This window comes from Melanotaenia boesemani, chromosome 2, assembly GCF_017639745.1.
Source record: "Melanotaenia boesemani isolate fMelBoe1 chromosome 2, fMelBoe1.pri, whole genome shotgun sequence".
NCBI lineage: Eukaryota > Metazoa > Chordata > Actinopteri > Atheriniformes > Melanotaeniidae > Melanotaenia > Melanotaenia boesemani.
Window position 1 is genome coordinate 2,493,373 of NC_055683.1, and position 288,358 is coordinate 2,781,730.

The 288,358-nt window shown below is 41.5% G+C and overlaps 7 protein-coding genes and 2 long non-coding RNA genes across 17 annotated transcripts in view; 4 read left to right on the forward strand and 5 right to left on the reverse strand.

Annotated features, from left to right (window-relative positions):
* The first annotated feature begins 31,311 nt into the window (after positions 1 to 31,311).
* On the forward strand, positions 31,312 to 32,079 carry LOC121632252. Its single transcript, XR_006008903.1, has 3 exons — positions 31,312 to 31,495; positions 31,579 to 31,690; positions 31,772 to 32,079. It is a non-coding gene; the product is annotated as an uncharacterized LOC121632252 (long non-coding RNA).
* A 5,306-nt stretch (positions 32,080 to 37,385) lies between these two features.
* On the reverse strand, positions 37,386 to 40,072 carry timm29 (translocase of inner mitochondrial membrane 29). Its single transcript, XM_041976720.1, has 2 exons — positions 39,877 to 40,072; positions 37,386 to 38,782 (listed from the first exon to the last, which is right to left on the reverse strand). The coding sequence occupies exons 1-2, from the start codon at positions 39,980 to 39,982 to the stop codon at positions 38,124 to 38,126; spliced, it is 765 nt and encodes a 254-aa protein (XP_041832654.1). The 5' UTR covers positions 39,983 to 40,072; the 3' UTR covers positions 37,386 to 38,123.
* Positions 40,073 to 40,453: 381 nt separating this feature from the next.
* On the forward strand, positions 40,454 to 45,927 carry yipf2 (Yip1 domain family, member 2). The gene is made up of 9 exons (XM_041975017.1): positions 40,454 to 40,690; positions 40,932 to 40,997; positions 41,389 to 41,552; positions 41,633 to 41,713; positions 41,823 to 41,910; positions 43,184 to 43,300; positions 43,378 to 43,544; positions 44,161 to 44,343; positions 45,275 to 45,927. Exons 2-9 carry the CDS (start codon positions 40,967 to 40,969, stop codon positions 45,359 to 45,361), a joined length of 918 nt encoding a protein of 305 aa, XP_041830951.1. The 5' UTR covers positions 40,454 to 40,690; positions 40,932 to 40,966; the 3' UTR covers positions 45,362 to 45,927.
* A 3,015-nt stretch (positions 45,928 to 48,942) lies between these two features.
* Positions 48,943 to 78,390, reverse strand: mettl22 (methyltransferase 22, Kin17 lysine). 4 transcript variants are annotated; one of them, XM_041974663.1, is made up of 12 exons: positions 78,322 to 78,390; positions 77,127 to 77,250; positions 68,662 to 68,875; positions 66,867 to 67,009; positions 59,092 to 59,132; positions 58,816 to 58,960; positions 58,162 to 58,233; positions 55,750 to 55,803; positions 55,471 to 55,551; positions 52,316 to 52,418; positions 50,955 to 51,123; positions 48,943 to 49,398 (listed from the first exon to the last, which is right to left on the reverse strand). In XM_041974663.1, exons 2-12 carry the CDS (start codon positions 77,230 to 77,232, stop codon positions 49,360 to 49,362), a joined length of 1,167 nt encoding a protein of 388 aa, XP_041830597.1. In that variant the 5' UTR covers positions 77,233 to 77,250; positions 78,322 to 78,390; the 3' UTR covers positions 48,943 to 49,359. The 4 variants fall into 4 exon arrangements, with proteins under 4 accessions (XP_041830597.1, XP_041830586.1, XP_041830605.1 ...); XM_041974652.1 differs by having other exon boundaries at positions 77,127 to 77,298; positions 78,322 to 78,343; XM_041974671.1 differs by having other exon boundaries at positions 48,945 to 49,398; positions 68,662 to 68,857; positions 77,127 to 77,298; positions 78,322 to 78,338.
* A 1,542-nt stretch (positions 78,391 to 79,932) lies between these two features.
* Positions 79,933 to 94,219, reverse strand: hao1 (hydroxyacid oxidase (glycolate oxidase) 1). Its single transcript, XM_041972655.1, has 8 exons — positions 94,005 to 94,219; positions 89,712 to 89,863; positions 89,355 to 89,625; positions 83,300 to 83,472; positions 83,129 to 83,220; positions 82,872 to 83,030; positions 81,976 to 82,045; positions 79,933 to 80,794 (listed from the first exon to the last, which is right to left on the reverse strand). Exons 1-8 carry the CDS (start codon positions 94,139 to 94,141, stop codon positions 80,727 to 80,729), a joined length of 1,122 nt encoding a protein of 373 aa, XP_041828589.1. The 5' UTR covers positions 94,142 to 94,219; the 3' UTR covers positions 79,933 to 80,726.
* On the forward strand, positions 83,433 to 92,023 carry LOC121631666. The gene is made up of 3 exons (XR_006008773.1): positions 83,433 to 83,513; positions 90,146 to 90,156; positions 92,014 to 92,023. It is a non-coding gene; the product is annotated as an uncharacterized LOC121631666 (long non-coding RNA).
* A 250-nt stretch (positions 94,220 to 94,469) lies between the features above and the next one.
* Positions 94,470 to 151,783, reverse strand: smg1 (SMG1 nonsense mediated mRNA decay associated PI3K related kinase). 3 transcript variants are annotated; one of them, XM_041972640.1, is made up of 64 exons: positions 151,537 to 151,783; positions 146,608 to 146,756; positions 145,196 to 145,348; positions 144,911 to 145,047; positions 144,588 to 144,646; positions 143,245 to 143,458; positions 141,706 to 141,831; positions 141,523 to 141,595; positions 139,775 to 139,872; positions 139,426 to 139,599; positions 138,492 to 138,713; positions 138,119 to 138,220; positions 136,134 to 136,424; positions 134,028 to 134,158; positions 132,404 to 132,565; positions 132,179 to 132,297; positions 131,967 to 132,054; positions 131,744 to 131,845; positions 128,159 to 128,299; positions 127,841 to 128,067; positions 127,513 to 127,712; positions 127,245 to 127,406; positions 126,992 to 127,146; positions 126,762 to 126,886; positions 123,055 to 123,366; positions 122,820 to 122,961; positions 120,166 to 120,316; positions 119,791 to 119,911; positions 119,429 to 119,671; positions 118,118 to 118,269; positions 117,762 to 117,894; positions 117,367 to 117,511; positions 113,821 to 113,959; positions 113,474 to 113,692; positions 113,209 to 113,389; positions 112,845 to 113,006; positions 111,438 to 111,652; positions 110,682 to 110,836; positions 110,291 to 110,513; positions 109,953 to 110,199; positions 108,971 to 109,200; positions 108,645 to 108,890; positions 108,410 to 108,548; positions 105,942 to 106,051; positions 105,640 to 105,858; positions 105,299 to 105,492; positions 104,991 to 105,163; positions 104,604 to 104,883; positions 100,907 to 101,179; positions 100,584 to 100,818; positions 100,291 to 100,502; positions 100,046 to 100,202; positions 99,484 to 99,673; positions 99,079 to 99,359; positions 98,526 to 98,735; positions 97,814 to 97,951; positions 97,571 to 97,723; positions 97,309 to 97,488; positions 96,963 to 97,190; positions 96,663 to 96,874; positions 96,393 to 96,493; positions 96,123 to 96,299; positions 95,940 to 96,046; positions 94,470 to 95,682 (listed from the first exon to the last, which is right to left on the reverse strand). In XM_041972640.1, the coding sequence occupies exons 1-64, from the start codon at positions 151,611 to 151,613 to the stop codon at positions 95,605 to 95,607; spliced, it is 10,950 nt and encodes a 3,649-aa protein (XP_041828574.1). In that variant the 5' UTR covers positions 151,614 to 151,783; the 3' UTR covers positions 94,470 to 95,604. The 3 variants fall into 3 exon arrangements, with proteins under 3 accessions (XP_041828574.1, XP_041828579.1, XP_041828580.1); XM_041972645.1 differs by lacking the exon at positions 146,608 to 146,756 and having other exon boundaries at positions 151,537 to 151,606; XM_041972646.1 differs by lacking the exons at positions 143,245 to 143,458; positions 144,588 to 144,646; positions 144,911 to 145,047; ... (1 more) ...; positions 146,608 to 146,756; positions 151,537 to 151,783 and adding an exon at positions 142,964 to 143,063.
* A 31,427-nt stretch (positions 151,784 to 183,210) lies between these two features.
* fbxl16 (F-box and leucine-rich repeat protein 16) lies at positions 183,211 to 226,328 on the forward strand. Its single transcript, XM_041975213.1, has 7 exons — positions 183,211 to 183,630; positions 204,659 to 205,382; positions 212,462 to 212,704; positions 212,863 to 213,128; positions 214,732 to 214,816; positions 219,590 to 219,653; positions 225,373 to 226,328. The coding sequence occupies exons 2-7, from the start codon at positions 204,666 to 204,668 to the stop codon at positions 225,519 to 225,521; spliced, it is 1,524 nt and encodes a 507-aa protein (XP_041831147.1). The 5' UTR covers positions 183,211 to 183,630; positions 204,659 to 204,665; the 3' UTR covers positions 225,522 to 226,328.
* A 7,662-nt stretch (positions 226,329 to 233,990) lies between these two features.
* The window catches only part of sept12 (septin 12), a 103,244-nt gene continuing 48,876 nt past the window's right edge, over positions 233,991 to 288,358 (reverse strand). For 2 of the 4 annotated variants that reach the window (XM_041970590.1, XM_041970582.1), the window contains 9 exons: positions 252,668 to 253,057; positions 248,547 to 248,675; positions 244,436 to 244,517; positions 242,254 to 242,391; positions 238,995 to 239,112; positions 238,025 to 238,120; positions 237,665 to 237,761; positions 237,050 to 237,101; positions 233,991 to 234,907 (listed from right to left, as the gene is read on the reverse strand). In XM_041970590.1, the coding sequence (XP_041826524.1) occupies positions 234,745 to 234,907; positions 237,050 to 237,101; positions 237,665 to 237,761; positions 238,025 to 238,120; positions 238,995 to 239,112; positions 242,254 to 242,391; positions 244,436 to 244,517; positions 248,547 to 248,675; positions 252,668 to 253,057 (1,265 nt within the window). In that variant the 3' untranslated portion in view covers positions 233,991 to 234,744. Of the gene's footprint in view, positions 234,908 to 237,049; positions 237,102 to 237,664; positions 237,762 to 238,024; positions 238,121 to 238,994; positions 239,113 to 242,253; positions 242,392 to 244,435; positions 244,518 to 248,546; positions 248,676 to 252,667; positions 253,058 to 256,608; positions 256,740 to 265,028; positions 265,127 to 288,358 lie in introns of those variants that run through there. The other 2 variants (XM_041970604.1, XM_041970598.1) reach the window with 2 other exon arrangements.

Below are 288,358 nucleotides of genomic sequence, written 5' to 3' on the forward strand. Positions count from 1 at the left end.
GCTTCACCCCCACCAGAGTAATGACATTCCACATCCCGGGAATCAGCTTCTGTAGCCAAGGGTCAGACTGTTCGCCAAGATGCAGGAGGGAAGGTGGTGACAGCTTTTTGTGCTTATGCACTGAACAGGAGCTCAGTGTACCTGACCTGCTTGAAGTTCCTGGGTGGTGTCCTAGAGGGGATGGACCTTCTGGATTGTTGGGATTGTCAGTTATTGTCATGGGGTACTTCAGTGGGAAATAATGGAATAACCTGGAGAAGTATGATTAAGAGAAACGTCTTGCCAAATCTGAACCTTATTGCTGTTTTGTTTTTGGACCTCGTTGCTAGTCACAGATTGTCCATAACAGACACCATGTTGGAGCATATGATGGTTCATCAAGTGAACTTGCCACCAGGCCACCTTAAACCAAAGGTCAATGATGTCTTTTGGAACTGTACCACCAGATCTGCAGTTGTTTTTCTCAGACACTCAAGTGAAGAGAGGGGAAGGACTGTCAACTTATCCACATCTGGTGGACAGCTGGATCAGAGTTAAAGGCTGCTGAACAAACCTGGTAAACCTAAACGGGTAAGTAAGGGTGATGTAGCCGAGAACCCTGTGTGTGTATATATATATTTATATATATATATATATATATATATATAAATCTCATGTTGTCATTCTGACTTTTAGTAGCCTAAATATTTTAACATAAATACCTTGTGCGTGTGCATCTGTTTTCATATGAAAGTTCATGGTTAAAGCTCCGCTCTAGAATCTTTGGCCATAATGATTCATTATCATTATTCAGAATTGTTTATAAATATGCATTGTCATAGCTATATCTCTGGCATTTATAACAAACCAAACCCCTTAAAAATTGCTATAAAACTGAGAAAGTTATGGTTATTTATAAAGTGCATGCACCATTAAAACAATGTTATGAATGAGTGAGCTGACTGTGGCAAGATGGCCGCCAGAGCAGACATTGGACTCCATTAACCTCTAGCCTTTATTAGATAACTATGGGTGGGACTGCACACAGGGAAATTGTAATGTTTGGTGTGGAGAATGTTAAAATGAACACTGGTTGATTACTACCCCAAGCCTGCAAATGGTCCTATTAATATTCTTAACAAACATTTTTTTATTCTCACCTCACCACGAACCAGGGCACCATCTACCCCCCCCCCACACCCTTCCTCCTCCACCCACTCAGAGTGAGAATTGTTAACGTTCCTGTTAATCATTTCAGATAAATGCAGCTCTCTGGCCTTCACAGCTCATTGTTATAGTTACGCAGGCTTTGTTTGTACAGCTCAGAGTGAATTTGAAGTTTATTTTTCCGCATTCTGCTTTCTCTTTTTAGACTGGTAACCACAGTGGTGTTTCTCCATGGTGTTTTCTGTTTGCTCAAGTTGCTCTTGATTCTTATTGGTACAACAGCATCCATTACATTCAAGACTTTCAGAATGAAATGATCCAGGAGTCCATCAACTGACTCTGCACTGGTTGTTGGTAACATAGCTATGGCCTCCTCAAACTTAACACTTGTTCTTTCTTTAATGTACCTCTTCCTAACCGAGGAGCAGGTTGGTTGAACATTCTGAGTGATCAGTAAATCAAACAAAATACAAAAATGGTCAGACAAGGCCGAGTCAGTGACAGCTACAGAAAAAATTTCCACACCCTTTGAAATAACCAGGTCCAGAATGTGACCTCGAATGTGGGTCGGTCCTTTTACATGTTGCCACAAACCAAACATCCAATATGGAACAAAATTCCTTGACATTACCATCCGTCATGTTATCTATGTGGATGTTAAAATCCCCAGTTAAGATGAAATGGTTAAAATCAGTAGAGACAACCGACAATAATTCAGAAAATTCATCAATAAAATTTACACAGTGTCCTGGACGTCTGTAGATGATTACAAATAGGATTTTAGGAATGCCCCTTAAAATAAAACTAAGATATTCAAAAAAAGTAAAATCAGCAATGAAATCTCTTTACACGGAAATGAATCTTTAAATAAGGCAGCTTCTCCTCCCCCTTTCCTCCCGTTTCGACATTTATTCATAAAACTAAAATGAGGGGGGGTGTTTCATTAAGAACTGTAGCACTTGTGTCTTCTGTTAACCATGTTTCTGTCAGAAAAAGAAAATCTAAACTGTGAGAAATGATGAAGTCATTAACTAACAGTGATTGTTGGACAGCGATCTAACATTTAGTACAGCAGCTTTATGAAGTTTACACTGGTCTCTGTTGTATTCTGAGTTATACAAGGTACAGTTAACAGATTAGATCGATTCACCCCACAAACTGACCGTGTTCGATTCCTTATTTTACTAACTAACACAGGAATCCTACTGGGTCCAGGCTTGATCTCAGAACAGCTGTCAGTAGTAGCAAAACTACAGCAAGGACCCTGAACGCATCATGGCATGTTATCTTTGTTGTGAATTCTGCTGCTGCTCTGTGAACCTCCAGCACATCCTCCCGTGCCCTGCTCTGCCAGGACCGATGGTCTAAGAGGAGGATGAGGAGCCCTGTGTTTCATGGTAGATGGTGGTCGCTGGAGTCCAGACCGCGATAGAGACATCCTTTGAAGACCTTGGGTGATGTGGAGAAGAGGGTCTGGTGAGGGGGGAGAGCTGCTCTGTCCTTCAGTCTTATCTGTACATCGTGTTTGGGTTTGCCGTCCCAACAGCATGACACAAGTGTGCACCAAGTAATCTGCATCCAGTTAGATTTGGATGCACACCATCATCCTGTCATCTCCTCCCTCTTCTTTTTCTAAAAGTTCTTTTGTGTTCCAACAGTCAGATATAAAAACATCACAGATTATGCATTTATTGTGTTCTTTGTAGTGTTGTACTCCCCCTCCCATTACATAAGAATATTACTTGTTGTAGATCTTAGCTCTTATTTGGGTGTAATAACATAAATGAAACACCAGAGGTCAATCTACACTTACCACATCTTTTACCTACTCATGTCTGCAGCTATCAGTTACAAGTGAGCTTGTTCTCATTTAATAACATTGTAGTATTTTTTTGTTAATCCAATGTTAAATGGACTTTTTTTTATCTAACAAATGTTTTTTACAGAACTGACTTTTCAGAACTGGTTGTGTGTTGCTCTCAAATAAACACACAAACAGAAGGTAAAAACCCACATCAGTGATTACAAACTTTAGCACGGCAACCCTAAAATAAAATCTCAGCTCATTGTTGAAGCTTCAGCTGAGACCGGCAACGAAAAGGGTTTCAGATTATTTAAGCTTCGGCTTTAAAGGAGCAGTTCGATTTTTGGGTCAGACACAAGAAAAGTCAACAGCAATCAGTAAAAGTCATCCTTGAACATCAGAAGAATCATTACAGAGAGCTGCAAGATTTTGAGTGCATTTATTTAATCATACCTTCAAATCTGAGGTAACCTGGTAACAGAAGGAGCTGCTCTGTTTTCTGCCAGCTATCAAGGCTTCTTATGCACATTTTCTCACCTGCAGCACCCATTGAATGTTCACAGGTCTATCCCTGATTTAAATATGATTTATTTACATTCAGTTCAACTTTATTTGAATAGCTCCAATCTCAGAGTGCTTTACATACAGTCCATTTGAGCCAATTTATTGTAACCCAATCAGTATTCATACAAACCAAATCATAATGAATAATAGCCAAGTTAAGGAAATATCTCCTCCTACCACCTCTCCTCTCCTAACAGCATTTTCTCCTTCACAGATCTCCTCTTCTTCTCTTTCTTTGTGTCTTTCCTGCCTACATGAGGTCATTAGTTAGAGATATCCTGCAGATAACCAACATGCATGTGAGGTTCTTTCATGTAGAGGGTTGGGGGGTTGGAGGGGGAGGGGGGGCAAAGGTGAAAAAGTACTCGCCATCTGTCTCTAACGGGAGGAAACTCAAGCCTAAACCTGACCCAGAGCCATTAAGTGGTATTGTGTATCTCTCCGTCGGCCTCTGTGAGATGTGAGACGAGCCCTGCTGAATTTCCCTTCTGAGCCAGTAAGTGAATAACTGGAAATTACCAGTTAATGCTGTCATGGGAATGACAAGGTTCAAGATCCCAACAGCTGAAGAGATACAAGGTAAAGAAAATGTCAGTCACTGAATTCATTAAAAGATGCAGGTAAAATGCATTGTATTAACAATGGCTTAACTAACTAGGACACAATACTACATATGTGTGTAATTTATATTTTTTTATTAATTTGTTATCATAAAGCAGTAATTTGTCCTCTGATCTGCTCTTGTGATTCAGCTTCACAGTGAAGGACAGTTGCCTGCTGAGTGTAAGACTGCATCTGATTCACCCAGCTTGTCACACAGCCTGCAGGCTTCATTTCCACAGATTCTCACAGACATCCACAGCATGTTGTCTTATGTCATCTTAAATGTTCTTTGGATACTTTTTTGTGTGTACTCTTCCTCCTCCACTGTTTCCTTGTATTAGTTATTTCATGTCTCTCTCTCTCTCTTTTAAACAGCTTTTCCACAGTTTGGTCTAATATTCACACCATGCTGTCATTTTTCAGATAAATTTATTTTTATAGCTGCAATCAATTTTCTCAACAAAAACCCACTTGTTGCATTTATTGCAACACACTAAAAAAAGAGATAATGACCCAATCTTTTGTTCCAAAAATCTTTATTTTTGCTTTGACTTTCAGTATAGATGAGGTATCTGTGCACATGTAAGTTACTGATACAGATGATTGAGATTCAGCAAATGTGGCATGTACAGACACGGTTGACACTCATCGACCGGCGAGTTAACAGCAGCACCAACCCACCGACAGCGATGAATGTGAGCCGGATTCCTGTACTGGGAGGCTTGTTCATGCAGAGGTTGTTCCCAAAATATATCTGTGCAAAATTCTTAAAATGGCACAAATATCCCAAACATGGAATTGATTATTATTATGTGAATTGAACTAAAATGTGCACTTCCTTACATTATAACTGAGATTAATTTTATTAGCTGAGGGTAGTATTAAGTGGTGGTCAACCCAGCTCATTATGAACCAAAGAGTGTGTCAAACCTGCTCTTGATTGCTGAAAAATGAGTTCTTATTGTTCAAATTAATGAAACTGATCAAGGTTACTTCAAGGTTCTTTGTGAAGTAATAAAAACCGGATAATTAGCCAAGGATGTTATGAAAAGATGACAAAGTTGGTTAAAGGTTTGGAAATCACTTTAAGTTGGTAAGGATCCTTTTGTCTGAACTTCTGCTATGTTAGGGCTTAATTTGAAGCTCATGGAACAATAAAAGTTGCTGCTGATTGCTTGTTTTATCATCAAAATTACATTAGCTAAACAGGAAGCAACAACACGTGAGCTAAGCTGAGGCCATTTTTTTTATATAATTGATTTAAAAAGGGGGCATATTGCACATTAATGAACATAAAGCGGGCACACACACATAGATTGTTTTTGTCCCAATTTTCTCCTTCCTGCCCAAGAACAGCAAACGTCTGATTATCTTAAGTCTTATAAGATTATCCTATAAGATAATCCTGGGGTTTGAGGTGTGTTAAAAGCAAATTCATCCCAACAATCGGCTCCGAAACTGACTTTAAAGGGAGAACTATAAAGTCCGTGTTCACACTGTCTCTAGTCTGTTATTTTTTTATTGGTTTGGGATTTTTAACAATAGTCATAAGACCACCATCATTACTTCATCATGTATGTCCTCTGTCATGCTGGGTGTAGTGTTTTTTCCGGTTGTTGCCATGGTTCTCCTTCTTCGTTTTTTTCAGTTGTTGCCGTGGTTCTTCTTCTCTTTAGATTTAGAAAATCTGTATATGTGTACCCAGCTTAAGCAAATAAAAACAAAATGTAAATGTGCACAAAGTTAACATTACTGGTAATTTACATCTGTTTTCCTTTGGCAGGACATAGTGCATGATTTAATGGGCATGCATGTGATGTGTAGAATGAAGCAACTGGTCGTGGTTTCTTTACACCAAACACATGTAGCAACAATGCTATAAAAATAAATGAATAAACATGTGTTTTTCCTGGAGCAGAAACAATGCAGGATTTGTCATGAAGGGTCTTAATCTGAACATGTTTTCATCTACTTGACTGTGTGGAAGGTGGCCTGTAGCAGCAGAAATTTTGATACTGGGGAACTGAAATGATGGGTATTTCTACCATTTTAAGCATAATATATATATATATATATATATATATATATATATATATATTAAAAAAAAACATTTAAAGATCTATTTTATCACTTAGCTCAACTTTTTAAGTTATCTAGTATGTCCCAAAGCTTGGATAAACCACCTAGTTACTGTGGCCATGAAGAGGCTTGAGAGGTTTAGATAAAGGAGAGGTAGTGTAGTGGTTGGAGAAACTTGCATGAGGCTGCCTATCTGTTACCAACAAGGGCTAGTTAAAGAAAAAAGGTGCAAATTTTTAGACAAAAAAATTGAAATTTTTTATTAAAGGGCAAGCATAACTCTGACATATATGACAAATGCGTATTTTAATTTAGGATTTAGGTGTCAGTCAATAAATGAACTACAGCCACTGCTAAGGTTAATACTTACACCTGTGGTTTGAGGGTGAACGTCCTCGTTTCTGTTAAGGCTTTGATGCACAGTAGATGCAGCTTCTGATGCAAGCTCAAGTGTTGGGGTACATTCAACACTCGATGGTTTTCTCTGAGTTACAAACTCACCGACAGCGTTGAATGTTCCCCAACACTTAAAATACTCATATTAATGACAAACTAACAGCCAGAAGTAGAGGGAACCTATGGAAGATGAGAACAGCGCTCGATTAGTCCACACGGGCATCAGGACAGCAAAACTAATTCACCTAACTGACCACTGTTTTCCTATGTAGTAAAAGAGTTTAAAAACTACAAGTTTAGTGTTGTTTCCAACATAGAAAACAGTACAACTGGCCCATTTGGTCCACAGGGTTTGCAGGATTAGGTCACATCTAAAGGTGGATGAGGACAACATTTCCTGCTAGCGTTAAGTTTATGCACCAAATTTGAAAGTTTAGGTTAAGGAAAATACCTTGGTTTGGGTTGGTGTTTAATTAATTTCATTCTTAGCAATCCTTCCCAAGTCATCAGTCATTAAAGCAAAACTGTGTAAATATATAACTTCTCATTTGGATAATCGTGCTGTTTTAATTTATCCACATGATGACTTTCAGATGAACATACAACTGTTGCATGCATTCATGGTGCAGTACTTCAACATCTGCTTTGAATTTAATGCCATTTAACAGCAGTTTCATTGATTATGAGAGTCCGACCGTGAGCACTTTGTTGAGGTTTGTATTTTAGATATTTTCTTAAAGACATTAGCTTGCCTCATTTTTACTGATCACAGCATCACTGGTTATAAGTCAACATTACTTACTGCACTGTTGGTGACTTCTTAACAGCACAGGACTCTTCACTGAGATGAACCTGGAGCACATCAACAAAGAAATAGCACATAACTGGTAAGTACCTGAAGAACACATTTAAAGACTCACACGCAAAGGTGTGTAGTAACTGTAAAAGTGTTATATTTATTGTTAATTATCATTTGTTAATTGTCACAGCAATCAGCTGATTAAAACTGTGTGTGGTGAATCATGTTAAATCATATATTTTTAAATCAGACCCTCAATCTTTTAGCAGCAACATTTCTCTAAAGGAAACTTTAAAAAATTGCATCTCTGAATTTATCAATTTGTGCCTACAACTAAAAACAAATGCAACTATTTATGTCTAAAAACTATAACTTCCAAGTCATTGTGTTTTTAGTAAACTTTTTTACCAAGATGACCAACCGAAAAATAGAGCACCTTTTCCTGCAAACAAATAGCACAGAGCAGAGCCGGCCCAAGCCTTCACCGGGGCCCTGATCAGAGTCTGTCCAGCCCCTCCCTCGACCACCACTACAGCACCGCTGGTGCTTCCTGGTCATTTTTTACACTGTAAATGTAACATACGCATTCATTTGCTTTATTTGTAGTTGATGTAGATCATACTGGAACGGTTTTTAATCTTAGTGTGGTAGCAAATTCAGAAAAATGTGCTGGTATTATTTTGCACTTAATATTTATAGTGATGTATGCATGTGGTGTAATGAAGTTGTATTTGGAAGTCACAGAAAACACCAGCAGACAATTTAGAGCAAAACATGCAACATTATACTACAGAATGGCTTAAAATGGTCCCCTGTTCCTTGACTTCTTTTTTTTCAGTAACGTAATGGCACAATGGAGCAAAAGCAACTAAAGGTGCAAATTATTGTTTCACTACAACACCACTGAATAATGTCACCAAATCTCAGTCCCAAAAGATGGCTGATATTTACACAGACCATCAGGGATCACCAGCTCTGGACAAGAGGTCCGGTGATCCCTGATGTAATGATTATTTTCATATCTTCAGGCCCCAAAAACAAGCAGTTGAAAAAACAAATCCTTGTGTGTGACTGTTAAAACATACAGGAACAGGACACTAAATTAAAATAGGACAGAAAGAAAAAAATGTTTATTCCCCACCACATTCAGTCCATCTCTAAATGACTGAGCTGCCCCTGAAATGGTGAACAAAGAAGTCAACACCAGCCGACTGAGACTGTCTGCTGACTGGACTTTATTGACAACCTGATAGAAATTGATGACCATCCCTGTTTCTTTGAACTAGAATATTCAAAAGAATGGCTCCTAGAATCTGAAGCAAGGATGAGGAAGATAGAGGAGCACAATATGGAGGAACTTCAGCTCCAGTGGTAATATTACATCACAACAGATCTCCGAGCATTTTCTCCTGAAAGAAGTGCTTTATTGTTGGATTTCTTGTCAGCCAAAATGTCCAACCATGATGGTTTGCAGGGTGCAGAGTACAGACAGTAGTGTCTACATCCATTACTACTTGGCTCTGCTTTAGGCAGTCCCCAGAAGGATTTCCAGATGTTTAGCTACTGGAAGGCTGCAAAAGCTGATAAACTGTTATTTACTACAGCAGCTACTTAGTGGCTGTCAGTTACTGAATTGACTTAAACTACATTGACTTTGGAGATTTTAGGACTTCACATAGGAATACAAGGAAAACATGGCCCATGTGGGAAGATTAAGGATGCACTGCAGAACCTTTGCAGATTTTTTGCTATCTTTTCATCTCTTCCTTTAATAATATCTTCTTGCATATTTTGCAAACTATAAACGCTTCATAGTTCAGTATCTCAGCTCCAGTAATACACACAATAGATGTCACTGTACCATTAAACAAGTCCAGACTGCAGAGTTTTAAGGTCGGAAAGTTACGTCATGTGAAATGCAAATTCCTTTAAGAAATTCCTCTGCAAGTGTAATGTGGTTGTAAAGAGACTGAAGTAACAGTTCATGCCATGAAAAACAAATTCCTAACTAAAAACAATGAGTCATGAAAGAAGCCTGAACGTGCAGAATGCACAGCCCAGCAGGGAGCTGTTCAAGATGCTCAGAGATGTTTTATTTCCATTCACAGCGCTTTTCAGACTTTTCTTACACTAAGAGGTAGGTGATGAAAAAAAAGAGTTTTCATTCATTTGGTTTGATTCTTTTAGATTTTATTTATTTGTATTTTAATTCAGTTAAATTCCTCATATTTATACGGCCCCAGTTTACAACAAAAATCACCCAGGACACTTAAAATTTAAATTAATTAGTCCCAATTAAATACCATCCAGTTCAGTCCACTGTATTCAGTTACAATAAAAACAGCCCAATTCAGTGTGAAATGATAAAAATGGCCATTTATAAAACCATTCTGAGGTATGAAATCTAAGGGATCACGTTAAAATCTTCAATTTTTAATTGATTATGCAACAACAAAACACTTATTTTTAAACTAGGAAACTCTTCTTTAGTCATGCTTCAATCTGCATTATTATTGTTTTATCTATATTTTAGGCTTGTGTCTGTATGAACATGCTAGTTATGTTTATGTAGCATTTATCCATGTGTGTGTGTGTGTGTGTGTGTGTGTGTGTGTGTGTGTGTGTGTGTGTGTGTGTGTGTGTGTGTGTGTGTGTGTGTGTGTGTGTGAGAGAGGCCTAGAAGCTTCTATGTCATAAGCTTAAAGCAAAAGTTCTTTGGGGCTGATTGTGTAGCGATGGAAGAGTTGGGCAGTGGGTGGAGAGGAGGGAGGCGGGGTAGTCTGGGGGGAGAATAGGAAGGGTGGATGGGGATGGAGAGTGGGAGGCAGGGCGGTGCTGACTGTCTGGGTGAGAGGAGTGTTGATCGATTCCAGGCTTGGTATTTTCCAGACAGGCTGAATGGTAAAGGTCAAAGGTCAGCCGCTCTTGTTTCCTATGAAAGAGAGGCTGTGTGTGTTAGTGTGTGTGCGTTAGAGTGTGTGTGTATGTGTGTGTTAGCCAAGCTCATGTGCAGAGGTAAATACAAATGGCTGTTTGCTCAACATCCTGCTGAAAGCGTTTTTTGTTTTTTTCTCATCTCTTGTCACATCAAGCTGTGCAAGACACAGGATGCAGCGAGGAAGCAGGGCATGATGGGAAATCCAGTGTGAGACCTTCTCTCTGCGTTCGTGCACATGCTCAGTCCAGCTGCGACTGACGTTTTCATGTGAATGCTTTTTAACATTTTTAATTTGGTCAGAGCTAGGGATGGGCATTGTTGGTGACTTTTGAAGTCGACTAGTCAGGCCTTTCAAAAACGAACAGTTGATTAGTTATGACATCATCATGACGTCATAAATACTGCAATGGAAAAATGTTTTTTCTCCAAATGGACATTGTAAAGTGTGTATGAGATGTTATTTGTATGTTGTGTGTGTTCTATAAAGAAGTGTTTTTACACTGTTATATTTTTAACATTGTGTGGGCTCGACTGTCCCTCATTGTTCAGCAGATAGAGAAGAATGTGGGTCAGAAAGGACTGAACCGGATTGTGTGCTTTATGTAGGCTAGCGGCTGCTATGCTACATGAGCTAATCGCCGTACCCACAGGAACATTCAGCAACAACAAAACCGGTAATTTTCCTCGTTTTTCCGTCTGGTCTTTTTGCTCCTAAAGCAACATTTCTGAGGGTTTAGTACTCGTTCTGGTCTGGTCTGTTGGTTCCACTATCAGTGAAAACTGAGACAGAAACAGCTGCTAAACTTTCCGCCTCCACACCGACGTCGGGAGGAGGATGAGAGGAGATTCCTCCTGGGTGAAGCAGCAGCTAGCTTCAGGGAAACCTCCCTTCACTCTACCCAGCAAAGGTCTGTAGAAGTTCAACGCGTCCCTCTCCCAACCAGACGTGCAGTCCAGCTACACAAACATGGCCACACGGAAGTAATCTGTTGTGATTGGTCAGTTTGTGATGATGTGTTCCCGGACTTTTGGATCTTCTCGCTGACGTATCCATCTTCTTCTCATTTGTTTGCGCTGTAAAATGTTCAACATATGGATAATTTCTTCTTCTGCCTTCGTGATCTCTGGAAGACACTGCACCATGTTGGTCGCCATTGTTGTTCTAATACAGGAAATACTTGCCGGAACTGAAGCAAATCATCGAAGAAGCTCCGTCCTGTGGATTTACCAGCCAATACCAGCCCTACTGCCACCTGCAGATCCAGAAAAGACACTACAACATGACGCTGTTACCCTACGCTCGAGTATATACGCACATTTCATCTACATCAGTTACGCGGACCCGACCTCAAGAGTGTAACTCCAGCTTTAAAGGTCCATGCTGTTTTTTTAACACAGCACTGTAGACACCATCATGTCTCTGCACAACTGAGACATAACTCCTCCAAATAAAACTTTATTTGCACATTATTTTGACTAATCAGTTAGTCAACTAGTTGTGCACATTCCAAATTAAAGCAAAATAAAAATGGCATCTTAATAAAAGATCATGATCTGAGCTGCTTAGAAGAAAGAAAATGTGTGTACACACACACACAGATTTGTCCTGCAAACTGCAGCTATCTTCCTTGGACTGACTGAAACATAATTTACCGGAAACAAAATCATCAGTTTTGTTAAGAAACTGCCAAACAAAGGTGAATGGGAGAGTTTCTGAAGGGAGAAACTAAAAATATTCCTGTGTTAGGATCAGATCTGACAGCTACGCTTGTGTTACGTCTGTCTGTTACAACACAGACGTGAAAATTACAACACAGTTTCCACACCTGCAAGGCTTTGATTCATGCGTTAATGCAAACACATCATAAAATACACATCACAAATACCCTCCCTCCCCACACACACACACACACACACACACACACACACTTATAAGCAGAAATGGAGACAAAAAGAGATGCAAGTAACAACCATGCAGACAACAATGTCGGCTCAGGTAACAGGAGCCAAAATAAACAGTTAACACTGCTGACCCAAACACACACACCGAGGGAGCACTGAGTGCAACAAGCCCCGCTTGCATATATGACAGACGTGCACACGAGCGTGCTAATACATGGGTAGTAATATGTACGTGCAAGCACAGCTGCACGTGTGTGAGAAGAGTACAGATATTGGTGAGGTTAAGAAAAAGAGGGGGAGGGTATAGGGAACACATAGCAGGGAGGAGTGAATGCACAGGGACTGAATGAGTGGCGGTCCTCCTCCCTCTTCTCTCCCCCTCCCCCAACTGGGACTTGAACCCATGACCCCGCGGTGAATGAGTTCAAGGGAGGCACCACCATCGCTAGGAAGTCACCGGTCGGTTTGAGTGAGTGAGAGTGTCTTACAACACGACCTGCGCCGCGTTTATCCAGGTGTGTTTGCTCTTGTCTTTGGATCATTTTAACAACTGAAGGTGTGAATGAAAGTTTGCATTTTTCTAACATTTTTTCTAAGCTGAGGTTAGTTTCCCAAAAAAATGTGAGTTTCTGCTGATTTTCTTCTTTTTTTCCATTCAGCTTGTTTGTTTGTTTGTTTGTTTTCAGTTAGAGTTTGGAAATAAGGATAAGCTTTGACATCACTACGCCCACATTTTGGTGTGTGTCTTCCTGTGTGGGATGTCAGAGGTAAAACGAACAGCGATGGCCCTTCCCTCCCCCCTACATTTGCTTCTGGGTGTGTGAGTGTGTCTGCATCTCGATACCTGGCCCAGACTGGATCAATACTTTAATCTAATTGTCATTCCCTTGCATTAGGACACCTCACACACAGCACACAAAACTCATCAAACATGTATACCTATAAGGGTGCACACTTTTAAAAAAATTTTTAAAAATCCACACACGTATGCACAGCACATAACGAGAATTTATGAATGAAATTCCCCATTGTGTGGAAGCTCTAGCTGCTATGTTAGCATGCAGCCTTGTCCTTTACTCCCATTCTCTACTATGCATTCTTTCCCAGCTTCTCTGGGCGTTCCTCCTCAGAGTTGCATCATGCATGCACATCAGTGTCGGCAAACATCCACTGACACACTGTCACATCGCATTCATGTCTGCCTCCAGGCAGAGTTACAATAGGAAGTGGTGCTGTTTTGGAATCAGAGCCCATCCCAACGCACATCAAACAGCCTTGAAAAAAAATCACAAAATTAAAAAAAATAAAGATGCAAACTGACTTACCTTCATTTTTTTTCTGGAGCAGCAGTGTCTGTCTTTCTCTGCATTCCTCTATCTTTATACCTCTGTCTTCACCCCTCCCACTAAGCTGCCACTCTCCTTTACTTCCATCCCCTGCTTGGTGCTCTCCTCCTTCTTCCTCTTCCTTTTCCTCCTTGTCTGTCATTTAACACACTCTTTCCTTTAGTTTCTTCCTCTCCAGGGGCTCTCATATGCCTTCCTCCTGCAGGTTTAAACTGCGGACCGTCTGCCCACGGAGGGACACTGAGGTGCAATGGGAAGTGCAAACCAGGACACACATGCAGCCTCTGTCAGTTTGAATGAATATTATGCTCATTCTACTTGTCTCTCCTCCCCCCTCTCTCTCTCTTTCTCTCTCTCTCTCTCCCTTCTCTGTCTACCAGACACCCCTCCTCCACTCCTCTCTAGCTTTGGCCTCCTTTGCTATTTCCTCCTCCCTCTCTCGCTGCTGCTGCCTTCAACCATGTTCACACTCCAAGACTGACTGACATTACGGAGCTGTACCCCCACCCCACCCGCCACACACAGTCTTCTCTCTCTTGGACCCAGACAGTTAACCCTTGTGATGCAGCTGCACATCTAGTCTGCCTGAATTTGTTAGCATCTTCTCCATGAATGCTGTTTTACGAGCACTAAGCAGACTTACATGCAGATCCATGAACTACACTTAGCTTTTTATGTCATATCCTAAGTTGGGTACACACATAAGGATTTTCTAAATCTGAAGAGATGTTTTATCTGTTAGAGACCCCCCACATTAGGATGAAAAATCAGCCATTGACCATTGTTGATCTTATGGTGTGTGGTGTGCTCCGATAATGTCACACAGAACAACACACAGATGATTCTGTCCCACAGCCGGTCTAGAATCTCATTCGCTGAGCCAGAAATCTCACGTGATCAAACATGATCTACCAAAAACAAAGAAGAACCATAGCAACAACTGAAAACACAACACCTAGCATCGAAGAGAACATACAAAACGAGGGAATGACGGTGGACTTGCAACTATTAATAGAAAAATCCAGAACTAAAGGAAAGAAAAGACTTTGTAGTCCTTCATCGTTCACCAGTCAGCTCGCCCTCTGGATTGACTACGTCCATTCCACGTCACACTCCACACTCACAACTCAGGAGGCTTTCCTCACACGGGAGATTTTTGGTCATAAATACTGAACAAATTTTATACTTACAGTTATCGGCCACATCTCATTTCAGAGCTGACTGTCAGCCCAAATTCATTCTAAACACACCTCAGACCACAGGATAATCTTATATGATAATCTTTTAACGTTTAAGATAATTGGCCGTTTGCCATCTTTGGTTGGGAAGGGGGAAAATTGGGACAAAAACAGCCCAATAATCTTTATGTGTGTGCCCCGATTTACTTGACATGGATCATTCACAAAATAAATCCACCTGCCTCCTGTTGTGTAAGCCCCCCTCCTCTCCTCTCCTGCCACATCAGCTCTAACCTGTCAAAGCATGGACTCGATGAGACATCTGAAGCAGCAGATCCTTTAAGTCTTGAAAGTCCTGAGTCTCTGTAGATCAGATTTCTTTGTTTATTTTTACACAGATGTTTGATCAGATTGAGATGTGTGGAATTAGGAGTCCAACTCAGTACCTTAAACGGCGCCAGTGTTTCTCAATCCAGGTCCTCAGCGTCCACTGCCCTGCATGTCTTAGACGTGTTCCTACCACAACACACCTGATTCAGAATAATGAAGTCATCAAGTTCTTTGCAAGCCTGTTAACGAGCCTTTCATCTCATTCAGGTGTGTTAAAGTAGGATTACCTCTAAAACATGCAGGGCAGTGGGTCCTGAGGACCTGGACTGAGAAACACCACCTTAAACCACATCCTAAAATCAGACAGGCTCTTGCTTTTTTATGAGCAGCTGCTGAATCCAGCAATTGAAACCTTGGTGTGATATTTGATTCTTCTCTTGGCTTTAACTCATATGTAAAATCTCTTTCTCATTAGATTTAAATTTGGTCTCCTCAACCAAACTGGAAAGAATTATTCACCCATTTGTGTCATCATGTTTAGATTTTTAGATTTAGAAGCAAACAGACCATCTATTAAACCTAAGTGCTGTAAATTAACATGGTAGATATCTGGCTGCCTCTACTGATTTATTGTTACTCCGTTGTTTACTTGCAGTGAACAAGCCGTTTTCAGTCCTGGCCAGTTGATGAGCCGGATTTTCTTCTTGGTCAGCTGTCATTTTGGGGAATATAGAAGGAGGTGTTGCATCTGTGTGATGTTCTCTAGACGGTTTGTTTTGCATAAAGTTCAGTGACAACAACACCCATAGCTTTTTAAGAAGACCAGTTTTGCTTTTTTGGGCCACATCAGTGTCAATCTGATTAACCTGACCTGTGTCGATGAGGGTTAATCAACCGGACTGTCCTTGGAATGGCCCAGGGTTCATTTAAATCTGACCAAACAGCACCCAGTGTGAATGCACTCGTAATGTTGATGACATTAAATAAAGAAAACACTCTTGAGTCACATATCGCTGCTGTTGGGTAAAAACCTCCTATGTCCAAAATTCGTGATTTTTGTTTTCCTTCATAAATCAGTACTCTTGGTCACCCTTTATGTCTGTCTGTTGTTTTACAAATATTTACCCAAAGACATATGATTAAAACACAATACAAAGTTTGATGACTTTATGTCCAGATATTACAAAACCATACAGTTTTTTTTGTTTTTTGAAAAATGGCAGTTTTGGAGATGGAAGGTTTGAGCAGCGATATTTTTTTATGTAGTGTTCTTGCAGTCCAAAGAAAATGCCCTGAATCTTCCCAAAACCCAGAGAAAATGACTTTTTATTACCAAAAATATGCTTAAATTCAATCGCACATAGCAGAAAGGTAATGTTTGATATTCTGATATCTCTGAAGATTTCTAAGGAAATACATTTTAATGTTGGGCAGTTGTTTAATCTTACATAACTTAGCTACCTTGGGTTCTTTTAGCCCAATCTAATCGCTGCTTTCTTAAATTTTTTATTTACCATTTTTCCCTCCTCCATCTTCTGCGACTTATCCCCCTCTCACTCCATCATCCGACCTCCTTCCGTAGGTACATATTGATTAGGTCACTCAGTATGTGTGTGTCTCATTGTGTGCACACCAGCATGGTCCTGCTGTGGTCAATGAGGTCAACATGGTGGCCAGACAGGCATCCCAACCCCCTTTGTGTGTGTGTGTGTGTGTGTGTGTGTGTGTGCATGTGTGTGCGTGTGTGTGTGTGTGTGTGTGTGTTTGTTGTTTTTTTTTTCTCCCTGACTTCTCCATCACCTCCTGCTCTCCCTTCATGGGGTTAGTGAGTGTAGACGAAGCAGAGAAAGTCATGAACAGCGTTAGCATCCATCATAAATCCACAGCAGCTGAATTCGGGTCAAAAGAATCAAATTCTGACCACTTCAGGTTTTATTTTAATTCCCATGCAATCCTCCTAAACTCACAGATTTACTCAAAGGGACATCAAGTATCCTAACGTTCAGCTGAAAGGACAAGAATACCTTTGAGGATCAGTTACAGGTCCAGAACAGACATTTCTGTATGTGGCATGCCTGCAGGTTCTTTAAATGTTGTCAGGTTAACCACACCGGCCTTGTCTTTATGCTAAAAAAAAAAAAGCTGCATGTTTTTGAAACACCACCTGACAGTGACCGCCCTCACTGACCCCTTCAGCCGACAGACTGGCTGTCTGTGTGGAGGAGGGGCCGGGATGGATGGGAGTGCAGGGGTCGATGGAGGCCATAAGACAAAGATGGAAGGAGATGCAGCCACAGTAGGTTTGAACGGATACAGCAGAAACAAACAGAGGTGTTTTATGTATAAAGGTTTGTGTCAAAAGTGTCGATGACTTAGTTGAAGAAAAAAAAATCTCTTCATTTTTCCAAAAAAAACAGAGATTTTCTTACATTGTTGTACAGTTAACTGCAAATGTATAGAAGCAGAAAGTGGTCATGCCTCCGGTTATAAATTTTCATACATTTTTCATCCATTATGTTGAGATCACGACGCTTGATTCATGTGATAAGAAGTTAATTATTCCCATTATTTCAATCAATCCCGCATCTGGTTGCAGTGATAGAAAATATTTTATACTGTTTGCCCCCCAAGTCCAACACCACTGATTCTGTGGCTATGCATTACTAAGTCATAGCCACAGAAGCAGTGGTGTTGGACTTGGGGGGCAAACAGTACTATCTACGCAGGGCCCATTGCAGGATGGGGGCCCTTGAAAATCCTGGAATTAAAAGCTTTTTGTCTTCCATTTTATAATTCTCAATTAAGTAATATCATACTCAAAATCAGTTTACCGGAGTACAGGTGCAGAGAGAATTAATGCTGCACAAACAGTAATGATGGATGTTCTTTGGGGGCTCTATCACCCCTTGAAAATTGTAAAAAAAATGGCTTAGTCTACACCCACACCGTTCTGTTCAAGTTAAGTTGGATTTATACTTGTGCGCCGTCTGTGTAAAGCTAGTTACGGTATGACCGCCATATGCTCTACAGTGGTTTGACCCACACCTTTTCCAGACCTGACGTGCACCCATACCTTACAGCGCGGTTACGTGGAAGCTCTCCCTTGTGATTGGTCGGTTTGTGGTTACATGTTTCTGGATTTCTGGAGCTTCTTGCTTAATTTGTGCGGTAACCACAGAAGAGAAACTGCAACACAATGGCGTAACCTTATGCTTGACTGTTGACTGAGCACATTTCACCAGCGCCAGCCACGCCGGGCCTACCGAACGCAGACGCCACGCCAATATAAATCCAGCTTTACACACATAAGAAAGAAAGTGAAGTCCAGAAAAAGGAAAGAAAAGCTTAGAGTAAGAAAATGACGTAAGGGGTAGCAGCTTCTTTTTAACTTCTTAAAGAAGAGAAGTGAGCAGCACCTGAACTAACACAGAGTTTGAGATATCAGCAGCAGTTGTCTGTAGGCAGCATGTTAGGATTCATTCATCAACAACACAGACTGATTACTATCAGAAATTTACCAAAGTTGTTTCCACAAATCATTTGACTTTCAGAGACCTTGAAATTAAAACAGTCCCATTTTGTATCCATATTTTAGCACTGCCTTGTCAGTCATAACATGTTTGGTGTCAATGAATTTCTTGTAATTTCAGGATTTTGAACTGGAAAAAATTGAATGCTCCAGACCCAGAAGTCTGTAACGCTGATAACAAATTATGTACACTCATTTTTTAAATTAATAAAATAAAAGAGGAAGAGAATTTTCCAACTTTAAATCCATAATGAATGATGAATTAGTTAGAGTCTGATTGTTTTAACCCCTACTGCTGGTGCTTTTAAATGTGATTTTTATAAAAATATCTAACCTGAAAAAAAGGAAAAAGGGCTCCCCAGCCTGCATGTTATAAGACACAGCATATCAAATCAAATCAGTTTTATTTTTAAAGCACTTTTCCTGCCAAAGGCAACACAAAGTGCTTTACATGGTAAAAACGTTTTATGCATTTTAAAGTAAAAGCAAGCCTTCACACACCAAAGTAACATAGCAATTAAAAAAACACACGTTCATTCATGTTATTCATACATGCAGTCACACAGACATCCACACACAGTAGAAGAAGTTCACAATAAGTCAGGAGCTCCAACACAAAAACATGACGTGGTTATACCATGAGGGCTTGTTGGTGTAGCTTAGCAAACGGTTTAGTGCATAACAATATATCTGTGATCTGTTCAAAGAAACCTAGCAGAGCTCGTAGATCCAAAGACTCTGGTCAACTAGTCCAGACCAGAGTCCAGACCAGAGTCCAGACCAGAGTCCAGATTAAACATGGAGAAGCAGCATTTAGCTGTTATGCTGCAAACAAGTGGAACAAACTGCCAGTGGAGATTAAACTTTCACCAAATGTAGACATTTTTAAATCCAGGTTAAAAACATTTCTTTTCTCATGCACCTATGCATGAAATCTGCAGGGTAACTTTTTAACTTATCTTGCCTTTAATAATTTTAATTTAATTTATTATTTTATTGTGATTATGTGTTGATGCCTTTTACTATTCTAAATATCTGTAATGTCTTTGTTTTATGTAAAGCACTTTGAATTGTCCTGTACATGAAATGTTCTGTACAAATAAACTGCCTTGCCTATTTAGAACCTTCCAGTTCTACTTTAACATTGTAACATCAGTAAAAGCTTAACTTTATGAACCACATGGACTTCAGTTTCAGAAACTGCAGCTCCATCAACATGTCCTGATGTTCACTGAGAATGTGAGACAAGCGAGCTCACGGAGGCAGTTAAGTTATTCAATTTACAAATAATCATCTCCAGCCAACTCAAATGAAAGAATCTTAATAACATTAACATCAGGTTTTATTCTTTTGTATGTCATGCTAAAAGCAGGTTAAGACAATCTTGCCTCTATCTAGCTTGTATGGGTCTTTCTTCCATATAGCAGAGAGTAAGAGACTGAAGATGCAAGTGAAGAAATGGAAAGTAAAATTCACATGGGTCCCACCAAGATGGTTTGTACATAGGTCCCAGAATTTCTTGCTACGCCCCTGCACAGAAAACTAATATGTAGGAATGAAATGATTAACTAGTGGCCACATGTTATTTTGCATAGAAAATGATGATTAAACTATGGCCACAAAAAATGGGTGGGTTATTAATATTTTAATCATGGGAGGAATTGTAATGGTTTAACTGAGCTGGGTTCATCTGATGGGACACCAGGTATGCCGTTCAAAGGCAGTTCCACCACCTTTGTTCCCCAAAGAAATTAAATCTCACAAAAACAGACAACAATCTTTCTAAGATATCCAACTCAAAAACCTCCAAAATACTAAATCAACACTACATAGCGTTCCGATCTTAAAACTCTGTTCTTCTGACTTGTTTTGGTGGTACTTCCATTCATTTTGTACATTGCTGGAGCCATTGCTGTGCTGCAGTGTCTTTAGGCTGACAAACCACACTACACAACTTTTATTACCAACCTGGCACGTCACATACCAGCAACTAAATATTAAAACACTGGGCACTTTGAACAAGCACCATGGCTGATTCAGTAAAGAAACACAAGAGGACATCAGAGGAAGGGAGGAAAAGAAGGGGAGGAAGTAACAAAGCAAGAGATAACAGTCAACATCAGACTGACTTTTACTGTCTGGAGAGAGCTCAGAGAAGAGACAGGATGAAGATGTAAGCTGAGTTAGCCGTCGATATCGGGCACCAGAGTGAGAAAATCTGACAAAGTTCATTAGTGTTGCTTTAAAGAGCAAGATCACTGTTACACTGATAGCATGTGATCTGTTATGATTAACCACAGTCGCATAATTAGTATAAGAGATTTAATTCAGGTGCAGGGTTTGGAACAAAAGAACATGCAGAGGTTTGGCATTACATAGCGATGCAATCCCAACTCATATTCACACAGTGATCCTTGACCATGCAAAACACATTTTCTTACAGTGTCACCAAATGGACTCCGTCCACAACATTTTAGTACAGTTTGCTGCAAAACACAAACCGAGTGTTCATGCTTGCAATTATTTATTTTTGTTGTCATAAACTCTAGATCACTAGTTATTTCTTGAGATCAAAAAGTTCCTCTTCACATGTTGTTAGTTTTTCTCCATGAATCTGTCATTTGTGAGCTTGAACATTAGTGGTTAGCATCTAATTTAATTGTTCATTGTCAACATTGCTGAAAAACTGTAATGGTAAGCTAAGGCCTATGTGTTTTATCTGTTGGCTTCCCGAAAACTAACAAAGAACAACCTCTTTGTTTTATAATAGTTTTCAAAAACAATTAAACCATTATTTTTTGGCCTCTTTACAAATGTAAAAATGAGGTTCAAATGCATTAAAGCAAGACTTAACTTTACCTGTTTGGTCCAAACTGAAATTTCTGAACTGCTCCTGGTTCGATTCTTATTTAATTTTGTGCAGTCTTCTGAAAACTAATACACATTCCCAGCTGGAAGTCTTGATTTGTGGTGATGAGCATTAGCCTGGATCTTCCAAAAGATAGAAAAATCTACCCACAGAAACCATTAAAACCTACAGAGAACATATACAATCAGGTGTGCACATTTGGGCAGCTTTTCAGTTTTGCATCAACAAATTAGAATTAACTTCTTATTCAGCCTCTTCATTTTTACAAGTAAAAATGTAACTCCAAAAACAAATATGAAGATTACATTTAATCCATAAATGGAAATGCTTTGCAGTCAATAACTGCCTGAAGTCTCAAACTCAAAAACCTAAACACGTGTTTGACTTTCAGCCATGGTTTGCCAGCCTTTCACAGCAAATAGCCTGGAGTTGCTGCTTGTTTGTGGCTCTTTCTGCCTTCCATTATATCCTCAGGAAGTGAGAAGCACGCTCATTTGGATTGAGGTCAGACCCGGCCTGAGAATATTCCACTACTTTGCCCTGAGCAACTGTTGCACTGCCTTTGAAGTGTTTTGGGTCATGATCCATGTGTAATATGAAGCGTCGACTTCAGCATTTGACTGAATGTAAGCAATAAGTTTCTTTCCTTTAAAATCCCCCCTGCTACTTCTACCTGCAGTCACATCAACTGTAAACAGCGGTGACCAACTTCCACTGATAGTCGTACCACCACAATGCCTCCACCATGTTTGATAGATGAAGTGGGGTATGGTTGAATAGTCAAAAAAAACAAAAAAAAACTCTTTTCTTAAACACTTTTATTTGGCCCCAATATAGAATACACTGAGAAAGAAGAAAGATGGGAAGGAGGACTTAGGACTCAACTTATTGTTAACACAACTTAATTATCAGCCATGGCAGAAAGCCAAAGCATTTAGTCATGTAGACATGGGCAGACTGGTTGGAGATGATAGAAAAGCAACAGGAACTCAAAAAAGCACTGGTTCCTACCAAAGTCTGTAGAACAGAATCTCTGAACACACAACACATCCAACCTTGAAGCAGATGGTTTACAGCAGCAGAAGACACACCGGGTGCCTCCTGCCAGCTAAGAACAGGAAACTGAGGCTACAATTCACACACACTCACCAACACTGGACAATAGAAGATGGAGAAACATTGCTGGTCTGATGAGTCTCCATTTCAGCTCCACATTCAGATGCTCGGCTCAGAATCTGCTGGAAACATCATGAAAACATGGATCCATCCTGCCTTGGATCAACGCTTCAGCCTGCTGCTGGTGTCACGGTGGGGGGAGATTTTCTTGGTCCACTTTGGGCCCCTTAGTACCAACGTGTCCTGGTTTAACCAGCACAGCCTACCTGAGTATTGTTGCTGACCATGTCCATCCCTTTATGACCACAGTGGAGCATCTTCTGATGCTACTTCCAGGTTAAAAGCCTCTCTCCAGTTTGAGTCAAGTTCACTCCGCATAGTGGTTTCAAACTCACTGTGTACCAGCTCTCTACACTTTTTGATAACATTCATGCCTATAAGGCGAGGAACTAAGGAAGAATGTTCTGAATCTTTTACAATGAGGAAACCTCTCTGGGATAGTTAAACCCATGGCCTCCACGTCAAGCTCAACATAGCCCACATAAGGTATGTCCAATCCATTAGCTGCAGTGATCTTTAACCATTCAAATGTAGGGTGGACATTCCTGTCGCTTTCTGGTCAGTGTTTTTTGCAAAAACTCTCTGAAAAGGTGCTAACTTGGCTACCAGTGTCAAGAAGACATGATGCTTTAATACCCTGTAGCCTTACCTCCACAGTTTTACATTCTCCCACAGCCCGCTCTCAGATCCTTTCTCTATCTACCCTTTTTCTGGGTGAGCCAGTCTCTTCCCCTCAAATTGTTTGGCTCATGACAACCAAGGATGCAAGTGTTCCTGCACTGCAGAAGGCTGGATGTAGTCTCACGAGGGGTGTGTCTACTTTGTGGACAGTTTCTGGCAATGTGTCCAACTCTTCTGCGTTTAAAACAGATAGGTCGGCCATCTGGGCTAAACTTGGGCTGGAGCATAACTCTTGGTTTAGGCTCTTGTAAAGTAAAATGTGTGTGCCTACACATTTCACTTTTCTCCAGTAGTGGAGAGCTCAGCCTATATTTTATTTAATTCAACCAACTGTTCACCTTGGTGTGCAACTGCTCGTTGAACTTCATCTAATACTGTATGACGGCCATCTGGGTTGGTTGTCTTTATAACAGAGCACTAAGGACCTAAGGTCTCAGACTGAACCTGATGGTTTTTTACCATTTTAGGACGAAAGGGACCGACTATCCTCCATTTCCTATAAAAGAACCTCATTCCTCACTTCTAGCAGACTAGAAGTTGTTTTATTCCTAATCATCTTTCTAAGTTCACGTCTTAAATTTGCATCTCTCAAGCACTCAAAAAATATGTCCCAAGAATAATTTTCTCATCAGGTATTAGAGTTGAGGATTGTTTGACTACAGAGATCAAAATCTGTGACAATGCATGGGAATAATCACGAAGATCTTCTCCATCTGCCTGTTTACGAATGTAAAAAGATTGTAAAAGTTGTGTGCTGCTATGCCTTTCTACAAAGGCATTTCACAGGTACGGAAATATCAATAGGCCCCACTGACTCAACCACCAATGGCAGATCCCCCTGAAATCTTTACCACCACAGTATTTCTCAAATAAAAACTAACAAATATGCCATTGTGTTGCCAAAATTCTGCATTAAGGGGCGATTGTCCTCATTAGAGGATCACCTGGCACATCACTGTGCCCAAGTGATTACATCAGAAGTGCTCATGGCCATGTTTATGACAATAAATGTGAAATAAATACAAACGGAACATGGTTTCAAGATCTGCAGAAATCAACATGGCCACTAGGTGGTGCTATAGTCTTTCATTATGTACTAACATGTTCAGGTTTGGACTGTAATGACAACTGTCAAAAATCTCCTCCTTTGATCAAAATGGAGCAGATTTATAGCCACTTCCTGTTTGATGGCAAGGGACTGAAGCCTCACAGGCAGCCATTTTAATCATGATGGTGTAAGAAGTTTCTTATATATTCAGTCATGGGTTCATCAAGGATGATACTGATGAGTTTGAATTGGTTTTTAAGGTTTTAAAGGGTAAAAAAAATATGTTACTTCCTGTTTCCAGGGGGCGGGGCTATGGCGTTGACAACATCTGGACATGTAGATGTGGTCAGCATGGAACTGGCATCATACATGGCCATTTTGGTTCAGATATGTTGTTTTATGTGGAAGTTATATCAATTTCGTCTTTCATGGCGAGACATCAAAGTTTGAGGCCCCGCCCCCTCCACGCCCTTTCTCCTTTGAGAAAGTTTTGATCACACATGCCTTCTGAACATCTGAATTTGGTGTCAGTACAATAATATCTCTAGGAGGTCATTCAAATGCAAGGTCAGTAAAACGCCAAAATGGCGACTTTGACCCAAAATGGCCGACTTCCTGTTTTTTTTAAGGCATCCCTCTAAGAGGATTTTTTTGTTCGCCCGAGCATTTAGAATATGTGTAGTGAATTTCATTTAACTTAATTAGCGCTTCCCGGTGTCTCTAGTCATGCTGGACGTCAAACAGGAAGAAGGCCCAAAATGCCCCGACACAGTGTCAGCAGAAAGAACGCTCCCGTGACACGGCCATCTAATGGGACATCTATTTACACTATTTATAAATATTTACATATTTAGCATATCTCCATACATGCATAGATCAACAGAATAATACAAACTAAAGCAGAAAACAAACCACAAACACTGCACAGTAAAATAACACTACAGCTATTTATAAAGGCCTCTACGGTGCACATCCTATGCCTGAGTAACAGATTATATTAATAATTTACCACCTGGCTTCAATTACAAGCACACAATCTAAATATAGAGCATTATATTACAGGCTTGTAATGAGACGATGCCTCGGTTTTAGTGGTGAACAGTAAAAATGATCAATTTGACAATTTTTCTCTACAATGAAACCCTAACATCACAAAATGCATGACTGTACTTTGCGATAGTTATCAGAAAAAAATGTGGTTTTAATGGGAGTCAACTGAACATTTTTGTCCTCAAATGACTTAAGAAGGTAGTAAAGTTTACATTTAATGCTACACAAAAACTCTTATTGCATAAAAGTAGACAATATTTTGGCTACTCCTTGTCTGATTTTTTAAAAACATGAATGAACTCTCAAAATTTGTTATATAAAAATAACAAATGTTCAGTATTTGTTTTGGTTTTTTTAAAGCATGTAATTAAACTGGCATTTGAAGAGTTAAAATCCCAATAATTATTCAGAATGTTTTGATCAGGTCTGAACTTGACCAAAAGATTTAACCCCCAAAAAAGCTAAAAATATTTATATAAATCTGTTAAGTTTTTATTGCAGCTTTTAAAGTGAACATTTTCATTCATTATAACTCAAACAGGTGCTAAAATTTAAATTTGAGGCTACACAAAAACAAAAATTCAAGGATGATCGATGACATTTCCATTACAGATTTAAAGTGAACCCCCCCAACCAACCCAATATTTGTTTTATGGAAAACAATTACGTTACAGTTATTTAGTAGATCTTACATCCAAAGTGACTCTGCAGTGGTGAGGCAGTAGCATTAAGGGTCCTGCCTACAAATGGTAAGGTGGTAACATTCGTCTCTGGGGGAATCGAGCTCTGGCCTCCCGCATGGTAGACGGATGCTTTGCTAACTAAGATATCCAGCCAACAAACTTTAATTCCTTCTTTTTTTTTTAATAAAAAGGAACAGTGGCATCAAGCCATCAAGCTGACATTTAGAGAGTTAAAATGTTTAAATGTTTGGTAGTTTTTAACTGAACTGAAAATATTTAAGAAATTTATGCAGAAAAGATGTATAAAAAATATTAATCTGTTCTTTATCGGTTTTTGGAAGTGGACATTTTTGTCCTTAACAGGGTGTTTTTTTTATTATTGTTTTGCTGGCATATAAAAGAATAAATAAAAATTTAACCCAAAGTGAGTCAGGAGAGAAACTTTGTTACATATAAATCTGCCACATGCAACAACACAGCCAAAATGCTGGCTGGGTGAAGAGTACTGTATGAAAATGTACTGGAAATGCTAACATTTATGTCTTGAGAATCTAAAATTCCACAGCTTCATTATCAGATGTTTGCACTGCCTGCACTCCGGGTCATAATGTTTGCTAATGGCCGCATCCTGTTCCTGTTTGTGTATCACAGAGAGTAAAACTGTGTTAACTGGTTGAACGTGGAGCTGATCATGATGACTGTTTGGGAATACAGCGCCATCTGGTGGTAAAACTCAACATTCCATGACAGGCTGAACAGAAGCTAAGCTATCAAAAACCACAGATTGCCCCCTGACCTCTGACTTCCTGCACATGACATCTGATAGCCCCAACCAATGAGTCACATTAGTGAAATCACCAGTCACCTTTGGCACCATTGTAGTGTAATCTATATTTCCTTGCAGCTGGGTTATCAGTACAGGGGGGTCAGAGTCACTGTCCACCTCATTTACAGAGGTGCTAGATATAATGGACCTGAAAATACCAACATTATTCAGATATAGTTCCGACTTTTTATTAAGGCACATTTTTCAGTTATCCTGTAGAATCACATTTAGTTGAAATATCTAAATAATAGGAATCATTAGGCCTAATTTAGAGTGTCTGGAGCAACCCTAAAATGCTTGTATAACCCCCCCCCCCCACACACACACACACACACACACACACAAAAAAAGAAAGAATTTATTGGTGTAATTATAATTATTGGCTTTAATGATTGTGATGTTAGAAATTGTTGGAGTTCATTTGTGAGTTATATATTAATCATTGTCTGGAGAGCATTGCAGTAAAATCGGGTCTGTTTATCACCACTCCATGTTTTCATCCTTTCACTCTGACTGGAGCTACATGAAACACCGAGAGTCTGCGATCCAAATGAAAATAAGGGGAGTTTGATGAAAGTAAGTAGACACTAATTCCAGCAACAACAGGAAAAAAACGTGATTATAGATGCTCCCAGATGAACAAAGAAAAGACTTGCTAGTCCGTTTGGTTTAAATCTTAGCATGATGGTGAATTCTATTATTGTTGGATTAGCTCTGAAAATAGAGAGAGACCAGTTTATTCTCTAGTTTTCATCACTGAAAAAGAAAAGGTGTAAATAATCATCCCGCTATCACTTCTGTCACCTGTATACCGACTGAGACAGGACGGGGACAGAGAAAACAGAGACATCTGCTGAGGAGCTGAGACTGGAGGATTTATCTGATTTAACTCAGAAAATTACTTTACTATAGTTACTACACGATAACTATATTTATGGAGGGCATGGAGATCCAGAGACAGAGTATGTGAAGCAAATTAACTGACAAAGAGAATCGTTCCAGACAGAAGAAGCAACTCTTCTTCTCGTGGGTTTATTTTAAGTAACAAAGCTTCTGGGATTAGATAGAAAACACTGAACAGCTGCTCACAAGGTGAAGACAGTCCATACAAGTCTGAAGTTTATAAGGAATAAAGGGTTTGATCCTTTTCAACATTTCCATCTTGTCAGTTTTCACTATGAACTGTAAATTTTGTCTTGGGTTATTCTACTGTATTCTATATGAAAGTAAAACTAGAGTAAAATCAGATTTTACCAGAGTCAATCTACGGAGCAGAGATGGTTACCTGCGGCAGGCTGCTCGGTGGTTAGTTGCCCCTCAGCAAGAATCCTGGCTGGAGACATTTTTTTTTTTTTTACTTTCTTTATTAAAAGCAATTTCACAGGCATCAACATGATAGTAAAGAAAGGACTCTCATTGCAAACATTTATTTAGTTTTTAATTGTTTTTTTTTTATCTCTCCCACAGTCCCGACCCAACCAAGAGGGAACAGCTCTCACTGTAAATCCAGTGTTAGCATGTAAACAGTACAGAATACACACCACAAATACATAAATAAGGAAAATAATAAAATAGAAATGATAGATGACAACTGAAAAAAAGAACTGGGGTTTTTAAAAGATGTTTCCAAGTCTTTTCAAATGAGTTTAAGGAGACACTGAGGGAAAATCTAAGCTTTTGAAGCATAATGGACAGTAACACGTCTTTAACCCACCTGATGCGAGATGGAGGTTGAGGGTGTTTCCAATTGAAGCGTGAGTTGCCTGGCCAACAGGGTGGCAAAGGCTAGAACAGTCTGCATGACTTTAGAGGACTTAGATAGCTTTAGATAGCAGTGTTATGAAGACAACCAGGCCGGGCCTCACACAGGCTGTGTTCCAATGTCCACCCTACTCCCTAACCCCTCCTTCACTACATAGAGCTACACTACATAGTGACTCATTCTCTTGGCGATTCGGACACGAAGCTGCCTGTTTTTTCCTCGCCGCAAACCACGCGACTACCGCCGTCACCACGGCAACCACAACCCGCGTCAAGACGTCATTCCAAATCCAATCCAAAGTTGTGTGTAAATATTTTTATTTTTGTTTCTTATGTTGTATTTTATTCTTTGTTTGTTTGCTTAAAGGTAATTTCGCTTATAGGGTCTTCAATAGAGAGTGATAGCTCAAACGGAAACTCTTTTGTATAAGGATAGCTGCGCCCCTTAGCCCTTACTTGAAATTTGGAGTGAAATACATGCCGTATCCAAGTTCGCTTGATACGGTTAAACACTGAGGAGCAGGGGTGAGTTTTCTGTAAAAAGAAAATATCCCCAAATTGCTTTAAATGAATCTTTACTTTGTTAGATTTAGTGGGCTGGTTGGCGCTCTTCTGATTCCAGGAGATAAGTGAAGATTCTTACCCTGCATCTTCATATCATAAAGAAACAAGGAGCAATACATCCCCCATACTTGACATGACCTTTGAGCCAAAGAAAAGGGGAGAAAACAAAACAAAACACATAACAGGAACAACAAACACAAAAAAACATCAAAGCATCCCTCCACATCGCTCCCCCTTTCCCTTATACAAACCAAACACATCCACATCTTGAATCCCAACAGGATAATATTTCATACTTCCATAACCTTACATCATAAAAACATATAACAGCAGAGAAACAACATTAGTCTTAAGAATTAACTAAGGTAAACAGGCCACCAATAAGTTTGCCTCAACATCGGCCTCAAATAGGAAACCGTCCCACTTAATATACTCAACGGCAGGACAGCGCATTGCACAGAGAAATAAAAGCAAATTAAATGAGGTGGTGAGGTTGAAGGAACATAGATAAATAATTAAAGAAAGTGGCTTATAAAGCAATGCCTGACTTAAGATAGATACGGGTGCATCAGAGACACATCAGCCAGAGCGGGGACTCTTTACATGTCCTAGTCAGGACAGAAAAGACGGTAACGTCATATATGGCATCCACGCTATACAACTGGAAGTGAACAAAGTCCCCAATGTGACAGAGCAAAATACTACAAATCTATGCACATCACTCCTGAGGGGTATTGCACGAAACCAAGATAAGCGATTAAGCCGGGATATGTTGGTTATCCTGGCTGAATTTAGCCCTAAGTCGGTTGCATGAAAGCAGCTCAAACTAAACCCGGCCAAGTTACTGTGGTGATTTATCCGCTGCAGCTAGCCTGCTCCAGACCAGGCTAACTGCTCAGGCTAAGATTAATCCTAGCGAGTCACCTGCATGTCCAACGTCAATTCTATGAGGAATTAATGTGTTTTACAGCATGTCCATGGTCTTCCTAAGTATGGCGCGTCATTTTAATCATCCAGTATTAAAATATTACATATACAGTCACTGTACATTTAATCGAAATCTGTTCGTAATCGCAACAGCCTTTTTATATGGATTCGAGTTGTAGTATTATTACTCTATTCTATTCTACAGTCATTTAGCAGACGCTTTTATCCAAAGCGACTTACATTTGAGAGTAAGAACAACACAAGCATGAATTCAAACATGATGGGACGTCATAATTAAGTGTTAGTCAGACCGCTTTGAGTCCAGTTAGACCCAGGTGCTGTCGTGTAGTGCTAGTGCAGTGCATATAATTTATTTATTTATTTATTTTTTTTAGTCATTTTATTTAAATACAGGATCACGATTTCATCACACAATATCAACTTGGTCATAAGTGCATGATTTCATCAGGCCAAGTGTTATATTGCTATGCTAATGAAGACTGCTCGTCAAATTGCTGTCAGAGGTTTTATAAATATGTGTTTTATTGCATTAATTGAGATTACAAAACACAGCGGATGAGGTTACAAAGGTGTATTCAAAGAAATCCGTGACGAGGGCAATGTAGAATATTCAGGTCCAACTCCCCTTCACCTGTCCCCTCTTCATAATGGCTTGCCCTTTTTCAGAGGATGTGCTGGACGAGGAAGCCCGCATCCTCAGAAGAGCATTCAGACGTGAACGAGTCTTCAGGGACAGGTCACATCCCCTGGCCTTTGGAGATGACTATGTCATTGAGAGATACAGATTTTCGGGTGATGGACTAGGATATTTATGTAGGCTGCTGAGTCCAAAAATACAGCACCAGACAGCGTGAAGCCATGCCCTCACTGTACCACAGATGATCTGTGTCACATTGAGATGGCTTGCGAGTGGGAGCTTCCTTTATTCTGTTGGGGATGCAGAGAACCTCAATAAAGGAACCATTTGCCGGACAATCAGATGCGTTTGTCTGGCGCTGAAATCATTCAGCAATATATTCATCACCTTCCCTGGCCACAGAAGACCCCTCTACATCAAGGAGGAGTTTTACAAGATTGCAGGTAACCTCAATTTTAATGTGCACCCATTAGTTTGTAAGTATATCTGTCACAGTTGGATACTCACTATTTTTTGTTACAGCTTTCCCTAACATCATTGGGGCAGTGGATTGCACACACATAAGAATCAGACGCCCCTCAGGTGAACATGAGGGAGATTACATTAACAGGAAATCCTTCCACAGCATCAATGTTCAGGTAAGAGTGATTTGTGGTTATGACCTACATGAATCTGTTCTGTGCATTTAATGACCTTAATAGGCTACAACTAAATATTTCAGATGATCTGTGATGCTGACTGCCTTGTGAGCAATTTAGAGGCAAAGTGGCCTGGCTCAGTGCATGACTCTAGAGTCTTTTGGGCTAGTCCAATTTATGAGAGACTTTCACAAGGTAGCCCACACATTTGTACTGTAAGCACCTTGGACATTGTGTGTGTAACTCTGTTTTCTAAATTATATTTTGTATTATCAGGTGAATTCTCTGGTGTGCTGCTGGGAGATAAAGGATACGCCTGTGAGTCATTCCTCTTGACTCCCCTTGCGGATCCCCAAACCCCACCACAGCAGGCCTACAACCATGCACACACCAAGACAAGGGCTCGAATCGAGATGACCTTCGGCCTTCTGAAATCTCGGTTTCAGTGCCTGCACCACCTGAGGATTTCCCCGGACAGAGCCTGTGATGTTATTGCTGCATGCGTAGTACTGCATAACATTGCAGGCCTAAGAAAGGAGAGACCCCCCCCGAGTGGCTGTTGATGTTGACTGGGAAAATGCTCCCATCTTCCCGGACAACATTGATGGCAGACTTGTCAGGGAGCAATATATTGCAAGTTTCTTCACTTCATTTTTGGATTTAGCCCCTTTATTTAATAAAAGAGCTTTTCCTGTGTGAGCATTTTGTTTAGCACTGGTGGTTCTTTGAAATTCTTTTACATTCATGAAAAGAGGACGGACACCAATGTTCGTGTTTTTTTTTTATTTTTTATTTTTTTTTATTAAGCAGTCATTGGTCTTGGTTGCTTGGATCCTACGACAGCAAAAGTAACAAGGATTAAAACACTGTATTGCAGATATGGTTACTGTGTGCATTGAAACACTCACTTCTCTTTCTAGTTTCTGGATTTCCAGGTCCAGTTTTCTGAGTGTCCGGCGTTTAATCTCTAGATCCAGCTCTATTCCTTGGAGCTTGCTCTTTTTGAGTCAGCTTTTAACATCTGCCAGCTCTATCTGTCTCTCCAGGTGCCCTGAATAAAGTGTTCTGACAGTTTGTGAAGTCTGTAAAGGAAATGTCAGTTAGCACAGCAGGATTTGTGCATAACGTAGATGTACTTCAGCCAATACTCATAATGTTACCAGGCCGCTTAGGAGACTGTGCAGCATCCGGGTCCTGTTACACATTTTCTATTAGTACCACATCACTGACTTCATATCCTTCATGGAATAAATAAGCAGGCCAATCCCATAAAACTGACATGCCTCAAGCCTTCTGGACTCCACCGACACAGTCTCCTCATCTGCAGACGTGCATTCTGCAGCTGCAGATGTGCCTTCCCCCTGCCGTATACATGCAGCGAGAGGACTTGGATTAAGATTTCACAGAACATACCAAGCCTGTGATTTGGAGACACTGTACTAACCGGATCATCTTCTGGTGGCTCCAAAAGCGTAATTGTGTTCCCAGACACTGCAAGGTTATCCAAAGTCAGACACTATATTATATTTGATTGTGTTCCATGTGCAGTAGAATTGCAGTACTTTGTGTACCTTGTATGAAGCGGACAGTTTCTGTGGCTGGGACAGAGTCAGTTATTGTCCCTCCCTGGATCCCCTCCATCACTGGCCTCCCTTTATTTAAATGGAGGCCAGTTCCTCTGCTGGAGTCACATCCTGGCTTGGTGGGCCGCCCCCTGTGCCAGTTCTATAGGCCTTTTTTTTAACTGCTACAATCATACAGACATTGAACATGTCAGCTCATCTATTCACCTCATTTGTTCTCGGTTATCTACTTTGGAGTCACTTACCAGCCTGCAAAATGTTCTTATATTTAATTTTTACTTGCTGCCAGGTCCTTTTATGGCCAGACAGGTTTGTCCTTTATGAAGGACAGAAAGATAAAATAGATAAAAACGTTACATGAGGAAAATAGATTAAATGACACATTGTGGATAATTGTTTGCACCTAATCATACTCTACATTTCCTGAGTAACATGCACCTGCTTGTCACTCTTAAAGTATACAACAGTTAGTGGATTTGAAAAGTAAATCCTTTAATTGTAGCCTAATTATGACAGTTCCAGTGGAGCACTGTTTATTAATTGTACAGTTTTTGACTACTTACGCATTGAGCCGGTCGGCTATTGTCTGCCAGGCTCTCTCGCGTTCTTTACTTATGGCATTGGTATTGCCTTTTTTCCTTATAATATCCTTAACTTCGTCAGAGAACTCCGTCAGGAGCTGTTGTTCAGCGGCCGTGACGTAGGACGCGCGACTTTTATCCATTTCCCCATCGGTGATTCTGTGAGCGATCGCGAGGTCTGCTTCAGTATGCCGTGCACACGCACTTATCCCAACTATCTTCACCTGGCTTAACCTAGCCGCACCTTCTCATCCTGGCTCAGCAAACGTGCAACCAATTAAGCCAGGATAGGCCGCGCAAGCTAGGTCAAGCTGGGCTTGTTTAATTATCCTGGATTTCTTTATTCTGGTTTCGTGCAATACCCCTCTGGAGCACGATCAGAGTATAAACATAGCTCACGCGCTTACTCGTTTCCATGGTTACCAGGACAATCATTGGAGATGTCCACAAAACAGTCCGCGGGCCGCATACAGTGGCAGGAGCAGATGGCTTCATTCTGGCAAGTGGGGAGGGAAAACCCCAGGTGTGGGGCACAGCAGGGAACACTAAAGCCTGGTACACACAACCATTTTTGGGCTGTTTTTGTCCCGATTTTGCCTCTTCCCGACCTCGGACGGCAAATGTCCGTTTATTGTGAGATTTCCCTGTCCAATCATCATTTGGTCTGTGGTTACGAGCAGATTTGTCCCGATAATTGTGTGTTGTGTTTTCTGATTGTTGCTATGTTTCTAATTCTTTGTTTTTTGCTGGTTGTTGCTATGGTTCGTCTTCTTTGTTTTTTGCTGGTTGTTGCTATGGTTCGTCTTCTTTGTTTTTTGCTGGTTGTTGCTATGGTTCTTCTTTGTTTCTTGTCGGTTGTTGCTATGGCTCGTCTTTGTTTTTTGTCGGTTGTTGCTATGGCTCGTCTTTGTTTTTTGTCGGTTGTTGCTATGTTTCTTCTTCATTGTTTTTTGACGGTTGTTGCTATGGTTCTTCTTCTTTGTTTTTTGCCGGTTGTTGCTATGTTTCTTTGTTTTTTGTCGGTTGTTGCTATGTTGCTTCTTCTTTGTTTTTTGCTGGTTGTTGCTATGTTGCTTCTTCTTTGTTTTTTGCTGGTTGTTGCTATGTTGCTTCTTCTTTGTTTTTTGCTGGTTGTTGCTATGTTTCTTCTTTGTTTTTTGTCGGTTGTTGCTATGTTGCTTCTTCTTTGTTTTTTGCTGGTTGTTGCTATGTTGCTTCTTCTTTGTTTTTTGCTGGTTGTTGCTATGTTGCTTCTTCTTTGTTTTTTGCTGGTTGTTGCTATGTTTCTTCTTTGTTTTTTGTCGGTTGTTGCTATGTTGCTTCTTCTTTGTTTTTTGCTGGTTGTTGCTATGTTGCTTCTTCTTTGTTTTTTGCTGGTTGTTGCTATGGTTCTTCTTTGTTTTTTGTCGGCTGTTGCTATGGTTCTTCTTTGTTTTTTGCTGGTTGTTGCTATGTTGCTTCTTCTTTGTTTTTTGCTGGTTGTTGCTATGTTTCTTCTTCTTTGTTTTAAGCCGGTTGTTGCTATGTTTCTTCTTCTTTGTTTTTTGCCAGTTGTTGCTATGTTTCTTCTTCTTTGTTTTTTGCTGGTTGTTGCTATGGTTCTTCTTTGTTTTTTGTCGGTTGTTGCTATGGTTCTTCTTTGTTTTTTGCCAGTTGTTGCTATGTTTCTTCTTCTTTGTTTTTTCCTGGTTGTTGCTATGGTTCTTCTTTGTTTTTTGCCGGTTGTTGCTATGTTTCTTCTTCTTTGTTTTTTGCCGATTGTTGCTATGTTTCTTCTTCTTTGTTTTTTGCCAGTTGTTGCTATGGTTCTTCTTCTTCTACGTTTCGACGTTTGTCCGGCTCAGAGGACTAGGTTGTTCAGAGCACACCACACACAGTACGATCAAAACAGATTTTTTTATCGTCACGTGTGAGGTCTCAACCAGATAAAAAATCTCATAAGATTAAGAAAATCGGTATGTGTGTACCAGGCCTAAGCCGTGCTTGTCATGGTTTGCTCTTGGCTGTGGTGCTTTTGGTGTTTCTGAGTTTCTAGGTGGAGCTGACCAGGTTTCTAGGAGGCAGGCGGAGTCTGGAGTGAACACAGCTGCAGCTCATCTAGCTCTGGTACTTAAGGACCTGCAGGAGCTCCAGCCTTCGCCAGATTGTCTCTGTTTTTGTGGAAATCAGGCTCCTACCACAGCTTTCCTTGCGCCTCATAGGAATCTTTAATTGTGCTTACCCCATTTTTCTAGTGTAACATTGTCCCTCCAGGATTCCATGCTAAAATCACTGATTCCACCTCAGCATTTGGACATCATTCACCAGCTACTTCCACTACCCGCTCACCCTGCAACTTCCTGGACACTCCTCACCACAGCTGGAGACTCATTCTTGGACCTTCCCCTCCTTTACTGGACTCCCTCTCTCATTCCACAAGGATACATAGACTGCAGCTCTAAACCTGCTTCTTATTCCTGGAAGATACGTCAGTTAGTGGAAGACGTCTGCAGCCACAGTGCAGCTCTGAGGTCGAGATCTTACTCAGCCTTTTATACATTTTGTCCAGTGGTGTGATGAGAACTGCCTCATTAATCAAGAGAACTACAGAGTTCCTCTAAAGTAAAGGGGCAGTTGACCCCTCTACATAGAATGACAATAAAGATCTGTCTGTCCTGCTGACAGAAATCTAAGCCCACAGATACCAAGAAGACCACATGCTGTTGTTTTATTATTCCTCCATTTCCTTCTCATATAACACATCCTGCGTACGTCATCGGCTGGCGTCTGCCACTAGATCAGAACATGGATGTTACATTATCTCTCAGATGTAGAAAACTTTATTCGTCCCATATGGGTTATTCATCAAAAGCTTACCACAGACACCAGTCAGCATGCAAAGTGTCAGACCTAACCAGCGAAGACACAACAAATAAATAAATCAACAATAAATACCAATACAGGCTGAGACACCTGTTAGCTCAGCTAAAATAAAGCAATGACAGGTTAAATGTCATTTAAAACGACTGCTGTCAGAGCTCAGAAGTGTGACAGTTGAAGGAATAACAGATGTAGAATATCTATTGGTTCTCCTTGGAGGAGCAAGGTTGCGCTAGTCTGATTGCATCTGAACAAATTCATTGGACCAAACATGGTGAGGATCACTGATGATGGTCTCTGCTTTCTTAATAACCTGAAGCTTCCAGAAGGAAGACAAGTCTCTTTGTCTCCAATAATCTTAGAACAAGGTTTAACTATGGAGAGCAGGCTGTTCTTGTCCTTCAGTTAAACCACTGAACCAACAGATAAAGGAAAATGTTCTTTAAAATGGTCTCACTGACATTAGAAGAGTTCAGTCTCCTCATCAGATGGATTCTCTGGTGGCCTCTCTTAACCACGAGCATCAAACCCGAGTTTACAGTCAAAAACAACCAAGATATTTTATTTTATTAAATCACTGTGAATTTCTAAAATCAATTATCTATCTATCTATCTATCTATCTATCTATCTATCTATCTATCTATCCATCCATCCATCCGTACACAGCTTTTTGGGCAGGAAACAGAAACAAACACAACACTGAGCCATCAGTGCCCAATTTAATTAATAAACAACGTTGTTTTCACGGTGATGACAGGTGAATTAAGCTGAATGATCAATTTAAAGTTTAGTTTATGAAGTTTCATTTATGTTATTGAAATATTTATTAGATGTTTATTATCTGGATTCTATTATTTCTCCCCCCCCCCCCCCCCCCCCCCGTTTCAGGGTGATGAATCTGGTCCGTTTCAGAGGTGTGATGCTGTTTTACATTTACATTAAGGTATGAACATGAAAAGGCAAAAATACCATCCACTAATGTATAAAACATATTTATATTCTTGGTTGAGGTGGTTTCTGTTTCAAAAAGGACTTAAAATGAATGGAGACGACTTCAAAAGGATTAGAGCCCACTGACCGGCCCACATGGGACTCGTGACGAGGAACATCATGTAGTTGGGAACACTGCTGCTACTGATGAACGCCTCCTGCAGGTTGTGTGTATTAAAAGTCTCTGCCGACTGAAACACTGTAGGCAGTAACAGGACGCCCATCTTGTTAGGCTTAACTCTCAACAGAAAATATGAGGTAACAGAAAACAAACGAGGAAGAAGTGGCATCACAAAAAGTCATTTTCTATGTTTTAATATTAAAATTGCTCAGACAGTGAGGTCTGTGAACATATTTATCAGTTAATATGCGACAGATTTATCGACTTTATTTGTGGTAGAAAAAACTTTTCACCGATCTGCAAAACAAAAAATCAGCTTGAATAAATACAAATGTAAAATGTTTACATTTACTTTGACAAATTTTCCTCCTCTCATGATTAAAAGTTCGTAGCTGAGTGTTTTTTTCTTTTTTCTTTCCAGACCTTGTTGTAGACTGAGGGTAAGGATCTAGACAGTTTTATTCCAAGCATGGCCTGCTGGTGAAAGTGTGGCTCAGCTCTGAGTTTGTTCCTCCCTCCCAGGTTGGATCTCCCCCTCCTTCCTGTCCAGAGTTTTAGTTTCTTCCTCCTCTTCCTCCACTGTCAGCGGTAACCACGACTCTCTGTGTGACCTCTCGTTCCTTTCCACCTCCTGAACACTCGGTGGTAACGTTGCCTGCATGTATGCCGGCAGGTGCTTGAATTCTTCCTCATTAATGTCATAGTCCTTCATCTTTGAGTCCAAGATCCACCAGCGACCAGTGAAGCCAACGTCTAGAACCCGCTGAGGGAGCTCCCTCCAGGGCACCGACAGGTTGGAGCACTGGGCTTCATACAGCATGGTGTTGGTGTCGTAGTCAGTGCGGTAAACCAACGCCAGGAGACCCAGGCTGACGAAGCGGAGCCGGCCCTCGTTACGAAGCTTCACCAGACTCTGCACATGGCTGTCAGAGGTGGCACTCCGAATCCACGGTGACAGCAGACCCAGCTGGTTTGAGCACTCCAGCAGAGCGGCCTCAAACGCTGACTGGTCGGGTTTGGTGTAGAAACAAACCCCGGCTCCACCCAGAACAGTCATGTACAGCGAAGTCCTGAGCGGCCGCTCCCAAGCGCCTACAACCGCCTCCCTGCATGCTTCCTTGTAGTCAGAGAGCAGACCGCGACACCACGCACCTGCACGCAGCAGAACAGGACAAATCTTCATTCTTCACATTCAACACAAAAAGGCATCGATTACAACTTAGGCCACACTTGACCGGCTCCTGAGGGGCAGACAGCTCCACGGGGCCCTGAGTAAACTTTAAAGCTACTTTTACACTTTGCTGTCAGACGCCTCCTTAATATGTTTCGTTATCATAACTTAAAAAAAAATTCATTTTAAGGTGGCACTGAAATATCATGCACACAGGTTTCTATCCAGGTCTAATTCAGCCCCCGTCGGCCCTGCTCAGACGTCCAGGAGGAAAAACAGACCATTAAAAGTATTAAATTAAAAACAATACCATGAAAAATAGATATAATAAAATGGAAGATGTCAAAAGCACAAAGCAGCACAAACATAAAGACGGGCACATAAAAAGTAAAAAAATGAGAGTTTGAGGGGCAGTGTGTGTGTGTGTGTGTGCATACAGGTATATGTATACATGCATGCTTGTGATCCAAGATTAATGCAGTCAGTGTTCGTAGGTCTTTTTCAGTTTCAACCATTTCTTCATAAAAACCTTGAGTTGTCAGTTTCTTCAGGTGCTAACGATTAGTTTTATTAGACATACTACTGTCAGACAACACCTCCAGTTCTAACTCCATTATTTCGTTTGTTTACCATCTGAGATTCTTTTTCTGGTGCAGGATTGTTTACACCCTCAAATATTAGTTTAAAAGTGAGAAATTAAGAAAAATGTCAAAGCTCAGTTAAAAACGTTGGGACAATGATGCCACCTGACAGATCCAATATTATGAAGATCCAGATGTTAAATGTTATAATAGATAGAATGGATCACGGCAGTTACTGCAATCAGCAGATGGTTTAATCTAAGAGCTTTGCTCCAAGGTTGTTGTCAAGTCACCATGAACAGCTCTTACAGACCCGGCATGTCTGTCTCTCTGCGGTAGAATAACGCAAATAAACTAGAATGAAAAGGTTTAAATGGTGGGATCTTCTTCATTAACTTATCCCCTTAATGTGATTTTACAGGAGAACTGGAGATACGATGTACACCGTAATGTGCACGTCAAACCTTGACTGGCACCTCCGGCTAGTTTCTCACCTGCTTTGCTGTTCTTCAGCTTTTCCCAGCGGCTGTTCGGAACCGGAGCAGCTGCTGTTTCTACAGCAGCGCTGAACATCCTCCTGGCTGCCCGCAACGAAGCCATTTCAAACGTACACTGTCACCTTCAAGCACAGTTGACATGTCAGGGAAGGAGCTCACATGGAGCCAAAATGGCGCGGACAGGGTGGGTCGCTTGTAGTCTTCCGACAGTAGAATCGTTTGTGCAAACGTTCCGCTTAATTAACATCGCTTGAACAAAATAACAGGGGTGTGATAATTTTTCTTCTGTATATATAAATACATATTGTATTTTAACTACATAAATTATTAAATAGAAAAATGACGTTATTAAATAAAATATTAAATAATTTAATAAAATTACACACACACACACACAGCATTTGTACTATATTATATAATAAGATTAAGTTTATTAAATTGCTCAGTAAATGTTTTGGGGGGATTTTGTTTTTTAATTTAGTAAAAAAAAAAGAGTTTTAAAAAATGATATATCTATATATTCGGCATTTTGCACGAACATGCTCACGTGACAGCTGTGTTTACGTGGTGACGTGTACCGGAAGACAGGCTAACTGGACTACCTGACAGCTGCTGTTGTGTCGCGTTCACTGGAAGATATGCGTTAGCATAGAAAAATATCAGTATTTGGCAGTTTGTTAGTGTTAAATTGGCGGTATTGAGCCATATTTTTAAAAGCTTTCCTCAACATTTCAAGCTTATGCGAAACAAGAGTCCTGGAGTTTGTTTTGAATAACTAATATTAGCTGTTTGGTGGCCCTGCTGAGGACAGGTTGGTTGTTCTATCATTTTCCTTAAGATTGTACATTATTACATTATTCTTTTTAACATCAAACCTCGTGTTAAGTAGTATTATATATTTAATTGTTTGTTTTTCTCATAATTTTACAGACTTAATTATACTTTTCTTTCTCCTCGCAACGACTTGTTTGTCATTTTTCAGCTTTAAATTGTGACTCGAGGTCCAGAAAGAGGAGACATGTCTTGCTTTATGTGTGTTCCTTTTCTTTCAGGTATTGAATGAAGTTTCAGTGTGTCTGTAGGTGCAATGGCCAGTCCAAATGATCTGCAATTCCAAGGTAAAAGTCACAGCCTACTTTATTCTGTGTTTTGTTCTGAAAACTTCCAAAATTGAGTAAAACGAGACAGCTGGGCTCAGGATCTGGAGATTTGTATTTTTTTTACAACAGTGATGAACAGAAAATAGAGAAATCTATAATATTAGTAAATAAAATTTATTCTCTAAACTAACGTATCACTTTCACAGAAATATGAGGAAACAAATCACTGTTTTGATGTGATTTGATAAAATGGTGATATCTGATTGTTTTGCATGTTTCTGAATCAAAACACACGATGAACCACATCACCAGGATGTCAGAGATCAATCATGTACACAGCATAACTGCAGAGAATTTGCAGACTCTCTATTTAACACCAACAGCTGATGGTTTTGCTCTGCATCTGTAGAGTTTGAAGAAGCCGCAGAGCTGCTGGCTGCTGACCCAGGCGCCCCCACACTTAGCATGTCTGCATCGAACACCCCCACCTCAACAGCTGGAGCCACAGCAGCAGGAGAGGATGTGAAACTAGACCTGTCAGAGGATGAGGAGGCAGAAGAGGAGAGTTCAGAGGTAAAGTGTTTGTGTGGAGAACAAGTTAGTTTGAGTCTTGTTGTTTTGGAACAGCAGCTGAGAGATGTCTATGCTTCCAGCTGTTAGGAGGACAGAAACCAGGCGGTGGCTTCTGGACCTTTGAATACTACCAGTCATTCTTCAATGTTGATACAATGCAGGTATTCATCAGCCACTCCCTGTCTACAAACACACTCTGTACATAGCTGTCGTTTAACCAGTCAGTTCTTAGTGGACTTGCTTCTAATCTATACTGATCGTGTTATTCAGGTTCTGGACAGACTCAAGGGGTCAGTGATGCCGTTACCTGGAAGAAACTTCATCAAACACTACCTTAGAAATAATCCAGATTTATATGGTAAGTCAGCAGAGATGTATCCAACACATGACAGTAACGGCTGGATGCTGGTCAGAGCTCAGAGTGAGTTAAAAAACATAAGATAAAAAAGTCAGTTTGACATTATTATTCTCAGTAAATAACAGTTTGGCTATTCAGTATGTTTATATATAAAATCATTTATTATATAATTCAATATAAATTTTAGATTTAAGTTAATGTTTTTACATTATAGTCCATATGTTTCAATGAGCAAAATCCCTTTGAGATAAATACTTTTTTCTTTCTGTTTTTTGCAAAAGTAGCTTTTAGCCCCTGAAAATGGACTTCTTTAAAAACTCTGGAGGAGTTATTATTTTTCAGACTCCAGCTTCACTGCTGTCTGCAGGTTTGCTGACCTACGTTTGTGGAAACGGCAAAGGGAGACATCAGTAAGATAACAGCAATGCTAACCTCAGCTAGCAGCTAACAGAACGTTTGGGATATTCAACTTTTGGGTGGAATTAACAGGGAATGTAAAAAGTTGATGCTGTGTTGATGTTATATCATGATTGTAGGACATTTAATCATACAGTTGTAATTCTTTAAACTCCAGCAATATATCGAAGCTAAATCTAGCAACAGTGGTGAGTACACCACAACATAAAAACATCACGTGTCATGTGTTGCTTTGGTCTGATGATGTGTACATGTCCAGAGAATGATGACGAGGACTGTCTATAGATACAAGCCGTCATTGAACCAGAACACTCAGTGGGCCATTCATAGTTTAGATACGTATTTTGGGTGTAATTATTTTGTTAGAAAACATCATGTTATACATACTCATATAGTTATAGTGGAATTTAGGTTCATTGTGAAATCGTACAAAAAGCAAAATAACTTTTTGAGAAACGAAGCATTAAAATCCTTAAAACATGAAAGTGTTTTGGAAGAGACCTCATGTTGCGTTTGAGTGCTCAGTTTGCACATTGAAAGAAAGAAAGAAAAAGAAAGATTGCTGCAGGTAAGGGATTTAGAACAAGCTGCACATAAAGGTGCTGCAGTAAATTTCACTGAAATGGCTTTAAAATGTGGAAACTGCACGGTTTGTATTCAGGTATAAAGAAATAATCCGTTACTACTTTTAAAACTGAAATGAGACACAACGTTTCAGAATTATTATTTTCGTTTACTCACATCTTGATGGCCTGAATCTAAAGACATCAGAAAAGTTTATTCCTTCTCTAACAGTCGCTTTAGGTTGTTGCTGGATTTCTGCTCCTGCCATTGAGATGTGTGTGTGTTTGTGTAGGACCTTTCTGGATCTGTGTGACGCTGGTGTTCTCAGTAGCGATCAGCGGAAACCTGTCCAACTTCATCCGTGGGATGAAAGACCCCGACTATCACTACAGACCCCAGTTCCACAGAGGTGAGTCCTGCAGCAGCTTTCCGGATCGTCCCGGAGTCGCTGCGGCATGCTGAGCGGCTTCCTGTCTCTGTTGGCAGTAACCATAGCAGCGGCGGTCATCTTCATGTACGCCTGGCTGGTGCCGATTGGTCTGTGGGGTTTCTTAACCTGGAGGCAAGGGAGCGAGAGGCAGATTGGAGGATATTCCTTCCTGGAGACTGTGTGTGTCTACGGCTACTCCCTCTTCATCTACATCCCCACATCAGTGAGTCCATCCACCCTCCTGAGTTTGTTTCCTATAACCAGAGGAGTCCTAACAAGATGTCTTACTAGATCTTTTTAAATGATCCCAAAATAATCCCATCACCTCTCAGCTTAATGAAAAGAACAGATCATTGATTTAATCAAATCAAATTTTATTTACAGAACACTTTTCATGCACAAAGCACCCTAACCCTTTATATGATAAAAACAGTCTTCACACAAACGTTAGAGAAACTATCAAACACTAATCACATGTAAGAGAGAAAAACGGATTTATCAGACTTGCTGGGAGCAGTGGCCTCTCCTTCAGACATCACCAGATCATGTGCTGCTTCAAAGTGCTTTAAAAACTTTTCTCTTGTTACTCACAATGAAAAAAGTTAAACAGAAACTGGGAAAAGTACCAACGTTTGTCCACCAAACAATCCTTCAGTGACGATGATGATGATTCTGTTTGAGAATTTACTTTGGTTCTACTTAATGATTGTTTTTATCTATCCATAAACCTGGTGACTGTTTATTAGGAATATTGATCAGGAAGTGGCCTTCGTAGTCCTTGTTTTGATCGATCACCGTGTGAACAGGAAGCATCAGTAACAAACATCTTTCTCCTCCAGATTTTGTGGATCATACCATTTGAGTGGCTGCAGTGGACTCTGATTCTGGTTGCCATGGTGATCTCTGGCTCAGTCCTGGTCCTCACGTTCTGGCCCATCGTCCGTGAAGACACCAAAGTCATGGCCGTGGCTACCGTGGTAACCATCGTGGTCTTACACACACTGCTTGCAGTCGGCTGCAAGGTGAGCGAGTTGATGTGCAGCCTCGTTCGACCCGACACGTTTAACCAGAACCACACACTCCGTCTCCTAAAGTGTTTATTATCACTTCTATTGATATCTGTAAAGTACCAGCTTCTGGAGGTGATCACAAACTATAAACCAATTAAAAGTGGTTTGGTGTAAGTAAATAGTTTAATTCAGATTTAAAGTCAGACTTCATATTTTTGGAAATCATAAGAGAATTATAGAAGTTAATTAAATTCCTGGGTGTGATTTTGTTGAAAACCACGTTAGTTAGTTAGTTGTCCTGGTGGAAACCGGGCTCATATGAAGTCAGAAAGCACTATTAACCTTTACTGTACATTCACTTTACTACATAAGTTTGTGTGTACAGGTGTGGGGCAGCACATACGCAGGTAACATGCAAATAAGAAACAGAAGCAGAAAAGGGCCATCAGTGATAAATAATGCATCACACACACAATAAACGCTTCCTAGAAATACAAGCTCCTAAATTTCCAGATTTGATTCAGTTCAAAACATCAAAAATAATATTTATAGAACTTATTTACTTCCAAATAAAATCAAATCATTTGTTTTGAAAAAGAGAAGATTGGATATAAATAAGGAGGAAACTGAGTGGAATGATGCTGTGTTTGAATGATGGGTCAAATTAAGTTTTAAATAAAAATCTACCAGTTTAAAAGAAGGTAAAAGTTTCACATTTTAAATGAAAATAAACTTGATGAGCAGCAGTTTCATCCAGGATGGAAACATGTCGTGTTTCAGGTTCTTTTGGGTTTGTGGATAGAAAAAAGACGAAGAGGTTAAAGGGAGTGGTGTGTTGTAATGAGGAGGAACATAACGTTTCTGCTTCGTCCTGTCAGGCGCGAGGCGGAAAGGTGAAGGTGTAAATGTCAGAACTTGTTTTAAATCTTCTTTTTATTTTCAGCTCTACTTCTTTGAGGCAGACGACCCAGGACCTCCAGCCACTACCGCGGCCCCAGTCCACACAACGCTGGTCATCAAACCCCACTGACCAATAAAACTAGGAGGGTTGTTGGGACGAGGTCGTTATATGAAGAGTGGATGAACTTTGTGACTGTGAAATGGCTGTTTGGGAATCTTTTTTAATGGAAGGAAGTCGGACGTTCTGTCTGAAAAACTGTTTCTTCTTCACTGACGTTTCTACTGTGATGCTTCAGGATGTGGTGCATCGAAAACATCAAAGCAGATCTTAGTTATTAACAAACATTCAAAATCTTTGTCTCATCAGCTTTCTGATAGAAATGCAATAATGTTGTTGATCCTTTAATTATTTTCAGCCTCATAAAATGTTAGATGATCCCAGCTTCTTCTCCATGGCTGTAAAACGTTTGACATTCCAGCAGCGCAGCGTCCTGGAAGGGCCTGGAAGGTCCTGGAAGGTCCTGGAAGTCATGCTGATGCACCACACCATCCTCAGAGCTCAGCTTGTACTTACAAAATCACTTAGCTGCATTGATGATTTAAATTATGGAGAATGTTTATGTCTAGTCAGCTATTTATTCCTTATTGTTATGCTACAGAGGTTTTTGTTAATAAACCTAGAAGGTTTACGCTGTACTTACTCCGAGTGTTACTTCCTGTGTATATTTAAATTTCATTTGTTTAATTGGGACATTGCAGATTAATGAACACCAGTACAAAAAGCTCCAATAAACATGCCGGATTGCAGCAAAGAATTTCCATCCCTGGTAAAAAGCCAAGTAGGAAGATAGAATAAAAACATACAAAAATAGATAAAACAGTACGATAGAAGAAACAACAAACACTTGGAACAACACAAGAGTTAAAGGTGATCATGTTTCATGTTCCTGAAACCATTTTATGAGTTGAACCATGAAAAACATGCAATATGTCTCCTGGTGGTCTGGGCACCTCTGGGCCTGTTTATAGTGTAGTGTAGGGAGCGGCATGGCTCAGCGAGCTAGAGCGGCATGGCTCAGCGAGCCAGAGCGGCATGGCTCAGCGAGCCAGAGCCAGAGCGGCATGGCTCAGCAAGCTAGAGCGGCATGGCTCAGCGAGCCAGAGCCAGAGCGGCATGGCTCAGCGAGCCAGAGCGGTTGTCTTGTAACTTGAGGGTTGCCGGTTTGATCCTCAGCCAAGTCGAATTCATGTGATTGCTTCTGATGGGTCGTAGTTAGCGCCTTGATGACACAGCACTTCAAACAACGTTACGCTGTACACTACCCTATAAACTACACTACACTGTAGACCAGGGGTGCCCAAGTCCTCGAGATCTACCATCCTGCAACTTTTAGATGCAACCCTTCTCCAACACACCTGAATCAAATGACTGGCTCGTTACCAGGCCTCTGCAGAGCTGAATGACATGCAGATGACATCTGATTCAAGTGTACACTACAAACTATACTTCACTATATACTGCACTAAACTACAGTACAGTGTACAGTACACTACATTATAAATTACAGTGCACTGTACACTATACTATACACTACACTACATTACACCACACTACACTATATGCTACACTACACTTTAAAATACAATGTGCACTACACTATACACAGTACAATACATTATACACTACACTATACATAACACTATATACTACACTATACACTACACAATACACAACACTTCAAAGTACATTACGCTGTGCACTACACTATAAATGCACTATAAACTACACAACATTAAACACTACAATACACTATACATTACACACTAGACTATATAAAACACTAGACTATACAGTACAGTATACACTATAAACTACACTTTTCTTTATAAGGAATTTACACTCCTGGTAGCGCCTCCATGCTCTGGACACGACGCTGACAGACACAGCAAACTTTCTGGCCACAGCTCGCATTGATGAGCCATCCTGGATGAGCTGCACTACCTGAGCCACTTGCGTGGGTTGTAGACTTCGTCTCATGCTACCACTAGAGTGAAAGCACCGCCAGCATTCAAAAGTGACCAAAACATCAGCCAGAAAGCAGGAACTGAGAAGTGGTCTGTGGTCCCCACCTGCAGAACCTCCTTTATTGGGGGTGTCTTGCTAATTGCTGATAATTTCCACCTGTTGTCTTTTCCATTTACACAACAGCATGTGGAACTGATTGTTAATCAGTGTTGCTTCCTAAGTGGACAGTTTGATTTCACACAAGTGTGATTGACTTGGAGTTACATTGTGTTGTTTAAGTGTTCCCTTTATTTTTTTGAGCATATATATATATATGTATATGTATATGTATATGTATATGTATATATATATATATATATATATATATATATATATATATATATATATATATATATATGTATATGTATACACACACACATGGATGGAAGAATACACTAATGAACACTATAAATAAAAATGAATCGCTTTGGTTTAAATGAATTAGTTTGCTTTAAAAAGTACATTTTGAGAAATAAAAGGGCATTTATGTGCCAGCTTTCTGGGTCTGAAAACACCACTGCTGGTTTTAGACCCGAAATATAAATAATTCAGCCGAAGACCAGAGTATTTAAAATAAAAAAGATTTTCTTAAACTGTTATAGCGTAGTTGATGATAATACAATAATTAATGATGGTACTGGAGTCTTAAAGTTTTCTTTACTTTTCCATTAGTTTATTGGAATTTCTAAATAAAAGGCAGAAGGTACAAACCTTGCTGCCTTCCTCAGGAGGAAATGATACCATTTTTATAATGCTGTTATTCATAGTTTGGGATTTAGAAAAACAAAACTTGGCTGGAGAAAGTTCGTACCTCCACGGCACCTCTGACCCTCTGGAGCTGAAGGAAACTGCCACAGCAACGGCAGAAGGATGAAACCAAAGAAATGATGAGGGACGTGATGCCTGTGTCTAGAAGAATGAATTATTCCAGTTCAAAATCTTTATACATCGTGTAATGCGTTGAGAATAACTTCATCATTAACCCATGAAAGTCGGGATTCAGAATCCTACTCAGAATGAAAATAGAAAGGTCAGATCACAGGCTGAACCAACTTCTCTGGAAATTCCTCAAATAATTAAAAACGAGGCTCCGTAGTGTTGTAGGTCTCTGACATTGTTCCTCCTGCACAGAGGAGCAGATAGCGGTCCAGCTTCGGGTTGGTGTCCTCCTAAGTCCTCCTTCACGTCTCCTGGTATACGGGCCTGTCGTCTGGTTTCTCCTCCATGCTCTCCACACTGTGCTAGGAGACACAGCAAACCTTCGTGCCACAGCAGCATTGATGCTCCGTCCTGGATGAGCTGCTCTCCCTGAGCAGCTTCTGAGGGTTGCAGACACGCCTCATGTTACCTCGAGTGGTGAAGACAGTGGCTACATGCAAACGTGGGCAAAACTCAGCCAGAAAGAATCAAGACAGGGAAATGGTCTGTGGCCTCCACCTGCAGGACCATTTCTTTATCAGTGTCGGTGGTCAGTGTTTCTTCCTAACTGGACAGACTGACGTCCCAGAAGTGGGACTGACTTTCAGCTACATCACAATGATCCCATCTTCCCTATAACATTAAAGTTATTTGCAAAAATTAAGACATAAGTGATATATTTGTGGCACAGCACACACACACACACACACACACACACACACACACACACACACACGAGACAAGCCTGTAAGAGTTCTTTATTAGCTAAAATTTTATTATTAGTCTAAAAATTTACTTGTATTCATGCAACTTGTTATTCAGTAAACCAAAAACTACAAGTAACTTCAGACAGTTTCAGCTCCACCTTCTCATTTCTAAAACCAAATAATAAACTAACCCAAACTTCACACAATAAATAATGACTTATAAGAGTCTAAAATGGGCAATCTTATCAAATCCAGTGTTCTCAGGAACACAAATGTGTAATCTGTGTACTTCATTCACTCCACTGAGTGGATCCTGTTAGCAGAGCAGGTACATTTCTGTCTACAGTTGTATCTCCCTCCCTCACCTACAGCACGGTGAGCGGACCCCGCTGCAGGGGGGAGGAGACAGCACCGGGTCAAGATGGCAGCAGGTCCGAATCAGACCGGGAGAGGAGTCGCTGTCAACCTCCATAACTCCTGCAGGTACAGAAAATAACGTTTATTAACAGAAACCTACAGTCAGGAAATCATCCCACATGTGATCCATCCAAAGTGTGTGTGTGGGAGTCAACAAGCTCACCGCAGAAAATATGATCACATTTCGTTGTAGATAGTTAATTAGCAGTTTATGGTTCAAATCTAGATGAGATCAGATTAGGTGCAACTTTATTGATCCTTTTGTGCAGGTTCCCTCGTAGAAATTAAGAGTTATAGTAGAAGTACAGCACCATCAATAAAAAGTAAAAAAACACAAAATACAAGTTTAAACATCTGAGTCTGTTGCATCATTATAATCCTCCACTCATGACTGCACCCTGTTCGCAACTGACGTGTTAGTCTGCTACCCCCATCCTTCCTCTCCCACCTCCACCTGCCTCTGCTACCCCCATCCTTCCTCTCCCACCTCCACCTGCCTCTGCTACCCCCATCCTTCCTCTCCCGCCTCCACCTGCCTCTGCTACCCCATCCTTCCTCTCCCACCTCCACACCACAGCATAAAGAGGATGCTGGCGACCACAGACTGGTAGAACATCCACAGGACTTTCTCTACATATTAAAGGATGGCAGGAAGTACCATCTCCTCTGGCTCAGTCCTCCACTTCAACTCCCTCAAACTCAGCTGGTCGCAGACGTGGTCTGGACTTCCCAAAGTCCACGACCACGTCTGCAAAACTGTTAATATCGTTCCTCTTAGGTTGATGAAAGCCAATCTTTCTGTAAGTTGAAAAGACGGACGGGTTGGCTCTACCTGCAAGTAAACACCCAAAAATGCTCATAGACGTTCAAGACTTACAGGCCGTGTTCAGACAGGAAGATCACAGGATGCCAAAAGGATGAATGAAAATGAAATATCAGAATAAAGACGCCCTGAAACCCGACTGTCCTCATTTTTAAATAACTTCATGTTAACCTCATAAATAATCAAGATTTAAACCCACAGGTCATCAATGACTCCTGAACCTGGACAACAGCCTGCAGTCTGGCCCCATGAACGCATCAGGAAGAGTCAGTCATTACCCAGGAAGTCAGGGCATGATCTCCGTCTCCTAATAAACCTAATCATTATAATGAAAAGATATTGTTGTAGTAAATCTGAATCATTGAAGACCAGATTCAGCAGGTGGATCTGGGAGTCTCAGGTGACTTGGACATTCATGAAGGATTTTCTGTCTAGGATGATTTCATGCACAGTGCATGCAGTCTGTTGCACCAGTGGCTTTAGGGAGACCAGTAATAGAATTAAACACCATCTTAACTGAGACTTGCTCTTGAATAAATGAAAAATGCTTTAGTTTCCCCCCGAGGAAAGTTTTAATGTTAGGAGCCTGCAGCCACTGAGTGGACCATGAACGCCCCTGGATACAAAAGGATTCTGGAGTTAAGAGTCCGTCTGACTGAAACTTCCCAAACACTGCAGCAGATCTGCAGCAGAATGGCTGCAAAGAATCAAGATGTGACATAAAGTGGAAAAACTTTCACTCTTTCTCATGTTTGCTCAGTCGACAGGAAATGAACGTGTGTGATCATCTCACCAGCTGCTCGACGCGCTCGTACACCAGAAGCTGTGCAAAGTTAGACAGGACTTGCTCCACCCTGAACGTGCACCGTCCGTCCACCGTGTCCTGGATCTGCGACAGACAGCGGATGAAATGGTTGTAGGCCTCGCAGGACACATCCATGTCCCTCAGGGTGAAGTTCATCCTGGCAGGACGGCGGCAAGGAAAACATCCTCATGAATATCGCTCAGTTAAACTGTAACCACGGGAAATCATGCAGCTCAAAGGCTCCAAAAAACAGAAGAATGCAAGAAACTAACCAATCCCACCCCAACTCTAACATACTGAAAGGGTTAAATCCTCTTAAAACACTCAGCGTACATCAGAAGGATAAAACAAATAAAATAAAGTCCTATTTTCAGCACTTTGGTGCTGCTGTTTTGAAAGTGCTTCATAAATCCAACTGGCTTAAATAATGAAATAAAATCAATATGCTAGCCAGTAAAAACATGAATAAGCACAATAAAATCAGACTAAAGTAACAATTAAATTAATTACATTTATCAAAAAGTGAAGACCTTCCCCCAAAACAGTGGATGAAGAATAAATAAATAGTTTGAGGATGCGGGTGAGAGGACGGACAGAAAGACGGTTATGATGCAGAGCTTCTGTTTCCAGCGTTACTTTTTTTTTTTCTCTAACAGTTAACTGACAAGACTGAATTGATGGCTGATTCCATTCTGGGTGTTTCAGAGAGAAAAGGAGCAGGATGCTGGAGGAGGAAACGCCATGTTGCTTTCTGTCCTGCTGGTCATGGTTGTGCTGATTTAACGGACAAACCTTCAGGTCTTTGCAGCACCTCATGTTGAAAACAACAAACCAGCCAGAAACGGGACATACTGCACATACCACCAGCTCTCTGCATGTTTCTGTGCTGCCTGTTTTTATGCATGTTTGATGAGACAACAGATTACATATGATTACACTGCTGTATGAGATTAGAAACTATGGTGTCAGTTGTGGATAAATACAAATTCATACATTCTCGTCTGTGTAAAGTCACACATGAAATGATTTAATGTGTTTTTTTGCTGAGGATACGATTTAAAACGTTACAGCTTCAATACTGACAAATACAAAATGATCACGTTTCTTTATTATGAATTTACAAACCTCAGCTGTGACTTTTCCCTGGACAAGAAGATAAATTAATTCCACAAACTGCACATGCAGACAGTTTTCCTTAACCTAACCTCCATCTTAAATAAAGCCCGGAGAGGGAGGCGGAGTTTTAAACTGTGTTCTCTGACGTCATGCAGTGATTTCCACCGTTTAAATTGTCTCTGAGACCCACAAACGATCCACGTCTAAACAACTCAATCATTGGTTCATCTCACCTTTTCTCTATGGAGATGAAGACGGTGCAGGTGTGAGGGAAGCTGCTGCAGAGTCGGTACAGTGTTCGGAAAAGGCCATCTGTCAGATCATCGTCGTAGCAAACTGGCGACACACACATCAAACCAACATCTTTATCTTTCTCATCAGCCTTTTCCTCCTGTGCTGCTTCTCTCCATGACTTTAAAAACATTTCTGCTTTCAAAAGTTAGGGGGACACATTAAACTCATGAGGACTGAAAAATGTACGGAAATTTACTGCAGCTGCAACTCTGCATAGAACATTAACTCATGAACAGGAACTCAAACGGCTTTCATGGATGAACTGTTGCTTTTCAGGAAGGAAATTATTATACAGGAAAAAAAAAAAGAAATCTGAGGAATAAGTTTGATGATCTGAAATCATGACAGCTAAAAAAAAATCATACATAAAAGCTAAAACATGTAAAAACTCACCACTTGTACAATCAGAGATTTTCTTCATTTATTCTTTACATGGGTAAGAGGAAAACTGAGCACTGAGATGCAGCATAAACAACCAAGACCGGTTCATGTATGTGATGACACCCGAGTCAGAATCCAGACTCCAGAAGTAGGAGCATAGACTCGGTGGACAGCATGGACTCAGTGGACAGCATGGACTCTGTGGACAGCATGGACTCGGTGGACAGCATAGACTCGGTGGACAGCATGGACTCGGTGGACAACATGGACTCTGTGGACAGCATAGACTCGGTGGACAGTATAGACTCGGTGGACAACATGGACTCTGTGGACAGCATAGACTCGGTGGACAGCATAGACTCAGTGGACAACATGGACTCTGTGGACAGCATGGACTCGGTGGACAGCATGGACTCTGTGGACAGCATAGACTCGGTGGACAGCATGGACTCGGTGGACAGCATAGACTCGGTGGACAGCATGGACTCGGTGGACAACATAGACTAGGTGGACAGCATAGACTAGGTGGACAACATGGACTCGGTGGACAGCATAGACTCGGTGGACAGCATGGACTCGGTGGACAACATAGACTAGGTGGACAGCATAGACTCGGTGGATAGCATGGACTCGGTGGACAACATAGACTAGGTGGACAGCATAGACTAGGTGGACAACATGGACTCGGTGGACAGCATAGACTCGGTGGACAGCATAGAGTAGGTGGAAAACATGGACTTGGTGGACAGCATAGACTAGGTGGACAGCATAGACTAGGTGGACAACATTGACTTGGTGGACAGCATAGACTCGGTGGACAGCATGGAGGACGCTTTCTGACTGTCTGGTGTAAGTTGAGGAAGATGGAAGTTTCAACACTGTTTACCAGAAACCTCCACACAAAGATCTCACACCACCCACTGAAACTGTCCTTCATCAGGACTTTCCACCATCAGGCTGAGGACGTCCCTGCGAGGACAGAAGGAAAACTGAAGGAACGCAGACACAACAAGGAGGTTAAAAACCTTTGGATGTCCAACCTTTCTACATCCAAACTGTGGACATCGAACCTGTCTACGTCCACATTTACCCTGTCAACATCCAACTTGTAGATGTCCAACCTGTAGACATTTAACCTGTCTTTGTCCAACCTGTAGACATCTAACCTGTCTACGTCCAACCTGTAGACATCTAACCTGTCTACGTCCAACCTGTGGACATCTAACCTGTCTACGTCCACATTTACCCTGTCAACGTCCAACCTGTATATGTCCGGCCTGTAGACATTTAATCTGTCAACGTTTAACCTGTGGACATTTAACCTGTCTACATCAACATCTAGCCTGTCAACGTCCAACCTGTAGATGTCCAACCTGTCAACGTCCAACCTGTAGACATCTAACTTGTCTAAGTCCGACCTCTAGATGTCCAACCTGTAGACATTTAACCTGTCTTCGTCCAACCTGTCTTCGTCCAGCCTGTAGACATCTACAGTTGTAGCTGCATTCACACCAGCTCTTTTATATAAATCCTAGTCTGTTTGCTTCGTTTAAGGTATTATAAATTCACAAACGAATTCTGAGTCGGATCAAAGACGTGGACGCAGGTCTCTGTCCCCTTCAAGAGGACCAAATGCAGGAAGTGAACTACAAAGCAAAGGGCACTGTGGGGTCAGCACATGGCAACGTGGATTTACTCAACCAAAACATACGAGTGTGTGAGGCGTTAGGCGGCAGAAATGGCTCGCCATCAGACGTGGAAGAATTCTGATCAAACCAACGCCGCAGGGATCTGATGCAGCTCCATTTTAGCTGTTATGTGGTAGAAATCGAAGTTGTCCTGCATTAATCAATACATGAACAAGTTTTCTTCTTCATAGGGTGGCTTGTTTTCTCCTTCAGTATTTCTAAATGCAGCACCCCCTCTGGCGAGGAGGGTAAAACGTCACTTAAAAAGCCAAATCCGTTGGAGCAGTGCAGCGTGTGCACAATTTCAGTCCGGAAAAATGTGGCAGCCTTCAAAAGAAACGAGTCCGGGATCATATGGAGTCTAGCAGACTATCCTGGATTGAATGCACCCTGAACATCCAACTGAATTCTACCAGAATGGTCATCAAAAGCTTCAGGTGAGAGAGCAGCTTTCTGAGGCAGAATGGTCTAATATAAGGTGTACTCCATTCACTTTTAACAGTGTCGATAAAAGCTGGGCATCGTTTTCTTGTGTTTGTTTTCTATTTTTTCTGTGTTAAACCATGTGTTTGACACACCTGTCCATTTCATTTAAACTTCTGACCTGTATGAGCTACAATCACTTTGCCACAGAAAATGAAAGTCTAATTGTGGCATCAGGATGGAAGGTGGTGTACGGTCTTGGTGCATCTATGTTAGTGTACATAATGAGTATATTCAAATAAACAAGAAACAACAGCATTGTTCACTTTTCTACAGGATGCCAGGTCCTTGAGAGAAAAAGCTTCTTTAGTGGTTTTCTTTGCAATTCTTACACTTTTAATACACCCCTGCAGAAAAAAGAATCTTTAGACACGATGCTTTTGGTGGAAAAAAGTGTAAGAATCAAACTTAATCACCAGCTGCAGTATTTCACAGAAGAGGAGAAAAGATCGACAGCTGGGGAAGAACGATGCTTTTATGTTTCCCTGATTACAAATTCCCTCTGAAGACAAATGACACATTTCTCTTCATCAACAACCTACCATCTGCAGCTATGATGAAGCTGGTGTGGTCATGAAGATCAGCTACTTCCTCTTCTGTCCAACTAAAGTCCACATCAGCATCTACAAAAGTCAGACAACAGGAAAACTGACGTTTTCCATTTTAACAATCATACAGTTGAATGAACACCTCGTTGAAGGTCTGGAGAAAAACTGAATCCGGCTCATGTTGAGCAGGAGTGCTGCATCAGAGACGGATCAAACAAAGCAGCTTGTTGTGTGAGTTTATTTATCAGGTTGTTTAAAAAGTGCATGTCTTACCTGTGCAGAGGCTGTGCTGAAGCCAGTCCAGCTGTCTCACTCTTACCTCCCCACCTGGTGGTCAGAAAAAACTCCATTTCATTAAAATGCATGAGCATCTCATTATAACATCAATATTTATCAGGTCATTGAGGAGTATATAAAAATGGATGCTCCTCTAAATAATGCCTCGTAAATAGTTAAATAATAAATTAAATAAGTTAATACTAAATGCTAAAATTGTGATGTTATTAGGGCCATATGTTTTCTTTTTCTGGGTACTGAAGGCATTCAGTTACACAAACTATTGGTCGTACTTATTTTGCCTATATATTAAGTTCTGTTGTGTGATTTTGAGTAAAACTGTGCAAAAAAAATATGCACCAAAAAATGAAGCTTGATCAGGAATGGTCTGCATTGCAGTCATTTAGCAGACGCTTCTCCAAAGCGACTTACAGAGGTTAGGCAGTAGCATTAAGGACCCAACTGGCAGGTGTTATTATTCATCCCCTGGGCGATTCGAACCCCGGTCTCTAACTGGATGCTCTGCCAAATGAGCTAACCAGCCACTTCTGGTGGTGACTGATCACATGGTGTTCGATTCGCAGCCCGATAACTCGGGCATACTTTCACGTAGAAACGTCATTCAAATTTTAAACAAGTCACAAAAGGTACGTCTTTTACTGGCCATAAGGACATTTTCTTTCCTTTGATGCTTTTCAAACAATCACAGTCGAAGTTTTAAGAAAAATTTTTGATTTTGCTCAATGTTCATGCTGGAGTGTGATGATGTCACACACATTTTAAATTGAGATTATTCAGAAAAATTTCACAAACTCCTTTTACACTCAGTTTTTTCTGTAAATGTACAAAGTACACATCAAAACGAAGGCATGTTTGTCTCCTTTCACCCAATGTGACCATCAAATCGCCTCAGAGTACAGACTGCAACCCAACTCTCGTAAGCCGTGTTTACATGAACACAAGAATCTGGATTAAAAACCAGATCACAAAAAAAAAAAAAACCTTCATGTAACCATACCAACTGGAATATTCCGATCCGATCACGATAATTCGGACCACAGTGTCACTCCGAAGAAGAGGGGCGGGTTAAGCTGATTGTTGTTCTGATCGGCATGTATAAAAACAAATATGCTTTTATTGCATTGTGAGGTTTATTCATTAAAGTTTATTTGAAAAGAAAAAAAACACATGCAGCTGTGCTTCTTTAGACCGGAAATGTTTTTCCTCTGCCTTTACCGATAAGTCAGACAGTGGTAACATTCTGTGCATGTCAACATGATTTTGCTTGTAAACTCTTCTCATTGTTATCGTGATAACAGGTGTGATGCAACCCAGTAGAAGAGATGAGGCTGTGACATGCTGGAACGTAGAGGTGAGGTTGCTGTTTAACAAGCATAAAAGCTATTTAGTAGATGCTAGAATGATAGAAATATTATCAGCGTGTTCCAAGAATATTTTCCATACAACATACAAGTAGCTGCGTTTACATGGAGCACGTCTGATCCATTCAAACGTCCAATCAGGGTAAAAATGTGTAAATACCTCAGCTCATCCTAGTCGGCCTCGATCAGAAAAGATTTTTAATCCAATCAAGAAGGTTGTTTAAACCTATTCAGGATCAGATGAGCAGGAGACAAGCATGTCTACGCTGGTTCTGATCCTTTCTGTGGTGGACGCTGTTTCTGCGCATGCTTGGGCCTCGTAGCGGCTGGGAGGCGTAATGAGTTTCAGGGAAGACTTGAAAAATGGCGGCAGCAGAACAGAATGGGACTGTGGCGGATATGATGTTTTTGTTTGAAAGAGAGGATTATTGAGCAGTCAAAAGTCACCAAATAATTAAGGAAAACCTTCCAAATCGAAGCATTGTGCGTCTAAAAGGCGAAAATCAGCCCATCATGTAAACTGATGGGATCATTTATCCAGCGTGTCAGACCTGACAATGACTTTAATTAGGAGTAGTTTGTGTTACGTTCACCTGATTCCTGAGTGTGTGTACAGCCCCTCCCCATGCTGCCCAGGTAGGTATCACCGTAGCAACTAGACAGATGCCATCTGGCATGTATTATAACAGCATTTTTTCATTCATGCAAGCAAGTATCTCACCAGACAGTAAGTTAGTTTTTCTCTGAATTTTTCTAGTTTAGTCCGAGGATTTAGACTCTGGCAACATCAAACTGTTAATGTGAGTCCTGGAGATGATCTGCAATGCACTATGCAACTGAAATAGTCCCGGATTAATCCAATATCTGGCTATTCATGAATCCAGCTGCAGCCGTCTCAGACTTTCACCTTGTTAAAAGTTAGAAATGCTACTATTCTGTCCATATGTGGGGCATGATTCAATACGTCCTTCTTAAGCAAAGAGGAAAAAAAGGTGAAACAGGAACCAGTCTGACAATGTCTTCTTACCTGAGGTCTCCATCAGGTGTTTATTTAATGAAACATTTCTCTTGCATGTGTTTAGAAGGTCTTCTCCTGCATCTGTAAGACAAACGTGCCAACAACAGAAACAGTGGCATTTATTTATTATTATTTATTTATTATTAAATCATCCTGCAGTTGTAGCTGGAACTATTAAAATAAATAAAATGTTCATTTTTTATCATATAATCAAGTTCCACCAGTTTCCTTTTAATTTAATTTCAGTTTAATTATTACGTCATTTTGTTGGGCTGCAACATGAAACAAATCACGTGTCTGTGAAGTTTGTTAGAATACATGTTTAATGTTATAGATGTTTAACGACACGAAGATGAGCGGCGGAGAAGTCTATGTACGGAATATGTGTGTATACGTGTATGTATATACGCTATGTTTTGATTTTACAAACAGGTTGTAAATGCTTCTTCTCACTCCGAATATGTTAAACCTTTTTTTGTGTTTATTTTTTGCCACCTTAAACTATTTCTATACTATGTTGTGTAAAGAATTTGTTTAATAGTCATAAAGAAGACAAGTACTATCTGCATATTCAGAACAAACAACGAACGAACGAACAAACGAACGAACGAACGAACGAACGAACGAACGAACGAACGAACGAACGAACGAACGGTGTCTTACCTGTACAGTAGACTGTTTTAGCTGTGGTTGCCATGACGATGCTGGTTAAGCCTGTTCCGGCTCCCAGCTCCAGGACTGTGGCCCCCCTGAACATTTCTGGCTTGGACAGGATGAAGTCGGCCAGCAGGAGCGCCCCCCGCCACACCTTATGTACAGAGAATGACATGAAGCTTTAACGTTTAAATTCATCCCAACTCATCAGTCCACTGACGCAGGTTTCATTTTAATGAGATATGAAGAAAATAAAACGCTCTGAAAGCGTTTAATTTCACTCACCTGTTTGCCAACATCCTCCAGAGGTGTAGCCATAGTGTGCTCTGGAAATAGATTTTATTTATATATATGCACACAAAATCCAACCTCTTTGAACTGCACTGTAATTATTTGTTTTTAAATGTTAATTTACCACTAGATGCAGAAGTTAAACACAGTCATTCATTCATTCATTCATTCAATCATTCATTCATTCATTCCTGTACTGACAAAGAAAATAATGTAAAAGTCAAAACAAGATGGGCACAGATACGAGCTAAAAAAGTTCAGGTCCCTGATTTACAGCAGCGTTACCCATGAATTTAAAAGGAACAGAATGTTTTTATGGTAGCTAAAAACAACACTGCAAACAGTTGTTGGGGAAATTTCATATTATTCCCTTTATTATATTGTGTCTACTGATCACGCTCAGGGTAAACAGCTTGTTTAGGTTCTTGGTAATTAAGTTTAATACTGAGTAGCCTGTTGCTATCATGCATTCTTTAGAACAGTTCGTTCTGACCTGTGTGACTTATCTGATACCAGCCAGGCGCCTCAGGATGACCCAGCCGGGCATCCTGCCTTAACGTCACTGGGGTTGTTTACGTGCTCAATAAAACTGAAAAAGCTCATTAGGTTTGCTGAAGTGTCTAATCCTGTGTGAGGAACAGACAATCTCTTTGTTTGTATTTCATGATGTGTTGTGACTGATCATTCTGCTTAAAAGATGCTGCCTGTGTGTTTCTTATCAGATTCTGTTCAGATCTCTGTGCTGTCAGACCTCTGAGCAGTCTCTCAGGAATTGCAATTCTATTCTTTCTATTCTTCCTATTCATTCTATTCTTTGTATTTTAATCCTGTGTTCAATAAACTTGTAATCATTTTTCACTTCAGAACCAGACTCTTAATTCCTTGACAGAGTAACTTTTTGCCTCAACAACCTGGTGTCAGAAGTGCTCCTGCGTGGTCAGTTTCGGGTTTTATGACGGGTGTCTGATCAACCTGAGCACGTCTCAGCTTTTGTTTTCTGGGGGACTCCTCGTGGATCTCCTTACTGGCCCGCCAGGATCTCGAACATCTTCCATCCTGTCAAGGAAGTCTGGTGAGTGAGAAATTACTCTAGGATTTTAGGTTGCTCTCACGCACACACACATTTCTCCCTTTTTAGAAAAGTAGGAAGACGGGCAGCCGGGGGTTTTGGGAGCTCCGCTTACTAGGAGCAGGCCTGGAAGTCTCATTAGGAGATCTGGGCAGGTTAAAATCCCTTCACAAGGGATTTTGGGAGCTCCGTAGACTAGAAGCGGGCCTGAAGGTCTCATTAGGAGATCTGGGGCAGGTTAAAATCCCTTCACAAGGGTGTGAGTGGGTCTCTCACTGGAAAGCAGTGAGATAGGGCGGACGGATTAGCCGTTATTCCGTATTCTACAGAGACGTCTGTAGTCTAAGGTGTGGGAATATTCCTCCCCGTGCTTAAGTGTAAACATGGGTAATGTAGCTCCAAAACACCGGCGACGCCCCGCGGTGAACTCTTTGAGTTCATGGAACGTAAGTATGGGAAGGTGTGTGTGGAAATGTGTGCGGAGTAGATCCAGAATGGTATTTTTCCAGCCTAAGGCTCTTTGAGCCCGGCAGCATTAAAAATAACTAAAGAAGGTTTAGATAGGATGAGGGACAAATTAAAGTCACAGAAACGGGTGAAGGTCTCAGATTGGGACAGCTTAGAAAACATCAGGCGGCTTTAACAAACTGGCTCACAGAATGTGAGCGTCGGCAGAGAAAACAGAACGCCAGAGTTCTTCCAAAACTTACTGAACCTCCACAGACTGACCTGCACCGACCTGACCACAGCCATGATAAGCGAATGACAACCTCTGTTGCTGTGTCTCACTTTTCTCAGCTGAAAACTAACTCATTGTATCCTCTCTACCTGCATGTCCACCATCGGGCCCGAGCGGCCAGAACACCTCATTCCTGTGCCCAGACCTGACGATGCTGGGAGCGTCTCCGGATCCGGACTTGGATTGCCTACCCCCAGTCCCGCCACCTGCCCAAGGCCGAACCACAGCCCGATCCGCAGACCACAGAGGAAAAGAAAAAGTCCAAAGCCCCTCACAAAAGCAGCAGAACCTCCATTGTGACCCTGAGGAAAGATGGCCTGAACTCTGATTCCACCACTCACTCAGTGGCTGGTCCGACTGGGACCCATTCTGGTCTTCCGAACATGGACGGAGACCGAGGTCGCTGAAGATTGCGACCCCATTGCCCCTTTGACCTCTGGGCCAAAGTTTGCTGATGAGTTTCCTCTTTTCTGCTGCTGGAGCTGCTGAGGGGGGACAAAGAGCTGCACCTGGCTGCTATGACAATGTATTCAGCTCTGTCTGGTCCAAACCCAAACGGGGCCAGACGGCGTGACTTCCCACGTGGACGTGGGCGTGGTTCTCGAGGACGTGGCTGCCATCACGACGCATGTCATATCTGCGGACAGCTGGGACACTGGAAGGCTGAGTGTCCGCATCGCCAGCAAAACGGGGGCCGGCAACTTGCCCCTTCAGATTGACTGGGTGGGAAGCAGCCAATGATGGATCCGGGCTGACGCTCCACATCTCTGGGTGACGTAACTTACACACACAAAGTTTTGACCCAGTAAATGAAAGCTCTCCTCTCCTTTTCCTCCTGCTCTGCTGCAAGCACACAGACACCCAATGTAAACAAACTACAGATAACACAACACACACACCCAGCTCCCACACACACACACACCACACACACCCGCTGAAGGTCACAACACTGATGAACACGTGCAGTTTTTCCCTCGCTCTGTTGCAATGAAGAGACGCTTGCTGTTTCCTCTGACTTTGACTAAATTAACCATGCTTATCTCTGTGCTCGAAAGCAGATGCATACCGACGAAGACGTATAGCAGCGAAAACACGCATTTAACGGCTGAGGCCTACAAGATTTTCCCAAACCTACAAGTCGAGGTGTCGGGTAAGACCGTTGAATTCATGGTAGACTCTGGTGCAACTAGATCAGTTGAGGGTTTCTGAGTTTCCTGTGCCGCTTAAGATGTCTGGTAATTTTGTGCATTCAATCTCTGCGTCTGGGACCACCGTGAAAGAAATGGTTGACCGCACCCCTTGGGTGTAATTTACTCTTGGGGTGTAAATTTAAACATTTATTTCTGCTGTCTGAAGTTGGTCCGGTTAACCTTTTTGGGTCGAGATTTGATGTGTCGGTTAAACATTTGTCTCACATCTTCTCCTGATGGAGTGAAAGTTATGGCCAACCCTGACTCCGTCATCACAGCATGGACACACCCCCTGGGAGATCCTGGGTGCTATTGTTGGGAGTTCCCGAGCCAAATTTTTTCTGCAGCAGCTGACTGAGGTAAAAATCTTTCCCCCTCTGTCTCCAGCCCTGCTCAGAACTGTGTGCATTGCTAACATCTCACGGGAACCCGATGAGAGATTTGAAACACAATGGTTTAATCATTCTCCAGAAACTTTAAAGGTGTCATCTGTAAAGTGGACTGAGCACGTGGCTGCAGCTGTGCTCAGTCTGACAGAAGAACAGAAGGGATGCTTCCTGCTTCCGCATCCCGCATGTTCCTCCCTACAGCTATGTGAGTGAAACAGGGGTAATGCATGTATGTGAGCCGGCTGGTGTAAATGTGTGTGTGACTCTGAGTCTGTGTGGCTGCAGGGTGATGGATGTGTGTGACTGATGACGTCAGCGTGTTGTTGAGTGTGTGTGAGAAGGCCGAAGACTGGATTTCTATCCCTCTCGAACCTGCAGTGATGTTTTTCTTCTGCTGCGAATCCAGCTTGAAGGGCACCCCCCTTTACCCCGTCTAACCGCTGACCCAGGATCTGATAAGATGGTTTCTCTCTCAGTCCTACAGCTGAAGCAGTGAGAGTGAGTAAAACCTTTTTCTGCCAGAGGGGTAAAGGCCCCCAAATACCAAATGGCAGTTTTCCTGCTTGGTTCTGTGTGGTGATGCGAACTGCAACTTCCCTGATTTCCTGTCAACTTTAAGTGTGTGCGTAATTCGCACCAAAACTGCTCGTGTGTCTCTGGGTCCCAATTATTTTATTTTTGCTCACAGTTGGGTTAAGTTAAGGTTTTAACACTAGAAGTCCCAGGAATTTTGATATCTCCCTAAAGTCCCAGAGAAGGGTCGAAAGACCTTTAGTCCAAACTGACGACTCTGCTGGCAAAAATTAGCATCTCTTCATTTGTAAATGCAGCCATTACCTGAGGAATGCACCCATTGCATCCAGCCCCTCCTTGTTACCTTGAAACGTCTGGTAAATTCTGTGGCAGTGGGGGATGGTGGGCTGAGGGGGATAAATAGTAGCTAGCTTCACCTCCAACAAATAGAAGGAAGCAAAATGCAGAGGCGGCTTACAACTCAGCAGGCATTGGACCTGATCCTCAGCGATACAAACCCTTGTGACTCAGATGGAGAAGAGATACAAATTCAGCTGGATTCGGACTCTGACTCTGAGCAGTCTTCAGGTAAGATTTGAAACTATTATTGAACTTTTTGGTATGACAAATTTCTTTCTTTCTGCTTTGTCCTGTACTGTGAGTTGCAACACTGGAATTTCTCCATTTTGGTACAAATAAAGGATTTTTTTAATCTTATTTCCAAAACATCCTATTTTCGTCCTCTGAAATTGTGAAATTGTTTACCTTGCAGATGATGAGACTGCTCAACTGCCAGAAAAGAGGGCTCGGTTGGGAAGTGAGAGGACAGAGATGGCTAAAGATGGCACAGTGTGGCATGAAGAACAGCTGGGGACATGTCTCAATTTCACCCCAATAGAACCATACGGCACAGATGGAGAGCCAACTGCTAAGGCCAGAAGAAGTATCCGGACTCGTCTTCAAAGCTTCTTCTGTTTTATAACACTTGAAATGCTTCGTAGCATTCAAGAATGGACCATTCAGCATGCACGGCAAAAGGAGCAGGCAGATTGGTTCATGAACCTCCCAGAACTAATGGCATTTATTGCAATTATTATCTTGCGGGGGGTGAAGAAAGTTCCATCACTACGTGACAATTGGTCAGCAGAGCTGGGAAACCCACGAATCATTGCTACTATGGCCCGAAACCGCTTCCAAAACATCATGCAACACCTACGCTTTGATAACATGTTCACACGCAGTGAGCGAGTGGAGACAAATAAGTTTGCTGCAATTTCTAATCTGTGGGAATCTTTTGTCAATAACTGCATCAGATCTTATAACCCTGGTCGACACATCACTATTGATCAACAGCTTTTCCCGACAAAGACTCGCTGCAGTTTTCTGCAGTACATTGCAACAAAACCGGACAAATTTGGCATTAAGTTTTGGCTGGCTTGTGACTTGAAATCAAAGTACATTTGCAATATCCTGCCATATCTTGGCAAGGACCCCAGTCGTCCCAGTGGAGAGAGACTCTCTGAGAGTGTAGTGATGAGGCTGATGGAGCCGTTCATGGATAAGGGCAGAACTGTAACAACAGACAATTTTTTTACATCGCTGTCCCTTGCGCAACGACTGCTTAGCCGGAAAACCACCATCCTTGGCACAGTCAACAAGATTCACCGGGAAATTCCTCAGTCAACTAGACAGAAGGACCACACTAAATTCACCACTCGAGTGTTTTCCACCACTGGTGCAACACTCACAGTATATGCGCCGAAACGGAAAAAGACTGTCTATCTTCTCAGCAGCATGCACAATGTGGTTGAGACTGAGAATACCACCAAAAGGAAGCCAAACACTGTCACACAATACAACACCACAAAGTGTGGTGTGGATGTGATGGACCAGATGGTGCGGGAGTACAGCGTGCGTGCAGGAACACGGAGATGGCCAGTCGCCGTGTTCTACAACATGATCGACATGGCGGCACTGAACGCTCATGTTCTTCATAAGGAATGCACCGGAGTGCAGGAGAGAAGAGTGGACTTCCTGGTTGAGCTCGCGAAAGAGTTGGCCAACTCTCATGTGAGTCAGAAGAAGGCACATAAGGAGCAACTGCTTCAGCAGCAACCTCCCACACCTAGCCCTGGGAAAAGGGCAAAATGTCAGGTCAACCATCGATGCAAGAACAATTGCGCAACTGTAAGATGTGTTGACTGCTACAAATACACATGTGGCAAATGCAGGATGGAGATACCATGGAAGTGCCAAGCATGTTTGGACTTAGCACAGACGGACTGCTGAAAGAGCAGAAAAGCCATTCACACAAGGGCATGCCACTGTAGCCTTGTGTAAATATTTGTGAAATTGTTTCATTACTTGCATTATTTTAACTGTTTTGTTGTTTTTTTTATGACAAAAATAAAAAGCATTGGAAAAAATTCACAGTTGTTCTTTTATATCTTTGTCATGTTGACATTTATGCCCTCTTGACTTAGACACTAATGCTTCTGGACATTTTACTCACAGACCCTGCCTGTACCACCACAATCAAAAAATGTTCATTTTAAATATTCAAAATTGTTCATTGCTTGGGCTTTTTGGACATAAGGTACATGAACATTGGGTTAGAAAGTTTGAAAAATTGGTCAAAAATTTTGAAAAATTTGTATTTTTTCATTTGTATGAAAAGAGGAGAGCTGGACCTTTTAAAGTGATTTTTAAAAAAAATATGAATTCATCATTTTGTCATATCATTCTAAATTGTTTGCTTTTTTATTGAAGGCCCACAATGATTATCTTTTTTTTTTCTTCTAAAAGCACACAAATGTGTCGAGGAGGTATATATCATATATCATATCAAATATATTTTTAATTATTTGAAATATACCAGAATGCAGGAAAACCTTTCTGAATCTGTTTGAGGTCTACTCCAATCTCATACTCAGGGGACCAAGCAGTGTCTCAAGCCAAGCTTTGGGCAAAAGTTGACAGTCAGGTTTCAAGAGTCTACAGTGTCTCCCCTAAGTATGCGCCCTCCTGGGGTGTGCCAGTAATTGACTCGTCTACAAACAAAAGAAGCTGTTCACAGCTTAAGACAGGATTTTAGCTAAAATCCTACTGGTCAATCGACCCATCTCTGGGTTGTAAAGGTAGAAAGGTCAATTGACCCCTCTCTGGGACTTCTAGTGTTAAATATCTTGGTACCTATAATTTATAATAAACCAGAAACAGCTTCCATTTTGCTCTTAAAAGGCTGCATAATAACTTTGAGCCGTGGTCTCATGTGTGGACCATAACATGCTGCATTTAGGGGTTATTAGCAGCCACATCCACATATACTGGAATCATTTTCTTTGGTATTGCTCTATCATGGCTCATTGCTAAGTTAAAATGGATAACATGGCTCTTTGAGATCAAGGTCTCAAACATCTATAAAAAAGGGAAAATACGTGCTATTTTTACTTTAAAGAATGAACACTGAAGGCCTGATCTATATTTCAACCAAGCAAACTAAAGATCTGAAATCTGTCTAAAAACGAATAAATGAATCCCGGGCACTTAGAGAAAATGTTGATTAATAAATGGGAATAATATGAAATTTCCCCAACACAGTCTAGCCATACATCTTTATGTAGTTGTTTCATACAAGCCCAAAAACCGTAAACAAAATTCAGGAAGTATTCATGGTGTAGTCTAAGAAACAGAAAATATTCTCATATTTTTGGTTGTCGGCACCATAATGCCAAATTCTGTGCAACTGGAAAGTCATACACAGCATACATGGTGTCAGAAGAAATCATTTTTTAACACAATCCTAGGAACAGCTGCGCAGGACCTTTAACCAAACTCAGGTCTCAGGAGGTTAAAACCAGGATTCTTACCGATCTGTATTGTGTCTTTGCTACAGTCATCTTCTTCATCGTCTGTGTTCTCCTCTTCCTGTTCGGGCACGGGACTGCACCGTTTGAGGATGACCGGACAGACCAGGGCTCGGCTGCCACCATCTGAGGGGTTTTTTCGTGGCCTGACAAATCAGAATATTTAATTTGCATTGTGTGCGTGTAAATACATATAAATCTACAAGGACACATACCTAGACTTATAATACACCAGATAAGTTATGCTGGAAATCTCAGGAAACAGTAGTTATGGCCGATGCATTGATTTTAACTTTTTATGTCACACTGAGACAGAAAGTCTCATTTACATAAGAGTTTTGTTTGGACAGACAAAAGCATTTAGGATTTCTTATTTGAGATTTTTCTTCAGCATTTATAAATGAGAGAAAATTCTGACACAGTATGTGAACGGATTTCTTCATTATTAAAGGGGTAGTACACCCACAAATGTGTTTTCTTGAGCTGTAAACATAATATTATGATGAAAACCACCTATACTATTGATAAAATTAGTAACTACTTAATTTCTTTAAAAAGACTTGATTTTGTGGAGTTACAAAAAGTAGGGGGTGGAGTTACATTTTCTTAAAGGTACAGTGTGTAAGAATTACTGCCATCTAGTGGCAAAGATGGGTATAACAATGCCTTCAAATGCCAAGCACAGTCACAAACATAAACATGTTTTTATCTGTTAGTGGCTGTAGTGGCCTCAGGTCAATAACAGCAGGGATCCCCAACTTCGGTCCTCTAGGTCCGCTGTCCTACAGACTTTCAATGTCGCCCTGCTTTAACACACCTGACTCAAGTTAATGGCTCACTAGCAGACTTGTGCAGAGCTTGTCAGAGACCCATTTAATTCTAATCAGGTGTGTTGCAGCAGTGAGACATCTAAGACCTGCAGTATTAGTGGGCCTTGAGGACCAGGGATGGGGACAACTACTTGAACATGTGTACTGTCATCTTCTGTGGAGAAGGTTTCCCAACCAACAGCCAATACTGTAATCAATTACTCCTAAAAAGCAACGAGCTACAACATCCTTACTTTGGTAACTGTGGCTTTATTTCTGAGAATTTTCTGAAGTGAATACTCCACCCTGAACATACACATGTCCAAAATATGAGCAAAGGATGAGGAACAGATGCTCAACGTGACCTGGTCTGCCAGTGGAATTATGATGGATTATAGTTAAAATATGTCCATATATCGTTTCATCGCTTCCACCAAACCCCTTCATCAACGCTGCCGCCATGATTGACTGTTTTATTGTTTTATGCTTCATTTTTACCCAAGTACAGTTTTTATAAACACGATTTTATTTTATTTATATTTTTCCTGAACTCCTTTATTTGTATCTTTATTTTTGTCACTCTTATCAGTTCTTATTGTTTCTAAGTGTATTTATTCTTGTTTTTACTGTTTAACTCCAGTGTTTCCTCCTGGGGATCCTTCACACCGCATGCGCTTGGTTTGTATGAGTGTGAGTTTGTGTATGATTGTGCCTTTTGATTCTTTGATCCATTCATTCATTCTTTGATGTGTGAAGGCTTTTAAGGTTTGTTTTTAATATGCATGATTTGTTTTTATTATGCACAGCACTTTGTGCTACTTTGTCTATGAAAAGTACGATATAAATAAAATTTGATTTGATTTGATCAGTTGCCTGGTACTACCATACCGTACTGAACCGTACCATGTGATGGAAAAGCATTGTTAGGGACAACCTTCTAGAAGAGAGACGTTTGATTCCAAAGGTTGAGCAGATTTTGTTCTCCATACCGATGTGTGATGTCAAGGTCTCCATCCTCATCCAGAAAAGGCTCCACATATTTTTCACCACCTTCCTTCTCATCTTCTCCATGAGAGGCTGCCGTGTCCTCCTGTGTGTCGTCATGCTTGCGTTCTGTCTCTGAACATTTCCCAGGGTCGTCGTGTTCATGTCTTTCAGCCAAGATCTTAAATCTGGACATGAAGACTGGACAGATCAATACAGCTACATTAGAGAGGGAGTTAATAAAAAGAACAAACAAAAGTTTTAATACCAAACTGTAACACATACACACACATATCTTACTCCCAAAAGAACATAAAAACATATTTAATGTCAAAAGTGAGACATCTTACAATTTCAAGCAAATGATTAGCTCATCCTAAATGAACCAGCTCCAGCAACATGTCACAACTCATTAGCTTAACTGGGAGCAGGTCAGTGGCATGACTGGGTATAAAAATAGCACCTTATTTCCCACAAGTACTCACTTAGCCCAGCCCGACACCACCTCTCTTAATTTGTATACGTTCCCATCAGGATTTTCCCGGGTGATTAGATATATTTTTAGCACCTAACATGTTGGGGTTCTGAAGGTGTGGAGCCATCTTTAAAACCCTGAAGTCTGTGGTCAACAACAGTGGCAGCAGCGGCAGCAACAATCACCGTGGTCCAACACAGGGATGCGGACCTTTCTGTGTTTGCTGGCAGTAAATCACGAACGAATTGTTGTTCCACGTGTGTCGCAAACAAATGACTTCACAATATTTACTAGCCGCCTTGCTAAGATGACCCCGCCCACACTGAACGTGGCCTCAGATGCCCTCTATTGTAATGGGAACAATGGAAACCTGGTGATGTGGTGTGGCTGAATTAAGGTAGGGCTAGTGGGAAAGGGAGAGGCAGAGTCTGAGACGTAAAGATGGGCAGAGTTTCAGCAATTTGCAAAATAATAAGTTTACAAGTTGTGGAGCAATTTCAGAAAAATATTCCTCAAAATGAAAAGACAAAGACTGAATATTCTAACACGTACAGAACAATAACAACAAGATTCTGAGGATCAGGAGGAATCTCTGAGCAGGGCACACGCTTGGAAATCTACACTTGAAAGCCCATAATGTTCAATCTGCGCATCTGGAAAGGCTCCATGCTGAAAGCATAGACGAATCCAGCACCGTCCAACCTCACCACTCACCACAACAGTAATGGTGATGCAGCATCACCATTACTGTTGTGGTGAGTCCTAACATGGTGCAAATGGTCCTAACAAAAATGATCCATGCTTCTTTAATAATTTCTTTTCCCTACTAGCAGACTCAACAAATATTATACTAGCTGGAGATTTTATCATAGTCATTAAATCAGAGATAGACTGTTCAAACATAACTGGAAATTTTAGAAACTGGCATTCAGCGGAAGTAATCAACCACCTCGGACTTGGTAATAGCTGGAGAAGAAGCAACCTCACAACTAGACAATAAACCTTCTATTCTTCTAGCCATCTATCCTTTCGCCGCCTTGATCATTTTCCCACCAGTAACACTCTTGTGAAATACACAACAGAAAATATCATCCACCAAATTCTAATGAGCGACCATGCTCCAGTCAATCTTACACTAAACCGACAACGTCAAACAAAACCTCCCACTAGATGGCCATCAATGTACCCTTACTCCAAGATCCCAATTTCATAGCTTTGTAAAGAGAGAGTGGGCATTCTTTTTAGAAATCGACAACCCCAGAAAACACTCCATCAATACTATGGGAAACAGGAAAAGCTGTTCAAAGAGGAAAAGTCTTTCATTTTCATCATGCAAACAGAAAACAGGAACAATTAGAAAATGATTTAGAGAAAAGGGTTAAACAACTAACAAACTCTTATGCAAACTGTCCAGATGACCATAAACGAAATTAACTGAATCATCTGAAAGCTCAGTTAGAAAGTATGAAAGACAAGTTCATTACTCAGCAACTTAAATATGAGAATTATCAGGACAGCAACAAAACAATATTACAACACAGAAAAGTAAAATCAACTGTTACATCCATACTCGACAACCCAGGTAAAACTGTTCAGAACTCTCAAGAAATCAATTAAATTTTTCAGACCTCTTATAGTAGTTTATACTCAATTGACCAACCTCCAAATGAAACAGAGTTGACAACGTTTTGAAAGACTATCAATAACCAAAGGTAACTAAGTAACAATCAGACTGTCTACATAACCCACTAACTCCTTCAAAAAGCTTAAAAAAAAATAAAAAAATAAGCCAAATAATAAATTACCAGGACCAGACGGCTTCCACGCTGAATTATATAAACATTTCTGGTCAATCCTCTTCCCAGTATGTTTTAAGTAATATAAGCAATAAAATCCACTTTCCAAAATACCAACTCACATGAATACAGCAGCCATGACAGTAATCTTAACACCAGGTAAAGACTCCCCCCCCTCCCGGTCATTAATCAATACTGACTTAAAAATAATTACTAAAGCTTTGGCCACCAGGACCGAGACCGTCACCACAATACTGGCTCAACCAAACAGGATTCACGAAAAATAGAAATGCCTCAGATAACATCCATAGGCTCTTTAATTAAATCAATCTCACCCAACAGAACCACTCACAGAGTATTTTAGTATCACCAGATGCAGAAAAAGCATTCGACAACTACCAGATCTACGCAAATTTGGTTTTGGAGTCATTCATTCGTGCCCGGAACACCTCACCAGGGAGGCGTCCAGGAGGCATCCTAACCAGATGCCCGAGCCACCTCATCTGGCTCCTCTCTATGTGGAGGAGCAGCGGCTCTACTCTGAGCTCCTCCTGGATCACCGAGCTTCTCACCCTATCTCTAAGGGAGAGCCCGGCCACCATGCGGAGAAAACTAATTTCGGCCGCTTGTATTCGCGATCTTGTTCTTTCGGTCACTACCCACAGCTCGTGACTATCGGTGAGGGTAGGAACGTAGATTGACCGGTAAATCGAGAGCTTTGCCTTTTGGCTCAGCTCCTTCACCACGACAGACCGATGCAGCGTCCGCATCACTGCAGACGCCACACCGATCTGCCTGTCAATCTCCCACTCCATCCTTCCCTCACTCGTAAACAACACCCTGAGATACGTGAACTTCTCCACTTGGGGCAGGACCCTATTGCAGACCCGGAGAGAGCACTCCACCCTTTTCCGGCTGAGGACCATGGTCTCGGACTTGGAGGTGCTGATTCTCAACCCAGCCGCTTCACACTCGGCTGCGAATCGCTCCAGTGAGAGCTGAAGATCACGACCCGATGAAGCCAACAGAACCACATCATTTGCAAACAGCAGAGACCCAATCCTGAGGCCACCGAACCAGATCCCCTCAACACCTCGGCTGCGCCTAGAAATTCTGTCCATAAAGGTTATGAACAGAATAGGTGACAAAGAGCAGCCTTGGCAGAGTCCAACCTGCACTGGAAACGATTCTGATTTACTGCCGGCAAGCTCTGACACCGTCGTACAGGGACCGGACAGCTCGTCCAAGTGAGTCCGGCACTCCATACTCCCGGAGTACCCCCCACAGGAGTCCCTGGGAGACACAGTCGAATGCCTTCTCCAAGTCCACAAAGCACATGTACATTGGTTGGGCAAACGCCCATGCCCCCTAAAAGACCCTGAAGAGGGTGTAGAGCTGGCACACTGTTCTACGACAGGGACGAAAACCACACTGCTCCTCCTCAATCTGAGGTTCGACTATCCAACGGACTCTCCTCTCCAGCAGCCCTGAATGGACCTTACCGGGGAGGCTGAGGAGTGTGTTCCCCTTGTCGTTGGAGCACACCCTCCAGTCCCCCTTTTTGAAGAGGGGGACCACCACCCCAGTCTGCCAGTCCAGGGGAACTGTCCCCGATGTCACGCGATGCTGCAGAGGCATGTCAGCCAAGATAGCCCCGCAGCATCCAGAGCCTTAAGGAACTCTGGGCGGACCTCATCCACCTCCGGGGCCTTGCCACCAAGGGGCATTTTAACCACCTCAGCCCCAGAGATAGGAGAGTCAGCACCAGCTACCTCAGACTCTGCTTCCTCATCGGAAGACATGTTGGTGGGATTGCAAAGGTCTTCGAAATATTCCTTCCATCGCCTCACAACGTCCCGAGTCGAGGTCAGCAGCCCCATCCCCACTGTACACAGTGTTGAAGGAGCACAGCTTTCCCCTCATGAGCCGCCGGATGGGGAACCAGAATCTCCTCGAAGCCGTCTGGAAGTCATTCTCCGTGGCTTCTCCAAACTCCTACCATGCCCGAGTTTTTGCCTTAGCGACCGCCAAAGCTGCGTTCCGCTTAGCCCGCCGATACCCATCAGCTGCCTCTGGAGTCCCACAGGCCAAAAAGGCCCGATAAGACTCCTTCTTCAGCTTGACACTTGACACTTTACTGCCTGTGTCCACCAACGAGTTCAGGGGTTACCGCCACGACAGGCACCGACAACCTTATGGCCACAGCTGCGGCTGGCCGCCTCGACAATAGAGGCACGGAACACAGCCCATTCGGACTCAATGTCCCCCACCTCACCTGGGACGTGGTTGAAGCTCTGCCGGAGATGGAGTTGAAACTCTTTCTGACAGGGGACTCTGCCAGACGTTCCCGCAGACCCTCACAACACGCTTGGGTGTGCCAGGCCTGACCGGCATCCTCCCCCACCATCTGAGCCAACTCACCACCAGGTGGTGATCAGTTGACAGCTCCGCCCCTCTCTTCACCCGAGTGTCCAGAACATGCAGCCGCAAGTTCGACGACACAACTACAAAGTCGATCATCGAATTGCGGCCTAGAGTTTCCTAGTGCCTAGTGCACATGTGGACACTCTTATGTCTGAACAAGGTGTTTGTTATGGACAGTCGATGACGAGCACAGAAGTCCAACAACAAAACATCACTCGGATTTAGATTGGGGGGGGCTGTTCTTCCCAATCATGCCCTTCCAAGTCTCGCTGTCATTGCCCACGTGAGCATTGAAGTCCCCCAGCAGAATGAGGGAGTCCCCGGAAGGAGTGATCTCCAACACCCCCTCCAAGGACTCCAAAAAGGGTGAGTACTCTCAACTGTTGTTTGTGCATAACCACAAACAACAGTCAGGACCCATCCCCCCACCCGAAGGCGGAGGGAGACTACCCTTTCGTCCACCAGAGTAAACCCCAACGTACAGGTGCCAAGTCGGGGGGCAATGAGCATGCCCACACCTGCTCAACGCCTCTCACCGGGAGCAAATCCAGAATGGAAGAGGGTCCAGCCCCTCTCAAGGACAGTGGTTCCAGAGCCCAAGCAGTGCGTCAAGGTGAGTCCAACTATATCTAGCTGGAACCGCTCAACCTCGCGCACCAGCTCAGGCTCCTTTCCCGCCAGAGAGGTTCCACGTCCATTCCACGTCCCTAGAGCTAGCTTTTGCAGCCGAGGATCAGACCGCCAGGGTCCCCACCTCTGGCAGCCGCCCAGCTCACACTGCACCAGACCCCTATGGCCCCTCCTGCAGATGGTGAGCCCACGGGAGGAGAGGCCCATGTCACCCTTTTGGGCTGAGCCCGACTGGGCCCCATGGACAAAGGCCTGGCCACCAGGCGCTCACCTCCGTGCCCCACCTCCAGGCCTGACTCCAGAGGGGGGCCCTGGTGACCCACGTCCAGGCAAGGGAAACCTTAGTCCTTGCTTTCTCATCATCATAGAGGTGATTTGAGCCGCACTTCGTCTGGTCCCTCCCCTAGACACCTGTTTGCCATGAATGACCCTACCAGGGGCATGAGCCCCTGACAACATAGCCGCTAGGATCATCAGGACGCACAAACTCGTCCACCATGATAAGGTGGCGGCTCAGGAAGGAGTACAAAACATAGATTCTGAATATAAAATTAGCTTATATGCAGATGACTTATGACTTTACTTGCAGCATCAATGTACTTCTCGCACAGGAAATGTTCAATACTATTATTTTATTCTCCAAAGTCTCTACACAATAAACTGGAATAAGTCAACTTTAATGCCACTGTGCAAACATGCCTGGGAGTTATGTGATCTCAACTACACACCCCTACTGAAGAAAATAAAAGACTACCTCAAACGCTGGACAAACTTTCCACTTTCACCCTTTGGATGAGTAGCTACAGTTAAAAAGAACTTTTCTCACTAATCCCAACAGCTCCTTCAGAGCAATGATTTAAATCCCTTAATACACTAACAAATAACTTTTACTGGAAGAAGAAGAAACCCAGAATAGCTCCACAAAAGAAGCCCCTGACTCTGAATAATATAACCTGGCAAATCAGTTACAATATTTGGTAAAATGGATTCAGAAATCACCACAAACACAACTGGATTAAACTGGAACAAAATCAGTGTAAAAGTGTGTCACTAGCAGACCTCTCCTTTTTACCACAGACTATAAAAAAGAAAACCTCCGTAAAAGCATCGGTGTTGCATCAACTCTGACAGCCTGGTGGAAAGTTACTGAAATCACCAAATCCTCACTAGTACCTTGTAAATACACCCTAATATGGAATAATCCGGACATTAAAATAAATAAAACAATGATTTACTTCCCCTCATGGCAACTCAAAGAAATGACTCATTTAGAACATCTATTCCACAATAATAATTTCATATCATTTAGTTTCCTGGTCCAGAGCTTCGGAGTCCGGTAACAACAGTTTCTAATAAACACCACAAATAAACATCACTAACAACTCACTCATTGGCTCAGGAAATAAGGAAAATCACAATCGCATGAAACTCACCTCCAAACTATATAAACCAATACCAGACACAGACACCATGGTAATCCCCATAAATAAATGATTTATCACTGCCCTCCTACCCCGAACTCTGGCCAGATATTTGTAATATTACACACATTTACAGCTGATACAGTATAAAACCACACATAAATCCATATCACTCAAAATAAAATGTTCAAAAAAGGATCAGCCAGCACAGACACATGCACGCAATGCACTCTGGGAAGCACAGACAGTTATTTACACGCCACATGGAGCTGTCAACCAGTTCACACCACAATCCTGAGCTGGAGAATCTCCACCTCTCTCTGCCTTTTTGGTAGTACCACATAAATAGCTAACCTCCCAACAAAGTACAGAAACCCACTGCTGACTTCTCCAGCTGTTGCCAAGACAATAGTATCTGTAAAGTGGAAATCCAAAATATCAATCAACATTAATAACTGGCAAAACCTTCTATTAGAATACATCCCTCTGGAAAAAATGTCCTGCACCAAAAGGGAAAATATATCTGCATTTAAGTTAACATGGTTTCTGTTTATATCTTATTTTAAATCATCAAACTGTTAGGAACCCTTGCACATTTACATTTCTCCCTATGTAAATGAAGGCATGGTGTAACAGGTGAGAGGCAGGTACACCCTGGACGGGTCACCAGTCCATTGCAGGGCCAACACTGATAGACAGACAACCATTCACACACACGCACACACACGCAGGGAGAATTCAGTCACCAAGTAACCTGTCATGCATGTCTTTGGACAGTGGGAGGAAGCCGGAGAACCCGGAAAGAAGCCATGCATACATGGGGAGAACATGCAAACTCCACACAAAAAGACGACCGCCCCCCAGGTGCGAACATCCCCCCAGCCGGGATTCGAACCAGCAACCTTACTGTGAGGATGCGGTGCTACCCACCACACCACCATGCAGCCCTCATAATGGTGATTATTATTATTATTATTATTATTATAGTTCTTTTTTGTCATGTATTTGCTAGTTTACATGTTTTTTGTTTTTTTTTTGTTCCCTGTTCTCGTTCTACCTCTCCTTTTAAGTCAGTGTAACTGTCATTATTCTCATAATTACTAATTTGTTATAACAATTTATGATTATTGTTATTGTAGCCTTAACTATTAATAGCAATGGAAATTCATAAGACTCCAGATAAGCAGCAGAAAATGAATGGATGGATGGAAATCCAATTTGGAAGGCTATATGGATTTACATATAGATCTTTGTGCTATGATAAACACTACAATCATAGTACATAGACATACTATTATTAATATTACCATTAGCAGTGTAATACATTTTATTATGACTACTATTATTACTGTTATGATGACCTATGTGTAATCACTAATATGATTACTGTCGTTAGCCCGGGTATATCCACAGTATTTCTGTTATCACTACACACAGAGGAGCAAGCACTTAACACACACGGTCAAACACCTTTTCAGTGCTACAGTTTCTTTTCTTCTGGTATACATTATTATTTTGTCTTCTGTGTTGGTGTCACTGAATAAAAAATAATTAAAATAAAAATTCTTTTTAAGGATTGAATTTGGGACAAAATCTAAAAAATAAATAAACAAAAAAATGCCCTGAATATTCTCATTTTCCAATAAACTTGTCAGCAGCATGTGCATTTAACACCAAAAACAACTTTAAGAGCAAGCTACAACGCTGAAACGTGTCATACACACCAGGCTGTCCAGCACTGTTGAGGCGTGTCATGAGGTGGCGTGTATTGGGTAGATGCATATGAACATCTGACAGCACCGTGTCATGTTGAAAAACGATCTGATCCATGGATGATCATTTATAGTCCTGGAAGAGAAGAGCACCCAAACATCTGCTTCCTATAACCTGGAGAGGCTGGACATACACAGTTCGCCGGTTACAGAACATATAAAGGATTTCTGCAGCCTGTAATGTATGTGAAGTTCGTTATGCACAAAACTAAATTAACTGGTGGCTAAAATATGTCAGCCATCCTGAAACAAAGAGGCTATGAAATTAAATTAAATAAAAAACACTTTATTTATCCCTGAGGGAAATGTGAGTCCAGATCAGTTAATGGTGTAATAACGCTGATCTACAATAACGCATCCGTTCAGCAATCAAAGATCCAACAGCACTGATCCAAATATGGATGAAACATAGATCCAGTATTTATGGGAAGACGTTCTTCCTAAAGAACATGTGGAAGTGATTTCACTTTCTTTGTTTTAACAGTCTGATTTTAAGTGGATGTGAAAAATGTCCATATTCTGTGTGGTGTGTAACTACGACTGTACTAACCTGGTTATTATAACTAAGTTTCAAAAATATTTGGTTTGAAACTCTAAATATGAGAAATGAAAACCTCTAAGAATCTTTTGGGGCAGCAGAACCAGAGACAAACTGATCCAGAAGTTCTGGTTCTGGAGGCTGATCTGGACCTCCTGGAACTGATGGTCCAGAGGAGCCTGAACATGATAGAAAATTCAACACATCATCTACACACACACAGTGAGGTAACAACAGTGTGTTCAGTCAGAGGCTTCTTCATGTCTACTTCACGTAGTCTGTCAACAAACTGTCAAAGATTTTGTGACACAGCTGTTTTGCTGATGTAAGATGTCAAACCTGATATTCGTTTAGTAAGTGAAGCAAGCTTTTTGTGGGATGACAAATCAGTTGCAATAAATCATGGAAACTTCGGTCGGGGGTTGGACTGATTGTTTACCAGCGGTCGCACGTGCACACGTTAACTGAGGAGCAAAGCAGGTTAGCTAACAGCTAACAGCTAACAGGTAACATCATGTCTGCATGTTCTGTGTTTCCTGCGGACAGAAGAACGGACACTAACCGTCAAAAGCACCGGTGCTGTAAATAAACAGGTTAACGTTAACTTACCAGCATTAGTGAGGCAGACATGACGGTCAGCACAAGGGCTTTATGTTGCGTTCGTGCACCTCGAAAATATAAAAAAAAACATAAATAAAAAAAAAAATAAATAAAATAAAAATAAATCGGACGTGTAAATCCACGTGTATGTGGCAAATTTACTTGTCAGGTTTGCTTACCTGGTTTGCTATTTAAAAAAAAAAAACATTTTTATAATGTTTACTTCACCGAAGAAAGAAACAACATTTTATCAAAGTACAATGAACTTTTTATTAGACTTTTAATTAGATTAAAAATTAAAAAAATATTTATCTTTCGTGAAATGAGGGTTAATACAAAAGTGAGAACTGACAATACTAATTATAATAAAATAAACTGGGAAATTCGACATTTCTGGCCATTTTCTTTGATTTCTTACTAGTGTATAAATGTCCCAGTTACCAAAATGCAACACAAGCGCTCTGTTCTTCTTCTTCTTCTTCTTCAGACACATTAGACGCTGCACGCGGGTTTGCTGCCCTCTGCTGTTTGTTTTCGTTGCTTTTTTCCACATTTATTGACCCCATCCAGCATGTTCACGGACATTCCAGCTGTTTCCCAGTTTGTGCCCATCAGTTAAGTAAAAGCTGTTAAATGTGTCTTTAATATGAGTGTTTCTCGCTGTCTGTCTCCACGATACAGTGCAGAAATCTCTATTTAGTATATTAAAAGCAAGATTAAGACAAAGAAAATACAAATTGGAAAAACTGAAACCACAAAAATAAAAACATGAGTAAATTTAAATAACGGGTGAAAATTAAGTAAATGAAGTAAACACACCATTCATGATAAGAGCAACTAACAACTAATAACCACAAGATCTTTATTATTATTATTATTATTATATATTTATTTTGGAAAGACAAGAAAAACATCTACAGCAGTATAAAATTACAAAAGAAAGATATCGAGTCATTTCCATTTTTTTTAAAAAAGTATGGAGCCAGTAATGGAGACAGTAATCAATGAGGACATGCATCCTCTTGTGAACAGTTCTGCAAATGTATCTTATATGAATAAAGCCCTAAATGTCCCAATGAAAACCCCAAATATCAGTAAATAACAGAAAAAACAAGCAATATAAAACTGTACATTTGGACACAGAGGATGTCCGTGCTACTGAAAAAAAAGAAAAAAGTTAATAAAAACCACAGGACGGTAACCCGTCAAAAAATATGGACAGCAAAGTTGCAATAATTAAAATGTCCATGCAATCTGACAAAGTCCAAGATGAATGAGATCCATTTGTTCCAAATTTGGTAGAATCGGCCCGTCTGAATTCTTATTTGGTAGGTCAATTTTTCCATCCTAAAAATCTGTAAAATAACTCCGATCCACTCGTCCAGGGTCGGCTGGACCGACTCAACCACCTCCTCGTTGGTCAAACTTCTTTATTCTGTCATTTCTACTTTCTTAAAAGTTTGAAATAAAGCTCATTTTCAAATGGTCTCTAATGCTCATTTTAAAATATTTGACACCAGTAACTAATACACAATGAATCTTTGTTAATCATATGATTTCCTGAGTTAATAATATTTATCTCTTTATAATGTGTGTGGATAAAGAATGTTTTTCCTCTGCATCATACATACTTTGAATTGTGTTGTAATCTACGAAATCTCTAATTTTCAGGGTGAGTGACTGGATAAATAATGGATTTGTTGGTTTACTTTTTTCCTTAAGCAAACTATAGTATGGCTTTCTTTTGCAATAAAAAGGCAGGATTTGTTTTTGTATAACTGTTTTCCCAAATCCCCGTATATATATGGAAAATATAACGTATTGTTCTATATATTTTATAGTTGTATAAAATGGAAGTGATATTTTGACACAGTAAGTCCTTTACTTTGTACAGTAGTGCAATAGATTTAGTCCTAATGTATGCAAGAGTTCCAGTTTATTATCAAAAATGACCCTAAAAACTTAACTGTGCTAATGTATTAATTTGTTTTTGTGATTATTAGTCAAGCCTTTTCTTTTACTAATAACTTAACTATATCCTGGTAAGAAAAATGGAGCAGCAGGTTGTCACCAGTGGATTTTAGCATCTGCAGTCAGAGCTGATGTGTTGGTGTGATGGGGACAGAAGAGTCAAGCAGGAATATTTCTTTCTGTGCTCTGATTTATTCTACAAGTGTTTATAAGACATCTACAGTTTTTACCAACAGGATGTTGGATGTTGCAGGCTAATGAACAACAAAAGCAGTCTCACAGGTACATCAACAGTAAAGACCTTCCTTTTAATGGGTGTGACGCCGCAGTCTGACACTGGATTTGTTTATGTATATTTAAAAAAAACACCAGATGTAGCATTTAGTAAACTTCTCAGCACAAAAGGGAGAAAGTATTTAAAAACCCTGTGTGTGATTTTTCTCTCACATCCTAGAGGCGAAGTCCGCTCTTCTGACCAAGGACCTGCTCACCTCAGATACAGAACGACAACCTGCACACACACAAACGCTGGGTTGGTCAAAGATCCTTCACAGGTCGTTCTTATAACTAAATGTGTGTAAATGTATTAATAATGAAGGTCTTTATGGGGACCTGGTGCTGCCACTTACATTCCACCCACAGATCATGTGACACACTTAATGTCACATGATCTCAGTACATACACACACACACACACATATTTATATATACATATATGTATGTATGTACTGAGATCATCAAAAAAGTAAATCTAGAAATGAATGGTATAAATGAATGATGAATTATTTAAATACATCTTGTTTTGTACTTCTTGCTGATGCAAAGTAGAAGTAGTTTAAAGTACAGGTAGAAAAATATACTGAAGGCCTTATATAACCAACATGAGGAAAGTTAGCTAAACATTATGCAGCCTTCTGATGCCCTTTAATATTAAATTACATTTTCTTTACGCAAACATTTTCTATGCCATGAAATATATCATGGTATACATCAAATATGAATAAAAACCGATATGCTTTACTTAAATGTCAAAAAGGTGTCGTCTTTGATAGAGTTGTATTTTATATATAATGGTCACAAGTGGTCTGGCACACAAGGTGTGTCCCGATTCAGGGTGTGCACACTTCGAAGTGCGGATTGGTCTGCCACATACGTCATCGCGGTGCGAACCCACCCTTCAAATCCACACTTCGTTTGGGCTGCTGGTGATGCATCCTTCTCTTTTCTCCCAGAATTCATACAAGACGGTGGTGAATCATCAACGGAGCTCAGGAGAGTACGTTTTAGGTTTCAGTCTTGTAAAGTTTTTTTTTTAAACTACACTTAAGTAGAAGCGTTAAAAAACCAAGTACATTAAAAGCATGTTTGTTAAATGGTGACATAGTGATGCTAACTAAAAATATTATTATGAGATAAAAGCTTCAAGACAGAAATGGGACTGTGTCTGTTGGACAACTCCACTAAGCTGGACTTTATGGACGAATGGCCAGAAAAAAGTCCATTTGGCACTAGCTAAAATACGCCTGGGAGAATACTCAGACATATAGAAGAAGCTACTCTGGTGAGAAGAAACTAAGGAAAAGTCTGCATGTGGACTAAACCCAACACCTCTCATGACTCAGAAAGGCAGTCTCACAGTGAAGCATGGCAGCGGTAGCCATAGCAGATGTTTTCTGGGTGTTGTTTTGTTACCTGACAGGGCCACAGCCAGTCGCAGCTCATCTTTTAGAAGTTCCAGAAGCTCAATAACTCCTTCTTCTCCCTGGACACATAAAACAGAAGAGGGGTTTTTATTAACGACTACATCTATCTTTGAATCACCACTACCACTGCCTCACAGTTCAAGACATCAACGGGAAACACATCACCATCCCCGTCATCATAATTATCACTGTCAATGTACATATGCAAGAAAATATATATAATATATAGAAATATATATATATAGAAAATATATTAACTAAATTAATTATATATTATATTTTAATAAAAACTATCTACCTAATAAAAAAGCAGACTACAGGTTTTCTGGTAGTTTCTTCCAGATATTAGGAGCAGAAAAACTACATGTTTAGTTTGACTCTATTCTGAATTAGCTGCAGATGTCTCAGTATTTTTTACAGACCTGTAAACACTTCATTACAGTAGTCAGGACTCCTGAAAACAGATAAAGAGTTTTGTCTAAATCATACTGAATCATCAGTCCTCTTATTCTAGATCTATTCTTCAGGTGATAAAAGGCTGATGAGTTCCTGCTTTCATACAGCTGTTACATGACATCTGGATTGATCTGTTGGACTGAAGCTGAACTTTCAGATTTAGTTTTATTTAGCTGAAGAAAATTCTGGAACATCCATGTTTTGCTTTGACAAAGAACTGAAGTTTTGTCTGGGCCCAGAGTTCCCTGGTGAGACGGTAATAACCAATAACATCAGGATAATTATGATCAGGTATTTGGTTGGTGTTCATGAGCCAGGGGGAGCATGTAGATGCTGAACAAAAAGGGGCCCAACACGAAGCCTTGGAAAACTCTGCATGCCATTTGTTGGAGTAGGATAGTAGCTGATAATTTCCAGGTGATACAACACCTGACAGGCGAGGCCCCACAGCACAGGTCGGCCAACGAAGACCGCCTTTGCTCCAAGAGCAAGGGCCTTCAGGACGTCGGTCCCTCGTCTCACTCCTCCATCCATGTAGACATCACAGCGACCCTGCACCGCCTTCACTACCTCCTCCAGCACATCCAGCTGCACATACAAACATGTTACAGTACTGACAGGTTACAGACTGAGGCTTCAGGAGGCTCACGCTGCATCAAAAAGGATTAGAAACAGAACACACACACCGTAGCAGGAACCCCGTCCAGCTGTCGAGCTCCATGATTGGACACCAGGATGCCGTTGATACCGTAGTTCACAGCCTGGACGGCATCTTCACCTGACAGGTACAAGAACACAAATTCTTGACTAAATCCCACAGACACTGCTGTAAGTGGCCGTGAACGTGTGTGTGTCACCATTTAGCACGCCTTTCACGATCACAGGTAGGCATGTTTGCTTCTTCAGCCAGGTGATGTCGTCCCAGCTGAGAGCAGGCTCGATAGCGTTTGCAACGTACACAGCCAAACCGCTGTCGTTACCATAGTCATCCTCAGAGAAGGCCAGGGAGGCTGTGGAGAAGTTTGACATGCTGCAGGCACACAAACACACACTCAGAGTGAAGCGCTATGAGTTACACATTACAGTCCTCATAACTGACTATGACGTCTGATTAAAAAACTAAACCTTCACCGTACGGTACTTTTTCCTTCAGACCAGTATTGTTTTTTATACTTTTTGTCCCTTAATCCTTCTGACTTTCTCAAATTTGGCACCCTGTGGCCAAAAACGCACAAAAACTGTTATAAAATTGTCATACATCACTATTTGTTTTGCTTTTTTTCATAAATCATTTAAACAGCATCTGCCCTGCTCAAAAATGCCAAGCATTCAATCATTTTTAGGATTTTAACCCTTTAAATGCCAGTTTAATTATTTAAATTACTGCCTCATTCATTACAAAAACTGCAAAAATGAAATTACTTTACGAATAAGAATGATTAGCGAAATGAGTCTTTGGTGGTCAAAGATTTTCAACAAAAGTGATTTGATTCCATTTGTATTTTTGATGTAGTGTCAGCTACTCTGCCTGGGACCCTCATGGCAAAATGTACAAGCCCAGAAATCTGCATTAAAATCTTCATTCATCACTATTTTTTTTTCTTTTATTTTCCATAAATCACTTAAGCACATTCAGACCTGCTTAAAACTACAAAACATTCAATCATTTTTAGACTTTAAATGAGTTTAATTATTTAAATAATTATTCATTAAAAACCCCTAAAAAACATGAAATACTTTTTGAGTAAATATATATTACAGGGATGGGGCTTTGGTGGCAATTAGAGTCTTGGCTATTTCAAAGATTAACAACAAAACTGATTTGATGTTAATGTTGTCCCTGCTGCTCCCGTGTCCTCCTGCTGCCTGGACCCTCTCCTACGATTGTTCTACCATCTACCGTCCTCCAAAACATAACAAGGACTTTTTAAATGACTTCTCCAAACTCCTGACACTTTCCTCATCCATGACATCAAACACAATTATTCTTGGTGACTTTAATATTCATATGGACAGTAACAGTAACGCTCTCTCCAAAGACTTCTCATCCTGTCTAGAAAGTTTTGGTCTGCAGCAACACATTCATTTTCCAACTCACTGTACAGGTCACATCCTGGATTTAGTTTGCTGTTCTGGTATCACCCCATCGACTGTAAACCTCATACGCTGCCTTATACTGACTCATTACTTTCAATGTCCTTCTGTCCAGAATCTTTCTCCCCCCGACCGTCTCATTCCGTAGAGTTAAGAACATCAACATTGAGACTTTTTCTTCTGAAATCATCATTTTTCCCAGTCCACATGCCAACTGCTCACCTGATGACCTGGTTTCCCACTATAACAACAATCTCCATACTCTTCTGAATACTCATGCTCCACTGAAAACCAGATCCGTCTCTTTCACCTGCTCTTCACCCTGGTTCACTCCTGCCCTCCGTCAGCTCAAATCCCAAGGACGACAACTGGAACGACTCTACAACAAAACTGGACTCACTATACAGAAAGAAATGTACAATAACCATGTAATGCTATACAAGGACAGTCTCTCCTTAACTAAATCTGCTTACTACTCTGGTGTCATTCAGTCCAATCAACACAACTCCAGAACTCTCTTCTCTCCTCACCTGTATTACAAAGCCACCTGACTCTCTTCCCACCACATGCAATCCACTGACTTCTGTAACTCACTCATGTCTTTCTTTGTCTCCAAAATCTCTGACATTCACCAACGCCTGACATCATGGAGAGCTGCAGTCTCTAGTGGACTTCACTGCCCCCTACTCATCCCCCATAACCACATTCTCCAGTTTTATTCTCCCCTCCGTCCAAGCCATCTCTGAATCTATCCTCAAATCCAAACCCTCTATCTGTCAGCTCCATCCAATCCCTACAGCTCTTGTTAAAACCTTCCTCTCCTCACTTGCTCCCCTCATCACCAACATCATTCACTCTGGAACCGTCCCTCTTGCACTCAAAACCGCTACAGTTACACCTATCTTGAAAAAACCTGGCTTGGACCCCACAAATTTCAATAACCTTCGTCCAATTTCCTATTTACCCTTCATTTCCAAAATCCTCAAAAAGTCTGTTGCTCTCAACTTCATAACCATCTTATCACCGACAATATTTATGAAAGTTTCAATCCGGTTTCCGTCCCCTTCACAGTACTGAAACAGCACTCCTCAAAATCTCCAACGACCTTCTCATAGCTTCATATTCAGGTTTACTATCCATTCTCATCCTTCTTGACCTCATCACAGCATTCGACACCCTAACCCATCTCTCACAGCATTCTCCTTGACAGACTGTCATCCATCGGCATCACTCACATCCCCCTCACCTGGTTCACTTCTTTCCTTTCTGGCTGCACACAGTTCATTCGACTGAAATCAACTCTTTCCTGTCTCTGCTGGTGTGCCCCAGGGCTCAGTCCTATCTATTTTAAGTCCTAACTATTTTAATGTTCTTTTGTACAGTGTCCTTGGGTTTTTGAAAGGAGCTTTTAAATAAAATGTATTATATTATTATTTTTATGTAATATCAGCTACTTCCTCTCATGACCTTTGTTGCCAAAATGTGTCCATTTACTTTCATTAAAACTTCATATTTAAATTTTATTGTCATTGCAGTTTAAAATCATTCATTTTTTAATGTCAGCATATCATGTGGAGGAAAATAGTGATAATGGACAATTTTACTTCATTCCAGCAGATTCAACTAGTAACCCATTATAGGCAAGTGCCGGAAATCCTGGTATTTTTGACAGTTGTGTCAAATTGTGATCTCTGGGATGCCTGGCCGGCGGTGCAGGGACGAATCTCTGGGATGCCTGGCCGGCGGTGCAGGGACGAATCTCTGGGATGCCTGGCCGGCGGTGCAGGGACGAATCTCTGGGATGCCTGGCCGGCGGTGCAGGGACGAATCTCTGGGATGCCTGGCCGGCGGTGCAGGGACGAATCTCTGGGATGCCTGGCCGGCAGTGCAGGGACAAATCTCTGGGATGCCTGGCCAGCGGTGCAGGGACGGGTGCTGGGCCACAGTGGGTGACTGTCTGGACTGGCCCTGCCCTCCTGGGTGTTGGGCCGGGCTTTCTCCAGGGTGGTGGGTGGCCCTAGGGCTTGCGGGGTCCTGGGTTCTGTCCCTGGCTTATGCACAGGGGGCTGGTGCCTGGTGGGGCTGGGGGATTGCTGCCCTGGTTCTGGCTGCGGCCTTCCTCTGCCTCCTTCCGTCTGGCCGTTCTTGTGGCTGTCTTGGTTCTGGTCTCTGTGGTGGCTGCTGATTGCCCGGGCTTGGGACCCTCTTGGTCTGCCCATGATCCTTAGAGGGGGGCGTGGTTGCATTTGCATGATGACTCAGCACAACTCACCCCTAATGTTTAGTAAACACACCTGCATACACACCCCTCCACACAGACACATACACACATGCAGACACACACATACCAGTTGCTGTTTGTTGCTGTTCAGGGTTTTTACAGTTTTTCTTCTCACAGGGGCCCCTATAGATGGTCTGTTGTGCTCTCTTTAGGATGTTTACTGTTAAGTTTCTCTGTTTAACTTTGACTGCAGAAGTTGTGGTTTGTTTTCTACCTTTTGTTTTGTTCTTTTTTTTCTGTCTTTTCTCTTCATATTTCTCCTCTATCCACCTTTTTCTTTCTTTCTCTGGTCCACCAGTTATAAGTAAAAACATATTTTGAAATAACAATAAAGAATAACATTTAAGATTCAAGGGGCGCCCCATAAACAAAAGGCTCCGCTTGTCAGAGTAAATAAGTTCAGCACAATATGGCAGCTAGACCATCATGCTGCTGTCATGATGCTGGATAGGACAGGGTAAAATTGCTGATAATGTTGAATTTAATATTTACACAGTGTTTTAGAGGAGATTTCAAAAACATCGGAATGTATATCATGTATCGGGATAATGTGAAAAAAACAAACAAAAAACTGGATATCAGGTTTTAGGCCATATTGTCCAGCCCTATCTAAACATTTCAATTTAAATGTTAAATCTTATATCTAAATGTTGAACCTCGGCCCAATACTTTTTAATCTGTACATGTTGCCTCATGGGGATGTCATCATGGGACACAGCATTGATTTTCACAGCTATGCTGATGATGCACAGCTTTACATCGACGTGTCTCCTGATGACAGATATAAGAGCTCCTCGGTCCTACAAGGGCGGCAATCCAGCAGGTTTTCCACGTATCCCTGCTGCAACACACCTGACTCAAATCAATAAGTCGTGGAACTTGACTGGCTGTAAGATCCATTTAATTTGATTCAGGTAGGCTGAAGCAGGAATAGATTGAATACCTGCTGAATTGTGGCCCTCATAGAACTGAGTAACCCTGACCTAGAGCCATATAATGGTATTTTAAACTGTATTTTAGATATAAAATCATGGATGGCAGAAAAATTCCTACAGCTTAACCAGGACAAAGCTGAAGTTTTAATTTTGGCCCTGGAGACGAGCGAGATCATTTTACCAAGATTACTTAATTTTAAACCTTCCTGTGTGAGAAATCTGGGTGTCCTTTGGGGGTCTGAGCTGGATTTTATTCCTCACATTAGAAATGTCACAGACAGGATTTTATCATCCTAAAAACACAGGGCTGATGCTTTTATCTCTAGCAGAATAGATTATTGTAATGCCCTGCTCTGTGGTCTGCCCAAAACGAGTATTTCTAACCTACGATTACTCCAGAACTCAGCGGGCCGTGCTCTGACGAGGACCAGAGGGCGGGAACACATTACACCCGTTTTAAAAATCGCTGCACTGGCGTCCTGTGAGTTTCAGGATTAAATTTAAGGTTCTTTTAGTGCTTTATAAATGCCTTAATGGTCTTGGACCTTCCTATTTATCTGGCCTGTTTTAAATTATGAGCCCTCTTGCACCGAGGTCCTCTGGTACTGGCCTTGTGGGTGTTCATAAACTGAGAACTGAAAAGGCGTCTTTCCATCATTATGGCCTTCATCGGTAGAAGAGCCTGCCAGAGAACCTTAGGGCTGCAGACAGTTTTTGAAAGAGGCTCAGGACTTACCTTTTTAGCTTCACTTTTAATTGATTTATTTTTTTGTTTTTACCATTATATTATTTTTTATTTTACTTGCCCTAATGTACTAATTTATTTTAAAGTGAGTACATGAAAATCCTATTTTGTAACTTTCTTTTAAACTGTTCTTATGCTTTTGTTTTACCAAGACACACTGTTGTTATTAACTCCTTTAACTAAACTTCCATAATTGTTGCTCTTATTTGATCTTGATTATTTTTAGGTTTATTTGATTTTCTATTTTGACATTTTTAACTCGTGTTTTCCACACGGCGATCCTCCACGCCGGGAGCTTTGTCTGCTTGCTCTGCAGGGTTGTTGAAATGAGAATGGCTTTTCTCTGGATGGCTGGGGGCCCTGAGCTGCAGCCATATGGTTACAGTGTGGGCCATGGCCTGCCCGGATGTGGGCTGTTCCTGTGGTGGTGGTCTCTGTGGTCATGGTGGTTCCTGGTTTAAATGGATCCCCAAGATATTGTTTTCTTACAGCAGCGTCAAGCCAGATTATATGTTTTATATTCTTTACATTATGCAACCTTTGTTATCATGTACTTTGTGCTACTCATGTATGAAAAGTCCTTGATAAATAAAATTTGATTGATATATTTGACGTGTACACGTGCTTAAAAGTTGTGTTAATGCAGTTTTAAGTTTATTTCAATCTCAAATGTAGAAAAATGTACCAAGTATGATGAATGTGAGATAAATAATGAAAATGTGTCAGCTAGAAATTTCTGAAATAAAAGTTTTTTACATTTGGCATCCCATAATATTTTGCTTGGCAGATATCAAAGTATCGATACGTCCATCCCCCCATCTGATCACATTGCCTTTTATCTCTGCAGCAGTTCCTACCTCAAGTGTGGGGGCATTTTAAAGCGGTTGCGCACATCATCCAACCTCTTCCCCAGGTATGGCGTATCCACGGTAACAAAGATAGCCTTATAGCCTGCCTTCTCCGCCCGGTGCACCAACGAGAGCGTGAGCTCTCTGTCCTTGTAGATGTAAAGCTGCATCCAGAGGACACCCTCACTGCCCGGGGAGGTTGTCATCGCTGACATCACTTCCTCGATGGTGGAGGTGGCCCAGGAGCTCAGCATCATGGCTGTTCCCACCGCTTTGCATGCTGGGAACAGCGGTCATATGACTGATGATAGTCATTTTATCCTCAGTTTCTACTCTATGCATCTTTTAACAAGTGAGTGTGTTAACCTCTTGCTGTAGCAGTCTCTCCTGCAGGATGCGCCATCCTCTGCATAGCCGTGGCTCCAACACAGAGAGGCATGCTGAGTTTCTGACCCATTACAGAAACAGACAGATCCACTGTGGACACATCTCTCAACACTCGAGGAATAAGATACCACCTATGGATACATAACAAGTGAAGACCCCAGGCTTACATTATTTAAAATCCATAAATCACTGATTCAGGTGATCAAGTTACTTATTGCTGCCTTCTTCAGTATTTAGTTCAATCATGACAGGCTGAAGCAGCTCACCGCGACTTCACAATACACAGCGTCCTGTACAATGTGGCAAAAGGAATGAAGCAGACCAGGATCTTTCCTCTAAAATGCATATAAAACAGCTTTCTAGGACACCTCCGTAATATTCCCAAAATAAGGAACATCCAGAGCAGAGCAGAGCAGAGAAACCAGTCCATGGATTTATTACTTCCAGAATGGATGATTTTAATTCCTGGTTATTATTGTCCTGACCAGAAATGTTCTGAAAAGTCTTCATCTGGTCCAAGATGCTGCAGCGAGGGTTCTGATGAGGATCATCATCAGAGATCATTTCTCCAGTTTTATCTTCTCTTTATCATCTCCCTGCTGAATCCAGACTAGAATCTAAAATTCTTCTCCTCACATATAAAACTCTTGGTGACCACGATCCATTAGGTCTTCAACATCTCCGAGTTCCAGATTTCCACTTCACTCTGAGACTGCAGGTTTACTGGTGATTCCTAGAGGTTCTAAAAGTAGGATGAGAGGCAGAACCTTCACGATGGGAAACTGGGAATCAGCTCCCAGTTTGGCATCAGGAAGGAGACCCCCTCTCTACTTTTAGGATCAGGCTTCAAACTTTCTTTCCCTGATAAATCGCATAGCGGATCTGGCTTAGTGACCCTTCATCCCTTTAGTCCTGCTGCTATAGGCTGAGTCTGCTGGGGGACGTCCCATGATGCACTAGGCTCCTCTGTGCTCTCCTTACTGCCCATGTAGAAACATCTGACATCGTTGTCTTTGTCATTAATGTGTGTTTCTTTTTATTTCTCAGCAACTACCCCTGGCTGTTATGTTATGCTGCTTGTTGACCCCTCTTTCCTGTCTCTCCAACCCCCGGTTAGTCCAGGCAGAGGGCTGTCCTTCCTGGTTCTGGTTTGAACTGTATCAAGATGTCCTGATCTGGCATTATACAAAACTCAAGTCCAGTGAAGTTGGGAAAGTGTGTTAATTGCAAATAAAAATTGATTCAAGTAAATTGCAAATTCTTGTCAACCCATATTTAAATGAATGCACAGCAAAGACAACATATTTATTGTCTTCACTCATAAACTTTATTGTTTTGGGAGAAAATCATCAACTCTATAATTTGATGACAGCAACACGTGCCAAAATAGTTGGGACAGGTGTCAATAACTACTCAGAAAGTGGATGAATGGAAATCAAACAACTATTTGCAGGTGAACAGATGAATTAGCAACAGGTGAGAGTCGTTACTGGGTATAAAAAAGGGAGACCCGAACAAGCTAAGTCATTCACATGCAAGGATGGGGCGAGGTTCACCTCTTTGTGAACAACTACGTGAGCAAATTGTTGAACAGTTTAAAAACAACATTCCTCAAAGTACAATTGCAAGGAATTTAGGGATATCATCATCTACAGTCCATAATATTGTGAAAAGGTTCAGGGAATCTGGAGGAATCACTGTGCGTAAAAGGCATGGCCGTAAACCATTATTGAATGCCCGTGACCTCCGAGCCCTCAAGCGGTACTGCATTAAGAACCGACATCAATGTGTAAAGGACATCACCACATGGGCTCAGGAACACTTTGGAAAACCACTGTCAGTCAATACAGTTCGACGCCATATCCGTAAGTGTGGGTTAAAACTTTATGTTGCAAAGCGTAAGCCATTCATCAACAACATCCAGAAACGCCGCAGGGTTCTCTGGGCCCGAGCCCATCTAAAATGGACTGATACAAAGTGGAAAAGTGTTCTGTGGTCTGATGAGTCAGTTTTCCAAATTGTGTTTGGAAATTGTGGACGTCGTGTCCTCCGGTCCAAAGAAGAACAGAACCACCCAGACTGTTACGCACGCAAAGTGCAAAAGCCAGCATCTGTGATGGTATGGGGGTGCATGAGTGGCCAAGGAATGGGTAACCTGCACATCTGTGAAGGCACCATTAATGCAGAAACGTACATTCAGGTTTTGGAACAAAGTATGTTGTCATCCAAACAGAAACTTTACCATGGGCGCCCTTGCTTATTCCAGCAGGATAATGCCAAGCCACACACTGCGCGTCTCACCACAGCGTGGCTTCGTAGTGAGAGGGTGCGGGTGCTTGACTGGCCTGCCTGCAGTCCTGACCTGTCTCCCATTGAAAATGTGTGGGGCATTATGAAGCGCAGAATAAGACAAAGGAGACCCCGGACTGCTGAACAGCTGAAGCTGTACATAAAGCAAGAATGGGAAAGGATTCCACTATCAACGATTCAACAACTAGTCTCCTCACTTCCTAAACGTTTATTGAGTGTTATTAAAAGGAAAGGTGATGTAACACAATGGTGAAGAAGCCCCTTTCCCAACTACTTTGGCACTTGTTGCAATTATATAATTCTAAGTTTATCATTATTTGCTTATGAAAATAAAGTTTATGAGTTTGAACATGAATAATCTTGTCTTTGTGGTGTATTCATTTAAATATGGGTTAGAAAAGGTTTGCAAGTCATTCTATTCTAATTTTACTGACATTTTAAACTTTTTCCCAACTTCACTGGAATTGAGTTTTGTACAAAAAAAGGTAATAACTATTTCAGTTTCATACAATGTTAAGATGAGGGAGACCACGTCAAGTTTAATTCAGTCAATAAGGGAACATTAGCAGCCTTATGACATTCTATAAAGCAATATATTAAATTACAGATGCTGATCTCATCATGTGTATATTTTCTTTAGCGCCCAACCGATTGATCAGCTGGGCGATTATGGCCCCTTTCAAAATAAACATAATCGGCCGAGTTTTGCCAAAGAAACCTTGATATATTCTTTCTCATAAAACAGTAAATGATGTCAATCTTTGGAGTCATGCAGAATATGTTTATCCACTAGATGGCGCTCTGACTCCATCCACTCCATAGTCCTCACCGATGTCTAACTACAGCAGTAGCTGCAGCCAGGCAGCACTGTAGGGGTGGGCAGAGTGGAGCTTAACAGGTACGTTTAGAACTACATTTTTAAAACTAAGCATGACTCAGCATGTCTCCAGTTTCAGTTTAACTCTGTTTTTCATGTGTCATGACAGTGACCTGTGCTTCGTTCCGTGGGTCATGCTTTTCATTTACGTTGCACTGCTGAAGTTGTGCTAACCTAGCTTAAGTTACTTCCTGCCTGTTTATGTTAGCAATAACATCACTGTGGTTATCCCAACCTAGCATAATGTTAGCTAGTAATTATACAAATATTTGAGAGTATAGAACCAGCGTTCATCACTCCCTCAGCTGCATGCTGTGACGATGTGAACACACAGGAGGGAAAGTTAAAATGATGAACATTACTCCGTCTTCAGCAGCTGTCATAATGCCATGTCCCTTTTAGTTTTGTCAGAAAATACTAGAACGTGACTCGGGCTGTGACAGCAACACTGCGTGGTTGTAGAGTAACGTGTTCCAGACTATTTGTGACCATTATATGTTTAAAATGCAACTCTGTTAAAGATGTTTTAACATCTGAGAAAAGCGTATCTGGTTTTTATCTAGGGTCATATGAATCATGGCCTAGAAAATGATGGGAGTAGAGAAGATGTCATTTAACATTAAAGGGCATCAGAGAACTTCATAAATGTTTTGCCAGTAACTTCACTCATTATATTGCTTACATATAGAATACACCTATGGTCTAGATCTCAAGATAAATTCATCCGAACAACTGGTATGTATATTAATGCTCCATAGAAAGAAAAAATTCACAATGCAAATTCAAAATAAAATAAATAGAAGTTATTTTATTCAAATATATTTTAAAATTGGCCAATTAATCAGTAATCTGAATTTTTTTCTGCTTAATATCAGAATTTTTATATCAAAAATTCAAATCGATCAGGCTCTAATTTTCTTTCATATACTGGCTGTGACCGACACTGGTATTAAATAACAGTAAAAACGTTTCAGTCCCGGGTTACTTAATCTAGTTTACACAACCAGCTGCTGTTTGGTATTTTAGTTAAACGTTGCCCTCATGCTAAGACCCAGGGTTCAGCAGGACAGATGTGTGTGTTGTACCTGTTAAAGGCAGCCACATTGTCAGCCAGTGTGTTTTGCCCATCAGCTCCTGAGCGGTAGTAGTCGTACACGGCTTTAGGGAGAATTTTTCTGGCCTCCTCCTCAAAGTCCAAGACGCACACACGCTGCCCTGACATTGCTGTCTGCTAAACGTCCGACGCACAGACTGCTCTCCGTCAGCCTGAAAAACAGATGTTTTTTAACCAAAGCTGATGTAATCATTAACCTGCTGGAGGCTCGTTGGCCCCCTTCATCCTCACTTTCCGAGCTGCTCAGTTTACACAAGATTAAAGCAGTCGTTACGACTCGGGATCAGCAGGGACTTCATATCCTCGGCATGTTTAGATTGTTGTGTCATGAGATATAAGCAGCTGCATGAACTTTGAATCCTATTAAAGATGCAGCACCATTTTTATTTTTTTTCTGGTTTCCAGGCTAGATTAGGATAAAAAAAGGGGGGCAATCTTCCAAGTTCTATATTTATTTGGCATTCAACAAAATTCAATAAAAGCTTTAAGAATCAACATGGTTCACCGTCACCACAAACAGAACTTTTCTGAATAAAAATGTAAAACTAGAAGGTCAAGAGTCATAAAATGCAAGCATAAGGGTTGGGTGGATGCGTAATATAGCAAGCAAACAGCTTCTGACAGGCAGATCAAAAAAAAAAAAGGAAAAAAAATCTACTCCTACATATAGTTTACACAAAGCACAACACAGACTAGAGATCAAGACTGAAGGAGAGAACTACAACTAGAGATCCTTATCTAGGTGACTCCATCTGCTTCCATCCTCAACTATTAAACATGGCAGGATGATTAAGTTATCCACAAAAAGCACAAAGAACCATCCTGAGAAAACTTTTTTTTCTTTCAGCTTTGTCAACTGAGATGTGTCGGCATCTTCGCTCTTCATCGATCGAAGCGCGATCTCATCGTCTTTTTCCGCTTTCACCTCAGATGTTCGCGCAGCCTCAAGAATCCTGTCGAACCTTTGTCGTTCAGACCGGACTGCGTCGCCGCAGGCCCATCAGGATCACAGTTCCATTGAGAAAAAGATTAGAGAAAAACAAATGTGGCCATGGAAATGCCCCATCCATCTGAGATTGCCCCCCAGGTTAAAGTTCAACCCCCAGTGTGTCAGCTCACGTCCACCTCATCCTGCCCTCAGATGGACTTCGGTGGGCTTAACAGGATGCGATGATGTTCATGGGTACAACTTGACAGTGAGCTATGCAGGTGAGGGGGGAAGGTATTTCCAAGTTGAGGGTGAGGAGGCCTTTGCCCTCCTTCCCCCCCTCCCCCTTCCAGCACCGTTTTATTTGCCAACACAAACCCCTAAAAGGAAGGTGGGTCTGAAGGCCCACTAAGCGTTGTGTTAGCCCGGTCGCTGGTGGTTGGGGGAGTGTGGTTGCAGCAATGCTACGAGGTCGCTGCCCCAGTTGGGATGCCCAGGAGTTTGGGAGGGCGGACTAAGCATCCGCCTCCCATTTCCTCCCCCTTCGGGTGGCCTGGTGCTGCTATTCCGACACCCCAGTCCTGCTGGACTCTGGTGGATCTCCAAGCCTTCGCTGGACCAAAGACACTAAGCAGCGTGGCGTTCACACCCAGGCAGTCCAGCCCTCGTACAGCTGGGCCAGGTTGTCCATGTTGGTAGCCTCTTTGATAACAAAGTCCACCTGTGACAACAAGAACAAATTTAACCAGCATATTTAGCATCCGGCCAGTTTGCTGGTCACCCAAATCTTTCAGGACATAACCGTGTCTAAAACTCTTTAAAGGAAAATGTGGTGTTTGTTGGGGGTGAAAAACTGTGATGTCTTCTTTCTACAGTGGTAAAATCAGGGAACTAGATATGATCTGATGTGACCATAGAGTATACTATAGAGAGGAATCACAGATCAGAGTTCAGGAACAGGACTGTGTTGCGCGTTACCTGCTCTGTGACACTCATCCTCCTGTTGGGATCGATGTCTCTGCCCTCCAGCTTGGCTTTCACTCTCTTCCACACACTGACTGCGTACGAGTTCCTCTCCTGGACAGCTGCAGCACACACACACAATCACAGTTAGAATAAAACCTCCAGCTAGAACCCAGTCAGAGGAGAGTAGAACTGTACCTCGTCCTGTTTTGGGGTCTCGTACAGCCCTCTTCGGACTGGGGTTGAGACCTTTGCTGCTTATCAGCAGGGTGCTGGGTGGGGTGTCAGTGGGGGTTCCCAGGTTACGTGGTAGTGCTTTGCGAGCATTCTGGGACATGGAGTCCGACTGGGTCTTCACTCCGCTGCATCTAACGGCTGAATCCAAATTGTTTACGAAATAAAGATGGTTAAATATGTTGTGTGATTGTAAATTCTGAAGAGAAAAATCCTTCATATTCTCGTTCATACCTGCAGCAAAGCTGGTCTGAGCTGAAGAAACAGGACTGGCACATTCGCTGTCCCTATCTGTCACCAACGGCGAGGCGAAGCCCACCAGACCATTATAAACACTGATGTAGACACAGACATGGAGGTTAGAGCAAAAAAAAAAAAAAAACAAACCTTATTGGTCCTTGACAGACTAGAAAACTAACTAAAACAGTAACACCAACAGAGATTGGTAGCTGGCTAAAATACTCAGTCGGTATTCAGTCATCTAGGGAGGGGAGGGACAAGTACCTCTGACTCTGTGTGAGCAGCTCCTTCAGGGTAGCTGGAATCTCCTCCAGCAGGTCCAGCTGCTCCTGGTTGCGATGCTGTCCGCTGGCTTGGACCACGGTGAACAACACCAGCTGGATGTTATCTTGCCAAGCTTTGTACTCCAGCAGGAAGTGGCGTACGCTGCCCTCATATGCCACCTCTTCACCGTCCGCCAACGCTGCTTCCTCATCCTGTGCGACAGAAAGAATTCTTCAGTTTTTGCAAACGTAGCTCAGATTCTGAACATCTTCCTGAGCATCTGGCGGGCGTTCCCTGTACCTTGGCCATGGCTCTCAGCAGGTGTTTGACATCAGCCAGTTGGCGGTTGTGATTGGACAGAATGGTTTTAATGGAGTCAACCAGCAGCTGCAGCGTTTCTCCACAAGACTCCAGCTGCTGCTCTCGCTCCTCCTGAGTCCTCCGCTCCATACTCAGCTCCTCCTCCAGCTGCCTCTGGGCGCAGCTCAGCCAGTCAGGGCTGCCTATTGGCAGGTCAGGTACGGGCCCCTGTTGCAACAAACAGCTTAAACAGCTAAATTCAACTGACTTTAGAGATGTTACACCAAATAAAACACAACACTGCTGCCAGGAAATGGGATGTGTGCAAGTCAGAGGCCAAACCCACCAATCTGTGCAGAAGCTGGAGCTCCAGTGGAGACACTGTGCTGCTAAACTGGGCAGCATATGAGCAGGTCTGCTGGCAACGCTTCAGCAGTTCAAACAGCGCCGCATCCATGCTCAGAGCCTCAGGGGTCCGGGTCCGAAGGCCTTCGAAGTTAAGGATGGTGGAGCACAAGAAGGTGACCTGAGGAAAGACAGAGCAGGAAAAACGTTGGCTTTTCTGAGCTGTGGATGGTACAGCATCACATCTCTGGAGGCAGCGCTACCTGGCTGGTGCGCTGGTTGTCTCGAGCCACCATGGAACGTCTTTCCCTGATGGTCATCTCAAAGTCCTGCAGGACAGGAGCAAGCGCTGGGTTGGCTCCACCAGCCCACTTCAGACGCTGCTCAATGCTGGCCTCCAGAGACGCCAGCTTCTCCTGCACACACACATATTATTCATTACCTTCAATTCATTAGCTCACAAACAACCGTCACATTTCACCAGATGACACAGGAGGAGAACTGACCTGAATGGCAACAATTGCTCCCTCATCCTGACTCAGCTTGTACAGCTTCTTCTTCATGTTGCTGAGGATTACGGAGCGAGGAGGAATACTGACACTTAGAGGTTGATTATTGGGACCAAGGATGTCCTCATGATGCCACTACAGGTGGACAAACAAACAAAAAGCATATATTAGAAGGGGCAGGAGCAAATATTCATCCTCTACTCTGTGACAGAGAACGCTGATTGCAAAAGAGTTGAGGGCAACTGATGTCAGGGCAGATCCAGAACCATCTCATCTTACTGGACCAGTACTGGTTAAAAAAAAAAAAAACTGTTTCTCTATGAGCGTCATGTGTGTCAATCATCAATAACTTAAGCCTGTTAGCTTATTGTAGGCAAGTCTTCAATAATGTGATGTAGTTCATGAAGAGTCCAATTTAAATTACTATAAAAACAAGGTAACCATGACAATCGTAGCAGGTTTTATATCAAAGACTCTTCAGATTAGCCCCAGTTAGGGCTGGTGGATATGAATAAAAAATGTCAAATCTCCAAAAACACACCAGGCCTGATTTTTATTTTTCTTAAAAGCAAACTACAGATGACAGAATATCATCTCTGATCATCTTTTAATCATCTCTTCTGCATTTTTATGTAAATTAAAGTGCAAGTAAATACCAGCTTTGATACATGCTTATAAAACAAATCCAGACCCAGACTTCAGCGTGTACCTGAAACATGGCCACATGCAGCTGGCTCCTCTGCAGGCTGGTCTTTGCAACCTCCAGGTTGACGTCCAACTTCCTGAGCAGGTCGACCTTCTTCCAGGCCGTGTCGTAGGAGGAGGCCAGGACCGTGGCTCTGTTCAGCAGCAGCTGGGAGACCCGGCCTGACGCCAGGCTCTGCTCCACCGCTTTCTTACAGAGCTCATCCAGAGAGACCTTTAGAACCAAGACGGAACCATTCAAGTCAGCACTGATAACGTACGATGCTTTTCCATTAGTTGGAACCACACTTGATCGGCTCAGCAGGCTTGTTTTGGTTTGCCTTGCCTGAAACTGACACTATCTTGTACTTTTTTTGGTACAACTTCAGCTGATGTTCCAACAGCTGATCCAGCCCACAGAAGGAAGACGTACCGAGTCGTACTGTGTGGTCCCAAGTTACGGAAAAGGTGCAGCATTAACTGGTAAGTGGTGGTCTTTGGTAAAAACTTTCTAAAACTAACTTTATAAAAACAAAAAGAAGCCAATAAAACATCATGATCATCATCACACTGCTTACCTTGCTCTCTGCACCGAAGTCCTTTGCTTCCACCTGAGCCACGACATCCAGACCGAGGGCGGTGAGGGTGCTGCAGAGGGCCAGGCCGAGGGCTTGGCTGGGCAGACCCATGAGCATCTGCCGAACAAACTCAGCGGTAAAGGCCTTTATTGGACGGGTCATCTGCTCTTCACTGATCACTGCCACACCCGACCCCGTTCCACTGGGCCGGCGGTAAAGAGGTTTCCCCAAACCAACGGGCCCATTGGAAGGCAGCAAGTCCTCAGACAACGGGCAGGTACCTGAAGAGATGAGTCACACGCTTAGAGAGGCAGCCGACAGAAACTCACAACGACCAAACCCAGATTCTGCTTTTGATCACTTGTCAGGATGTGTGATAATTGTTAAACATGTCTGAGATCTTACCAGACAGAGTCTGAGAAAAGGAGGAACAAAGTCTGAAGAAATCCCTGATGGTCTGCAACCTCTTCAGGAAGAACACCTCCTCCATCAGCTGACGCTGACTCGGGCTGTCAAAGAAGTTGAGCTGTGTGGTTCGAGCCTCCCTCAGAACATCCACCTTCCTCCAGGATGACGGCACCTCCAAAGAGCTCAGCTGAGGAGGATGAAGAGGCAAATGTTCTGATTTAGTTACCCAGGAGCTGGCTCGACCTTTTCAAAGCTGACGCTAACAGTGTGGTGGTACGGGAAAGATTACAGAGCGACAGATGGATTTAAATGGAAGTACACTGGGGAAAAGTGAAGAAATGAGCAAAAATAAATCAATAAAGCAGCATTCGACTGTATTTCAATGACTGCTGTTTGCAAAGCTGACAGCAGAGTTTGTAAAATGAAAATATCCATTTAATTTGAATGAAGTGTGTTGGAGCAGGGGAACATCTAAAACCTGCAGGTCTCTCTAGGACCAAACCTGCCTTATTCCCATCATTCTATTGACTACATCTGAAGAAAAAAGTGTATTTTTTACCTTTTCTGTGAGCTGGCTGAAAGCAGTCTCCAGTTGGGTGAACATGCCATCAAAAGCGACCAACAACATTTGACCAGCTGACATCTTGGGCGTGTCCTGACCCTGTCCGTCCACGCTGCGAGGCTGGATCAGTTCAGAGTACTGGGTTCGCAGCATTCTGTGTAGAAAAGCAAGGTTTTTAGATTAGAATGATCCTCTCGTATTTTTATTTCCAATCAGTGAAGTTCTGTTAAATAAAAGTGAACCTGGTAATGTGGAGGCAGTGGTTTTGGCCATCGTGGTCCAGACCTGTTGAGGCCCGGAGACTGTCAACTAAACCTTGCAGGCCCAGACCATCAGAGCTGTGCTCCACGAGCTGCTCCAGCTCTGCCAACATGGACTCCAGGGTGGGCTCTCCCTTTATCATACAGCGCAGAGCCTCAGGAAAGATGATCTGCCGGAAGTTGGTGTTCAGCTCCTACGGTGGAGGAAACGACTGTCAGAGGAAAAGGATTTTTGTAGATCAGAAACATTGTTAAAGGCTCTGGGGTGCATCTACCTGCAGGCAGGTGTACACAACATTGGCCAGGTAGATGGCCTGGGTGGTAGCTGAGGTGGCCGGGAGCTCCAGGTCATGAGGGAGGAGTGGGCAGCATTGGAGCAGCGTTGCCAGAGCGCCCACATTTCCAAGCATGCTGCAGAGCTCCTCCAAAAACCAAGCTCCATCCCGAGATGTCAGGTCCACCAGCTGCTCTCCAGCACTCGCAGCTGCCCCCTCCATCACCAGGTTACGCCTGGAGAAGGTCAAATTAGTCATTTCAGCAAAGCAGTAATTTATCCGATTTGCCCGACTGATGAAAGGAGAGAAACAGGAAAGCAAACCTGCAGAGCGTGCATAGAGCAGAGGTGATGATGGCAGCGAGGCTCAGAGATCCCGGTTCTCCGTTCTCCCGCAGGAAGACTGTGATGCAGTGTTCGATCTCCTGCAGCTGCTCCTCACAGGCTGCCACCGTGGTGCCTTCAGCCTTCAGACGCTCCGCTTGGTGCATCATGCGCTCGTTGGTTTCGGCCACTTGGTGCTGCAGATTTAACTCCACGTTGGACAGGAACTGGCAGGAGGCGGCGGGAGGCTGGGGGGCAAACAGCACCTCATACCTGGAGAGGTAAGAAGATATAAACTCAGCGGGGGGCTGACATGTTCCAGCACAGTCCAACGTCTTCCTGACCACTGTAAAAGTTAGAGAGCTGCTTTTCATCTCAGAGAGATCTGTGGATGTTTTGGTGCCATTAGCACTTCAGAATTTTCTGACCGCCCCAGTTTTTCCAGATTTTTTATTGAAATTATGATAATGTTGAATAAATGTTGAATCAAGTTCAATCAGAACTCTCAGTTTTTCAATACTGTGAATTTCAGTTGATTCCACATTCTTATCCATGTTAACTCAATTGTGACCTAAAATCCATTTTATAAGTGTTCCTCAACCAACAACAGAAACTATTATTATGATGGTTTGTCTCTCATCCATTATTTATTGCCTTTTTCTTGTTAGTTTTATAGCAACACACTACTTTCTGCAATACTAGTCAAATATGCTCCCAAGGCTATGGTACTGTAGTGTGTTTGAAAGGGCTTTTATGAAAACAGAAGGGTTGGACGTAATGAAAAGAAGCTGGGACACCTGTAGGAACGGCCAACACCAACACTGCTGCAAAAACATTTTGAGGAATCTTACCTTTGTTAACCTCTGGCACTTCATTTATGTTTGAAAGCTTTCAAGATATTTACTGGACTTTAATTGCTTGAATTTCAATAACAAGTTTGAAAAATCTAGGTTTTGTAAAACGCTGTGGCGTGTATGCAGGAATCCTCGCCTCAATAACTCAAACACATGCATGCAGAGTAGACCGACCATTTTTAAGCAGCTGTTTCTGCATCAAGGGAGCAGCTTTCAGTGAGATACTCAGTTTTATGGGGAATAAGGCTGCTAATAAAACTTTTTCTTTTATCACCAAGCACTAAAACACAATGTCTCATTACTGGATTAAATTAAACTAGTTTTCCTTTTGAACTTGTAAAACAACAGGCTAGAAGCTTGTGGGCTTCTTGTGGGCACCATTAATTAATCAGTCAATCAATTAATTAATCTTTCAGCTGTGAGAGTCAAAGAGAATAAGTTGAGCAGCAGCACCGAGGCTGGAGTTAGAAGCTTAAAGGCCAATTTATGCTCGATGGAGAAGACGGATACAAGGCTTAAAGTAAAAAAAATCCTGAGCCTGAACTTTTTTCTGGGGAGCAGAGGTGCAGTGGATCTGACACATACACACATCCACACACACACACACACACACACACACACACACACACACACACACACACACACACACACACATCCACACACACACACACACACACACACACACACACATACAGGGCATAAGATGGCCTACAGCTTAAATGTGAATTTTAGAAAGTAAAGGTAATAATAATATTAGGACGTGTAAAACTCAGTAAGGCTAATTAATTTAAATGATTCATTTAGCAATCATTTAATTTAGTAAAGGGCCATTTATACAAAAAAACAGTTACGGAGCAACAGTGAACTTTAGTAACATTTTATTTTTAAATTTCAACATTTCCATCGTTTTTGTTCAAAACAACATCAAATTAGGTTATAAAAAACACAACACACATGCAGTTTAATACACTAAACTACAAGATAAGTGACAATATGTCTAAATTAACAGAGAAAGTGCTTTAACGGGTTTATTAACCCTGCAGATGAAGACGTGCTGTAACCAGAAACAATATCCAGGCTTGTTGCTGCTTCACTGTTTAGGTTTCATGTGTTTGTCTCATGCTTGTTTATTGAAAGTATGTAAAGTCTAGTAAAAACATGATGTGTGTGTTTGTTTACAAAGTTTAATTTCCACTGATGTTCATGACTTATTTTATTTATTAGAGGACATTTCTTGTTAATAAAATGCAGAATCTACATTAAAGTGGTTTAATATCAATCAAGAGTTATACTGTGCACATTACTGGTCGAGTAGTACCTTACACACACACACACACACACACACCTCTTATTCTTTTAAGGTGGAATTTGGTCCTGAACAAACTGGAGCCATTTCAAGCAACATTTTTTGTTTTATTGACAATTACAGAACCCATGATCAGCTATTGATATGTTAAAACGATTATTCCACCTTAAAAAGAATAAAAGGTGTGTGTGTGTGTGTGTGTAAGGTACTACTTGGCAGTAATGTGCACAGTATAACTCTTGATTGACATCAGACCACTTTAATGTAGATTCTGAAGATGAAGACAGCACGTCTTCATCTGCAGTGTTAATAAATCCGTTAAAGCACTTTCTCTGTTAATTTAGACATACTGTCTCTTACATTCTCGTACTATGTCTGTTTTACGGCGAGAGGAAGCGCCGCAGACACAGAGCGAAGCTGAGCGAACGACGCTAACAGGCAGCTCCCGCGGCCGTATGATCAACTTTTGGCAGACATTCGCTTTACGACACGACACCTGGCAAACGACTTGTATGTTGGAGAGCGCGAACTGCTGCAGGGGTCTCCTTCGTGGTGTCATAGAACTTTTCCCCCACACAGAAACAAGTAGGCCTACCAGGCTCTCTTAGTTTCTGGCAGCAGCTCCCAAAAAGCTTGTCGTCTCCACCCCTTCTTCTATCCATGCCCAGCACCATGTGGTTCTAAGGCTGTTGTCAATGAGGACGTCCTTCCCTGGTTTCATGAATTTACTCTCCATTTTTTAAAAATCTGCTTTCAGTGAAACAACCATCGGTTTGGATGCTGCGTTTAAGACCACTCGAAGATAAAGTTCATGTTACAGGTGAACTCGGCGGAGAAAACGAAGTGTAGTATATTGTCACTGTTTGCTGAACATTGAAAACATGCAGCAGCAAATTCTGCTTATTTTCCAAGATGAATACGTGTAATTTCCAAAGTTAACATTGTTCATTTCATTTTCTACAATTCAGTCAATTCAGAATCTCAACCACTATGCGCATACCTCAGAGTTTTTTTTCCTGAATCATAGTGAAAAGCCGAGGATCCGGCACAGTGCCGGAATACTTTAAGCCCTGCGGATACGCAGCCGGATGGACAGTTTCGTCCGTCTCCTGCATTGGTTACGCGCATAATTTGGTCAGTTTTAGGGAGCTCAGCTATCCATCACTTGACGCAGAATAGCTGACATGTGACCAGAGAAAGAAACAAACCAGAGAAGAAGAAGAGATTCAGGAAGGGAACAAAGAAGCAGAAGAAGAAGAAAAACGAGGACAACAACTGTAGAAATTGTGAAAGCTTTTGAAGAAAGACTATATGCGAGTGTTTAGGGCGTGTTGGGTGGTTGGAAACAACTTAATTTTATGCATTACCGCTGACCAACGGTGTCTGAAACTGACGTCAGTTCGCAGGAGTGAACTCCCAACTTTGATGTGTGGGACGTAAGGGAGCATAAATGGGTCTCAAGACACGAACAAACTGGAGGAAAATCCTGCTAATTACATGCAGCGCTGTCTGAATAACACCAGAGGGAAACTCTTACTGTCTGTAGATGTACTGGCAGTGCTCCACTGTCATAACCCTCAGCAGCTCCTCCAACCAGGCCTTCCACTGGTGAACTCTGTGGAACAGCAGGGTAGCCCGTGGGTACAGCAAAGCCACGGTGGCGTAGCTGTGCAGCTGTTCCAGGCAACCGCGGAGAGCAACACGGCGCTGCTGCAGCAAGGAGCTCACCTCCGCCTCCAGGGTCTCACACTGGCTGATCAGGAGGGCCTGGCCTGCGTTCTGCAGGAAGGCGGTGGCTGGAACATAACTTGGAGGACCTGGAGGAGTTAGACACAAGAAAGGAGAACAGAAGGGTGAGTAGATGAAAGAAAAAAAAAAGAGTTCATCTCTTCGTCCAGCCGGCGACATTCTGAGCAGGACTAACCCAGATCGATTGGGCTGCTTATGTCCTGCAGCAAGCTGGCCAGCTGTGTGGCCTCCAGACTGGAAAATGCTGCCTGGTACTGAGAGATCCACTGGTCCAGGTCTGCTAGCTTCCCCCGAATGGCCTCCTGAACAGTCCGCTGCTGTGACTGTAGCTGAGTATGTTCAGAGTATCTGTAAATAAGAAGGTGAAGCGATGAAGGTTTGATCCGTCTCAATGGCTCCTCGGTGCAGCTTTTAGACGTTTAGACAAACATCTGACTGTAAAAATAATATCAACGTCAAAATTCCCATCATGCACCCTCAGACCTTTGCTCCAGGGTGAGGATGACATGATCCGGGTGGTTCTCAGCCCCCTTTAGAAAGGTAAGCTCCTCCTGCAGCTGGGCTTGCAGTTTCTCCCCCTGGCAAAGCAACTCCTGCAGGACCAGGTACTCCTCCACAGCCTCCTCCATTTGTGGGAGCACTGCCAGCATTTCATCCCGATTCTTAAACCAGTTCACCTGCACAGATCAAACGTGAGTCCCTTAAACAGACCACTACTGCAGCATTTTAACATCTTCTGTGATGTTGTGGAAGTTTCCAGGACTTAGTTATAACTTTCTGCTCAACCTTTACCCACAAGTCACAGCAGAGCCACAAAATCTCACCTTGATCTCAGCTACCCTGGAGGAGAAGAGCGAGCGTGTGATGTCCCTCTCCATTTCTCTCTTACTCTTCTTGTTGTCAGCCTGCTGGCCTCCACCTCCATATACAGCCCCAGCGAAGCCCACCTCCCCCCCGGCAGTCCAGTCCACCAGAGGATCATAGACAAAGGCTTCCAGCAGGGTCAGTAGTGTTTCTCTGCCCCGGCGCATTATCTGAACCACCTGGAGACACAGCAGACTGAGTAAAGACCATGAGGAGGTCCTCCACATCAGGTCCTATGAGAAAGAGGCGATGAGACAGTGACCTGTTCACAGGACAGCCTGAAGATGCCCTCTACGCCGGTGACTCCCAGAGCCGCCTCAATGTTGTGGGTCATCCTGAACGGGACCTTCTCCGGCACCCGCAAGCTCTTCCCTGAAAAACATTGGTACACGATCTGAGACACGATCTTCAACCATCAACTTTATTTTCTACTTGTTAACAGGCTGTCAAAATATATGTGTTAGGATTGATAATGAATTTGCCCCTTTTTCTCAGTTACAGTCCCCCTACCACCGAGGAGCATTTCTGGTCCTGTCCCAACCTCATGATTTTCAGCTGTAGGATATTTCATTGGTTGGTGCATAACAGACAATTATCCCCAGATATCCACCTTGTTGTACTTCTCCACACACGCAAAGTAGTTGTAGGTTGTACTTGGGATTTATCCTGAAGAAGAGGAAAACAGAGTCCTCACCGTGTTTCAAACTGTGGCTTTTTGACTCCCTTACCAAGAAAATCTGAGCCCCCCTCGTCTGTCATATAAGAAATTAGATTGTGGTTTGTTTTCTCAATATTTATTTTCTGTCTTTTAATTTTCAAAATAATTAACCTCAGAATTGATTCTGATCTCATCGGCTAATCTCTATTTTCACAAGTCCTTTTTCTTTTAGTATGGTCTGCTCTCTTACCTTGCTAGGTGTTTTTCTATGGACATGCACTCCTCGTTGGTCCCTACATATTACTTGGGGACTGCCTGCACTTTTGGGGCTGGGATATACTTGTGGTTAGCACCGCGCCTATGTACATGTTATGGCTGCCGTGCATTCCTCGTTACGCCCCCTGTAGGATTTTTCCTCCCTGTTGCACATATATATATATATATATATATATATATATATATATATATATATATATATATATATATATATATATATATATATATATATATATATATATATATATATATGTGTGTGTGTGTATGTACTGAGATCATGTGACAAACTAAGTGTGTCACATGATCTGTGGGTGGAATGTAAGTGGCAGCACCAGGTCCTCATAAAGACCTTCATAAATAATACATTTACACACATTTACTTATAAGAACCGGCTGTAAATGACCTTTTACCAACCCAGAGATTGGTGCCCAGCCCTAATATATACATATATAGGACCTGGTCCTGCAGGTCCCACCCTAAAAATATATTAGGGGTTGGACCTTTAACGCTTTAATTACTATTAATTACAAGAAAATTAACATGCTAAAATAAATAAATAACACATTTAAATCACAGTTTGCGTTCCAACAACGCGGAACATTCGTCAGTGCACAAGTTCCTGGTACACAGATTAAACTGAGACACACTTCAGAGCTTAGCTTTAGCTTCTCTGCTGCTATATTTAGCCAGTTTTCAGACCCCTCTACTTCAAAGAAGTGACTAGCGACAAATCTACAGCCTTTTACTGGTAAAGTTGGAGACTTTTGGAAACTGAGGTGAAAGCCCGTTTACATCCCTCCTCCGCCCATTTGTGCTCCCAGCTGCAGAGCAGGAGACGTTCACCTCTGCTCCAGGACCAGCCTGGAAACGAAACATGCAAAGCTGCTGCTGGCTGATCCCGCCCTGGCTTACCATCAGATGTTAACATGTTGTTGACTCTCAATTAGAGAACAGTGGAGGTGCTAAAAGTACTTCAAATGACACTTTAGATCTTTTCATTTTGGGATATTTTCTTTTTCTACTGTGTGGAATTAAAAGACATTAATAGAGTTTGAGTTTACAAATTTAATGTCTGTGTCTATTATTTGATTCAGAGACATGGAGGAAACGGAAGAAGCTGTTGGTCCAGTAGATGGGAAGTTCAGAGTGTTAAAAAGAACAAAACAAAGACTGAATAAGTTAGTTGCACACACTGTAGGAGTTTTTTTCCACAGAAGCACCTTGAGCTTAAAGTACCACCTCCACGCCTGGATTGTGTCGAACCAAACGCAGGGCGTCCAGTTAACCTCTGATAAGCTGACAGACACAAAGCGAATGTCCTTAAAAAAACGAATATTATATTCAGGAAGCAGTCCAGCTGCATTATGGTGGGATTTGATGTACTTTCCTATCTTAATGCCACATTTGGCTTTAACACCGGCTGTCATTTATCTTTCCGTTTCATGTACAGAGAAAATGGGAATTTTACTTTAACACTGAATAATGCTGATAAATCATAATGAATCTACAGCTATTCTGTGATTAATCAGAATAATATCGTTCAGCTTGAATGATGTTATGACATACTGCCCTCCAGCATCGCTGGTGTATCAATGTGAATGAATGTACGGTGGTGGTTGGAGAGGCCGTAGGCGTGGACTGGCTGCCACATCTCCGTCAGTCTGCCCCAGGCCAGCTGTGGCTACACATCTAACTACCATCACCAGGTATGAATGATACAACCTAAAGCACTTTGTGCCCTGAAATGAGCTGTATAAATCTAATCTATCATAATTATTCACACTTTTAAACTGACCTTTTTCAAAGCACACGTTGTAGTCGATGTGCACCACCTCTCCTGTGGTCATGTCAATCAACACATTGTCAAGGTGACGGTCACCGAGGCCGATGATGTATCCCACCATGGACATGACGGCGGTGGATCTGGCGTAGGACTACAGCACAAAGAGTCCGGAGAGGATTATCAACGCTGCGCTTTTACTGTTACTGAGCGTTGTCGTGAACGAAGAAAGAAAAGAAAAATTGTGAACCTGAGTGACTCTCCACCACTCGCTGGGTGTGGTGCAGGAGCACCAGAGCTCCTTCGCCAGCAGATTGGAAGGTGTAGCCTCCATCAGCTCCTTCAGCACCTCCTTCATAACGCCGAGCGGCCAATCTCGACGCGTCACATCCAGACTGAGCCCCACGGCCTTGAGAGCTGGTCCGATCCGGCTGTAGTAGAGCTCACTGGGGCGGGGTACCGGGGGTACTGGCTGCTGTGGGTATGAGTCCTGGGCCTTTTAACAAAATGAAAAACAACTTTTAATCTTCACTTTCTGCAGTTTTAACTCTTACAGTAAAGAAAACAACAACCCACCTTCTGAGCCTGCAGCACTGCCTCCCTCTGCTGCCAGCGCTTGTACAGCCCAAAAAGCGGAGTGGCCCCGTCCACCCACTGGATCAGTCCTGAACGGGTACCGAGGGGGGTGACGGAGTAGTGGCGGGCGTGGAAATGTGGCTGCTCCTGCTGGTTGATCTTGGTAAACATGGTGTTGACGATTGACAGGAACTGCATGATGCGCTCGTCCAAATGTAAATCCTCCAGACCTGAAACAGAATTTAAGCATCACCACGACACCGTTCACAGACTCGGCCGTTTATCAGGAGTTCAGAGCGTTAAGCTCGAAACGTCGTGGCTGCGACACACTTTCCTTTACACGCACTTAACCGGTTGTTTTGTTTTGTAAACAGAGTTTTCATGTTTTTGTAGTGAGAATGAAAATTTTAGCTTTGACATTTTCTTCGCTGTCCATCATATAAACAATAACCGGAACAATCTAATTGTTTCTACATGTTAGTCGTTTATATAAACAGTGATGAGGACAACACAGAGACTGATCTAGAGGAGGAAGAGGAGGAGGTCCAGCTCAGCCACATCTGAAAATATAATCTGAAATATTTTTGTATAGTTTGATTATCAGTTTTACTTTTTTTGTTACATTTGGAATATTTGGGTCTCTGGGAACAAAAAGTTCTCTATGTTTTCTGGGAAATTGAATTTTATATTTTCAACTTATGTTTAAGTTCCCAAACAGTTCAATGAATATGTTGGTAGTTTTTATTGCAATAAACAGTACATTTATTTTATTCAGATTTAATTATTTTTGTGAATTTTTGGGCCCAAAATGTTAATAAAGTTGGTTAAAGAGAAAATATAATTATCAGATCATATAGGTGAAGTGAAAAATCCAATCCCAAACACGGGTATGTTAAATATTTTTTTATCAGAAGTTTTAAAAAAGCAGTTCAGATAAATAAACGTTATCGTGCTAAATATTTTAAAGCGACTGTTTTCCTACCTTTGAACAGATAGGGGTAGTTCCGGCCGTCTGATCCAAGGAAGAATAACTTCTTAGGTTTGGTCTTGGTGGGCAGGATAGTGATGGTGTTGCCCACACTGTGAATGGTAACAGCATCTGACGCAGACGCCTCCCCCGGTAAGGCCATCTCTGTTGTCGTCATAGAGACCAGTCGAGGACTGATTTCATCCAGATGGAGCAGATAGCTCGCTCGCTTCTGAGCTCGCTGCTGCAGGCTCATCATTATCTACCCGAAACACACACACAAGTCGAGTCAAGCTTCCATCGGCCTGACATGGATTAAATGCAAACACAGGTTCAGCTAAACAAACATGCACCTGTTTGAAAGGAAGCCAGCTACTAGCTGGGTTGGCAGGGTTAGCAGGGTTCTTAAGGCGCTCCAGAGCGGAGGTGATGGCATCACCGTAGGTCTGCTGGAACCAGGTCTCGTGTGGAGTCTCCGCTGGGGTTGCTGTGATGCTGCAGACGTGATCCAGGGCGAAAACCACCGGACGCATCAGAGCAGAGTGCTTCTCACGCATGATGGCAATCTTTTCATCCCTGCAGGGCAGCAAAGATTAGAGACTGCTGACATGTATGCTGATAACATGTTGGAAAAAACTCAGTTTTTCATCTCATGTTAGAGGTGAAGGGTTAAAATTAATACTAGAATTTTTTAAACAGCCTTTAACTTTAAGCCTGGATGTCCTATAAGCAGATGAGTCTCACCTGCGCAGTGTATTGTTGTTCTGCACCCTCTTGACCTCGTCCTCCAGCTGCTGGATCCTTCTCAGGACGTGCATGTGCTGCTGTTGTAACACCCCGAGCCACAGTTCATCCCAGAGCAAAGTCACTCTGCGCAGCTCTCCCACCAGCTGCTGGACCTGGACAGCAACACATGACTCATGAAAGGTTTATAAATGATCCAAACCATAACAGGCCTTTTCATGCATTTGCTTTTAGTTATTTGTTTGTACTTGGCAAATGATTTTAAATGGATTTATTACAGAGCCCTTTGAAGCTGAACATATTCATGTGTCATCAGAAGAATAAAGAATAATCCTGAGCTAAAATGAAGAATTTGAGTAAATAATCAAAGATATAACAGTTCCTGCCACTAATTACTCACAATAATGTGCCTAATAAACCAGAATGTTGCAGATACCTTCTTTTGAGTGCCACTGGTTCAGTTTAATGATCTAAACTAAATCCAGACATAACATAACAAGTTTAAACCTCAAAGTAACTGCAAACGTAAGTTTAATTTAATTTTCTACATCATCTAAGCTATAAACTTTAAATGGTATATTATCTTCATCTTCTCTCAGGAAGCCTAAGGCGGATTTTTCCCTGTCAGCTTTACTACTGGCCTAATAGTTTATGGGTTTTCACAGGGAAAGACTTCTGGTCGACTTCGCAGCATAAACACAAACACCAACGCCATTAACTTAACAGCAGGTTAACCAGGTGTGTGCAGCCTCCTACCTGGAGCACCATGGTGGGGTTGGCCAGAGACAGCTTCTCCACAATCTTGCTGTAACAGTCCTGCATCATTGCCTGGTCTTGACTGGAACAGGTTGCCAACTCTTCTTGTGGTCCTCCTTGTCCTGAAGTCTCCAGCTGCTCCTCCTCTTCCCCAACAAGGTCCTCTCCCTGCATGCTGCCCAAGAAGGTGGGCAGAGCCGGAGGCAGTTTGTTCCCTGTAAACACTCCAACTCTCAGTTAACAGATCCATTATATTTACAGTTTTAAAGTTTGAACTATTCATAAAGAAAAAATTCCGGTGGTATTGCTCCATCTTCTGTGTCAAGCAACAGATAGCTGAGCTCCCTGAAAACGTACCAAATTACACGTGTAACCGACGCAGAAGATGAACGAAACTGTCCATCAGTCTACGTATGCGTCAGTCTAAGTGTCTGTCAGTCTACGTGTCCGTCAGTCTGAGTGTCCGTCAGTCTGCGTGGCCGTCAGTCTGCGTGGCCGTCAGTCTGAGTGTCCGTCAGTCTGCGTGTCCGTCAGTCTGCGTGTCCGTCAGTCTGCGTGGCCGCCAGTCTGAGTGTCCGTCAGTCTGCGTGGCCGTCAGTCTGCGTGGCCGTCAGTCTGCGTGGCCGTCAGTCTGCGTGTCCGTCAGTCTGCGTGTCCGTCAGTCTGAGTGTCCGTCAGTCTGAGTGTCCGTCAGTCTGCGTGGCCGTCAGTCTGCGTGGCCGTCAGTCTGCGTGGCCGTCAGTCTGAGTGTCCGTCAGTCTGCGTGTCCGTCAGTCTGTCAGTCTGCGTGTCCGTCAGTCTGCGTGTCCGTCAGTCTGCGTGGCCGTCAGTCTGCGTGTCCGTCAGTCTGAGTGGCCGTCAGTCTGCGTGTCCGTCAGTCTGCGTGGCCGTCAGTCTGCGTGTCCGTCAGTCTGCTTGGCCGTCAGTCTGCGTGGCCGTCAGTCTGCGTGTCCGTCAGTCTGCGTGTCCGTCAGTCTGAGTGTCCGTCAGTCTGAGTGTCCGTCAGTCTGCGTGTCCGTCAGTCTGCGTGGCCGTCAGTCTGAGTGTCCGTCAGTCTGCGTGTCAGTCAGTCTGCGTGTCCGTCAGTCTGCGTGTCCGTCAGTCTGCGTGTCCGTCAGTCTAAGTGTCCGTCAGTCTGCATGTCCGTCAGTCTAAGTGTCCGTCAGTCTAAGTGTCTGTCAGTCTAAGTGTCCGTCAGTCTGCATGTTTTTTTTATTATTATTTTTTTTTAAAAAGGAGTTATTGTAAATTAAATCTGACATCATTTTCTAGGCAGACACTGGTCTCTAATGATCATTTCCATCCTATTTAAATAACAATCATTTAAGCCACTTCATTTATCTCGTTTAGACCAGTAATGCCACCTTGTTTAAAGTTTACTTGTAAATCACAAGAAGAGATGAATACCTGCGTTCTGAGCCTCCCCCCCCAGGGACAGCGAGCCAACGATGGCTGGGTAGAGGATGAGATGTGGTGAATCTTGGGCCACTCGGCACAGCAAGCTGCATATGCTCTGCCGGATGTACGCCTCCGGATGGTTGAGACGTGAAAACAGTTGTGGGATGATACCTGAAGAAGACAAATTATCAGCAGTATTATACGGTCCAGACTGAGCTGGAAATGAAGACAGTAGTCTGACAATGTCAGACATGATGGAGACTCTGGCTTCAGAGAGGACAAGAAAAATTCTTTGGCTCAACCATTACTGTGACTATTTGGAAAGCAGACAACAACCCTCCATGTTCAGAAAGTCCACAAATGTTCAACGTACCCCTCCAGGGTGCAGTCGGAGTTGAAGCTATGCCCAGCTCAAGCCCCTCCCTGAGTTCGCCAGCATGCTTAACCAGCAGGCGGAGGAGACGCAGGGTCGCCATGACGATAACATCATCATTGCTCTGTTTGTTGTTGTGACAGGACAGCAGGAGTTTGGGGTCATCTTCATCTACAGGGACCTAAAAAAAACCAACATACTGAGGATCAGTGACCGAACAAAGTCAACGAGCTTGGAAATCTGACACGCCGTCTCAAAGTCTCACCTGTCCCGCGTTGAGTTTGAGGAAGGTGAAATACGCGTGGCAGGAAACGCGGTAGAGACCAAAGATGCGGTCCACCACCCGTCTCCAAACTCGAATCAGACCATCTGTGACGACCTGGCCTGCTTCATCGAGCCAGGGACACGAGCTGGTAAGCTGCCGCCAGATGACGTCCACCATGTCGTCCTCTTCATCTTCCTGCTGCAGCGCCATGTCCTCATCCTGACATGCAACATAAACAGATTCCAAAAACATTCCAAGCATCGTTTTCTTTCCATGGTTTACATTTTCTGGGATCTAAAGCCATGTCAACAGATATCTGCTGTGTGTGTGTGTGTGTGTGTAGCTACCTGGATACCAGTCGGTCGGCACATGGCCTGTCCTAGGATGCTGAAGATGGTCTCCTTGTCTTCTTCACTGGTTGTTGCTGGCAGCAGGTCCTCTATGTCCTTCTTTTCCCCCGGGAGGAGGGGCAAACCCTCCCCTTGGCTGGAGAGGAAAAATTAAATATTTATATAGTTGAAACAACTGTAAATCCAGATTCTGCAGAAAACCAGGAAAAAAGTTTGCACCTCACCTAGTTTGTTTTAATTGATCTCTAAAGCTGTGTTCTGTGTGTGGGTTTATTGAGGGTTGAGTGTGTTTTCTAAGTTTGTCTTCATGTATGCAGAGTTAATGTTATCTTAAAAATAACTGCAGACTAACTTTTTGCACTGGTACCACTGGTGTGCCTAACTTTTATTTAGGTGCACCCCAGATTTTACAGCGACGCTCTCAGTAGCCAGTTTGAATACATTTTAATGATCATCTTCTGATCATTACACACTGGAAATGCCAGTTATTCATATTACTGTGAACTATAATGAGGTTCAAAGAAATGTTTTGTCTTTATTTCAAGCATCAATGTAAGTAAATAAATAAATAAATAAGTTGTAGTTTCACTTCACTAAATGAAACAAAACATTTCAAACTCTGATACGGCTGAGCTGCTTCTGGCAAATTTTTCTCCTGCTCCGGTGTTACGTCATTCTGTCACGGGAACGTCATTCTGCCACGGGACCGTCATTCCGTCACAGGAACGTCATTCTGCCACAAGAACGTCATTCCGTCACGGGAACGTCATTCCGTCACAGGAACGGCATTTCGCCACGGGACCGTCATTCCGTCACAGGAACGTCATTCTGCCACAGGAACGTCATTCCGTCACGGGAACGTCATTCCGTCACAGGAACGGCATTTCGCCAAGGGGACATCATTCCGCCACGGGACCGTCATTCTGCCACGGGAACGTCATTCCGTCACGGGAACGTCATTCCACCACGGGAACGTCATTCCGCCACGGGACCGTCATTCCGTCACAGGAACGTCATTCTGCCACAGGAACGTCATTCCGTCACGGGAACGTCATTCCGTCACAGGAACGTCATTTCGCCAAGAGGACATCATTCCGCCACGGGACCGTCATTCTGCCACGGGAACGTCATTCCGTCACAGGAACGTCATTTCGCCAAGGGGACATCATTCCGCCACGGGACCGTCATTCTGCCACGGGACCGTCATGCCGTCACAGGAACGTCATTTCGCCAAGGGGACATCATTCCGCCACGGGACCGTCATTCCGTCACAGGAACGTCAATCTGCCACAGGAACGTCATTCCGTCACGGGAACGTCATTCCGTCACAGGAACGGCATTTCGCCAAGGGGACATCATTCCGCCACGGGACCGTCATTCTGCCACGGGACCGTCATGCCGTCACAGGAACGTCATTTCGCCAAGGGGACATCATTCCGCCACGGGACCGTCATTCCGTCACAGGAATGTCAATCTGCCACAGGAACGTCATTCCGTCACGGGAACGTCATTCCGTCACAGGAACGGCATTTCGCCAAGGGGACATCATTCCGCCACGGGACCGTCATTCTGCCACGGGAACGTCATTCCGTCACGGGAACGTCATTCCACCACGGGAACGTCATTCCGTCACAGGAACGTCATTCCGCCACGGGACCGTCATTCCGTCACAGGAACGTCATTCTGCCACAGGAACGTCATTCCGTCACGGGAACGTCATTCCGTCACAGGAACGTCATTTCGCCAAGGGGACATCATTCCGCCACGGGACCGTCATTCTGCCACGGGACCGTCATTCCGTCACAGGAACGTCATTTCGCCAAGGGGACATCATTCCGCACGGGACCGTCATTCTGCCACGGGACCGTCATTCCGTCACAGGAACGTCATTTCGCCAAGGGGACGTCATTCCGTCACGGGAACGTCATTCCGCCACGGGAACGTCATTCCGCCACGGGACCGTCATTCCGCCATGGGAACGTCATTCTGTCACGGGACCGTCATTCCGTCATGGGACCGTCATTCCGTCACGGGAACGCACACAGCTGAACAAGCTGAATCTACGTCATCTTAAGATTCCTGAGTCGTTTTACAGCTTTAAATTGATCAAATATTCTTCGCAGGTTTAATTAACATCAAGATCATTTCTGTATTCAACCTTCTAGAGACGATTAGCGTTGGATTTCTTCATTTTTTAAAAATCCGTTAGCCACCGCTGAACTTTTGGGGGAGATAGAACTGGGTCAGTGCAGGTGACGCCACGCAGAAGGGAGCTGTTGTAGTTCATTAGTTCGTTAGCTTTATGTTACTCAGCCATGATGAAAAGCTCCAAAATTAGTGAGGATAATAGATAAGCACTTATGAGCAAATACCACCATATTCCACGTTTTACAATCGCTTCCAATGTCTTCGATTCTCGTGTGTCTCTGTCGTTCTTCAATGTGCTGGATATCTAATATGCACCGCTTTTAATTTCAAACAGAGCCAATCAGCTGTGAAGACCCACCACATCTCTTTGCTTGGTCTTTTTTTACGGTGTTAGTCTTCTCCGACTGAGCAAAGAGGGAGTGAACACAGAATACGCAGACAGACATTCAGAGACATCCTTAACCTACACCTGAGAAATGTTGGGTGCAGCAGTGCGACAAAGAAAAAAATGAGTTGCACTCAACAAATTTTTGGTCGCATGTGTGAAATGGTTGCACTCTAGAGCCCTGTGATGTGACTGGCACAATGGTTGGTGTCATTGTTTTTGTGGAGCCTAGCAAGATTGACTAAAACTAGTTAAAACGTCAGTGTGCAAGAATTTTTCACAATTTGACATAAAACAGGATTTTATAGGATGAAAGGATTACCTGTCAATACTATTTAAGATTAGGAGTTTATTCTCAATGAACAATAACTATGTTATTCATGAAGAGCAGGTCGAGACTGGTTTTATTTTAATTAATGAAAAAACAGCAAGACCAAGTTAATAAAGATGTTTCTTCTCCGATAACTTCTATCTCAGTAGGTGTGTCCCAATTCAGGGTCTGCACACTTGAATTGGGACACACCTTGTCTGTATTTATTGTTCCAACTTATCAGGTTAATAGATGTTTTATTTAATCTAGATGGTAAATGGGGCGGCGTGGCTCAGTGGGTAGAGTGGTCATCTTGTAGCCCAAGGGTTGCTGGTTCAGTCCCGGCCTGTCAAGGTGTCCCCTGAGCCCTGAACACTGAACCCTAAATTGCTCCTGATGGGTTGTGGCTGGCGGTGAATGTGAGGTATAACGTAGAGCGCTATATAAATATGAATTTTTTTTTTTTACCATTTACACCATTTACAATCTACTGTAGTTTATTCGACTAGAAAAAATATAAGATGACTCAAGTATGACTGAAACTAAACATTTTAGTCAGAAGATGGAGATACTAACTTAATCTAAGTTTCCTGTAAAAATATACACTAGATGTATGCAGCACACACTGATAATACATGTCATCTTTAAAAGAAAAGAATGTCATCAAGTTTTTGTATAACTGAAATCTCCAGAGTCTAACCTTGCATTATCCACCACCTTCCTGCCCCAGCGGTAAGCCCAGCTGGCCAGGGCCGCCCAGGACTTCGCCACTTCTGGAGCCAAGCTGGTGGAGAGCTGATAGAGCTGGCCCAACACAAAGTCCGGTTCTCCAACACCCACACTCACTGCAGAGGCAAGACCACCAAGTTCACTATGGAGCTGGACTTAACGGACTGCATCTTTTTGCAATTTAAACGTGGGTCATTTGGATGTTTTAAAATGTGTCTGGATACAAAGAACCATTAAAAAAGTTTGGATTCACTCATTCAAAATGAATAAATTGTTGTGATGCATATAAATGTGTCGGCACAGACACTTTGCATAAATGTATTGATATTCTAGCTATTCAGATTAATGGTTAACTACTTCTGTTACCTGACGTCTCTGCGGTGATGAGAGGAATGCTCTGATCCTCCAGAGGAAGCTCTAGCAGAGCAGCAATATTCCGGCTTAGAGGTGAAACGTTCCCCAACGCACAAGAGTTTACAGCTCCGGACTTCTTTACCACCTGAGACAAAACATCAGTCATTCAATAATCCATCTTTATTCCCCCCCCAACATCACCATGTACTGCAGGCGTTCGGTGAAAATAAGCATGCAGTACAATATATAAATATTACTGCTTGGGATTAACTAAAAAGGAGTTTGTCAGTCATAGTTTAAAGATTATTATTACTACTAAGACCATTTATACTGGTAAAAGGGCCAGAATATGTCCTCTAAATGCATGCCTGTTTAAGTTGAGGTGTCATGTCCTTCCAGTCAGCCAGCAGCCATTTGCAGAGAGTCAGCAGAGAGCGGCAGGCAGCGCCTTCATTCTTCCCAACATGGCAGTAGGACAGAGCAGCCCTGCTCAGCATCTCCATCGCTGCCAGTGACTGACCTGCAGGTGAAGAAGACTGCTCAGAAAAAAACTGCACACAAGCTCATTTTTCTGTTGAGTCAATTTTATTTAAAAACCCACAACCTTTGATAAGGAAAAAGATTCTCTAAGTAAAGTGTTTATGTGGTGAACTACTCACCATCCACTATCAGCTCCACTTGTTCAACTGCTTGTTAACACAAATATCTAATCAACCAATCACATGTCAGCAACTCACCAAACCTAGTCCTGTAGACATGATGAAGACGACTTGCTAAAGTTCAAACTGAGCATCAGAATGAGGAAAAAAGGGGATTTAAGTGACAGTGTGAACGTGGCATGGTTGTTGGTCTGAGTATTTAGTGGGATTTCCACCCACACCCATCTCCAGGGTTTCCAGAGAATGTTCTGAAGAAGAGAAAACATCCAGCGAGCAGCAGTTCTCTGGACCAGGATGAATTCAAAGATTTGAAAAACGTTGCTGGTCTGATGAGTCTCCATTTCAGCTCCACATTCAGATGCTCGGCTCAGAATCTGGTGGAAACATCATGAAAACATGGATCCATCCTGCCTTGGATCAACGCTTCAGGCTGCTGCTGGTGTAATGGTGGGGGGAGATTTTCTTGGTCCACTTTGGGTCCCTTAGTACCAACGTGTCCTGGTTTAACCAGCACAGCCTACCTGAGTATTGTTGCTGACCATGTCCATCCCTTTATGACCACAGTGGAGCATCTTCTGATGCTACTTCCAGCAGGATAATGCACCATGTCACAAAGCTCAGATCATCTCCACCTGCTTTCTAGAACATGACCATGAGTTCACTGGACTCCAACGGCCTCCACAGCCACCAGATCTCAGTCCAGTAGAGCAGCTTTGGGATGTGGTGGAACGGGAGATTCTCATCATGGATGCAGCCGACAAACCTGCAGCAACTGTGTGATGCTGTCATGTTAATATGGAGAAAACCTCTGAGGAAGGTTTCCACCACCTGCTTCATCTATCACACCATAATTTTAAAAGAGGGTTCAACCCGGTACTGGAAGGTGGAGCTCCTCAGAACTCAGAAAGAGGATGAATTTGACCAACTTATAGAAAGTAAAGCTTAAACAATCCATCCTCACAAGCAGGGAGAGAAAGACAGAACAACACTGGAAAATACTTCAAATGTTCTGTTTCTCACCTGCAGTTCTCAGAACTTTGGCTTTTTCTATCTGAACTTCCGGCCCCCATTTCTCCCCCAGTGTTCCCTCCAGAGTGAGATGCTTGAAGGCCTGACTCAGATCTTCTTGCTGCTTCTCTTCTGGTGTCCCATCACTGCACTGGCTGAGAAGGCGGGATGCCAGAGCAATGTTCCCTTTTTTCCGGGCAAATTTGACCGCTGTCAGGCAAAGCTCAATAAGATGGCCATCTGTGGAGGAGTGACCTGGGTGTGAACAAAGGTGGTCATTGTGGAGCACATCCACCTAATCTGGACAACGGTTTGTCTTGAATAATAATCCTCTCCACAACTAAACCAGTTTTGAGCCGTTTACTGATAATTACCTTTGAGCTTGTGGAGCAGCTGTCGCTGGAATGTGGAGTATCGGAGGGCTTGGAGGAAAAGCAGGACGTCTTGTTGTTTACAAGAGTTTAGAGCTTCGCTGCTCAGAGGAATCACACAGTCCTGAAAATAACAAGCACAGTTCAGGAGTGCATTCACACCCAATAATTCACTAGAATTTGTTATGATTAGGGATATGGGTTAGCTGGAGGTCTGAACTGATGTGTTGAAAACAAGCTGCAGGAAAACCAGGATCGCAAGAACAAAATCATGTAAAAAAAAACTTAACAAAAACACCAGGGATTTTAGGTTACAACAATAAGAAAAAGCAAACACACAGCATGCTCCTGGAGGGCCTGAAAGGGGTTTGTACTTACATCTTGACCTGTGAGTGTGTTCTCCAGGGTGGCCGTGCAGTGGAGCTGCAGGGTGGGGAGGGTGGGCAGGGCGTCGGAAAGAGTGAGCGTGGACAGCCGGAGCGGGCCCATACAGATCCTTCCAGTCTGCTTCAGGCAGCGCACCAAAGTACTACAACATCACATCAAGTGAGTTACGAAAAGACGAAGATTTGACATGGAAACAACACAAACTGTTCACAGACGATCAGTGAAAGGAGAGAAAACCCACACAGAACATGCCCACTCTGTCTTTTGATAATCTAATCTTTAATAGAGCACAATTACTGAGGCAGCTAGTCCTAATTACCTCGTATCTGCTGACATGCACAGCAGCATGATGTTACACCAGGGATCTCCAATTCCGGTCCTCGTGAGCTACTGTCCTGCAGGATTTGGATTTTACCCTGATGCAACACACCTGAGTCAAATCACTGGGTCATTAACAGGCTTGTGCAGAGGTGTGTTGTAGTAGGAGACATCTAAAACCTGCAGGACAGTAGCTCACGAGGACCGGAGTTGGAGATCCCTGTGTTAGACGGTGGTTCACGGTTACTAATGAGGGTATTTTATGTGGAGACCTCAAAGTTTTTTCATATTGTTTAGACATCACAGCATTCATGTAAGCTATGATTCATCTGGCAAAGACGGATTTTAAAAACTGACAACCAACACTGGAACATAAAACACAAATCTCGTTACATTAAACGATCAAAAGCTGATAAAGAAATAGTTTCAAACTTCTGCAAAGGCTGTTCATTTTTCTGTTTTGTGAGATATTTACATAGTTTTGTTTTAACTAATTTCGACTGCAGGACACCATGTACGTCATCTTTTATTTTCTGGTCACAACATTGTCCTGATTAGAGCCAATAACGTAACATTTCACAGCCTCTTGTCTACTGTCCGTTAACATTAACTAGCATAACAATCGTTACCACGGTTAGCTGGACGGCAACATGCATATATACAACATGTATATGTTGTTGGGAATAAAATCCGGTGCTTCCTCTGCCATGACAGCATGTAATTTGTCCTCTGCTCTCTGTATGTCCGGTGTGCAGCCCAATAGGGACATACCACATAGGTCGTACAAACAGCTTGTACCACCACCCCTCTCCGTGTCACACAGACAGCAGCAATCTTTGTGAAGTAAAGCTCTGTGGTCTTCGCATTCACTTTTTTTTTTTTTTACCATAATTAAGGTTTTCCACTCCTGTTTGAACAGTCGAGAAAGACACAAGTCCTTCCAGATTTCTAGGCATTGTTAAGTAAAACTTTATTTATACAGCACCTCATAATGTAAAATCACCAAGTGTTTCAGAAGAGCCAACAATGTAAAAACTAGAAGACAAAAACAATTACTAAAGAGCTGATTTAAAAAGATGTGTTTTTAACTGCCTTTTAAAAGCAACCACCGAGTCCACCCATCTCAAGTCCCAAGGAAGAGAGTTCCAGAGTCCGGGGACCACTGAACAGGGAGCTCTGTCTCCTAAAGTTTTAACTTTGCACAGGGCACCATCTGCAGGCCCTGGTAACAGGACCTTAGGGACCTGCCAGGAGATATGGCTTCAAAAGCCCTCTGATATACGCTGGCGTCTGTCCGTGAAGAGATCTCCAGGTCAGTAAAAGAATCTTGAATTGCACTCTGAAATAAACCGGAAGCTGGTGCAGTTGCATCGAGGTTGGAGTTGCATGAGAAAACTTGAAGGATTACAAAAATAATCTGATTTTGTTCTCCTTTGACCTCAGCTATGGCGGAGGGTCTACGTTTGCTGCTTGCTGGGGTTAGTCGAGGTGCAGCCGATGATTGTCTGCTTTGTTTTTCTTGCAGACTGAAGGTGTTTTTTTTGTTTGCTTACGGTTGTAGCAGTTCCATTTGGTGTACCCTCACTCTTTTTTCTTATCTTCACTCCCTTTTCTCTTCTGTTTAATCTGTTTTCCTCTGAACCCACGACATCGTTGTCCCACCTCTACTGTAACCCGGACATGCAAACCCCATCAACAGCTGCAGGAGAGCGTTACAGTGTTGTGTTCGTGGTGTAGAATCTACGTACCGAGTGTGATATGACATTTACAGCAAAATCCATAAAACATCCAGAATCTACACAAAATGTCTTTTTATAGCTCAGTTCTCCACCATCATCTTCATGGTAGGTTTGTTTACACCACATGAATTTATGTGCATGTTCCACGTGTTATTTTGTCAGAAGTACAGCGTTACTTACAGGCCTGACTACACTAAATACTACAGCACTTTCAGTGGACACGAACATTTATAGAAATATATTCCATCTTTATGGAAAACTTTTTTTAAAATAAAATTGTGCTGTGTGGACGAAGTCCTTGATTTCTTCTTTTGATCTGCAGACAAAGTCAACCTTGAGCTCATGCTGAACATGAACTGAACCTGCTTGTTTTTTAGCTGGTTATTGTTTGAGACTGTGGGAGTTTAAAACAAATATCCGTTTCACTGACATTTGGAATTTTCTGTTTGCGCCTCCTGATTGCACCTGAATGAAATAACAGGAGTTTTTTCTTCCCTTGTGGCAGTTTCAGGAAGTAGGCTTGTAGAGTATAGACTTGGTAACAACATCTTTAGAGATTCAGCAACATTATGTGGAGTGTAAACATACTCTGGATTGGGCGCGGTCCTGGGCTCCTGCTGCTGATTGGCTTTCGTCATGGCACTAACGGCGCTGCGAAGCAGCTGCACCTCGATGGCTCTCTGCAGCTCAGTTGAATCTGGACTCATGGAGGGAAGAAGCCTCTTCAAGTCTGAAAACATCAACAAGTTTTTTTTTTAAAGATGATTTAGAAAAGATATTTTGAATATGCACAATCTTTGTGCTTGAACCTGGTCGTGCGTACCGAGCTTGTCCTTGCTGCTGGACAGAGAGCTGTAGTCCTCTCCTGGCAGCAGCTGCAGCTGAGCTCCACACTCTGCCATGTCTCCCTCCTCGAAGCGGCTCAGAGCCTGGATGTAGTTAAAATCCGTCCTCAGGCTGATGTTGACGGGGTTGGTGGAGTTTTGTTTGAGGGTGCTGGCGGTGGTCTGCCACTCCTTCACAGAGGCCCAATCACAAAGGGCCACGTAACACTGACAGGCTTTGTTGGCCAGGAAGTTGATCACCTCAGGGGAGCATTCCCCGGACTTCAGCAGCACGGTCTTCCTGCTGTCACCTTTTCAGAGGAACACAAAAAAATTTACCTGGATGAGGATTTCTGATATACCTCTGTCCCAAAAGAGATTTTCAACCAATGAAAACCTGCAAACTGCATAAAGCTGCAACCAGAAATCGTCCCGAACAATATGTCATACTTTTCCTCTCCAGGAGGCAGCGCACGATCCGTGAACTAGAAGAGCTTTCACACACCAGGAACGCCAACATGCAGCAGACCACAATGATGAGCAGAAACCCAGATAAAAGACTCTACCAAACACCAGCATCCAAACCAGACGCAGTTCAAACCTCAGGCAGTTTGATGGGAATGTAACTGCTAATTTCTCCACACAGAGTGTCACATGAAAGCAGAGACTGCTGGTTACAAAGATGTCTGTCAGTATTTAAGTTTATTTATATATATATATATATATATATATATATATATATATATATATATATATATATATATATATATATATCTATATATATATATTTTTTTTTTTTTTTTCCCAGTTTGTGATGTTACTTTGGTTCTTTGTAGGTTAGTTTGGTTTCTCTGGTTACTTGTTATTCAAACAAGTTCTCTGAGTTTCCATAACAACTCTGGTTTAGTTTTGTTTATTTCATTCATTCACCTCTTTTAATGCCTGCTCTTTTGTTTGAGTATTGTTTGGAGTAAATAAAACCCGCTCGTTTTTAAGCCACCTGCGTTTCTCGTTCTTCACCAGCTCCGGCTCTCACACACCTCTATTAAAACACCTGGAAAACTGCTCAGGTTCACTTTTTACCTTCTACTGTAGCACCGTTCCTCATCAGACTTTACTCTTTCCTAGACGAACTGGGCTAAGATCTTAAGATTCAAAGATTATATTTACTTTAAATACAGTGTTCTGCTAGAAAGAGAGAAAAATATAAATTTCTACTGTGTTCCAGGTGAATTTACTCTGACAAATTAACACACAGCTTGTGACACGTCTGTAATAATCTCACGTCTTAGTTCTCTTTTCAGACCAAGAATATACATACAACCCTTGCAGTTGTGAAGATGTAATTAATTTGTTTTGGGTGTGTAACTTCAGATAAGAGGCGGATTAAATAGGCCTCGTGAAGAAGACTATAACAGCCACTCTGAGCATGCAGCCTTTGGCCTGGGATCAGACTGAAGGATTGGCGTTTCTGAACTGGACAGTTAACGGCGCTGAACGCTGACAGGGACACCGCAGTCAGCTGATTAATGAGAGAATAACTAGAAACTGCAGGCTTGGTCAGCGTGGTTATAAATACAGATGTCTAGACGGTCCTCTGAAAGGTGGACGATGAGCTGAGATTGTCATAGCTGAGATATTCATGACTTTGGGGCTGGAAATGTGGAGATTCAACACTTAAGATTAATTGTATAAATTATACAGCAATATGGAGAAAACAGCTTCTATGGAGGTGAAGCAAAGTGACGTTTGCTCATTGGAAAGAGAAAAAATGTAAGCTGAAAATGAAAGTTACGTTTTTAATTTGAACTTTGAAAAACAAAATTTATCAAATTTTTATATCAATTTTGAATTTGACTGGGATTCATTTTTGTATTTTTTCAAATAAACTATCATATATTTTGTTCAAGTTTGAGATTTTTTTTCTTTCAGTTTCAGGTTTTATGGTTTCAGATTCAGTTTCAAACTTTTGTCCCTTATATGGCGTGATGGGCGTGGCTAGGAAAGGGGCGTGGACTCATGCGTGACAACAACAAGGGAGGCTGAAAGGATCCTCTCGCTCACGTTGCCTTCAGGAAATGTGGAAACTGACAGAAACCACTACACACAATTATCATATAACTGCAGAGAAGATGATATTTGCCACTAACAAATCTCTGTTACAAGTTTTTTTTCAGTCAGCACTGTAAACAAATCGCAGGGTTAGAGCAGGAAACTAACCACACCAGAAGGGGACATTTCCCACTCTCAAAGTTCACTAGCTGCGTTTCTATTTCCAGTTTTTCACAAAATAAAAGCAATATTTCTAAAACTTCTAAAGGTAGAAGTGCGTTTTGCAGGTGTTTCCACTAAATGGTGTTTAGTGCATAAGTTAAGGTGTTTCCATTACCAGTTTTTTACTGCGATATTTAGGTTTTGCCAAATTCTAGGGGCAATGGAAACGCAGCTACTGAAAGATGACGTCCTTCTCAGGTAATTCCCAGGGTAACGGTCCTGGCTCCGTTCCTCATTACTCTACACTGCAGACTTTACACACCACTCCTCCACCTGTCACCTGCACAAGTTCTCTGATGACTGCTATCGTCAGCCTCATCACGGATGGGGATAATGGGGGTACAGAGAACTCATGCAGGATTTTGTAGACTGGTACCTGTAGAACCATCTTCACATCAACAGGGAGAAAACCAAAGAACTGGTGGTGAACTCCCGCAGATGGACCAACTCCCACTCAACACCAGTGAAGATAGAGATGGCGACATCCTACCAGTACCTGTGAACTGGACTGGTCACTGAACGCTGCTGCACTGCACAAGAGAGGACAGAGTAGACTTTTCCTACTGAGGAGACTGAGGTCTTCTGGAGTGCAGGGGCGCTCCTGAAGACCTTTTTTGACATAGTTAAGGCATCAGCCATTTTTATGGAGCCATCTGCTGGAGCAGCAGCAGGAAGGAACTGAACCATCTGATCAAGAAGGCCAGCTCTGTACTGGGATGCCCCTTGGACCCAGTAGAGGTGGTGGGAGAAAAGTGGATGATGTATAAACTGTCATCCATATTGGAGAACAGCTCCCACCCCCTCCAGAACACTTAGCCAGCACTGCAGAGCAGAAGAGACTTCTTTAGCTGCTGCAGATCCTTCCCTCCTGCAGCTGTTAGACTGGAAGCCAGCACTGCGCCCAGTAGACCAAGAGCACAGACGCAAAATAAAAAGAGCTTAATTACTGTACATATTGTAATAATTGAACACATTTATTTTATTTTATGTTTATAACCCGACAACAACTACAAAATAAAAGTCTGAATGTGAAATAAAAATCTGAAACTGTAAAAAAACGTTTTGGTCTTTCTCAGAAAGATCTGAGTCTGAAAAACATCTGAAACTGAAAGAAATTTAAAAAAAAATATATAATACTAAATTTTAAAAGCAACGTTTCTTTAGAAAAATACAAAAAGTAATCCCACTGAAATGCAAATGTAAACATTTGATAAATTTTGTTTTATTTTGAATCCAATTTAAATTCCAGACCAACCCAAACTTCCCCCTAAAACAGCTCACATGCAAATCTGTTTAAATCCACACTGCCACCAAACTCCAGCTGCCTGCATTGAGACTTTTAATTTGAGTTTTTTCAGAGTAACTGGGCCACATTAAATATGAAAAATCATCATAATTTCCCTCTGGGATCAGTGAAGTTGGATTTCATTACCATTTCCGGTGTGTTTTGGACTGCTGGAGAGTTTCAGCAGACAGCATTCAGAACTTTTGATGCTGCAGTCCATCCCAGTAACTGCAGACAGCTGATCCTGATACTCCAGTGCTGCTTTCTCAAACCTTTACATACAAACACCATTTAGAAAAGATTTGTCAAACCAATGAGAGAAACATGGATTTAGTTGATTTTATCAGAGAAGTGTGAGGATGAGGATGTGTACTCACCGTCCCTCAGCCTGCAGGGCAACTGATGACAACCAGCCCAGACTCTTACCAGAGGTGAGGAGGCTCCAGGCTGCCAGGCCCTGGATGGCCTCAGGACAGCGCAGCTCACACAGAGCCTCCACCAGCAACGCCAGAGGAACCTCCAGCTCTGGAGCCTTGTGAGTTAACAAAAGCACGACATGTAAGCTGAGAAAAGCTGCCGTTTTCCTTCCTGTCTGCTCAGGCTGCTGAGCTGAGCGTTGCATTCACTGACCTGGGAGCTGCTGTTCTTAAACTCTGTGAGCAGGTCAAAGCCGTGGCGAACGGTCACTGCGGGCTGGCCAGACAGAAGACCGACCCTCATCAGCGCCAAACGGATCCTCGTCAGCCAGTCTTGGCACGTCTGACGATTCGTGTAGAAAAATGTCTTAATGGCCTGAAACACAGACAAAAAGAATATGTTTTATAACTTTGACAACAACCATTTTACAACTCATTGATCCAACCGTTTTCTGCTTTCAGCTTCCTTCTGTTTTCCACACCTTCGGTGGAGCAGTGAGAGCATTGGCGCAGCCTTCGTAGGCGTTGTACATGAGCTTCTCCAGGTTTTCCAAGTACTGAAGCAGTAGAGTGAGGCGGAGCTGGTTGGAGTGGTGACTGTCTCCATCACTTCCTGTACCAGCCCAGGCTCCAAGATCCTGGTCAGGGTTCAGACTGTGTGCAGCCAGGCTCCGGATCATCCCTGGAACACAAGACCACAAAGAAAAACACGTAAAAGGGAATATTGGTGACCATGAGGCTAAGATGCAGATCTAATGGTCATCTTGACCTCCAATATTTCCACCCCCTTTTTGAGGGCGCAAACTTCACCTTCAATGGTCTGGAAAGTGTCCTGAGCTCGGCCCAGAGGTGTGCGGAGCTTGGACAACACGGTGAACTGTGCAGCCTCCCAAACAGCCCACTGCCACAGAACCGCTTCGGTTTTCAGCAGCGCCCGCGGCACCACATCCGCCTTGCTCCCGTCTACACTTCCCCGGCCGTCCCGCTTCTCCAGCCGCTGGCAGCTGTGATAAAGACGCTCCAGCCATGGGTCCTTCCTGTGGATGAAGAAACATGGAGCTTATGAGGCAAAACATTCCTTCAGTAAACACAACGTTCTTCTAACATTTAAGGGTTTTTTGGGAGTACCCTCCACGGTGCAGAACTCCATATAAGATGAAGCTGATGAGGTCGCTGAAGTCCTGGGGGTGGAAGGTGCTGCTCGGCGTGCGGCTCATGTGGTGGCGGATGGCCTGGGATATCTCTCTTATCTCTGAATGGTTGTGGTTACTGTTAAAAAAAATCAATAAGGCAGTCATCATGACTGAATTCAGTCAGGCATCAGTCATTTTTCCAAGATACCTGTCATTAAGCCACTCCACTTAAAAAAACAACTCCAGGTGCATATCTGTAATGAACTATAAACATTTCTCAAAGCTCTTTTATTTCCAGGATTATTGAGAAAGTTTAACCAGCTCAATTTCTCTTTGAAAGAAAGCTGCATAAGTGCTTGTGATCTGTTACAGAATCCCTGATCTTCCATGGCAATGAAGCAGCATCCTTCACTCTGTCAGAGCAGGAAAACCTCCTAGAAGCATATGAAGACGTCAAAGACCAAATACACAGATGGGAAACACCACGACAGTCATAAAACAAAGAGCAAAAGCGTGGCAAAGTAGTGGACAAATACACACTCACTACTCCGCTGAAGCATTTCAATTACAATCCAAACTGTTAACCGATGCTTCTAAAAACGTAGTTGTCCTCTGATAATGAATCCGATAAATTGCAGGTAAAACTGACTGCAGATGTGAGTGAAACGATCAGATGTCTTTATCTCCTTCCGTGACTACAGAAGACTGCGGCATCAAACATGATTTTATAGGATTGCAGGTAAGATAAATGACAAATTATAGGACTGGTGTTGACAATCATAGTGAGAGAAAACATCTCCCTCAGGCGCCCATGAGGGGGACTTTGTGAACAGGAAATCTTTTCACTGCATTAATGTTCAGGTGAATAAGACTTTTTGATATTGTCCATTAATGAAGACATTACATTGCATGTGCTGTGTATTGATTAGTTTAATAGTCTTTATCATTTCAGATGGTCTGCAAAGCTGACTGGCTAATCAGCAATGTTATGGCAAAGCAGACTAGCTCGGTCCATGACTCCAGAGTCTTTCGGACGTCTGCAGTCTAGCAGCCCCATCACAAGGTGAGCCACACAACCTCTGTCACTAATCACTGTTCACATCATGGCTGGGTTCATGAGGTTGTGATGAGGACATTTTGTATTCACAGGTAAATTCACTGGTGTCTTGCTGGTGGACAGAGGGGGTACCTGCCAGCCTTTTCTCCTGACACTTCAGGAAGCTCAGCAGGCATATAATAATATCCATGCCAGGACAAGGGTTAGCCCAGGAAGGACATGGGACAACATGGTGGCGTGTGCTGTCCTCTACAACGTGGCCTGCCTGAGGAAGGAAAGGACCCCCGGAGTCCAACCAAAGGTAGACTGGGACAATCCTGCCATCTTCCCGAAAGATGAAAGTGATCGGCTGGTCAGACACAAATATGTCTTAAACTAATTTATTTTGGTTAATGTGCATGCATTTAATTTAGGTTAAATGTGAGCAGCAACTGCAAAGGAATTAATTTTAAATAGACTTGGTGTTTTATGATGTTTGTGCTGTATAGTGTGTGTATCCAGACCTGCAGGGAGGCGTCTGTTAATTTGTTGTGTCTGGATCTGTCCTGCATTTGTTTCAGTGTGCAGGCATTAGGGGAGCATTACATACAGCAGATTCCATGCTTTTATTTTGTAGAGCATGGTGTGACTTCAGTATTAAACTGAGCTCATATTTTAACAACTTTTATCATTATTCAATAAAGGAAAATCATGCTACTCTTCCATGTGCATTTATAAGATTTCACATATAGTCTATGGGAAAACTTAATATAATGGTTGCAAAATCATCTAAAATGACTTTAATTAATGATCACAAGTGTTTAAATTATGACAGTGAATGTGATAAAAATGTGTAGCAGTGGAATAAATATTGGTTTCCATTTGTGGTGACTTCTGACTGTAATAAGGGACGAAATTAAATAGATCCTGGAATCTAGCCTGACCTGGAGCACGCTAACTCCACAGAATGAGTCTCCATGGTAACTTATGTTAGTAATGTAATGAATGTATTATTTTTAACCCGGGTCCCGATATACATCGATACTGGGCACGCATGCACAGGACTTAAACATCTCGCCACACACATTGGGAAGTGGCCGCCGTTTACAGAAGTATGTACAGGTGTAAAGAGGTTTCCCTGCACATGGTTATTCCAGCGTTGAACAGATTTTATTGGAGCTGGTTTGCACTCACCCTGCTGTGTGCTGTGATCTACAAAATACAATAAGAATTTTATGAATGACTTTTCTGTTCTTTTTGGCTGAAGTCATGACAAAGTATTATTCTCTCCTTACTGTTGGGGGTTTTAACAATCATGTGTGCTGTCAGGACAAACCTACTGACTCTTTTAATTTTAGTCCGTGTCAGCGCCCACTCAGGAGCGTGGCCGTACACTTGTCTTGGTGTTAACATACATGCCTGTTCTGAATCTGGAGATTTGTGACGCTGATTTTTCTGACCATGTGTCTGTGGTGTTCTTTCTTTGCCCAGTAACGCTGTCAGAGTACGCTCCGTCTCAGCGCTCTCGTGTTTTTAACCCCTCCACTGCCGTTTAGTTCTCTACCTCTTTTAAACAATACACCATCCCCGGGGATGAACGGTTTCATGTCACATGCCAGACTGTCCTGAACACCGTGGATCCACTCAAGTTCAGACAGCTCAAAGCCAGTTCTGAGCCCTGGCTGAGTGACGAGACCCATGCTGTGAGCATGAGTGCCGCGGGGCTGAGTGGAAATGGAAAAAAGATAATGTACAGGTCTCTTTTCAAATTTTGAGAGATTGTTGGGGTTTATATCAGTCCACAGTAAAAGAAGCTATAAGGAAATATTTAGCTAATATCCTTTCTAACTGTCACAAACCTTAAGTCAATTGAGACTATTCTTAATCCCCCTTAACCCTCCTGTTATGTTACGGGTCAAACTGACCTGTTTTAAAGTTTGAAGATCTCGGAACAATAGTTAAGTGTTTTTCAGTATGAAACTTTTTCTGCCTTAATTAGTGTAATCAATTTATAAAATGAAAATAGTTCATCTCACATATTAGAATATAAACCTAGCAGAGCTCTTAGATCCAAAGACTCTGGTCAACTAGTCCAGACCAGAGTCCAGACCAGAGTCCAGACCAGAGTCCAGACCAGAGTCCAGACCAGAGTCCAGACTAAACATGGAGAAGCAGCATTTAGCTGTTATGCTGCAAACAAGTGGAACAAACTGCCAGTGGAGATTAAACTTTCAACAATTTTAAATCCAGTTTAAAAACATTTATTTTCTTACGCCCCTATGCATGAATTCTGCATGGTAACTTTGTATCTAGACTGAGGCTGCTTTTAATAATTTTTATTTAATTATTTTATATATTTTATTTATTTTAATGTGATTTTTGCACACTCGTAATTATGTCTTAACAAGATTGTAATTGTATCTGCATTGTTTCTATGTCTCTCACAGCTTCTTTCCATTCTGTAAAGCACACTGAACTACTCTGATGTATGAAATGCACTATGTAAATAAACTTGTCTGGCCTGAGTGGGACAGGGAGTCTTACCTCAAAGCCACATCCAGGGGTATGGTTCTGAACAGTTTGGCATAGGCCTGCCTCACCCTCACAGCTGAGTGGACCAACTGGACTCTGCACACATCAACACACCTGGACAGAAACACATGTACACTGAGCTTTGTAGAACAGAGGAGTTGTTCTGCAGGTCTGCAGGAAAGCACAGAACTAAAAAGAAATCATGTCTGATTTATGGTCTGGTTTAAATGTTCACCTTTGCAGCAGCTGGGTAGACAGAGATGATGAGAGGACCTGTAAACTGTAGCAGGTCTGAAGGCAGACGCTTTGATCCTCATGCAGAGCTGTTCCCATGAGACAAGGAAGAAAAAAAAAAAGAAGTTACAGCATCCTATCGATAAAATCCTTTTAAATGACTAACTCTATAATCGTGGAAGCCACGAGATGAACAGCTCTTTGACAACTCACCGTTATCCAGCAGGCCCTGGCAGAACTTGCTGAAGGAGGGCAGAGAGAAAAGGGGGCTGTAGGTGTCAGACTTCATCATCAGTAAAGAGATTTCCTGAGCCCAGGTCAGCAGAAGCTTCCTAAAGACACAAATATTAAAAAGATCTGTCACGTGACTTCATAACAAACACGCAAATGTTGTTTATTCCTACATTTCATTGTTTGTTCGTGTGTGTGTACACAAACCTGGCCTCTGTGTAGAGGTGCTCCTTTGACAACAGCCCTCCCAGGAGGCTGAGCAGTGTGCTGAAATGTTTCTTTGTTGCCGTGGTAACAGTGCTGATAACAGCCCCATCGAACAGAGAGGGGGACGATGAGGACAAGCTGGACGAGATGAAATGATCGTGTCTGCAATGAGAAGGAAGTTATTAAATAAGAGTAACTAGCTGCAGTTGTTTTTTTTTTTTGTTTTTTTTTTTTTGTGAATCACGTCTTCATTCATAGTCTGCATCAATTTTTTAGGTAACTACGTTCACATGAGGAATGTGGCAAGAGGCTTGGAACGGCCATCCTGTCCATCTTTATTATCATTAACATTCTTATTGTCATCATTCATTTTAAGAAAGTTATGAAAAACCAGGATCTGATTCCCTGTAGGTCATCGCTGAGGGAGGTGGGCGGGACTGGCAGACGGGCAGAGCTGGACGTCGCCGCAGCAATGAAAATGAACACAGCATTTACAGGAAATACTGCTATTGGCTGGATTAGTAAGTGTATTAGTTCACCGACCATGCAGAGGTGCTGACCAACATTAACAACGTTAGTGACATGCGCCTTACTTCGCACGTCACTGAAAACAGAGACTGAGGTGCTGTCAATGTCCGAGTCAATGTTAATCCCTTATAAGAGACTGTGACATCATCTGATGGTGTTTGGATCCAGAAAAGACATTAATGCGGCTCACATGCAAATGCAGGTTTTCAGCAGTTTGAAGTTCACTGGGGGGAGGGGGGGGGGTATCCTTGTGAAGGCCCGTGTGTGTGTTGTATGTAGTTTTGATGTGGTATTTGTTTTGTTTGTTTTATTTGCAGCTAGTGGATAAAGAAAGAGACATTTTGCGTGTAACAATGCGATTAATTGCGATTATATATATATATATATATATATTTTTTTTTAAACAAAATTAATTATATAAATTAGTTACTGCCTTTAATGTATTATTTTAGACAGACCTAATGCATATGTGAACTTCTTACAACTACTCAGGCTGGATTTGTTAACAGGAACTTGAGTGCAGATGGTTATAAGGCTAACAAACATAATTTTAGTTAAATTCACCACTTTAATACAACAGCATCAGCATTCAGTGATGTCTCCAAGAACCTATTTTTAAATAAAATACAGTTCAGAATTTTTTCTCTCCATCCACAAAAACAAACAGTCCAGGTTTACCTTTAAAAACCGAACCTGGACCACACAAAAATATGTTTTATTATTTTTTTATTATTTTATTTTTTAAATTGAGTAGCTGCAAAAGAGTAAAGACAGAAAATGTTCCAACTGTTCTTTCCGTTTTGTGTGTGTGCACATCTGTGCTCACACTCAGGACTAATCCCAATTCTGTCCCTTGATCCAGAAATGTTCATGTTGAAGAGGGAAGAGGCCTTTTACAGGATCAGAAACCAGTGGTCATCCTGACAGCTCCTATCAAGCTGTAGGGTTGAGAAGGGGACACTGGATTGACCTTTAACCCATGAAAAGTCTTACTGCAGCAAATTCTAATAACCAGACTTTGAGCCGAAGGTCAACAAGAATGAAATGAGTCCTCAGATGTGTAAATCCCCCCATGCCACACGTGTGTGCGAATTACCTGGTGCAGTGTGAATAGAGGGAGTAGAGTACAGAATACTGGATGGCCGGGTAGTAGATCGCCAGCTCAGCATGAACCAGCATCAGATTGTGACTTAAAAGAGCAAAGACCGTAGGAGACAATGCCCACATCTGGATGAAACACATCAGAAAGAAACAAACACATGGACATAAATAAAGCAGCTAATTTCATGTCAGAGGAAATGCTTTCCATACGAGATGTGCCCCAAAGCAACTGCCTACAGAAAAGATACGACTGAGATAATCAACATTAGAACTGATAACCTTAGAATTTACTAGTTGTGTTAGCCAATAAGGAAGCTAATATGTGCTAACTGATAATGCATCCCCCCCTTGGAGAAACACATTTTTATTTAAAATAAAGGAATGAGCAGCAGCAAGAACTACAAGAAGAAAACTGACTACAGCTACAGCAGTTAACTATCACCACTTCTAAGCTTTTAGCTCGGCATTCTGACAGCTGCCATCTCTTTGATAACCATGAGACATTTTCAGCCGAAAACCAGCTTCTGCTCATTTCTCCACACAAACAAGGAGTCGCATGAAAGCAGAGAGTCTTCTAGTTACAGAGACGTCTGTCTCATCACGGTGGGACAGAAACCACAAACCAGGTCTTACTGTTGCTGTTTGTGGTGAAAGGTTTGATTCCAGCTCTAAAAACTCTGCTAACGTGTTCTCCTATGACTCTTTGTTTGAAATGAACCATGAAGGTCCTGCTGGTTTCCATGGAGATGAAGGATTTTTTATAGTGATCATAGACTAGCTCAGGCTTCACTTCTTTCTGGGTCCTCAAGGTGTTTCTAAGGTAAATGTGGGGCTGTCCCTGGATCCTCCTGACTCTGACCATTGATATTGTCCATCATCATCATCATCAACATCCTCATCCTCGGCTGATGGCTTCCTGAGATATTTACCTGTGTAAGACCTCTATTAAAACACCTGGAAAACAGGCCAGACTTTACTACCAGCCTCCTCAGACTTTACTGATGAACTGGGCTGCTATCCTCTGGTTTCACTGAAATTAATGTGATTTGTTTTTACATTTTCTACTGTGTTCCAGGTGAATTTATGCACATTAACACACATCTTGACACTTTTGTAATAATCTCACATGTCTCAGCTTTCTTTTGAAACCCAGATTATAGAACAGAATATAATAGAAATACTTTATTAATCCGTTTGGAGAGTGCTGGACGAGGGCTGGACGATATTCCGGATATACCCGATGTATCCCAAGAAGTTTTACATGTGATACATGAAACGTTTATATTGCAAACATCGAGTACAAACTGGCACAGCAGTGTTTAAAGAGTCTTCATCTGTCGTTTAGCTTCTCTTACTCACAGCAGACACTCCCCCTTCTAGAAAACTCTCCTGGACACATGTTGTTGCTTCGGGGGGAGAAAGGAAAGAGAGCCTGCAGCTAGCTATCTAGCTAGTTTAAGAGATGGGAGCTAAATGCGAGACAGCCGCTTTAAGCAGTAATTTGCCTCAGAAATGGTGATGATGATGAGGAGACAGATTGTTCAGCTGCTCGTGTTTCCTGATGGACATGAAGTTCTTAGTACACCGGAGCAGGAACCTCCTCCAGCTGCTCTTTTTAAAAAAGAGCTGATCTTAAACCAGATTTCCAACGTGCACGCTCTCTGCTGGTGGGAGCGTAGCTCACCTGTGTGTAAATGTTTGAGTTCAGGTCCCTGCTTAAAATAAATAGCTTGTTCAAAGGGAAAAATCACAAAGATAAATTTCACTGGGCCAACTTACATCCTACTGGTGTCTTTTTATGCTGATAATGATGAACTTAATGTGTACACAGTGTTTTTAGAGGAGATTTCAAAAGCATTGGGATGTATATCGTGTATTGGGATAAAGCCCAAAAATATCAGGATAGCAGTTTTAGGCCACATCGCCCAGCCCTAATCTAGACTGAGGTAAAAAATGACAGAAAATATCCTGGTAATGTTTGCCATTTCACCTCTGCTCAGACCATCTCAGCTTCTTTACAGACGGCCTACAGGTAAAAAATCTTTAACACTACAAACATCAGCTTGGTGTTTGCTGGTGACACCGGAACAGACTGGCTCACCCCAATGAGAGAGTTCTTGGTGTTTCCGATGGTGGTGAGGGTGCTGAGGTTGAAGAGGAGGGTGAACTGGGCCTTCTCCAGTGGCAGTTTGAGGGAAGCAAAAACGGGGTGCTGGATGTTGGGGCAGGAGTTGGCAGGCGTCTGGTTTCTAGCACCAGGACCCAGGCTCTCCGTCAGGCTGGACAGAGCGCACGCCATCTCGCCCAGGACCATCTTATAGGCTGCCTCCAGCGTGGGAATGTTTTTGAGGCTGAGCAAGGCCTGATATACACCGTGCACGGCTGACATCACCTGTGCAGTGCATGAGCACACAGAAACACACACAGCAAAGTTTTAAGGAAATATTATTCACATCTTACAGAGATACATGAACATATGGATAAAAAAATATATAAACGTATTTTTCCATTTTCCTGATGTCAAACGGCCCCAAGAGAAACAAAAATCCTGACCTGTCCCTGTCCTGGTAAACAGGAATACCAGCCTCCCTGCAGCTGTGACCTCAAATTTAACTGGCAGTTTTATCAGAAATGTCTCTTTTTAAGTCCTAATAGAAACTTTAACCTGCAGGCAGTCAATACCTGAGCAAATATGGCAATTCAATGTGGTCCAGAAATATATATTTACTAGGGCTGGGCACGTTAATGCATTCCATGAAAAGAAGGAAAAAATGTTAAAAACCTGCATTTGTTATTATGTCTATGTTTAAAAACATCAGTTAGGTCTTTAGCATTTTCAGCCGTGTATTAAGAGCCACTGTGGAAGGTCCAGCGAGCCGCTCGCTGCTCTGGAGCCGCAGGTTGAAGACCGCTGGTTTAATGTTTGTAAACCTAAATTTACTGCATTTTCTGCAAAGAGCAGTAGACAAAGAACATTGTGCACATAACGATGCAATTAATAAAACATTTCATGTGATTAAAAACTTGTTGCCCAGCACTACATAAACCATCAAAAACTCGTTTCTCACCTACAGAGTCTGAACATTCTCATGCACACGGTGGTCCAGTGTGCATGGACCAGCCTTCCACAGCCAAACGCTAAACTCTGGTGGGTAAATATGTCTGATAAAGTGGGGGTTAATATATGGTAACAGATTAATGCTCATTAGTAAATAAAGGCCAAACATACTGACACATAAACCAGTAACAACGTGGTCGACCAGTCTGATTTCAGAGCATTTTTTTGTGATTGTTTTGACCTCAAATGGCGGATTTTGAGACATTTTTTGTGAAAAGCTTTGGTGGTTTTTAGTGTTTTGTTTCCTTGGAAAAGCACCTCAAATTTATAACATTAGATATAGATTTCAACCTTCTTTATTGAAATAAGTATTTTTTCATTCAGCAGAGTGCTCTCGAAGCTGCAACTAATGTTCAAACAGCCAGCACACAAAAAGAAAAAGAGGGGTTTGTTAGCCTGTTCACAGCAGATGTGGATGATAAAGTCTCATGGTGATTTTTCTCATCTATTTGTGCATTTTATAACTTCTCCAGTGGCGTTTTTTTGTTGGTCTTCCACCACAATGTTGTACGCCCTACCAAATAATTCACTGTCACTTTCATGGTCATCATTAGGAAAGCATTTCCAGACTCTATCCGATGGGTAAAGTGGGTGGGAACAGAGGAGGTGACATGGAGCAACAAGCCCCCAGTCGGGATTCAAGGCTCCGCTGGTTGCTTGGAGGAGCTGTGGCCTGTATGTGAGACTGTTTGACTAAACCCCTCCCTGAACGCCGGGAAAGTGTCACGCATGGAGCCCCATGGCGCTTTCATGCAGCAGATGCAAAATTTGCATTAATAATCTGAAACAGGAAGTAAATTTGATGTCGTATGTGACTCGGGTAACATGGAGAAGCACTGAGATTTGTCAGAGTTGAACTAAAGTTGCTGGGATTGGACAAAATTGCAAGAATGTGCAGAATCTGTGAGGACTGGCTGAATTCGTGTTAGAGTGTGGCAACATCTTCTCTCAGTCTCTAAGACCATCACCTCTTTTTCTGGATGGAATCGTAGCTTCAGAAGCTGGGAGTCCGGCGTCAGCAGCTTCTCAACAAAGGACACAGGCAGCTTGGTGTTTACCTGGTCCACAATCTGAAAGAAAACACAACTTCATCTACATCTTCCAGACAGGACTGAAAGAACAGTAAACTGCATGGTTCTAACAGTGAGGATAGTATCAAAAATACAAATAGTATGCTGTTTACAACATAAAAGGGTAGAAAACATGGAATAAAGCCGTAGACCAAATGCTGGGTGCATGCTGCCCAATCTGAGGTCAACGACACTTTGAATATGTCTGCTGTAAAAGAGGACAAGCACATCAACAACTACGCTTTAGGTGTGATATGAAGAGTGATCGTACCAAAGTGAGAAGACTGAGTACTGCCAGATTGTAATCAGAGCCGCAGGCCTGGCAGCAGTCCAGCTGGTTCAGGCCATAGGCAAGGACAGCGTCCATCAGCTGACCGGAGGGCTCCACGCTGGCCAGCAGCACCCCTACACACTCGTTCCCCGCCGTCAGAACCGCCTCAGAGAATTGCACTTGCTTTGCCGCCGTCACACAGGCCAGAACTCTGTTTAAAACCTTCAGAGAACAGAACCAGCAGCTTGATAATGCTCCTGCAGCAGCAGTGAAATATCGCAGCTGGTTTCATGAAAAATGAAGCAACTTCACCAACAAATAAAAAGCAAGTCCTAACACAAGCAATTAATAGTGAACTGAATAAATTACAAGCATGGTTGGACAGAAAAAATATGATTATTAAACAATACTTTTTGATAATCATAGAACTAATCTACTGTTACAGATACAGCTGGATGGAGTTACAGAAATCACATTCTTAGGAGCTGATAGATGAAATATGTTAAAAATCACAAATAAATTAATTTCTCATTAACTTTAAATAATTTCTAATTAATTAAATGTACAAACCAAAATTTCAAAATGCATCACAGTATTAAATAAAGCAAAACAGGAACTGAAGGATAGATCACTGCATACGATACTGGTGATCAGCTCCTCCGTGTCTCACTGTGCAGAAGTCTGGGGTAACAACTACATCAGTACAATGCCTCCACTACTCATTCTGCTAAAGAAAGCAATACGGCAGGATACAGAGATCATACAAACTTACTATTCTTACACTCAAGACTCAAAACTTCGTTTTGGATATGTAAATAGAATATGTAGTTCCAGGTATGGTTGCCTTTTTATGATTATTTTTTATTACGTATTTATGTCCATCAATGTATGATTATTTGTTGCTTATTATATATTTGAAATAAATTCTCCTTACATCAGTGACGTAGGCTTCGGTGATCGGCAGCCCTCGTACTGGGCTAAATCGCTCTCCGATGCTGCGGACCACGGTGCTGAAGACCCTCAGCAGGGCTGCTAGCTTGGGCAGTGACACAGAGGGAGGGGGGATGTCTTCGTCCAGCCCCTCACCTGACACCACATGGCTCAGGTCCTAAACACAGCAGAGCTGGTCAACACATGGACTAAAGCACTGACATGAGGTGTGTGTGTGTGACTTCATTTACTGTCACAGTTTTCATTCTAACAGCAGCTGTAGAAAGATCTGTAGAGGTTTCCAGATTTATCCTGATAAACATGGAGGTCACTAAGAAGATCAGTGCTGTCACCTCTGCATACGCCTCCATATCTTCCAGAAACTGCCCCAGCAGGGTGGTGGAGAAAGTCAGGTCTGCCACCCAGAACTGTTCCAGACTCTGTAACCAGGCTGAACACAGAGAGAAAGTCATGTGGCAAACAGAAAACCATCAGACCGTCGTGTCTGCTCACCCAAACACACAATCCCTTGTTACAGTAGATTCACAACATACGGATCACCTCACTTTTTACTCTTTTTCTACTGAAACTTACTTCCTGACCAGTTAAGCAGACATTTGAGGGTTCCCCAATATTCTCTGAATCCACCACATGTATGTAAAACAAAAGGCAAACACCATGAAGAAAAATGTTGTTATTCGAGTTATTAAACCCGTACATAATACGTACATAATACATACATAATATGTACACAATACGTACATAATACGTACTTAATACGTACATAGACAGCGGCATCGGTTTTGAATGTTCTCATACTGCCGTGTAAGGCTGGGTATCGTCACTAATCTCCTGAATCAATTTCGCTTCTATTCACAACAGCCTTTCAATTAGATTTCGATTAAATCTGAATGGATTTGATATCGATTCATTTACAGCTAATTGTGTAACACCACCTCTATTTCTTGAATAGTGAAGACATTCTCAGATAACTGTTTTTTTTTAATAAAACACTTGTGCATTTACTTGACAATCAAAATCAGATTTCTGGTAGTAATCAGATTACTGTAATAACCCGATCGGACACATCTACATGCATTTCTGAAGCACCATAACAATACAGTGTTTCGCAGATTCACAGCCAGAAATGCTGTGATGGACAAAACCCCTCAGGACTTTTTATGAAACAGTTTCATTGGGTGCAGTGGCTCTAAATGTTTCAGTTCAGATCTCAGGCAACGTGTTGATGTTAATAAAACCTACAAAGAATACTGGATCCATTTAAAGCCGTAATACCAGTCAGAAAATCCTTCAATGATCCAGCTTGTCCGGCTTGTTGCCATGACAACTGTGACGCTATCAACGTTAGACGGGAGCAGGAGAAATCCTCCATCTGCTCCTCACTGGAGCAAGATGCTTCCATCTCCACCTGCCTGAGGAAATTTAGAAAACTCATATTTTTGTCTGATTTTCAGCTTACTGACATGTTTTCTGACACGTGCACTCTGTCCTCTGACAGAAACCTGTCATTGCTGAGGACAAAGACAGCAGCTGTGACATGGCATCATGGAAACCAGATAAATAGCATCAGACTGTTTAATAAAAGGACGAAGTGTAAAGCTGTTCTAGAGGAAATGGGACTTTAAATGACCATGTCAGATTTAGCCAGTTCCTCCACTAAAGGGCAGTGCTTAGTTCAGAGTTCACTCCCGCGATCGAACGTCAGTTTGAGACACCGGTGGCGGCGGTAATGCTTCGTATGAAGTCATTTCCAACCGCCCAACATACCCTCGCACATCCTTTCTTCAAAAGCTCACGCAATTTCTACAGTTGTGCTCGTCTTCATTCCTCTTCTGCTTTTTACAACCCTTCCTGACCCTCTTCTTCTTCTCTGGTTTGTTTCTTTTGCTGGTCGAACGTCAGTTATTCTGCTCAGCACAATTTCCGGTGGTATCGCCCCGTCTTCTGCGTCAAGCGACGGATAGCTAAGCACCCCGAAAATGGACCTAATTAGGCGCATAACCAACGTTAAAGACGGGCGAAACCGTCTGTGTATACGTCTTCTGCATTAAATGGGTGTTTAATGGGAACTCCAACTGACCTGAAACCTGTTGTGTGAGTGACTGTTTCTGTGTGTGGTCAATGTGCCAGCCCACCAAGATGTCCACTGTGTCCTGTGGAGAAACGACATGGAGAAACCTCAACGAGCTGAGCAAGATGTTTTCATCCGTCTTAGTTGGCATGACGAGTGTCTGCCCTGAAACGATGGCCGCTGAAATCTCACCCGGAAGTTGGTGCTGAAGACGTGGGGGTAGCAGCGAGCCACCTGGAGGATACACTTCACACTCTGACAGAGAAGCTCTGGTGTGTCCACGTTCTCCAGGATGGACTGCAGGTTGCTCATCACCAGCTGAAACACAGCACAGTCAGTGAGCTTCAACTTTTACAAATCACACTGCATGTTATGTAATCACCACAAGTATGGATTTCTGTTCCGACTCTGGTACCAAGCTCCAGGAAAATGAACCCTGAAGCCTGATTTTTCCACCAGCGACAGCAAAATCACACGCAATTCAAATTCCTGTAACTCCTCGACCGTTTGACCTACGAATGTAAAACCAACAGACTGAAAGCGAAGAAGCTGAGCTTAACAATCATAGATGATGTATCACGGTACTCGAATGTACCAATATACCTGTGTGGGGAAGGGTGAACTTAATAGACCCCAAAACAACAGTTTCGAGTATTAGTATTTACTTAGAGTATTAGAGTAGTATAAAAATATTTTATAATGGTATTTTAGTGGTACTTTTACTGCATTCAAGTGCATTTCTGGGTAAATAATAACTGTGCCGTAAATAACAGCGTTAGCATCGATAGAGTGTTTTGAAATGTTTTTTTTGTGTGTGTTTTCACTTTAGATGAATGAGAACTGGTTCTCAAACATTTTTACCTGGTTAAATAAAGGTTAAATAAAAAAATTAAAATTAAAAATAAAAGTTTGTCTTTGCTATTAATAGTTTTTTTGCAATAGTTCTCATATTGATAGATTTTATTGGTAATAACTTTGTAGATATTGGAAAAATAAATGTCCAGTAGCTCTACTGGGGACAGGAAACTCCTCTGGAGATTTGTGGAAGATGGAAGATGAGGCAGTGAAAGGAGGAGTAAGTAATAGCGTTTGTGAACTCTTTTCTAATCTTTGTCTCAGATTTCTTGTTTATTGCTTTATTACTTTCCCTATTCTTCCACTGTTGAACATTTTTCCTTGAAACAGAGGTTTGGTTTGATTAAATCTTATTTTATCTCATGACATATCTTTATATTTTTCAGAGATTCTTCTGATGAAGGGCCATCCACCACGAAGGTGTCCAAGGTGCCTTACTGACCACAACAGCTAACAAAACGCCTCGGCATCGACAAACCAGCCTGTAACATGGATACTGAAAACTCAAGGCAAACCCAACTTGAACATGTACAGCTGTATGTTTTGTGTTGACATTGTTTATTTATATTTCTTCAGTTTGTTTACGAGTTCTGACCCTGTTTCTATGAAGAAAACAGTGCACACTCCTGGCTACTGCTCCCAGACAGTGACCAATCAGAGGCAGCCTGCATGATGGGGAGGTGGGGCTCAGGGCAGAGGAGTCTCATTCTGCTTGTTTCTGGAAGAAACTGATCTGAGAGGATTCGATATAAAATAAAGTGGTATGTGAAAAATGCTGGACTGAATTCTGCCCTTGTGGACTCACTAAAATAAATTAGCCTGAAATGATGGTTTCAGTTTTGATAATAGAGGCACTTTCAGGGAAGTTTCAATTACCTGCATGACATGAGAGAAGGCCTTCCTCTCGCCTGCAGCCTCCAAAGCACGCTGCGCTGCCACCAGGTACAGCAGTTTCACCTCGTCACGACCGCTTGAATTAAACTTGAGAAAAAGCCACTTGAAGATGCGTTCAGCCTCGTAGCTGAGCACCGTGCAGAGGAGACCTAAGCATGCTGCTGCTTCCTGACGCAACTCCCACAACAGCTTACTGCTGCAGAAGTAACATGGAGACAAGGCAACATCTCAGAAAACGTGACAGAACAGAGGTTGTATTACAACTATATTTTGTGGAAAATAAGTAAAATGGTGAAGGTAAAAAACCCATATTAACGTTTCTAATAGGGTAGACAGACACATTCTTACAGGAAGTACTCCCTTTATGAAACTACTAAAGATTTCTAAGAACTTTTTTATGTCACATAAAAAAAAGTAACTGAATGTTCATCTACAACTTGGTAAATAACTTATCAAGAACCATTTTTCTGTTAAAGGTTCTATATAATGTTCAAACACTGCCCAGTTATGATCAAGTTGTCTTTAGGTAGCAATAAACCTGTGTAAACTGAATTAACCTGTGGAGTTCCCCAAGGCTCCATCCTCGGGCCACTGCTGTTCAATATCTACATGCTGCCACTCGCTCACATTATGACAAACTATATTTTACCATAATTATGCTGATGACACACAGATCTACATCATCATCCCAACAGGAGACTACAGTCCGATCCAAACGCTGATCAAATGCATGGATCAAGTTAAAGACTGGATGGGCCAGAACTTTCTTCAATTAAATGAAGACTAAATTGTAAAAATAGTTTTTGAGGCCAAAGAAAGAAAATTAAAAGTCAGAACTCAGCTCCAAAAAATGATGTTAAAAACCAACAACTGAGCCAGAAATTTGGGAGTATTCCTGGACTCAGACCTGAATTTCAGCATCACATTAAGACAGTGAAACGAGGATTAAAGGACGGATGTCTCAGCAAGATGTATGCAGTTATCTTTAGCAGACTAGACTACTGTCCAGTACCATCTGTTTTTTATTATTCTTTTAGTTTGTTTGTTTTAATGATTCTTTTGCACCCTACACTGCTATTAATGTTTTATGCAAAGCACTCTGAACTAACTTGTCCTTGACGTGCTTTACAAATAAACCTGTCTCGTCTTGCCCAACACATTTTACAGGAAATTATTCACATAATTTATCTGGAATGATAGGAAAGCTACTCCGCTTGGTTTACAAAATAAATCCTGACTTTCGTGACAAGTTGTGTAAGCATTTTTCAGACCCTATTATGTACATTCATAAAACAATAAAACATTTTCCCACAGCTTCCTCTTACCTCTCATTCAAAATATCATTCAAGGTGCTGAGGATGGTGTCCAGCTGTTTGACCAGGGTCTGTGGGAGAGAAGGTAGATGTTGATTAGACATTAATAGGTTATCTTAAATCAAACAGATATCCACATCAATACTGCATGAACCCTTCATGCATCTACGTTGTGTTTTAAGATTCTATATTCAAGGAACTACAGTAAAAAGACCCAGCTTGATGCACAGTGAACGAAAAGCATCTTAAACTGTTGGGCCAAGAGAAGGAAAGACTCATTTAAATTTTGGTAGGATGATGTGTGATCAGAAAACATGAAGATGAAGTGGACTGACCACTTTGCTCTCGCCATGGCTGATGAACTCCTTCAGCTGTTTTAGGGTGGCCAACCTCCGGTCGCGGTCATCCTCCCTGGAGACTCGACGGAGGAGGTTGGCGAGTCGGGACTCCTCTGAGTGAGCCAATCCTCTGTCTGTAACAACACAGAGAAACATTCACTTAACGGATTCCCGTAGATCAAAATGCTCATCATTTTATTTTATTTTAAAGTCGGTAACTATACATTAATCTTCCACAACTAAATCCTTCTGAGATGTCATGGTAATTTTCTCTCGGCTTACCCTGTGTTTTCCTCATTTCCTTTGAAGCTAAAGCACGATTTCCATGCTGAAAAGAAGTCAAATCCGCCGTCACGTCATTGGGCCTCAACTCTTGCCCCAGCGACTTCCAACCAAATGTAGTATCACCGACACCTTTACCAGCTTCATGTCCGCCTACGGAGCACAAACAGGTCAGATTTAGTCTAATTATTTATAACACAAAGAGTTTCGCAGGAAGATTCACCCACTCTGGCGTTTATCAGTTTGCTGCCTTAAAACTATCCCGACTACTTCCCACAATCCCACTTCATAGAAAACCTATTAAACCATAAACTACTTTAATTATAAAATTTCTGATGGTAACAAAATCACCATCAATGGCTTCAAAGCAGAAGACATGAATAATCTAAATCCATGACATAAAATCCAAAAGATATAAAAACTTAAAACTCCAAGCCATTTTTAGCACTTCTTGTTACACCTGTTTTGTTTTTTTAATATCATCCAGACATGATGTTTCCAGCTGTCAGACTGGGAGGTAAAATGATGTAAAATGAATGTATGAATAGATGTAGCAGCATAAAGGCCGACCAGAAGAAGAAAGCAGAATTTATTACTAACAGAACTTTGTAGAAATAACACACAGATCAACAGTGACCAAACCTTTTCTCATCTCATCGTTCTCTCAAGTTTTGGCTTTCAGGAGAAAAAATATTGTTATTGAAACAAACACACAACAGAAACTATTTCCATGTTTCCACTTTTTCCTCATTTCCAGTTATTCCTGCTACTATTTACCTGCTATCCTCACTAAACCAACTCCAGCTCAGCTGCTTTGTGGCGCCACCGTGCATCAGAAACGTCTTCTTGGCTTTATTCCAGCCATAGAGGAGCATTATTTTTCTTCTTTTCACACACACATAGAACTTTCTGCTCACTGGTTGATCTTTGGCTGCTCCTGATTGGACGTTACCGTCAATCTAAGCTCTCTGATTGGTGGAAAGTCTGACAGGAAGTGGTTTCATCATCATGTCCAGGTCTAAATAGAGGTCTCTTAGCAACATAGTAGTGATGGTGATGTTTTTATGGTGAAATGTGATAAATAATGCTGTTATCATGGATCATTGTGGATTTACCAGATAGAGTCTCTGAATAAAACTACATTTAGTGGCTGGATTGTAAACTTCCTGGATGGGATAGAAATGCCTGGAAACCTTCCATAGATCAGCTAAGGGGTAGCTATCCATCACATTTACCCCACAGAGATACACACCACCGCTGCTGAGATATTGATGAGAATACAAGCGATAGCGCTCGGGGGAATTAGAGATCTAGTGGAGTTTTAAGGGTTAATCTCCTGTCTCACAAGAAACTAAATGTACTTTAATAATTTCTGTTTCAGATGGACCAGAAGACCCCATCAGAGACCTCACCCTCCTCCTGATGTGCATCTGCAGCAGCGTAGGCATCACTTTGCACAGCTGGCTGTTCAGGGCACCTGGAGGGCAATACGTCATACAAGGGTCCAGAACCAAGCTCCCTGGACTTCACCTCGTCCTGGCTGGATGATACACTGTCAACTCTGAATACATCAATAAAATACAAGAAAAAGGAAAAATTTACTTCATTGTCCCATAAAAGTACAGCACTGAGGTCATCACTGGTGTCGTTATTTAACTCTATATGCAGGAGGAAAAGGATCTTTAAGAGTTCATAAATCCCTGATGAGGCTGAATTTTTCAGGACTTTGCTCAGTTTAATTGTCACTCCAGTAATTAGCAGATTAATCTGGCAGCTTGGCTAAATAGTTTCAGTAGAATAGGATGAGTGCACACACACATTACCTTACCCCATGCAGTACTGGATTCTATAAAAAAACTGAAAAGGGTGTGAGAGGTATTACAGTCGTCTGTCTGGAGAATAATGAGCTGGGTGTTACTATTATGACCAACACCATTTACAGGAAATCAAGGTACTTTTCTCTGAGTGAGCCGGGGCTGTTAGTAACTTTCTTTTTGAAAGAAAACTTTCATTTCTATTCCTGATTTTCTTTTTTTTTAAACCCAATAATGAACCCAGTTCAACGTTACTGGAATGAGACACTACCAGCTGGACATCTGTACAGCGTTCCAGTATGTTAAAAAATACAAACAATTAATCTTTAGGGTTTATTAACACGTCTACAGTGACATCCTTAAACCAGTTTAGTCCACTCCGATCACATTCACCACCAATATCCGGAGATGATAAACATTTTTAAATTTAGTCCCAACTGTCTATACCAAGAATAAAAATGAAGGCTTCATATCAACATAATTACGAATCTAAACTGTCTTTGTGCTTCATTTAAGAAATTCTAAAGTGTATATTAAGTTTAAGGACAGTCAAATCATAACTTTATACGTATAACATTCATGTTTCCCACAGTAACTGAGACCAAGGTGAAACTGGCCGGATACTCGATAAATTCAACCTCCACCGCGGATCACCACGGTGACGGCAGTTTTCAGCGTTAATGTGGTCTCAATAAATGAAACAGTATTAAAATAGCAATGTTTTCTCATAGTAATTCTAACGTTAACCCCTAAATGTATCAGAGACATGTCTCATTTTTACATTGCGTTAACTTTGTGACATCACTGCGTCTACATGTCCTCTGTGTCTTTGCATAGTCCCTGATAAAATAAACTAATAAAAAATTATTAATAAAAAGGGACAAATAAACCAAAAGAAATGCAATTCTTGCCCATCAGATCCCACCTTTCTGCTCAGACAGAGTAAATATTTTGGTACATGGTTTCTCTGGTTATTAATGATCTATGAACGGTAGTAGGCTTCAGGCGAAGTGACTGCAGAGCTTTACCAGACTTTGTTACGTCTTCTTAAAGCACTTTGAAAAGCAAAAGTGATCTGACCACGCTGCAAAACTCATATTTTTTAAGAAGGGCAGTATTTTGACATATTTTACTCTGCTTTTGCAGAAGAGCGCCGTGCCGCACTCCCAGCTCTTCGTTTAAACATGACATATAACAGCTGGACCAAAACTACAGGAAAAGACTCAAACACAATTTGTTAAATGTAGTAAAGCATCAATAACATGTTCATGGCTGTCACGTTGTTTTAAAAAGACAAAAAAAAAAGTTTCTACCAAGAGAACCTTGGTTCTATTTTTAGAAAATACAGTATTTTATTTCACACTGATGATACACAACAGTCTCTCCCTTTACATCCACCCTGATTCAGCCAGGTACTGCATTCAACCTGCGGCCTGTAACCCTAACCCCCATGTGTTTTATATATACACGAGACATATCTCCATGTTTAGAAACCTCTTCTAAAACACTGCGTAAGTGATTTAAACACTATCAGCATAAAAGGACACCAGTAGGATTTAGGGGAAGGGACCTGAACAAACATTAAATAAAAACCAGTGTTTTCCCGACCATTATATTATCAACCCCCGCCACCCAGAGAAGATCAAGTTAATTTTATTTTCTATAATTATGCAATATCTTAAATATGTCTTCATTCAATTATTTTATATTCAAATATGAACTTATTTAGTTTTTCTTCTATTTTGCACCAGATCTTAACAGCAGTAATCTAGGGTTTCATTTCCTCTAGAACAGGTTTATATTTTGTCCTTTTATTTTAAAAACACGCTGATTTTGTTTTGTTCCGATTTAATTCTCACGTTTCGTCGTGTCGCTAACATGACAGGTGAGCTACACTCACACACACGGTGAGTGCACGTTAGCGTGTGGTGAGCAGACAGAGCGCTACGGAGGAAATCCCACAAAGATGCTTAAAACGCTGCTGTGAGCGTTTATACTCTATTTTATATATCCCACGTAAAATGTCTCAGGATACATCAAGTATACTCGATATATCGATTTGTGTAACCGTTTATTCAGGCGTTTGTCAGTCTCGTCTGCAGATGGTACAAAATGCTGCAGCTCCTAACAGGAACAAGGAACGAGACAGCATCACCTTCTGTGTCTGCACTGGCTTCCAGTCAAATATCACATTGAATTTAAGATTCTTTTATATGCTTTAAAGCTCTAGAAGATGCAGCTTCCGCTTTACATTATTGATCTCCTTTGCATATATAGTATTCCACAACTAGATGTCTTTGATGAAATCAGCTGATCTTATCTGCTCCCGCATCTGGAAGGGCGAGAAAGGGGGATCATGTGATTTCCGTAAGCTTTCTTAAAGTTTCAGCCTCCATAAATATCTTCAAGGCAAAACTGAAAACTCATTTTTCAAAGCCTTTTGGTTTTCTTAATCTTTAAAAAAATAAAAATTTTCATTACTTTTACTTCATCTGTATTTATAAATGTTTTATTGTTGTAAACCTTTTGCTCTTGATAATTGTTTAGCACTTTGGTAAACTTCTGTTTTTTTTTTTGTTTTTTTTAAATGTGCCATACAAGTAAATCTGATTTAATTTAAAATACATTAACCTATATCTAAAAAGAATATTAACCATGATTAAACTGAACTGGAGTGCACTGATCCGAACAGAATTCAGGACAAGGCGCAGGTTTTTACTGAACATTAACATGGGAGCAATGAAACAGGATTTAATCCAGACTCCTGTTTTTAAATGGGACTTTTTTGTTTGTTTGTATTAACCCCCCACTAGCAGACAATGTTCCAGACCTGTTCATGGGTGTGAAATTACTTTGCTGACAAAGTAAAAACAATACAGAGTTTACAGAGAGGTCTGTAGTTAAATTTAGAAGCACGTCTGCCCTGTTTTAAATAACATTAATCAAGAAAAAAAAAACACTTATGTCATTTCAATTTATACATATATATGGTTGTCACTACTACAATGATGACTAACCTAATTTAACAGCTCAGTGATCACATTCCTTAACATGATCAGACTAAATACAAGCATGTAAGAAAAAGTACATAAAACAAATGCTGGTAGACGTCCACTGTAAAATTCTACCCTGCTTTTTCTAATATAAAATAAGGCTTCAAAGACGAAAGCAGAATATTAATCACTGATATTAATAAGTTACTGTTGCAGCAACAACTTTAGACCCTCCAGACGTGCTGCACTAGAGACTGATCAACAAGATATTTCCCTCTTTTTTCATCCAACACTGAGTAAATATCAGTTAACTGATTATCTAAAATAGTGACTGACAAGGAGAGAGGGAGGAAGTGGAAAACACTGGAGTCAGAAAACAGTGGTTGATTTAGTACTGCATCCAGTATACAATATTAACTCCTGGAAAGTAACCTGTAGACATGGAGCGTACCGTCAGAGGGTCAACCATGAGACAGACACAGATACTGGCCGGAGAATAGAAATATGAAAATCTGAACTTTGGGGCTTTTTATAAAAATTCATAAACAATTTGGAAATATCCACAGGCCCAGCCTGAAAGAGCCTACTGGGAAGCTCAAAGACCAAAACATGCAATGTAACCCATAAATATTCAAACCACCTTCCTCGTTTCCTTTATGACTATTTATGACACACAGTGGAAAAAAAGATGATCACGTAAAACGGTTTCACACATCAGCTGAAACAACGAGACGAGACAGTTGGTAAAGGCAGGTTAAGGCTCTTAAAAGTTTAAATAATTTTATGTCAGCGTTGCCAGATAAAAAATAATATGATTTCTAAACAAATTGCTAACACTGTGAACTTGGGGCCTTTATACAGTTGCCAAATTACAAAGAAATCTCGACAATGACCCCAACACCACAGAATGTGGTGCTTCGGGCATTTCTGTGTTGAATAGTTATTATCTACTCAAAAGGTTAAAATGCTTCCATACATCTCTACATAGAGGTTTTAAAATGTTTCCGGAAGTCAACTGTTAAATAGACAATATTATAGAAGGTGGTGTCTTCCCTCTGCTGACTAGCATTGTTAGCGAGCGCGAGAGCAGTGCAGTTATGCTAACGAGCTAAACTCACGACTTGGCTAACGTATGGCTGCCGCTGCTCGTTAAGAACTCTTTATTTCAAAATCACATTTTCTGATTATCTTTGAGACACGTATAACGTATTCTTCTTAATATCAGTTAACCGTGGCCAAACGCCACTTACAGTGCCCTTTGAACAACGTTAGCGCCAGGCTCTACAGTCCACGAGACAAATTCATTAACAGCTGAGCAAGGAAAAAATCGTCTGTGTTGCTGGACACTGAGAGGCAAATTATGTCAATGCTGAGAAGAAGACAAAGCTAAGCCGCGGGGATCATTTAACGCTACGAAGAGACGATACATGAGCATTTGCCGCCCATGTGGCCACAAGTCAACACGGCAACGCAGCGAAGGCCCCGACAGTCACCGTTTTATTTTGACCATCCTACACCAGAGCGAAACACCAACCTGAGCTGCCAGTCGTTCCAGTGTGGCCGCAGTTTGTGGGCGCCGCTGAGCCGAGACCCCGTGGCTTTACGGCTCATTACCTTTTAGAGCGCTGCATGACCTGTTGGCAGCGGTAACCGAGATTCTCCTGATGGTTACTGTTCACTGTTATGCTATGTCAAGTCTCATAAATTGGTTAGCAACTTGTCGTTACAGCTAGCTTACGACTGTCGTCTTCTTCTGCTTTCGATTCTTCGCAGTCGTATTCTTCTTCTTCCGTTTACTGGCATTTGACAACCAGCTTTGTGATGCAATACCGCCACCTACCACCAATACAGTATTAACCCGCCTAATGGCTGTAAGTAGCCCAGTGAGTGTGTCTGTTAGTCAGCCGCCACTGTGCTCAGTGATGAACACAACCTCACAGCATCCCTCATACTGCCCCTAAAGCACATGACTGAGCAGAGCATAATGAAGATGACTTAGCCACAGTGACTTCTATAAAGGTGGCTTTCCTGAGCAAGTTATCGGACAGATATGTTAGAGTGCACTGCAGCTGACCCCAGTTTTCACACCCTACCTCATGTAGAGGAAAACCAGCATCAGGATATGTTTCAGGCGATGAAGGATAAATCTGTGCAGCTACATAACTAGGTATTAGCCATATTCTTTTTTTAGTACGATAAACATTAATATTTCTATTACTGTTAAAAAAAGCTTTAATAACATTAAGCAATGCATTTTCAATGAAAGCAAATATAAAAAATGCATACTGTTTTTCCTGTTGAGTTTCCTGATTTGCAAAACTTTTTTTGTGTTTTTACTGCCGTTTATAGAGAAGCTTGCATGTGGGGAACAAAAGTGATCAGAACCAATGCTTCACACCCGCAGCACAGCAGCGTACTGAGCTGACAGACACAGCACAGCCACAATGCTGATATGTTGGTATTTCTTAAGAAAAACATGCCAAAGAGGCAATAATTTACTTTACTTCTTCTAATGGGACATTTGTTTTATTTCCACTTTCATTGTATAAAAAGTTCTGAGGTTCTGTTTTAAGACACATTCAGTCTGATACATAACATAAAAGCAGATGTTCAAATAAATAAAAAAGAAAAAATCTTCTGATCATAAAAGGATTTGTGATAATTTCCATATAGGTTACAATTATTATTTTTCCATTGTTGGACCATTCTACCGAATTGGGTCAAATTCAGAGTTGAAATTTCATTAAAGTTTGTATTCGATTTTATGAAAACTTCATATATCTGATCCACTATGTCTAAGGGATACATATTTAGTAAAAGAACACTCAATTTTGATTTAGTATTTTCAAACTGTCTTAATAACTCAACTGCCCCAAATTTTCTTGTGACCAAAATTTTAATTGTTATTTAGAATAAAAGACTTATATTTATTTTTGCTTTTTTTGTTTAATCTTCTCCTGTACAAACCATTTTTCTAAAATGTATTTATAAGGTTTTTACAGCCAAATAAATTTGTGTCAATATTAAAAAAAAATTTAATTAATATTTTAGGATTTAATAAAATAATCATCTTTATTTGCAAAAATTCTAAATTTGACTATAATGTGTTCAGAATTTTTTGCAGATGAAATTAGACATACACCTAAACAATCATAATCATGAAATGTTTGTTGGTATTAAAATATATTTTATTTTTTACTAAATTGCCTGTGTTTCGGTAGTGACCAGAATTATTTGATTGAAAGGTTTTACCATTGTAACTTTTTTAGTTGTTGCTGTAAATTTTAGCCAATAACATAATTCACGTTATAAATTAAATTTAAAAATATCCACCATTAAAAGTTGTAATAGTATGGAGACACAAGTCTCCCTGTTGTTATTGTTAATGGACTAAGCGGTAGAGAATGAATGAATGAACGAATGAATGAATGAATGAATGAATGAATGTTGTGAACCTTAACTTCAGCCTCTGACAGCTTTTTCTGTACTTTTCCTCCCTCTTCTTTAATCTTTTGATCTCCAGCTTGCTCTTTCAGAGCCGTAACTTGGTGTAGGTCCTGTGTTTCCGCCGGTGTTGTCTCAGACATCAGCCTGTTGTTTGATCACTCTCACTGGAGGTGCTAGGTGGTGTGGCAGCCAGTAGAGATGGCATTCATGGCTCTTTGAAAGGAGCCAGATCTTGAGGAGCCGTTCCTTTCAAAGAGCCATTCAAAAGACTGGCTCGTTCTTACAATATCTTACAAAACTTCACAACATGTAAGAATGACAAACAATCAAAATATGTACCTATATAAAATCTACTATACAAGATTAAAAAATTATAGGAAAAATATAGATTAAAAAAAATGATAAACCTGAGCAGTCAGTGCAAATTCTAGTAAATGTTTTGGATAGAACTCACAGTATTTGTTTCCGAACAATTCTCTCTGCCCATAGATGCTTCACATGAATGAGCATGTTGGACATCAGACTTTTATGATGTCACAAATGTGATGAAGGTGTGATGCCCACTAATGTGTGCCCACAAAGTGTTTATTTTTGTTGGAATGACTTGAGTTTTGTGCAAAATATTATATTATTTCCTGTGAAATATGCTTAATTTATAGCTGACATTTGTTCAGTAAGAGAGATGCAGTAAAACAAGTTTGCCAGTAGGTGGCGAAGGGAGACTGTGAGTTGCTATTTTTCTCATAAGCTGAGAGATTCTGGAAGAACACTAACCACGTCTCCCATGCGATCATTCACTCTGTTTTCCAACTTATCTGCTGCAACGGGTTTTGGGGTTCCAGTGCCCGTTACAAAGGCAATGTGGAAAATTTGTATATAAAAAGAATGGCTCACAAAAGAATGGCTCACAGCTGTGACTTGGTTCCCATTAAAAGAGCCATTCAAAAGAATCAATTCGTTCATGAACGTCACATCTCTAGAAGCCAGGCAGATTTTCACAATCTCGCCCGTATTTTTACAAATCTCCGGTGACCCTGTTGTCGTTTCCTCCCTTGTGCCCTGTCCCTTCTTTTCTCTCTATCTGATAATTCATTGATGGGTTTCAGCTTTCCTTCTTTTCGTTTCTTATTTCTTTCTCTTTCCTTTTTTAAATGTTCTTGGTATTTCATTGGGTCATTTCTTACTCGTTCCCTGTATGTTCTTAATCTCTCTGCCCCCCTTTTCCTTTTTTTGGTAGGGATTTTCATGTTTCATTTCTCCCTAGGAAAATACTAGATAAAACAGAAATAAAAATGCTCTATGTTTGAAAACTTAAAAGTATTCTTTGGTTAAAAATAATTGACAATAATTAATTTAGTCATTACCGAAACAATCGGGTCACAGCCGTACCGTCACTATACGGTCACGGTAGTGACTGTTTTGGTAGTGATAATTTCAGCTAATTCTTTACAAAACCCAGCAATGTTAGGCTAAAAACAGCTAGCAGTCACAGATTTGAAAAGATGCCCATACACAAAAAATTTAACATTTATTAATAAATACAAAAAAGTTATTTAATAGCAGAAATGACATGTTCGTAGTGACAAAAAAAAAAAAAAATGCTTAAATTTTCAGACTTTGAAACACAACTAAACATGAAAACATGGGACAATATTTTTTATATATAATTCTTGAATGCACTGAAAAAACAAAAAATCTATTTAAATATATCAAGTTCCCTTTAAAATAAAACAAGAAAATGCATAAAAAATGAATTTTGACAAAAACAAAAAATCATTCAAATGAAATTTTCTTAGTTGGAAATTTAGGTGCTAGAGGTTGGGACAGCCACTTCCCAATACTTCACATAAAGAGAAGGAAATTTTATATATTTAATGGAATGCTATCGGAATTCATGTTTTTGAATTAAATAAATCATAATGTGAAAATATTAAGCATCAGTGGTCTGAATACATAATTTTTTTTAATATGTATTTTTTAGTATGGGACTGCAATTTTAACTAATTTGGTGGAATGGCTCTGTTAGGTTCTGTTAGTAAGACAACAGACATGTACAGTTTGAAACTCACCTCCAGAACTCACCAACATCTCTCCCCCAGACAATCACACTTATTAACACATTCTCATCAATATCTGAATACTCTATTAACTGGTCTAACACTATTATTATGCCCATCAACTGTGACCTACAAAACACACCCAATACTACAATACAGTCTGGAAACATTAGATATCTGGGCATAAACATTTCCCCCAGGTTATCAGAACTAACAAAGCTAAATTATGTCCAGCTACTTAAAGCAATAGAGGATGATCTCTCCCGGTGGAGGCGCTTACCCATATCACTCATGGGGAGGGTTGCCACAGTTAAAATGATGGTTCTATCTAAAGTAAACTACCTGTTTTCAATGATACCCACTAAACCATCCTCCAGCTGGTTTAACTCACTGGACTCACATATATCTAAATTTTTATGAAAAATAAGCCATCACGTATCAGTCTAAAAACTTTACAACAGACTAAAGATAGAGGCGGATTGGAGCTACCCGACTTTAATCATGTTTTCTTAGCTAACAAGCTGCAGTATATCTCCAAATGGCTTAAACCTAGCAGTCTGGATGAAACATGGTTAGATGTAGAGCAAGCATCAAAACACATCAGTGTTTAAAAAGCATCAATATCAGTTCCATCTCTGTGTGGGGCGGAGGATGCACTGCTGCTGACTGGAGGAATGTAAGGAGAGTGGTGAGGACAGCTGAGAACGTCATCGGGAGCTCCCTTCCTTCTGTGCAGGACATTGCCTCTCAGCTCTGTGTGTCCCAGGACAGAAACATCATCAAGGATGCCTCACACCCTCATCACGTTTTCACTTCTGCCTTCCAGAAGAAGATTCTGCAGCATCCGGTGCAGAACCACCAGGTTCATGAACAGTTTTTTCCCCTTGGCCATTAGATTCTTGAACGACCCAGAGTCGGCACCACTCTGCTGCACTACCAACACTTTTTAAAATCGTATCGTACTGAACTTTGTACTGCTTATGCATCTTGCACTGTTTTTTTACCATTTGCACTGTACTGTCTATATTTTATATCACTGCCTATATTCTATGTTTTATATTTTTTATACTGTTGCGAGCGAATGCAACAACATTTTGTTCGGTATACACTGTATATCTGAATGACATTAAACTCTGTCTAAGTCTAAGTGGAAATTCCCCCCAAAGTCAGATTTCAACAGAAGAAGCCATGATTTTAAAATTCCAACATGGTTGAAGTATACAAACAGTGATAACTGCAGCAATAAGCTATCTTTTAGCACTTCTGTCAGTTTGTTTTTTAGTAAATCTGTGGAAGACACCCTGTAATACATTCCATCTATGAACATGCTGCTTTTGTGTTTGTGTATAAAAACTTACTGTTAGTTGTCAAGTTGTAGCAGTATTTATTCAAATTGTATTCACAGGGTGCAGTTAACATTATTTAAAACAATAACATCATAACTTAATTTCTCATTCTGTCTACCTGGTCAGACGTCATCAGTGTAAATCAGCGATTTAAAGGGGGTCTGTGATTTTTCTTTGTCTAAAAGACATTTTAAGTATTTAATCTTTAATTTTTTATAACCTAGTTTTAAAGTAAGAGAGTGAACTTTGGCAGATTTATAAGCTAATTTAGCATCCTCATCCTGTCTCTTCTCTGAGATCTCTCCAGCCAGTTTTAGCCGGTCTGATAAGATTCTTGTCTTATCGCCTGCTCTGTCACTTTTTCTGATAACATCTACTTTCTTTTACTAAATCAGCTGTAGGGTGCTTCCAAAACAGCCACTGCTGCATATGATGCAATGCCATAAATGAAAATGTGAAGTGTCACGTGATGCTCTTGGCTGAGAAAAAAAAATCTTAAGTACTTATTAAGCCTTGAGATACTGTAGGGCAGGGCTAGTCAGTCTGGTCCAACTGTTATTGTGCAGAACTTCACAGACTGTTGGATCCATTTAATTTGAGTCAGTGTTGCAGCAGGGAAACATTGAAAACGTACTGTGGCCCTCATGGGACCAAACTGAGTGGCTACAGGACAGTAATGGCTCCAGGAATTAACATAATAAATGTCAATGTGCCATCAAAATGAGTCAGTATTACAGATTCAGAAACTTTATTAACCCTTATGCACACCTATGACCATTTATGTGTTTTTGCACTTTAATTTCTAGCATATGATGATGAGGGATGCAAAAAAAATGTAATTTTTTTGTGTAATTTTATTTTTAGGCTATTGTAAACAACGTTACCTTAATTACTCCCCACTTGCACCCTAAGCACAAAAATGTGTACATTTAAACCCATTTAAATTACTATTTTTGATCCCGCCTAAAAAAAAAAGTATAAAACATACATTTTCTAATTTATCCACTTCATTTGAAGCTAGGGGCTTTCTCTCTGTGCTTGAAGGGATTCTCTCTCCAATGACGTCATTTTCCAAAGTTATGCCAAGCATGGAAAATGCCCACTTCATCTGCTAAGGAGAGCTTGTGCTGTATACCTGTATACTGTCGTCTGCACCCCACACATGATCCTCAGCTTTAGATTTGTGTGTGTGTGTGTGTGAGAGAGAGAGAGAGAGAGAGAGAGAGACTAAGTGAATAAGAAAACATATATATATGAATTTGTGTGTCTGAACGCGCAAATGTCCACAGTGTGCACGATGCATTACAGTGTGACAAAATGCATAATAGCGCAGGGAGCTTTCAAGTGGCACCTTTTCCATATTATCGTGTATTATTTCTTCTGTATTTTATCCCGAACGTTTAAGCAGCGCCACATTTTTATTTTAAAGTACGTAAAATACACATCTACATGCCTTCCCCTGCACTGCTTTGAAATAAACAAAACACAGGAGCCTTTGCAGCACATCAAAGTTATGTGTTGAAGTGAAAACAGAAACAAACCCTGTCTTTGTTTACACAGCTACATCTGCAGCACAGTTTATAAAAGCAAATTGGAGAAAAGCTCTTCATTTCCTACCTGACACTAAAGATGTGATGTTCATGAACGAATCGATTCTTTTAAACGACTCTTTTAATGAACGATGAGAACCAATTCACAGCTGTGAGCCGTTCATTTGTGAGCCATTCTTTTTATATACAAATTTTCAACACTGCCTTCATCAAATCAAATCAAACTTTTATTATAAAGCGCTTTTCATGCCATAGGCAACACAAAGTTCTTTACATGATTAAAAACATGCATATCTCAGTTCATGCATATTTAAAAAAGTAAATAAAACAAGCTTTTACATACATCAAGGTAGAATTACATAAGAAGAAAAACACTCAATGAAATCTTTAACACAGTCGCACACACACACATATATATACACACACACACACACACACCAAGCCCCCCAGCTAAAAATGACTGAATCAATAAATAAATGAATAAATGTGTAAATAAGAAGTAGTACAGTTGAGTAAAATGAAAATAAAATAACTAACATTTGTGACATCATAGAAGTCTGATATGCTCTATTCATGTGAAGCATCTATGGACAGAGAGGATTGTTTGGAAACAATCCAAAACATTTACTAGAATTTGCACTGACTGCTCAGGTTTATCATTTTTTTTAATCTATATTTTTCCTTTAAGTTTTTAGTCTTGTATAGTGGATTTTATATAGGTACATATTTTGATTGTTTGTCATTCTTACTGAGAAATCTTGTAAGATATTGTGAGAACGAGCCAGTCTTTTGAATGGTTTTTTGAAAGGAACGTCTCCTCAAGATCCGGCTCCCTTCAAAGAGCCATAAATCCCATCTCTACCTGACATCATGAAAAACATTCCACGGTGTTACGACCTCACCTGGTCAGGGCTGGTAGTCCTCCGGCAGCTCTCCTCAGATTCTCCACTCCTGGTCCTGATCTGCTCATCATCATCAAGTCCAATCTGTGACACCTGTCCTCCAGTCCTTATAATCCCCTGTTCTGCCCTCAGTCCTCGTCGGACCTTGTCCTACGCACCATATGGACACTGTCCCAGTCCCTTCCAGGATCACTGGTGACCCACGTCTGCTCTGCCTTGGTCAGATCCAGTAAGATTCTTTATCTGCGTTCTTTCCAATAAAGATCTGTTAACCTGCTCCTGTCTCCGAGGAGTCCATGCGTCACACACGGTTGCAGAGGCCCGGGACATCATGCAGTCCTCAACAGATGTGACCGAGCACACCGGTGGAATCTCAGATAAAATCACCAAGAGCAACACACTCCACCAAGCTGAGGTCTACCCTCCGGTGGCTGACTAATCATCCACCAGCTCCAGTGACTCCACAAACGATGGTGAAGAAGCCACAGAAGACCATCTTGGAGGTCTAAAAGTGGTAAAATCCAGTAAATAATTCATTTAGAATTTATTTAGTGTAAAGTATAACTTGATTTTATGTGCATATTTTTGTGCAGAAGGTTGCAAAACGGGAGTATTTGAGACCAAGCAAAAACTAATAATGCGAATAAATTAATTTCTAAGCTAAGCTTAAACTTGTACCAAGCTGCAATCATCACAACATAAATTATCCAGTTATCATAAAATATATTAAAAATGTATTCATTTTTGTGTTATGAGACCATAAAATGGAGGTGCACCATGACCAAAGCTGAGCAATGTAGAGGTTAAAAATCGATTAATCATTGATATGGATGATTAGAACTGATATTGGTTTGAAGAATAAAAAGTAAAAAAATTAATAAGAAAATATTTTTTATGTGATTTTTTTTTTACATACACATTTATGTGTGTTAGGGTGCAAACGGGGATTTTTTAAAAGCGGTGCATAAGGGTTAATCCAAAAGAGCAATTCATGTGCAGCGAGGCCTGTTCATTAAAGGAAAATAAATAAATAGACAATGCTACAATAAAATAAATTCAGACACCAGTCACATTTGAAGTGAATCTTGGTTATTTTCATTATTTCTCTCAGTCATTATTATAACTGGGATTCATGTAAAAATTATGCAGGCAAGAAGGTAAAGAATCATTGTTGATGTGGTGAGAATATACTATAATTCACCTTAATTCACTCAGAATGTTCAACCAACCTGCTTCTCCGTTAGAAAGAGGTACATTAATGAAAGAACAAGTGCTAAGTTTGTGGAGGCCATAGCTATGTTACCAACAACCAGTGCAGAGTCCGTTGATGGACTCCTGGATCATTTCAATCTGAAAATCTTGAATGTAATGGATGCTGTTGCACCGATAAGAATCAAGAGCAACTTGAGCAAACAGAAAACACCATGGAGAAACACCACTGTGGTTACCAGCCTAAAAAGAGAATGCAGAAAAACTGAGCGGAAATGGCGGAAAAATAAACTTCAAATTCACTATGAGCTGTACAAACAAAGCCTGCGTAACTATAACAATGAGCTGTGCAAGGCCAGAGAGCTGCATTTATCTGAAATGATTAACAGGAATGTCAACAATTCTCGCACTCTGTTTGCTATGATTGAAAAACTTACTAATCCTCCTAAACAGATAAGCCCAGAGCTCCTTTCCACTGAGAAATGCAACCAATTTGCAAACTTTTTTAGCCAAAAAATTAAAACAATTAGGCAAAATATTAATTCCACACAGTCAAACAAGAAAATTAGTCTGTGCCTAAAACCTGGAAACAATTCTGCTGTCATGTCGCAATTTAAAATGGTGAATTTAAAAGTCCTACAAGAAACAGTTTGGCATTTGAAATCAACAACATGCACTCTGGACATGATACCATCCGACTTTTTAAAAACAGTTTTTACCTCAGTAGAAAGTGATCTCCTACTGATAGTTAACAGCTCACTGGCATCAGGCATTTTTCCCAAGTCACTAAAGACAGCTGCTATTAAGCCTCCTAAAGAAAAGGACTCTAGACGCCTCTATAATGAACAACTATAGACCTGTCTCTAACCTCTCTTTTATTTCCAAGATTATTGAAAAAGTTGTATTTCACCAGCTTCATGACTTTTTAAATGAAAGTGGAAATCTTGATAAATTTCAGTCCGGCTTCCGACCTCATCACAGCACTGAAACAGCTCTGGTCAAAGTGTTAAATGACATTAGGTTGAATACCGATTCTGGTCAAGTATCAGTCCTGGTTCTGTTGGATCTCAGTGCTGCGTTTGATACTGTAGATCACAGAATCCTGTTGCATAGGCTGGAAAACTGGGTTGGACTTTCTGGAGCGGTCCTTAACTGGTTCAGGTCCTATTTAGAAGGCCGGAGTTATTTTGTTACGATCAGCAGCTATGAATCCGAGCGAGTGGCCATGACTTGTGGAGTCCCCCAGGGGTCAGTCCTTGGACCTCTTCTGTTCAACTTGTATATGCTCCCTTTGGGTCAAATATTACAGAACTACAGCATTAGTTATCAAAGTTATGCAGATGATACACAACTTTATGTGTCTCTGTCACCAGATGACTGCAGCCCAATAGACTTAATGTGTCAGTGTCTGGAGCAAATAAACACCTGGATGAGGGAGAATTTTCTACAATTAAATGAAGACAAAACTGAGATTATTCTGTTTGGTAGCAAAGAGAAGAGGGACAGCATTGGCAAACACCTGGAGACTCGGGCTTTTAAAATCACCAACCAAGTTCGTAACCTGGGAGTGTTGATAGACTCAGATCTGACTTTCAGCAGCCACATCAAAGCTGTCACTAAGACAGCTTTTTACCAGCTCAGAAACATCAACAGAATTAAAAGTTTAGTCTCTCAGAAAGACCAAGAGAAACTCATCTATGCGTTCATCTCCAGTAGACTGGATTACTGTAATGGTCTTTTAACAGGACTTCCTAAAAAGAGCATTAAACATCTGCAGCTCATCCAGAACGCTGCTGCTAGAGTTTTAACCAGGACTAAGAGATCTGAACACATCACACCAGTTTTGAAATCTTTACACTGGCTTCCAGTCAGTCACAGAATAGATTTTAAAACCCTTCTGCTTGTTTACAAATCCCAGAATGGTTTAGGCCCAGAATACATCTGTGATATGTTCAGAGAATATAAACCTAGCAGAGCTCTTAGGTCCAAAGACTCTGGTCAACTAGTCCAGGCCAGAGTCCAGACTAAACATGGAGAAGCAGCATTTAGCTGTTATGCTGCAAACAAATGGAACAAACTGCCAGTGGAGATTAAACTTTCCCAAAATGTAGACATTGTTAAATCCAGGTTAAAAACATTTCTTTTTTCATGTGCCTATGCATGAAATCTGCACGGTAACTTTTTTTTTTTAACTTATCTTGCTTTTAATCATTTTAATGTAATTTCTTATTTTATTGTGATTATGTGTTGATTATGTGTTGATGCCTTTCACTATTCTAAATATCTGTAATATCTTTGTTTTATGTAAAGCACTTTGAATTGTCCTGTACATGAAATGTGCTATATAAATAAACTGCCTTGCCTTGCCTTGCCTTAATGGCTAAATAGGATGTAATTCCTTTTTATCTCCTCCTCTGTGTCCTTTAGAACTTAATGCAGAGTAAATGCTGTGCATCTAAACTGGCTGAAGTTGCAAATAATCCAATTCCAATATTTTTTAAGACCAACCTTCAAACTAGCACCTAAATCTAAATATCCCCAAGTGCATTAAAAACACAAATCAAGTTTTTTCTTTATTAATTCCTCTGTTTATAAAAAGTACAATTATTAAAGTGATTATGATAATTTCTTGTCTTCAGTAAGCACTATAATGCAGACATGTGCTCAGTTATTTTTTGCCAATAACTTAAACTGCAAATCAGCTTCAATAAACATCAGTTTTCTTTCAAATATTCAAAGCGTTCTTTATGCTCATATGATTCTGAATCATCTTAAACTAAACACAAATGTGATCTCAGTTCATCTCAGATCAGGTGCCAACGTTGTCCACTAGGTGGCAGAAGGGAGCACTGAAACAGAAGTGGTTTCTTGTCAAAGGATATTTTTTATGTACTCTGGAGATTATGTTGTGCAAGCAAAAAATAAATAAATAGATTTTACAACAACTAAGCAAGCCTGGAAGAAGGAAAAAGTGCAAATGTCATTATAAACATGTATAATTAGGTTTGTCTTTGTGTCACTTATAAAAAAAAAAAAAAAAAGACAAGCGCTATTGGTCACTTGAAACAACTGACACCCCCCCTAGCCTAGTTTTGACCTCAACAGCCCTAATTCTTTTCCTCTCCATTTCTCTCTGTGTATCTCCCTCTGCTGGCTGATAATACCTCTGTTCAAGTGTGAGCGCAGGCCTTTGATGGAGCCAGCCACTCCAGGCTGCCATGCGTCAGCCGTGACGTCAATGCATCCCAACACACAGGGCTCTGTGTGGAGGAGAAGGCCTACTGTGGATGGATTTGCCGGGCTGGTTAGCAGTTGCATCCCTGTGTGTTGCTTTGCTTTGTAGCACGGCAGAGTGTCAATGGCAGAAAGAAATGAAGCATGCTGGATAGGAGGGGAGGGAAGATATATATATATATATAAACAAACAGAGGCGCATTGGGTGTTTCTGTGCATTATCTGCCATTTCCACAATGCACAAATCCATGACAATCTTCTTTTTCTGACACACAGCTGCTGTTTAGAATGTGGATGCACAGATTTAAGACATTTTTGTCATCCAAAGTTTTGTTTGACTGAAGCAAGGCCATTTGACCTGTCACAGAAATTATACAAGATAATTTGTGCAGGGTGCCAATTTTGCATGCAACTGTACATACTGTATACACTTGTAAATATTGTGTTTGTATTGTACTGTTGTACTTACATGCCTGTGTGTATGTGTCTTGTGTGCAATGTACGGTTCAAACAGATGTGTCACATTCAGAAGGAAAAAAGTTCAGAAAATATTAAGACTGAACAGATTTATTTGCACCTTCTTACATGCTGTGTGGACGCACTGTTAAAAGGCTATAAATGCACCTAAAAAAGAGTTTAAAAATCAACAGGAAAAAGTACTTAAAGATGGGATTGAATACATTCTTGATGCCACTTTTTTTCTACAGTCTTACAGCATTTTACGATTTTGATTCCAAGCCTCAGAATTTAAAGGCTAGAGAAGTTTTACTTGAGGCTTCAAACCCCCTGCGTCTAGAGCTGGAGGAGTTTTAGCTGAAGCCTCTGTCAAGTTTTCTTTATTTTGAAACTACTCTTTTGTTTCTAGCTACTGTTTACTTCCACTTTCACTTGCTGTTTGGTAAGCTTTAGACATTAAAAGCTATTTGGTAATGGTTTGGAAAACATCACAACTTGCCTTAAAACAGACACATAATAACTCAAAACAAATCGTTTTCTGGCTTGATTCACCAAAAGAAAGAAAGAAAGAAGAAGAAGAAGAAAAAAAACACTAAATGCACTGCATACAAAAGAACAGCTTCCTCTCATCTCATTAAGTTCATAAGCCAACTATTTCTTTATGTGTGCTAAGCTGAGAGACTCCTCAAAATTTGGCTCTGCTTGCATAATGACAAGATCTTGAATCTTGAAATTCCTTAGACTGTTACGAACTTCAATCTGTGTTAAAAATGGTTTGAACACAAGGACACTGTTAAACATCCAGTTAGGCATTGTAATGAGTAGGAGATGTTTACAGCTGAAAAAAGTGCACAACAGTGGATCAAAAAGGCATGAAGGTTTGGGAGTTAGGTACAACAGATTAAAAAAACACAACAAAACTCCCTGTAGTAAATTTAAAAAAGTATATAAAAAAATTAGGAAACTAGTAAGTATAATAAAACTGAAATATAAAAAAGAGAAATATGAATGGCAAGTGATAAGTGAAATATTAGATAAATAAAATTAGTATATGTATACATATGCAATGTGCAACATAATCAGAACAGCAGGAACAATGCCATACTGAACCATGAGCAGATGTAAATGGTTTATTGGAGTTCAGTACCCGTATGGCACCAGGGTAAAAGGTATTCACTAGTCTGTTGGTGCAAGCCTGAACAGAGCTGTTGCAAATCCCTGAGGGCTGCAGCGAGAACAAATGGTTACCAGGTTGTAAACAGAGATGATGCTTTTGGCCCTACACAGACATCTGGTGGTATAGATGTCTGACGAGGGGGGGGGGGGGGGGGGGGGGGGGGGGGGGGTCAGTTGTCTCCCTACGATGCTCCAGGCTAATTTCCTCACTCTCTCCAGAGCCTTTTTGTCAGCCTTTGAGCAGCTGGAGTATCACACCAAGATGCTGTGTGAGCGGACACTCCACAGAACATCTGTAGAAAAACAGCAACAGTTCCTGGGACACTTCCATCTTTCTCTGTGATCTTAAAAAAGATAGATGCTGCTGTGTCTTTTTCACACGGACGTTGGTGTTAGTGCCCAGAAACTGTCACTCACCAGGAAGGGAGGACTCTGAGACCAAGCAGCTGCAAGAAGAAAAAAAGTTTTATTACTCAAGTTTGCAGGTAATCCAGGTCCGACAGGTAAGCAGGTCCAGGTAATCCAGGTCCGACAGGTAAGCAGGTCCAGGTTATCCAGGTCAGGACTGTTGATCCCAGACAGAGAGAATACAGACAAGTTAAAAACTTGGTCAACCAGATCTTCCGACACAACCTACAGCACCAACGAAGATGGTGTTGAATGGAGTGGAAGGGAGAGATCCTGTTCCTGTGACGTAAACAGTGGTGGCTGGTAGCCCAAGGATGCCTGAAATGGTGACATACCCATGGCTGTGCTGGTCAGGGAATTATGTGCATACTCCACCCAAGGCAAGCACTGGGACCAGGAAACTGGATTGGTTATGACAACACAGAAGAAATGGGACCAAGACCTCCCTGGCAGTTGGAGGTAGGCAGCCAGAGGGTGGTTGGTTCCTGGACTTTCCCTGGGGGCTCCAGGGTCCCAGTTTTCAATGGAAACCAAATCCAAGGTGACTCTGCTCTGCATGTCAGTTGACGGAAACTACAGGCAAGATGAAGATAGCCGGCCAACTCGTTCCTGATGACTCTTTCACAGCCTGTTGTCTAGACCAGTGATTCCCAACCATGGCCCTCAAGGCACACTATCCTGCAGGTCTTAGATGTCTCCCTGCTACAACACACCTGATTCAAATTCATGGCTCATTAGGAGGCTTGAACAGAGCTTGTCAGAGAATAATTTAATTGGATAGTTTTTACTCATGTTTACCAAGTGCTCTTCCCTGGTTGGTTAAAGCTGTCCTCAAGGAAAGAACATCTTAAGGATTAATTGGTTCCTGCTCAGTCGGGTCCATTTGAGTGGCCAGACTGTTCTCTCACGCACCAGGAAGGGAGGACTCTGAGACCGAACAGAAAAAGCTTTAATGTTCAGGTTTGCAGGTAATCCAGATCAGACAGGTACGCAGGTCCAGGGTATCCAGGTCAGAGAGAGGACAAACTAGTTAATAACTTGGTCAACCAGATTCAGGAATGTGCAAACTTTGCCTGAGTGTGTTACCACAGTTGGCTACACAACAATCCGGTGCTGTGTAGGAGGCGGCCCTGTCCTTAAATAGCAGCTGCTGGGGGATCATGACAACGAGACTCAGGTGTGCCTCCTTGCAGGATGCGACTCTGGTGTGCTGGTAGTCATGCCTCCTCAGCAGGCATGACAGGAATTTGAAGCCACTGACCCTCAGTGTCCCTAGTTCCTCCCTCTCTCTCTGGGAATCTCCTTTCTTTTTAAGGAGTTGAAAGCAGGTTGTTGAGGGAGCACCAGGTATCGAGGATGTGGACTTTCTCCATTTGGACTGTTTGATCAGATATGAATCAGCCCTGCCATAGTAGTCATCTGCAAATTTAACAAGAATGTTGCTGCTGTGGATAGGTGTAGAGTCATGGGCTTGCAACACTGTATAGCACACAGCTTTGGGGGGCCCTGTGCAGAGGGACAGGAGTAGTAGAGGAGTAGTAAGGCCCCAGCCTGACGGACTGCAGATGGTCAGAGAGGAAGGCTCTTATCTATCTGCATATATATATATATATATATATATATATATATATATATATATATATATATATGTATATGTATATTTATATATATATATGTATACATTACCGTTCAAAAGTTTGGGGTCACTTTGCCATGGGATTCAATAGGGAATGTAGTGTATACATATATATATATATATATATATATATATAAGCCCAATATAATTATATAATTATATAATATAATTCGAAATTAAGGGCTTTCTTCTACTGTACTATCATTTACCACAAATATCTACATTTCATAGAAGAAAGTCTGTCTACTGCAAAATTTTGATGTTTTTCTTTATTTTAAAACCTAAAAATAGTAATAAAAATGTGGTTCTTCAAAAGGACAACAAATTTCCTATAGTACATATTTATCAAAATTCATAAGTTGTCTTTTTTCAAAAGGAAAATTCTCTTAAAGAACGATGGACACTCAGACTTATGCGAAGACACAGCTGTTTACTGCTATGGCAGGAGTTCAGACACAGCTAGAAGACAAGTTAAACACAGGCCAGCCAACAATGTTAGAACTGGCTTCCAGTCCAGGTCACTTCTTTATGTACCCCTATCACCCCCTGGGAACTGTTGTTTCATCCACTGGTTCAGGCCTCCATAGTCAGGTTTCCCGTTGACCGACCACAGCAGGAGGATAATGAAGTCCTTTGATGTGTTTTACAATAGTATTTACTTCCAGGGGGCACTAAAAATAACAGTGATCATAATCATTAATGACTAGCTGTGTCTTCACAGATGGTCACTGTCTCATCAATACAGTCAATACAAGCTTTTTCCATCAGTCTCCTAACATTTGTGTCTCTAAACGAGATTTATTTAGCTGGCTGAGGGAAAATGGCTCTTTGGATTGTAAAGGCTGCAGACCCTGCACTAAACACATAAACAGATTTAACTTCCATCCATGCACCTTTAGTGGTTCATTATCCAGATTTCTTTCCTATAATTTCTCTAACTTTGCATTCTTAGGGTTAGGGTTAACCTCTTGCTTAACCTCTTGTGCCTACATCCTTTGCTACCGGGAGTTAAGGGGTTAACATTCGGTTTTACAGGTGTATATATATATATATATATATATATATATATATAAATTTTCCCCTCCGTGGGCAGTCTCTCATCCATCCAAGCTCGGGTCCTCTACCAGAGGCCTGGGAGCTTGAGGGTTCTGCGCAGTATCTTTGCTGTTCCTAGGACTGCACTCTTCTGGACCGAGATGTCTGAGGTTTGTCCTGGGACCTGCTGTAGCCACTCTTCCAGTTTGGGGGTTACTGCCCCGAGTGCTCCGATGACCACGGGCACCACTGTTGCCTTCACTTTCCAGGCCTTCTCAAGTTCTTCTTTCAGGCCTTGGTATTTCTCCAGTTTCTTATGTTCATTTTTCCTGATGTTGCAATCGCTTGGTATTGCGATGTCAACCACAACGGCTTTCCTCTGCTGTTTGTCCATCACCACAATGTCCGGCTGGTTTGCCGTTACCATTTTGTCGGTCTGGATCTGGAAGTCCCACAGGATCTTAGCTCTGTTATTCTCTACCACCTTCGGAGGTGTTTCCCACCTTGACCTCTGGGCTTCCAGTCTGTACTCCACACAGATGTTCCTGTACACTATACCAGCCACTTGGTTATGACGCTCCTTGTAAGCTTTCCCTGCCAGCATCTTACAGTATATATATATATATATATATATATATATATATATATATGTGTGTGTGTGTGTGTGTGTGTGTGTGTTACATGTATAATATAAAAGTAAATATGGTCATCTTAAAGAAATTTTTAAAAAACATAAATTTGCATTAACGGCATAAATTTGCTCTTCATATTGTAAACATAACAGGAAGTGTTTATAATTTTTTCTTTTCTTTCTGTTTGCTCTAATTTTAGTTCCCACTCAAAGAAGCAGCATCTTACATCAGTTGCTGAGTGCACACATACTCTCTCACACACACAAACACACCCCTACTCTCTGGTTTGTTCCTCAGCAACTGCACAGTTACTAAGAGACTGATTGCAAAGAGGCAGTGTTTCCATGGCAACACTAGAGGCTGAGTCATCCTCACTGCAGTACAGGCCCTTATTCGGACTCACATGTATTTGTCTGTTTGTGTAATACTAAATAATCATTAATCTCCACATCATTTTGAATACAGTCAACATTTCTTACACGTCACATTGTATTTTTCCTTCTGTTATTAAATGTTTGTGTGTGGATGTAGTTGACGATGGACTGAAAGTGAAATTCCAATAGGTCTGTCTCATAAAGTCCTAGCCCACTAGCTCAAAGGAATGTCCTGATTCCTCTTCCATATTTTCCTTTATGAGTGATTGTTGTCTGCATTGATTGCAGTTATAACTGCTTACTCAGCTTTAAACCCTAGCTTACATTGTTGGACTCTAATTTAACGGAAACCTCCACATTAGCATTACCATGGATGTCTCTGCATGGTTGGGAAATACAAGCAAATGTTTTGATGTGTAACTGCAACAGGGAGGATTTTTTTCTAGTTTTTATTTTTAATAAGTGTGTCAGAGAGAGATGGGTCATCATTGTTATTACACACACACACACACAAACACACACAAACACAAATGGATGCAGAAGCTACAAAGAAGTGGAAGCCCCTCCCCCTCTATCCATTACAGGGGAGTGTTCCTCTTTCCCAACTAAAACTCCCTGCATTATTAATGCTATAGTATGAGCACTGTGATGTGTTTCTGGTTTCTAAGCTTTGCTCTGCACTTTCTGTATTAACATTGTAAGTGCATTCACTTTCAATCCCTGCATGTTTGTGTGTGTGTGCATGTCTGATATGCTTTATAGGGGACATAAATGTACAACACCCTCTGTGTTGGGCTTGAATGCTGTCTATGGATGCTTTGTGTGTGCCTATGTGGGTGTATCTCTTTGTGCCAAAGGGGGTGGGAGGCTGAGCAGGCGGGTTGGAGTCTAAAAATAGAAAGCTCTCCAGCTCCCTGCCTCTTTGGACTGAGAGAGTGACACAGAAAGAAAGAAATGGAGAGAGTGGCTGTGCCTGGAAGCAGTAGAACAAACAAGACGAGATGCAGAGATCCACAGCGTTATTTCCCGGACAAAGTGAAGTTCATAATGAGACGAACTCCGAGGAGGCAATCTATGGAAAATATTCCTGAATGTATATATAGCAAGATCTAGAATCTTTCATTTGAGCTTCATTTGAAGCGTTTTCCTCACAGGTGGAGTCAGGCTCCACCTGGACTTTAGCAATCTTTAATCATCACGTATCTTCTTCAGGTTTTGGTCTGACAAGGTTTTCTTACAAGGAATGAAAAACAGTTTTTCAAAGACAATCCCCTCTGGTGGTTAATTCATGATTTTGTTCATATTTAGTCTGTATCAGTTAACTGTTTCCCTACCGCTAGCTGCCACCATTGCTACAGTTCCTCTGTCTCACACCTGAAACCACATCACTCATTAGTTCACCTGTGGATGTAAAATTCAGCAATATCATTCCACGAGGAGCTGCTGAGGTACACATGGTTAAAAATGTAAATGTGGGCCATTGACATCTTGTGTTTCTGGAGTCAGAAGTGAGGTACAGAGTAAGAATCTGACTGAGAACCTATGGACACTTTGAAAGGAGTTCCTCAGGGTTCTGTACTTGGACTTTGTACATGCTTCCATAAGGTAATAATATTCGACAGTGTGCCATGAGTCTCAATTGCTAAAAAGATAATATTCAGATATACAGGATGTCTTAAAGACATACAGACTTGGATGAATCTGATTATTCTCTCTTAAGATTCAAACAAGGCAGAAGTTGATTTCTTTGGACCTGAGAACCTCAGGAAGACGCTGTTTTACTACAGGGAGGAACCTTGGATTTATTTTGGACCAGGATTTGTCCTCTGACTCACATATAAAACTGGTTTCAAGGACCACCTTCATAATATTCCCAGAACGAGGAGCTCCTGTCTCAGAGTAATGCAGAAAACATAGTCCATGGATTTGCTACTTCCAGATTGGACTATTTTAATTCCTGATTATTGTTCTGTCCTTAAAAGTCTCCACCTGATCCAAAATGCTGCAGCAAGTGTTGTGATGAGAATTATCCTCAGGGATCATATTTCTCCAGTTTTATCTTCTCTTCATCGGCTTCCTATTAAACCAAAAATAGAATTTAAAGTTCTTTTCACATATAAAGCTCTTAGTGACCAAGCTCCAGGGGCCCTAAGCAAAACTTGAGTTTGGGTCTCTCTATTACTGTCAGTAATAATGAAAGATCATTCACACGCCCACCAACATTTAAATATTTAATTTTCTAATCTGTCATTGTGTATTTAATTGTAAAAGTGGATGTGAGAACTTTTAGTAGTTGTTAGATCGTAATGGCCTGAGAAGGATTTACACTTTACATTCAAGGTGATATTGTACTAACTGGGGTACTGAATGTCATAGACCAACTAAAGTAATTAAATAAACCAACATAAAATGTATTTACTGTAAATTTCTTTATTACTTTTCTAACCGCAATGTGCAACAATAAAGATCTGCAACAACTAGAACTGCAATTAAAATATCCTAAATAAACATAGCCTCATTTATATGTTCTCTAAATGAAAATAAACAAAAAATCTACAAAAACAAACAATCAATTATAATATTTTAAAATAAAAATCTATAAATAATGATGATAATGATCAGATGTACATTGGCTTGACCTGTGGAAGTTTTAGCCATCTTGTCTTTTGAAGAACATTAGATTCTCCTTTATAGACAGCGGCCCTCTGAATACCTGATCAGTCCTTTCTGAGTCTAAGAAGAAAGATGGTCACTCAGCTGGTAAACTAGTTACTCAGCTGGTAAACTGGTCACTGTGCTGGTAAACTGGTCACTCAGCTGGTAAACTAGTTACTCAGCTGGTAAACTGGTCACTGTGCTGGTAAACTGGTCACTCAGCTGGTAAACTAGTTACTCAGCTGGTAAATTGGCCACTCAGTTGGTAAACTGGTCACTATGCGGGTAAACTAGTTACTCAGCTGGTAAACTGGTCACTATGCTGGTAAACTGGTCACTTAGCTGGTAAACTAGTTACTCAGCTGGTAAACTGGTCATTGTGCTGGTAAACTAGTTACTCAGCTGGTAAACTGGCCACTCAGTTAGTAAACTGGTCACTATGCGGGTAAACTAGTTACTCAGCTAGTAAACTGGTCACTATGCTGGTAAACTGGTCACTCAGCTGGTAAACTAGTTACTCAGCTGGTAAACTGGCCACTCAGTTGGTAACTGGTCACTATGCGGGTAAACTAGTTACTCAGCTGGTAAACTGGTCATTGTGCTGGTAAATTAGTTACTCAGCTGGTAAACTGGTCACTCTGTTGGTAAACTGGTCACTCAGCTGGTAAACTAGTTACTCTGCTGGTAAACTGGTCATTGTGCTGGTGAACTAGTTACTCTGCTGGTAAACTGGTCGCTCAGCTGGTAAATTAGTTACTCAGCTGGTAAACTGGTCACTCTGTTGGTAAACTGGTCACTCAGCTGGTAAACTAGTTACTCAGCTGGTAAACTGGTCACTCTGTTGGTAACTGGTCACTCAGCTGGTAAACTAGTTACTCTGCTGGTAAACTGGTCACTTTGCTGGTAAATGGGTCACTTTTTTGGTAAACTGGTCCCTCATCTGAGTAAACTGGTGAAGCTGTTGATCCATGTTGAAAACTGAAGTTGCTGAGGATGTAGATGTGGCAAAAACCTCAGTGACCACTGAAGAGGGACCTTTTGGGAAATTAAATGGATATGGATTAAATGGACTAAATAATCATCTCAGAATTTTCTGTAGAGCTCTGTGCATCACAAAGTCTAGTTTTTCTTAACTCACCAGGTACATCAGCAGGCTCACTGGAGGGAGACAGACTGCTCTGCAGAGGATGGAGATAAAACTAAGATGGAAAAAATAAGTACAACAAAAGCCATCCCATGTTAGATTTCATACTGGAAATATATAAAACTCGTTCTCCCATTTGTTTTTACTTGTAATCAGAAGAAAAAAATCTGTCAGTGGATAATCTTTATGAGATAGTTTTAGTAGACATTAAGTGTATACAGAGGCAGTCTTTGCCTCACCTTATACTTTATCCTGGGCTACGTCTGAGAAGGTGAACTATCCTTGGACTGATTTACAGGCCCCAAATGACTTCAACAGTTCCAGTGCTTGTGGGGAAATTCTATGTAACTTATGAGCATATTAATCTAAAAATGTATACTCCCTTAAATCAATATGTTCTGCAAGTTTTCAGTTTCAAGTTTCAAGTTTATTAGTCATATACAGGTAACAATGAAACATCACTACCGGGAATGAAATTCTTGGACAAAGAGCCTCCTCAAAATTGCACTTAAGAAAAAAAAAAAAAAAAAAAAAAATATTGACATAAATTAAGCATCAATAAAAGTAAGAATAAAAACTATATAGTAAGAATAAAACTATATAAGTAAGAATAAAACTATATAAGGAAACAAAAATACCGTATTGACCCGAATAGAGGACGACCCTGATTATAAGACGACCCCCCTCTTTCCAAGGCTAATCTTAAAAGAAAAAAAAACAAACAAAAAAAAAAAAAAAAAAAAAAACCTGACAAAGTTTACTTTGTTTAATAGAAACTTTCTTTTTATTGAAATTCTGAAAAAAAATGTTTAAATACGTAATATATTTTGGCTATAAATGCAATCACTGTAATCTTATTGCGAATGCAAAACCTAAATGTAAACAAACCACTTAGCAATTTAGACTTGTAAATATGAGTACCGTAACAGTGAGATAAACGTAACAGACGATAAACAAAGAAAAAAAAGCAGAAAACACACTATTGTATTAAACAACTTGAGCAATTAACAATACCGAACAGTAGCAAAGCAGGCTACCACCATAATAAAACATTCAACTTAAAGTCTTGCGATGCTGCAACTAGAATGAAAATTGTCAGAACTTTGCTCATCAGATGTCTAATCAAAAGTCTGCTTGAGGTTTTTACTCACAGACGTCCTCTGCCTCGCTGGGCTCACTGTCACTCCCACTCTCATGCTATGGCCCTGTCTCCTCCCACAGAACATCATCCTCGCTGCCATCCAATGCATTTGATATGCAACACTTTTTAAATCCACTGATGATGCTCTCTGGTGTTACTTCGTCCCATGCCTGGAGGATCCATTCACAAAGCCGACGTACAGCTGGCTTTTGAATTTTTCCAGACGGTGTGAGTGCGTGATCACTGGACAGTAGCCACTCAGTGTACCTCTTGTGCAGATTATGCTTGAAAGGCTTGTTAACCACCACATCCAACACCTGTAGCTGGCTTGTCATCCCCCCTGGTATGATGACTAAGTCACCGTTCATCTTTCTCACCTGAGTTTTGACAGCATCAGTCAGGTGTCCTCAAAAGGCATCCATAATGAGCATGTTTAATTTTTTCTGAGAGCCCCGCGCCGTGTTCCCCACACCACTTTCAGTCAGTCTACCACAAGTTCACTCTCCATCCAGCCCTTTTCCTGGGCACGTACAACAATCCCAGCTGGCATCACCTCTTTAGGCACTGTTTTGCGTTTTAAAATGTCATATGGAGGTAACTTTGTCCCATCTGCCAGGCACACCAACATGACGGTGACCTGACTCTTTTCATTTCCAGTTGACTTCACAATAACAGATTTCTCTCCTTTTTTGTGTCACAGGTGTAGGCATGTCAAAAAACATGGGGGTTTGGTCGGAATTGCCGATCTGATGAAGGGGGTAAGAGCGTTTTTTCCTCAAGCCAATCACATATCTCTGAAAAGACTGCAGCTTCTCTCCAAAGTCTGACGGCAGGTGCTGGGCTGGTTTTGTGCCTTAATGCAAGGCCGCTACGGCGCATCATCCTTCTGCACCAGCCAATGCTGGCTTTAAACTCTGTGGTGGGTATGTTTAACTCCCTGGCTATGTCCACGGCTTTCAGCTGGATGATAGCTCTGGTAATGGGCATGCCTTCGTTAAGCTTCTCAATAACAAACTGGCATACCCTCCTGTCAGTTTCTTGGAAGTTGCCATTTTTAGTACCACGATAAGCTTTTCTCTTACTGTTAGCATTTTTCAGGCAGTCTTTTTGGACATGTTGGACACATTTCTTCTCTGCCTGACAGTTGTTTGATGCTTCCGCTGCATTGCCCACCATTATTTTAAAATTAGCATCATAACTCTGCCTCAGTTGTCTGTTAACTTGCCCTACTTTTGATCCACTCTGCTCTGGACAATCACCCCACTTCTCCATTTTTCATCTCCCGTCACTTCTTTGCTGTGATTGACAGATGATCTCAGCCACAGTGAGGTCAATGGCTTTGCAAACAGTTGGCGTCTTCTGCTGTTGCGGTCATGTAGCGACCCCAGACAACTATCAGCAAGTGTCAATGGTTAGACCGCAATTATAAGACGACCCCACTTTTTTACATTATTTTTGACGGAAAAAGTCCTCGTCCTATATTCGGATCAATACGGTATTAGTGGAGAGGAACACAGTAGTGCAGTAGTGCAGAGGTAGTGTGTGTGTGTGTGCACATGTACAGTGTGCACAATGAGTGTGCAAGTGTGCAGATTGTCCGGTAATTCAGCAGTTCAGTAGCCTGATGGCTTGTGGGTAGAAACTGAATCTGCTGGTGCGAGTCCTGATGCTTCTGTACCGTCTGCCCGATGGCAGGAGGGTGAAAAGTGTCTGACTGGGGTGGGTGGGATCAGAGAGGATCCGCTGGAACTTCCTCCTACAGTTCTGGATGTAGAGGTCCTGAATGGCTGGCAGTTCAGTCCTGGTGATGCGTTGTGCTGATCTGACCACCCGCTGTAGAGCTTTGCGGTCCAGAACATTACAGCTGCTGTACCAGGTAGTGATGCAGCCAGAAAGAATACTCTCTATGGTACATTGATAGAAGTTGGTGAGTTTTCTGGAGTTCTTGCCAAACCTCCTTAGCTGCTGAAGAAAGACGATCTGTTGTTTTGCTGCTTTTGTGATCACACTCACGTGATGTGACCAGCTCAGATTCTCACTGATGCTGATCCCCAGGAACCTGAAGCCACTGACTCTCTCCACTGCTGTCCCCTAGATGTGAATAGAGGTGTGACCTCCACACCACAGTCTCCTGTAGTCCACGATGAGCTCATGGTCTTGCTGACATTGAGCAGCAGGTTGTTGTTCCGGCACCATGATGTCAGGGCATTCACCTCTGCCCTGTAAGCGTATTCGTCGCCATCTGAAATGCAGCCGATGATGGTGGTGTCGTCTGCAAATTTGATGACGGTATTGGAGCTGTGTGTGGCCATACAGTCATGGGTAAACAAGGTATACAGCAGGGGGCTGAGCACACATCCCTGGGGGGCACCGGTGCTGAGCGTCAGTGTGGAGGACGTCATACCACTGATCCGCACCACTTGTGGTCTGCCCGTCAGGAAGTCCAGGATCCAGTTGCACAAGGAGACACTTATGTGTAGATCCCGGACCTTCATGATAAGCCTCGATGGAATTATAGTGTTGAAAGCAGAGCTGTAATCAATAAACAGCATCCGCACATAAGTGTTCTTGTGGTCCAGATGTGAGAGAGCAGTGTGCAGAGCCAGGGCTGTTGCATCGTCTGTGGATCTGTTTGACCAGTAGGCGAACTGAAAAGGATCGAGTGTAACTGGCAGTGACACTGGGTTGTGAGTTTTGACTACACGCTCAAAGCACTTCATGATAATGGAAGTGAGTGCTACTGGGCGATAGTCATTGAGGCAGCTCACAGTAGGTTTCTTCAGGACAGGGACGATGGTGGTCCTCTTAAAGCATGTGGGAACAGTAGACAAGAGCAAGTACAGGTTAAAAATGTCCGTGAAGACATCTGCCAGTTCCTGAGCGCATGCTTTGAGAACACGGCCTGGAATGTTGTCCGGTACAGGAGCTTTCTGTGTTTACCTTTTTAAAGTATTCACACACTTCTGCCCGAGGGATCTGAAAGGGACAGCTGTCCTCCTCTGACAGTAACCCCGGCTTGTTGTGGCTCTCAAAGCGGGCATACAAGGTGTTGAGCTCCTCAGGTAGAAAAGCAGTCACCTCCCCCGTGTTGTAGCTCTTCCCCTTGTAGTCTGTGATAGACTTTAGTCCACTCCACATGTGCCTGATGTTAGATCCACTGTAACAGGACTCCACCTTCTCCCTGTACTGACCCTTGTCTGTTTTTTTTTGTTTTTCTCAGATTGTACCGGGCCTTCCTGTACTCACATGGATCTCCAGATTTAGATGCAGCAGTCCTCTCTCTGAGCGCAGCGTGCACCTCTCAACCACGGCTCCTGGTTGGCGTAGGTTCGTACAGTAACCAGTAACGGTATGACGTCATCAATGCATTTTTGAATGTATCCGGTAACGTATTAAGCCTACTCACTCACATTTCCTCGCCAGCTGCAGTCCGGAAGACTTCCCAGTCTGTAGTGCGGAAGCAGCAATGCAGGACGTTGTCTGATTGGTCGGTCCGACATTGAACCGAGTGCAACACTTCTCACCGTCCGGCTGGTCCGGAGCAAAGCTGATGATGGTGGGAAAAGGTTGTTCCCAGTTTTACAAAGAGCAGTAGAGAGAGAATTTCTGTATGTCCGGAGAGACATTTCATTCCATCTGTGGCCGCCTGAAGCTGCACTGGAGAGGATGAACACAACCACCTGCGGTAGATACTGAAGGAGCTGGATGCTGCAGCCTTGATGTTTTACCTTGTGCCTTCCAACAAACCACAACATACCTTTTCATAATAAGCATCATGTTGTGGAAGTTCAACAGACAGAACATACATATATACATGATGTACACATTTAAAGAGAAAATAGAAAATGCATCATGTGATCATTTTTTGTTATGTGCAAAATAAAGATCTCATCACCAGCTTTAAGCCTTGTGTGCATTATGGAATCTATCAGTAGAAAGGTGGAGGAGGAATCCGTCACTGGAGAGTTGGTTGTGACTGACTTATGGTCTAGAATTATGAGGAGATACAGTCACACAAAATCAGCAGTATGTGAGGGTTAAAATGTAGTACGGGGTGGTGAAATGTTTACTTTTCTACAGTCATTTAGCAGACGCTTTTTTTTATCCAAAGCAACTTTTATAAGTGGCCACAAGTATTTGATGCTGGACCTTCGTTAAACATGATGAACTTCATCCTGTGATATGCTGCATTTTAAAAGTTAATAAACTGTAATGTAACACACACCCCAGGATAAGACTTAAAATGTAGTGAGCAAAGATGGATTATTTAATGTTTCATTGCTATTAATGGTAAATAACTACTTAATATTTTTATTAGCTAACATTTCATAGATGTTGCCAAACCACATCTGACAAAAACTGAAAACTTCAGACTCTTTACAAAGTCATTTATTTTTATAGTGAATACAGCCGTGCAGAAATAACTTTTTACATGCATGTATATGATGATCATATCACTTGCCATCCTGTCCAGTACACCCAGAAACCCTCCATCACAGAACTCTGCTGGCTTCAGTTCTGTCCGTCCAGCCGCTGCTCTGTTCCAGCATGTTGACGCTGCATCGCTGTTCAGCATCTAACAGCTGGTCCTGCACAGCAGCCAGAAAGTGTCGGCCCTTTTTCTGTTTCATGGAAAAACAGGGAGGGTGGAGACAGATACTTATCAGCTATAATAAAATATTTTGAATTGTGATATAAAACTTAACAAGATGCTTGTACAATACAATAGAATGTTTTTTTTTTTACCAGGTCCAGGATGGCAGAGGGTGCTGGCAGCTGGCTGGTGCTGCTGATGGCGGTTGACTCTGGTTCTGGTTTAGTTGCTGAATAGATAAACATTTTAGAATGAAAAAAACAAGTTATAAACAAGAAGGATGCTAATAAAGTTATAATTTATAGTGTAAAATTCTCAATTATCCAGGAGTGCACAAGTTAATAGCAGTCATTTCAAATGAAATTAAAAAATTAAGTTTAAGTTCCATTGAAATGACTGAGTCTGCTGTTACAATCAGTTCTGTGTGGCTCTATCAGTTCCCCTTATCCATTTAAACCAGTATCTGCATAAAGGGATACATGCCCTGTTTACATTTGACTCTTGTTATCTCAATTAAATCAAGAGCAGAGATTTTTTTGTGCATCAAAGCTGTTTTATTTACCTGATCGATGCGGCTGCTGGTGGCAGCAGGAGCATCCAGGATGCTGTTTGGCTCCATCTCTGATGAAGTAAACATGGATCAGAACCATAATATATACAAAAAAGATGGAAAACACATGAAGTAGATCAGCTCAGCCATTTGGGTGGGATCTGAGAACAACTCTTAGGTCTATACAGAAGCTTTAATGCTTCCTATCCTGTTTACTAACCTTCAAACTCCTCTGAGTTTGTGGTGTTTTCACTGCAGATGGTCACCTCCAGAAACTGCACACAGGGGTCATTTGCTGCGGCGTTGCCTGAGTAGACATGTCGGTGGTCCAAGGTGTCGAATCATTTACTGGTTTTTCGGTTTGCCCTGCTCCGGTTGTTGTGGTTCTTAACTTATTTGTTGTCTTGGGTGAGTTTTCTCCATGCGCCGCTTCACGTTATGATAAATCTCTGCGTTCTCTGACTGAGAGCTGATCGTCAGGAATATTTTTATATTTCGCTGTGAACCTTCAAAACCTCTCTGAAAATCCTCTGTGGCGTAGACGGTCAGAAGAGCTTTGACCTCTTCGTCGGTTTATTTATCACATGCTCTGTTTTTGTTTTTGTCTGTATGTGCAACCGTGTTTTTTAAATGTGGAGGGGACACAAGATGCAGAAATCTGGCAAGGGGAGTTGCTACCAGTCACGAAACACCTACGTCATGAGGGTTCCTAAAGAACCCCGAAAAGACCCTGCCTCAAAGTAGGAGCTAAAAGGATTATAGGAACTGAGGGTTTTGGCCCCTAGTTCCTATATGTCCGGATACTTGAAAAAACGGCCTGGTTCCTGAAAAGGTTATAGGATCTGCAAAAGGTTCCTACAGTCGGAAAGGGGCTAAAGTCACCAGCCACTGTGAAAGCAGCTTTTGGGTGTGGTGTTTCCTGCCGATCGATAACCTCTTACAGCTCCTCCAGCACCAGCGTGGTGTCGGTCTGCATTTAACCATAAGGTGTTCAAGGTCCGGAGAGTACCCCAACGAAACTGTTTGTACATCCACACACCACCGCTTGTTGGTCATAATACACACACCGCCTCCCCTGTGCTTCCCTGAATCCTCTGTCCGGTCCTGGCGGTGAATGGAGAGGCCCTCAGGAACAATAGCCGAGTTGGGGACTGAGGGGTCCAGCCATGTCTCCGTGAAAATAAAAACATTGCAGTCCCTAATGTCCCGGTGAAAGTTCATCCAGCTTGTTTTCCAAACTTTGGACGTTGGCCAGGAGAACGCTGGGAAACGGGGTGTAGTGTTGTCCCTTCCTCAGCCTGACCAGGACTCCAGCTCTTTTCCCCCTTTTCCTCTGGCGCTGTTCACGCTCAGGTAGCCAAGATAAGCCACCTCCATTCATAAAAGAGTTTGATGCTGTGGTCCAAGATTCTGAAGATTCTCGGATATTTAAGAGTCTGTCTGTCATAGGTGATCAGTGCGTGGCATGTTGTGACAAAACACAAAAATAACATTAAAAACAATAAGAAGAAGCTAAATTGAGAAGGACATTGAGCGACGGCAGCCATTTTTTTTCATTTCTAGCAAACAATTACCGAAAACAACATGTCTCGGTCTTTAATTCATTAACACAAGTACATGTAAAGCAAGCTTGTCTGCTGGCAAACAGTTAGAGATGGGATTTATGGCTCTTTAAATGGAGTCGGATCTTGAGGAGCGATTACTCTCAAAGATCCATTCGAGGGACTGGCTTTTTCTTTTTTCATTTCTTTTATTTTCTTTCTTTCTTTCTTTCTTTTTTCTTTTTAAGAATTTGTTTAGGGGTAACTCATTTTCATTGAGGAAATAATCACTGGCAGCAATTTTAAGGTAAGATTTGGATCAGAATAATTCACACTTAAACACCTCACCAATATATCCTTTGTGGGTGGGAATTATTCTGACATTTGGTTGGAATTTCTTTTGGCTTTTCATTGTAACCATTCCAGAAGGTGGCTCTATATCCCATGTTCTGACAGTGAGATTCCTACTTTGGATTTTCCTCCATGATAATACTTTGTGGCAGTTTCAGACACCGGTTGGTAGCGGTAATGCACCGGTATAAAGTTGTTTGCAACCACCCGGCACTCACACAGCTTTTCTTCAAAAGCTCTACCCATCTCTACAATTGTTGTCCTCATCATCGTCTTCTTCTTTTATTCTCTGGTTTGTTCCTTTGGCTGGTTGCATGTTAGCTTTACTGCTTAACACTGACTCCGCGGTTTCAGCAAGGCCCCTGAAAATTCACCAATTACAAATGTAAATGACGCAGGAGACAGACAAAAGTGTCTGCGTGGAGAGTTAATGGGCCTTCACACTGCAGGTTTATCTGTGGTTTCTAGAGGTTCTAAAAGTAGAATGGGAGGCGGAACCTTCTGTTATCGGACCCCTCTCTGTGGAACCAGCTCCCAGATGGGCTTCAGGAAGCAGACATCCTCTCCACCTTTCAGATCATCTCAAACTTCCTTCCTGATAAATCTATCAAGTCTTGCTTGACGACCATTATCCATCCCTTTAGTCCTGCTGCTACAGGCCGAGGCTGCTGGGGGTCATCCCATGGTGCACTGGGCTCCTTTCTTCTCTCTTTACTCTCCATGTAGAAATATATGACATTGTTGTTTTCATTAACTTGAGCTTTTCTTCTTCTTCTTTCTCAACAGGCAGGACTCGAATTACACCAGAGCTTTTGGGGGAGCCTTTGCTGGGCGTGCACCGTGACTCTGCGTGCACATACATATATATTAGTGCACGTAACGCAGTCAAAAACATAAAAAAACAACTCTGCTCCTATTGTATGCAACTTGTTTAATCAGAAACAGAGACAGAAAGCTATTTCAACAACCACACAAGAAAGCATATAAAGTGTTTTTTGTATGGACGCTCACAGCACGCTACAAACACACAACGCTGCTGTCCGCGGAGCTGGATGGAACAACAGATCACATTGGGAGGATTTAATTAATAAAATAAATAAATAAATAAATAAAACACTAAGCTGACAAATTATTGCTATTCTTTTCAAGACACATCAGGAACCTTTAAAAAAAATTAAATGTAACCTGAAAATGAACTATTTTTAGGGCTCCCCCTCGAATGTCTTTAGGGGAGCTCCTGTGCCTTTCAGGAGAGCCGAGCTCCCCTTAGCTCCCCGTAATTCGAACCCTGTTAACAGGTATCCCAGGCTTGGAGTTATGGTGCTCGTTGATCCCTCTTTCCTGTCCTCTCCACCCTGAACTAAACCGTGCAGATAGCCGTCCTTCCTGGTTCTGGTTTTTCCTCTCCACTGTCTCCTCATGTAGCTCAGGATGGATTTCATGCTTTCTGTTAGTTTCCTTAGCAAGGTAATTATTTTTATGAATTGATTAATGAACACAGTTATTGTAAATCAACTAATATTTAAATGTATTCAGAGAACCTGAAACCTACCCAGTTTTAGTTTATCATTCAAATAAAAGTGGATCCTTTTCCTGATAAACAGAAACAAATAGCCACTGGCCATCTGCAATCTTACAGCTATAGGAACGTGTGTGTGTGTGTGTGTGTGTGTTCAGAGTCTGTGTGTAGGAAAGAGAAGCTGCTGCTCAGGTTGCATAAGCAGCATCAGCCTGGTGTCTGTGCGCGCGGCGCTGCTCCAGCTGCCCCCAGCCTATCTCTTTAAATGAGCCAGAGCTGCTCCGCTCTGCGTGCGTGCGTGCGTGTGTGTGGAGGAGAAATTACGGGACAGAAAGAGACACTCTGTTATGGAGGACTGGGCGATCGAAAACACAACAGAGCGGCTCTCCTGTCTCACGTTGAACCAGTTTCCAGGAGGGTTCGTGTATTAATCGCTCTCCACATTTTCCCTCATTCTGATTTGGAGCCATTTTTTCTTTTTCCTCCCCTCTCGCGCGTCTATGGGCTCGGCAGGCGCATCTCTTGCTTGCAGATAGGACGCAGGGCTGCTTCCTAATAATTATTTATTTCGCCTTTTTCTGCGCTGCAGCGTTGGGAAAAAAACGTGATCGAGAGGCAGATAACCGCGCGCTGATCATGGATTAATGTCCGAGTGAATTTTCATCTGAAAGGTAAGCTCGGGGGGACAGGGGGGTGGATTATTAAAAAAAAAAAAAAAAGAAAGGAAGGAAGGTGGAGAAGAAAAATGAGAGAGAGAGAGAGAGAGAGAGAGAGAGAAAGGCCGGAGGAGGAGGACGTGTCCGGTGCGGAGCGGGAGTGTGGGGGGTGTCCGTGTCTGTGATGGATGGAGCCGGGTGACGGTGGCAGCATCCACGCTGCAGCTCGGACTGCGGACAAACTGCGCTGATGATGGGGGGAAATGGTACTGATGGTACTGGGTGTTCCAGCTCTTTGTGTACACGGCAGGGCCTTTGGCTGACGGAGCTGATCAGCCGCATCGAGCTGCTTATTATTAACAAACACCATGACGTCAGCGTCTGCCAGTGACGCAATCTTTTTCTCAAGCAACTTATAGATCTGCTCAACATTTTCCTCCCGTTCAGTCATTTTATCAGTCTGGGGGGGTTTCTGTGTTCTCCTCTGGTCCCGCCCCTGATTCCTCAGCTCTTTGACTCTGTGGGCCCCATGACCTGTTTCTGCACCTCCATAATTTTAGGATTGCTTGAGGGGAGCTATGTGAAAAATAGCTGAGTTATCTTAGTTTTAAAAGTCTGGGATTTCCTACAATTGATGCTGCAAAGCACAAATTTGTAGAGACAAGTGGGATAACAGGAATCACACAGCATGATGCAACTTAGTGTGTTATTAAACTTGGAATTCTGGCATAATGTCATTATAGATAAAAAAACAAAAAAACACAACTCAACTACATATTTAAAATATTTAAAGTTATCTTAAATGTATAATTCACATGCAACCCTAATTATACAACAAAAAGTTTGGACTTGTGTAAAATATAAATAATAACAGAATGCAATGATTGGCAAACCTCATTTCATTCCCAATAAAACATAAACAACATGGCAGGGTCTCTCAGATGTAAATATGGACAGAGATTCAACACGCTGAGAAAAACTGAGTTGAAAAATTACTAAAATTATTTGAGATAAATGTTTCTCAGACTTTGAAGAGCGCACCATTTACAGTGTAGAATATCATCAAAATATTCAGAGAATCAGGAGAAATCTCTGTGTGCATGGGTCAAGGCTGAAAGTCAAACTGGATTCTGATGATCTTGGTTCCCTCAAGCAGCAGCACTGCATTAAAAGCAGACATGATTCTACAGGACTAAAAACCACTGCATGGACTCAGAAATCACTGTCTGTGAACACAGTTCACCCTTAATACGTTGTGATGTTCAGCATGGTGTAAAAAGTAGTTCCAGGGTGATGTTCAGCACGGTGTAAAAAGTAGTTCCAGGGTAATGTTCAGCAAGGTGTAAAAAGTAGTTCCAGGGTGATGTTCAGCATGGTGTAAAAAGTAGTTCCAGGGTGGTGTTCAGCATGGTGTAAAAAGTAGTTCCAGGATGACGTTCAGCATGGTGTAAAAAGTAGTTCCAGGGTGATGTTCAGCATGGTGTAAAAAGTAGTTCCAGGGTGATGTTCAGCACGGTGTAAAAAGTAGTTCCAGGGTAATGTTCAGCAAGGTGTAAAAAGTAGTTCCAGGGTGATGTTCAGCATGGTGTAAAAAGTAGTTCCAGGGTGGTGTTCAGCATGGTGTAAAAAGTAGTTCCAGGGTGGTGTTCAGCATGGTGTAAGAAGTAGTTCCAGGGTGGTGTTCAGCATGGTGTAGCTCTTCTTCTAACATGTCTGGAAACATCTGGGAAGTGAGGAGACCAGTTGCTGGAGTTTTAGGAGAGGAATGTTGTTCCATTCTGGTTTGATGCAGGATTCTAGCTGCTCTACAGTCCTGGACCCTGGTTGCTGGATTTTTGGCTCCAGATGTTGTGTATTGGTGAAAGGTCTGGACTGCAGGCAGTTCTCCTGTGAAGCCAAGATGCAGCTTTTCACCTGTCCACTGATAACAAGCTGGATGCTCCCTCTCCTCTTTAGTCTGCAGGACACGCCGTCCATGCTTTCCACAAACTAGTTCACATCTTCATCCAGGTTTCCACTTTGCCTCAGACCATTTTAAATGAGCTTTGGTACAGAGAACACGGAAGAAGCTGGTTCTGGATCCTGTTCACATCTGGCTTCTTCTCTGCATGATGGAGCTTTAACCTGCATTTGTGGGTTTCAGGGTGAACTGTGTTCACAGACAGTGGTTTCTGGAAGTCTTCCTGAGTCCATGCAGTGGTTTCCAGTAGAGAATCATGTCTGCTTTTAATGCAGAAGATCACCAGCATCCAGCCTTGTCCCATGCATACAGAGATTCCTCCTGATTCTCTGAATCTTTTGATATTATATAGATGGTGGGATCTTCAAATTCTTCAGTTTTGTGTTTATGAACATTTTTCTGAAATGGTTCCACAATTTTCAGACCCAATTTGTCTGACTGGTGAACTTCTGTCTAGCTTTCCATCTGAGAGACTCTGCCTCTCTGAAATGCTTTTTTTATACCCACTCATGTACTGACCTGTTGCCAATTAACCTAATTAGTTGTCAAATGTGTTTTTTTTTTTTTTTTTTGTACAAGCCTTTTGTTTTCCTTCTTCCAACTTTTTACAGATGTGTTGCGGCCATCAAATTCAAATGAGCTATTTCCCATGAAATGGTAAAATGTTTCGGTTTCAACATAAGATGTGTCGTTAATTTTCTATTGGGAATAAAATATGAGTTGATGAGCTTTGCAACTCATTGCATTTTTTTTGTAACTGTGATTTTAGAAATATATTTACCTCTTCATCTGGATTTTCTGCATCTAAAGCTCCTGTTATCGACATATTCAAACTGTGAGAGATTATGTCCCACATCAAGAGGAAGCCAAAATCAATTAAATATGACAAAAGAGACATAAAATTAGAGAAAGAAATGTAAACAGTTACCCCTATCACCTATGTGAAATAATGTCCAGCATTATTTCACACTCCACTGTCATGTACTGTTACAGTGTGGGGTTGTCCAGATCTACCAGGCCCTTCTGCACAATAGCTGCCAATCTAGTACCTAAAATATTTCAAAATGGTGTCAAAATCTTATATTTTGTATGTTTAATCTTCCATCAATATTATGTTGGAGTTTATTACCTTCAACATTAACTTTGCACGGACTTAATGTTTTTGGTTTATGGTCTGCCCACCTCAGCAGTTTATGATTTCTTGCACTAAAAGCAAAGATGTCCTGAGGTCCATCCAAACAATCGATCTCTGCTCAGCGTAATATAAAGAATTACACATTATTGTCCACTCTGTTTTCCAGTTATTCATCAGTATATTTCCATGTCCAAAGACAATAAATAAATTTCCCAACCACAGTGTTAAACTTTGTACATAGTTCACTTTTGGTATAATTCATTTCATGTCTAAGCTTCAGAACAACAGCTACGAAATTTGGACATTTTCTGGTAATAGTTTAAAAGTACTGTCTGTATAGTCATTGTAAATTCTGATCAGTGTACCATTTCATTTATAGATTTATAAGTTGGACGTTTTATTTTATTTTATTTTATTTTCCATCAATCCATCCATTTTCTGTACTGCTTAGTCCGGGTGGTGGGGAACCTGGAGCCTATCCCAGCAATTAGCAGGCGAGAGGCAGGGTACACCCTGAACAGGTCACCAGTCCATCGCAGGACCAACACAGCCCTTTTTTATTTATTTATTGTATTCCTTTTCATAACAAGTGGACATTGCCCGACAAAAAAAAAAAAAAAAAAAATCCCCACCCAGCAAACTGAAAGTTGGAAATAACTTTAACAGTTGTGGAAATTAAATTAAAAAAAAACTGAAGTGTAGAATTCAGCTTTATTTAATAGTTAAACAAGAGTGTAAACAGTGTGAAGAGAAGTCAGCTTGCTAAAATAAAAAGAGAAAAATATTTCAAACTGCAAAGGATCACAAAGACGCTGCAGATTAGGAAGAAGGTCATGTGGTCTGAGTCCACTCTAAGGTCAGAGTAAAATGTCTGCAACACATGAAAATACTTTGCCATCCTTTCCCACAACATTCAAAAACTATTTTCAAGATTCAAAACAACTTTATATATACCAAGAGAGCAATTCATTTATGGGTCACCCACATCTATATCACACATCATTAGCCTCATAGCTGGATTGCCTAAGTCATATTTTTAGGAGTTAGGAGAGTGGAATTAGAGGGGCGTGGCTCAGCAAGGTAGAGCGGTCGTCTCGTAACCCGAGGGTTGTCCGTTCGATCCTCAGCCTAGTCGAGTTTATGTCTCGGTGTCCTTGGGCAAGACACCGAACCCCTAATTGCTCCTGATGGGTCGTGGTTGAGCTCCTGATGGGTCGTGGTTGAGCTCCTGATGGGTCGTGGTTGAGCTCCTGGTGGGTGGTGGTTGAGCTCCTGGTGGGTCGTGGTTGAGCTCCTGATGGGTCGTGGTTGAGCTCCTGATGGGTCGTGGTTGAGCAGCTTGCATGGCAGCTTCCGCCATCAGTGTGTGAATGTGTGTGTGAATGGGTGAATGTGATGTATAATGTAAAGTGCTTTGGGTATCGTTCCAGGTACAGTAAAGCGCTATATAAATACGGACCATTTACCATTTAGAGACATATCACAATTTGGCTAAAATATGACTTAAGCAATATCCAAAATTTGTCATCAAAACAAGAAATAATGGTCCAGAAGAACAAACAAACAAAAGATCATAGGACCACAATAAAGGCCCTTTTATGCTCCCTTAAGCCTGGTACACACATAACAACTTCTGGGCCTTGATTTTGCCTCTTCCCGACCTCGGACAGCAAACGCCCGATCATCGTGAGATTTCCCTGTACAATTATTATTTGGTCTGAGGTTACGAGCCAGTTTGTCCCGATAATTCGCTCTGAAACGGGTCGTAGCTGACTGTCGGGAATATTGAACATGTTCAATATTTCAGAGCCGATTTCTGAGGAACGTTGATGACTCGTGCATTGTGACTGCGTGGATGATGACGTGGTACAGAATGTAGCCAATCATTGCCATGGTTAAGTCAATGACTCCACTAGCAAGCAGTTTTGAGTTATATCCAGCATCAGTTTCAGACACCAGTTAACGATAATGAGTCGCTTTAAAGTTGTTTCCAGCTGCACAGCACACCCTAAACACTTGCAAAGCCTTTCTCAAAAGCTCGCTGTTGTCCTCATCTTCATTCTTCTTCTTCTGTGGTTTGTTTCTTTCGCTGGTCGCATGTCAGCTATTCTGCTCAGCACTGCCCCTGTGATTTCCAGTGGTATTGCTCCGACTTCTGCATCAAGCGACAGGTAGCTAAGCTACATGAAAACAGATCAAACTACGCACGTAACCGACGCAGGAGATGGACGAAATAGTCTTTCTGCCTGCATATCTGTCTTCTGCATTGAGCATAAATGGGCCTTTAGTTTCCAAAAATTATCCCTGACGTCTTCAGCTCCGTCGTTGCTAGGCTACAAACACAGCATCCTAATGCATTCACTGCGACGTCTGGAGACTTCAACAACGTCTCCCTCTCTGCAACATTACCAATGTTCCAACAGATTTTCAGCTGTTCCATCACAGAAAATAAGATGTTGGACTTATTTTATGCAAATGTTAAAAATGCATTCAGTTCCTCTGCCTCCTTCAGGAAGATCCAACCAAAATCTGGTTCTTCTCACCTCCACCTACAAGCCCATCCTTCAGCAGCAACCAGTCATCACACAGACAATTAAAACCTGGTCTAGTGAAGCTGAAGATGCTCTGAGAGGCGCTCTGAGGCCACAGACTGGAAATTCCTCTGTCAACCACATGGAGAGGACATCAATGCCATGACTGAGACAGATTATATCAACTTCTGTGTGGAGAGCATCGTCCCAACAAGAACAGTGAGACGCTTCCCCAATAACAAACCCTGGATCACCAGAGACCCGAAAAAGCTGCTAACTTCAACAAGAAAGCCTTCAGGGATGGAGACAGGGAGTTATGAAGACAACTTAAAACAGGGAACTTAAAGAACTTAAAACAGAGATGAAGAAGTGCAAGAAGGACTAGAGGAAAAGTTAGAAAGCAGCTCCAGCACGACAACGTGAGGGATGTGTGGTCAAGAATGAAAAAGATCACTGACTTCAAGTTACAGGGGGATCAGACTGATGGAGGTCTGGACAGAGATAATGAGCTGAACATGTTCTTCAGTAGGTCCAGTTCATCAGTTCAACATCCTGTCTTGTTCCAGTACCTAAAAAATCCCAACCATCTGAACCAGATGACTACCGACCAGTTGCTCTAATATCTCACATCATGAAAGATGGTGAGATATTAAAGGTGAGCTAATAACAGAGACTGTTTGGATGATGGAAGATTTCCATCTCCTCCTGCGTCTACTTATACCGCACCATCTCTATTTGAAATGAACGGGTCACGTGACCCGCTACGTCACGTCGGGTGAAGCGTAAACGCGAGAAAAGTGTTTCCATTACACTTTTGCGATATACTTCTATATCGACACGTCTGAAAAACCCCCTCATGAGAGCGTAAAAACTTTTTAGCGATATTTGAGAGTTTTTTCAAAATGTAGGTGTGTTCAAAACCATTTTTTTTATTGCGATATTTAGCTTTTGTGCAATTCTAGATGTAATGGAAACACACCCAGTGGTGGACAAGTAGCTGACTACAGAGAACTGGTCAGTCAGTTTGTTAGATGGATCAGAAACAATCACTTCATCTTGAACACAAACAAACGAGATGACTGTTGACTTCAGGAGGAACAGGAGTAAACAAAACACTGTTTACATCCTGGGAGAAGAGGTGGAGGTGGTGGAGGAATACAAGTACCTCAGTATTCAGCTGGATGACAGACTGGACTGGAAATGCAACACAGAAGCATCTAGAAGATGGAACAGAGCAGATTCTTTCTGGAGGAAGCTGAGATCCCTCAATGCCTGAACCAAGATCTTGCATCTTGTATAAGTCTGTTGTGGAAAGTGTAATCAGCTTTGCAGCATCTGTTGGGGCAGCAGCATCAGAACCAGAGACTTAAAGAGACTGAATAAACTAATCCAGAAGGCTGGTTCTGTACTGGGAATAACTCTGAAGCCACTGAAGCTGATTGTCCAGAGAAGAATTCTGCACAAACTGCTGAGAATAATGGATGATTCTTCTCATCCTCTGCATGACAGTGAGGAACCAGCAGAGGGTGTTCAGTGGGAGGCTTCATCAAGTCCAGTGCAAGACAGAAAGATACCAGAGATCATTCCTGCCAGCAGCCATCACCATCCAGAACAAGGCAACATCTTTCTCTAAGTAATTAGCATTGTTTGTATCATAAAAAAGGAAAACAACTACTACAACATTGCAGTTTCATTTAATTTGATTTAATTTCAGATCCTTACTAGCTGCTTAACAGTGAATGAAGTTCAGGTTTAGATGTGTTTTCACCTGTTTCAGTCTCAGATATTGGTTTTCATGCAACGTTTATGCAGTCATTTTACAACCAGATGGATGAAAACCTGGAAGTGTACAAACTACTGGCTGCAACTACGCCATCGTACTTAACGTGTTAATTAAATATTTATTGCTCTGATATTATGATTGTAAAATGAACTGTGTGGATTAGAAATCTGGATTCAGAAACCTACTCAAAATAAAAAGGGAAAGATCAAATTCCTCACGAACATTTAAAATGAGGTTCAGTAGTGTGTGTTGCCTTCATGTGCCTGTATGCACTCTGTACAACATCTGGGCTCCTGATGAGATGATGGATGTTCTCCTGAGACCTGGATCAGGGCATCAGTCAAGTCCTGGACACTGTGTGGTGTAACATGGCGGTGGTGAACGAGACATGATGTCCCAGAGATGCTGGACTGAATTCAGGTCTAGTGAATGGACAGGCCAGTCCATAGCATCAGTGCCTTCATCATGCAGGAACTGCTGACACACTTCAGCCACATGAGGCTGAGCATGGTCGTGCAGCAGAAGGAACCAGGTCCCACTGCAGCGGCATATGGTCTGACAAGGGGTCTGAGGATATCACATCTGGTACACAATGGCAGTCAGGGTTAGCAGATGGAGGTCTGTGTGGCCCTCTGAGGACATGCCTCCCCCGGCCATCACAGATCCACTGACAAACTGGTCATGAAGCAGAACATTCTCCACCATGTCTTCAGACTTTCTCTGTCACACGTGCTCATCAGTTAGGAGCACAGGGAACCGATGGCCAATCTGCCAATCACTCTGTATGGTGACTGACTGTGAGCAAAGGTCCCACTTGTGGATGCGGCGCCCTCATACCACCCTCATGGAGTCTGTTCCTGACAGTTTGAGCAGACATATGCACATTAGTGGCCTGCAGGTCATTTTGTAGGTCTCTGACATTGCTCCTCCTGCACAGAGGAGCAGATAGCGGTCCAGCTTCGGGTTGGTGTCCTCCTAAGTCCTCCTTCATGTCTCCTGGTATACGGGCCTGTCGTCTGGTTTCTCCTCCATGCTCTCCACACTGTGCTAGGAGACACAGCAAACCTTCGTGCCACAGCAGCATTGATGCTCCGTCCTGGATGAGCTGCTCTCCCTGAGCAGCTTCTGAGGGTTGCAGACACGCCTCATGTTACCTCGAGTGGTGAAGACAGTGGCTACATGCAAACGTGGGCAAAACTCAGCCAGAAAGAATCAAGACAGGGAAATGGTCTGTGGCCTCCACCTGCAGGACCATTTCTTTATAATCGCCTCATTTCCACCTGTTGTCTGTTCTGTTTGTACAACAGCAGGTGAAACGGATCCACGGTCAGTGTTTCTTCCTAACTGGACAGACTGACGTCCCAGAAGTGGGACTGACTTTCAGCTACATCACAATGATCCCATCTTCCATTTATTTATTTATTTATTTAGCAGTGTAATTTAATGCATCTTGTTTAAGCAAAAGCAGCAGTAAAAATATGAAAGCAAGCAAAATTATGTGGAAGCAGATTTAGCTGGACATGTTTTAGTTGATATGACGGAACAACACTGGGACTTGTACTAATTAGAGAATAACAAACATAACAATCTGGTGGAGGGAAAGGGATGTTCTCATCTGCACATGGGAGTTTCATCCAGATCAGCAGTGTTTCATTTAAAATCCTGCAGCCAGTAAGCCTTTCTACATGAATTCTCAGGTGTGCCACCTCACCTGTTCTCTGATCTCATCTGGGTCATCCAGCTGACATGTTGTAAATACAGCTACCTTTACTTCTGCTCACATAAAACCCAAACTGGCCTTTATATCCAGACCATGGTCAGGCAGAAGCACATCAGCTGGAAAAGTTTCTTGTTGAAGCTCTTCTTGTTTCTTGTTTCTTGTTGGAGAAGTCTTTTGTTCTCTGGATTGTGTTTATCACTGCACTGTCTCCAAGACGGAATTGGATGTTGGAAACCTGCTGCTTCATTTCCTTTGTAGAGCTGCTGCTGCTGCAGCCGAGTACATAACTCGATGAAATGTTAAAAATCTTAAATACTTCAGAAATTCTGAATAAGACAAATTTGAGAAAGAGGACGGCCACTGCTGCACTGCTCCCCAGCATGTGTTGATAATGTATGTGCACATTCTCTATCGTGCTTAAAACAAGGTTTTCCCAAAGAAATCCCTTAACTTGTTCAGTCCAAACTCTCCAATGTGCAGCGTGTCTTAATGCATGGATGTAAAGTGTGAATGGAACTCTATCACTAGGCTGTTGTTGTGGTTGTTGTTTTGCCTGAGCAGCATTCAGATGGGAATCACATGTGAAAGGGAAGTTGATACAGTTACTGTTCACACTATCATGCAATCCCTTGCAAAAAGTTGTCACTAACTCCTGTGGATTGACCCCCTTCTGCCTTCCAGTCATGTTATCTATAGCATCTAATGGGCAATTAAACACAACAAAGACACGAAAAGGAAAATCATGAGTGGGAACAGATTGCTGATATTCTGTCAAGTCGAACCTTAAACTGTATCAGTGTAGAAAATAAAGTGAGGCCACGGGGTGGGCTGGTGCATGCCCTGGTGTCTGGTTGCCACCCCGGGACCCAGGGTATGGCCCGGAGGCAGGACGGGTTTGAATGGGGGCTGAGTGGGGTTCAGGCTAATCGCCCGAGTCTCTGGGCCGCCCTAGTCTGCCTCTAGCCTCCATAGAAGCGTCGTCATATTTGCAGGATCACACTCATCTCTGATCCCTGCTCATTCCTCATCCTCTGCTTGCTGACGCAGTCACTGAGGTGTCCAGTGGGTTCATACACTAAGTTATGTTTTTGTTTATTTTATTTTGTGTGTGTTTCTGGTACTTTGGTTGTTGTTGTGATACATCTTCTTGTTGTTGTCTTGGTTTTTTCTAAGAACTCCTGATGATTGTCTGCTTAGTTCACCTGTAAAAGCTGTGGGAAATTCTCTGTTGTGTTTCTGTACCGGTGTAGAAGCTGGCTGCTTGGTGTTAGGTTGGACTGAAGGTCTTTGCTTCTATCTGTTGTATCTTTTCTACTTTCCTTTTTACTTCTTCTGTCCCCTCCGGACAGGTACAGCAAGATTACATAAATTTTATAATTCAAAATAAATAAATAAGATAAAAAAACAAACAGCAACAACAAAATAATTAAATAAAAATCAGATCATACCCATAAGGCTCCTCTTGCCAAAGCAAATTTATCCAGCACAACACAGCAGCCAGACCATCATTCTGCTGCCACTGACAGGGTAAAAAAAAAAAAAGAGTGAAGGTAAATGTAATATTATTAAATTTAAGAGCACTTAATTAAAAGTGCTGTCATAATTTGCAGGTTTTAGACATTGTTTAAATGTTTCTAGTTTTCTTATTGCCTCATGTTGGTCTGTAATCCTTGTAATTTTTGTCCCAGTTTAATTTATATTCAAGTCAATTCAATTATAATAAACTTTATTTGACCCAGAAGGGCAATTTATGACACAGCAGTTTTCAGGTTTCACAGTTTGTACACAGTACACAAGTAAAATACTAAACAAAAACAACAAGAATCAGACTGGAAAACATAAGCAGCTGTGCAATTAGGACATTAATACAATATGAAGAAAGTAAAGGTAAACAGTGTAAATGTAAGAAAGTCACGTGATAGTAATACACCGTATAATGTAGTATAATGCATAATTATAATGTAGTATGTAATATATAATATTTTGAAAAGTAGTAGCAAAAGCGTATAATATATTATTATATTATAGAATATTATGTGCTAACACAATGCAGTGTAATGTAGTGAACATGATAATGCTATTGTTGATATATAATAATAATAATAATAATAATAATAATACAACCAATAAACCAAATATGATGAGGCATAGAGTCATTTAGTGTCAGGAAGTTGTGTAGCTGGTGAAAGACAGCTTTTTCTATAATCTGACTAAGAAAGGGGAGGTTTGATATCGGCCTGTAGATGCTCATGAGGGAAGAGTCTAGGTTTTTCTTTTTCAGTAGTGGCTTGATGACGGATGATTTTACGGTCTGAGGGAAGCAGAGACATGTTTACAGTATGGAAGATAACTAAGGCCATGCATCCTGAGACATTCTTAAAAACCCGGTTGGCAGGGCGTCAACACAGCAAGTGGTGGTTTTTAGATGATCAGTGTTCTCATCCTGGTTTTTAGGACTATTTGGAGAAAAATGCGTCATGGTGTTCATGTCTCTTATCTTGATAACCTCTGTTTGGGCTTTCAAGTTGACAATAACAACACTCTCAAAGAAAACACAGGACTGATCAGACAGAGCAACATCCATCACCACAACCTCGGAAATATTTAGACCTTTAGAGATGACCAGATCCAGACAGGGTCCTCTGTTCCACATGCTGAGTTAGACCAAAGTTATCAAGAACACAACACAATTCTTTGGTCTCTCTGTCCTCCGGGTTATCAGCATGAATGTTGGAATCATCAACAATAACTACACAGAGTCAACACAGATTACTGACAGCAGTTCAGCAACGTCATCAGCAAACGCTGCTCAGTGTTTAGGTGGCCTGTATATGTCAAGGAACAACACATGAGAGGCGGAGGTCATCTGGAGCGCCACATATTCCAATGAGACAAAGTTTTTATAAGATATCTGCTGCATTGGAGCAAATCATTAAACAAATCTTCCACCTTTCTGATGTGATCTAACTTAACTGACATAGCTGAAGTTTGGAGGGGTTGCTTCTATAAGAACAACCCAATCATTGTGTCTGTCTAACCAGGTTTCACGTAAAAACAAGAAATTAAGTTTGTGCTTTGTTATAAAATCATTGATTAAACATGTTTTTCCAGCCAAAAATCTGACATTTAGTAAAGCTAGCTTGTGTGCTAAAACATTACCTGTCCAGTTTTTGTTCTGGGCAGGCTGAGGCTGATGAGGAATGAACACAAGATGTGATAAATTTATAGTGTATTGGGTGAATCTTGCTTTTCTGAACATTTATCAGTCTTTTTTGTTACCTATTAAAACAGGGATAAAAGAAATTATTTGGAGTTCGGGATCCGACTTATCCTGGAGAGAACCATGAGTACCCACATAGCTGAAGCCTGGACCCAGTACATATCAGTCCGATGCAGGACTGTTATCAGGCTTTGAGACAAATGAGAAGTTTGGTTCCATCATGGAGGGAGGGGAGGTGGATGCTAGGGCTGTGACAACTACGTCAGAGCTTGCTAGGGAATTGGTGGGGGAGGTGAAGTGAGATGTTTCAGGGTGAGAAAATGGGACTGGGGCATGGGGTTAGTTTGGTCGCAATAGTGACCAGCTCCTTCATATTGGTGGTGAAGTGCAGGAGGGGTGGGGAGGATGGGGAGTGGGAGGGTGACCTACATGTAGTATGATGAGATGAAGGGGGTGGGTCCTTGCTGGAAGCTTTGGGGGTTTCTTCAGGAGGGGGCTGAGCCAGGTTGAAGGCCAACAGCATCACTCCTGACCTGTTCAGGCAGAATCCATCTGGCAAGTGTGACCATCAGTTCAGTAAAGTCCTGTTTCAGCTCCTCAGATTGTTGTTTTAAAACATTGTTCCACCCCCACATGCAGGATGAGGTTTTCTGCAGTTAGGTGCGCAGCCACAATTTGCATAATTTTCTCTCTCCTATCTGATACCATCTCCTTGGGAAAGCACAGTACTTTAGTACATTTTCCACACACATTTCTCATGACATTCACACCAAAGTCGCCAACAATCAGAGTCTGAGGCCCAGCCGTTTGCTTTTCTTGTTGCCTTGTACATTCTGAGTTGTTCTTTGACCTTACTCTGGTGTGTAGGGAGATTTCATCCTGGTCATCAGAAGTAGATGCAGAATCCTGCAGCAGTGGAGCAAACCTATTTTGTAGTTGCATGTCTGGTTGTTGAGGAGGAGATTTGTTAGTTTTCCTTTTGACTATAATAATAATAATAAATTTTATTTCAAGGCGCCTTTCAAGACCCAAGGTCACCTCACAAAAGACAATTAAAATCAGTTAAAACATAAGACAAAACATCAAAACAAACATCATGCAGCAGACAGTTAAAAACATTAAGGTGAGAAGGCCAGTTTAAACAGATGAGTTTTAAGTTGTGATTTGAATGATGGAAGTGAGTCGATGTTACGGAGTTCAGGTGGGAGTGTGTTCCAGAGCTGGAGAGCAGAGCGACTGAAGGCTCTGCTCCCCATGGTGGTGAGACGGGCACGGGGCACAGAAAGGTGAATGGAGGAAGATGATCTGAGAGTGCGGGAGGGAGTAGCTATATGGAGTAGGTCAGACAGATATGGAGGGGCCAGATTATGGAGACATTTGAAGGTGAAAAGCAGGATCTTGTAGTTGATTCTGAATTTTATTGGGAGCCAGTGAAGTTGTTTGAGAACCGGTGTGATGTGTTGAAAAGAAGGTGTGCAAGTGATAATCCGGGCAGCAGAGTTCTGAAGAAGCTGTAGTTTATGAAGTGATTTATCGGGGAGACCAAAAAGAAGTGAATTGCAATAATCGATTCTTGAGGTGACCAGACTGTGGACTAGGATAGCTGCAGCATGTGGAGTGAGAGATGAACGCAAGCGGTTGATATTTCGGAGGTGGAAGTAGGCAGACCGAGTGATGCTATTAATGTGTGAATGAAATGAAAGGGTGCTATCGAAAATGACGCCGAGACTTTTTACCTGAGGGGAGGGGAGAATAGAAGAGCTGTCAATGTTAACAGAGAAACTGTGAGATTTGGTTAAAGTGGTGGGTGTGCCGACAAGGAGAACTTCTGTTTTGCTGCTGTTGAGTTTAAGAAAATTGGAAGAGAACCATGTCTTGATTTCAAGAAGACAGTCAGAGAGGGATGAAGGCGGAACAGAAGAATTTGGTTTTGATGAGATGTAGAGCTGTGTATCGTCTGCATAAGAGTGAAAGTTGATATTGTATTTGCGGAAAATGTGACCAAGCGGGAGGATATAAATGATAAACAGAAGAGGCCCCAGGACAGAACCTTGGGGCACACCGGCTGTTACGGGGAGTGATTGTGATGAATGATCCTTAATGTGAATGAACTGTGTGCGGTCGGACAGGTATGAAGTGAACCAGGTAAGAGGAGTATGAGAGACGCCGATGGATGCCAGTCTATTAAGGAGGGTGCTGTGAGAAATGGTGTCAAATGCTGCAGTAAGATCGAGGAGAATAAGGATGGTGATGAGGCCAGAATCAGCTGCCATCAGAAGGTCATTTGTTATTTTCAGAAGAGCTGATTCTGTGCTGTGGAGTGGACGAAAGCCGGACTGGAAGTGTTCAAACAGATTATTGATAGAGAGGTGTTGGTGAAGCTGGGAGGCAACAACCTTTTCAAGGATTTTGGAGATGAAGGGAAGATTGGAAATTGGACGGAGGTTATTAGGGTGAGATGGATCAGCGCCAGGACTAATGACTTTATGACTGTGTCTTGCTAGGGAGAGGGGTTGAGGAGGTGCTTAGTGTGGATGGCAGTGCAGGCTAGCCAGTCGCGTCGCTAACCTCAGCAAACTGGCCTCTGCCTGTTACTTGTCCTCCCATTTCCCTGTGAGATGAAGTCAGTCTGCCTCAGATCAGCTGTGTTTACACATGTAGCTTAACATCACCAGGTATGAGTGAGGAGTGAATGAATAATGGACACAATGTAAAAGTACTTTAGGTGCCTTGAAAAGCGCTATATAAATCTAATCCATTATTATTACATTTGAATTGAATAATTCCTTGATCATCTTTACATTCAATCTGCTTTAAATGAATTCCGGTTGTTCGGAGCATGCTCATTCCCTCGTCCTGTCGCCCTGTACTCTACCTCCTTTCTCCGCTCCGCTGACCAAAGTGAAGCAGTCTGGCTGTGTCGAGCTGTTGCTTCACAACTAGAATAAAAATCAAAGTGAAAATAGTTCGTAATATGTAGTGTTCCATGTTGTAGATGAAACGAAAAGAAGCAGGAAGTGAAGTTTGTTTTCTTTCGGTAGACGTAAATATGTCACATCTCTGTCCAATCAGAACCCTTCCCAACCCCCAGATCTAAAGAGGAACTGAGTAAAGGTAATTAAAAGTGTTTTCCATGTAAACCTCAATTTGGAATTATTATTTCCATGTAAATGCAAAGGAGAATATTTTACTTCTGAATTATTTAATTCTGAACAATTAATTCCAAATTCAAAAACACCATGTAACCGCGGCCATTGAGGAGATGCTTCATACATATATATATATATATAAAGCTTCTGCTATTTGTAGGCCACACTGACAAGAGTAAAAGTCTTAGTAGTATCCAGCCAGTTCTACCACAAAATACAGTCCCATTTTATTAATGAATATCCGGGAGCCGTTGCCCATAAATATCTTATGCTGGGCTCACACCAAATGATTTTCACAGTCGCAGACTAAAAACGGAAGTCTTCAGGAAATTTTCGCAGTCTTGCTGGAGTCACAGCTCGTTCCCGTCATCTGGGTCGTTAGGTGTGAGCTGGTAATCTGCGCTGTTTAACGTCAATCTTTCTCCAGTCTTGGATCTGCGACAATTTCTAACATGTTAGATATTATCGCAAGTCGCAGTGACGAAACACGATTAACAACCAATAGATGAGCTCTGACAAAAGCAGAAACAAGAATCCAGAGAGTCAGAACACCGGCAAAAAAAGACGGAAAAAAAAAAGACGAACAAGAAGCTGCGATGAAACGTCGTCGGTGGAGCGTCCAGAAAGAGGAGCAGGTGGTTATTAGAAGCAAATGTCTGCTGTGCATCATTTATGTGTTACAGTATAATGATCTAACAAATAAGAGAATAAAAACTCATCCATCCTCCAGATTCTGATGAGTCGGTGTAACACCTGGTGGAGATGCAAAGCCACACTTAATAATGATGATGTGGAATTCCCTCCTGGAGGGAAACTCTCCCCTTGTTTGCTTTACTGTGTGCAGATCAGCCCTGTTCAATATCAACTGTCCAACATGTCACAAAAAATGCTAAAAGAATCTAGTTGTAGTCTTGTAATTTGTGACCCTATAGATTCACAGTCTTTGTCAAATCTCAGTCTGAGACTAGGCTGAGACTTAAGACTCTAAACATTGGTCTTTAGATGTGAGCTGGTAGTCTTTCAGAGTCTTGTGCAAATCTTTTAAAAGTCTTCTGGTGTAAACCCAGCCTTAGTAGAAAAAAAAAATATTGGCAGAAAGATGCAAGCAGAGGGGAGAGCGAAGCAGGAAGCATCAGCAGGGGACGGAAGCATGAAGTAGAAGTCTGTGAACTTCTGTCCTTCTTCTAAGAGACTCTGCCTCTCTGACATGCTCCTTTTATACCCAGTCATGATACTGACCTATTGCCAATTAACCCAAATTCTCCTCCAGTTGTTTTTGGTTTGTACCAATTACTTTTCCTGCCTTTTGTTGCCCTTGTTTCAACATTTTAAAGATGTGTTATTAGATTCAAATGAGCTCATGTTTGGTAAAATGTCTAAGTTTTATTATTAGACATGTTGTTCATGTTTTATTAGGAATAAAATATGGGTTGATGATTATTTTATTTACATCACCTCTGCCATATGACATAACAGACGATGGGTGGTAATTGTATTGTATGTAGTCCTGTATTTATTAACATAAAACAAACTTGCAATGTTTGATTTTCGAACAGGCTGCAGCGTCTGAGTTAATGATAATCTGATGCATTACACTGGTATTGTTGGGAAACGTGCTTTTGTTGAAACATTTCGTGGTGTTTGCTGACAACACTGCTGTATTATGTAATGGTTGAACCTTGTTTTTTCCACATGGAGGCTGAGCCAGTCTTCATGTACAAGGGAACCCACCAATCATTTAACATAATAATCAATAAATGATGCCAAATTTGGTCATAATAAAAGAAGTGGTTTTTCTTTTTTTTTTTTACTTATTTGATTACTTTTATGTAGCAGGTGATAATAGTGAAGCTGGTTGGGTCAGTAGAGTGGGACATAGAGATTGTGTGTTTCAAGGCCCATAGTCAGCATGTTACATAACAGAGTGGTTTGAGCCTGAGCTGTCCTCCTGCTACTGATACAGTCAGGCCACAGAGAACAGGCTAGATCAGGCCAGCATTCATTTGCACTATACTGTGTTCTCACTTTGATACTTTGTGCTGCTCTGTTAAAAGCATGCAACAAAAGAGAGGCTGTGTGTTCAGCAGCGAGCTGATGATGGCTCTGAACGCTTGACTCTTTTGTTTGTCGTCTGGTTTCCAGTCAAATACAAATTTGTAGTGGCCCTCTGTTCGGTTTGTCTTCTTTACCACCGTTTTAAAGTCAGTCTAGCAACTAGTATTTGAAACACAAGTGAGACGAGTCCTTTTTTGAAAAGGTTTAATAAGAAATTAAAGACGTACACGATCGCACGGACAAACAACGAAGTCGCTTCCAATGTCTCTGGCTTCAGTTTGACTAATTAAGGCTCATCTAAAGCATCAAACTCAAACCTGTTTTAAACTCAATGTTACAAAATTATGCATTTTATCACATGCATTCTTACAAAACTGTAATTAAATTATTCACCTTTAATGTTACCATTTTGCTTTTAACTATCATCTAATGTAAAATAATAAATTTGGCTCCAACAAAAATGTTCTGTGCAAGAACAAAATAAACACTTTTACTGGGAATTTTATCCCTGTTTTTCACTATCTTATGTCACAATTTTAATATTTTAATGTTGAACAAAAAGCAAACTGAGCTTAACTTTTAAAACGCAGATGATCGTATTGGGGAAAAGGAAAAGTAAATAAATAAATTATCTAGATTTTAGGAAATAATCAAACAATTATTGAAACTAATGTGGCCATTTCAAATAAAATAGATAAATAATAAACATCTAATGAGTTTTTTTTATTCAACAACTGTTTGCTTTGGATGATCCTGAATTGTATGTCTTAAAAATGCGCAAACATTTATACTTTAATGATAATGACACATACTGTGAGCCAAATCACACGTTTTATCTGTGTTTTTTCAGCATTCTTGGCCATTTAACTTTACACGGTCATCACATCTGGTAGTTTGATGACTTTAATATCCTCTTCGTAAACAGTCTAAAGAGACAGATAAGATCACCCACGGAGGTAGCTGATGAGATGATGCTGAATAAATGCTGCATTATCATCTAGAACAGTGGTCAGCAACCCTGGTCCTCAAGGCCCACTATCCTGCAGGTCTTAGATTTCTCCCTGATTCAAATTAAACAGCTCTCTGACAAGCTCTGCACAAGTCTGGTAATGAGCCATTAATTTGAGTCAGGTGTGTTGAAGCAGGGAGACATTGAATGTCTGCAGGACCAGAGTTGGGGATCCCTGATCTAGAACACTGGTTCTCAAATTTTTGAGCCACAACCCCCAAGATGACACAAATTGGTGTTTGCAACCCCCTCTCGTGACCACTGACTGGATAATTGTGTGATATTTGAAACGGCCATCCTTTAGATGTAAGGCTTGAAACTATCAGAAACTTCATAAATAAGGACAAAGTGGTTTCTGATGGATTCGGTCACCACTGTAACAAAGCACCAACAGCCCAAAATTACCTTCTCTTGCCAAGATAATGCCAAATTTCTATTTTTAATGTGGCAAAAGTAATCATTGTGTTTTTTATACATTAAAAAAATTAACATGTTAATTTCACAAATGAATATCTTTGGGACCCCCCTGAACCTCTGGTTCCGCCCCTGCTGCTTCACTGCACTGTCTGGTTTATATAGCTCTTTCCTGGCCTCCTGCAGCTGGGAGAAGTTGTCTTTTTTATACTTTAGTGAAATTATTATCTGATCTTTCTTGATCTTAAAACCACACAAACCTTTCTAGTTCCCGGGGACTAAAAGTATCTACTGCTGTGGTTGAAGCTTTATTGTAGAATTTCTAATGTGTCAGGAGCTGTTCATTTTCAGGTCCAAATGCAATATTGTTAGCCTCATACCATAATTGCCAAATTGTGACATCTGCCTAACTCTTCTCTCCTAACAGTACCGTTTCACTGTGAGTCATCATTTCTGAAAGTGTTCAAATAGGACTTGCTAAAGATACATAAACAGGGCTGAGATCAAGGTTTTAACTCCACCATAACATTATTTCTGAAATTCTGTATTTGGTTTAGCTCAGATGTAATCAAGTCTTTACCATTTTTAACAGCTCAGTTTTCAGTACAAGAGTCTAAGGGAGATTTTCTAAAAAAGATTTGCTGGTATTAAGGTTTGTTATGGAAAAAGATTTGGCCCTGATGGTCTGTGGCAGTGATTTTCAACCAGTCAGAATGTCTTTCTGGAACAGTTTACTGTTAAATAGAAGAAAAAGTAGATATAATAATAAAATAATAAAAATAATTTTTGTACTAGAGAGCAATAGGCTGCCATGCTTCAGCACCCGGGTGAAGTTGGGGGAGGGTTAAGGGCCTCGCTCCAGGGCCCACAGCGGTATGTAGATATAACAATAGATGTTGTGACACCTAAGTTTTGTGTGAAGATGTTAGTCGTTAAGTCTGCAGTGTTTGAGTAAATCGTTGATCTTTTGACTTTTATTGTCATCCAGAGTTGGATAAATAACTTATCTGTGTTAATTTAATCCACCCATATGCACCTGCCTTTTAATACAGCCTGTAACCATGTGACAGATAAAACAAATTAGTCCTGAGGGAGAATGTAATGTCCGTCTGTACATCACTGATAATATATGAACATCTAGACACCCACAGGTTGGACGTCAACCGTCTGTATCATGTTGAGGATTCACAGCTTCTGATTTGTGATGTGTATAAAGGGCAGTTCTACTAATTTTGGGAGCTTGGCCACATTAGACCAGATCCTGTTTAAAAACTACGAGACATAATCCTCACTAATGCTCCCTCTACGACGTGAAAAGCTATGTCTGTTTCAAACGCTGTCATAAGTCAGTGACTGCATACTCCCAGTCAGGTGATTGACAGGTAACTGGAAAAGGAGGACAGAAAGTCTTTCTAAATATGTATAGATCACCAGTACAACTACACTAGTTTGAAGTAACTTTAGTCATACTTTAAAAACATTTTGACATATTTGCCAGTCCACCACATCAAGCTCTGCTTACAGCACCCCAAAACAACCAGCGCACGTTCTATGGACCTTTTTAAACTTGTAAATATTTCCACTTGGTGATCCTGATTATTAATGTAAAAAAGTTTTATTCCTCATGTCCCATCCTCTACCCTCCAACAGAAACATGTGTAAAAGTCTCACACTGACACAAGCTAAATTTTAAAGGGTTTTTAAGGCTTTTTTTCTTTTTGTGTATTTTTCACAAACAAAATAAAGATTTCACTGATCAGAGACAATGAGGTAGCTGTAAGCATGCATATCCCTTCAAGTCACGAATCGGAAGCCAGCTTCGGCGTCCATCTGTTACATTGTCTGCTCCTCCACTTTTAGCACTGATGTATGTAAAGATGAACAGAACAAATGCTGAAACCAGATTCAGCTTTTAAGTAAACAGGCATGCAGATGGAGAGAAGTGGTCTCTTCATGGGTTAAAATGTCCGACAGTAAAAACTGTTTCAGGCGTTCAGGGTAAATTAGTCTTTACAAGCAGGTTTCCAGAGTCTAACAGCACATTTTATCTTTGCTTTCCTTGACCAGGTTCCCGATGTTGAACATGTCCACCCCCAGTGAGCTGAAGTCTCCCTGCGTGACTCGCAATGGTATGGTGAAGCTGCCCCCCAGCCAGCCCAATGGCCTGGGCAGTGCGAGTATCACCAAGGGGACACCTGCTGCTAAGAATCGCCTCTGCCAGTCCTCCTCAGTACCCTCCATCTTGCCTCCTCCACCATCCACCCTCCCCTACCACCACCACCACCACCACCACCATCTGGATGGCCCCGGCATGCCTCACACTGCGGCCCCTCTCTTGGCCTCTGACCTGGAGTCTGGAAAGCCTCTGATGAGCCTAAAGCCATCTCTCCGTCAGCTGCCCCCCCTCACCCTCCCCAAACCCGTGCTGCTGGAGCGACAGCTCGTCCTGGATGAGAAGCTTCTCAACCGACTACTCTGGTACTTCACCACAGCTGAAAAATGTGTGCTGGCACAGGTATGCAAGACATGGCGCAAGGTTCTCTACCAGCCCAAGTTCTGGGAGGGCGTCACCCCCATCTTGCATGCCAAAGAGCTGTACACCATTCTGCCCAACGGGGAGAAGGAGTTTGTCAGCCTGCAGGCCTTCGCTCTGCGTGGTTTCCAGTCTTTCTGCTTAGTAGGGGTGTCAGACCTCGACATTTGTGAGTTCATTGACAACTACCCGCTGTCCAAGAAGGGTGTTCGCTCCGTCAGCCTCAAGAGATCCACCATCACAGACGCTGGTTTGGAGGTAAGTTCTCATCAGCATCATTATTTCCTCTGTTTGCTCTGGTTTCTTTTTCTATCTGAGCTTTCTTTTTAATTACTCACTCTGTTACCCATTTTCACCATTTCATCATTTCTAGTTGACTTCTTATTTTTGAGCTCAGTGTTTTAGTTGCTGTTTGTGGAATTTAACATTTCATGCTAGATGTCTGGGGACAAAAGATTTAATTTCATTTTTTCATGTTTCACATAAGGTTGCTAAAGTTTTTTAAATTAAAAAAGTAGTAAAGGAATAGGAAAGTGAAGAATAAAAACAACAAGAGAAGAAGGATGGGGACAGTGGTTAAACTGGTTTATTAATGACTGTGGTTATATTTAAATCACAATGTCCCAGTATGAACTGTGTTTAAAAACGTTTCCTCGTGTTCATCCCCTCTACAGGGGGCTGAGTGAGAACAATGCAGAAGATGTTTGCTCATACTTGGAACCAGCAATGCTAACATGTAGCAAAATATGGGGAGAAACCAAGCGGCAACCTACGGCTGTAACATGTGAAGCCTATGCGGAAGTGCAAAAAATTGCAGTTCCCCCCTCATCCACTAGGGGCTGGCTCCAAAACAGAGTCAATCCCCATAGACTCCCATGTTAAAAGGACCAACGTCACAGCAAAAATAAACATGTTTAAAGCCTGGTACAAAAATCATTTTAGGATTAAGGGTCACGTTTACCTTCATGACAACTGTGAGGGGGGTGGATTTTTTTCTAACTCATCCGTTTGGATGTCTTTTAATCTTGAAAATTGGCATAATTAGGGGAGTGTCCTTTTGATTGACAGGTATTCAATATCCGCGGCAAGAAGGTGCAGCACAAACGCGGTTTTTAGTGCGCCTTAGTTTTAGCCCACCTACCTTCACCTTCACCTTAACCTAGCCGGTTAGCTCATGTTAGATCTGAGTTGGTTCAGTTAGCTTTTAGCTACAGGCAGCTCGGAGTTTGATAGACGTCAATCATCCACCCCCACACTTACAGCCCCCTTCTCAGCTCCGCCACTTTGCCCATTTTTGTTTTTTCCGGGAGCGACGGCAGGCTTGACACTGCCAAGATGGTGATGGTAGGAGCGCCCAACGAGCTTCACTTTTGCTTTTCAGAAACCTACGGGTGACGTCACGGAGGCTCCACCCATCTTTTATATACAGTCTATGGGAGAAACTTAGTTAAAAGACTCTACAAAGCATTGGCACCCAAACCAAACACAGATCAAGCAGTTAAATGGGAAAATATAACAAACATAAAGCATGAGAACTTTTGCTAATTTCTCCACACAAACAAGAAGTCATATTGAAGCAGAGACTCTGCTGGTTCCAGAGACGTCTGTCTCATCACTGCGGGATAGAAACTCTGGAGCTTGCAGCCAGAACCAGAAACCAGGTCTTAATTTAGCTGGTTTGTGGTGAAAAGTTTGATTCCAGCTCTAAAATTCTGCTAATGTGTTGTCCTACGACCTTTGTTTGAGATGAATCATGAAGGTCCTGCTGGTTTCCATGGAGATGAAGGAGGAGTTTTATAGTGAAGGGTCCACTCATCAGGTGATGGCTTGATGATGATGGGCAGAGATACTGACCTGCGTCACACCTCTATTAAAACACCTGGAAAGATTCTACTGTAGCACAGTTCCACATCAGACTTGACTCATTCCCAGATGTACTGGGCTAAGATCTTAGTATTCAAAGGTTATATTCATTCCAAATACAGTGTTTTATGTTAGAAAGATATATATATATATATATATATATATATATATATTTCTAGTGTTTTCTAGGCAAGTAACAGATATCTTTATTCTGACACAGTAATCTATGTACAGCCCGTGTAGTTGCATGTGAAGATATACTTCATTTATTTTGGGTGTCATTTCAGGCCGGAGGCAGGAAAATAGGCCTCATCAAAAAGAGGTTCATCATCACGCAGTGTGTTTGTCGAATTTACAATGTTTTTATTAAAATTTGCATTTATACTCACATACTCCATTACCAGGAACAAAAACAGGTGACGTATGGAGAAAGCCTCTGTGATGGCTTTCCATACCTGCTATGCCAGGGTGCTATTCTGGGATGAATGCTTGGTTGCCATGGAGAAAGCTCAAAGTGTTGGCTGCATAGTCTATATATGGGCTTTCCTGTTTTGAGGTGCTGATTGGTGCATTGCCATTTGGTTGCACTTTACAGGAAACTTACTGTTTCAGGAGCTTAGAAAAGGTATCTGCACTCCGAGTGTGTGTCAGTGTGGACGTCCTTTATGCCTTCCTGTTACTGTCCTTTTTGTGATGGATATCATTTTGTGCACAGTGTGCATGCTGCTGTTATTCCTGCTGACCTGATCTGAGCTTTTTTTAATCTAAAGAGTTTGATTTTCTGATTATTTTGGTTGACAAAGAAAGCCAGAAACAGCTCAGGCACATCTCGGACTTTAGTCTTCTAATTCATTGAAAGTTTTTATATTTTATATTTTAAGTTGTGATGCATTTAATGTTAAAATGTGCTTCTTGTATTTGAAATTTGTATTCATTAATTTACTTGTAGTTTTTGATGGACCTTGAGAAATTTGTATATTTCAATAATCTAACTAAAATATTCTTGTTTGGAGGAAGGTGTGATTTAGGTTTTAGGTCAAATTGTGACTATAATGTTTTAAATAATGTCTGAATATGTGCTTTTGAACATGTCTGAGTGGTAATTTATACACACACACACACTACAAAGTTAGGGATATTCAAATTTTCTGTGAAATTGACAGAAAATGTAAAAGGTTGATGCTACACTGATGAATGTTGTATATTTCAGTAGAACCATGTGATGCTAATTCCTCCATCTAAAATTATTTACTGAAACCAAACCTAATTAAAATGTCAGTGTATCATTAATCTTTATGTTTTAGGTGTCGTCTTGGTCTGATTATGTCTAAATGTGAAGAGGATGATGAAGAGGACTGTTCAGATACAAGCTGTCATTGAACCAGAACATTTAGTGGTTCATTCATGGTTCAGATACTTTCTGTGTGTATGTGTGTGTGTGTGTGTGTGTGTGTGTGTGTTAAGTTAAAATGAATTTTAAGTTAATCCTGACATCATACCTGCTTTTTGCAGCGTTCACTGAACGCGCGTAAGAAGCCCTGTTTTGTCACATTTTAACGCGCATTAAAAACGCCGTTTTTAAAATGTGCACTAAAATGTGCACTAAAATGTGCGGGGTTTTTTTTGTTTGTTTGTTTGTTTGTTTTGTTTTGTTTGTTTTTTTTTGGAGTTTTTTTTTGGAGTTTATTGAATTCCAGATGGGGCTGTGCAATAATTTCACTGCTAATGTTTCTCCAAGTACGCACCCTAAAATATTTAGTAATTCAAAAATAAGAAGTGTGTTGACTAATCGTTGAACAACATGGGTTCTATCGGTTTTACTTGAAGTGGCCGTAGCATTTCTAATAGATCAGCTTTGGTATATACAGCCACGACCATCATACCAGTTCCAGCCAGCCACCCATCCTGCACCCTGCTCACGTGAGATGTAGCCTCCAGAGCATCTGCATGCAGAAGGCAGCTGGCCTAGATGAGTTCCAGGATGGTTCCTAGGGACTTTGTTCCAGAGTTAGCTGAGGATATTTACTGGTATCTTGTACTGTTCTCACCTGTCTGAAGACCTGTCACTCTGGCATCCCTAAATTATTCCAGTTCAGAGGCTTTAAACATCACAAAATGTTTCATGAGACTGATGCAAAAAAAAAAAGACACAAACAAAAACCCAACAAAAAAAACTTTATTAATCCCACAGTGGGGAAAACAACTTGTTAAAGCAGGTCACACGACAGTACAATGTGCAAAGAACATGAGGAAGAGTAAAGTCTGATCAAGGCGACTTTCCAACCATCCTGGATCCTCATCAGTCTGCAAACAGGAGCAACAGGTCAGCTGGTGATACCATATCAACACACTGCAAGATGTCCAAGCTAGTTACAACAAAACATCTGCCTGAGGATGAAGGTCTTTTTCATCAAATAGGCCACAGTCAGCCTGTCAGGATGGTTGTCATTGATCCACTCTGATCCTGACCACAGGAGCCCCACAGGGTTGTGTGCTGAGCTACTTCCTTTCCTGGCTGTACACACATGACTGTACTCCGTCACGTTACACCAGTTATATCATCACATCCACAAAGAACGATGAGTCTGACTACAGGGAGGAAGGACGACAGTGTCATGCGAAGAAAATAACCCGACACACTTTATAAAAACCCAAAACCAAAATAGAAACAAACAAATAAGTCATTACTGCCTTTAATAAAAAGAGTAACACAACACTGTATATCAACAGTGAGAATCTGGAGATGGTAGTAAGCTTTAAAATCCCGAGCAGCCACATCACAGAGGACCTCTCATGTTCATTCAATGACAACATGCTGGGGGGAAAAAAAGCATGAAGAATGTTAAAGTTGTTAAAAACACCCCAGATAAATCTTTCTAAATCCAGTTGCTAAATGATACAGATCCATTAAGAAGAGGCACCACACAATTTCTATCCAGTTTTTACTGTGAAGGATGGAGACAGCTTTAATCTGCTCTGCTGTTTTCTGCATGGAAGATAATGCCGAATACATTCATGCATGTATCAGTACGCACGTGGGACTGTTTATTCCTCCAAAGCGGGGCAAGGTAGAAAAAGTTTGAGAACCACTGGTATATTAATATTTAGTGGTCAATGACTGTCGGTTTTCATAAAGACTCAATTTCAGCATGTCAGATTTGGGTTACAGCACAAGTCCTTAACTACAAAGTTTCACTGTGTACAAGAAGCAGATGCTCTGCATTTTCCAGCTGTGGACTATTGACGTAATCACGAAGCAATCCTCAGCTTTCTTCCATCTCACCTTGGCCTCCCTGTATGCTGACTAAGGTCAGATGTATCTCTTACCTCCTACCCTGCTTCATTTGAATCAGGTGTGTTAAAGCAGGAAAACAACTAAAACCTGCAGGAAGTGGCCCTCCAGGACCAGACTTGAAGAACCCTGGTTTAAAAAACGTACCAGCTGGGATAAAGTTTTGTCAGTAGTGAAAAAAACACGGTAATGAACAGTCATATTCAAAATAATTTATTCAGTTTATGTTTTATGGTCCTTACAGAAACCTATTTAATTTCCTACATGAGAGCTAAACGGCAGAAAACAGGCTGGAAATTTATGATAATCTTTAAGTAAATCTGGATGACTTATCATCAGCCATCACTGCTAAAACTCCCTGAGAATGAAAATGTGTTTGAATGAAACATCCACAGAAACGTCATGTTAGCTTAACAGCTAGCTGGCTGTTCCTGACATGTGAACTGTTACCAGTGACATGTAGTGTTTTAAGGCTACAGTTTACTCAGAAACAGAGGCTCTTAATGAGGATTCATCCACACATTCTCTGAGTAGGAAGAGACTTAACCCATGAGCTAAATATGCTGCTAAAGCCGTCGCTGTCTTTGGATGCTTCAACTTCTCCTGACTGTCAAGATGAGCTTTCATCTCTCTTATAATGGACCAATCTGGAGAAGGCCGGTACAGTCCTTTGTCTCCACCCCCAACCGTCAAAAGTCAGTTTAATCAAGATCGCAGAAAATGACTTTGAGAGCCTGACAGAAACCTGTGCGCGCATGAAACGGCTTTGCACGTGCATGGTGATTTCCAGAGGTGTGAGTGTCAGGTCTGCCTGTAGAGCTGCTCTGTCACACGCGAAGCAGGCCGACGCTCGTGCGTGTGGATTTTTTTTATTCAGGGGCTGATGAATTCAGGGGCGATGGTAGTTTTACCTGCCAAGAGTATGTTTACTTTGCTCTCCCGGGTTTTGGCATAAATGTAAAGCAATACATAAACAGTAGGTACAGGGCTCAGAGGGTTGGAAATGAATGTCAAATGTCAGTGGCTGAGAAGCTTGCTCAAGCATGAATTCCAGAGTCAACTGTGCCAGAAGTGCAGAAGGTCAGTTAGAGAGGAAAACAGGGAAATAACACAGGAAATTAATATGTCTGTCAGGTATATGTCCCATGCACTTACCTGGAACAAATGTTGGAATTTTATTATTGCATATTATACATTCCTGAAAGCATGTGGAACCTGCAGGTTATAAGTAGTGTATTTTTGGCCTATAACTATTGATTTGCCAAAGTCCTATTGAAGTTTTTCATTTTTTAAACCAACTTAGATTTTTTATTCTAAAACAAGAAAATAGAATCTACCAAGGAAAAGTAGACATTGTGTTGATGTTTGAATTAACATCCAAATATGGCTTTATCAGTGCAACTGAATGCAACACATTTCCTGGTGTCTGCTCGGTTAAAGCAGTTTACAGACTTTCAGTTACCAGGGTGAATTCCTGCCAGCACCACCAGTCCAAAAGATATACTTAAAGTTGCGGACCAGGTAGCAAAAAATGTTTGGCCCAGATATGGCCTTGACTAAATGTGAGTATGAAATTCAGCCGCATCACCACCGGATGTGGCCCACAAGGAAAAAATCTATGTCCAGAAAGGAAGCCTTCCCTTATTTTGGCCACTTTTCACCCACAAAAAATACTTGCTGTAGTCCACATCCAGGCCAACAACTGACATCTAGGCCACATGTGGGCCACAGGAGCCATGCCATAATCAAAGCCAGGCTGGCAACTGATATCCAGTCCACTTCTGGTCCACACAACGTTTACCAGTGCCGTAGCTAAGCCATAAGTGCCAGAAGAAGCCCGGATTTGGCCCAGATATGTCTGCTATCTGGGAAAGATCCAGATGCTGCAAAAGAATAGGCTAAAACCACAAAAAGTGAAACATGGATGGGATAATGAAATAGCTAAAACTTGCCAGCTACTGTTTAAGGAGGATGTGACATTTTTAGTTTGCGATGCAGACGTTTTATTGATGACAACGAACAGCCATTATAATCAGACCTCCATTAGCATGACTGGGAAACCATTCAGGGTCATCTGCTAGATGAGATAAGGTGCATAAGATTATTATGGAAGTTTTAAATTAGTCTTATTTAAAAGTTTTGTTTCCCAGATGTGTCACCATAGTTTTGTGTTATTCTGCAGGTCATGTTGGAGCAGATGCAAGGCCTGATGCACCTTGAACTGTCTGGCTGCAATGACTTTACAGAGGCTGGCCTGTGGTCCAGTCTCAACGCTCGGCTAACTTCCCTCAGTGTCAGCGACTGCATCAATGTGGCAGATGATGCCATTGCTGCTATCTCACAGCTCCTCCCCAACCTATCAGAGTTGAGCCTTCAGGCCTACCACGTCACCGACACGGCCATGGCCTATTTTACAGCCAAACAGGTTGGGTTCGTTTTCATAGACTTTTTGTCTAAATGCATTATGTCTGTTTTTTGTTATGTTTTATTTCTGTGTAATGATAATAAAACAGCCTGATCTCCTCATCAAGCAGCACCAGGTTGCTTGGTTACATAATCAAAATGACTAAAATCCATTTGCAGGGCTACACCACCCACACTCTACGGCTTCACTCCTGCTGGGAGATCACCAACCATGGCGTGGTAAACATGGTTCACAGCCTTCCCAACCTGACTGCTCTTAGCCTCTCCGGTTGTTCTAAGATCACTGATGATGGCGTAGAGTTGGTTGCTGAGAACCTGCGTAAGCTCCGCAGCCTGGACTTGTCCTGGTGCCCTCGGATCACGGACATGGCTTTGGAGTACATCGCCTGCGATCTGCATAAACTGGAGGAACTGGTGCTGGACAGGTCAGTGATCCTGTCATTCTTAAGCTGAAAGTTGAACTGAACATCAGTGGTAAAACAACAAAAGTTATAGTACTTTTTTTTCTAAAAAAGAGTAATAGTTTGATGGTATCTGAAAAAAATGGGGAGTTTTAGATTGATGTAAAGTCATCTTGCAACACAAGTGAACATTTTGTTTCTAAGTTCTACTCCGTAATGCATCTGCACAGTGCCAATTCAAGGAGGGCCATGGCTGAGGAGACAGAGCTAGTTAGTGTTTTCGTATATGGTTCCTCCTCAAAGTTCTGGTCCCTTATGGTTCCTGTTCTCAAATAAAAATTAGTCCATGCATAACAGGATGTCAAAGTTCCTGGCAAACCAGGAGCTTTAGGGTTGTCTTGGCCGGTCAGGCACACATTTCTTGAAACAATTCCTTCTTTAATGAAACCTTTTTGAAGGGGACATATTATGCAAAACTCACTTTTCTAAGTGCTTAGAAGTGTCTCTTCTAAGTCACTAACAGACCAAAAACTACTTTACAAAAACAACCCTGGGACGCAATTAGGGTGTATCTGACTTTGATATTCAGCTTTTAGAGAGGAAGACGTAAATTCTCCTGAGTCATTACGTCCAACCTGGGAAGTAAACCCCCCGCTGGTCTTTAACCCCGCCCATGTGTATAGCTGATTTTTCTTGGCCGCCCATCTCAGAAAGCAGTAGGAACAATGAAGGCTATGCATGGAAATATTATGAAAAGCATGTATCGCTACATAAACTCCTAGAATCGGGGGAGCTACAAGCTGCCTGGGTCAACTTAATTTTTAAGGGCAACACTTCAGAAAAAGTCAATAAATATATAAGCATATAAACATTTGCAAGTGTTTAGCTGCTCCTCAGGCCTAATTTCCTGTGTTTATGTTATTGACTACAGATATTTGTCTATCTCTTCCTTTGTTTAGCTACTGCTGCACAGCTAGCCAGTTAGCTGCGCAGCAGTAGTAAGACCTTACAGAAGCCTAGAAAATCTTGGTTAAACCAAAAAGAAGTTAGCTGCTGCATGAATCCTGCTTCACAGCAGTGTAATTTATACAAACTTAGATCATATTAAAGAGGCCTAATCCGTGCTAATAAATTATTTCCTACCCTTCCTCAACATGGAAACCACAGTGTTGCTCTTGTGTTGCTTTAAGCTCAAGAAGTATCTATTTTTGTGTTTTCAAAGCTTTTCTGTACACAAGTTTTAACCCAGTGAGATGCTGCAATGTCACTGGATGAACACCTGTTCACATGAATGAATGATACAGTTTGTAGGGGTGGTGTGGCTTGGTGGGTAGAGCGGTCATCTTTTAGCCTGAGGGTTGCTGGTTTGATCCCCGGCTTGTCGAGCTCATGTCGAGGTGTCTCTGAGTGTGTGAATGGGTGAATTTGATGTATATTGTAAAGCGTTTTGGGTAAAAGTGCTATATAAATACAGACCATTTACAATTTGTACTGATACTGGTAAGCTGTTTAGAAAACTGATAATGCTTTGTTTTTTTGTTTTTTTTTGGTTTTTTAAGAGACTACATGACCATCAAACTACATTGGTTTGCTTTGATGTAAGACGATATATTCTGGTTACTTGCAGGTGTGTGCGGATTACAGACACAGGACTGGGCTACTTGTCTACCATGTCATCACTAAGAAGCCTTTATCTGCGCTGGTGCTGTCAGGTAACACAAAACATGAACAGGTTTCTAAGTTGCAAAACATCTCACACAGATTTTTTTAAATGAAACCCCTATAAGACTTATAGATACCTTAATATGTTATAATTATCCACTTCTAACATGCATGTTAAAAACACATGAAGTAATTACACTACTTAAAAGGTTTCTCACGTATTTAAAGAAAGTCTTCACAGCTTTCTTAAGTAGCTTCCTGAAGACCTGCAGCTGTGATCTGGCCAAGTGTTTCCTCCAGGGGTGGGTCTAAAGGATTTGTGATGGGGAGGCAAGGCAGAGGTGCAAACTGGGAAAAGGGTGACACACGTAAATGAGAGCTTTTCTAGATTTTTAGATTTTAGGAAATAATAAATGGATCAAACCTGAAGTGGTCTTCTAATGTAAAAAATAAATCAATTTTTTTAAAGAACCAAAGATTTTTTTAAATCAACAGCTGTTTATTGAGGATGATCCTGAGTTGTATGGCTTTAATCACTGTTGCACTAACACTTAAATGGCCAAAAAGGGCAATGCACCCTCCCAACTAAACCCAGCTGGACCGAGTGTAGCAGACTATCCCGGTGCGAATGCACCGTAATGCTGAAGAAACACAGATGAAACTTGTGTTTTGGCTTAAAATATGTTTTTTTCTTTATCACTGAAGTATAACTTTACACAGTCATCACATATGGTGATTTTACGACTTTTACATCCGCTTCATAAAATGTAAACGGTTTGGCCAAAAATATTTACCAAATATCATCAGTTAGTGAGACGATGCTCTATTATCATAAACAACACTTAGACTAGTTGCTATAATCCCTGAAGTATCAGCACTGGAGGACGTCACAGTTGCTAGGTTGGCCAGGTTAGGTTGTTTGAGGGTTACTGGGGCAACACAGTGGAGACAGGCTGGATCCTATCCAAACTAGAGGTGTAGGTTGGGGCAGGACATCATACGTGGCTCTGATGACAAAACTCCTCCTCTCCACACTATCCAACTTTAAAGCAGCCTTGGTTGGCTTGGGACACAGCAATGGCACATCTGCCTGCTTCTTCTTGGCAGTAGATCTCCTCCACCACAAGGTGCTGGCGTTCAGCTGGAGTAGCCTTTTGCCATACATGTGTTGTTATTCCCAACCCAAGGCCCCCTCTGCCATGTTGGACTTATCTCACCATTTCCCAGTGTTTCAGGGCTATCTTTGCCTCAGAAACTGTGTGCCTGGCTTCCATGTCCTCCCTGTTAAAAGGGTGGGAGAAGCACCTCTCACAAATGGATCGTGGGATTCTGTGACAGTCATTTCCAGTCATGCTTTGGCACATTTGTACTCCGCCATGCCTGAGATTGATGGAGAAAGGGCTCCAATCCCATACAAGCCTATGCTGCTAAGGCATTTTGATAGTCCAAGCCACTTCCATGGGACAGGGCAGGTGTTTTCATTGATTAGTGTTTAGCGGATTAGCCATTATTCTCGTAAAATCTCGTCTTGCAGGACTCCACTTTGAGGGAGATGGAGATTTCTAATTCTTTGTAAAACTCTGCATTTTGCTGTTATTTGCTATCAAGGATGAGTTAAGTTAGAACCCTATTCTTTTATTGGAAGCTCAAGGAAAAAAAAAACAAGATAGGATCTTAATAATTTAGCATTCGGGTCACAGGTAAACCAGTGCAGCACTGGGCTCAGAGGACTGGTCATCCCGCTGAGCCCTGAACAATGGATGTGATCACATTTTATCTTCTTAGGCCGGGAGACTGCCTCATACAATGTGATGGCTTGACACGCAACCGATTGTAATTGGCCAGTTATCATAGATGTGATTAGCCCACCCACTGCTCACGCAGTAGATCAGGATGTGCTGTTTAATGTGTATGAATGTTGAATTTAGGCGTGTATCTAATGCAACAGACCTGACTGATGATTCTTAATCACATCTGGTTCTTGCTTATATCACTCTATGTATATCTAACTGATGGTTTTTAGTTACATCACAGTCTTGCTTATCGGTCGCCATGTGCTGGATGTTCTTAGCTGAAGGACACACTGAGCCAGAGATCTGTTAAAACACAAGTTAAAAACATTCGTATCAGAGCTGAAACAGTTCAGAGTGTAACCGACTATTACAGTTACATTTTTTACTTTAATTATTTGTAAAAAGATTTCCATCTCATCCTGCGTCTACTGATTCCACGCCAAAATGCAAAAAAAAAAGTTTTTCAATTACATCTTTGTGGTATACTTCATCTCTGAAAAACCACCTCATGAAAGCATACAAACTTTTTTAGCAATATTTAAGAGGTTTTTCGAAATTTAAGTGTTTCCATTACCAGTTTTTTATTGTGATATTTAGGTTTTACGCATGCCTTTGTTATTGTGATTATCACCATGTCATCCATGCATGCCCTAATTGGGGGAAGACGCAGGCTGGTCTTCAACCGCTTCCCTCCAACCCCACATCGAGATGCTCACATTATTAGCGCCATCCCTAAGGCCAAAGTCAGTGAAGAGATTGTGCAGCTATTATGCTATTATTAGCAGATTATGCTAATCTACAGGCGTTGCCAGGTAGTCTTACAAGTCTGTGGTGGGATGCAGAACTGGAGGCCTAAAGATGCCCTCTACTGGTGGCTGTGGATGGGGGGGGGGGGTCTCTGGACTCATGTCCATTGGTGGATCAGTGCTTAGTTGAGCGTCACTTGGGGTTCTGATACCTGTGGTGTGTGGTGAGTATCCTACCACTGGGCTTCATTTGACTGGAAGAAGTGGTTAATGCGAAGTCCCTTGCAAAGTTTCCTCAAGCACTGTTACTGACCCTGATGAATTTTGAGTCCCTGTAGTCAAACAAGATGTTACTCCTGTCCAGCCACAGATGCAGCTTTGTAGCTTGCTTCCTGCTAGTGTTTTTAGTCTATCCACTACTCTGCTGATCTTCTGATTCATTGTTGTTTCCATTCTAGGGTCTGTTACCTTGTGTCCAAACGATGAGTCATCTTGCGCCCACTCTCGCAGATTCAGGGGGTTTTTCTCCTCTTAAAGCTAACCCATGCAGCCCCTTCGGGGTCTGTTCCCTCCTGTCAGCAGTCTCTTCAGGCTGTCCTGATAGCGATAGTGTTGATGTAGAACATCATATAAAATTACATTATATCATACATTTAATTGCACTTGGACATCTAAGCTTTACCCAGGTAAAGGTCAGTTTACATTAATTATTTGTTAGAATTTGATTGTCTATTGTTGGGGTGACATCTGGAGGCAGTCAGATTAATGTGATTTGTCAGCTCACAGCTGGGACTATAACTTTCTGATATTATTATATCCCGCTTTATTTCTGTGTACTTTTGACAAATGATCAAGGTCTTAGTTGTGTACTGTGGCAAAATCACTATAGTTTTGATTTCAGATCTTGTGATATAAAACAGAGCTGAGAGCTAAACATATTCTTCATCCTGGTGTAAACATTGCTCTGCATTCCCAGAGACAGGGCCTGTTTTTATTTCACTACATCTGCTTTATGACTTAATAACAATGAGTGAAATGATTTCTTTCTAAAATTACAAAAGCAAAGCCATTTTCAGTATTTTATAAAAAGCCAAAACTATATTAATTAAGACTCCATTAATACATTTCTGACAAACATGCTGTAGTTCAGGGGTGTCAAACTCCGGTCCTCAAGGACCTGCAGGTTTTAGTTATTTTCTTGCTCCAACACACCTGAATAAAATCAAATGGATCCAAGAGCTTCTTGTCAACTTCTTCACAATAACCTATTAATTTCAGTCAGGTGTGTTAGATCAGGGAAACGATATCAGCCCTGGAGTTTGACACCTCTGCTATAGCTTATTATGAAGCAACTCAGATTCCAGGCTTACATTAAGAACTATCTCATCATATATAAAATTATTCAGAAATTTGAGAAAATATCACAAAAACAAGGTGTCTTCATCTCAAACTCATTGTACAAATCTATTAGACTGACTTCTGGATGCATTGCTTGCTCTTTAAATAATAAACCTTAAATTCTAATATTCCTGATGACCCTTGCATGCAGGCAGTTTTGTATTTTTTGCATGCAGTTGAATGTTATCTGAATATATGTCCTCCTTCATGGTTATTGCTGTAGACTAGTAATGAAGTCTGTCATATGTGACTCTTACCAGATTTTTTAACGGCTGAAAAGTACAAATCCAGTTGTTGAAAAACCACCCGAGGCCATTTTCATATGTGGTCCTAGATCGGATTCATATCAGATCTGTGTCGAAGACCTCAGTCCGACACATTTCATCCGACTTTGACGTCACAGAAGTGAGACAACCGGCACAATTCTTCTCCGATGGAAGGAGATTACAGCAGTTTCAGTTGGGCATAACCATATTAGTTCCAACCATGCAAGTACGTGAAGCATCCGCATTTACTTCCATAAACACTACGCACTGCGTGACATCTTGCTTTCCTCTGCGCCTGCGTGTCACTTTATGGTCACATACGGTTCACATTGAAGTCTGATGAAGGTCGCATTGAAAGGATAATGTGAACGGCAATGCAAAAATCAGATTTATGCCTTAAGACCTGCAGTGTGAACGCAGCCTTAAGCACAAAAAGTGACATTGACTGAGACAGCTGTTGTTCCATTTGGTGCCTGAAAATAGCTTCAACTATCACATGTTTGTGATTCCCTTGTGTACAGGAGATAAACATGATGCTCATTTTCTAGCCAATGACATCCAGTTCATTAGTTTGTTACAGACTGAGCTGTAAAACAACCTGTCTGTGTTTGTATGTGCAGGTGCAGGATTTTGGACTACAGCATTTGTTTGGAATGAGAAGTCTTCGTCTACTGTCCCTTGCAGGTAGGATTTTTTTTTCCTTTTTCACTTTTGTTTTATTGTGATGAAGTGTACATTTTACAAAGACAAGATCTGAGAGGTTATACAAACAAGAGAAGCAAACATATGGAAAAGAGCAGGATGCACATGATTTAAAGGGATTAAAGAAAAATGGGGGGAGAAAGAAAACAGTGTTCATAAACCAGTCTGCCCATTCTCTGACATGAACAGGACATTGTGGTCCAGACAACTGCTGCTCACTGGAATGTTCTCTTCTTCAGACCATTCTCTGTAAACCCTAGAGATGGTTGTGGGAGAAAATCCCAGTACATACTCAGATCAACATGACCAATTCAGCATCACTTAAATTCCCTCTTCCTCATTCTGATGCTCAGTCTGAACTTCAGTAAGTCGTCTTCACCACGTCTACGTTACTAAATGCTGCCGTGTGATTGGCTGATTAGCCAGCTGATGAGTTTAAGTAACACATTCAGTTTAAGCCACAACAAATGTGTACAGAGAATCAAAGCTGTGTTGTGATTCATTAACCAGTCATCCACTGAGCTCATCCAGTGTGTTTCACCGTTCACCCAAAGGGCCTCAACAACAAAAGATACCATTATAGAAAAAAACGAGGCAGCGTGGAGCCATCTAGAATGAAGATCAGTGAATCAGCCGTGGCTGCTCTGTTTGCTGCAGTCATGAATGAATGTGACATTAAGCCCATTTCTTTTTATAAACGGCCATTTTCAGTTCTTTTTATTGACTTTTGTGTGAAGCTTTTTGTGACTTTGTTACACAGATAAGAATTACTGACCCAAAACTTTACAAAGTTCAAGGTTAAGATATGCACAAGGCAGGTTATCACACAAAAACAAAACAACATTCTTAAATACAAGACAATAAAACAGGGGACAAGTCATCACAAACTATTTAAAATCCTGATGGAGGCTGGAACAAATGAGTTTTTAATCTGGGCTCAGAGTATCTGCACCCAGATGGCAGCAATGAATGAAAAATGCTTTATTAATCTCAGAGGGAAATTACAAAATCCCAGAGGGAAACTGAAACCAGAGAGAAACTGCATGTACTCGGCATGCAGAGGTGGGCTCGGGTCAGACACCTTGTTTGCCTCTGACCCGGTACGAGGCTGATCTGCTGCAGCCTTCTCTTCTGTTTTAAGGTGAACAACTCAAACCAGCAGATGGAAAAACAGTTCAAACTGAATCAATAAAACGGCATCCTCATTAAATCTCCTGAGTTTATGATAAAAATACATGCACTGATCGGTGTTAGCATCGAATGTAAGGTAAACTCAGCTGATAGGCCACGTGATCATTTTGGAGCTTGAAGTTGCAACAGATGATAAAGTGGCTGAAAGAAAAATAAGCAAAATCAAAATTCTTTGCTTTTTTAAATCCAACCTGCAGTTTAATTTAATTTAAGTTCTCTTTTTTCTCTCTGCTTTTACTTTAACGCTGAAACTGCCGGCTCTACCGTTTGGTAGGGAAATGTTTTACAGTGGCTACAGGGAATTATATTATAAATGAGTGTAAATAAACCTGCCTGAGCCTGATCTCTCCCACTTGGTTTGGGGATGTAATGCCAAAAGTAAATGCTTGTCATCCTATTAGTGTTTCAATTGACCATTCTACGTATTGATATTATATTAACTGTTTTCCCATTACCTATTTATTAAAAATATTTTATGCTGTTATAAGTGCACAGTGCTGTTCGCTTCTACTAACAAATAACACAAATCAGAGGTAATCAACTGACTGCAACTTTGCATTTTTTACTTTGACTTTGGGAGCTTGGTAGTAGTTGAAATTACCCAGTACTTTTTAAAACTACTTTTATTTTCACTTTATTTACACACAAGGACAAAATTGTTGGTACTTTTTGGTTAATATAAGAAAAACTTACAATGGTCACAGAAATGACAAAAGTAATAATAAATGAAAATTCTATGAAATTTAACCAATGAAAGTCAGACATAAGTTTTCAACCATGCTTCAAGAGAATTATTATATATTATATTATTAAAATAAACTCATGAAACAGGCCTGGACATAAATGATGGTTCCCTTAACTTAATATTTAGTTGTACAACCTTTTGAGGCAACCACTGCAATCCAACGATTCCTGTAACTGTCGATGAGACGTCTGCACCTCTCAGCAGGTATTTTGGTCCACTCCTCATAAGCAAACTGCTCCAGTTGTCTCAGGTTTGAAGAGAGCCTTTTCCAGACGGCAGGTTTCAGCTCCTGCCAAAGATGCTCAATAGGATTTAGGTCAGGGCTCATAGAAGCCACTTTAGAATAATCCATGTTTTCCTCTTAGCCTTTCTTGGGTGTTTTTAGCTGTGTTTTGGGTCATTGTCCTGTTGTAAGACCCATGACCTGCGACTGAGACCAAGCTTTCTGACACTGGCCAGCACATTTCTCTCTAGACTCCTTGATAGTCTTGAGATTTCATTGTACCTGCACAGATTCCAGACACCCTGTACCAGATGCAGCAAAGCAGCCCAGAACATAACAGAACCTCCTCCATGTTCCACAGTAGGGACGGTGTTCTTTTCTTCGTATGCTTCATTTTTCCAGCTGGAAACATAGAGCTGATGTGTCTTGGCAAAAAGTTCCATTTTTGTCTCATGTGTCCATAGGACATTCTCCCAGAAGCTTTGTGGCTTGTCAGCATGTAGTTTGTCTTTTTTATGATTTGTTTTTAACAATGGTGTCCTCCTTGGTCGTCTCCCATTAAGTCCACTTTGGCTCAAACAAGGACGGATGCTGCGATCTGACACTGATGTTCCTTCAGCTTGAAGTTCACCTTTAATCTCTTTAGAAGTTTTTCTGGGCTCTTTTGTTACCGTTCGTATTATCCGTCTGTTTGATTTGTCATCAGTTTTCCTCCTGCGGCCACGTCCAGGGAGGTTGGCTACAGTCCCATGGATCTTACATTTCTGAATAATATGTGCAGCTGTAGCCACAGGAACATCAAGCTGCTTGGAGATGGTCTTATAGCCTTTACCTTTAACATGCTGGTCTATAATTTTCTTTCTAATCTCCTGAGACAACTCTTTCCTTTGCTTCCTCTGGTCCATGTTGAGTGTGGTACACACCATGTCACCAAACAGCACAGTGACCACCTGTAGCCTATATATAGACCCACTGACTGGTTACAAGCTTGTAGACACCTGTGATGCTAATTATTGGACACACCTTGGATTAACACGTCCCTTTGGTCACATTATTTTCAGTCTTACCAGTACCATCATTTTTGTCCAGGTCTGTTTCATGAGTTTATTTATTTAAATATTTCTGTTTAAACATGGTTGAAAAGCAACGTCTGACTTTCACTGGTTAAATTTCATAGAATTTTTATTTATTACTTTTGTCAGATTCAAGTTATTTCTGTGACCATTGTGAGTTTTTCTTTCATTAACCGAAGGGAACCAACAATTTTGTCCACATTTGTATTTGGTTGATCAATAATTGACAAAACCCCAAAAGGTTTCCAATGATTTCAGTAAGAGGTGGCCCACAGCAGACCTGCGATGGGCTGTTAATGATGTTAATGAAAACATTATCTTATGTCACCTTTGATGACCTCTACCTTCAAAGTTCTTTGACCTACTCTATGACTTGCTCTGGTGTGTGAGGAGGACTCATCATTTACATTAACAAACTGAAATTCATCAAATAAGTATTAGTTATATCAGCTTACAGTGTGTGCAGAATTATTAAGCAAATGAGTATTTTGATCACATCATCCTCTTTATGCATGTTGTTCTACTCCAACCGGTACAGGCTTGAAAGCCTACTACCAGTTAAGCATATCAGGTGACGTGCATCTCTGTAATGAGAAGGGGTGTGGTCTAATGACATCAACACCCTATATCAGGTGTGCATAATTATTAGGCAACTTCCATTCCTTTGGCAAAATGGGTCAGAAGAGAGATGTGACGGACTCTGAAAAGTGAAAAATAGTGAGATGTCTTGCAGAGGGATGCAGCACTCTTAAAATTGCCAAGCTTTTGAGGCGTGATCATCGAACAATCAAGCATTTCATTTAAAATAGTCAACAGGGTCGCAAGAAGCGTGTTGAAAAAACAAGGCGCAAAATAACTGCCCATGAACTGAGGAAAATCAAGCGTGAAGCTGCCAGGATGCCATTGGCCACCAGTTTTGCCATATTTCAGAGCTGCAACATCACTGGAGTGCCAAGAAGCACAAGGTGTGCAATACTCAGGGACATGGCCAAGGTAAGGAAGGCTGAAAAACGACCACCACTGAACAAGACACACAAGATAAAACATCAAGACTGGGCCAAGAAACATCATAAGACTGATTTTTCTAAGGTTTTATGGACTGATGAAATGAGAGTGAGTCTTGATGGGCCAGATGGATGGGCCCGTGGCTGGATCAGTACAGGGCAGAGAGCTCCACTCCGACTCAGACGCCAGCAAGGTGGAGGTGGGGTACTGGTATGGGCTGGTATCATCAAAGATGAGCTTGTGGGAGCTTTTCGGGTTGAGGATGGAGTCAAGCTCAACTCCCAGTCCTACTGCCAGTTTCTGGAAGACACCTTCTTCAAGCAGTGGTACAGGAAGAAGTCAGCATCGTTCAAGAAAAACATGGTTTTCATGCAGGACAATGCTCCACCACACGCATCCAAGTGCTCCACTGCGTGGCTGGCCAGAAAAGGTCTAAAAGAAGAAAAAATAATGACATGGCCTCCTTGTTCACCTGATCTTAACCCCATAGAGAACCTGTGGTCCCTCATCAAATGTGAGATCTACAGGGAGGGAAAACAGTACACCTCTCTGAACAGGGTCTGGGAGGCTGTGGTTGCTGCTGCACGCAATGTTGATCGTGAACAGATCAAGACACTGACAGAATCTATGGATGGCAGGCTTTTGAGTGTCCTCACAAAGAAAGGTGGTTATATTGGTCACTGATTTGTTTTTGTTTTGTTTTTGAATGCCAGAAATGTATATTTGTAAATTTTGAGTTGTTATATTGGTTTCCCTGGTGAAAATAAATAAGTGAAATGGGTATATATTTGGTTTTTGTTAAGTTGCCTAATAATTATGTACAGTAATAGTCACCTGCACACACAGATATCCTCCTAAGATACTAAAACTAAAAAAGCCCCACTCCAACTTCCAAAAATATTCAGCTTTGATATTTATGAGTCTTTTGTGTTCATTGCGAACATAGTTGTTGTTCTATAATAAAATTAATCCTCAAAAATACAACTTCCCTAACAATTCTGCACATCCTGTAATGGTGGATCAGCAGCAGACGGCAGGACGGAAACAGACCAATCAGAAATCAGCTTCTACAGACGTCTCTGAAGCTGAGACATAAAGATGAGACACCATCAACAGTGGGAAGGATATCACGGATTTTCTCTCTCATAGAAACAATTTTGTTTCTGAGGAAACTCATGAAGTCATCCCAGCTGAGAGTTAAAGTAAAACATGGCTCTAACGTGGGCTTGTTCTTCTTCTTTCTTCTTCTTCTGGTCGGCCTTTATGCTGCTATTTCTATTCATACATTAATTTTACATTATTTTAGCCTCAGAATCTGACAGCTGAGAAACATCATGTCTGATGCTGACTGGGATTAAAAGGGTTCAGACTCTGCATTATTTTTACATTAAAAACAAACAAGCAAAAAATAGATGTTGATTAATAAATGTTAGTCTTAACGATGTCCTCCTGCTGCCCCCCCAGGCTGCCCCCTGCTGACCACCACCGGCCTCTCAGGCCTCATCCAGCTGCATGAGCTGGAGGAGCTGGAGCTGACCAACTGTCCTGGAGCCACTGCTGAGCTCTTCAAATACTACTCCCAGCACCTGCCCCAATGCATGGTCATCGAATAAGACCACCCACCCGCTTACCGACAGACCACCATATTTCAACCTTCCTCCTTCTCCTCCTTCCTCGCCCTTTTCTTAAATGCTACCCAGGATCCTGAACTGCTCCTCCTCACCTGACCCATACCCGACCCACCCTACCTGTCTTCCTTCACACACCCCGGTGAAAAGACTAACCCGCAGGTGGACAGAGAGGCAGGAAGGCGGATGATGGCTCGTTGCCAGATCCAGAGGATGACGAAGGAGGTGGCGTTCGAGCTTCATTTAAGAAGCTGGTGTGGAGAGCTTGGTGTGACGTCTTGTCTGACAGCAAGTTTCTTTTTCCACAATCAACAAAAAAGGCTTTTGGCTTACAGGAGAGAGCTTCTCTAGAGACGTGGATGTATTTTTTAGCTGAAGGGAGAGACGCAGCACAGAGGAAACCGGAGAAACCAGAACTTTTTGTGTGTTTTAGCTGTTGGGAACAAACACCTGCGCTCATACACTGTAAACACTCACAAGCATACTGTATGTGGTAAGTGAAGAACATCTGACTGACTTCCATCACTCTGTGTATTATAACTGCTGTTTTTTCTCAGAAGGTATCAAAGGTTCAGCTTTCTCTTGTTTAGAGGACGATGCCGCATGGCAGGAGCGAAACGACACACCTCTCCTGCTAAAGATGCTGTTTCGGATGTGAAGGACGGGTGGAAAATCTCTCTCTCTTTTTCTCCCTTCTTCTGTGTGTGAAGTGTGTGTCATGGACTCACAGCTTCCCATCTTTTTTGGGAATACCGACACCTTTTCCCATGTCTGTGTCTTATCAGAAATAAAAAAAAAACAAAAAAGAGAGGAAGAAAAGACAAAATGCGAAGAAGATAAATTGAAAACAACTGTTTACATTGGCTTTTTTTGGGAGTTACTTGCCTGATTGTTTGGGTTTATGGGTTCCTCCGGGTTGTTTTGTACTCATGTTTAATTTACAGATGTGCAACCTGATGAAGATGATGGCGTGCGAAAGGGTTGTTGAGACATCAGATGAAAAGCAGAGAGCTTGTCCCACTTTATGGATAAACTTCTTTTCTCTCAGATGTCACATTTAGTACAAACAAATCTACGGGACTGACAGATGTGTCCAAATTTCATTTCGTGGAGGGGTTCCTGTTGGTTTAGGAAGTTTTGAGGCAACATCTTTTTTTTTGGAACGCTGTATTTCTTTTAATCTTTTTTAATGATAAGAGAAACACACAATGTTTAGTGTGTTCTTCTTAGTGCATTTGAACTTGTGTGGCCCAGAAGCTGCTAACCACATTGTATGATGCTATTTACAAAGTCAGATTACTTCAAATGATGAAAATAAAGTTTGAAAAATTTCAGTATTTAACATAACAGCAACTCTCATGGTGTCCGGTACAAGAACAGAGATTCAGCTGAACCCACAGGGCAACTTGGAAATGAACTTTTTATGCTTATGTTTGAGATCATGGTGAAAAATCTTTTCAGAATGAGTTTGTATGAAGCTTAAAACACTTTTTTTGTATGCTTATTTTCATTGCATTGCAGGCCCTTGTTCCTATTATTAGTAATAACAACAAACTTGATTGTCGAGATCTGGGAATGCTGTTTACTCCCTAAAACAAGCAGACAGATGATTAATAGTGTGGACAAAAAGTTTGAGAAGAAAAGTTAAATGTGCATATTAGTTATTAAATCACATTTAATTTACAAAAGGCTCAGCTATGCAGCCACCATCCTCCCAAAAAAGCCAGGACGCTGTGTGAATAAAAACATGGAACAATGATTCATAAATCTCATCAACTCTTATTTTATTCCCAGTAGAACATAAACAACATATCAGCTGATGAAAGTGAAATTTTATCATTTCATAGAAAATATGAGCTGCTTGAAAAGTAACTGACACAACTGATACAACAGGTCAGTAACATGACTGGTATAAAAGGATCACTTCAGAGAGGCAGAGTCTCTCAGATGGAAAAGTGGACAGAGGTTCGCCAATCTGAGACACACTGGTTTTAAAACTGTGGAACAATTTCCAAAAAATGTTCCTCAGACTTTGAAGATCCTCCATCTACAGTGTAGAATATCATCAGAAGATTCAGAGAATCAGGAGAAATCTCTGTGTGCATGGGACAAGGCTGGATGTTGGTGATCATCTGCATTAAAAGCAGACATGATTCTCTACTGGAAACCACTGCATGGACTCAGGAAGACTTCCAGAAACCACTGTCTGTGAACACAGTTCACCCTGAAACCCACAAATGCAGGTTAAAGCTCCATCATGCAGAGAAGAAGCCAGATGTGAACAGGATCCAGAACCAGCTTCTTCCATCTTCTCTGGACCAAAGCTCATTTAAGATGGTCTGAGGCAAAGTGGAAACCTGGATGAAGATGTGAACTAGTTTGTGGAAAGCATGGACGGCGTGTCCTGCAGACTAAAGAGGAGAGGGAGCATCCAGCTTGTTATCAGTGGACAGGTGAAAAGCTGCATCTCTGATGGGATGGGGCTGCATTAGTGCCTATGGCGTGGGCAGCTTCCACATCTGTGAAGCTCCATCAATGCTGAAAAGTACATGGAGGTTTTAGAGCAACATCTGCTCCCATCCAGACAACGTCTCTTTCAGGAAAGGCCTTGCAGATTTCAGCAAGACGATGCTGAACCACATCCTGCATGCAAATTTATGGTGAAAATGAGTTCATATTTTCCATGAAACGGTAAAATGTCTCAGTCTCATATTTTCTTTACGGTCTATTGGGAATAAAATATGGCTTGATGAGATTTGGAAATCATTGCATTATTCTTTTCCGGTTTATACTTCACACAGCGTTCTGGTTTGTTTGGGATTGGGGTTGTACATTCAACATGTGGCTGTAGGGTTTTATTGGTGGACGAGCCGCTGTCCTGCTTTCTGCCTTGCGTGTCCTCAGATGTGCTGACTGCCCGCGGAGGGAAGTGGATCCGTGTCAGCCAGTTTTAGGTTGTGCCAAATGCATCCGCAGCAGCACATAAAATGTGTCCTCTGGCTGATTGCTGACTTCAATGAAACGACGAGAGCAGTGCTGTATGGACAAAGCAGACCGTGCATGTTTTTTTTTACTTGGCCTGCATTTTTTTTTTTTTTTTTTTGTTGGTTTGTTTGTTTGTTTTGTTTTTTTGCTCCAGGATGGCTCATTTTAGACGTCGTTCAGCATCTCTTCAGTGTACAGAAGTATATTTATTTAATCATATATTTATTTATTTAAATTTATTTGTGTCTTATTTGCAGAATTTATTTATTGAACAGATGTGTGTCGGTGATTTTTGGTTTTATTTTTGGAATTTGCTTCCAAACTGGGCTTGTATAAGCTTAAAAACACAGATGGCTGTTTTCATTATAATTTCTGTTGTGGCATTTCAGGCCCCGGAGATGAATAATCTACTGAGCAAACACCAGTTAAACATCATTATCAGTGACTTCAGCTTTTTCAGACCTCAGCGTGCACTTTCCTCTGTGCACGTCTGAGTCGACTTTGTGTTGCTGTGTGACTCTGGAGAACGAGGCAACTCAGTGATGTTATATTTACTGTCATTGTCCTGAATGTGGCAGCAAAACACAGAGTGTGATCTACATAAAAGCATGTGGCATCCAAGATCAACCCTCTTTCATGGCTAAGTGTCTGGGAAAAGTCTCTGAGGATTCTATGGAAGCTTTTTACTGACAAATCTACGGATTCTAAAACGCGTGGAAAAACAACGTGAGAATCATTCTGGACGCTTACTGCAGCACAAGCTGCGCGATGCATCCAAGACATTTTATCAGTTTTTCATTATTTATTCAAGCAGATTTCTTGTATTTTAAGAACCATCTGCAGCTCATCCCAGACCACTGATACGTCGTGTGAGAACTGAATATAAAAATTTCAAACAATTCTCAGTTTAATTTAAAAAATTTAGTTAACAGTGCCAAATCCAGATGCCATACTTCCATGTGCAACATATCAAAGTTGCATTGTGCATTCAGTCAGCCGTGTTTGCACCTGCAGCCGAACCCGGATTCTCAGTTCAGTCACACGGACGTGTTTTCTCTGCTTTCAGTATTTTTGCTTTTGATGAGCTTCCAGAGGATTCACATGTATGTTTACATATCATGAAGTCTAACGTGCATCATTTCTTAGCTACAAACAAATAACATCATCCAAGGTCATTTTCTAAGACAATAATTTCTATTTCTGTCTGAGGTCTTTGGTCTACATCTGTCACCATTCTGTTACAACCCTTGTACAGCACAACTTTAAGTAAGCAGTAAAATAAAAACTGACAGTTTACTGATGAAGTGGACAGTTTGTGTTCTCTTTCACTGCCGTGTGCTTAGCCAGCTGATGCCTGAACACCAGCGGGGGGCGGGGAGGTCTTCTAGCTCTGAAACAATAAATTACTTCTCAAATAAAGTGTGTGTGGCGGGGGGGGGGGGGGGGGGGGGGACTCCACATTTTCCTCTTTTCTACGTATTAAGATTAGAATCTGAGACTAAACAGATAAATGCTCGGTCCTGTTGGTTAGTTTCTGAATTTAAGGAAAATTGTTGAATTTTGGTGTATTTCAGTAAAATTTTCCACTCACACACAAACCTGTCAGAGTTAGTTTTCATGTGGCTTGGATTAATAAAAAAATTTGTATTGCATTTAAAATGAGAAGAATCACATTAAAATAAATTAAACTTTAATAAAATAAAATAAAAAAGTAAATTAAAATATTGCCCCGGTTATGGGCTGGCAACCTGTCCAGGGGTGTACTCTGCCTCACCTGGTAGTAAGCCACCTAACTGTTTAAATTGTAAGATAAGAAGAAATTTATTAGAAGATAACCCCTTGAGATGCATTATCTCATTTTGGAGGGGACCCTCAACACAGGCACACAATTATACAAAGTATCATACAAAATAATTAATATTAAAAAGTGGAATTATGACATTAAAATAAAAAGAAAATCCTTTAAAAGAATAAAATTAGAATAATTTATTTTTTAAAAATGTCTCTCCCTTAGAGATAGGATGAGAAGCTCAGTGATCCGGGAGGGGCTCAGAGTAGAGTCGCTGCTCCTCCAGTTCGGGCATCTGGTTAGGATGCCTCCTGGACGCCTCCCTGGTGAGGTGTCCTGGGCACGTCCCACTAGGAGGAGGCCCCGGGGAAGACCCAGGACACGCTGGATGGACTACATCTCTCGGCTGGCCTGGGAACGCCTCGTGATCCCCCCGGACAAGCTGGTGAATGTGGCCGGAGAGAAAGAAGTCTGGGTTTCTCTACGTAAGCAGCTGCCTCCACGACCCGACTCCGGATAAGTGGCAGACAATGGATGGATGGATGGACGGATGGATGGATGGATGGACGATGGATGGATGGATGGATGGATGGATGGATGGACGGACGGATGGATGGACGGATGGATGGACGGACGGACGGACGAACGGATGGACGGACGGACTGACGGATGGATGGACGGATAAACTAAATAAAAAATAAAACTGAATACCATAAAATAAGTTTTCTCACCTGGTTGCAAAATAATGAGCTGATCGTGTTTTTAGTTGCTGGAAATGTTGTAGAGAAGGACTGATACACTCATATTTACATTCTTAGTTCACCAACTCATAAGCAAACAAGAGATGTTGGCTGAGACAAGCATTAAGCCACATGTGCTGTTGTCAGATGCTATGATGTCATGACACCACAGGAAGAGGAACTGCACCTCAACATGTCAGTTTTTATGTAGAAACTGACCAAAGCTTGACGATGAAGTTAGGTGCTGATGGTTTTCTAACCACCCCGAACACCATCTGTACTGGTGAAGAACAGAGCAGCTGGTACTGGAATAAAAAGTGAGCAAACATGAACCATCAGAAAGGTTTTTACCCCCTCCAATGTTGGGATTTTCTCTACCAGAAGTTGTTTTCCTTACCTTCACTGTGTCATCTTTTTTCATGTACCAGAATCTGCCAAGTTACATAATCCACAGTTGTTGTCCTAAGTGCTGCATCTATGGTGGAAATGAGTGTGTAGACCCAGAATTTGTGTGAGCATCAATGCTGAAAGGAGGCAGAGCCAATAAATACATGCAACCACTGCGAGTCCACACCAAAGAGAGCACACTGTGACACCTGGTTTGTACCCTCAGCTTTTTTTCTTTTTTTTGGGGGGTCTTTTGGATACAGTGGCGTGTTTCAGGAAAAAGGTGACACTAGATGCCGTTTTATTTTAATGTGCTGTGTGGACATAAAGCATCTAAACCTATCAAAATGATTATTCATAAACACAGTTATGAACATATAAATGTGCAAATTGAACTTCAAGAGAATTACTATTTATTATTGTGCTCATCTGTGCATGTTCTCTCTCATCCCTGCTTTCATGCAAGCTTAACCAATCCTCTTAATGCATCTCGAGGAAACATTGAACATACAAGAGAGCTGAAAAGGGGGAACCATCCATCCATTTCTTATACCTCTCATTCCAGTTCAGGGTTGTGGAAGAGATTAACCAGACACAATTCTTTGACTAAATGTGGCATATAAATACTAAAAACAATTCAGCTCTGTTTAAGACTGAAAACTAGACTGGATCTCAGAAACTAGCCTGAAATACATGTTTGAGCTCATGATGATTAATATCTTTGAAGTGTAGGACTATGATTGACCTTTCACCTCCCTGCAGCATCCAGAAGACGGGATGTTAGAGATCTGATTAGTATAGCATGTGTTGAATGTAGTTAGTTCATAATAGCAACCACTGACTAACTTATTCACTCTGGAAGCTGGAAGCTGGAAACTATGTGTTACATCATACTTGCATGTTAAAAGTCACATGTTCTGTATGCATGCCATGTGTGAGTTGTACTTATGGCACATGTAAAATATTCAAATGAGCATGAATCTATTTCTTTTTCATGCCTGAAGTCTTTTGCATCCATCCATATTTTTACATCTGTGAGTCAGAAGGTTTTTGGTGTCTTTTTATAACTGTGTTGAGCAGCTTTTCTCTCGAATCCTGAGATACAGTTCCACCAAAGACATACGAAACGTAGAGCAAAAGCTCTCAGATTCTGTTGCGAGAAGCCTTCTTCTGAAATTGATAGTCTCATTAATGCTAATATGCAAGAGACATATTTGTGGAATTACATTTTCATCAGTGTTTCATTATCAGTCCTATGGTGCACTTCCTGTCCACTTTATTAGGACCACCTTCTGGTAGCAGGTTGGACCCTTTTTCCTTCCTCCAGAACGGCCGTAATTCTTGGTGTGATAGATGAAGCAGGTGGTGGAAACCTTCCTCAGAGGTTTTCTCCATATTGACATGACAGCATCACACAGTTGCTGCAGGTTTGTCGGCTGCATCCATGATGAGAATCTCCCGTTCCACCACATCCCAAAGCTGCTCTACTGGACTGAGATCTGGTGGCTGTGGAGGCCGTTGGAGTCCAGTGAACTCATCGTCATGTTCTAGAAAGCAGGTGGAGATGATCTGAGCTTTGTGACATGGTGCATTATCCTGCTGGAAGTAGCATCAGAAGATGCTCCACTGTGGTCATAAAGGGATGGACATGGTCAGCAACAATACTCAGGTAGGCTGTGCTGGTTAAACCAGGACACGTTGGTACTAAGGGACCCAAAGTGGACCAAGAAAACCTCCCCCCACCATTCACACCAGCAGCAGCCTGAAGCGTTGATCCAAGGCAGGATGGATCCATGTTTTCATGATGTTTCCAGCAGATTCTGAGCCGAGCATCTGAATGTGGAGCTGAAATGGAGACTCATCAGACCAGCAATGTTTCTCCATCTTCTATTGTCCAGTGTTGGTGAGTGTGTGTGAATTGTAGCCTCATATATTTGTGTTAACAGGTAGATGAACAGATGGAGCTGATAAAGTAGAGGATGGGTGTGTGGGTAATTTATAACTCAACCCTAACAGACTGATTATGATGAATGAGCCTAAATAAACAAAATGTGTGTGTCATTACATAAACCATTTTTCATATGTATTTGAAAACTAAATTTGAGTAATTTTTGTCCAGTTAATTCACTTTACATTGACTCATAATGTTGGTATAAATACACCTGATCAGTCCTCTCAGAAAGAATATTTGTTTTTATCACGTGTTCTGCTTCTTGTTGAATTTCCTGAAGCTACTGAAACCTAAAGCACTTAGAAGTTTTTCTTTCTCCTTTTTTTCATCAATGAAATTTGAAAACCTTTTCTACAAAACCTTTCTGCCTCAGATGTTAAAAAGCTCCTTAAACCTTTGCATGATGACACGGTGCTTACTTTGACTGCTCACTAATCTTTCAAACTGTCAAACAGATCATTGCCTTGCAAATCCAGCGAGGATGATTTCAGCATTACCCTGGACCAAGCATGTAAAAAAATGACTGCCTTATGCTTTAATATCCACTGGGTGGTGCAATGAACAAGATTTTAGCCAACTCATGAGACTTTATGAACCAGTCATCTCATTTTGGAGTTTATTTACCCTAAAATAGGGGAAAAATAAGAGAATGTGCAGATTTTCTCTTGTTTTGGCACTTTAATGTGGACTTTAAGCTTTGAAAAGGTATCTTAAACACTTTGAATACATCAACATGGTCAGTTTTCAGATCTATCCAGCGTGAACACACTGAATGAAAAAGAGGCAAATAAACACAAGAAATCCAACAAACAAAGAATTGCTCCAAAAATCCTACAGGTAAATGGTTATGTTTATACTCCCTACGGTCTGTTAGATCTATGGGTGGGTTAGACGAAGGAAACGGCAACCAGGACATGTCAGCTCATAATCAAAAGCAAACGAAGCAGGTTGGATGATTTCAGATTAGAAACTCAGATTACAGAGTCATGAGCAACAGGAAAGCACTCTGCACATGTTTACTGATTTAATTCTGCACATCATAATTATCATTAATCAGGATTTTTCCAGGGGTCCTGGATGATGCGTTCATTCCCTCTCATGGTGCCATTTTTTCTGCTGCCTGCTTCCATGACTGATACACCAACATCCTTCCAGAAAATAGTCACCTCACATTCAAATATATCAATTTTCAATACATTTCTTTCACACAGAATTTCTCATTGACAAAGTAATCCACTACTTGGTCCTGGTATTAAAAAAGGGAAAATGATTTCTCCATCTCGTATTTTATGTGGGAAACATGGTCATCCTTCTCCCCATGTCTGGTTGTGAGTGGATGATCGGAGGGTGGAGGGATCAGAGGTGGCTCTCTGCTTCACATTTGTCAGTTCCGTTCTCCAGCGGCCAGGTGGACAGAACCAGGTCACTGAAGTTCATGTTGCTCTCGTTGAGCCGTCGTACGCGGTAGGTTTCATAGTGGATGTTGTGTGTGACGTCTTTCAGGTCCTGCAGGTGAGACCTTTGAGGAAAAACACAAAGAAGGAACAGCTTGATTTAGACTTTACACATACAGTAAACATGTAAAGACAGTCAGAAGTCTTTCAGCACCAAACACTTCTACAAAGCATGTTTCTAAACTTTATTTTCCAATAGGATGCCAGAGTTGGATAAATAATTCTGAAAAACATCTCTTGGACCTTGTCTACCAGTATCTGTAAGAATTTTCTTCCCCGTTGCACAGTGATAAACATGCGTACCTTAACAGTTGGCAACTGACTGGAAGAGTTTTGGGGGTTGATGCCCAGGAAATACAATGTCACCAGTAGGCTGACCTTTTCACTTTTTCGAAGTCCAAGTGCTGTGTACTCCCCCTAGTGGTGACCTCCAGTACTGAGTGTCCATGCTGTGCTTCCATTGTTTGCAGTAAGTGTACACATTCATGTAGCGGAACGTTGACGTGTATGCTTGCATTCACAGCAAGTATATTTTAGCCCTAAAAGAGGTCAGGGGTGGAGCCAAAGAATGGCCAGAGGTGCCAGGGCCACCGCCCACTTAAACCACATCCAACAGTGGGACTCGGGTTCTTATAGAACTGTTGTATTAGAAACTACAGCACGTTTAACAAAGTGCATTTAGAACTCATTCTTTACATCTCTTTGTTCTAAATTTTCCCAACAGAGCCATTCACTCGGGTCAAAGCTGTTTGGATCCTGATCTTTGACCCCTGACCAACCTCGCATCTTAGTCCACTAATCAGAGGCAACATTATTGACATCATCAGATTACGTAGAACCAGCTGTGGAACCAGCTCCCAGTTTGGATTCAGGAAGCAGACACCATCTCTACCTTCCTGATAAATCTGATAGCAGGTCTGGCTTGGTGACCCTGATCCATCCCTTTAGTACTGCAGCTATAGGCCGAGCCTGCTGGGAGACGTCCCATGATGCACTGGGCTCCTGCTCTCTTTTCTCTCCGTGTAGAAATATCTGGCATTGTTGTTTTCATTCATTTGTTTCTCTTTTTTATTCCATATCAGTCATCTCAAGACACTAATCCAACTAAAACAAATCCATTATATGATTCACATTAGTCCAGTTTCTAGAAACTGTGTTCATATAAACCAATTAATAAAAAAATGACCTCGCTAAGGAAAACAACAGATTACTGTTGCTTCATCTCACAAAATTAGGGTCTTTGCAGTGAATTTTGGTTCTACTTTCAGTGACCAGAAAGAGGGAAGCAGTGGAACATCTTAAAAGATGTGATGTCTGATACGGTCTAGTACAAGGATCACCGGATCACTCCGGTCCACAAGGGCCACGGCTCTGCAGGTACTCCAGCACACCTAAAGGATCCAACAGCTTGTTGTGAAGTTCTGTTGTGAACAGTTCCTGCTTTAGTAAAGGACTCTTAAACTCAGGCTCGTGGGTTTGAGCTCTATTTTGGGCATAGGACTTTTATTATTTACTGATCAGGAACTTCCAACAGTTATGGACACAAACCTGAACAATTAGCCAACGTGCCTGGATGTTGCATGTTTCCACTTCAACAAGCAGAAAGAGAAACTGTGTGGGTCCAGCATCTCCTTCATTGTTTTTAGAGACTCAAGGCCAATTTCCACCGGGTGTGGTGCCATCGCGTTACAGCTGTGCTGAGGCCTCTGCAGCTCTTCGCAGCCATTTTAGTCAATGGTTTGGTTCCCACCGGGCAAGCCGTGGTGTGTGTCAGAAGCATCCCAGAAACACCTTGTTTCTGTCTCTCCGCTAAACAGCCGGCATCCAGAACGGGTCAAGCTCAGCAGTTCAGATAGGGTCAGACAGGAAATCAGACATGGGTGCTGTGTAAAAGCTTCTGGTAATTTTCAAAATAAAAGCCCCCGTGTAGATTTGTGATCACTGAACCATGTAAACATTACGTCTTTAGTCAGTCAGGTGGTCTCAGTAGGGCTTTTGTTTTTTTCGCCATGGATGACGAGATGTTTATCCTGCGTCTCCTGGGATTTCGTGATCTTGGGGATCCTGACACGCTCCCGGCGTTGAAGTGCCACGAAGGCCAGAACGGAACCACAGCGCAACCGGACCCGGTGAAACTTGGCTGTCAGATTTATATTGTATGACTTCGACATTTTACTTACAGAAACTTGCAGCTCAGTCAAACTCACCTGATGAGCAGATCTCTCAGGTTGGCAAACTCACAGTGCGCCACATTTTCCACTATGGAAGGAGAAGAATCTGTCAGTTTTGGTTTTAAAACAATTCACATGAAAGATGAACTTTTTCTGTATCATTCTGACTAAAATGAAGCATAATAAAATGATAGAACAAAGAAGACTCATAACAAGGTAAATCTGTCTTTGTGTTGATATAAAAGTCCAGCTGGTCCACTCAGTCCCCCTCCCCCCTCAGTTTGGGCCACTTGGTTCGTTCCACCTAAAGTCTTATGTAGTGGCAGTGGTGCGTGTGAAGCTGCCCAGCACGGCGTCCTGCCGAGTTGCTCTAAAATCTAGTGTTAATCACACGGTGAGGTTTGAATGACCATGTTTGCTCCTGTGATGAAAACAGCAGGAATCTAAACTGTTTAGAGAATCTGCATTTCTTAATCCACACAAAAAATCTATTTCAAAGTCAGCAATCAAGTATTTTGTTAAACTGGTGCAGCTGGTTTAGTTGTTGAAGTTTTATCTGCTCGTTCTCATCAGCGTTGCCAAAACTGAGGTCATAATCTCTTTACCGTGTCAGAGCTGAACTTAAAAACAGGTGTGAAACTGAAACCTTACCTTCGATGATCCCCCACTTTGTTTTCCGGCCCAGAACCTTGTTTCCATTCACCTGGTGCTCCTTGTCGGTTCCCACCACTGCAAACGGGATGCTTTCCTGCACACACACAGTGGATGGATACTTATTTCACTGTGCAAAGTGCAGAGGTTTGTCTCCACGACAACATTGTTGATAGAAAATATTTACTTCTTGATTTACTCCTGTTTATTCAGATTTTTTAATGTTCTCGAGGAATATGACATCTTTATCTCTGTATTATGCATGCATGCTGGCAGTGATTGCACTTAGTCGGCTCTCACAGTTTGGCATATTTGACTGTAGTGTGAGGGAATTCTACATTTCAGGGGAGGAGATCGTACCCTGATCCGGTCATTGAGGATGCGCTCCTCTGGATCCTCATCCAACTCTTTCTGGGGGTAAACTTGGATTCCATTGGCTGCTAGATCTAGTCTTATCTGCAAAATAAGAATAGATTGTTTAGTTTGCATTGAAAGAGCCTAAAGTAGTAAAATCAAGGTGTAACAGCAAATATTCTTGTCTATCAAATCACAAAACTAGATGATCCCAAAAAAGGCACTTTCCATGCTTATGCAGGAAGACGAAGACGGCTTTGTCTCAAATCCAGTTACCAAAGCAATAAATAAATGAAGCTGCAACGGCGATGAAGGCCCTCGCACCTTTGTGGCAATGGTGTTCTCTGGCGACCTCCCCACTACATCGCTCTCTCTCACCTTCAGCCATGCCTGGCCTCATGCAGAGGCGTGCAGCATTACGCATTTACCACTTCTACCATCGTCACGCAGCCCCTCCATTTGCAGGCCATCGCAGCCAGTTTAGAGTGGGTGAAATAAGGCAGTATCACAATGTTCTGCTTAGTAATGCAGGTTATTTAGGCTTTAGTTGAGTGACTTCCTGTTTCCAGGGGGCGGGGCTATGGTGTTAAAAACATCTGGACATGTAGACGTGGTCAGGATGGAACTGGACTGAAACACGTTCAGTGTGGTGACAGTGTGTACACCTTGCAGCTGCTTGTCCTCCTGCCTCCCAGCAGCTGGTAACACCTTCACACAGAGGTGTTCTTATCCAGGAAAACCAGATCAGACTCTGTAACCCTGTTATTGGTGCTAAACAGCTGGGAATGTGTCAGAAAGCTGCTAGGCTAAAGCTTAAAGCTTTTGCACAACATAAAAAAGATGTTTTAAAAGATTAAACATAAAAACGTTTTATTAACAAACTCAAAGTAATGAAAGAATATTAGTAGAATAAAAAGGATGAAAGGGGAATTTAAAAAAGCCAGTGTGGGTGAAGTGTGTGTGCATGTTGTCTTACCCTCTCTTTGAACTCCTGTCTTTCCTCAACGGTGAGTGTGTCAGCTTTGGCGATGACAGGCACGATGCTCACTATCTTCCCCAGCCTCTTCATGAACTCCATATCAATCGGACGTAACCTGTAACGCAGACTTCCTGATCAGCCTTGACACGAAGGAGGAGGCACTGGGACAATCCCTTTCAAAGGTTGTCTTTCATGGATTTAGAAGACAATCATTTAAAAGATATTTTCTATGTATTTTTCTATATTTTGAAGCATGATTAAAGGAAACACAGTGAAGTTTCATAGTGAACCAATCAGCTGCTGCTTGTGCTTTAAAGAGATGCAAGTCCACTTTTAGTGAACCACGCAGATCTAAACCTTCCAGTTTCCTCTGGTTTCAGCAGGTGTGTAGTTGGTGGAACTGTAGCCCTTACTGGGACGGCTTCATTGCATACAAGGTTAAGGTCTGTTTCTGTTTTTAAGTAGTAGCTGAGGTTGGTGGCCACTGAAATACCTGTGAAAGCATCAAAACTGTGACTGCAAACTGACTAAACTTCATAAAAAGACTTGAAAAATAAAGTGGAGATCAGAATTCTTCACCAGTGAACAGTTGTGTTTAAAGGGGAAATTTAGGGGATGTTTTGTGCTTGCAGCATAAAAGAAAACACACATTCATTGCATATTGATTCAATATGCATCAAAAATGGACCAAACCAGAATTTTCTCAGTTAAGTAACAAATACAAAGTGGACAGATGTGCAGGAAAATATCAGGTATTAATCTGTAAACGTTTAAACATGTTCAGTCCTCAAAAGGACTAACTAACTAAATAAATAAAAATAAAAAATCAGCTACTATAAAAGAAAATAAAACAGAACAATTATTTTCAACTGTTGCTCAAAGTTTAGACTCATTGTTCACAGAAGAAAACCTCCAGCTGTAATTAAGGCTGAACATGAATGTTTGGAACAGATTTAGTTGCTGAAGCTGATCAACGACACCTGTGTTCATCAATCATTGTTATCATGGTGAAAAAAAACACTTTTCTCCTATTTAATTATACTTTTTTCAGGCATAGTAACAGACACAACATTTCTGACTTTCTCTGAGGTCCTCAAACACCAAGAACGAGAGGGTGAACCTGATTATTGTGGAGCAATTCTTCCCTGACTTTGGTTCTTTTGGAGCTTTTTTCTGGAAACCGGGCCAGGAGTCAACAGGCTGGGAAGCAGGTAGAAAGGTAAGAAGTGGCTCAGCAGTTTTTCAGCTCGATTTACGTGGAGAGAAAAACCTGCTCAGACTTTAACTCCATACAAAGCTTTTTAGATTCATATTTGATTTGAAATAAAATTGTGAAACTGAGAATCGCTCCTCAGGCTAATTTAGGGTTTGAGAGACGAGACGACGACGAGACACTGAAACACCATCAGTCTTCAGAGGATGTTTACTCATCATTTCATCGGAAAAAAGAGTGACATGATAGAAAACTTTTTCTCTATCTTATTTATTTATTTTACGTAATAAAAGACTAAATAAAAGACCCTGTAAATAAAACCTAATGGTTACAATTTTGACATATTTTCCATATCAAGGAAAGGAAGAATTGTTCCTCTTCAGCTCCTCTGGCGTTTGACATCTGAAGTGAGGGCGTCACAAATAAAAAACCTTCTTCTACATCACTTTCTCTCATCAGCTGGACAGACTGAAGTCTTTCCAGTTTCAGCATCCCTAAACACATTCGGAATAGAAGAAATGAGAAAAGTGTTTCAAGATTTTCTGTTTCTTCAGCTGATTTATTTCACTTCTGTTACAAACGCTGACTTCTGTTTCTGCCTTTTGTTTCTTTACATTTCCTATTTTCAGAGCTGATTAACCAGAAACAACCCTGCTGCTTGTCAACACACCAGACTGAAATTAATGGTCTTTGTGTTGAACTTGACAACAAGCTGTTGGATCCGTTTCCGTTTAATATGGTGTTGCAGCAGGGAAACTTCTAAAAGCTGCAGGACAGCGGCCTTCAAGGACTGGAGTTTGACATCCCCGGTCTGTTAAACTGCTGGACACTGAAAGACCTGGAACCAGGAACCATGAAAACTGAGCTCCTGCACAACTCTGAAGGTTTCTAAAAACATCTGTTTGGTTTAAAACACCTCTTCCCTCTTCATCAGAATCTGGGCTGAAATGTGAATAAATATGTATTTATTCACATTATGTATTTAATATATATTTATATGTCACTCAAATGATGGTTTCAGCTGAATTCATGGCTGGATAAATTTCTGTTTTCAGTCATGTTACTTTTAGTTTTCTGTCCATCACGTCCAGTGCTGAGCCAGTTCATGCTTCTAATGAACTGGTTCAAAGTTCAGTTCTCACTCTGAACGTGAATAGTTCACATTCAGACTTCACTACTTTAGCTTTGAACTGGTTCAAAGTTCAATTCATTTTTTTAGGTTAGAAGTGTGAATGAAAGACTGAACTTGAGAAAGAAAAGAAATCATATTTATGTGTCCAGAAAATTATTCTAGTCCTTAAATCAAATAAAACAGATAAGGATATGGAACAGATGTAGACAAAGGACAAAAACAACTTTTTTCAGAGTAACAGAAGTTAATTTTTTGTCAAACTGAGCTGTTTTCAGCTTACCTCTTCCCTAAACTTAAATCAAGAAAGAATGATAAGTTATTTTCTCACATGAGACAGATGCTTCAGCTCCACACGTCTTTTCATATTAGCTGTTTATTTTAAGCACAGGCAGACATAATTTGACAGTATGTAAATAAAACATAAATAATCATAAACAGTTGGATGTGCAAGCTGCATCTGCAACGCCTCTCTTTTCACCTGCACCGACGTTGCTGCAGAGCATTCCTGGTTTGATTTATGCTTGAGTGTGCAATGCATTGTGGGTAATGTTGTGTGAAGTAGGTCTAGCGATGGGGAAATGCAGGCAGTGACTGTTGCTGGACTCCACATAATCTGAATGAGTTCATGTTCAAGTTCTTTATTTGCAAATATGTTTGGTTCAGTTCAGCTTTCACAGAAAACGAGTTCTTTCATTTCATTTGTGCACAACATGGACGACGTCTTCCTCGGCTGACGTGCATGTTGCCCTTTTACAACTTTCCTGTTTGTAGCTGCTCTGACAGCTGACGGGGAACAACCAACACCTGTTTTATTTCACCTTTTCCTGTTTAACATGGCAGCTCTCTCCACAGCTGGGCCATGCAGACTCATCTGTATACGTAGATGTTTGCAAAGTCTAATGAGTACTGACCTGTGTCCGGTGGCAGGGAGGAAGTAGATGCAGCAGTGCACTCTGCTGTCAGGTATCCTCCTTTTACGGTTGACATTCAGCTCTTCTCTCAGATATTTCTCATACTGCTCGTTGACATACTTCACGATGGGCTCCCAGCTGGAGAGGAGCAGAGAAGAGTTGGTGAGTTACAGGAATCTAGGGATGGCCGATATGTCAAATATAATTGAGTATCCTGAGTTGTAACCAACTCTTGATCTAGGAGTTAGGACTAGAGTTTCAGTCAGGATTTAGAGCTCATCATAGCACAGAGACAGACCTGGTGAAAGTTACCAACAACCTCCTCATGGCCTTTGAGTTGGGACATACTTGCTGTTAGCGTTGCATCCGCATACGTATCATGGCTGCCACGCGTCCTCAGCATTCGTTTGGCATGTAGGCCACTCGCGTTGATGTGAGGTAATCTGTCTCGTGCGTGAGTTGCAATACTGGCTTGAACACTAGAGGCGCTCATGGAAACATTAGCATGAACACGACAGGTCCAGCGTAAACACAATGGCGGATAGTTCTGAAGACCGTCTCTCTGACCTTGTCCACAACTACTGGCATCTGTAAGATTTTTGCTCCCTGTTGCGCAGTGATAGACACTCATGCCTACACTTTGTTGGAAACAAATTGGAAGCCTTTTCGGGGTTGAGGCCCTGGAAATAGTGAACAGTGAACGGAAAGATCTGTGCTGCATTCGACACCACTGATCACAACATTCTGTTACAGAGGTTTGAACATATAATTGGGATTAAGGGACTGCATTAGGCTGGTTTAAGTAATTTATTTGATAGATTTCATGTTGTTCATGTAAACGATGAGTCCTTCTCTCACACCAGAGTAAGTCATGGAGTTCCTCAGGGTTCTGTACTTGGACCAATACAACTACACATGCTTTCCTTTGGGAATATCATTAGGCAGCATGGTATAAACTTTCATTGCTTTGCGGATGATACTCAGATATACCTATCCATGACACCTGATGAAACCTGTTAATCACAAAGATGTCTTAAAGACATAAAGACCTGGATGATTCTGATTTTTCTCCTTCTAACCTCAGACAAGACTGACGTTGTTGTCTGAGGACCTGAAACTGAGGACAAAACAGTCTAGTTATGTAAATAATCTGGATGGCATTACTTTAGCTTCCAGGACAACAGGGAGGAACCTTGGAGTTATTTTTGACCAGGATTTGTCCTTTAGTTTGCATATAATACGGGTTTCTAGAACCACCTTCTTCCACCTACATGATATTGCAAGAATTAGGGACATCCTGTCTCTGAGTGATGCAGAAAAACTAGTCCATGTCTTTGTTACTTCAAGTTTGGACTTTTTGGAATTTTGCAATTCTTTATTATGGTCCTGTCACTAATACACCCTGAAAAGTCTCCAGTTGATTCAAACGGCGGCAGCAAGGGTTCTGATGAGAACTAGCTGGAGAGGTCATATCTACAGTCTTAGCTTCTCTTTGTTGGTTACCTGTTAAATCCAGGACAGAATTTAAAATTCTTCTCCTCACATTTTAAGCTCTTAGTGACCAGGCTTCATTGTATATCAAAGATCTCATGGCTCCATATATTCCCAACAGAGCTCTTCACTCCCAGACTGCAGGATAACTCGTGGTTCCCAGAGTCTCTCAGGGTACAATGGGAGGCAGATCCTTCGGCTATCAGGCCTCTCTGTTATGGAACCAGCTCCCAGTCTGGGTTCGGGAGGCAGACACCCTCTCAGGCTTAAAAGCTTCCTTTTTGATAAATCTGTTAGTAGAGGTTAGCCATCCCTTAGTCATGCTGCCATAGTTTGGACATGGATGCAGCCGACAAGCCTGCAGCAACTGTGTGATGCTGTCATGTCAACATGGAGTAAAACCTCTGAGGAAGGTTTCCACCACCTTGTTGATCTATGACACCAAGAATTACAGCAGTTCTGGAGGAAATAAAGTACTGTGAGATGACGTTATGACTGAATTGAATTATTCTACATGAGATCCATAAAATGGCTACAATTGAGAATAAATTGTCACAGCTGTGTTTTAAGCCATCTGCTTGTGATTTTCTTCATAGTTTGACTTCCCTAAATCACAATGACTGTTTGAGTCCTCAGGATACGTCATTTCCTTCTTCTTGTGTCAGTGCTTTTTCCTCCTCCTGTCACTCACCAGTTCTCATTGTTGATCTGGTCTCCAAATCCTGGAGTGTCAATCACAGTCAGCTTCAGCTTGACCCCCTTCTCCTCAATCACTGTATGGAATATAAAAGATGGAAAGAGGGTTAAAATATGTCAGCCCACAGTGAGAGGTGGAGTCAGGCTCGTCTCTGCAGATTGAAGCTCTGCATCAGGGAGGGTTTAAGGTTGAAGCAGATTTAATGTTTAATGATAACTAAACTTTATTTGTTGTAGGCATCTGTGTGATGAGATCAAGGTGTTACCTTCACTGAGTCACTAAGACGGGCACTTCTGAGCGTTTGAGGAAAGCTGAGCAGTAAAGACTATCATTTAGGTGTGAAGTCATTGTTGAGTAAGCACCCAGGAATCTCTTCTTATCGGAAGCGTGACAGCTGACATCTGGAACGGGACCATTAAGCTTTTCACTAACCTGTAATAAAGTACGTCTTTGTTGTTGCCAAGACAGAAGAGTACAGGATAAAGTTTCACTGCTTCCAACATCTTTAACCAGACAGCGGCGTCTGAGCTGAAGAACATTTCCTGTTTACATTATGCTGTGCCTCTAAATGATCTGACACCTTTTATTAGTTTCATAGCTCTAAGCTTCGGTCTGAGGACGGTTTATACTGTCTGAGTCAGAGTCATGTGATCAGTTACAGCTCAGTTACGCCTCTTCATGTGCTGCAGAAGAAGTTGTTTCAACATGATCTGAATCTGTCTGCCGTGTCCTGCAGGCATCACCTGAACCCTCACAGAGCAGGTTTATGTTCAGACCAGGGTGTCAAACTCTTTGTAGTTCATGTACAGCTCAGTTTAATCTCCAGTGGGCCGGACCAGTGAAATAACAGCATAATAATCTAAAAATATTGAAAACTTCTCACTTTTCCCTTTGTTTTAGTTAAAAATAGTATGAGTACATTTTCGATATGTTTACCTTTATTAAAAAAAATGATAGAAAACATTATGAACAACCTGAAATTTCTGTAGAAAAATAAATTAAATTTACATTTGAATTACACATCACAACAGATCTACAGAACCAGCAAACATTTAATCGTAGCTATCTGGAAGTGAAAAATACAGTTTTATCACGTGATGACCAGAGTAACTTTTCCAGATCTCAGTCCAGTAGAGCAGCTTTGGGATGTGGTGGAACGGGAGATTCTCATCATGGATGCAGCCGACAAACCTGCAGCAACTGTGTGATGCTGTCATGTCAACATGGAGAAAACCTCTGAGGAAGGTTTCCTTCAACTTCAATCACATCAAGAATTACGGCAGTTCTGGAGGAAAAAGGGTCCAACTTGGTACTAGAAGGTAGTCCTACTATAGTGGACAGTGTTAAAAGGGATGTAACACTACACTGATGCATCAACCCAAGAAAAGGTATAACTTCTCCATTTGTACCGACTCCAGAAACAGGGTTTCTAATAGTTCCACTAATTCTCACACTCTCACAAGCGTTGTACAATAATACACCAAATCTGACACTTTTTTAACACCACAGTAAGTTAAAAGGGAACAAAAATAACACATTTAGAATAATATTACTTAATGAAATGAAAAACTTTATCTACTGTTAGACGCTTTACAGATCAGAAGAATCTATTAACATGATTTGTCAGCAGGATTCACCACTGAAACTAAATTCATGGTTTTCCTCCATCATTAACAAATCAGTCTTTTCCTGTCATAAATAATGGCTTCAGATAATTATCATAATCAGTAGAATCTGTATACGTTTTAACATCTCTGCACTATTAAACAAATAAGTCAGAACAAAAAGACCAATGTCCACAACAGATTTACTGTCATCTGAGGGGAGCTCTGTCATCAACTCTGCAGGCAGGTGATCCCTCTCCAACGCCTAACCAACATGGTTTACTTGTTTACTAAGAGACCTTCTCACTGAATACAGCTGACCAGACTTCTCACTGCTGGCATTTTTCTGTCATCTAACCCTGAACGATGGCTTGATGCCTGTTACACATGTAAACAGGTAAACTGAATCTCTGCGCCTGTGTAGCTGATTTCCTTTTTGGAGCAGAAAAACAGATGCACAGAAACTGCAAATTGGCCAGGTTATCAGACCCTATCTGAAAGAGATCTATAGACATGAAGAATGCATCTGGAGTAAAATTTCCATTTCTGTTTGCAGCAATGTAAATTAACACCTTTAATGACAAAAAAACTACAAAAATTCCAGTAGCTGCAAGCTAAAACGCTACCGTCAGCTCCTGAAGCATGGTGGTGTTTTACTAATAAACTAATAAAAATACACCATATATTACACTAAATGTTTAACAATAATGAGTTAAATTATCCTGCAATTACAGTTCAGTCACATGGAGATGACTCTGACTTCCTCATCTCCTCATTTTCATCTTTCAGGCAGTTAAGACCTGGTTTTATCATGTGACCTGCGTGATCTGATTCTATGATCTGACTCTGTGCACATGTTAAGAGACACCAGTAAACTTTGTCGCAACATGAGATTTTAAGACAATTTGTGATTATGTCTGTTGTGAGAAGTAAACACAGAGCCCACATCAGTCAGCTGGGCAACAAACAGGAAATGAGTACGTCTAATATTGTCAGAGATAAACAATACATTCAGTAACCTGAGCCAAATCAACATAATGTGTTTATTTTCTGTTTTTCCCCAGAAATCAAGAGACTCTGCTCATCAGTAGAGCTCTTTTTAAACTCTGACTTGGCTAAGAACAGATAGGAGGACAACACTAAGATGCAAACATTAGAACAGACACGGTTCCCTTTTTCTTTTTTTACTGGCCGTCTGATACAAATGCTCTGAAACGAAAGACATTTTGTAAACAAACCAAGACAAAATCCATTAATTTTAACATCTACAAGAGGACGTCAAAGTTCTTGTAAAAATAAAAAATCTCAGAAAGATGATCTGAAACTGTGGTTTAACACAGAACGAAGGAATGACGATCCCTCCGTGTTGCCGTAGGCTTCCACCCTGGGAGGCAGGCCATGACACCAGGTGGGTAACAGTCATAACGGTCAACAGGAAGGGTTAAATATGTTTGTTTCTGTCACTGAAATGTCTTTAAAGCAGTTTAACAACAAAGACTTCAGTGTAAAAATGACATATCTTGTGGAGCAGGACACATTCATTATTAAACTATAAATCAGTGTATCCTGAGAGTGTTCACACATGCATTTAGCAATGTGCTCAGATTAGAAAGGACACGTTAGCACCTGGTCTGAACAGGACTGTCGTCCCAGTTTGGCTTGTTAGATTTAGTAGTACCCACAGAGCCAAATTAACTTGTATTTGTTTTCTGGTGTACACGACTTTTCTTATAATTAAGGAATAACTGTGATGCTAGGAGAGATGCTGCCTCATCCCTTGGCAGAGCTAGTTAAAGTGGGATACTGTTTGTAAGTAGTAATTAGCCTTTTCAAATGCTTTTGAAAATATTTTTTTGCACTTTTAACCAGTTTTTTTTATTATAGCAAATTATGGTGACAAAATAAACTCTGGAAAACTATAAGCCATCAGAAAGACATCCGAAGCGTGCTTTGTGCCTCCTGTAAACAGGAATTTCAGAGGTAACACAATCTCCAGCTGTGTTTAGGAGCAGATTGTATTTGCACACATGAAATAACCCGTTTGCATCCATCGGAACAACAGACACGCCTCCTCCCATTGTGGAAGCAGTTCTAAGCCCACGCTGGGATTCCTGTACATGAGACGAGCAGTGAAAGGAAAAGTGATGTGAAAGTAGGATGTGAGGGTGTGAAAAGCTCAGCTGTCATGACCGTTTCACACTGGCCAGAACAAATGGAACCAGAGATCAGAGAGCAAAGAGACAAACCACACTCATGCTGTACTCCTACAGGACGCGACCAGGCTTCTCTGGTGTTCATGGATGACCTCACCAGATACTGAAGGTAGAGTTAAATACAAACAGAGAGCAGAGCAGGCCCACACACTGTCACCAACACAGTCTCTTCACAGCCACAGTTATTAAAAAACAAGAACAGACATTGAAAATGTGTTAGAGGGTGCATCGGTGCTTGCAAAACACATGTATGCGTGTGTGTGTGTGTGTGTGTTGGGGGGTGCTCACCATGGCTGACTGCATGCAGTTTGACTGTTTTGGATATCTTCTCTTCATAATTGGGTGTACAGGACTTCCGGCTGACTTTGGACTTGAACAGTGTGTTAACCAACGTGGACTTCCCCAAGCCGCTCTGACCTGCAGACACAACAGATTCATTCTGGTTACCGAACGAGGCACTGTGATATAAAGTTATTTAAAGATAATAAGAGTTTAAAAAGTATTCATGAGCTGGCTGGTGAGGATAGCAGTGAGTGGGAGGTTATCTGGAGCTGGGTGTGGGATCCACACAGGTAAACTGAGACAGAGAGGGAATACTTGAAATAAACAGAATGATTTGGGTAAACTCTGTTTTCAGTTACACAACAGGGGAAGTGTAAGTCATCTCAAATGTGTGTAGCAGGAAAAAGCAGACAGGCCTAATTTTCAAAACCACTTCCTCACAGATTCATACTTCCTCTTCCAGTATGAAAAGCTAATGTCGATGAGGAAGAAACAGAGGTGCCCCAAGCCAACACAAACAACTAAAACTTTTTAAGCTTCAGGCTTTGTGGATATTGTAGAATTTTACATTTTAATATACTGCTAAATATTTAGAGACAAAAATGTTTACTTGGTTATTTATTTACTGAAGAAATACAGAATTAATTTAAATTATTTGTGATTGCCAAACATTTGTGAAGCTTTGTTCTCGGTTTTACCCAGCATCCCTTGTGTTCATGTTTTTCTGCCCATTACAAACTAGGATTTAAATAGATTAAAATAAATTAAATAAATAGATGAAAAATTTATAAATAAATATTTTAAAAGATGTGAAAATTAATTAAAAATATTTTTTTCCACTTTTTGCAGTAATTACAGCTGAAAGTCTCTTCGGGTCCGTTGCTATGGTCTTACCACATCTTGTTCTTCGGGTCCGTTGCTATGGTCTTACCACATCTTGTTCTTCGGGCCCGTTGCTATGGTCTTACCATATCTTGTTCTTCGGGCCCGTTGCTATGGTCTTACCACATCTTGTTCTTCGGGCCCATTGCTATGGCCTTACCACATCTTGTTCTTCGGGCCCGTTGCTATGGTCTTACCACATCTTGTTCTTCGGGCCCGTTGCTATGGTCTTACCACATCGTGTTCTTCGGGCCCGTTGCTATGGTCTTACCACATCTTGTTCTTCGGGCCCGTTGCTATGGTCTTACCACATCGTGTTCTTCGGGCCCGTTGCTATGGTCCTACCACATCTTGTTCTTCGGGCCCGTTGCTATGGTCTTACCGCATCGTGTTCTTTGGGCCCGTTGCTATGGTCCTACCACATCTTGTTCTTCGGGCCCGTTGCTATGGTCTTACCACATCGTGTTCTTCGGGCCCGTTGCTATGGTCTTACCACATCTTGTTCTTCGGGCCCGTTGCTATGGTCTTACCACATCGTGTTCTTCGGGCCCGTTGCTGTGGTCTTACCACATCTTGTTCTTCGGGCCCGTTGCTATGGTCTTACCACATCTTGTTCTTCGGGTCCGTTGCTATGGTCTTACCACATCGTGTTTTTGGGGTCTGTTGCTATGGTCTTACCATGTCTTTTTACTTTTTGTCCGCTGGTTTTCGACAGTCTTTAAGTCAAGCTACAGCTTTCCAGATAGATTCCAGTTAGACACATTTACCTCAGTCAGTGTTTCTTCATCAGGACAACGAGGGTCTTTGTCCTACTGGACGGTGGACTTCTGCCCTAGTTTCAAATCCTGAAAGATTTAAAGGGGTTTTCCTCTAGTATTGCCATGGATTCATCTCTATCCATCATTCCTCAGTTCTGACTAGTTTTTCTGCTGATGAAAAACATCCCAACAACATAATGCTGCCGCCATCATGCTTCACTGTGGACAAGCTGGTGAGGGGTGTTGGGTTTGTTCCAGACAAAGTGTTTTTCTTGATGTACAGAAAGTTCTGTTTTAGTCTCATCTGACTAGAGGACCTTCTTCCAGCCGTCTCTGTGGAGTGTTCACCTTGTCTTCCTAGCATACGAAGGTGAATACTTACGGATGCACAAATTTTATTATAATGTAGGGCTCGGCGATATGGCCTAAAAATAAAATCTCCGATTTTTTATAACCAAATCCGATTTCCGATTTTAATCGATTTTTTTTCCTTTTCTTTTACAAAACATAAACTTATTAAAAACATTCATTTGTTTATATAGATGAATGCTAGCAAAACTAAAGCACATAATGTCATAGCTTTTCCACCATATAAACGACTTCATATCTTACACAGAAATATGCGACACAATGCATCCGTGATCTCTTTCCATCTGGATCCTTATCATACAGGATCCACTGCAGAAATAATTCCCCTGATGAAGGTTGTCTCTTAACTAGTGTTTGTGGGTTAAGTTGATTTCTGCATCTCATAGAGAGCAGCATTTCTCACTGCAGTTATACGCACAGCTAAATCCCAGGCGTGAGTGAAGGGTCACTTTACTGAAAATCTGTCAGACAAACACCGTTCTGGTGTGGAGGGAGGGCTGAGTCTGCTGCTAACTAACTATGGAAAAAAATCCCGATTTTCAAAAAAATTAATCTCCAGAAATGGAAAATTCGATTTATCGATTAATCGCACAGCCCTATTATAATGTATAAATTTTTTTTTTGTTTTGTTGTCATATTATTTAACTTTACTTATTAGATACATCCATCTATCCATCCATCCATCCATTTCCTGCTGCTTATCTGAGGTTGGGTCACGGGGGTGGCAGCCAAAGTAGGGAAGCCCCAACTTCCCTCTACTTGACCACTTCTTCCAACTCAGATCCCAAGATCCAGAGAACATAGTCCCTCCAGCGTGTCCTTGGTCTTCCCAGGGACCTTTTCCTCACAGTAGGGCACATCCTAATCAGAGGCCTCAACATGGATCCATTACATAAATATAATGGAAAAGAGGAGCGATGCCAAGTGGGGTGAATATTAGATCATTCTGTTTTCTATTTTCAGGGCTTACATTGGATTTTGATATAAACATGAAAATCCAATATTTTAGGTAAAACCATTCACAAAAAAGTGAGGGATAATAAAATTTCTGGGTAAAATTTATAGAAGATACAGCACCAGTGAACCAGAGACTCTTTCGCGTTTAATGCATTTAGAAAGTGTGTCCAAACTTTTGACTGGTGCTGCATTAAAACTTCATGTGAGTGATATTATATCATGAAGACATTTAAATATATTATGAAATGGTCTTGTCCTTATACAGAGCTTTTCCAGTCAGCTTGACCACTCAAAGCGCTTTACACCCATTCACACACACACACACACACCTCGATAGGCACATCAGGAGGCAACGTGCGGGTAAGTTTTAGTCAAGGACACTTCAACATGTAGTCAGGGAACACCTGGAATCGATCCACCGACCTTCCAGTTGGAAGACGACTGCTTTTCCTCCTGAGCTACAGCTGCCTCCTGAGCTATGGCAACTCTTTCATCTCAAACAGTTTATTGAAACTAAAGCTAACAACAGTGGTGGATACGCCACAACATACATCCATCCATGTTTTTTATACCAGTTATTCCAGGTCAGGGTCGTGGGGTAGCTGGGCCCTATCCCAGCAGTTACTTGGCGAGAGGTGAGGGACACCCTGGCCAGGTCACCAGTCTATCTTTCACTTGATAAAATGTCAATGTCTCAATAGCTTGTCGTGTGTTATTAGGCGTCTTGTCTGATGATGTCTAAATGTGAACAGGATGAAGACTACAGGCTGTCCATGAACCAGAACATTTAGTGTTCCATTCATGGTTTGGACACTTCTTTTGGATGTTTTTAGGTTAATCATCTTGTTAGAGAACAGCATGTTGAACAACAGTTGCACATGTGGATTCAGAAGTTTAGAGCAAGTTAAATTAATTCCACTTGTAAAGGTTATATAGGATTTCAGGTTCATTCTGACATCATACAAAAAGCCAAATATCCCTAAAATTATGTGAGTAGCGTATGTCTTTGACTTTTAGCCATCATATCTATTCAGTTATAATATTATTGTCATGTGGCCCTTCTTAAACCACTATGTTGCAGCAGCTGAAGGACACACATGCACATATAATTATGACAGAGTGAATTCACCCAACAGGTTATGCTGTTGTAGGCTGACTCACCAACCACCATGATGTTGAACTCAAACCCCGCCTTTATAGTCTTCTGTCTCATCTGGTCCAGCACTGCCTCGATGCCCACATAACCAAACAAGTCACTTCCCCGTATGAAGCTGGTCTGCAGTCCTGGAACAGGTGGGCAAAGCTCCACCTTCACCTCCGCCTTCGGCTCTTTCTCTTCCTCTAGATCTCCGACTTCCATCCCATTCTCCTTTCCGTTCTCCTGCAGCTCCGTATGAACCTCCACACAGTTCTCTTTGTCTGCCGGGGAGGTGTGGATGTTTAGATGCTCTTTGTTCTTGCCCTCGTCCTCCTCTCTCATGATGCTTCTCTCCTTTTCCCCTCGCTCCTCCATCGAGGTGAATGGCTCTGTCTGCAGCTCTCCAGCAGTTTCTGTGGCGACAAGAACATGGATTTGGCTTTCAGGTGGAGCTTAAAACAAACTCTGTGCCAGGTTTGCTGTCATTAGGAGACAAACAGGAAGCTGTCTGAACACTGAGGTGACTGGTTACCTGGAAACGTTCAGATTCAGTTTCTCAACATCTCAACAGATTCAATGTTTTGCCTCCTTGTTATTGTCAAATGAAGAGATTTTTGTTTGTTTTAAATATTACAATGATATTTTCTGTGAATAAAGGCTTCTTTTGTTGGTACCATGTGAATAAAAAAGCAGCACTGAAGAACTAACAAACAAGCTATATTTGTTTTCCCAAGGATAGGAGCATCTTCACACACACATACACAGCAACATGCTCCGGGTTTCAGGTCTAAACTTAATAAAGTCCATCCCCTGTGTGTAGGTGTGTATGTGTGTGTGTGTGTGTGTGCATGTGCACGTGCATGTGTGCAGACCAGTCTGTGCTGTAAGAGGATTGGACGGTATTGACAACCCCCACGTGTTACTTTAAGCTGCCTGTATGTGCTTATGATTACACTTCAGTACAATGACAGTCATCCAGCATGTCTGACACCTGTGTGTATTTTTTGTGTTTTTATGACTCAACAAGTTATAAAAACTCTGTCTTTCTTCCTCTGTTTCTCTCTCTCTCTCTATCAGAACCAAATGCTGCGTAAACAGAGAGGCTGTTGATTAGTGTTAGCCCACATAATTCAATCAACTATAAATATCCAGCCGTACGAGCACTGGAACAGAACTAATCCTCATGAGTCAGGACAGAGAAGGGCAGAGCCAGAGACTCGGACAATGCCGGGTTTTAGGCATCATTAGATTTTAAACAATGTGAACTTCTACTTGAGGCTGAATTCCTCTTTAAATGATTCAGTGCTGTGGCACGGACCAACCGTTTGTTGTTGTTTGTTTTGCAGATATGTTCTTTTATAGTCTGTTGATACTTTGCCGGAGGATGAGTTCAGGATTTGAATGAGTCCTGTGCTACTGGAGACATATTCTCACAGGGAGGATTTCCAAACATAACGATGGCTAAGTGCCTTGATTTAAAGGACGACCCGTTAATTTTCATTTAGACATCAGTTTACTTTATACGCTTGATCCTGGTGATTGACTTTTTCAGTCAATCTAATGAAAGGAAATAAAATAACACCTGAAGTTTGGGGAATAAATCCCAAGTAATGCAACAGGTCAAACAGGGAAAGACAAACTCTCTGGATGTTGTCACAAATTTGTAACAAAAAACTTCTGGTATTTTACTATTTTATTTTATTTATTAATAATATTTATTGATCAAATGGTGTTTTTCTTTGATTTTTTATGTTAGATGATCACTTTAGTTACATTAATCAGTTCAGTATTACATAAAATCAAGACCTTAAAAAGCTTCATCTCATTTGTGCCCCTCTTTGCCAGGTCAATACCCCCGCCTGGCCTCCCATCAAAACTTTTCTAGACCTGTTTCTCCCTTCTGAGCCGCCAGATGATGGACCAGAATCTCCTTGAAGCCATCCGGAAGTCATTTTCCAGGGAGTGTAGCTCTGGATTAAGGAGTGGAGGTAGACCGGAGCCGTTTGGGTTATTGTTTTGTAAGCCAGAAGCAGAGCTTTGGATATGATGCGCTGCAACTGGAAGCCAGTGGAGAGCGATTAGCAGCGGAGTGACATGAGCTCTTTTGGGCTGGTTGAAGACCAGACGTGCTGCTGCGTTCTGGATCATCTGCAGAGGTTTAACTGAGCATGCAGGCAGGCCAGCCTGTAAGGAGTTGCAGTAGTCAATGCGTGAAATGACCCGAGCCTGGACCAGGAGCTGGGCCGTGTGTTCAGTCAGGTAGGGTCTGATCCTCCTGATGTTGTAAAGAGCAAATCAGCAAGACCGGGAAACCGAGGCAACATGGTCCTTAAAGGTCAGCTGGTTGTCTACCATGACACCAAGATGCCTGGTAGAAGATGTAGGCACAAGTCAAGCTGCACGCTTATCTGTGGTGGTAAAGAAGGATTGGCTGGAAAGACAAAAAGCTCGGTCTTTAGCTGAAGGTGGCGATCCTTCATCCATGTGGAGATATCAGCAACATGCTGATATTCACATTGAGACGGTTGTGTCGTCAGGTGGGAAAGAAAGGAAAAGCTGAGTGTCATCTGCATAGCAGTGGTAGGAGAAACCATGAGAGCTAATGATGCACCGAGTGAGGAGGTGTGTAGTGAAAAGAGAAGAGGGCCAAGCACCGAGCCCTGAGGCACCCTGTTGTCAGCCCATGTGATCTGGACACGCTCCCTCGCCAAGATACTTTGAATGATCTCCCTGTGAGGTAGGACGTAAACCACGAGAGGTTTATTTTTGGATTTAGTATAAGAAATCACTGCTGGATGTGAGCAGTGGAATATTTGTGGATAAAAATTTGCAGACTTTCTATTGGTTGTTTCATCATTGCAGGTCCAATTAAAAAAAAAAACTACAACATTTTAATTTCCCTCCTGGGATTAAAAAATTATTTTTCATTCATTTCATTAAAGTTTCAGGCACATGCGACTGGCAGTCAAGGACTAAGAGGAGACCTTTATGGCTTTGCCATCAAGAAGGACAACAGCAGCATAGCTCAGCACGGCAACCCCTCGGTGAAGCTGGAAGGAATTACACATATCAAGGATTGACCTTATGTAGACTGACCGTGGAGGAACTTTGTAAGTTTGACCAAGTCAGAAAGTCAAATGTTGGTAAGGTTTAAAACAGCGGTGGAAACCTTGGCCGTCGTTCTGCATGTTTTCCATGTGTCCCTGCTCCAACTCACCAGATTCAAATTAATGAGTCACTGTGCAGAACTTGATAGGCTTTTGGATCCATTTCATTTCAATCAGGTGTGTTAGAGCAGCGAATCATGGAAACGTTGCAGGACTGCGGCCCCCGAGGACCAGGGTTCACCACCACTAGTTTAAAATAAGCAATGCTTCAACTAAAATGCTGAGATTCAGTTTGGTCTGCAGCATAAATGTCAAAGCAGCTGAAATGATGCTCATATTCTACCACGCACAGGATGGTCAGACTGCATTTAAGTCCCAGTGGGTCACATTTTAGTAAGGAGTCAATGATTTATCTTTCTACCACAGCTAATAATCTTACAGTAAACTGAATGGGTTAGCTGGAACAGATGGCATCTCCTCAGTCTCAAAGAAAGGCAACGAGTGGATGAATGATAAGCTTATTTAGAGACAAAGTATCAATAATTACAATGGAGAGGGAGATAAAGAAAACATTAAAGTTCAAATTAATGTCAGATCAAATAAATTCTGGCAAGCTGTAGTTCAGGTCACTTTGAAGAAGTCAGGTCTGACGTTGAGGACCTGTTTCAATCAACAGTTTGTAGAAATCAGCCGAGGCCTGATAGTCCCACCACCCCCATCCTAACCGACAAAGTGGACCAGTCCTTTCTGCTTTGTTAGCCCCACACACTGAGCATGGATTCTGGGGACCCCCCAGAAACCCACGAGGAGACACAAAACTAGGAAAAGAAAAGAATAAAGTGAAGAGAAATTCCTACCTTCCCTCATCCACAGAAGCCAGTTTGTGTGACACCCTTGTTGGCAGAGATTCCTCTAAAGACCGCTTCCTAAACCCGACTTTGCTAAGTTTATCTTTTGTAGAAGTGATGCACTCTTTTCCCTCCCCGCTTTTCTAACTCCCCCCCTCTCTCTCTGCTTCTCCCTGATGTCAGGAGCAGAGTGAAGAAAGGTTAAGAGACAGAAAAGGAGAGAGAGAGGGAGGGGGGTGCTCTTGGATTGCAGCCCCAGGATCTATTCACATGCAAATGACCAGGGAGCTTCCACTAATCCCTGAGAGGAGAAGGACTACGCCCTCCTCCCCCGTCAGGATCATTTACCCAGCAGTGACTGAGCTGTCAGCCGGCATTGGATGGAGGTGCAGAAGAAGCAGGGCCACGATCTCTGCACCTCCAACCTGCTTTGCAACTCACTCACAATCCAATTACTGAACATCAGCTGCTGAATATGAAGCACACTTCTGATGTGTTGCTTCACTGAAAATGTGCATCAGGTTTCGTTTCATTTCCAGGAAAGGAGTCATGTTCACTCACTAGAAACAAATTTCAAAGAAGGCGATATAAAAAAAAGAAGCTGCCTGGCCATATAAGAGAGAAAACCAGAGCAAGGCATTCAGAGACATTTGTTTCAGCTGGGTAGGTTCTAACTATTTCTTTTATATCAAGCGAGTATTAGCCATGTGTTACTCTCTTGAGGCAGAAACAGCCCAGAAATATGACTAGTGACCCTTAAAAGAGACTTATCAATCCTTTATTTTTAGCCTTTCTTCCAAGATCTTTTAGAGCATCGTCTTATTCATGTCAAGCTCTAAATTACTAGAAGGATGATGATGCACTGTGTAAAAATGGTTTATCGCTCTGTAATTTTATCTATTCGTGGTTATATTTTCCTTCAAGGCTTAATTATGCTGATGGATTTAATGGTGGATTTCTTGTTCATAAAGGTACATTTCGTGGTTGTAGCCTGCTTTCTTATCTGGACAATACTGACGTGAAATAAATATGCCAACAGATGTCTTCAACTCATAAAATTACAGAAATCATAAAGCAAAATAATTCTGTTTTCTGTTTAGCAAAAACAACAAACAAACCAATCTTAATGCCAATTACTAAATAAAATATTGTGCATTATCAGCTTTGATTTGTTCAGATTTTCTTTCCACTCAGTTACACGATGCTGCAAATAAACGTCTATCATAGGTGTAACTTGTCTTCCAGGGGACTCTTTGGGACACTTTATGTCCCTACCAATGTCGGCATCAAAACTACACCCTTGTACAACAGCAAACATGGTGACCGAGGAGGAGATCTTGATAATGTACGTTCTCAGACAGACATAACACACTGGTTACACGCCGTCTCCACTGCTCAACACTGCCCCCACAGCTTCTTGTGGTGCTGCTCTGCTTCATGCGTTAAGGGACATTAATGGTCTTTCTCAGGACGGGGCGGTTTGGTTTGGTAAACCTGATCTTGTTCTTTTTCACAGCCAAGTATACCCTTACCTGCTATATAAGTCAGATAGATGCATTAGCTACGTGGCACAACATTTTCCTTGAACGAAGAACACCAATCCATCGAAGGGTCCCAAAAAAGTAAGATAACTCAGATCAGATATTCTGGTACCCTTCCCAGTTTTGCCTCTGCTAACAGAAAAAATGTATACCATCCAGCTGGTGGAAACGAGGCTTTAGAACCAGTTCTACGGTTTCAGCACTGAAAGACTGGTGCTCTGACACAACTCTTCCCTGGATCAGGCCAAAGAAACACTTTCACAAGGATTGAAGAGTCGAAAGTTCTGACTGTTGGGTTAAAAAATCCAGAGCTGGTTTAACTTCAAGTCCTCTTCATTCACAACGACACAACAGTAAAAACAAGGAGAACATGAACTCACTGATCCTCACATTTTCCTCATGTTTAGTGTTTCAACAGCACTAGTTTGTGAACGCTGCTCATGTTAAAACCCTGTCTGAAGCAGCATATGTACAGCAGCATTCATAAACACTGTTCCATGTTTGGAGACAAACCAATGGTTAATTAAAATAGCTTTTATAAACCAGTGTCCTGAGGTAACCTGCAATTAATCACATATTAATCACAGAATTGTTTTTATCAGTTTTTAAATGTTCTCCTGTAAGCAGTTATGTACCAGATGATAATGATCTTTAGTTACTTATTATATTTACTCAGTGCTCCAGCACTGCTTCCAACTTCTTCAGTTTATCTAGATCAGCTGCTGAAAGATTGCTGCTTGTAGAATTATCAGGATGTCTCTGCAGGAAGCATGGACCATCTTTAGGGGAGGAGGAGGGATCTCTGAATCACCTGCACAGCATGGGGTATCTGAGACGCGACACACTACGGTGGTAACTCCCTTCACATCCACATTAGATAACCAGCGTGCAGAGCTTTAGATCTAAACAGTGTAAAAGACCCATTCTGGTCTGTTTCTGCTTCACAGCCACTCGTTATTTCTACAAGTGTGTGTGTTAATTCGTGCGTTGAAAGACAGAATTTGCGTTAACTTTGACAGCCTTAATTAAAAGCCCCATTTCTGAACTTTGGCAGAGTTTCTCACTGAGGTGTCCCCTAACAACAAATAATTCTGCATCCATCGTGCATCCTGTCTCATCTCTGACCTCTCTCCAGTCAGTAAAAGTCAGTCTCGCTTTTCCTCTCTTCCTCTAAAAATGTCCTCTTTGGTTTCTATGATAAATCAGTTTCAGTGAGCATTCAATACAGCAAGCGTGTTGATGTCCAGTTGCTGGTGTGAAGCAAATCCCAGCTGTACTGCAACCACACTTTGGTCCCTTAGTACCAACGTGTCCTGGTTTAACCAGCACAGCCTACCTGGGTATTGTTGCTGACCATGTCCATCCCTTTATGACCACAGTGGAGCATCTTCTGATGCTACTTCCAGCAGGATAATGCACCATGTCACAAAGCTCAGATCATCTCCACGTGCTTTCTAGAACATGACGATGAGTTCACTGGACTCCAACGGCCTCCACAGCCACCAGATCTCAGTCCAATCTAAGTCACATCACTGTTCAAGACAGGGGACAAGCACTGGTTCACTAACTATAGACCAGTTTCATTGCTTTCACTGTGCTCTAAAATTATTCCTACAAAGATTAGACAAATTTTTTTGACAAACACAATATTTTTTCAGATTACTAATATGGTTTTAGACATAATAGATCAACATCACTAGCGATAATGCACCTAATAGAAGAAAAGAAGAAAAAACAAAAAGAAAAGTTTGCCACCACTGATCTGATTAAAAAAACTGGAACGGTATGGGATTCGGGGGAAGGCACTGGAACGAATTAAAAGTTACTTGACAAAACAGAAACAATATGTGGCAGTTACTGAAGTTAAGTCTGAGTGTTTGGACATTGCTTGTGGAGGCCCACAGGGGTCAGTGTTGGGACCAGAACTCTTCGTTCTTTACATAAATTTTATCTGGAAAGTATCTAATTCACTCAATTTGATCTTATTTGCAGTACAAATATTCTCTGGATTGGGGGTTACTTGTAGGAGGGTTTGGGAAGGATTCCACAAATATTTTTTAAATGATAAAGATGGTTTGATAGAAATAAATTATCCATGAATTTAAATAAAACTAAAACTAAGCTATTTGGAAATTGTAGTAAAAATAGTGAAGTACAAGTGAATATAGAGGCTGTTATTATGGAGTGTATGGTTATAAATTTCTTAGTGTAATTATTAAACACAAGATCTGCTGGAAGTCACACATAAAATATATACAAACAAAAATAGCAGGAAACATTTGAATTTTGGGCAAATCAAAGCATGTTTTGGATAAAAAAAAATCACTTCATCTTCTCTACTGTTCAGTAATCTTGCCATATCTGAATTGTTGTGTGGGAACGGAAAACTCCCTGGTTTGTGAAAGTTTTTAAAGTTATTTCTTCCACTGGCAGCTAATTTTGGATTATGGACCTCGGACTTATTGACAGAGATTATAGGTTTTGACCATTGCCTGGACTGTAACACCTATTTGTGGAAGGCGGACTTTGATAACCAGCAAAGCCGGTGGCTGTGTTAGCTAAGTTGAGCAAGAGTGCTAACTAGCTGGCTAGGCTTGCTAGCTGAAGGCAGAACAATAACACCACCACGCAATGGTCCACAGCACATCAATTAATCAATCAATCAAAAACAAAAGACAACAGAGCAGCTTTGGGATGTGGTGGAACAGGAGATTCTCATCAACTGTGTGATGCTGTCATGTCGATATGGAGGAAAACCTCTGAGGAACATTTCCAACACCTGGATCCAACTATGACACCAAGGATTAGGCAGTTCTGGAGGAGAAAGGAGGTTCAACCCGGTACTAACAAGGAAGCAAGCAGAAGAAGCAAATAAACTTGGTGTAATGAACCTCCTACAGTTAAAAACAGCAGCCCACAGACAGAGAGACGACCGGTGAAAACTCTTAACAAGCCACCTGTGACTGAAAGTTGTTTTTAATAAGTCCATAAACACAGTGGGAGTGTGGTTTCTGGTGTGAGATTGGGGTTGCTTTAATCCTAATTCTTCAGGTGATTATCAATAATCAGGTGCCTCTGTAAGCTTATTTACTTTTTATGTCCCTAACGAACAAGATCACATAGTTAAGATAGAGGAACACATCAAGATCTCAGCTGATGAAGGTAAAACTGAATAATTTGAACCTTTTATGAGACTGTTACCCATCCTGGGACTCACATCACAAAAAGCAGAATGAGGCAGAGACAGAGACAAATGTGAAAAAATTAGTTTCTAAGAAGGCGGAAGTGAGAATCTGTTCTGAAAAGCGTTGAACAGCAGTGTTTGCAGAACTACAGAAACTCACTTTCCCAGATTTTCAGTTACTTAACTTTAACTCAACGTGAAACTCATCAGTACACAATATCCAGATTTATTCTCTGATTTCCAGATAATATTAACTCATCCAACACAACAAACTAATCTTCTATGGTACATCTGAACACAAAGAGTGAACGCTGAACTATTTCGAGGCACCTTTTGCTCCGAAACTCAGCCTGATACCAAACTATTCGTCCCTGTCGTAAAGTAGCCTGTCTGTCTCATTACAGCCTGAACGGTTGAGTCTGAATTAGGCGACTGCCTGGTCAGCGAGCTCGGCACCAGCCACGATCAGTGGTAGCTTGCCAGATGTTAGGCTAAGTGGTCGCTACAAACACGGGTATGTTTGGCTTTTTCTTCCGTGAAGTTTTCATGACGTATTCATAAACCACATAAACCATCGCACAGCGTTCTCCGGTTGTCCATCTCTTTTGTCACAGATTGTAAAAATTTGACAAATAGATTTTTTCTTTATTCCAAGCAGCGTTGTTCTAAGCCGTCTATAACACTGTTGGCCTCGGCTTTTATCAATTACAGCCTAGAAAAGCCAGATTAAGAAAACAGAAGTTAAAGGAGCTACACCAGCAGCTCAGGGAAGCAGCTCTCTGCTGGCCTGGATGAAGCCATCAAGCAGCAAGGAGGATGAGGAGGAAGATGATGAAGGAGAGAGCCAAGACCAGAGTCATGTTAACAATTAAAGGCCTTTTAATAATTAATAATAAATAATAATTCCTTACATTTCTATAGTGCTTTTCTAGACGCTTTACAATGATTGGGGGACCTCAGGTTTTTAAAAATGAATGTAAAAATGTCCACAATGTGGTTTGGCAGCCAAATCTGGTACAAGCTGTATTAGCCCAGTACATTATTTTGTAGCCCCACAAATGTAAGTTGTTTCCATGTTAGGTCTTACAGAATTCACAGGTGTCTTGTATTTAGCATTGTAGGCTAATAGTGAAATATTGACCATCATAAATAAACAGTTAGAATTTGTCTGCAGAACACAGCTAGTGGTGAGGCATTGAAGTCAGACTATGGTGGTTGCAGACTGGTGTTAGTCTTAGTGGTGTAATGCATTGACTCTTGTTACTAAGCAGTATTACTCAAAGATGCATCACTCTGTTCTCTTTACTGTCCCACAGTAGACCATCTACCAGCATGGAGGATGAGGAAGATAGGGAGAGCAGTGTCAGATCAGTACCAGGTTCATGTACACTAACATATTTCAATACATTTGCAAGTACATAAAAGCCTGTAATGTTGTTTTTCTCACACTATAATTAAATATAGGTGGCGTTTCCACATGCTCAGCAAAGTGCCCCAATTTTTAAAAACTGAGCACCTGCCCCTCAAAATGCCTGTGCCCAACGTTTGGTGAGGTTCATGGCTGATGAGGCACTGACTCAGACTTACAATAGTTAGAATTCAATATATTCAACTAACAACATACTGATGACTGGAAATGTTTCATATCTCATCAGCATTCCTCGTTCACACACATCCACACACACAGGAGCATATCTGGCCTAGAAAGAACTTTTATAGCAGCAAGAGACGATGAATCAAGCAAACAAACTCCCTTCATGTGTTCTAAACATTTCATATTCAACAAAGTAAAGTATGGAGATGTGAACAAAATTCAGTTTTGACTCTCAGTTAAATTCTTAGTTGTTTTTTAAACTTGAAATTCTGGTGATTTAATCCACTTTAACACAGTTTGGCCATCAACAGGATAACAAGAAAAAATAGAATAATTCACTTAAGGTCAAATTTTTTATTTCAGATATTCACTTTTTTCTTGTCTATGTTGTTTTTTTAAATAAAACATTTTACCTTTAATTGTTTATGAAGTCAGTGCAGCTATCCTGCTTCACCTGTATGTTTATTTTCAGTCATTTCATTTCTCTGGTTTTTGCCCTGGATTTGATCGAGAACTGCTCGACCTCAGCTAGTTTACTTAAAATAATGTTAAAAATGAGAAATACATACAGAAAATACATTTGTAACACAGATCAGTGGAAAATATTAAAATGATTTTATGTGAGAACTATTAGTTTTATTTTATTGTGCATGACAGGTGTGTCTGCATCACCTGCCTCAACTGCATGTTGCTGGTTTTTACAGTAGAAAATTTATTTAATCAAGCAGACATTTTAAATCTGCAGTTTTCCCACTTAAGTGTTAAACATATAAAATCAACTAACGAAAAATCTGTCCAACAACCTTTTGTTGAGCGTAGTGACAGCAGCACCTCTTCTATTTCCATTTTAGCAATAAGTTTAGTTCTAAAATGGCTTTTTCTAACTGCTATGATGCTCCAGGTCATTGCTTCTAAAAAACACCCACTTCAGAACAGAATCCACTCAGTAGCACAGAAAATGTCCACACAAAATATCAGCGCTGTCTTGTAAGAAGGAGAAATTAAAACAACCAGATATGGAAATATGATGTTTGCACACACGTTTCTAGATGTTGTGCCTTCATTTAGAAACAATCTCTTTAAAGTCTGTGTGCAGAGATGCTGTTGTTAGGTCCACAGATCAATAAACCAATCAATCAGACCTTATGTATAGCACTTTTTATACCATTTTGTAACTCAAAGTGCTTTAAACAAATAACAGAAATAGTCAAAAGGTGTCTATTAGTGAGGAAAAACTAGAGATGAGGTGAATAATATAAAAAAATAATAAATATATAGTAGTAGGATTTTTAAAAAACGAAACAAATGAAAGCCTAAAAATAGGAACATAAAATAAATAAGACAAAATAAAATATAAAGCAGAAAAATTAAAACAAATAAAATATAACATACAGCTAAAAATAGAACTAAATATTAATGATAAGGATTCTCTCTGGTGGTCAGTGTTGTCAAGTGTCCATCTAGTGATGGTTCAGGTTCTCTTTTAACCTCCAAACACACTGAGCTGCTCCTGGCTGTATAATACAAAAGGTCCAATAACCTGGCAACCACATATATGGTCGTCTTCACATAACACTTAATTCTGTGTAATACTTCTAAAATGCAGTCTTGCTTATGTCTTAAGGACACTAGAACATTTGTAGGGGAATTTGTTAAAGTGATTCTGGATCTGCTGAATATGACCATATATATTACATTTCTCTTTTAACTGCAGAAGGATTTGTGCAATACAGGATTTTACAAGTTTTCGCAACACGTTGCTGAATGCTCCCTCACTGATCAACATAAATGAGTTTCCAATGAACAGCCCCTCAAAAAAGAAAAGAAAAAGCACAATACCGCAGTTAAAGTACAATTACTGCACAAATAATAATCTTCACCACAACAGCTGTGAGAAAGTTTAAACATACTGCTCATTGTACTAAATATCCAGCTGATCATATAAAACCTAGATTTCACATATTCAGATCTGAGCTCCCAGACGTGAATGACTTTCACTGAAACAGCAGCACATGGAAAGCATCCAGCTCACCTAACACAGAGGACTAAATGCAGGAGATAAAAACAGCTTAAAAGGGGAAAACAGGAAGGAGAGAGAGCTGTTCTTTACCTGACATGAAGACAGCTGTCTGCACTGACACACACGTACGGGTAGGCAGGATGTCATAACGCTGCCTGTGTGTGGAGAGGCGTGACGCTTGGTGTCTAACTTTGTGTGTCAGAGGGTTATGCATTTCCTGGTGTGGAGAGGAAATGATCTCCTGGTTAGATCTTCTTACCGCCTCAACAACAGACTGTTAGATGGAACAGATCTGAGGCAGTGTTGCTATGAAAAGTAGAACATGTCTAAACTAGAAAACCCATAAATAAAAACAGTCCCCTTTATTTATCACTAATTATTCCACTTTTCACTGATTCCAGGTGGGGGTGTTTTCTTCTAACACATCTGTGATATTATCAGCTGATTTAATATTATAAATGTGTTTAAAACATTTGTACAAACATGAGTGTCATCGGTGAACAAAAGCAGGGGATTTCCATACACAAACGTTGCTCCGGCTCTCGATCACCTGAGAAAATATACATCTGCTACATGTTCCACTATATCAAGGAGCTTGTAACCAGCCTTACTCTGCTGACCTGAGACCTTCCTCTTTACACGTCGGAAACCTGCTTAACAAAAGCTCTGCCGGAGGTGGGAGATGAAGCTCTTTCTGACAGATATTCCCAGAACAACAAATTTGGGTCATCAGGCCTGACCGACATCCTCCGCCACCATCTGAGCCAACCACCACGTGGGGATCAGTTCACCTGGCGAAGTCACAAGTCCGTCGATACGACTACAAAGTCAATCATGGAACTGCGGCCTTACGCCTGAACATAATGTTCATTAGGGACAATTTGGGATGAGCACAGAAGTCCAATAACAAAACTCCATTCGGATTCAGATCAGGGAAGCCGTTCCTCCCAATCATGCCTCTCCAGGTCTCACTGTCATTGCCCTCGTGAGCACTGAAGTCCCCCAGCAGAAGGAAGGAGTCCCCGGAAGGAGAGTTCACCAACACTCCATCCAAGGAGTTTAAAAACGGTGGGTACTTTCAACTGTTGTTGGATCTATAGGCACAAAAACCAGTCAGGATCCATCCTCCCACCCAAAGGCGGAAGGATGCTACCGTCTTGTCCACTGGGGTAAACCTCAATGTACAGGCACCGAGGTGAGGGGCACTGAGTATGCCCACACCTGCTTTGCGCCTTTCAGTGGGAGCAGCTCCAGAATGTAAGAGAGTCCAGCCCTTCTCGAGGACACACTGGTCCCAGGGCCCAAGTCGAGCACACCAGCTCAGGCTCCTTCTCTGCCAGAGAGGTGACTTCCATGTCCATAGAGCTAGCTTCTGCAGCCCAGGATCAGACCGCCAGGGTCCCTTCCTTCAGCCACTGTCCGGCTCACACTGCTCCCCACTCCTACAGACTCTATTGTGGTAGTGAGTCCACAGCAGGGGTAGCCCATGTTACCCTTTTGGACTGAGCCCAACCAGGCCCCATTGGCAAAGGCCCAACAAGAAGGCGCTCGTCTCCGTGCCCCACACCCAAGCCTCAATCTAGAGGGGGGGTCCGTGACCGGCTTCCAGGCAAGGGGAACCTTGAACCAATGTTGCTTTTCATCAGAGTGGTCAATGAGCCCCGCTTGATCCGGTCTATCCCCTAGAAACCTGTTTACCATTGGAGACCGTACCGGGGGTATAAGCTTCTGACAACATAGCTCATACGATCTTCAGGACGCATTAACCCCTCCAACCGCTGCAAGGTGGTGGCTCATAAATCATAATCCTTAAAAAAACCTAGTATAACACTGCAATATTTTTCATTTAATTAATTTTAGATTTTCCTATGAACCATGCACTTTCTATGGGTTTGTATAAATCGTATACTTGCTCTCCTTTAACAAAAGGAATCAGCTTAGTCAGCCACATTCAGGCCTTTGTGGGGAAGTCTTCCTGGTTTGACCTCCATTATATGATGGTATTTTAGAGCCTGTTATATTTCCCTGAAAGACAAGTTCTGCAGCTGGAATCGACTCCTGTTCCCTGTGACTCTGAAAAGGATGAGGCAGGTACAGAGAATGAATGGATCTGTTAAATATGAAGGAAAGAAAAACCAAAATGGAATAACAAGGAGGAAATTTTTGATAAATAAGTATAACTTAAGAAGACGATTCTCCATGGATTGTATAAAGACGACAAGATGGCAGATATCTTTCATTTTTGCAGGTTTGCAGCCAGGTTTGCAGTCATCAACAACCTCCTGTGACATCCCATCCTGCAGTTTATCAGCTCCCTCTGGAGCCACAACAGGCCTTTTACACGTACAACATGCAGCTGTACTCTCCAACAACTGTTCATATGGAGATGTGGGAATTTATTTAAGATTAGAAGAATAAAAATAAAAAAAAAAGTGAGCCGAAAATGCCAAACTCCCTTAAATCAAGGGTAATATTTAAGATTTCCATGTGTCAGTACAGAGCATACACAATGGTACCCTGTTAAATACTCATCTATAAAGTATTTCCTGTACCAATGTTTTTGGAAATGAGATGCAAAAAACCCTAATGACTGCTAAGTTATCAGTAAACAGTGCTGTGGAGACCTCACAGTATTACAAAGACAAACAAGCTATTCTGCTTGGCAGCAGCTCAGAGGAAAAACCTTTAAGCAGGAAGAAAGGTCAACAGGACCAGACCCGTGTGGGTGGACATCTGCCTCGAATCCTGGAGGTGAACGGGGAGCAGAGAGAGAATAATACCTTATCGTCACTGAATCCAACCAGTTCCTTCCTCTCAAAGTGTCTGTTCTCAGCATTAAACAGATGCACAGGAGAAAGTTTCAGTCAAAGCTGGATTTTCATCAGGTCAAAAGTTTAACGAATGGAAAACACACTGACATCTATAGTTCACACATCCTGATAGCTTCACAAATGTGGGAGAGGAAAGGTGGACTTACTTCCCTCCGCAGGGTCTTTACAATGCCTGCTGGCTTCAAGATCTTTATTGTCATTATGCAACAAAATTTTGAGGAGTCTTTCGGCTTAAGCACACATACATAAGAAAAAAGAAATATAACAGGCACACATAAATAAAAAATAAAGACATAAAATATATAAAAGATATAAGAATACCTCTATATTTACAGGAAAATTATTTACAGTTAGATCATCATGTATATATAGTAGGGTTGTCAAAAATAATGTGTTAACTAATTTATGTAATTAATTGCGTTAAAATTTTTAACACAAGTAATGCATGCCTCATGACCAGCCTTAAACATCCGTTATTTCTCTGTTATGATGGCAGGACGTGAAGAGATCAGCCGGCTGGCTCTATGAATGGACTTGAGAATAAACGCAGCATTAATGGAGCAACATGGACGTCGCCTCCGTGGAGAATCGGTGTGTTTTCCCAGTGAGAGGGTTCCACACCTGCACTTTTTTTTTTTCTATTTTTATTTTTCTACAGTCATTTAGCAGACGCTTTTATCCAAAGCGACTTACATTTGAGAGCAAGAACAACACAAGCATGAATTCACTTTTCTCACATTTTTTTTAAAACTTGCAACAGTCCAGCTGCGTTTTGCACCAACGTGTCTGCTCTAGAGAATCTCTGGTCGTCTCTGTGCAGCGACGGCTGTCGGTGATCAGCTGATCGGCTTTTCTCTGTTGTTCCGTATGTTTATGGACCAGATGAGAAGGAGGAAACTAGAGGTTCATGGTTCACACCATCACATATTTACCCCAAAGTGTTGTTGTTGGCAGGATCTTCTCTAACACAGTAGCTGCTGGTGGTAGACAGGGTTTATACCTTAGCTATGCAGGGGCGGGTCTAGAAAAGTTCTGATGGGGGGCCAGGAGCACTGACCAGGAAAAGGGGGGCACAAATGAAATTTTATTTTATTAAATATTAAACTGATTATTACAACCAAAGTGATCATCTAATTTAAAAAAGTGAAGAACAACTAGTAAAACAAGCAGCTAATGATGTGTTTTATCAGCAGGTGTTTACTTTGGGTGAAGCTGCTGTAGGACTTTTATCACAGCTGCACAAACACTCACACTTCAATGATAAAAGAAAAACCTGTTTTTATCCAGACCATCAGTTTTATCAGAGTTTCTTCATCAATGTCGGCTGTTTAACTTCAGTCATCACATCTGCTTCTTTTAGGACAGAAACTATCACCATGGAGACGGATGGTGAGATGATGATATATGAATTCTGTATTATGATCGACAACATGGTAGAGATGATTTAGAACAACATACATACATTACATGCTGCATTTACTGACCCATGAAGGATCATGACATCTATATCCAGGGTCCAAAATTAACACTCGTCAGGCGCCAAATGTGAGTACATTTTTCGCTTGACGAGTAAATCTCAGAGGGTATCCACCAAATGGTGAGTAAATGTTTGTACTAAATTAGTCATGTTTTCCAGTCTTCCTATTGGTGGATTTCTTCTTTATGTTCCTCTGCTGTCTGCACGTATGAACGACGTGCACGTACACAAACATGCACTGACGCAAACACTCGCACGTGACACGAGAACGCGCTGCACTGTTTTAGTTCTGTTTGCCGTTTAGCTCAAGCTAATGAAGCAGGTAAATACGTGGAGATTTTTAGCAGGAGGGTCAGATTTCCAAAAGAAAACTCGGTGAACTGGAGGATAAATCAGCAGCTTCCAGACCCAACCAGAACGTTTAATGAAAAGTGATGGTTTGGATGTAGCAGCGCCTTCTGTCTGCCTCACTCGCTTCTCACACACCGACTGTAGGCTGTAACACACCTGCGCGTGCCGACTGTAGGCGGTAACACACCTGCGCGTGCCGACGGTAGACGGTAACGCACCTGCGCCTGCCGACTGTAGGCGGTAACACACCTGCGCGTGCCGACGGTAGGCGGTAACGCACCTGCGCCTGCCGACTGTAGGCGGTAACGCACCTGCGCGTGCCGACTGTAGGCGGTAACGCACCTGCGCGCGCCGACTGTAGGCGGTAACGCACCTGCGCGCGCCGACTGTAGGCGGTAAAGCACCTGCGCGCGCCGACTGTAGGCGGTAACGCACCTGCGCGCGCCGACTGTAGGCTGTAACACACCTGCGCGCGCCGACTGTAGGCTGTAACACACCTGTGCGTGCCGTCAGCACAGCAGCACTCTGTTAGACATGATGCTAGCCTGTTAGCTTAGCTTAGCTGTTTACAACCTGAAGACTGACGACAGCTGCATAACAGGCGTGACGTAACTCTGCGAGACTACGAACAGCTGTCAACCAAATAACTTATCAATATAATAACAATGATACTTATTATTCCCAAATTTCCCTGAGGACTCTCCAAAGGGATTAATAAAGTATTTCTATTTCTATTCTATTCTATTATTGTATTGATCAGTTATTAAGTTCATTATTATTATAAATCAGCGTTTATGATTACTAATAAGCTATTTATATTAGATATTACTGATTTGTCATGAATCAGACCAACTAGCTTTAAATTTATTTATTATCAATTTATGTTAAATTTATTTTTTAAACAATAAAATAAAAAGCAAAAATCAGAGTATGATCCCACCAAGGCTGTCATGCTGTGGCACGAGGACTGTTAGGAGGCCAGACGAAGAAAAAAAGGGGGACGAGTCTGATCAGGTTTTAGTTAATGAATTTAGATATTAACACTTTATCAAATAAAAACATTTTTCTTGTTGCCTTTGTTTAATGTTGCTGTGACTTCCACTTTCAGTTTGGATACAACAGAACATAGTATTATAGAAAATAACATGTGCGTAGAGGTATGTGTGTGTAAAATGATTTAATAATTTGGCCAGTAAAAAATATGTTTGGCAGGTGGATTTTTTCATCTACCGGCCAACGTGGCCGGTGAGTCAAAAAGTTAATTTCAGACACTGTCTATATCAGGGCTACTCAATTTGGTCCTACGAGGGCCACAATCAAGCAGGATTTCCATGTATCCCTGCACCAACACACCTGAGTCAAATTAATGAGTCATTGTGTAGAACCTGATTGGCTGTTAGAGCCACCTAATTTGACTCAGGTGTGTTGGTGCAGGGATACATGGAAAACCTGCTGGATTGTGGCCCTCGCAGGACCGAATTGAGTAGCCCTGCTCTATATCTATATCTATATCTATATCTATATCTCTATACTGTATATATCTATGCCATTGTTTACATTTGATTTTTAAGGAATTGGAAGGTAGCATCCAGTGTCACTGTTTGTTCATCTGGGTTCTCTGTAGCTCTGATGGTTTTAGCAAAGCCAATGTTTTTAAGCCAACTTGGTATTACCGTACTTTATGAAGTCCCTGTGCAGTCCAAAAGGAAACATTTTGAACCAGATGAACGCTTCTAACCACAACCCAGAAGCTCTGAATGAGGCACCTCCATCTGTCTGCGCCACACACAACGCAGGGTGTGTACAGATGCTCCTGCAGGTGGTGGGTGGGTTTCACCATTAAAGACTGTTTACTCTGTCACAGTGTAGACACGCTGTTGTCAGACAGACATCTTTAGTGAACGAATACACAAACCCTTTGTAGTGTAAACAGACCACCAATATGCAGTTTTAACTCCAGAGACAGGGTGGGCCAATCTCCAACACGTTGTTATTTTTTCAATATTATAATCACTGGCAGCAATAAATCAAAAAAGAAAAACATGCATCATAATACCCCTTCTAAACTATTTTTCTTTATAACAATAAAAGCATGAGGTATATACAGCAAGGTTTTTATTTATATTAAAAAATCGTGATCTCGATTCACACATATATGTGATCTCATTTCTACACACAGCAATTCTAAAGCATTTTATATCACGAGCTGTATCACAAACAAATGCTCCTAATTTCCTCCCGGATTTTTTCAAGTGTACAACATGTGATTCAGTGGGGGAAGCCCGTCTGCAGCCGAGTGTTTGGGAAGAGTGAGAGAGAGTGAAAGCAGAGGGAAATCTGTGGGAAGGAGGTTTAAATGCATAGCGAAGAAAACCCAACTGGTAGCGGCGAGAGTCCCCCTTCGCTCGAACTGAACTTTCGGCAGCAGTGAAGATGACAAACAGTACAAGTTGTTTAGTAAAGTGTGTTTTGCCCTGGTTGCAGCAACACAAGGCAACATCACAAATCTCTACAATCATATTAATCACATACAAAACAAGAAACAAAGACAGATGTCAATAACCAGAATGAACTTTATACAATGCATATATGTGTGTGTGTGTGTGTGTGTGTGTGTGTGTGCGTGTGTGTGTGTGTGTGTGTTATGAAACTGGTGATGATCGGTTGGGGGTTGGGGAGATCTAGTGGAGTTTTAAGGCTTAAAGAAGGTTGAATGAGGTTAACCTGTAAAGGTTATAGCGCATTTAACTTTTTGTGAGTGTAGAATTTTTTCTACACCTTAGTGAGGAGCTGATTGGGTCATGACAGGAAAACAAGATGAGTGTGATGCGTTTAGTTCAGGAAACACATGTGGCTCATGACCCCGAGTTTCCTTGACAACAAGTCATTTAACAGTTTGTTTTCATTGTGTTTGTGTTTCTGTGTGTGTGTGTGTGTGTGTGTGTGTCCACAAACTGACAGTGTTAATGTTTTTGTAATATTTACATATGATATTTTTGTATTGTGCACATTTACATTTATAGTGTCTATTCAAATATCCAACAGTCACATTTTTGGCGGGTTCCCTTTACATAAGTCATAATATTTAAGGGTTAAGTCTTGGTTTTTTATTTCCCATGAATAATGTAAAGGAATAATGTTTTCCTTTTTTCTAACAAAACACTTTGTTTTAAAGCAGAATGTTTTGGGATTCTCTTCTGGCAGTGATGGGGATTTTTTGGTGGTTTTCCCCGTTGCAGCCCTGTCTTGCTTAGACTTAGACACCTTTATTAATCCCACCAGGGGCAATTAGTTTGAGCAGCACAACATTGAACCATACAGTAGAGTGTGAAGGACAATAAAAAGAAGAGCTTGATGATCAATAATATATAAAATATCATATATATATATATATATATATATATATATAATGTAAAAGACATTAAAAACATTTTAAAAAATTTACTGAGAATTTAAAAGAAGAATAGCAGTTGGGATAAAAAGATGTTGCATAACAGTTTGTTTTACAATCGGGTAAAACATTGCCAAGACCTGAAGGCAACAAGGAAAACTCATATTTTAAAACGTGACCAGACGAAGACACGATCACCTCAGCTTTCTGGACAATCTGATCATTTCAGAACGAAGCCAGGTCCCTCTGCTGCACTCCTATGATTTTAGAACAAATTTTCACAATGCTATTGAGACTGTTCTTGTCTTTGATAGTGAGGCAGTTACACCAGCAGATAAATGAGAAAGCCCGATAGTACCTACACATGATGATGGGACTGACTGAAAACGAGTTCAGTTTCCTCAAGAGGTTGATTCCTTGTTGTGTCCATTTCACAACAGCTGCAGTACTGACATCAAATTTAAGCTGGATGTCAAAGAAAGTACCAAGGTACTTATAGGAGGAAACGATTTCAACGCCCTCGTTATGAATAGTACTTTTAAAGGGAAAGAACTTTTCTACGTCTAAACTCAAAAATGAGTTCCTTTATTTTTGTGACATTTATCTCCAAGAAATTAGAGTCAGTTCTGTAGCCTCCGCTCCTTCTTCCCTCTCATTTTTCGATGCTTTTTGGGCCAGATCTCACATGAGCCATCAGTACTCATCGGAGAAGAGTTGTCATCCCCGGTGCTTTGGCGGAGGGCAAGAAGTATATGACGGCTGTGTACCAAACGGCTAGCCGCCTCCCCTTCGCCATTGAGGTGGCCACAAGTAACGCAGCACACGAAAGTCCAAAGTGCCCAACAAAACTCCTAGGTTGATCCAGTTCATGATTAAAAGGTACAAGGTAAGGTAAGGTTAGGTCAAATGGTGCTCACCATTGTTTGGTGCTTGTTTTTAACTTATTTTAACTTCCACTTTTTATGGGATTAATTCATTTTTTGCACTAACAAAACATTGAGAGGTCTCTGTTGATCATCACTTCTGACGAGTTTACCAGGCGTGCCAAATTTCCTTTATCATTAAAAACTCTTCGAAGTGCAGATTCAGTACTGTGCATTGCTTTAAATCCAGACTGAAAAATCTCAAGAACATTGTGCTCATTTAGGTGTGGAATTATCTGATTATAAACTATTCTTTCCAAGGCTTTAGATAAAAAAAAAAAAACAATTTGGAAATTTGCATAAAGTTTGCAAGAACATTTGCATCTAGCAGGTTTTCAGAGAAGCGGCTGCACGACCACGTTTAAAATATTTAAGAACTAGTCCTGAGGTGAGACTGCTATTAATAGTGGTTAAAATTGAGCCCACAATACATAAAAAAGATCTTTAAACAAGCATCATGAGGTGAACCTGAGGGCTTTAGGTGATTCACCACTTCCTGTAGCTGAGCAAGAGTCATACTGAAACGGGTGAAAAACAGTAGTGCACAAAGAAGTAGCTGAAGGGTCAGATGTGGGCAGCATAATCTGTGTCCTAGCTGAGGCTAGCTTATCAATGGTGCAAAAACTGTTCACGCATTTCAATAGAGCTCAAATCTTTAGAGGTATTTACCTCTTTAATCAAGAGCATAATTGTTTGATTTGAGAGCAAGATTTCTTGTTTTTACACTCAAATATTGTACTCATGTTGCTCTCTCTCAAAACAAAAAGTCCCTTCCTGCCCCCAAATATATCGTCTTCCTTCCAAAACTCTGCTCCTCTTCTCAAGTTTAGTGTTGCAGGTTCAAATCTCCTGAGCTCCAGCTTGGTCTCTTTCCCTCAGACAAATTCTCTGCTCTCAAAACTTCTGCTCTTGGATATTTTTCCTCTCTCTTGGGTTGCTGACTGAGCTGTCTATCAAATGTCCATCAGCCAACAGAATACTAGATAAATGCTGACTGAGCAAATAGTCCCACCTGATAGTTCAGCAAAAGCGCCATGTACACCGACAGCTGCCCACATCTCCGTTACACAGAAGAAATCCGAACCGACATAAAATAATGCTTTAGGATAAAAGTCTTGTTCAACAGTGATCTGGCACTGACCAAGCCGAACCCGACAGGAGCAGGGTTGTCCGTAACCCGAGACGTCCCGTCGGAGATTCTGCAGGTCCACTCCACATGGCCATGGACGAGGTGAAGAAGGGCGGCCAACAAACCAACAGGAACAGCACAGAGCCAACAATCGGTACCAGACTGGCGTGGAATGGCTCCAGCGAGCGAGAAAACAGGCAACAGGCAGCTCCAGGCCACCCAGGTATGTCATGATCATGGTTTATGTTCTTGGTTTCGTCGTGTTTAGTTCTGTTTCCTGTTTTGTTTTGTAGCTCCTTCTCTTGTGTGCTTTCCTGCTCATTAGTTCACCTGGTCTGATTTGCTCATTCACCTCACCTATGTCAGCGTTTTTGCCTCCAGAGTTTTTGTTATGTAGGTTAAGTTTAACTTTATTAAAACCTTTTACTTGCACCAGTCTGCCTTCTGCCTCTTCAAGCCTGCACTTGGGTCCCCAGGTCCTCGGCTCCATGACAAGGTAGGCGGTAGATCCAGGTGCCAGACAGGCCTTCAGTTTCACCAGCCTCCCACCGCGTTTGCCAAGGCGGCGACCGCGTTTCCTAAGGTGGTGCCATCTTGCTGCTAACCTAATATATGTTTAATTTTGTTCTTCTTCTCTACTCATATAAAGTTTGACAACTTGACAGTGCTTCTAATTGTCTTCATGCAGTGATAGAGAAATATTAAAGGTTTTAAAACATAATTATAATTATGCAACATGCGATTCATAATTCTATGTACACTGTAATGTCTCCATTCCTTATCATAACACTTAAAGTGACTGTGGAATCGGGAATACCAAGTGATCATTCACTCTTCCTGTAGAAATTTCTTAAAATGTGCAACAGTAAAAGGGCCATTTTAATCTAACATTCTCCACATAAACTCTATCGGGCAATCGGCATTAGTCGGGACTGCAGGCAGGTCAGGCCAGTACGAAATCTCTGCCTCCAAAACGAAAGTTTCAAATGTTCATAAATGTGCAGGATTGAGTTCTGCCAAACAACGTGAAACAACGCTGGAGTAATAAAGGCATAAAATAAAAATGAATCATCTGATGAGATAAGGGGCTGCAAGTTTGTGTGTTGTTTGGTGATTTTAGATGGCAGACACGACATTTCTCTTCTTTGGGTTGAGCAGGCTTACATGTCTATTGCTGCCATCTACTGTTCGATATTAACAGGTCACATTTTTCTCTCATGTCTGCATGTTCAGAAACAAGAAGTAAAGTTGATGAAGTATTTATATCAGGTAACGATGAGGAGTCGTACAATTTGCAAACTTGCATTAAAGTTGTGATCAGATGGCAAGGATATGTTAAACCATGAGGATTGTCTGAATTTGCATTGATAGTTGTGATCCTAAAATCACAAATTCCTGGAGGGGCTGATTCTAAATTTACTAGAAGTGTAAATGTGAACATGTTCGACTCTTTGTTGGTCCTGTTACAAACTGGTAAATAACAACTCCAGTCCTGCAGGATTAAGCAGGTTTAACTAACAGACTGATGAGATGGGCTCTAGCATATCAGGCCCAGGAACACCCCAGTGACCACAGACCCCACTAGCTGTGCACTAGTATATTCTGATAAAGGACTATTGAGTCCAAGGCCTACTCACAAGCTAATTAAGAGTAAGGCCATGTTCACACGACAATGTTTCCACCCAAAACCTTTCACTTTGTGTATTTGAAAAGAATGTGTATTTACTCAACAGTGGAATGAAAACTACCTCCATGCATACAGAAAACACAAATAGAGCTTGAGACGATGTAGTGTGCATGTTAGGCCTGTAATGGGTGGTGAAACTTTGCACACCCCATCTGTGCTTTACATCCATCAGACTGGGAACTTATTCTCCCAGTCCTATCCAGAGTTGTTCATCGGTAACCCTCTGCTTAAAGGTGTATTGATGATGTGATCCATGCACCTTAGCTGGCAGTATAAATGAAGCAGGTTTTGCTTTAAGACACCAAATAAATAAAAATGATTAAGCAGCACAAACAGAACACAGAGGTCCACCATTGTTGTTGTTGTCGCGTAAACAGGGTGTGTAATAGTACGTTATCGTCACAGAAAGATTCCAGTTCACATTTACACGGACAGGATTTGGCTTGCGTTTCAGAGAATTTCACTGTAAAGCCCTTTCTCAAACCTTTGCATTTTTGTCTACCCAAAACTCGGGCCAAGTCTTAACAAAACTTGTATTTTAGGTCCTATCCACACAGGGACAACTGTTTCATCAACAAAGAACCGGTGCTTCTGGAGTCCACAGCTACTGCTCTTCTAATAAGTAAAAAGCTCTTTCTGTGTGAACAACCTAGACATATCTTTCTTTACAACCCAACGCTGCAATCACCCCAGAGCCCTTTCACAACACTGGCTGTCAATACATTGCATTGATAATGCATTGACAAAAAATAAATAAAAATCAATATTTAAAAAAAAAAAACAAACATCAGATCAAATAAGCCTCAGAAAGTAATGAAGGAAAATTGCAACAAGAAAAAAAAAGGACAATAGTAAAGCTAGATGGGGTGTTACATGTCTATCATTCCAGCTGCGTTGTAATGTTGCCTGGCAACCAATTAGAATTTTCGGAAGGGAATTTAGGCTTTTGTTGACATCCTGACATCTTGTAAGATTGACCTGGTCATTGAATAAAATCTGTTGGGAAACCATAGGGCAGGGGTGTCCAAAGTGGGTCCTCGAGGGACACTGTCCTGCAGGTTTTCAATGTTTCCTGCTTCAACACACCCGACTCAAATGAAATGGATCCAACAGCCAATTAGGTTTTACACAATTACTCATTAATTTGAGTCAGGTGGTTTTGGAGCAGGGACACATCGAAAACCTGCAGGATTGTGGCCCTCGAGGACCGGAGCTGGACACCCTGCCGGTAAAGTCCAAGTAAAGTCCTCCCACTCTGGTTCCAGTTAACCTGGTGTGAACACGGTCCGGTTCTGAGACTCCAGAAAGGAGCCAGAATCAGGACCATGTCTCTGTGAAAGTACTGATGCAGACCTCCCTCTTCATCTTCTTTTGATGCTTCTTTTTTGCCAGTAGTTTTCATCTGTGCACATTTTCGTTCCAGTTTTGGATATATATTTTTTGGCAGCATTGCAGCACCACCTACAGGCCTGTTTTTGATACTACAGCGTTGTGGACGCAACCTTTCTGAACGGGGTTCAGACTTCTACAAGAACATCCAATGTTTACAAACTTGTACAGAAATTACAGGGGTGGAAGTTTAATCCCCCACTGCTCTACCCCAGTATGTCCACCAGTGTGAAAGACGGTGAACTCTGCTTGTTTTCGTTTGTCAGGACATCGCCTTGCGTTAGGACATGAGACAGACTGTACACCAGCTATCAGTCTCGAGCCACTGACATGGAAAGATTTTTTTTTCTTTTAACAATTAAATTTACCATAAATCTGACATGTCCCTTCTTTTATTCATCTGATGTCTGAAGACGTTTTGTCTGTTGTGGTGAAGACATAAAAGGCTGAAGGAGGAAAAAATTTCCAGTGTGTGTGTGTTAACAACAGGGCCTTTGTAGGGGTCAGGGCGTGGACGTGGACGTAGAGGAGAGCAACACATTGCAAACAGCCACACTGCTGATACTGAAGTTTATGTCAGTGCAGCTGCATCTCACTACTCACTAACAAACATATGCACACATACACTACAACAACATGCTAACATTTTATCTTAGGTGTTTCCTGGAAAACAGAAGGGGATTTCTGACCTGCTCATTGAGAGGAACAGAAAATAATTTGACAAGCTGGCAAACAACGTCAGTCTGTATCTCAGTGCAGCAGATATTTGCTAAATTCTAAGAGACCTTCAGTACTACATATTTTCTACAGAGCTTCTGATCACAAGACTTGAGTTCAGCACTAGTTTGCATGAGATTCCATTTGTGAAAAAAATACTTTTGCATGCACACTGGTAATATAGTGAACATGTGTCCATTTGTCTATATAGACTCAATTTAGAAGTGTACTTCATTCGTGACAAGGCTGAAAGGTACATGTCCAGAAAAGTTTAGTGTCTTCATTAAACAGTTTCAGTGTATTTGGATCATTTAAACAAGCTCTGGGCGATATGGCCTATAACTGAAAGTTTTTTTGCCTCATCTCGATACACGATATGTATCTCAATGTTTGAAATCTTCATTTTAATGACAGGAAGACTAAAGTGTTGCTATTTGGGCCCAGTGATGCCTACAAGGGGATGACCTGGGGCACTAAAACACGAGAGCACATTACTTTGGTCTTTGCTTCCCTTCATTGGCTACCTGTTCATTTTAGAGTCGATTTTAAAATTCTTTTATTTGTTTTTAAGTGCCACCACAGTCTTGCCCCACAATATCTGTCAGACCTCTTACAGCCCTATACCCCATCACATTCCCTCAGGTCAGCAGACAGGTAACTCTTAACAGTCCCCTCAACCAAGAGGAGGCTTCGAGGGGACCGAGCTTTTTCTGTAGCTGGACCGAAACTGTGGAACCAGTTTGCTCCACATATTATGGAGGCCTCTTCACTTGCTGTTTTTAAATCACTGCTTAAAACATGTTTTCTCTTTGGCTTTTAACACTAGTTGAGATGCTGGTTTTTGTGATTTGTATATATATATATATATATATATATAGTTTTATTTTGGTGTGAAGTGTTGTTTTCAAAGTGCTATATAAATAAAGTGGAATGGGAGAAATATAATTAAACCCATCAGTGAAGCCAGTAAAAAAGCACGTTTGTCTGTTTGATTTTTCACAACTTTTGGAAAAAGAAGTCCTTTTCTGAGAACTGTTAAGTTTATATGACATCATCTTCTTCTATGTGGCTGCTCAAAATATTTATCTAAATCAGTACAACACACAGCTGTCTCCTTTCTTTTGACAAAACGCTTTTAAAAACACTAAGACTGACCGTCTCCCAGCTAAGTTCGGCAGTATAAGCAACAGGAGATGAATGATGTGAAGTGGATGTGGTGATGCTGCAGGGATGAGGCTGTCGTTGTTGTAGCTGTAACTGACTCTCGGCTTTCTGTAATGTATCACAGTGAACTCTGGCACTCAAGTGAGGAGTAACTTGATGGCATTTGTACTGTTCTTCTAAATGGATCACAGCTGTATGGAAAAAGTGATCCAAATGAAAGCAGCATCGGTAGATTCCCACAAACAGTTATTCTAAATGCCTCTCTGAGCTCTGTGTTCACTATCAATGCAGAAACTAACAGAACACAAATGATCGGGAGGCTTCCTGTCATGTTTCCTGGGTTTGAAAGCAGTTTTTACAGAATGCAGTTTTCACGGAAACAGGAAGAAACGGGGGTTACATCAGGTGAGCAAAAAATCCTTTTATGTGTCTACAAATGTCCCAGACTCCCTCTGAGTGTGGTCTGAACAATCAGAGCTGAATGTTTACACATTCAGGGAACTTAACTACATCATTATTAAGACCTTAGATCAGCACTGCCGTTAGGTCTCAGCGTCAGTTTACATCCGCTCGTTAAAGACCATTAAAGTTTGTTAAAGAAGTTTTCAAACTCTTCGTGTCTCTTGTCATTGTTACGAGTTTCTAGAAGAAAATCCTGGAAATATCTGCTCAGAGTAAACAACAACTTTCCTGACTCTATTATATCAACAGGCTGTGCAACAGCCCAGGCGACGTCCACGACTGACGGGACTGAGAGGAGATTCAATACTCTGTACTTCTGCTGATGGTATTTCACTTGTTTCTGTTGACTTTTCTTTCTGGGTTATCATTGGAGAATCAGTGATTATGCTTTTTAGAGGCAATGAAGTTTGAAACTAAAACAAATGTGCAATTTAGATCTAAGCATTTGGGACAATAAAAGGCAACTTGTAGCAAGCTTTGGCACTGTGCTCACAGCTGGAGAGAAAACATTATGAAGAGGAAGTTAGGTTTGTTGTTTGATTATTATTATTCTTATTATTTTGTCTGTCTGTTTTTTTTTTTTTTTTTTGGTAACAGTCTTAAAATGAACCATGTAATCATTACGTTAATCGGTCAGGGTTTTTTTCTTTTATCGTGGACGAAGAGACATTTATCCTGGAAGTGGAGAATTGCAAGATTCTCCTACTCTCCTGCGATTTCGTGATCTCGCGGATCTAGCTAGGCGGACTGCACTTGCGGGCGCGCCACACCTGACACACTCCCGGTGTGGATTGACTCGCCACGGAGGTCGAAAACCACGGTGCAGTCGGAATGTAGCACATACGCACCTGGGGGGTATTTGTATTTCTTGTATTTGTGTTTGGGTAAAGTATCATTTTGTGCACATCCACAGAAATGAATGCCAGATATTTTCAAGCTGTAATATGTGAGTAACCAGTAGGGGGCAGTGTAGAAACTTTTTTTTTTTTTTTTTTTTTTAACAAGATGTGAGCTCATAGGTTCCACAGCCACACAGGGGTCTTATCTACCATCTAAAAATACCACTGTAGTAATAAATCAAACACTAAAAATCCTCTATTTTTTCAATGTTTATCATTTTGTTTATATCCTACAAATTCAGCAACCCTATGTGGAATTATCTGGTAAGAAACGTAGTACACAATCTAGTATGGGAACAGTTAAGCACACGATTGAGCCATAAATGCAAGGTTAAAGGCAGCAAAAACCTTTACACATTGTTTTAGGTTGATGACAAAAGTCTTGTCAGTAGATACAAGTTACTGACCATGATACTCCTGTTAACTGACCACTTAACTAGGACTGGAAGTTTCTCTAATGTGGCCCCTAATCTAATCCACATCTCCACTTGGCAATGACTTTTTATTATGAATCTGTAGACAGCCTCAAGCTGAGAAAAACCCATGACATCACAGAGACCTCTCTCCGTAGAAAACAGAACAGCTGCTAATGGACTGACTCAAGAAGTTCTGATGACAAAGACTAAAACCTGGAAAGAACTCCGTGTCAACTTGCATTTCCCAGATGTCTCAGTGGAGCCAGCTTTTCCTGGTAATGGCTATTTGCTCTTTAAATCCAAAGTGAATGCATCCCCATATCCACACACACACATTTAAGAAAGTGAACACACTCACGTCCATAGACAGAAGGGTCAATTAAAGATGAGTCAGACTTTAAAGTTTCCTCCAGAGTAGTACTTGAATCTTTACAGTTTCCTGTTTTTGTGAAGTTAAAGTGTTAGTGTTAGAGTTTTTGAGTGGGGCTGTGTGAGGTATGAATGTCATGTCTGTTTATCACGTACAGTAAATGACAGTAAACGTGTTTCTAGTCTTTTGAATCAGAGAAAATGAGCTAAACAATGTATATATGTATGTACAGAAAATGTGGGTAGGGTAGACGACTGCTGTTGAATAACCACATGTAAATGACTAGAAAAAGTCCTGTTATGGGTTTGGTTGGTGCTGCTCACTGAACTTTAACCTTCAAAAGCTTTATTTGTTCTTCTCTGTCACCAAGGACAAATCCCAGACAACCTTAGTAACCCTTTCAAGTCTTCCTGGTGGTTTTTAATCCTGAAAACTGACGCCTCCAAGCACTATCACTTATATCAGTGGATTGGCAACTGGCGGCCCGAGGGCCAAAAGTGGTCTGTCACCAATAATATCTGGTCCCCCAGATTACACTGCTTAAAAAAAATGAATAATAAAAAAAATAATTAAAAGAACAAAAACAGCATTATAAATAAGAGTTATGTTTCAATTAGCAGAAACATGGTGGTGTTTACAGCGCTGTGTTAAAAAAAGCGTGGCCCCTTTAAGAATGGTCGAGCTAGAGAACAGAGAGAGAGACAGTTAGCACATCAGAGGGGAGGAAAGTGGAAAAGGTCGAAGAAGACAAAGTCACTTTGAGAAACTACCTGATTAGCGGTGAATGTTTTAGGACCAGTTTTAGCAATAAACACCACACAGCTCTTCTAGGTCCAGCAGAGACCCGTGTCTGCTTCACCACTGCTGGGTAAAGTGAAGGGAGCTAAACCTGAAGCTAGCTGCAGCTTCACCCAAGAGGAATCACCTCTCCTCAGCCTCCTGAGCTCGGTGAGGAGGTGGAATGGTTAACAGCTGTTTCTGTCGGTAGTTTTCACCTATCGGGGAGGCAGCAGACCTGAGCTTTATGGTTACTAAACCATCAAAGACATTTTGCACTTCAGGAGCAAAAAGACCAGATGGAAAGAAAAGGAAAATAACTTGTTGCTGTGGGCGCGATGTTTAATTTACCTGTCTAGACTAGATTTAATTCTGAGGTCTCCCTGACCCACAATCTCATCTAAATGCTGAACAATCAAGGACACTAGGCCCACACAATGTTAAAACCATAAAAAAGTTTAAAAAAAAACACTTGTGTACGGAACACACACATTACACAAATAACATCTCACACATCTGTGTGTATATATACATATTTATATACATACATATACATACATATACATGCATACATACATACATACATATATATATATATATATATATACACACACACACACATGAATCCATCCATTATCTATACCACTTCATCCATTAAGGGTAGCAGGGAAGCTGGAGCCTTACTCAGCCTTTAGAAGGTGAGAGGAAAGGAACACCCTGGACAGGTCAAAAGTCCAACGCAGGGCAAACACAGAGAGACAGCTGTAGTTTCATCTCACTATGTCAAAGATTCACCAAACCAGAAGCAAAAGAAGGCCCAATTTATGCTTTTATACATTTTTATTTATTTCTTTTCTATTTTTATATATGCAATTTGTACCTTTGCTGTTTTGAACTTAAACCATATATCTACCAGGATAAAACCGCATTTAGTTAAAAAGAAAAAAAAATAAGTTTCTCATTGTCTTTTGGGAGCAAAAATCAAGATTTTCTGCCCATTTTCATGAATTTTGACGGACAAATAGAAATGTCAGATCTTCTTCTTCGTTCTTAATTTCCAGACAGAAAACGTCTCTTCATGTTAATAAAGCCGCTCTCTCCTGATTACATCAGACGCACCGCTGCAGCAGGACCTGGACATGGAGGAAGAGGCCTGGACTGCAGCATCAGCATGAGGCTTCTGTGTTCACAGCCAATGAGCCAAAAGCCCAAAAAAAAGAAACCTGTTAAAGAGTGATTTAAAAAACTTAACGGCATTAATTATTGTGTTAACGCAATAACGCATTAATGTTCCCAGCCCTTATATATATATATATATATATATATATATATATATATATTCGGGCTGGGCACGCATTAACGCAATGATTAAATAACACCGTTAATTTTTTTAGTCACGCGGTTTTTCTTTGCTTTTTTTTGTTTGTTTTTTTTTTTGCTTGCTGGCTTTGATGACAGAAACATGGCGTCCATGTCTCTCTTCCCTGCTGCAGCAGTGATGATGTAATCAGGAGAGAGCGTGTTTATGAAGAGACGTTTTCTGTCTGGAACTTAAGAAAGAAGAAGAAACTGCTCCCAAAAGACAATGACAAACTTTTTATTTATTTATTTATTTTTTATAAAAGCGTTTTAATTTAGGCCAGACAGCAAAGGTGAGACATGTTTTCTGACTTTTACAAACGTGCAGCATAAATCAGGTCTTCTTCTGCCTCTGGTTCGGTGAATCTTGGTCGTAGCGAGATGAAACTTCCAGCTGTGGAATCTGTGAGATGTGAGCTTTCAGTAGAGGAACCGTTTGTTCGTGTTCATGGGGAAACATCATCTGTGTTTACATATTTTTAGGACTTTGTGTACCTGGTCTTTTAATAATTGTTGTCTTAACTGTGTTTGTTGGTGATAGAAACAGTTTTGCTGAGCTGGTAGCTGAGATTCTGGACTTTCTGTGGATACCACACATGTTTATAGTTACATCTACAGACCTGATGTTACACCCGGAAACGAGATGTTAACCCCTTAACTCCCGGTAGCGGAGGCTGCAGGTGCAGAGGTGAAGCTAAACAGTCAAGCTAAGAATGAAAATTTAAAGAATATATAGGCCAGAAATCTGGATAATGAAGCAGTGAAGGTGCATGGATGGAAGTTATTGTGCATATTGTGAATATTTCTCTCTCCTCACCATCTAGAAGCTGTGAGATTCTCATCCTGCTTTCTGTCTGTTCACCTGATGCTGATATTCATCACATATTGTTCCTTCTGTGTTTAGAAGGAAGCAGCTTCACAGCTTTAAATTCATCCTGCTGACTTTTTACCTTTTAGTTAGTAAATCCTGAACATTTCATCCTTCTTTCTCATAAATATGTGGTTTTATATATGAAGAAATATTTTAACTGTTGGTGTTTAAAGAGAAAATTGCTGCTAAACCTGTTTATGTGTTTAGTGCAGGGGTCTGCAGCCTTTCCAATCCAAAGAGCCATTTTTCCCTCAGCCTGCTAAATAAAACTCCTTTAGAGACGCAGATGTTACCAGACTTTTCAAAAAGGAAACTTAATATATATTTTAATGAAGAGCCACCATAGGATGTTTGTTATTTTTAAAGAACCCCATTTTTATTTCCATTTTTAAGGTTTTAAAATAAAGAAAAACATAAAACCTTTATAAAAAGAGGATAGACAGACTTTCTTTTAAGGGATGTAGATATTTGTGGAAAATTATGTAAAAAAAAAAGTCCCTGGTTTCCAACCTAATAAACAAGAAAGATAGATTTAAAAAATATTTTAGCTACATATTTAGAGGCTTTGTGGAAGGTCCAGAGAGACACTTGCAGCTCCAGAGTCGCAGGTTGGAAACCCCTGATGTTGTGTTTGTAAAACAAAATTTACTGCATTTTCTTTGTACAGCTTCTTTATAAGGAAAGAGACATTTTACGTGTAACAATGTGATTAATCGTGATTAAAAATTTTAATCGCACTAATATACAATATATAATATATTATATTTATATATATATATATATATATATATATACAGTGTTGGGGTAGTTACTCTAAAAAAGTAATTAGTTAATTAGTAACTAGTTACTCATTACTTCTGTAAATTGTAATGAAATTACTTAACTTGTTACTTTACCATTTCTTAATTCACCGTGTAGACATGGACAAACATCATAGCCGAATTATCGCTGCCTGTCTGCAGAGTGTTTACTGTATATTGTAAACAAAATGGCTTTAAAACCACAAGAACAACATCCCTGTCTGTGGGAAGAAATGAACACACTTGTCTCATAATCATTTTATCTAGTGTTTTTCTAAACCTGAGCAATTCAATACTCAACAGGGGGAGCATGTCTCCTACAATGAACCTGCAACTAGCTTGTTAATTTTTGTCTAACCGGCTGCTGTGCTCCAGGAAATGTTGAAAAAACCTTAGCTTGTTAAGGTGGGTCGGCTGCTTGTTTAGGCGGGTCGGCTGCTTGTTTGGGCGGGTCGGCTGCTTGTTAAGGCGGGTCGGCTGCTTGTTAAGATGGGGTCGGCTGCTTGTTTAGGCGGGCCGGCTGCTTGTTTGGGCGGGTCGGCTGCTTGTTTAGGCGGGTTGGCTGCTTGTTAAGGAGGGTCGGCTGCTTGTTTAGGCAGGTCGGCTGCTGGACTGGAACTAGACTGAACTGAAAATAATGCGAATATCACCACTGACCAAAAGCCTGTATCTCCGACTCTCCAGCTTAATTTTTTTCTCTCGTTAGTTGGCCCACAATCAGCTACGTCACTCAAATTAATCCCTATGGCAACATGCCCAGACAAGCACACACACAGGCAGGAGCATGCGTGTACCACTTAAAACAGATCAGAACTTTACACATAGGCAAACACAGCTCGAGTAACACAGAAGAACACGTTACTGTAGTCCAGTAAAGTCATTTCGTTACCAATACTTTAAGTGTAACGCTTTACTTCATTACCCAAAAAAGTAATATTGTTACTGTTATCGTTACCAACACTATATATAATATCATTTTGGCCTGCCATTCAGTTGGTTAGAAAAAATATGGCCTCAGGCCAAATGTAGTTGCCAACCCCTGCTTTAAGTGATCTACAGATGTGTTCCAGGTATTTATATCCTGTCCAGGAGGTTTACAATAAAACCTGAAAATGTATGTGCACTAACTAGTGGTTGAATGTGTTTATTCAGAGACTATCTGGTAAATCCATTAACCATGACACCAACATGTTCAGATGCCACCACATTCATGCAGAGCATCTCTGAGAGGAGCTCCAGTTTCTTCAGGACTGAACATCTCAAACAACTCAAACATGAAACGTGTTGAATTACATCCACATCATCAAAACTGAAACAGATGTCCTTACCTTCTTACTTCAGATCAGTAAAACCACAATGTAGAATTAATTTAGTTCCCATTTGTGCTGTTAACCCTTAAAACTCCTCTAGATCTCCACCGCCCCTGACCGCGGTCATTTATATCCTCACCAGCGTCTCAGGAGCGGTGGTGTGTATCTCTGTGGGGTAAACTGTGATGGATAGCTGCCCTTTAGATGATCTACGGAAGTTTTCCAGGTTTCTATCCCATCCAGGACGTTTACAATCCAGCCACTAAATGTAGTTTTATTCAGAGACTCTATCTGGGAAATCCACAATGATCCATGATAACAGCATTATTTATCACATTTCACCATAAAAACATCACCATCACTACTATGTTGCTAAGAGACCTCTATTTAGACCTGGACATGATGATGAAGCCACTTCCTGTCAGACTTTCCACCAATCAGAGAGCTTAGATTGACGGTAACGTCCAATCAGGAGCAGCCAAAGATCAACCAGTGAGCAGAAAGTTCTATGTGTGTGTGAAAAGAAGAAAAATAATGCTCCTCTATGGCTGGAATAAAGCCAAGAAGACGTTTCTGATGCACAGTGGCGCCACAAAGCAGCTGAGCTGGAGTTGGTTTAGTGAGGATAGCAGGTAAATAGTAGCAGGAATAACTGGAAATGAGGAAAAAGTGGAAACATGGAAATAGTTTCTGTTGTGTCCAGGTCATCAACCCCCAAAATGTTTCCATTTTGTTGCCAACTGTTAAGACAAGTGTTTATCACTGTGCAACAGGTAGGAAAAAATCATACAGACGCTGGTAGTTGCAGACAAGGTCCCAGAGACGGTCTTCAAAACTATCCACCATTGTGTTTATATCTGACCACGTATTCATGCTCTTGTTTCCATGAGCGCCTCTATTGTGCACGTCAATATTGCAACTCGTGCAGACGACTTGTTAGCTCGTGTCAACATGAACAGCCTACATGCCAAACAAATGCTAACAACGCATGGCAGCCATGATACATACGTGAACATGTTGCTAACAGCAAGTATATCCCAGCCCTAAAGGGGTTGAGGTTCTATATGCATTTTTACACTGAAAAATAGCACACACAG

What these genes read in the sequence shown, in the direction of transcription:
- timm29 (XM_041976720.1), bottom strand. Translation starts at nt 39,982, where the DNA reads ATGGCTTCGTTGCGGGCAGCCAGGAGGATGTTCAGCGCTGCTGTAGAA. An exon ending in GCTGAAGAACAGCAAAGCAG is followed by an intron (nt 38,783 to 39,876) that starts GTGAGAAACTAG and finishes TGCTGCGTGCAG; the next exon opens with GTGCGTGGTGTCGCGGTCTG.
- yipf2 (XM_041975017.1), top strand. Translation starts at nt 40,967, where the DNA reads ATGGCCAGTCCAAATGATCTGCAATTCCAAG. An exon ending in CAGACCCCAGTTCCACAGAG is followed by an intron (nt 43,301 to 43,377) that starts GTGAGTCCTGCA and finishes CTCTGTTGGCAG; the next exon opens with TAACCATAGCAGCGGCGGTC. An exon ending in TCATCTACATCCCCACATCA is followed by an intron (nt 43,545 to 44,160) that starts GTGAGTCCATCC and finishes TTTCTCCTCCAG; the next exon opens with ATTTTGTGGATCATACCATT.
- mettl22 (XM_041974663.1), bottom strand. Translation starts at nt 77,232, where the DNA reads ATGGATCAGATCGTTTTTCAACATGACACGGTGCTGTCAGATGTTCAT. An exon ending in ACACCTGATGGAGACCTCAG is followed by an intron (nt 55,804 to 58,161) that starts GTAAGAAGACAT and finishes TCTGACCACCAG; the next exon opens with GTGGGGAGGTAAGAGTGAGA. An exon ending in TCAGCACAGCCTCTGCACAG is followed by an intron (nt 55,552 to 55,749) that starts GTAAGACATGCA and finishes TGACTTTTGTAG; the next exon opens with ATGCTGATGTGGACTTTAGT.
- hao1 (XM_041972655.1), bottom strand. Translation starts at nt 94,141, where the DNA reads ATGTCAGGGCAGCGTGTGTGCGTCTTGGACTTTGAGGAGGAGGCCAGA. An exon ending in AGAGACTGCTACAGCAAGAG is followed by an intron (nt 89,626 to 89,711) that starts GTTAACACACTC and finishes CGCTGTTCCCAG; the next exon opens with CATGCAAAGCGGTGGGAACA. An exon ending in ACTGGCTGTGGCCCTGTCAG is followed by an intron (nt 80,795 to 81,975) that starts GTAACAAAACAA and finishes GTGTGTGTGCAG; the next exon opens with GTTGTCGTTCTGTATCTGAG.
- smg1 (XM_041972640.1), bottom strand. Translation starts at nt 151,613, where the DNA reads ATGAGCCGTAAAGCCACGGGGTCTCGGCTCAGCGGCGCCCACAAACTG. An exon ending in TTGTGTACACCTGCCTGCAG is followed by an intron (nt 100,503 to 100,583) that starts GTAGATGCACCC and finishes CCTCCACCGTAG; the next exon opens with GAGCTGAACACCAACTTCCG. An exon ending in TGCATGTGGCCATGTTTCAG is followed by an intron (nt 97,952 to 98,525) that starts GTACACGCTGAA and finishes GTCCACCTGTAG; the next exon opens with TGGCATCATGAGGACATCCT.
- fbxl16 (XM_041975213.1), top strand. Translation starts at nt 204,666, where the DNA reads ATGTTGAACATGTCCACCCCCAGTGAGCTGAAGTCTCCCTGCGTGACT. An exon ending in TCACAGACGCTGGTTTGGAG is followed by an intron (nt 205,383 to 212,461) that starts GTAAGTTCTCAT and finishes GTTATTCTGCAG; the next exon opens with GTCATGTTGGAGCAGATGCA. An exon ending in TCGTCTACTGTCCCTTGCAG is followed by an intron (nt 219,654 to 225,372) that starts GTAGGATTTTTT and finishes CTGCCCCCCCAG; the next exon opens with GCTGCCCCCTGCTGACCACC.